The 288,358-nt window shown below is 42.6% G+C and overlaps 11 protein-coding genes, 4 long non-coding RNA genes, 1 other non-coding gene and 2 pseudogenes across 21 annotated transcripts; 9 read left to right on the plus strand and 9 right to left on the minus strand.

Annotated features, from left to right (window-relative positions):
• Positions 1 to 1,511: 1,511 nt before the first annotated feature.
• LOC115113492 (cyclic AMP-responsive element-binding protein 3-like protein 1) lies at positions 1,512 to 23,026 on the minus strand. The gene is made up of 12 exons (XM_029641240.2): positions 22,660 to 23,026; positions 13,102 to 13,306; positions 10,441 to 10,607; positions 9,543 to 9,627; positions 7,430 to 7,587; positions 6,921 to 7,070; positions 6,640 to 6,698; positions 6,019 to 6,087; positions 3,841 to 3,940; positions 3,332 to 3,461; positions 2,284 to 2,533; positions 1,512 to 2,045 (listed from the first exon to the last, which is right to left on the minus strand). The coding sequence occupies exons 1-12, from the start codon at positions 22,759 to 22,761 to the stop codon at positions 2,009 to 2,011; spliced, it is 1,512 nt and encodes a 503-aa protein (XP_029497100.1). The 5' UTR covers positions 22,762 to 23,026; the 3' UTR covers positions 1,512 to 2,008.
• Positions 23,027 to 53,552: 30,526 nt separating this feature from the next.
• On the plus strand, positions 53,553 to 103,593 carry LOC115113493 (PHD finger protein 21A). 3 transcript variants are annotated; one of them, XM_029641241.2, is made up of 18 exons: positions 53,553 to 53,811; positions 62,040 to 62,095; positions 66,594 to 66,692; positions 67,901 to 67,933; positions 68,721 to 68,786; positions 91,124 to 91,297; positions 91,417 to 91,671; positions 92,023 to 92,106; positions 92,766 to 93,086; positions 93,598 to 93,720; positions 94,114 to 94,165; positions 94,335 to 94,414; positions 94,688 to 94,748; positions 95,931 to 96,097; positions 96,651 to 96,806; positions 98,626 to 98,701; positions 98,800 to 98,903; positions 99,022 to 103,593. In XM_029641241.2, exons 2-18 carry the CDS (start codon positions 62,054 to 62,056, stop codon positions 99,418 to 99,420), a joined length of 2,292 nt encoding a protein of 763 aa, XP_029497101.1. In that variant the 5' UTR covers positions 53,553 to 53,811; positions 62,040 to 62,053; the 3' UTR covers positions 99,421 to 103,593. The 3 variants fall into 3 exon arrangements, with proteins under 3 accessions (XP_029497101.1, XP_029497105.1, XP_029497103.1); XM_029641245.2 differs by lacking the exon at positions 96,651 to 96,806; XM_029641243.2 differs by lacking the exon at positions 92,023 to 92,106.
• LOC115113494 (ras-related and estrogen-regulated growth inhibitor-like) lies at positions 103,355 to 106,640 on the minus strand (annotated as a pseudogene).
• Positions 106,641 to 108,198: 1,558 nt separating this feature from the next.
• On the minus strand, positions 108,199 to 109,992 carry LOC115113499 (uncharacterized). Its single transcript, XR_003861115.2, has 3 exons — positions 109,923 to 109,992; positions 108,928 to 109,564; positions 108,199 to 108,797 (listed from the first exon to the last, which is right to left on the minus strand). It is a non-coding gene; the product is annotated as an uncharacterized LOC115113499 (long non-coding RNA).
• A 172-nt stretch (positions 109,993 to 110,164) lies between these two features.
• On the plus strand, positions 110,165 to 120,467 carry LOC115113497 (autophagy-related protein 13-like). 4 transcript variants are annotated; one of them, XM_029641250.2, is made up of 17 exons: positions 110,165 to 110,371; positions 110,710 to 110,789; positions 110,909 to 110,989; positions 111,101 to 111,220; positions 111,353 to 111,399; positions 111,521 to 111,661; positions 111,777 to 111,817; positions 113,507 to 113,603; positions 113,769 to 113,867; positions 114,013 to 114,103; positions 116,475 to 116,570; positions 117,260 to 117,393; positions 117,527 to 117,647; positions 117,789 to 117,866; positions 117,982 to 118,095; positions 119,250 to 119,378; positions 119,628 to 120,467. In XM_029641250.2, exons 2-17 carry the CDS (start codon positions 110,718 to 110,720, stop codon positions 119,703 to 119,705), a joined length of 1,539 nt encoding a protein of 512 aa, XP_029497110.1. In that variant the 5' UTR covers positions 110,165 to 110,371; positions 110,710 to 110,717; the 3' UTR covers positions 119,706 to 120,467. The 4 variants fall into 4 exon arrangements, with proteins under 4 accessions (XP_029497110.1, XP_029497109.1, XP_064869071.1 ...); XM_029641249.2 differs by having other exon boundaries at positions 110,166 to 110,293; XM_065012999.1 differs by having other exon boundaries at positions 110,166 to 110,293; positions 116,502 to 116,570.
• Positions 120,468 to 120,781: 314 nt separating this feature from the next.
• Positions 120,782 to 128,114, minus strand: LOC115113498 (rho GTPase-activating protein 1). The gene is made up of 13 exons (XM_029641253.2): positions 127,925 to 128,114; positions 126,351 to 126,540; positions 125,229 to 125,324; positions 125,041 to 125,128; positions 124,744 to 124,875; positions 124,396 to 124,482; positions 124,209 to 124,307; positions 123,952 to 124,059; positions 123,755 to 123,831; positions 123,452 to 123,529; positions 123,166 to 123,294; positions 122,896 to 122,999; positions 120,782 to 122,685 (listed from the first exon to the last, which is right to left on the minus strand). Exons 2-13 carry the CDS (start codon positions 126,487 to 126,489, stop codon positions 122,515 to 122,517), a joined length of 1,308 nt encoding a protein of 435 aa, XP_029497113.1. The 5' UTR covers positions 126,490 to 126,540; positions 127,925 to 128,114; the 3' UTR covers positions 120,782 to 122,514.
• Positions 128,115 to 128,362: 248 nt separating this feature from the next.
• On the minus strand, positions 128,363 to 134,385 carry LOC115113496 (prothrombin-like). Its single transcript, XM_029641248.2, has 14 exons — positions 134,174 to 134,385; positions 133,838 to 133,998; positions 133,628 to 133,652; positions 133,237 to 133,308; positions 131,842 to 131,947; positions 131,614 to 131,747; positions 131,126 to 131,434; positions 130,880 to 130,990; positions 130,649 to 130,775; positions 129,577 to 129,744; positions 129,232 to 129,405; positions 128,942 to 129,120; positions 128,700 to 128,770; positions 128,363 to 128,598 (listed from the first exon to the last, which is right to left on the minus strand). Exons 1-14 carry the CDS (start codon positions 134,247 to 134,249, stop codon positions 128,443 to 128,445), a joined length of 1,869 nt encoding a protein of 622 aa, XP_029497108.1. The 5' UTR covers positions 134,250 to 134,385; the 3' UTR covers positions 128,363 to 128,442.
• A 487-nt stretch (positions 134,386 to 134,872) lies between these two features.
• Positions 134,873 to 139,249, minus strand: znf408 (zinc finger protein 408). Its single transcript, XM_029641247.2, has 6 exons — positions 139,140 to 139,249; positions 138,564 to 138,659; positions 138,063 to 138,283; positions 137,898 to 137,965; positions 137,493 to 137,761; positions 134,873 to 137,350 (listed from the first exon to the last, which is right to left on the minus strand). The coding sequence occupies exons 2-6, from the start codon at positions 138,637 to 138,639 to the stop codon at positions 135,411 to 135,413; spliced, it is 2,574 nt and encodes an 857-aa protein (XP_029497107.1). The 5' UTR covers positions 138,640 to 138,659; positions 139,140 to 139,249; the 3' UTR covers positions 134,873 to 135,410.
• Positions 139,250 to 139,576: 327 nt separating this feature from the next.
• On the plus strand, positions 139,577 to 142,563 carry LOC115112738 (PR domain-containing protein 11-like). Its single transcript, XM_029639755.2, is given in 6 exon segments — positions 139,577 to 139,697; positions 141,078 to 141,172; positions 141,174 to 141,266; positions 141,268 to 141,339; positions 141,498 to 141,753; positions 142,008 to 142,563. Coding segments are annotated over 6 exon segments (762 nt in total). The 3' UTR covers positions 142,133 to 142,563.
• A 6,780-nt stretch (positions 142,564 to 149,343) lies between these two features.
• Positions 149,344 to 203,150, minus strand: LOC115113500 (synaptotagmin-13-like). The gene is given in 8 exon segments (XM_029641255.2): positions 149,344 to 149,581; positions 149,584 to 149,706; positions 149,891 to 150,011; positions 156,209 to 156,510; positions 159,164 to 159,301; positions 162,400 to 162,622; positions 164,897 to 165,316; positions 202,960 to 203,150. Coding segments are annotated over 7 exon segments (1,266 nt in total). The 5' UTR covers positions 165,071 to 165,316; positions 202,960 to 203,150; the 3' UTR covers positions 149,344 to 149,396.
• LOC115113501 (F-box only protein 3-like) lies at positions 167,205 to 198,998 on the plus strand (annotated as a pseudogene).
• LOC135565592 (uncharacterized) lies at positions 201,353 to 203,974 on the plus strand. The gene is made up of 2 exons (XR_010461722.1): positions 201,353 to 202,807; positions 203,348 to 203,974. It is a non-coding gene; the product is annotated as an uncharacterized LOC135565592 (long non-coding RNA).
• A 5,951-nt stretch (positions 203,975 to 209,925) lies between these two features.
• On the plus strand, positions 209,926 to 212,474 carry LOC115112794 (uncharacterized). Its single transcript, XR_003861021.1, has 3 exons — positions 209,926 to 212,056; positions 212,216 to 212,266; positions 212,345 to 212,474. It is a non-coding gene; the product is annotated as an uncharacterized LOC115112794 (long non-coding RNA).
• A 219-nt stretch (positions 212,475 to 212,693) lies between these two features.
• Positions 212,694 to 213,531, plus strand: LOC115113805 (uncharacterized). Its single transcript, XR_003861143.2, has 3 exons — positions 212,694 to 212,770; positions 212,912 to 212,980; positions 213,094 to 213,531. It is a non-coding gene; the product is annotated as an uncharacterized LOC115113805 (long non-coding RNA).
• A 31,047-nt stretch (positions 213,532 to 244,578) lies between these two features.
• LOC115113502 (26S proteasome regulatory subunit 6A-B-like) lies at positions 244,579 to 255,335 on the plus strand. Its single transcript, XM_029641256.2, is given in 13 exon segments — positions 244,579 to 245,234; positions 245,751 to 245,831; positions 246,029 to 246,154; positions 246,331 to 246,435; positions 247,987 to 248,049; positions 248,180 to 248,317; positions 248,413 to 248,497; positions 248,500 to 248,555; positions 250,304 to 250,452; positions 250,583 to 250,679; positions 253,488 to 253,633; positions 253,773 to 253,854; positions 254,054 to 255,335. Coding segments are annotated over 13 exon segments (1,281 nt in total). The 5' UTR covers positions 244,579 to 245,192; the 3' UTR covers positions 254,165 to 255,335.
• On the minus strand, positions 254,669 to 265,439 carry LOC115113503 (mitochondrial carrier homolog 2-like). The gene is made up of 13 exons (XM_029641257.2): positions 265,291 to 265,439; positions 264,210 to 264,294; positions 259,263 to 259,369; positions 258,914 to 258,940; positions 258,735 to 258,791; positions 258,359 to 258,416; positions 258,185 to 258,236; positions 258,033 to 258,092; positions 257,688 to 257,781; positions 257,222 to 257,269; positions 256,836 to 256,903; positions 255,511 to 255,586; positions 254,669 to 255,377 (listed from the first exon to the last, which is right to left on the minus strand). Exons 1-13 carry the CDS (start codon positions 265,375 to 265,377, stop codon positions 255,291 to 255,293), a joined length of 906 nt encoding a protein of 301 aa, XP_029497117.1. The 5' UTR covers positions 265,378 to 265,439; the 3' UTR covers positions 254,669 to 255,290.
• On the minus strand, positions 257,037 to 257,112 carry trnaa-ugc (transfer RNA alanine (anticodon UGC)). The gene has a single exon. It is a non-coding gene; the product is annotated as a tRNA-Ala (tRNA).
• A 10,161-nt stretch (positions 265,440 to 275,600) lies between the features above and the next one.
• LOC115113505 (high choriolytic enzyme 1-like) lies at positions 275,601 to 278,304 on the plus strand. Its single transcript, XM_029641258.1, has 9 exons — positions 275,601 to 275,711; positions 275,815 to 275,848; positions 276,056 to 276,133; positions 276,219 to 276,371; positions 276,657 to 276,774; positions 276,942 to 277,120; positions 277,483 to 277,564; positions 277,724 to 277,848; positions 278,037 to 278,304. Exons 1-9 carry the CDS (start codon positions 275,643 to 275,645, stop codon positions 278,060 to 278,062), a joined length of 864 nt encoding a protein of 287 aa, XP_029497118.1. The 5' UTR covers positions 275,601 to 275,642; the 3' UTR covers positions 278,063 to 278,304.
• The last annotated feature ends 10,054 nt before the right edge of the window (positions 278,305 to 288,358 follow it).

Genomic DNA, 288,358 nt, shown 5'->3' on the forward strand with positions numbered 1-288,358 from the left:
GTCAGTTAACCAACTCTACATTGGTCAGGTAATGTGCACTAAGATATGTGACAGGTGACAGCTGGGAATCAAAACCAATTTATAAATTCTGAACCAGATTAATCTGAACCAGATTAATAGGGTAGTGATTTAACAAACCATTTGACAGAAAATGAATAATGCAAATCTAATGACATGCTAGAGTAAAATACATATTACTCATATGGCAGGATTGTGAGTCTGGCCTCCCCTGATTATTCACAGGCAAGCTACAGTTGTGAATAAGCAAGTGGAATCTATGAAAAGCAACAGACTGGACTTTAAGCTAAGACTCCAAGGCCACTGGCTGACCCAGATCCTCCATGCCTCCTCCACAGAGCCTGGGCTGTCTACTCGCACCCTCCTACCTAGCATTACGCAATCTCACTGAGCGTCAGTGGGGCCGCCCCACGCAGTCCTTACACAATCTCTCCCTCCCTCTCTCTCACCCTCAAACAACACAGCAGGAAGAGGAGGGAACACCAGAATATCTTCTATTCAATGTAACAAGGTTTCTCACAACAATAACTCTGCATGAAAAGCTTTTTGTATTATTTTGCTGCTGAAGTGACTAATGTTTTTTTTTAGAAGCATTATCAACAGAATAGTGTTATTTAGAGTGAACTGTTTTTTGGGCACTACTGTAAATAGTGATGCATTTCCCCCCTAGAGGATTCTGAAGTTTGATATTCAATTTAAAATATACTCTATTTTCACATTCACAAAGACATTAGGCCTGAATGGACTTTTTAACATAATTATGATATTTTTTTTTTTTTTTAATTGTGGAGGAAATGTATTCTCTTGACTAAGATTTTTGTAAATATGAGCAGTTTTTCAGTCTCTTGGACTAGAGAAGGCTTTGCTCCAGTGCGGGAGTATTCTACACCCTTGGTATGTATTTACACTGATTGTCCCTGTTCACGTTTTTTCAATATATACAAAACTTTCTTGATACAGAAATAAATACAAAAACAGACAAACTGTGTAACAGTTAAGACAACAAGATCATGTAAACATGACATCATAATTGATATTCGTAAAAAGAAAAGTTCACTATATTTTTTTGCATAAAATAAATATGCTCTTTTTTTGATGCCAATAATACGTATATATTACATATGATTTAGATTGCATAAAGAGTAAAATAATCAAATGAACAACCCCATGTGGATGGTGTGAGAATACAAACACTGAAAGAGTTTGAAGGCACTTATGCCCATTAGCTTGCAAGGTCAACCTGAAGACAAAAAAGTGCAATGCATATACAAGCTTAAACATTATGGGACAAAATGTGGTCAAATGTTAAATAAATGCCATTGAAAGATGTATAATTCTAGGCACTAGAGCGCATTTTAAGCGAAAGGTAATGGAGGACAATCTTTGAAATGTATGTATTAAAATAATTGCATTACCAATTGTGAATTAGGAGAGGGAATTTCTATAACTGGAATTAAAAATACAGCCCCCCCCCCCCCCACCCTCCCATCCAATTTGCTATAGATCCGATATACCCTTCACCTGAAGTACCTCCTGTGTTCTAAATATTTTTAGCAGTCCTTGAAAAAGCAACAGTGTGGTGGAATCTGAGGAGCACTTCCTCTGCACAGAAGCACTGCAACCACACTCACCCACTTGAAAGTGCAGGCAGACACACATTGCACACAGAGGTTTCAAAAAGCCCCTCTCACTCCCTGCTTCTGCCTCCAGTCAAGCACAGCAGTCAAAGATGAAAAGTTTCTGTGGAGCTTTGATTGCAGTTGCCCATCATTTCTATCTTCTTCACATACCCTCTTCATCCTCTCTACCGGTTGGAACTTCAGGGAATGAGATGGAACAGGAAGGCCAGGGAGCTACTGCAGGAGGTCAGGGAGTGCAGGGAGAGGTGGGTTGGGGATGTCACACTAGGGGGCGCCGTAGTGTCACTACACATCCACATGGGTAAGGAGTCTGGAGAGCTGTGTGTTTTTGGCAGCTCTGCTCCTAAAGGTTAAAAGTACTCCGCTCCTCCTTCGGGGTTTGGCTCTCTGTGGAGGGGAGAAAGAGTCTGTCAGTATCACAACATACGCCACTGGGCAAACTCTGGTAACCTAACAATCTCATTCAAATAAATTGTTCTTGTTGATGTTTAAGTAATTACAAGGAGCACTGATAAAATAATGAGTCCCTGGTTCTGAAGAGCAATTTGTGAGAATCCTCTCATTAACACAGATGGAGACAGATGGAGATGGAGTCTACAGCCCTACTTGTCTGTCCTCAGCTTACATTTTGTGGTACTGCGGCTCTTCTTGGAGGAACTGGGCGCCGGTCCTGTTGTAGTCCACCGGGTCGGAGTGAGCCTTGTTGAGGTACTTGGTGTTCTCGTGTTCGCCCCTGTGGCTGTCACGTGCCGACCGGTCCTCGTTGTAGTCGAGGGGCGCCCCCTCTGAGCCGTCCCCCTCCATCTTCAGGAAGCCCCCGTGACCGTCCTCCAACGAGGAGTTCTCGTCGTAGAAGAGTAGGCTGCGGGAGCGGACTAAACAGACACAAACAGAGACAAATAGAGGATGTTAATCACTGCCTGGATCCTCCAAACACTGCAAAGGAACATAGAACCATTCCGTTATTGTAAGAAAATGTAAACTAACAGTAAAAAAAAAGTAGGTTTCTTTTGAAGAATGGAATGGTGTGAGCAGGGCGACCATCTTTATTCAGCAGGTGTGCGACGGTCATGTGACTTCTCCAGGGAGAATAACTCATAACCGCTTCCTGTGCCATGCTGACTTCAGGTTTCTAAGGCAACCCAGCCCTCCCCAACCAATTCTGAGTAGCCAGTAGGTCCATGTATGATTTCCATTTTGTGGTCATCAAGCTGAATATTATAACAGAAGGATATTGTGATTTCAGCTAACATACTCGCCTGAGTCTGTTGCTTTTGAAACACTACAAGATCAGATGTAATGCCACATTGATGTGTTATTCAACTACACAATGTTCCTTTTCACATTTTGTCCGGAAATGCTGATGGGCAAGCAACATATGCCCCGAAAATATGGGATATGTATGGGACAACCAACTAAAGACTTTGTGTTCCTCATGCTGTAGATGGTAGACAAGTCTAGGTCAGGGTTTGGTCCTGGGGCAGCCATGGGTGCAGGTTTGTTTTTCTTCCCCCTAGCACTAAACAGCTGTTTCAAATAACCAACTCATCATCAAGCCTTGATTATTCTAATCAGCTGTGTAGTGCTAGGGCTAAAAAACGAAACATGCACCCACGGGTGGCTCCGTCCTGAAACCTTGTTCTAGGTGACAGGTGAAGGGTAGGGGGACATACCCTGGCTGGCTGTGTAGACGTCAGCCGAGGGGAGGGGCGAGGAGGACTTCACAGTATGGGACAGGGAGGAGAGCTCAGGCAGACAAGGCACAATGGAGCCCAGCACCAGGAAAAAGCACAGCGCCACCACCTGGCGGGAGGGAACCAGAAACCATCAACAAACAGCACACGGTCAACATGAGCGACATGAGCACAGTGTGCTAGTGAGGTTCTGTTCTCCAGCCGAGAAGGCTTTTGCCAGTTTGAGTTCATGGGGTTGCCTCAGTGTGTTATAGAAGAGTAGGCCAGGCCACAAGCCAGTGTCCCTGTCCATTGCAGTGAGTCTTTTCACAAACAAAACAGTCATTTTACATTTTTGACTGGCATGACTATTAGGTCCACAGAACATTAAACGCACAATATCTTAGGTCAGTGAAGAGCACAGAAAATGTGTATGGGATTTTAGCATTGTTTAAGAGAGCGATAATGGTGGGGCATGTGTGTATGAGAATAAGTCGTATGCAAAGTACCATAAGACATGTTCCTGTTTGCGTGGAGGCCATCTTGCAGGATTGGGGCACTTTTCCTGTGACCAGGGCCTGGAGTTTCTGGAGCTGCTGGAGTAGAGTTCTGGAGAAAGGAGGTAGAGAATACATGTTTCAGATTGACGGATAATACAGCTGTATTCTCTTGCGGAATCTACAATACCGATCCTCCTGTGAACTTAAAACGTTCTCCAGAAGACTCTTTAATGACTGTCAGTCATGACAATCATCCAGTTGAGCTCCAGCTGTTGGGTAACACAAGGCAAGCCTCGCATATAGTACACACGCAAACACGCACAGATGACTGACAGTGACACTTCCCAGAAATGATTTGTTAAGTCCCCTTCAAAAAATAATCCCTCTCCATCTGGCTATATTTGTGACTGTAGAGCGAAGACGCAGTCAACTAACACGGAATCATAATTGTCTGGCTCTTCTGAGCATCCAGGACATTGAAGTTCACCTCTGAGGGAGGAAAAAAAAAGATCATGTGAGGATAACACATTGAGGAAACAGAGCTGGAAATTATATAAGACGTCTGTAATTCTAGTGTGTGAACCATGCTCCCACAGTCCCTCCCTCTCCCCACAAAATGCAAGCCTTGCCCAAATAGAAAGCTATTGAAAACCACAAGCAATGCAGACGCCCACTTGGACTCTCTCTCTCTCTCTCTCTCTCTCTCTCTCTCTCTCTCTCTCTCTCTCTCTCTCTCTCTCTCTCTCTCTCTCTCTCTCTCTCGACACTAATTACTGCATTGTAGACAGGCATGAGTGTTGGGTCAGGCTGCAATAAGAAATGAAACCAGGCGAGCTTTCATATTTTCACCACGAGAGGGAGCATGTTTTCCACTATTGGTAGAAAAGACATTTCCAATGCTAGCTTTCACATAAACCAAACACCATGAAACGATTTGCCATAACCACAATATGTGACTATAACACTGCAATAAAGTTTAAAAACATACAAACAGCTATACTGACTTGATATTGGTCCTTTGGGATACCCCAGATAACACAATAACAAATAGCATGCTGTTAATACTAGAGATTGAAAATACAGTATATTCTCATAAAAGAAGAGCTTCATGCAATGGTCCATTTGGATATGAAGGTGATTACAATTTTTGGGGGGTCAAATCCTAACAGGATAATTCTCATGGAAACTCTGGAAACGGAACATTAACGTCCCATGTGAGGAATGTCCATTGCGTCATCACGTTTGAATTGAATCATGGTTGGTCAGTGCTTGTACAGTTGTTATCTATAAACCTTATTGCTCCCAAGGGACTAAAATAGACTGTGTAAATTAAATTTAAAAAAAAACACTAGTAGACCTTGACTGGGAAACATCTGCATGAGTGACTCTATGACTCCTTCAACTTTTCAAGAGCTACCTTGGACCCTCCTCATGAACCAAACCTTTCCAGACGTTAGAATTTAAAGTACAGCAAGCACTTAGTATCCAGCTAACTGTGTGCGAGATGCGAGACAACAACAAAAAATGAACTTGAGTACATTAGGACAACAGATTGCTTGTTGGTCTACCATCTTTCATTGACAGATTAGCCCATTTTGTCCCCTCTTTACAAGCCAAGGGCAAGGCATATGCTGTTGGGATATCCGCCCCACACGTTGTTGCTAGCTGGCTCCTGTGTGTTCCCTTTGGATTGCCTGCTAGGAGCTGAGTCAGAGGGATCTGTCTTTGTAGGAGGCCTGTGGTTTCCTTCTCGGGCCTGAAATTATTATGAGGCAGATTTGAGTGTGCACTTTTTGAGATGTTTCCCTTTGTGCTGTAATTAGGGAGAGGTATATTGTCACGCTGTTACTTTGATCCAAGCAACTTTAAATGCCTATTGTAAATTAGAGGCTGGCACAGGCTGTGATGCCTTTAGAGTCTGTGTCGTCTGTGATGTATTTTTATTGAGTCCAATAACTTGCATTTACACCATGGTCAACACTGTGAAAGTGTCTCCCCGCCTAATGAAGGATGTCGTAGTCACTGCTGAGTAGCAGTCAAATCACACACAGGTATCATGAATAGAAAAGGTTATTCAAGCCTTGATTGAAACTGCTGGTTCGGGGATGTGTCTAGCATCACTCAGAGCGTGCTCATACATGCACACACTCACACACATAAAGTCTGTCACTCAAAGTCACGGCTCACCTGTTAGCACTCTCCAGTGTCTCCACCTTCTTCCACAGGTCACTGTTCTCAGACGTGTAGTTCTCCACCCTGTGAGACACAAAAGTCACATCCATTACATTCAATCTGCACATAGAACAAAATAGAAGAGTGAGACAAATGCTTGCTGTGCTGGAGAATTAGGCTGTTTGACCGGCTGTCTGACCATTTGAAATACACATTCTTGATAATCACAGACAACATGGGCTATTGAAAGAAAGTGCTTGGATTTTGGATGCTAACACAACACAGTCTGTGGTCCTATGAGGCATAGTGGTGATCCTATAGTAACCTCTGCACCTCTGTAATGTACTTAGGTCTTACATATTAACTAAAAAACAACAACAATGACCATGGATGGAAAGTCAGTGATTTTCCTGGTAAGGAACAGTGGCCTTTGTTGGAGGGGATTAAGTGATTGCGTGTGACTCAGATGGCCCTGTGTGACCGCATGCTTTAATGGACAAACGCCATTGGCATTAGCTAAGGAACAATCAAACAATGAAGGAGTGGCAAAATGAAAGAAGTGGAGAACAGGAATGACGATGAGAGAGGAGGAAAAAAAGTTGGCAGACAGGAAAGGGGAAAGTGTCCTGCTTTTACTTTTTCTCCAGGCACTCCACGTACTCCTTCTTCTTCCTGCGACTCTCCTGGGCAGATATCTAGACAGAAGGGTGAGAGAGGGATCCCAAAATCAATAACAGCTCATATGATAAAATGGAGGATATTAAAATATGAATATTGCCTGTGGAAACACTACTTTTGAGATTACAGGTAAGTAAGTTTTGCGGTTAAAAATTGGTTTACACATTTTCTGGAAGCAAATCATACAGTTCTTTTTGACTGAATCAACATTTCACTTTCCAGGATGTAAGGGTGAGTACCTTATTTTTGATTTTCCTGCGCACCCTCTTCAGTGCCTTCTCCTCGGTCTTGGTGAGGGGCAGCTTGTTGGGTACGGGGTAACCTTCAGCAATCAGGGTGCGTTTCTCCTCCTCTGTCAGCATAAGTGGCCCTGAAGTGCCCTGTAGCTTCTGTGGAGAAATAAGGACACATTTTATGAATTGGTTATGAGTTGGGGAATCTGTGGTACTGTGTGTATTATATCTGTACACCAGGGCAGCTCCTAATGAAGAGACTAGGGTGGTGGTCAGGGGTGGTCAGGGTCAGTGTGAGGATGTGGATATGAACTCCTAATATGTCCAGCAGGTGGGTTTGTCTGCAGCCCAGGTCATCGTGGGTGGCTCTGACTCTACTGACAGGAAGGGCTTGGAGCTATGCTGGGGAACCTTCACTGATAGGGAACCATCCAAAGCACAGCCCAAAGTCATCAGGAAAGGCATACCACAGATCAGCCTTGGCTAGTGGCGAGTGGGACGGCCTCAGCACTTACGTGTGGGGCGGTAAGGAGGGGTGAGGAGGATATGGCAGCGGAGGAGCGGGCCTGTAGGCGGGCTGGGCTGGAAGGGGGTATGGAGCGGGGGCTCTGGGATCCATCACTGTCACTGCCATGGCTGCTGGGAGGGGTGGGGGGGAGCTGCAGCTGATCATCTGTTGGGGGGGGGGCAGAAAAAATAGGGTACCAATGGTTATGAAATGCATCACTTGCAATATGACCCATATGCTCAAAGCCTTTGTCCATCAACACCTCATGATGACATACAGTCACTGTATGGTTAGGGGACAAAAGTCTGACTTCATCTGTCGTGTGGGATCGAGCTGAAAACAGTTCATTCAACTTAAACAGTGGAAAGGAGCGGTGCAAATCCAGACCTCGTAAAACGGTCCGTTTTGCCAAGAGATCCGTAATTAAAATGGCAAATGACTTCCTGGACAGAGCCAGTTCAAACAGAGACAGCTTCATTCCAGTAAGGAAGGCAGCCAGTGCTGCTCTTATTCACATTGCTTGATCCCATCCTCCCATCCACTTGTCAGCAGTAGCCTCTGTGTAAGTATCTGATCTGAGTTCAGACAGGGAGGATGGGTGAGGACTGTAATTTCTTAAGATATCTGTGCCAGGCAGAATTTACCCCAACACAGTTCCCAAACACCAGGCCAGACCCATGCCGGTATGACCCATGGATTTAGTTTGGTGTGAGTCCAGAGTACACAGGGCCCAGGTTTTATTCTGTTGTTACTGGAAACGGAGGTGAAGAATAGGAGAAAATGGGCATTTGTCAAAGGCAGAGGCAGACAGAACGCAGACGTTATTGTTCAGGCTGCGCTCTGCGGAGGGAGGCAGGGCTAGACTGGACATGTGCTGCTGCTGGCTTGTGGTTATTGAATATAAGATTTATGGTCCACCAGATGGGGTTCAGTCTTATATGGAGGTATTCCTCTGCACCATAAAGGCCATCTCTGCAACCCCTGAACCAGTAAAAGTGTCTCTTTAACCGAGCCACTTTAATCTGCAGGCTGGTGGCTGATCAGGTCCAGCTGCGTCTCTACAGGTGTATCTGTTCAGTTCTAGTTTCTACTCCAGTTGAATCCCGCTGTAGCTGAGGGCAGTCCTTCCCCTTGTCTCTCTGATACACTCTTTAAAAGGATTGGGCAATCTGGTGCTCCAGACAGAAATATTGAAAATGAGAATGCCAGATAGTATATGGGTATATATAGTATATATATATTTTTTAAAGGCATTAGTGTAGAGAACAAAAAATATTGCCACTCTTAAGGAAGGGATAGAAAAGGAGATGGGAACAGAATCTTACTTAGCTGGTTAGATCTACACCAAAAAAAAGTGCACTCAATCACCAGCACCACTGCTCTAATAATATACTTGCGGACTTGCGTCTCAGTGGGCTTTTTCTGTCTACCTTCATTAGCAATTAGATCCGAAAAATACTACATGAATGAACAGAGGCAGTCTCGTCTCGTATGTGTAGGCGAAAAATGGAAAAAGGAAAAGCAAGCAGGCTATAATTGGAAACACTTCATGTCTGAAATGAGCCATCACTAATAGTGTTTCATAGTGAAATACCTATTCGGAAAATAACACGTTATACACAAAAAAAGGAACACTTTACAATATGTGTCACACTTACTCGCAGTAATTGCTATGCCTACCCACCATAGCCTAGCCATTTTCACAATCGCTTTAACGATTGGGAGCATGCAGGAGAAAGAACACGCAGACCACTGTCTGGAATAGTGGTCACAGGTGGTGTGTCATCGGGAATACACTGTAGTCGGTCACCGTGACACACGCCTCATGGCAGGTTCTTCTACCCCCCCCCCCCTCACCCCGAAATAAATAACACACTCGTAGAAGGGCACTATGGCGGGAATCGACTGGAGGTAAACGCCTGTGACACCTGCACATAACCTTTAGGATGCGAGGTGGGTCTTTGAGCGTGTAAAAGGTCTCAAAAGAAACTGAGCATTCTAAATCATTTTTTAACGAACGGTCACTTCAAAATCAAACCTTTCTTAGAACAGCTGGATCCATAAGCCCTTAAGGATGTTTGAAAGTCAATGTAATCTTGCTTACTGTAATTTATTCTCACCTGAAGGGATGTTGAGGAACTGGTTGACCTCTCTGGGTTCATCTTTGATTGCAGGTGTGGGGTTGAGGTTCAACTCTTTGGAGCACTGGAGTAAGAGCAATGGTATTAAAAAAACAGCCGGGTATTTGTATAGGACAAGAGACATTCCAAGTGACAGTAAACACAGCTGAAGACTGTTACAAACTATTTATGTAACCCGAAGAGAGGGAATCCATCTCCACCAATGGTTCTTGGAAGAGATCCAACTAGGGACCATGTAGCCAGGACACTCACCATTTGGAGGCCATTCTTACAGCTGGAACTAATCGGATTACCATGCCCTAATCCTAAAAAATATTCACAGAACTTTAAATATCCTATGAATTTGAAGATGTTCAAACTAAATTTACCACTAATTTACCAACATAAACGGTACTGTAGTAATGTGTGCTGGGCTACAGGCCTGGTAACCAGTGATAACTGGTAATAGCTGTGCTGGGGTTCACATCTGACTGCTAAGCCCCACCTCAGCCACACAAGCCATGAATTACTCCCATGGACAAGGATGCATGAGTCACAGTGCTGGTCCTGTAGGGGTGCACTGTGTGAATGGTTTATTTCCTCCACTTACAACATCGGTTTCTTTTCCTTTTAACGATCACATTTTGAACTACATTCCGTGTCAAAAATGAGATTTTAGGCTGCTGTTCCAGCAAGACACTAGACTCCAAATTCCACATTTGTAGCTGTCCTTCAAACAGCTCACGTTTTAGTCGAAGAGGAGAAAGCCAGGAGAGATCCCTATGGCTTATAAAGAGGCTTAGTCTTCCATAGCTTTTGACAAGCAGGAAAAACGCTTTCCCTAGTAACAGATTAGGATAGGTTATAGGTGATAGTTTCTATGGCTGCAGTTTCTTACTATATCCCCCGATGAGCTCCTGTGAGGTGGTGGGGCGAGGTTGAGAGGCTGGAAGCATGAGTTCCCCATGGAGGGGACTGTAGAGGAAGGCTCTGCCCGTTGATCAGGCTCCTGCTTTACCAGGATGGCCGTCAGGTCCTGGCTGAAAGACCACATTCCTTCAAACTCTGGGGAGAAGAGAAAGAAGACTTGGTCAACGAATTTGTTGTATGTCTCAACGGATATCATTACATAACTAGCCATTCTGTAACATACAGTACTCTACATGAAGACCGCCAGGGGCCAAGAAGCAAACCAAGAGGCCCCCCGGTGTATTTCAAAGGGACACCTTGGGATACTACTAGAGGTGAGCAAGATTGGTTGACAGATCAGTGTACATTAAAGCAGCAGGTGTGACGCACATCTACAGACTGGATCCTCTTCGTGATCCAGGGCTAACGCGAAGCAGCTGATTGTGAACGTCAATAGCGTTAAACTTAGAGGACTCTCTGCCTCCGAAATGAGTTTCCTCCTCCGTTAATAACCTCTGTGAAGATGGTAAACAGTGAGAGGCCAGTGAGTACAAAGCCCTCTCCTGAAGAGGGACCGTCCTGTAGTTTCAAAGTCAGGAGTAAAAGCACTCACAACCAGGGGTCCTCGTTAGCAGCCCGGTTTTTCCCTCATTTGTTTGCTGGCACCCCGATTGGATCGATAAAACATTACAGAGGCTTATAAAAAAGTTTGTAGGCAGGCTTTCAAGTTGTGCTCCTTAACAGAAGACAGGTTGGGGTGTGGGCGAGAATCCCATGGCGAGGAGGGGAAAGGGAGCAGTGGGAGACTGATTACGGGGAGGGTGTAAATCCCTCCCCCACTGGGGTTTTATGTCCACAGACTTTACCCCACGGGGGAAACCCAAAGTGGCGTCAAAATCTTCAATCCACTCAGCAAAGTCTACTGTATTGGCAACCTTGGGCAACATCCTAAATTGTCCACAAGGAATAGATTACATTTTGACTTTGCCAAACACAATATATAATGGAGTGTAAGATGAGTGAAATATTTCTTATTCAATGACAACAAAAATACTTATTTTACAGTAGTAACAACTTTCCCTGGGATTCTACATCAACATGTCATGGCTTGCAATGTTATGAAGAGGCCTTCCCTTTTCTATGGGAAGATTCCATCAGTGAAGCAACAGGATGCACTAAATGAATGTGACCAAGGACAACACTAACGATAACTGGCATGTCATCACAAATAATTAATGCAAACCAACAGAACATCCAGGTCATTTTATGTAGAGTATCTAGACATGACATTACATCCAGTAGCTCACATCTCAGAGGATGTCATGGCTACAGCCTGCCCATACCCATGAGGCCATGTGTCGTGGCCCTGAGGAAGCATCAGGATTGCCTTTGAAGTTTATAGGCAGGTCAGTACAGTTAGTCGGACTCCCCTCACTCAGCATCTGAGTGGATTGGGGCAGGGCCTGGGAGCTCATTAGCCAGGCTATGAGAGGGGATGGCAGTTTGATCTCCACACATTACACCTAGGCGGAGAGCAGTAAAGAAGCTAGACACACCCTTTTAACAGTCAACCTCTTTAACAATGGGCTTTTTACAGTGTTTTGGGCAAAGGGGATGGGGAATCAAATCTGCATTGGCAGCAGTGCTCTGTGGGTGCCTCTGCTCTGTCGACAGTTTGTGAAGTGCTGTGCATCTACATGCACACTTTCATGTTGACATTCAGTGGAACGAATGTGTGTGGCCATGATCCCATATGAATCCATTTCATTAGATTCCATCCATTGTTCCATCAATCTTACTGGGGATTCCTGTATGATTTTTTGGGGGGGCCAGTGATTTAACATTCCATGTGTGAGACTGTGGTTTTTAACACACTGTTTAGTCCAATGTTATGCTTTCAGTCTACCCTAAGCCCTAAGTAAAACTCTGTGTGACGCAACTCCCTCGGAGAGCCACGGTAGTTGCCCCCCACCAGTAGATTCCCTTTTTTTATTTTTTATTTATGGCTCTTCTTTCCCTGGCCCCAAGCACAAGGGAAATAAAGGAGAAACATTTGCAGCTTGGAGTCATTGCAAGGGCTGCAGAAGCCACATGGTGTGTGTGTGTGTGTGTGTGTGTGTGTGTGTGTGTGTGTGTGTGTGTGTGTGTGTGTGTGTGTGTGTGTGTGTGTGTGTGTGTGTGTGTGTGTGTGTGTGTGTGTGTGGCTGACTGCCTGGAATCCCCTGACTTGCTTCCTTGATTCCTCCAGGGTGGGCAGGGCTTGGCTGGGAGTGTACTATGTGAGCTCGGCTCCTTGGATGGGTTCTCTGTGCGGCACGGGAGCGTCGGGAGATAGGGCAGGAGCGGAGAGCGCGGATACAGATCTGATACAGCTATTCTAGTGACGTAGGACTTACACTACTATCAAACTAAAGACCTTGTACCCCTAGCAGCCCTGTTGGTGGAGCTCTTCTTTTTGTCCTGGATTCATATTTAGTCAAAGCATTGTGCTGTAGATGTATCGTTTCTTGTTAACTTTGGTCAAAGCATCAATAAATTGCCAATTAGCTTCAGCATAATAAGGTGTGTGTGAGTGGGGGGGTTCAGGGAAGAAGATAACCTATGATGAACAAGATCAAAGAAGAAGAACCAAAAAGAACGCTTTTCATACCTGCTTCCTCGTCTATTTTGATGGACATGGAGGGGCTCTGGGGGGCCGAGTCTCCGCTCAGGGAGTAGCTGTGTTCTTGCTGGATGTCAGGGTTGGGTGGGTCCATCTCCATGTCCAACAGTGGGTTCCTGTCGGCCAGGAGGTGGTCGTCAAAGAAGCTGCTGAACAGCTCGTTGGAGAAGTCCTCCATCTGCTCCGAGAAGTGCTGCAAAACAAAATCACCAACAAAACATTCCTCACATCAGACCGCCTTTAATCAGAAAATCATGTAATCGAATCCCATACCAAAATATACAATATGTAGACCTGCTCTTGGAAGTATGAGTCATACCATTTCACACATGGAGTCCTTGGGTTCTATCTATTAGGCCACCAGTGCATGGTTCAGTTTTTTCCACTACTTTAGTTTAGCTAGTAGACAGTGAGTCATTGCTGGTGTGCAAGAATCAGAACAGCTCTATTAAAATCCCCAGGGACACAGTCTGGTCCTCCGGCTGTAGTGTTCGAGATCACCCCTGTATTCCACATTACAGACCAGTTCACATTTACTTCCTCTACACTCCACCTCCTCTCAAACCAGCTATGCCTAATGAATCCCAACAACACATACCACTAATTGCATGTCATTCACAATGACCAACATGACTAGCTATAATTAAAAACAGCCCAACATGCTCCGTTCGTTTTCCCAGATGTGTAACAGCTATGCTCTCAAGATTTTATTTCACCCATGATGAAATGCAGAGGGGAAATACAATCAATTGAGTTTATAATAGCTAGAGCTGTAACAAAATGAATTTGTCAAAAAGTAAACGTAATGTGAAGAACGTAGATAATTTCAGGCCCATTATCTGATTTAAAAAAAAATGTTTTTACTTAAAACTCAGAAATAATAAAAAATAATAAAAAACAAAGATTGTAGCAGCACTGTGGGGTCAATAGAACAACTGTATTAGTCAACCCAGAGCCTGAAGAGCTTTGTGATTTGCAATGAAGGACATCCTGATCACAGACATGTCGAGACATGTTGAATCACCCTGCAAACAAGAACACTTGTGGAGATTTGTGTGTCATTCGAACATATCTACATCTCTAATAACATCAATTGCACATGATCTCTTGCTTCTGGGTATGCCTTTGAAGGTAGGTTGACATGAATCACAGAGAATAGAATTCCAGAGGCACCATCACTCCATCTCTTACCAAAGTTGTTTGCGAGTTGTACATCCTTACAAGTATGAGACACGTGCAACTATTCACAGTACAGCGACCTGTGGGGCAGTTTGTTTGCTGTACAGGGGAGTGTCTGAGGTGTGAACCTGTAACCCAGGCCTGAGAGCTGAACAGCTGTCAAACAGAAGGCAATGTACGCTGCCCACAGCACCAAAGACATCCCTCGTTCACCATGTGCTAGGCCCTCTCACACGCCTCAACATTGTGAATTCGGTGGCAGGAAAACCAACACAGATCAAGCCCTGGCCAAACTGTGTGTCCCCACGGAAGGCTGTATCATCATACAGACAAAATATCTGCATTTGCTGAAATGTATTTAGACCTAAACAGATGAGATTATCTTGCTAGTGGAGGTAAATCAATTCCAATCAGTACGACACATTCACTCTACTTGTCATGTTCTCATGATAAGGATTTGGATAAAGTGCAAGGGAGTGTATGGAAGCCTCACTCACTCACAACCTTAGTTTGCTCCTACATTATCTATGTACACAAAACTTAACCGGATATCAAACACCATTAAATAGAGCTGATGTGGGTTCGAGAGCAGTGTATGCTTAAAGAAAGGCACACTGGCAATACTAGATGATCCGGCTTATTTACCAGTGCAGCACCATTGCCGTCAGCAGGCACACTAACCACTATGGCCGAGTGCGCAACAGGATAAACAGTCCCACCCAGGCCCTTTCATCTAGAGCAGGAGGTTCCTGTTGTGCCCCATGTGCGGCGGATGTGCCCAAGATAATCCAGACTGACCTTGGTGTTTCTATGTTTCACTGTCAATCCAAGAATAAAGGTGGACATTATGGTGGTTGGAAAAGACAAACACAAATCACAATGTGTATATTACACAGATAAGTGGTTGGTTTTGAAGGCAGCAAGCTGTAGCCTCAGTCGGGTTGGAACACTTCCAGAATTGACCAAATTTGAAAAATTTGGTATGGGTAGTTAGCTCCTTTGAAAACGAACAAGCCGTTTTAAAAACAAACAAATGGAAAACTATTTAATAAAGTCAACAGAATACAACTCCCTCGCATGCCCCCTTGCTAGACGTTCCTGGTACTCTGGTTCAGTCTGTGATGGTGATGATGCAACCGTTGCTGATGCAAGCCCTCAAAAGTTTCACATATGGCCTTCTGCTCTGCACCCCATAGACCGAGATGTGGAATTTCAGAGGCAGACAGAGGGGTCTTTTCTCCCTCATGGCACTTAAATTGTCTTATAAAAAGACCCAATTACTGAATTTGGGTCATATTTGGGATGGAGTAAAAGTAACATGACTTTTCTTTTTAAATGTTTTAACTATGATGATTGTTTGCACATGAACCCACTAGAAATGTAAGCAGGAAGCCTAAAAGATCACAGTTTCTTTGGGAGTTGCCCCTCATCTGAAAATGTTTCTAGATTGCTACGTATGTTGTGGCTAGAGCACCAGCCAGCAGGCTTTGAAGTACACCAAGTCATACCAGGACGGTACTTGCATGCAAAATGATTGAGGGAATATTTTGATTCTCAGCTTAGAATGAGACAGAGAAAGCTTGCTTTTTGAACAGGGAACAGGTAATGAGAATTCATTATAGTTTTGGCACTCAAGTTCTTCTCTCGTCTGTCATTTTAGTGGTCATGATGGCAGACAATAATTACAGAGGTCTCTCAGAATGGGATGGGAAGAGAAACACACTTAAGCACCTTGAGGGAAACACATCTTCCCTGTCTGGGGTGGGGAAAAGACCCTTTCTGCTGCCCCAGATGTTCCCTCAGCCCTCGCCGGCCCATCTCTCCAGCTGGGGCAGCTGGTACAGGTCTGGACAGACAGGAAGCCCCATAGAGGGGGAGGGCTGCTGGGTGGTACTCTTTCTGGAAGCCCTCTCATTAAAACTCTCTGCGGCTAAGAGAGAGAAAGATAGACCACTACGCTATGGGGAACCGAAGAGATTAAAATGGTCCAGAGCAACTCGACTCCCTACTCTACATCACTGCCTGAGCAATAAGGCTCCGGAGCATTGTCTGTGCAGATACCTAGCAGCCCGTTTAAACGCTTTGCCCTTTAAAAGCAAACTATGATAATAGATGCCAAATATGTTAGCGCCCACTGCAGTTATGGATTTGGAAACCAAATAGTATATTTTTAGAAACCACGGGCACAGGGATAAATGTACAGAATTCTTGGGAGTATTGTACCCACTGTGATTGGAAACAAGGAAAGTGTTTTGTTTGGCTTGTTCAGAAGGGGTGGAATGTTACCATATCTATCTGCAATATTCTAGACATTCTACCACACAATAAATAAGCCCTCTAAGCCTACCCTCTTGTCATTGACGTGGTGCTAGTATTTCTAGCGAGGCATAATCATATTAAGTACTGCACTCTCTCCTGGCACACAGTATCACATTTGGTGAAAAGAAAGCATGAATAAATGTCTCAGCAGTAGACATGGTAAACGCTGCACTGAAGTCAAGCAGCGCATAGTAATACCAATGTGCTTCTCGCATTCCTTCTGGTGACACAACAACTGTCAGCTCTGCGACCAATCAGAGTGAAGCATGCAAATTAGCCAGGCACTTGCAGAAGGAAAACTGGAGTGCAAGGTTCGCGTGGAGCAGCTCAGCAGCAGGAGAAAATGTGTGTTTGTAAAAGGAAAAATAAATCGGCCAATAAAAGTTTGGGCCTGGGACCCAAGCCAAGAAAGCTGCTAGACTCTCAGATCTGCAGGAATGACTGTTGTGCAGTTCAAATGTGGCTGTTCTGTGGAGATTTACCCTTGTTGCTGTGAGAAGATATAGAATAGAAGCAGCAGTTAGTACAGTTTGTTATTTTAAGAACAAATTATTACTTGGGAAATTGTGCTTAAGGGTGAAGTTAAAAACTGAAAATCAGCAGACAAGATAAGCGCAATATGACTGTCACGATCTGGACTCTGTTAAGTTTGACATACAGGAAGACTTATCTAGAGGACCCACGCTACATCAGTACAAGAGAGGAGGGAAATTCCAAGCGAAAAGCATGTGCGTTCCAATCAGCTGTGATCCATAACATTTTGACAGCTTGACCTAATCTGACCTCCCATTGAAAACCTCTTAAGTTGCGTGCAAACATTAGGACTTGAGACTGCTGCATCCAAATGTTCCCATCTGCAACTTTAAGGGCCAGGTCACACGTCGCCGCCTGTCACATTGCCACTGGCACCCAAATTAGACCAGGTGCTACAAGATGAGCCTGATATGCATCTGATGCTTTACCATTTACAATTGTTATGCGTAATGCTCAAGTGGGCACTCTACATCCCCTGATTCTCATCTTCCACCTGCTGTTTTGAGGAAGACATTTGGAAGTAGCGCTTCCGTTTACATCAGCATTACACTGATGTCCAACAAAATGACATATGCGTAATCCACACAATCGACCTACTGCTTGACATACTGCACTATGCATGTGATCACTGGTATTCCCAAAGCTCTCAAATCAACCAGACTTGACACTTGCTGACTGATGCTCCTCAATGAGTCCAACATTTAATTTATTCATCTACTGTTGAGGTTGAGGCAGCAGTCAGCAGAGTCCCATGGCCTGAATTTCCCTCTGCATGAGCAGCGGGTGAGCACCCTAAAGTATAGAGTAGACCCATGTGCTCCCATCCCCCACTTTTCCTGAGTGGAAAGGCCTGGTTTCTTCATTCCAGTGCAGATGCTTTCTTTAGCAAGCAGAGGGGTTTGAAAACCACAACCACTGGAGACAGGCTTCTGTGTGTCACTCTGACTGGTTTCCTGACCTTTAAGGGACTGTTTGGATCCATTTAGAGTCTGTGATAGATTAGAGGAAGCCCAGAAAATATTATTGTTGAGTGGGGGGGGGGCTACAAAGTGGACTACAAAACTAAAGTCACTTTAATCACTTCTCAATTCAATTTCTCACTGCCTGTTGCACTTCCTGTGCCTAATAAATGACCTTAGCGCATTTAATTGACTAAAGCGTGAACTTCAAGTACTATCTTCTTAAATAATCAAAATGACCATTGGACGCTTTGAAAGAATCTACAGCCTTGTTCCAGCAAACGTTAGCACCAGTCCACAATGTTGACTCGGTCTCAGAGAACCAGCGAGGCAAGGTATGAATGAACTGTGGTCGAAATGGGTCAGGGAACAGGAATCCAACTGTTATATTTGAATCCAATTCATATCAGCACGACAGCCATTCAAATGTGATAACAACCCTGTTTAGTCTTATCCTTCCAATCATAAGTCATAAACAGATAATTAGCCAGATAGCTAATTGACTTCGTTTGGTTACTAATATGGAATGTGGATTTTCAGACAGGTATTTGTCTGACATGTACAGCCAGTCCTACTGCTCCAATAGAGATGTGTAGGTGATTATGACAGAAAGACTTGCCCTAGAACTGTCCCTGCTATGTCTCCTGCAAGCCTCTCCCTGAAATCTATCCCTGAGAGCTCCATCCTAACAATGTGTTCCAGATTAAGTCTGGTTTCTTCTGTTCTGCCGTTTCATTTACAGAGCTGGTTGCCAGAGACTACAACAGAGGACTGATTTACAGACTGAGAAAACTGCCCACCAGCCTTTTATACAAAATAAAATAAGATTAAATAGACATTCCTACTTGTCTCTGGATACTCGATACGCGAACTCACCGTTTCATTTAGTACCATATAGGCTAGTCGAAAACCACAAGGCTAACTTTCAAAAGGTGACCTAAAATTTCAACCACTGTGAAAATAACCTGCAAAAGACTCTTTGTAAGCTTGGAGGATGGGTGGGTACTTCAACTACAATGGGCATTATCATCTTATTACAAGATGATAAACAAAGTGATACCTTCAAGGATGTAATGAGAAGGAAATGGGTGAAGGAAGTACTCGTGTAGAAATCAAATAAAGTACATGAGAACTGCCCTGAAAATAGACAATAGGCTCACCAGAACTTGGTCCAGTTCAAAATTTGTGGAAGCTCTATTAATATAGCTGGAGGCTCCATTGTGGCTCCATCATGCAATCTATTTCAAATGTATATTGATAGAGAACACATCATTTCTAGTTCTTAAGATCTTCTAAAATCCTAATTTTCTTCTTCTAAGAGAAATTAGACAAAAATTTCAAATAAAAAAAATAAAAAAGTATGACTTGCATTTTTAACAATTCAGTGAGGACAATATAAGAGACACAGATAAAACACTGACTGGTTTGACACTGTATGCTTTCTAAATTGATCATAGCCTGCAACTACCACAGGTTAGAGCTTCTTCCTATGTTGTGCGCACCGCACCCGACTGAAAGGTATCACCACGCCTTTGATATTCACCTCACAGACGAAGTTGAAGGACTGATAATACACCTCGAATGCGTAATCTTTCTCATGACATCTTAGCGTCGTAGTTTGTCACGTTTCTCTTTATTGAGCCTTCCATGACAGATCCGTATATGCAGTACAGAAAGTATTCACACCCCTTTACTTTTTCAAAGTGGGATTTAAATGGATTTAATTGTCATTTTTTTTGCCAACGATCTACGCAATGTCTCTGCAATGTCACTGCCATGTCAAAGTGGAAGAAAAATTCACAAAACAAATAATGGAAAATAAAATATGAATATATTTTGATTAGATAATTATTCAACCCCTTGAGTCAATACATGTTATAATCATCTTTGGCAGCGATTACAACTGTCCGTCTTTCTGGGTAAGTCGCTATGAGCTTTGCAAACCTGGATTGTACAATATTTGCCCGTTATTCTTATATATTTTGTTCAAGCTCCGTCAAGTTGGTTGTGATCATTGCTAGACAGCCATTTTCAAGTCTACCTCACCTCACACCGAATCAAGCTATAGAGTAGAATCACTTTATTGACCACTTGAAAGTGGAAGTTTGTAGCCGGGGTTTATGCTCCTCAGCAGAGAACACATGTAGCAGAAAGTAGAAGTGACTGTGAAGAACTAAGAGCCAATGGCATGCCCTTTTGGTAGACTGGTTTTCTGTCTGGCTTCTTTTGCAGGCATGCATGAATTTTCAAAATATTACATCACTTTGTCATAGCCATCCATTTTGGAGTGGCTCCAAACACAGCAGTAGGAAGCTCCGAGCAATGAGTCCCTGTAGGAACCTATTGGGAAGGAATGCAGCTAGCCGATCCCATTACCCCCTCCCTCTGCCAAAAACTCCTTTCCACCCCCACTCTACATTAGTGTGTCTCGACTGCAAGGCCCCGACTTGCTGGAGTTCTTTGGCATGCCCAGTCACGCTCCATCGTCTGTGAGCAGAACTAGCCGCTGGCTTGTGTGGGACGCAGGTGTGTTGGCCAGTCACCTGCCGGCTGGGATCACCCCTCTTCCACAGACACACACTTGCAATACGACACTTGCGGGTGCAGTTCTATTCTACGCATCCACCCAAGTGAATATTTCACTTCTGTCGTCAACTACAGTATGCTACTGACCTTTAATCCGATAGGAATTGCTCTTATCATTCAAGTAAAGTGGGATTGACTAGACCAGCCAAATATGAAGACAACCTGCAAACTCATTACAGTCTGTAATCCATGCAAAAGGAATGAACATCCTCTGACACATTTCTGAAAGTCCTATCATAAGAATATGCTAATCTCCACACCATAGGTATCCTAGGTAATGTGGCCACACTTTCTGATCTTATAAGCTACACAATAGCCTGCAGCTTATCTGATTTACCCACCCATGCAATTACCTAAAATGTAGGGTGTTTAAGTGCTTGGCAAGAGGGTCATCAAAGGCAGCATCCGAAAACCCCAAGGCAGCCATGAAATTCTAACTCCAAGCTATATAAAAAAAAATAGCACACAGAAACCTAAACAGTAAAAATCCTTAAATGACCCACCTATATTTAAACCCCCATAAACACTGCCTATTACCTGCCTCTCCCCACCCTTCCCCCCATTGCTGTCAGTGTGTAATTTTGTTGTAATTTTTTTAAAGACGTCAAAGGGTTCTTTCACTGAAGAGGGCCAGCCTCAACGCTTCTGCCTACAGAGGGGCTTCAACAGAGGGCTGTGCAGGGGAAGCAGCGGCAGACAGGTGAGGGGTGCACCCTGCACACACACACAGGCCCTCATTCACTCTCACACAGCACTGAGAGGGCAGTCAGTTGCTAGAATCTGATCTTATTCACACTAAAGACAGACTGGTCCTCTCCTCCCTGTCTCTGTCCCCTAGAAAACTCCCAGCCACAATCAAGCCATTGAGGGCCAGGGGCCAGGCTTGATATATACCCTCACAGCTGGGAGAATGTGGAGGGACATCTGAGTCTATTATAAGTCTATCAAATCCCCATTGAGAACACAATCATCCTCAAGTGTCCCAAGTGCATGACTAGTTGAGCTGATGTGCAGATTCAGTGTGAATGCCATTATGTCACATGATTTCCCATTCATATGTGTGAAGCATCCCCAGTTAAACCTCTGTATGTCCTATGGGTGTTCGAATTAGATGAAACATTGACCCATCGGGGAGTAGTTAAAGATACAAACCACCACCACTCTCTCCTCAGAAGAATGAGTCATCATTGAACATACAAAGCCTAATGGGATCCTTTCCAGATTGCTCACCATTTCTCCAATAGCCCATTGGCTGGTCCAATTTTCCACCACCTACTAACAATTATGTACTCCATCTCTTTGTGGTGGGGTTGTTTAGTCTTGGTACAGTTTGTCATTTTCCAGTGACATTTACTCTTTATCCCTGTGTGTGATGTGCTGAATATTTAACTTAAGGAATATCCTCTTCAATTGGATCAGAGTCATTTATCGAGGGCCATCATAAAAGTGTGATTGTTTTCACATCTGTCACAACAGTCTTTACAAATGCACTGAAGCCGGATGCATGAGCAGGATCAACTCCACCTAACACGCCCACTTTAGATCCGGCACGACTGTGAAAGAGAATTTTCTGAAATGCACAGCTGGGTAAATTAAGCAGCAGTAGCTTACATGCCGGCTGTTTATCTTTCGTAATCGTTTCAGACACGCATGTGACGAACCCAACACCTTTCTCTGACGTGCATTGGATATTTGCAGTGTAGACTATCAGCTTAATTCCTGCATAAATCAGGTTATTACAGAGTAATTAACACGTCTATCACAATCGAGACAGAGGAACACTGCTGACACTGTGGACACTGAAAGCATCAATCGCATAGGCTATAGGCATACAGCCGAATAATATATCAAACATCCGGAGAATCAAAGCGAATCACGATTTATGCTGCATTACAGTTTGTCAATCACTGTGTGCGTAAAGATAAGTGTTGATAATATGTAGAATAGAAAAATGAACATCTGCACATACCACATTGTTGAGAAAATCCCCTTCATTCAAATCCTCAAGGTCCAACAGGTTGGCACTGGGGAAAAGTTTATCCGGGGCGAAATTGTCCAGAATGGTGTCCATAAGTGCAATTGCTGTAATTAAAATCTATGATAAAATATATTTTCAAAAAAGCAATAAAAGGTAAATAGTTTCAAATGTTAAGAACCGATGACAGCAGCTCTTTTAGGCTGCTCTCTTCTGAACTGTCTCTTATACAACTATAATGTTGTTATGCATCCCGCGACTCAATAGCGTGTAGTGCTTATTAAGATACTATTTTAGATTTTATATGCGTTGTTATGATGCGCGGTGTCCTCTAGTTCATTCAAATCAGCGACATCCAGCTGCGCTCTGTCTATAAGGAACAAATCACTTGATTAATATTCATGATGGTACCGCCTCACTTTCTCTGCACACATCCCCCGCCTCTTTTTATTTCATTTTTTAAAGAAGCAGTAGCTTCGGTATTCTCTGACTCTTCTTATAGCTTTGGGGTATTTTGAGTGGCATGTAGAAAGTGCAGATCTCCAATGAAAAAACATCAGGTATATATCTCTGTGAAGGTCCTCTCAAAGTATTAGTATGCAGTTCTAACACATGTATGACAACTATTTATTTAATGAGGTAAATTGACTGAAAACAGTTACAGGGATGAATGAACCCATTGGAAGCCAGGGATGATTAGGTGTCCATGATGGTATGAGGGCTAGATTGGGAATTTAGCCAGGACACCAGGGTTAACACCTCTACGCTCACAATAAGTGCCATGGAATCTTTAGTGACTACAGAGAGTCAGGACAGCTGTTTAACATCCCACCCGAAAGACTGCACCCTACACAGAACAACGTTCCCAATCACTGCCCTTGGGATATTCTTTTTTAGACCAGAAGAAAGAGTGCCTCCTACTGGCCCTCCAACACCACTTCCAGCAGCATCTGGTCTCCCATCCAGGGATCAACCATGACTACTCCTGCTTAGCTTTGGATGAAAGCCAACATTGGGATGCAGGGTGATATGTTGCTGGATAAAAGATGCTAAGAGACCGATCAAAATGTACAGAATGCTTAACTGGAGGAAAATAATTTTGGATTAGGCTTAGTCCCAAAAATATTTTGCACTGACTAGCCTATAGTCTATGTTCTGTTCAGTTTGTGGAGAACGCAAAGGGGAGGAGGACCAGAAGTCAACTTTGATAGCTTGCTACTACTATAATTTAATTGATTAAAAACTAAATGTTTCTTGCCCGTGATGTGTTTATCTGAGTTATTAACCTCACAATAAGCCAGAATCGAGTAACTTACATTCTTGTGCTGAAACTTGAAGCAGCAGCCTCGGCACAATCAATCCGAAATGGACAGCTCATGGTGCTGAAAGTAGATACATTTGAGTATGCATAATTAATTTCAACCATCCTCATTTAATTAGACTTTACTAACAACAAGAGGTCTTTGTGTTGGAGCCTATTTCTTTTTATTTAAGAAATTAGGTAAGCCTACCTGTTTGACAGACGAAATTAGGCTATGGACTGCTATAGTAAGTTTTAAGTTCCTCGGCGTACACATCACGGACAAACTGAATTGGTCCACCCACACAGACAGCATTGTGAAGAAGGCGCAGCAGCGCCTCTTCAACCTCAGGAGGCTGAAGAAATTCGGCTTGTCACCAAAAGCACCCACAAACTTCTACAGATGCACAATCGAGAGCATCCTGTCGGGCTGTATCACCGCCTGGTACGGCAACTCGGGGGCAAACTACCTGCCCTCCAGGACACCTACACCACCCGATGTGGAAGGCCATAAAGATCCTCAAGGACAACAACCACCCGAGCCACTGCATGTTCACCCCTCTATCATCCAGAAGGCGAGGTCAGTACAGGTGCATCAAAGCAGGGACCGAGAGACTGAAAAACAGCTTCTATTTCAAGGCCATCAGACTGTTAAACAGCCACCACTAACATTGAGTGGCTGTTGCCAACATACTGACTCAACTCCAGCCACTTTAATAATGGAAATTGATGTAAAAATATATCACTAGCCACTTTAAACAATGCTACTTAATATAATGTTTACATACCCTACATTACTCATCTCATATGTATATGTATATACTGTACTCTATATCATCTACTGCATCTTGCCATCTTTATGTAATACATGTATAACTAGCCACTTTAAACTATGCCACTTTATGTTTATATACCCTACATTACTCATCTCATATGTATATACTGTACTCTATACCATCTACTGCATCTTGCCTATGCCGTTGTCACGCCCTGGTCGAGGTATTTTGTGTTTATCTTCATTTATTTGGTCAGGCCAGGGTGTGGCATGGGGTTTTTGTATGTGGTGTGTTGGTATCGGGATTGTAGCTTAGTGGGGTGTTCTAGTTAAGTCTATGGCTGTCTGAAGTGGTTCTCAATCAGAGGCAGGTGTTTATCGTTGTCTCTGATTGGGAACCATATTTAGGCAGCCATATTCTTTGTGTGTTTCGTGGGTGATTGTCCTTAGTGTCCTTGTTCCTGTCTCTGTGTTAGTTTACACAAGTATAGGCTGTTTCGGTTTTCGTTACGTTCATTACGTTCTTTGTTTTTGTAGTGTTTGTAATTGATTCGTGTTTTACGTTTGTTTATTAAACATGGATCGCAATCTACACGCTGCATTTTGGTCCGACTCTCCTTCACCACAAGAGAACCGTTACAGCCGTTCTGTACCATCACTCATTCATATATCTTTATGTACATATTCTTTATCCCTTTACACTTGTGTGTATAAGGTAGTAGTTTTGGAATTGTTAGGTTAGATTACTCGTTGGTTATTACCGCATTGTCAGAACTAGAAGCACAAGCATTGAGCTACAATCGCATTAACATCTGCTAACCATGTGTATGTGACAAATAAAATTGGATTTGATTTGATATCCATAGATGTGTTGGTCAACGGGGTGGCAGGTAGCCTAGTGGTTAGAGTGTTGGACTTGTAACTGAAAGGTTGCAAGATCAAATCCCCAAGGTGAATATCTGTTGTTCTGTCCCTGAACAAGGCAGTTAACCCACTGTTTCTAAGCTGTCATTGAAAAAAATAATTTGTTCTTAACTAACTTGCCTAGTTAAATAAATGTAAAAAAATCATGATTCCTCCACCCACCATGTACTCTTTAAATAGCCTACCTCCATGTCAGTGAAGGGCTGTTAAGTTAAAACCAAGACTTGAATTGAGGGTGTATGGCATTTTTTTGTACCCAATTTTGTGATTACGATCTTGACTCATCGCTGCAACTCCCCAACGGGCTTGGGAGAGGTGAAGGTCAAGCCATGCATCCTTCGATACATTACCCGCCAAACCGCGCTTCTTAACACCCGTTTGCTTAAGCAGCTGCACCAATGTGTCGGAGGAAACACTGTTCAGCTGACGACCGAAGTCAGCCTGCAGGCGCCCGGCCCGCCACAAGGAGTCGCTAGAGCTCGATGAACCAAGTAAAGCCCCATGGCCAAACCTTCCTGACGCTGGGCCAATTGTGCTCTGCCCTATGGGACTCCCGGTCACAGCCGGTTGTGACACAGCCTGGGATCGAACCCCAGGCTGTAGTTAAGCCGCAACACTGTGATGCAGTACCTTTTTATGGGTTTTTGTGACACCTCCAATGTGGGGCTCTTACAGTCACTTGTTTTTTTCAAGCGTTCAGGGAGGGTTTAGGTCAAATATATTTTGTTGAAGGGAGGGCCATCCATTTTCCTAACAGAGAAGTCTTATTTTCTCCATGTAACCCTTATTATAAATAATGTTTACTCCCTAACATTCCATTGTATCATGAAATACTAAAATACTACACACTGTTAAGCTCAATAGGAACTCCAATATGCAGTGAGGTGATTCATACATTTCATAAAGAGGATACTTATTATGTTGTCTCTTTTGTGCACTATGTATAGAGTAAATCCATCCGAATGATAGAGACATCTAAACTGACCGAGAGTGTGGATTTGAGGTTTTGAACACCCTGCTGTCCTTGTCTGGCCTGATGCATCAGTGTGTTCTTGACTGCAGTGATATACTGACTGCGTGTGTGTGTGTGTGATGAGAGGAGGGGAGTGGCTGGCTGGCTGACTGAGTGTGTCAGCCACAGGATGCTACTATGATATAGTGCTGTGGCGAACCAAGCTTTTCTCAGCTCACAGCCAGGCCTCATTTACACAGCAAGGCGTCAGGATCAGATCTGATCACCATGTGACCAGAAAGTGTGAGAGTCAGTTTGATTGAGTTGGATAACATCCTTGAGTGATCACGGGCTAAAATGAGTTGCCTAGTGGCGTGATAATCACCTATTTTGCAGAACTTTTAAAGACATGAATTGAAGAGCCCATTTATCTTGAGAGGCGATTGACAGCGACACTTCTTGTGCCGAGCTGATTGTAGTCTCTGATCACTGGGCCGGATTCAGTTCACACCTGGTTACCCGATTTTACCACCTCCGCTGAGGGGATGGATCAATAAGCCTGTTTTAACCCAGTCAAGCAAATCACAGTGTCGCTGCGAACGGATGATTTGGATCTTTACGCAGCTCTGGTGCCTTTCAAGGGGAGCAATAATGAAGATTTTTATCCCATGGTCTTTAACAGCACTTCAGGGGGACAGAGGCCACCTGATCCTGGAAAATATTCCCATTCTTGTGGTTCTTTCTCTCCACCATTTCCTCCAGATCCTCAGCTGATGTTTCAATTCCACTCTCTGTCCCCTCCTTCAGGGACTGTTTAGGTGCCCTAATTTGTAAAAACCTGCCCCATGATGCATTACACTCAGTCGTTTGTGTGAAGGTGTCGTTGACTGTGTGTGGTGTAATATGTCATTTCAAACCAGTATATGAACAGAATGTAACCTGCAGAGGTATTTCTGAACCCTTGTTTTGTCAAGTAGGCTATCCCGCAAGTTTTCAGTGTGTATTTGTTAGTATGCTTACATTGTAATGAGTACTGTTTAACACCCACTGATATAATTCATTCCTGTGTTAAATCCTGGATGTGTTTAATTTCTCAAAATCCTGTGATATGTGGCCTAAGGCAGGCAGGTCGTATTGAATTTCTGCTTCATGTTTACCTATTTCTCCTTACCCATCTAACATGCTTAAGGAGGGAAATAACTAATAATCACTTATGCAACACTCACTTTCTGTCATTTCACCATTTGTTTATTTTTTGCTCCAGACCGGCAGCTGTAACAGTGGCTGTTTTAAAAAGCAGTGACCTTGTTCAAGACTCGGCCTGGTATTGACGCAAGTGCCCCTCTAAAGGAAGTCAATGAGATGTGGAGGGACAGTTGAAGCCGGCAGTCCTGTATTTCTTAAAATGAGCTTATTATCCCTAATTAGGAGCCCATTCTAACTGGAAATGACTCCTCGCCCGGGCTTCTGATGAAGCCGTCGCTTGCCGAGTGTAAGAGTGGCTTCAAGTAGCTCGGTGATTACCTATAATTACCTGGTCAATTAGAATACAGACAGCAGGACCACAGATGAGATCAGATGAGGACACTGTTAGATTTCTTCACTTTGTCTTTGTCCAGGAATATAGCTGTTTTGTCATTATACAGCACACCCCAACTCTCACTGGCATATATGTTCTCACCAATTACTCTTTGAAGCAACAAGACGAGATGAAAGTATGACTAAAACAGGACAAGGCGAAAGTGGCAACAAGACGAGATGATAGAACGTGGCTAAAACAGGACAAGGTGAAAGTGGCAACAAGACGAGATGATAGAACGTGGCTAAAACAGGACAAGGTGAAAGTGGCAACAAGACGAGATGATAGAACGTGGCTAAAACAGGACAAGGTGAAAGTGGCAACAAGACGAGATGATAGAACGTGGCTAAAACAGGACAAGGTGAAAGTGGCAACAAGACGAGATGATAGAACGTGGCTAAAACAGGACAAGGTGAAAGTGGCAACAAGACGAGATGATAGAACGTGGCTAAAACAGGACAAGGCGAAAGTGGCAACAAGACGAGATGATAGAACGTGGCTAAAACAGGACAAGGCGAAAGTGGCAACAAGACGAGATGATAGAACGTGGCTAAAACAGGACAAGGCGAAAGTGGCAACAAGACGAGATGATAGAACGTGGCTAAAACAGGACAAGGCGAAAGTGGCAACAAGACGAGATGATAGAACGTGGCTAAAACAGGACAAGGCGAAAGTGGCAACAAGACGAGATGATAGAACGTGGCTAAAACAGGACAAGGCGAAAGTGGCAACAAGACGAGATGATAGAACGTGGCTAAAACAGGACAAGGCGAAAGTGGCAACAAGACGAGATGATAGAACGTGGCTAAAACAGGACAAGGCGAAAGTGGCAACAAGACGAGATGATAGAACGTGGCTAAAACAGGACAAGGCGAAAGTGGCAACAAGACGAGATGATAGAACGTGGCTAAAACAGGACAAGGCGAAAGTGGCAACAAGACGAGATGATAGAACGTGGCTAAAACAGGACAAGGCGAAAGTGGCAACAAGACGAGATGATAGAACGTGGCTAAAACAGGACAAGGCGAAAGTGGCAACAAGACGAGATGATAGAACGTGGCTAAAACAGGACAAGGCGAAAGTGGCAACAAGACGAGATGATAGAACGTGGCTAAAACAGGACAAGGCGAAAGTGGCAACAAGACGAGATGATAGAACGTGGCTAAAACAGGACAAGGCGAAAGTGGCAACAAGACGAGATGATAGAACGTGGCTAAAACAGGACAAGGCGAAAGTGGCAACACGACGAAATGATAGAACGTGGCTAAAACAGGTTTGACGCTGAACACGAGTTTCACCATTCGCGCACTGGGCTTCAAATGTCGTACATCATACTCCCAGTCCTTTCATGTGTCAAGCCATACATTAAACACTTCAGGTACACCATGGCTTCCTCTCACTCTCGTAGCTAATGATGGTGAAAACAAAGTGCCATAGCAACGCAAACACCTGGCGGGAGGGGGCTGTTGGCGCTGCTTCAAAAGGCTGCCTCGGGCCTTTTACCTCCTCTCTGAAGCCTCTCCACAGCTCTTACGTCCGCCCTGTACGGTTGTAAACCCCACCCCGCTGCAGATGATGGCTGGTAGGAAAACGTACTATAAATCCCCCGAAGTTTTCCTTGACAAGATTTTGCCCCATTTAACGTGAAACGCAACGGTGACACATGACATCAAATGCAAAGGTGTCAACACTGGTTTTGCTGCAAGATGAAAGAGTTTGGTGCTGTATGACTGAATGTACAACGTCATGTAATCGTGGTGGTTTATAGACTGAGCAGCAGGAGGGTAGCACCATGGTCATTCTGCGTGATGCCAACGACGTCCAATGCTGATGATGCCATTGCAGGATACAGCAGGGAAAGAATCCCCAGGTCTGGACTGTGATAAATTCAATTGCAATCAACTACAGTAGCTGGTGCGCAATGGTACTAAACAGTGCTGTTTTTTGTGAACCCCAGACAAAACAAAATCTTAGTTATCATTTCGTTAGAATTACACCAAGCGCTACCTTAGTAAAAAAGCAAAGACGAGGTGAATAGTGGAAGGTAGCATAAAACAGGACAACATGCCTTGTCACAACGTGACTATTTGTGACACACCTCACCTGCTTTGTTCACAGTGTGGCTGGAATACCAAGGCCAAGAAGACTAAAGGTCTCACCTCTTCATACCCACAGTGCATCTCCCCTCAGCTTTTTCCCTTTTGTCTCCCACCTCCAAACCGGCCTCTTACATAATTGCGGGTGGAAACTTGACTCTGTGAAACAGACTCCTGTGGTTGTCACATATAATATATTATTATAAAGGAGGATTGAAAGAAAGACAGGGACAGAGAGGGGGAAGACTCTGGAAAGGTGAGCAATATATACTACTTATTCTCCTATTGACAAAAGGATAAATAATAAACTGCATTGCTGCCATGGAGGACATTTTATATGCCGCTGATTCCTGCCAGTACTTTGACTCCTACCAAGGATAAATGACCGACCTCAGTGAACCTCTGTGCTCTTCTTATTTCACAGAATGAATGGGTGAATCAGCCAAAACTAGAGCCATGCGGAATTTTGCTTAGGGATTGCCATCCAATATTATTCCATTTACGTCCCTTTTGCGGCTGTGTCATCTGTCAACTCCATTAGCTTGGCCACTAAGTATATCCCTACCTAATCTCGGTTACCCAGGAGTAAAATATGCGCAAAAGTTTGTTATGTCCACGAGAGATAAATCCCTACCTTATCGAGAAAGGACAAAAGAGCAACGCATGAATACGAGAAGGTGCGTGACACCCACGTACGTGACAAACCAGATGGCAACAGTGTGTGACATCCTCTCCATTAACAACACTCATTACCTGTCCCCATCGTGGCGGTCTTTAATATGTATGTCCAATTAGAGGTTCTATCTCTAGAGGGTACCGATGACGGGTGAACAGGAGTGTTGTCCAACTGAGACATTGGCAAGGATTTCAACTCGAGGAGCACTTGCATAGTAGAGAGTGGGGACTCAAAGACAGTGATTTAGTGACGTAGAGTGCGGAGAGCAGTTACTCATGTGGAGACAGCGTATGATCACCGCCTTTCAAAAGAGAGTTGCACTTGATGTCGCTCTCTGGCCAAAAATGACAGGGCTGCACAGAGAGTGGGATGTGATTATACCGTCCTATGTGGTGTAACCGGGTAGGACTTGGCTTCCCTGTCGGGGTTCGAGCCAGCTAAAGATGACTTTCAGTTGCACCCACCCTGTCAGCGCCCACACATGCGCATCGGAAAGTTGTCAATCTAAATGCTCATACTGTACAGAAGCCCTTTAATTGTACCCACTGTTTCAGAGGTCTCTGAAATGACCAGTAAATGAAAACACGCAACCCAAAAGGACGGACGGATGAAAGACGATAAAATATGAATTACGGCCGTTATAATATACTGACACCCAACAACCAGCCGTCTAAAGCAAAAGTACAACACATTCTGTTGCCTCTTCTCAATGGCACGTCTATGGAGTTTACTCTGGGGAGGAAACCCTTGTACAACACGTATGCCATTGTGTGTCCTGTACAGTGACTTGTTCTTGTACTTCCAATGAGCAGACGATTAAGCCCCTTTCTTGCACACTGAAGCACACGTATAGAACAATAACCTGTGTATATATACACGAGTGAGGGAGTACTTACCAGGAAGAACTCTATGGAACCCGATGACAGGGCCTGGCGGAAAGAAACTAGCGGAGTCACAAAATATAATTATGTGCAGGAGAAAAGTAACAATATCCCTATACTGTCCATGGACTCTGGTAGACAAAGCACACCTGTGTAACACGCCCTCTACAGCTGAAAACTCAGGAGGAGTCCTGATATTGATCAATAGTAGTCCAATATTTCAATAGGCTGTCTGTCCCGCACTCTCCTCTGATCCCAGGACGAGAGGAGAAGAGCCTGTCAACTGCACCCATCCCATGATCATTATCCTAGCGAAAGATGGTCACTCGAGATGTGTATCCCACCCCTCCAAAATAACGTGCCCCTCAGCTCTGAACGCGTTTACCTTTATGCCTCTGAAGCTACCCAGAGGCTGAACAACAACAGAGAGCTGATTTCAGTTCAGGTAGACCTCCGCACTACAGAAAACAGAGAAAGTAGGACGGGTGCTCTACAACAATGGACAAAAATCCAACAAAAGGGCCTACCAAGAAACACTTCCAAAAGGAATCCGTTGAGGCGGAGCTGATTTCATCATGAAGTTACCAGATATTTACCTAGTAGGGGAAATGTGATGAAGCTGGGTTGACACCTTAGATTGTCCTGCGTTATATTACATCACCTTTACTAATACTGCGCCTCTACATCTGTTGTAATGATTACCATCTTGAAACACAAGATACGGAGAAATTGCTTCCAATGTATACTGTCGGGTATGTACAGAAACAGTCAAGTCTGACTTGACAGGTTTATCTGAGAGGTAGATCCTATGACAATGCCCAACTGATCCTGGTAGCTTATTCACAATGGTAGCTTTACTAGGCCAATTTGTACATTTTTGAAGGTAAGAATCCATTTGCATGGATCCATAAGTCCTGTAAGGTATATAACCCCACGCTCCTGTTTGACCATAATTTGCGCCAATTTTTTTTAGCTTGAGTACATAAGAAGGACGTCAGATCTTCCAGGGGTCCAGCTAGAACTATGAAGTTTGCGGGCAACTTTTGACTACATAAGAATTGGCACTATTATCAATGTCATTGCTTTACCTTTTTGGTTTTCAAGGGGATGGAGTCCAGGACAAAAGGTCCTTGACGTCAGGAAACCGGATAAAACTATGACCCTGACTGACTCACCACTTACACTGGTAGCATCCAGTTCTGACTGAGGCACCCAGGGCTCCTCTGTCATTATGGGAACACTACACTCCGCTTTCCAGACACCAGCCTTGGGATGCCATGGTAACAGATTTAGCATGGTGGATGAATGAACACACAGTGAATGTAATGAATGACGGATATTTGCCGTATGCTTTTGTTGTCAGGTGTGAAATAACTGTAAGTATATCTTTATATGGCAAAATATGTTGTCTGTTCTTACAGGAAAAAAACGACACCCATTGAAGCGTGTACTTTCAGTGAACAATCATATCGAAATGGCTAAGAACCGTTACCGTGTCCATTTTCGGTCTATGTTTTCCTGAGGTAATTGGAGTAATCATTTCGGATACTTCATGTTTTAAGAATTGAGGTCAAATCGGGGTCATGTTGTTTTACAAGACAACATGCACTGAGTAGGCTTTCAATGACCCAAAAGCCCATAGAACCACTTCAAATTACACGCAAACATGGAATAAGATTCAATGTTTGTTTCTTTCCATGCGTAAAATCCTGTTTTCGAGAACATAACATACTCCCTGATTCCCCAGACTATTGTGTACTGTATGTCTCCGAGAAGTGAGTCAACATTTTATTATTATTTTCCAGACCAATATTTTTACCACTTGGAAGATAATGTGCATATAATCTCATTTGTTACAGTAGCTTGAAGTTTATTCCCCTCACGATTTCTTCTTCCCACACAGCAAAAGTCGGCAGTTTTGGTGTTTTCCCCCATATTCCATTTTACTATGAAGTACTCCTATTTTTTTTTTTTTAGCACAGTGATTTACTCCCTTTCTTTTTCCCGTGTTGAATGTCACATATCCAATGACATTTTTCCTAAATGTCAGATTTTGAAAACCATACTGAGATACACATACGGTCACAGCTTATTTTTTGTCTGTTTGAACACACAAAGCTTCAGGTCAGTCCTGTATCAGATTGGCATTGGATTGCACCACTACCCAGACTACTCTCTACCTGTCTGTGTGTCATAAAGGACGTTTCAGCCATCTCTTGAATATTGCACCAAACAAATACTCTCAAACTGCAATTCAATTTCCTCGTGTTCTGTCCTGAATTGATGAAATTGACATTTTTTTAAAAAGGTTGAGAAAATGTACTCCAGATTTATGGAAACATGGCGAGGACTCTGGAACTCCTCGGCCTCTTTGTGTCAACAAACAAAACAGTTTGTTGTGTTTGCAACATCTGTGTCCAAGTAACACAATATTTTCATTTATGGTGTGTGAGCACAGACAGTAAAAGAAGACGTTCAGGATCCAGATATCGATGGCCTTTACTCTAAAAGGAAACTGAGCACCAGAAGTGAAACTGCCCGGTGTGGCAAGGCAGTGTTTGAGTGACTGGGTGTATCCTATGGAAATCAAAGCCCGGTCTTGGATGGGTGCTCACTGCACAGGCCAGCTGGAACAGGCCTCAAAAGAGCTCCTTCAAAACCGTTGCCAACAAATCGTCTGCAGTCTGCACCAAGGTCAGGTTACGTAAGGAGCATATATGACAAAACCACTCCTGCCACCCTGCCCACTTCATTTTGTAGTTACCACAGGAGCACAGTGGTGAGGATGTTGTCCGTGGTCGGGAGAACAGCACTAGAGTTCACAGCACCTGGACACCACCTTGTTCATGAGGCCGTGTCACACAGCCTGACCCCAGGCTAAGTGTTTGGCTCTCTCCGTCTGGGCGCCCTGCCCGGGCTAACATGCTGTGTCTAATCAATCACAGAGTCCTGTAGTCTGTCCACCTCCATCGCTCATAGACGTAATACACTCAAGCTGAAGGGTCTGTATCAAAACAGATTTTTTTTAAAAAGCTCTGTTCAGGGACCTGCTCTGAGTCTGGTCTCAGCTTTTTGTTCTTGTCACCTGCGAAAGCTTAGCAGTAATAGCTTGGTCTTATTTTTTAGTTGGATCTGACTGGTCCTCAGCACAGCAGCATAACGCTCAGGGGGTAGTCCAGACAAGACGATAACCTAACCACCACCAAAAACCACCTCAGAAAGCTTTCATCAGTACTGTAACCATGGACATCACTCTTCCTCTCACTAAAACAATGAACACATACACTACTAATCTTCATAGCCTAAACCCAGATCTTCTTAGTTCACCCAGGGCTGAACAGATCCTCAGGACCGTTTTGACACAGTTATTTCTGCAAGGTGTATCCCTTTGAATACAAGGGAAATGCACAAGGTATTCATCAGCATTTGTGTCATGTTTCTGAAACTAGTTTTGGAGGTGACGTGAGGTTGCGAGCCTTAGCCCATGATGCGGTCACATCCTGCACCGCTCTCTCGTTCAAAAACGGACCATAACAAACCTCTGTTTCTATATTCATAGGGATACTAGCGGAGGATGAGTCACCCATCTGATCACACATGTTGGGAAGCAGTGACCTTTCCGGTTTCCTGTGTGATAGGACAGAGACGCATTATGGTGATCAGATCGGAGAATGTTGCCTCTGCCTCCCCGCTCTGAACCCTTTAGTTGAGTCAATACAGCTAACTCACTGGGACTTGATGTTTATGGATAACGAACGTTGAATCAATATACTTATCATGTACGTCAGAGGCTGGACAATATGATGTGTACTACTGCCCCAAATTATACTGAGGATACACATACCTAGCACAGTTATACCAAAGGAAATATAATACATATTTAATGCAGCAAATGTTTATGGACAGAACAACTGTTTGTCTGTGGTTACCAGTAAATGCTACATTATAAATATACTTCACACCAACACGCTTGTTAGCAGTTAGCTAAGCAGTTGCCAATAAAATAATATACAGGGTAGAGGGAGAAGAACTAAATATACGTTTTAAACTAGCTATAAAGATACACTATAAATACAAAAGTATGTGGTCACCCCTTCAAATTAGTGGATCCGGCTATTTCAGCCACACCCGTTGCTGACAGGTGTATTACAAGTCAGTTTGCCAGTTTCCAACAAGTCAGTTTGTAAAATGTTTGGCCTGCCATAGCTGCCCTGGTCAACTGTAAGTGCTGTTATTGTGAAGTAGAAATGTCTAGGAGCAACAACGGCTCGGCCGCGAAGTGGTAGACCACACAAGCTCACAGAACGGGACCGGCGAGTGCTAAAGCGAGTAGCACATAAAACATGTCTGTCCTAGGTTGCAACACTCACTACCGAGTTCGAAACTGCCTCGGGAAGCAATATCAGTACAATAACTGTTCTTCGGGAGCTTAATGAAATGGGTTTCCATGCTTAAGATCACCATGCACAATGCACAATGCCAAGCGTCGGCTGGAGTTGTGCATAGCTCGCCGCCATTGGACTCTGGAGCATTCTCTGGATTGATGAATCACGTTTCACCATATGGCAGTCCGACGGACGAATCTGGGTTCGGCGGATACCAGGAGAATGCTACCTGCCCAAATGTATAGCGCCAACTGTAAAGTTTGATGGAGGAGGAATAATGGTCTGAGGTTGTTTTTCAGGGTTGGGGCCAGGCCCCTTAGTTCCAGTGAAGCGAAATCTTAACGCTACAGCATACAATGACATTCTAGACGATTCTGTACTTTGTGGCAACAGTCTGGGGAAGGTCCTTTCCTGTTTCAGCATGACAATGCCCCGTGCACAAAGCAAGGTCCATACAGAAATGTTTTGTTGAGATTGATGTGGAAGAACTTGACTGGCCTGCACAGAGCCCATCGAACACCTTTGGGATGAATTGGAACGCCGTCTGCGAGCGAGGTCTAATCACCCAACATCAGTGCCTGACCTCACTAATGCTCTTGTAGCTGAGAGGGGGCAAGTCCTCGCAGCAATGTTCCAGCATCTAGTATAATGCCTTCCCAGAAGAGTGGAGGCTGTTATAGCAGCAAAGGGGGGACCAACTCCATATTAATGCCCATGATTTTCTAATGAGATGTTAGATGAGCAGTTGTCCACATACTTTTGGTCATGTAGTGTATTTTGTGTTGTTGTTGCCTGTTATCTTTGAGCATGTCAATAGCTTTCTGCCTCACATATCAACTCTATAAAACAGGGGTGCGAGGTTTTGTGAGTTCATTCAAACCCATTTGATTCCTATTAGCAGAGTGTGCCCACATTGAGGCTGATTATAGTCCACTGAATCACCTGCCGCCTGTTCATTTTAATAGCATATCTTGTTAGTAAGAGACCTGCTCTGACACGCTTGACAAGAGATGACTCACCAGACTGACGTCACATTGACTTGGACATGCTGTGGTTAGAGAGACGCTTATTAACCAAGCCTTTTTCAATAACAAAGCGTTTGTCCTCCGTGCCCCATTAAAGCTGGGATTTTTTTAATTTTTTTAATTTTTTACAAATATCGATTTCTTTGTGTAGTCCACATGCCAATATCATATTGTTCAGTGAGAGGCACAACTGTGACCTCTGTCATTGTTGAAAGCCTGGCACTGGCAGACTATTTCTATTAGTTATACGGACCAAAGAAAGATAGAATCCCAGGAGAATGTCATTTCTGGTGGCGGTTTGAGAGTATTGCATTCAGAACTCTTCCATTCCCTTTAGTTGACTTCAACAACGACAGTACTGGGAACAGAGAGAAAAAATGACAAGGTTTGTATAGCTTGGAAGCCTAACACAGAGAAGACTGACAAACCACAAATCCAACCACTGTCTGGAAGGCATCCAGGTAGCTCCTTTATCCCATTGTTTGAGGGGAACGTTCGGTTTGGTAATCCATCCCCCACGGAAGTTATTCCCAGACTTAGTTTCAGAGGTTCTCTCCTCAACTCCGAGTGTTTCTTTTTATTTCAGTCTCGGAAAAGCCTAAATGAGAGCCTTCTGGCCATAGCCCCATCGCCACCCAGTAATAAGTGGGGTATTTATAGCAAGCCTCAGGGTCACTCTGTCTGCCTGTCTGGGGAGGCTGAGGCAAAAAAGGGCGAGGCTGTAGATTCCATCCAACCATCCTCTCCTCCCCCGGTGTATCAATAATTAGATCCATCACAGAGACCGGCCGGGGCGTGGTACTTCGTGGTTGGTCCCAACCTCTCTCCCCGATGAGGCAGTGGTTCAACTTCACATTAGGTAGGGGTTTAATTATTCTAACATTTTCGATGGTGCTGACTCGTGACTGACAGCCACAACAAAGGAGAGAACAGTAAGGCATGTGGGATTTTTGTTTCTATGCTGTGACTGACAGTGTTTTATAAGGGCCTATGCCTAAAGAAAATGTATACCTCTAAAGTACTATACACTGAATGTACAAAACATTATGAAGACCTACTCTTTCCATGACATAGACCGACCAGGTGAATCCAAGTGAAAGCTCCGGTTTGTGTCAAGAACTGCAACGCTGCTGGGTTTCTCACGCTCAACTGTTTTCCGTGTGTATCAAGAATGGTCCACCAACCAAAGGACATCCTGCCAACTTGACACAACTGTGGAAAGCATAGGAGTCAACAGGGGCAGCATCGATGTGGAACGCTTTCGACACCGTGTAGAATTCATGCCGCAACGAACTGAGGGTGTCCTGAGGGCAAAAGGGGATCCAACTCAGTATTAATGTTCTCTACACTCAGTGTATATCCAACCTATTCACAATGCACTAAAACAGAGACCATATATAAATTATATACAATATATGCTTTCATTGGAGATGAGATGGGAAACAACATCGGGGATAGAGAGTGATTGATGAGGAGGTTCCAGATGCTGTCATCCGTTTGGATGCAGTCTGTCCCTCCCCCGCAGTACCAGTTCCACTAGACAGCCAGCTCTCTCTCTCTCTCTGTGTGTGTGTGTGAACTCCAGACCAGCATGTCTGGGCCACATCTGGAGAGAGCAATACAGCCTGATGGAGAGAACGCTAGTGAGGAAATGGATAGACCATTTGGATGGACAAAGGCAAAATAAAAAAAATCGAATAAAAAATGGAATCAAATATTATTAGTCACAAGCGTCGACTACAACAGGTGTAGACTTTAATGTGAAATGCTTAATTACAAGCCCTTTCCCAACAATACAGAGTTTTAAGTAGTAAGAACATTTAGGATAAAAAAAAAAGAAGGAAATAACACAATAAATTAACAATAACTGTAACGGCCATCGTCGGTGGAATAAGGTGAGGACCAAGGTGCAGCGTGGTAAGTGTTCATGATTTTTTATATAATCAAAACTGAACACTAAACAAAATAACAACTAGGAAGAACGAACAAACAAAACAGTCCTGTCTAGTGATGAACCACAAAACAGAAAATAAACACCCACCAAACACAGGTGGAAAAAGGCTACCTAAGTATGATTCTCAATCAGAGACAACTAACGACACATGCCTCTGATTGAGAACCATACCAGGCCAAACTCAAAAACCAACATAAAAACACAAACATAGACTGCCCACCCCAACTCACGCCCTGACCATACTAAAACAAAGACAAAACAAAGGAACTAAGGTCAGAACGTGACAATAACGAGACTACATACAAGAGTACCGGTACCGAGTCAATGTGCAGGGGTACAAAATCATTGAGGTAATACAGTATGTACATGTAGGTAGGGGTAAAAGTGACTAGGCAATCAGGATAGATAAAAAAAACAGAGTAGCAGCAGTGTATGTGCACGGTGTGTGTGTGTGTGTGTTTTTTTATTTGTGTGTGAGCATTATGTAGTGTGTCACGTTGTGACCATAGTTCTTTCGTGTTTTCTTTGTTTTAGTGTTGGTCAGGACGTGAGCTGTGTTGGCATTCTATGTTGTATGTCTAGTTTGTCTATTTCTATGTTTGGCCTGATATGGTTCTCAGAGGCAGGTGTTAGTCATTGTCTCTGATTGGGAACCATGTTTAGGTAGCCTGTTTTGTGTTGGGTTTTGTGGGTGGTTGTCTTCTGTCTTTGTGTCTATGCACCAGATAGGACTGTTTTCAGTTTTCACATTTGTTGTTTTGTATTTTGTAAGTGTTCTCGTTTATTGTCCTTACTAAACATGTTGAACACTAACCACGCTGCATTTTGGTCCTCCTCTCCTTCAACGGAAGAAAACCGTTACATAGTGTGTGTGTATTTGTGTGTTGGAGTGTCAGTGTAGTATGAGTGTGTGTGACTAGAGTCCAGTGAATGAGGAGGAGACTGAAACTGTATTGGTGTTTGAACCATCATAGGTCCTTAACAATGTGGACACCGAGGAACTTGACACTCTCGACCCGCTCCATACAGCCCCGTCGATGTGATTTGGTTGGTGCTCGGCCCTCTGTTTCCTATAGTGCACAATCAGTTTATTTGTCTTGCTGACATTGAGGGAGCGGTTGTTGTCCTAGCACCACATTAGCAGCAGGTCTCTGACCTCCTCCCTATAGGCTGTCTCATCGTCGTTGGTGATCAGGCCTACCACCGTTGTGTCGCCAGCAAACTTAACGGTGGTGTTGGAGTCGTGCACGGCTACACAGTCGTGGGTGAACAGGGACTACAGGAGAGGACTAAGCACACACCCCTGAGTGTCCCCCGTGTTGAGGGTCAGCGTGGCGGATGTGTTGTTGCCTACCCTCACCACCTGGGGGCGGCCTGTCCGGAAGTCCAGGATCCATTTGCAGAGGGAGGTGTTCAGTCACAGGGTCCTTAGCTTAGTGAAGAGCTTTGCGGGTACTATGGTTTTGAACGTTGAGCTGTAGTCAATGAACAGTATTCTCACGTAGGTTCATTTGGTCCTGGTGGGAAAGGGCAGTGTGGAGTGCAAGACAGATTGCATCATCTGTGGATGTGTTGTGGCGGTATGCGAATTTGGAGTCTGTCCAGGGTGTCAGGGATGATGGTGTTGATGTGAACCATGACCAGCCTTTTGAAGCATTTCATGGCTACAGATGTGAGTGCTACGGGGCGATAGTTATTGGGCATAGGGACTGGGTCAGGGAGAGGTTGAAAATGTCATTGAAGACACTTGCCTGCTGGTCTGTGCATGCTCCGAGTACACGTCCTGGTAATCCGTCTGGCCCTGCGGCCTTGTAATCCGTCTGGCCCTGCGGCCTGTTTAAGGGTCTTACTCACATCAACTACAGAGAGTGTGATCACACAGTTGTCTGGAACAACTAGTGCTCTGAGTGTTGCTAGCTTCGAAGCTAGCATAGAAGCCTTTAGCTCGCCTGGTAGGCTCGCATCACTGGGAAGCTTGAGGCTGGATTTCTTTGACTTAACATGGTCGTCAAGCCAAAGAAAGTATCAGAGAATGGAAGGGGAGTGGAATATGAGTTATGCAAGGGGAAGGGGGAAGGGGGTTGGCTTGGCAAACATATATCATTACACACTGTTGCATCATACACACAGTCTACAGGAGTTGACATTTATGATATTAAGAGTTTCACAGGATTTTTGCAGTGTACCTGACACCCACGATAATAAGTTTGTGTGTATGACATGCTGAGCTTCTGACTCTAAAGGGTTACTGAGAACCGCCCACAAACCCACTACACACCAAGGGCTTCTCATGTGAAGTTTTAAAAAATACAACTTGTAAAATAGTATTTTTTATTGAGGTCTCTTTTTAACAAGCCTACTTTTTTTGTTCTAAATATAAAAGATGAAGTACAAGCTTTGAATTGCATACTGAAATTTGCTGAATGTTGAGACTACTAAATCGTCACTTAAAAGCATGCCTCACGATGAGTCAAGTAAGAAATTTGACCAGATTGTGCAAATTGTATGAGTGCTTTGAATTGTCTAATATTTTATACAGAAAACATTTATTAATTTGACCTGAAAATCTCCAGCAGTTTAATATGCCATACTCTGATGAATAGTCTAATCCAATGTAGAAGATTTTCTCCTTTTGTCTCTCCATCTCAACCTGTCTCAGAGAGCTCATTGGCTCATTCTGCTCATAAGACCATACCATGGAGAATACTGCAGCATGAGTGATAGGCCTCTCCATCTTGTGTGACCGCAAAGATGAGTTACACCATCAGTTTACACTACAGGCAAGTAAAATAGATTCATATGTTTGTTTAGATGATAGTGTTTTGAAGGTGAAAGTGTGTGAAGGGCAGTGGCGTTTGCAAAGGGACAAAGGCAAGCTGTATCCCAGGGTGAGCTACGGATTAAATGCAAGCAGGGGGCCTTGGGTCTGGGAATTGAAGCTCTCTGTCCTCATTGTGTGGTCATACCCATCCAGCCAGATGTAATTCAGTTTATTGAAGACTTCAAGGATACTCCCTTCCATCCACAGGTACACTCTTTCAGTTTAAATCCCCTTCAAAAGACCAAGAAGAGATTATAAGCATTGTAACGACTAGCTTTTTCTGAAGGCCTTACATACAAGAGGATTGATGTTATAAAACCTGCCAGATATGCAACTTGGTGACTGTGTGTTTCTTGAAAAGTTCTTATGAAAACATAGTTCTTAGTTTGAACATGTGCTTTTCTTGGAATATCTCAGTATGAAGTAAATATCCTGATTAAAGTTGAATCTTGACATGTTGACGAATGGCTGGAGAAAAGCTTTGTGAGCCCATTGGCTTGTTTCAATTCATTTTTTAAATCTTATTGAAACTGGATGAAGATGCAGAGACATCAAATCAAACATCAAGTTGAACATTGGCTTCACAATTTGGATGTTTGTTTAACCGCTTAGCCAAATAAGTTATTATGCCAAAGTAATTACTTTTCATGACTTTTTATTCACCTCTGCTAAGTCTGATAAAAAATAAGATGTGAAAACAAGTTAATTCAGCCAAGACCATGTAGATAGGAGTATGGCTCCACCCACAGTGAATGTACAGTACTACATTTTCACAACCAGCAAGTTCACAGGACTATGAATTCAACTTGAGAGGTGGATATTTGTGTGTTGCTACTTGAAAGACGACATCAATGACTTCCTACGAACGAAAACAAGCACTTGGCCTGAAAATCAATAGGCATATCATCAAAGTTATAACAGATGAAGAATGGAAACCAGCAGCAGAGATGATTGATTAAAAGGACTTATTGAACTCATTCATGGGCATGTTAAATCTATTCTGTGGGTCAGTTATACTGGGATATACAATACGTCGACATAGGCTACAACATCCATAAATAATAATACAAAATATTAAAATATAAATGAAACCAAGACTACAAAAGAACTGAAACAGGAATAACCAAGAATATAGAGACCATACATTAAATATGATTGAGCTTCATTTTTATGGAATGGTCAGCCTATCAATATGAGAGACGCAGACTCGGTCTTGACCTTTAAGTCTTTACTGAAGACTCATCTCTTTAGTAGGTCCTACGATTGAGTGTAGTCTGGCCCAGGGGTGCGAAGTTTAACGGCAAGGCACTGGAGCAACGAACTGACCTTACTGTCTCTGCCTGGCCGGCTCCCCTCTCTCCACTGGGATTCTCTGCCACTGACCCTATTACGGGGGTTGAGTCACTGGCTTATTAGTGCTCTTCTATTCAGTCCCTAGGAGGGATGAGTGGGTTGAGTCACAAACATGAACTTCCTGTCCGGTTTTGCATCCCCTCGGGCTCTTGTGGTGGAGGAGATCTTTGTGGGCTATACTCAAGTCTTGTCTCAGGGTACTAAGTTGGTGGTCTGTTGATATCCCTCTAGTGGTGAGGGGGCTGTGCTTTGGCAAAGTGGGTGTGGTTATATCCTGCCTGGTTGGCCCTGTCCGGGGGTATCGTCGGACTGGGCCACAGTGTACCCTGAACCTAGGGTCAGTCTGTTATATCTGGTGTAATTCTCCAGTCTTATCTGGTGTCCTGTGGGAATTTAAGTATGCTCCCTTTAATTCTCTCTCTCTCCCTCCCCTCCCGGAGGATCTGAGCCCTAGGACCATGCCTCATGACTACCTGGCCTGATGACTCCTGGCTGTCCCCAGTCCACCTGGTCGTGCTGCGGCTCCAGTTTCAACTGTTCTGCCGGCAGACATCCTGAAGAACAATCTGGCCTTAATGGCCATGTACCATCTCCACCCGGCACAGCCAGAAGAGGACTGGCCAGCCCTCAGAGGCTGATTCCTCTCTACATTTCTTCCTAAGTTCCTGCCTTTCTAGGGAGTTTTTCCTAGCCACCGTGTTTCTAAATTTGCATTGCTTGCTGTTTGGGTTTTTAAGATGGGTTTCTGTAGAGCACTTTGTAACATCTGCTGATGTAAAAATGGCTTTATAAATAAATGGTATTGATTGACTGATTGAAAAAAGTAACTGGAAGTCATTGCAAAGCCATACTTTGAAAACGTATAAAAAAGTAATTGCTCTCAACTAGGATCTCGACTTATACTCTTCTAAGGAAAAGCCATTGCATTTACTACCCTCTAGTGGCCCTTTCAATGCTCAGCAATGATGAGCCACGCTCAGAAGGGAATATTCTGTAGCACGAAACAATCAATCAACAGCAATGTTTCAAAGTCTCACTGACTTACAGTATATCGGATTGACTGACGGTCTATACACGAGAAGGGAAACATTTCAAGGATTGTCATACATTTTCTTTGCAGCTCAACAATGCATATCCTCACGTTTACCACACCTTCACTCTCAATCAGACAACCACAAAGATACAGCATCTTCGGACTGACACTAGATGCTCCCACGTACCCAGACATGGTCTCAAAACATGTCCCAGAACACTAGTAAACATTATTGATCGTTTTCAAAGTGACTTTGGCTAATAAATCCCATTCTTGTTGGCATGAGTATTGTAGTAATTAGCCAATACTCTTGATCTGGCTTCGTTCGCACATAAACAGCAAGCTCTCATTAAGTCATTAAATCTTCACAATTAAACTTCAGAATTCAATTTTATCAGTAGGCTTTGAAAAGCAGTCACTGAATTATTAGAAATACAAGTAGACACATTTCTCAGTGTGAAAACTTGGCAGAGGCGAAAATGTAACTCCATTGCTTCATCTACAGAACAAACATTGAACACCACCCTCAACTGTAAGAGCAGAGATAACGATTTAATAACTTGGTGAGAACATGGTTAAAGGACAGAGAAAAGAAGACAGCAGCTGAGCTCCTTTTAGATTACTGATATAGCTGTGAGAGACCTGTCATTTCTCTCAGGTGTGCATTTTTCAGTGACTGAGAATTGAACTACTCTCTCCTGTGTAGATAGGAATCTGTGCAGAAGAGAATAGGGCATGAGCAATTTGATAGGACCCAGATCTGTGGATTGACCTCTCCCTTCCTTTCTCCATTATCAAAGAACATAATAGAGGCACTTCTGTATCTGAACAGCTTCATTAGAACACTCAAGTGCCTTTGCATTAGTGAACGTTTGAAGATATTGTTCTCTGATATGTTTGACTGTGAAATACAAATGAAATACATTAATAAAGTGTCTAATGCTGTATAGTGCCTACACACAATACCCAATAATGTCAAAATGGAATTATATATTTTTTAAATGTTTACAAATGAATTAAACATTAAAAGCTTATGTGTCTAGAGTCAGTAAGTATTCACCCCATTTGTTATGGCAAGCCTAAAATCAGGAGTAAAAATGTGCTTAACTAGTCACATAATAAGTTGCATGGACTCAGTCTGTGTGCAATAATAGTTCTTAACATGATTTTTAAATGACGACCTCATCTCTTTACCCTACACATACAATTATTTTGTAAGGTCCCTCAGTCGAGTGGTGAATTTCAAGTGCAGATTCAACCACAAAGATCAGGGAGGTTTTCCAACGCCACGCAAAAAACGGCACCTATTGGTAGATGGGTAAAAAGAAGCAGACATTGAATATCCCTTTGAGCATAGTGCAGTTATTAATTACGCTTTGGATGGTGTATCAATACACTCAGTCACTTCAAAGATACAGGCGTCCTTCCTAACTCAGTTGCCGGAGAAGAACGAAACTGCTCAGGGATTTCACCATGAGGCCAATGGTAACTTTAAAATAGTTACAGAGTTTAATGGCTGCGATAGGAGAAAACTGAGGATGGATCCATAACATTGTAGTTACTCCTCAATGCTAAACTAAATGACAGAATGGAAAGAAGGAAGGCTGTACAGATACAAATATTCCAAACAGGCATCCTGAAGTAAAATTGCAAAAAATGTGATAAAGAAATCACTGAATACCACTCTTCATATTTTCAAGCATGGTGGTGTCTGCATCATGTTATGGGTATAGTTGTCATTGGCAAAGACAGGGAGTTTTTGAAGGATCAAAATAAATGGAATAGATCTAAGCACAGAAAAATCCAAGAGGAAAACCTGAGTCAGTCTGCTTTCCAACAGACACTGGGAGACAAATTCACCTTTCAGCAGGACAATAACATAAAAGACAAGGCCAATTACACACTGGAGTTGCATACCAAGACGATATTGAATGTCCCTGAGTTTTGTTTTAAAACGTCTTGAAAATCTATGGCAAGACTTGAAAATGGCTGACTAGCAACAACCATCTTGACAGAGCTTGAATATATTTTTTAAGAATAATGTGCAAATATCCTACAATCCAGGTGTGCAAAGCTCTTAAAAATGTACCCAGAAAAACTCACAGCTGTAATCACTGTTGTTGATTCTAACATCTATTGATGTTGATTCTAACATCTATTGACTCATAGGTGTGAATACCATGTAGATGGGTGAGAAATATGTGCCTTCAGAAACTATGCATACCCCTTGACTTATTCTACATTTTATTGTGTTAAAGCCTTAATTCAAAATGGATTACATAGATTTTTTTCTTACCCATCTACACACAATACCCCATAATGACAAAGTACCACTCTTCATATGGTGGTGTCTGCATCATGTTATGGGTATGCTTGTCATCGGCAAGGACTAGGAGGTTTTGTTTAAAAATTCTTCAAGCTCTGTCAAGCTGATTGTTGATCAGTGTTAGACAGTCATTTTCAAGTCTTGCCATAGATTTTCAAGCTAATTTAAGTCAGAACCAACTAGGCCACTCAGGAACATTCAATGTCATCTTGGTAAGCAACTCCAGCATAGATTTGGCCTTGTGTTTTAGGTTATTCAGCTGAAAGGTGAATTTGCGTCCCTGCTTTTCCTCTAGGACTTTGCCTATGCTCATAGCTGCATTACGTTTCTTTTTATCCTACAAAACTCCCTAGTTTGTGCCGATGACAACCATACCCATATCATGATGCAGCCACTACCGTGCTTTAAAATATGAAGAGTGGTACTCAGTGATGTTGGATTAGCCTCAAACATAATGCTTTGTATTCAGGACAAAAAGTACATTTTTTTACCAAATTTCTTTGCAGTATTACTTAAGTGTCTTGTTGCAAACAGGATGCACGTTTTGGAATATTTTTATTCTGTACAGTCTTCCTTCTTTTCACTCTGTCATTTAGGTTAGTATTGTGGAGTAACTACAATGTTGTTGATCCATCCTCAGTTTTCTCCTATCTCAACCATTAAACTCTGTAACTGTTATAAAATCACCATTGGCGTCATGGTGAAATCCCTGAGCAGTTTCCTCCCTCTCCGGCAACTGAGTTAGAAAGGATCTTTGTAGTGATTGGGTGTAATGACACACCATCCAAAGCCTAATTAATAACTTGCTCAAAGGAATATTCAGTGTCTGCTTTTTTTATGCATCTACCAATTGGAGCCCTTCTTTGCGAGGCATTGAAAAACCTCCCTGGTCTTTGTGGTTGAATCTGTGTTTGAAAGTCATTACTCAATTGGAGGAACCTCACAGATAATTGTATGTCTGGGGTACAGAGATGGGGTAGTTATTCAAAAATCGTGTTAACCATTGTTATTAAACACTGAATGAGTCCATGCAACATATTATGCGATTTGTTAAGCACACTTTTACTGCTGAACGTATTTAGGCTTGCCATAAGAAATGGGTTGAATACTTATTGAATTATTGATACTTATTGACATTTCAGCTTAATAAAAAAAAAAAACGAATTTCTAAAATGTTCTACAAACAAAATTCCAAGTTGATACTATGGGGTATTGTGTATAGATCAGTGAAGGAAAATCTCAATTGAATCAACTGTAAATGCTGGCTGTATCACAACAAAATGTGGAATAAGTCAAGTGGTTTGAATACTTTCTGAAGGCACTATTTGAAACAGTCTATGTCATTAGAGTGACTCTGAGCTGAGGGCTGTACTATACTCTATGACTCACTCACCTGATTGCTGCTGTGACCTTGCTGAGATCCCAAAACTGTTGCTTTTTGTGAAAGACTTTCCTCTGTGAATGTTTACCACACAATAACTTTTACAATAGCTCTACTTATATTATGTGATGATAACTAAACTTGATATTTCACATAGCACTGCATCCATAAATTATTAAAGGCCCAATGCAGCTATTTTTATTTCAATATCAAAACATCCCCCCCCCCCCCGAACATCGGCTCTGACATAAATCGGCCCTCGGCTGAATGTAGTTGCCTAACCCTGTCATATTGTGTGCCGCTATGTTGCATCATACTGTATTTTAAGCCATTCGTACGTGACATATAATACGTTAGTGTCCTAAATTGCAGCTGTGCAGTACATTGAGTACATTTGACCTTTCTTCATAAGAAAGGCCGCAGGCCAGGGTCAAGATTTGATGTGATTTTACCCCAACTGAGAACCCTGCTCTTGCATCAGTAGGCTACACAAGACTGTCTCCAGTGATCCCCTATAGCAGGGGTGTCAAACTGGTGTCTGCAGGTTTTTGTTTTCCCCTTTGAATTAAGCCCTAGACAACCAGGTGTGTGGTTCCTTACTAATTAGTTACCTTAATTCATCAATAAAGGAGGAGTGAAAACCTGTAGACACTTGGCTCTCCGTGGAATGAGTTTGACACCTGTGCCCTATAGGTTCTACTTGTGCAGATTCTGTCCTTAGGCATGCTGTGTCTGCACTAATCATCACCACTCTCTGGCTGTTACAGTGGTGGAGACAGTGGCTCACAAAGGAGATGTCAGGGCCACAGTAGCACTTTTGATGAGCACTACTGAAGTGGCTGCAAGATCAATCTCAAACCCAAAGAGCAAACAGACTTTAGTCTACAGCCATGAGATGTTGTGCATTTAGAATGCTCTGTGCCAAATAGGAGGTCAAGGAGAAAGAAGACTACTGCGGGTGTACACAATGACCATGCTGCAGACACTCACTGTGGACAATCCAATCTCCAACATAACGCATATGCTTGATCATTTCAACAGGTCAATATCTTATAGGACTACATAAGTCTTGTGTTGCAATCCTTCCAATCCCATCTCGTTAACTGAAGTCCGAGGCTAACCTTTCTTAAACAAGACAACAGGGTAAAAAAATAATTTGCATTCGTGGAGAACAGAATAGGGCCGAAATAGAAAGTTCTGATCAGGTAATTGTTAGCCTACTGTCCTTATGAACGAGTATTAATATATCTCTAAAAGTATGGTACATCTTTCAAATACAAACTCGTCTCATTCGTAATGTTCAAACATCCTATATTACTTCAATCACAATAGTAATTTCCATACTGTGTGAACGGGACATTTTTCATAAAAGTAGAATACCCAACTCGCATGTTAGCCTACGGGCAAATGTGCACACCCTTTCAGCATACAAACATTGACATTTTGAGAAGAATGGTTTGATCCTTTTTGTGGTGTTCCAACAAAATACAAAGGATCTGGAATTCTAAGTGTTTCACTCTAGAATTTGCAGATGTTGAATATGATAATATCCACATGTTTTGTGGATATGATTAATATGCCTTAATCATTTGCTTTCAAATAAATTGCCATATTTTCTTTTGTAGTCATGTTCTGTCTAATTGTGTGATACAGGGCTACTGTGGGGTTTAATCTAGGCTGTAGGACAGGGGCCTGTTAGATATGGGACTGTTCTGGCATTCAATTCCCAATCTTGACGGGGGTGCCCACAAGCTTTGGGGCCCCCAACCCCCCAAAATGAATTTGCTTTAAAACAACTAAATTTGCTCTCAGCCTCATGTCAAAATTAGCAGAATAAGCAGAAAGTTTGTTTACAGATTCTTGAAAATCGGGACAACCCTTCTCCAGCAGGGAAACGTTATTGTTATAGTAGAAAATTGTAATGAATACTCGGGGAGAAAAAGGTGTAGATTCACACGTCGAGCGCGGCAGGTGTTTATTACGCCTTCACAGAAGGCAGGAATCATGGTCACAGGCAGGTAATGATTATACACAGGCAGGTGAATCTATAATTGGTTCTCACAAACGAACTACGAAAAGGCTTAGTGGAGTCAAAACAAACAATAGAACGCCGCAGCCCGTCTGGTGTTCAACCTTCCCAAGTTCTCTCACGTCACCCCGCTCCTCCGCTCTCTCCACTGGCTTCCAGTTGAAGCTCGCATCCGCTACAAGACCATGGTGCTTGCCTACGGAGCTGTGAGGGGAACGGCACCTCAGTACCTCCAGGCTCTGATCAGGCCCTACACCCAAACAAGGGCACTGCGTTCATCCACCTCTGGCCTGCTCGCCTCCCTACCACTGAGGAAGTACAGTTCCCGCGCAGCCCAGTCAAAACTGTTCGCTGCTCTGGCCCCCCAATGGTGGAACAAACTCCCTCACGACGCCAGGACAGCGGAGTCAATCACCACCTTCCGGAGACACCTGAAACCCCACCTCTTTCAGGAATACCTAGGATAGGATAAAGTAATCCTTCTCACCCCCCTTAAAAGATTTAGATGCACTATTGTAAAGTGGCTGTTCCACTGGATGTCTTAAGGTGAACGCACCAATTTGTAAGTCGCTCTGGATAAGAGTGTCTGCTAAATGACTTAAATGTAAATGTAAATGTAACAATACCTCACAAAGGCACAAACAGAATGAACTGAACTAAATAAGGAGCTGATGAGACCAGGTGAGTAACTAACAATGAACAAAAATGAAAGTCAGGGCTACGTTCAAGAACACAAAGAAACAGGGCTACGAACACAACGAAACAGAACACAAGGTTGACTAAGAAAATAAATACAGAACCTTACACAAATGATTGATTTTGTTGTGTTATTTGAGCTTAAAATGTACATTTAGGAGAATTTGATAAGGGAAATATTTATTTTGGTGTTTTCTAAATACTTTCAATATTATTCATGTTGGCTCTATGCCTGGAAATGCATTTGTTTGGCTCAAAGGATCCCAATTTCAAACTGTTCAAAATTCTAAAAACTGGCAATAATGATTATTAACTGGAAAATGATCTTATGTATATAGTTTCTTGCAATAGCCCGCTGTGACTTTAATATTTCTCTCAAAAATGTGATTTGGTCAGCGCCGTCAGATTTGTCTAAAATGAATCAGGAATGAGCAGGGTCAGCTATACTGTATCATAAGGACCCTTTATTCATTTCTTAATTACATGTAGTGCAACAAGACCACACATGGTCTGTAAAGTTCTTTACTTTTGATTGATTTAAACAAACAATGTTGGAATCACCATGGTCACAAAACTCCATCTCCCTTGAGGCGTCACTACAGACCCGGGTTTGATCCCAGGCTGTGTCATAACCGCCCGTGACTGGGAGTCGCATAGGGCGGCACGCAATTAGCCCAGGGGAGGGTTTGGACTGGGGGGGCTTTACTTGGCTCTAGCGACTCCTTGTGACAGGCTGGGTGCCTGCAGGCTGACTTCGGTTGTCAATTGAACGGTGTATCCCCCGACACATTGGTGCAGCTGGGTTACAGGTTAAGCGGGCGGGTGTTAAAGATCGCGGTTTGGAGGGTCATATTTTAGGAGGACGCATGACTCGACCTTCGCCCCTCCCGAGCCCGTTGGGGAGTTGCAGCAATGAGACAAGATCGTAATTGAATATTACTTTTTAATTTTTATTTACAAAAATAATTATGCGCTAGTAAAACTGCTACAGTCATGCAGTACAGTGTACAGTCAACAAAGCAGTTTAGCAGTTACATCAGCGGACCCTGGTGGCAATAAATTAATAAAACCAAAAGCTTACCTTGACTTGGTAGCATTACAGTGTTGGATAGCCATAGCCAGCTAGCTAACATAATGTAGCATCCCTCTCTGTTTGAGCCTGGTGTTTGAGTAGGCTAAACTAGCTAGCTGCATTCGCTAGTTAAGTGAAAGTGAGAGAACAAATACATCAAAATCTCTCTCTCTCTCGCTTCTCCTTAATTTTTAAATAAATACAGTTGTTCCAAACTGTTCAACTATCGTCTTTCTCTCTCTTTAAGTCAACTACTCGCCACATTTTATACACTGCAGTGCTAGCTAGATGAAGCTTATGTTTTCAGTACTAGATTAATTCTCTGATCCTTTGATTAGGTGGACAATGTGTCAGTTCATGATGCAATAGCTCTGATAGGTTGGAGATCTTCCTCATAATTACTGTGTAAGTATATGGAAGGTTGTGAGAACCATGAACCTCCTAGGTTTTGTATTGAAGTCAATGTATCCAGAGGAGGACGGAAACTAGCTGTCCTTCGGCTACACAATGGTGTTACCCTATAGAGTGCTGTTGAGGCTACTGTACACCATGGTGCTACCCTACAGTGCTGTTGAGGCTACTATAGACCTTCATTGCAAAACAGTGTGTTTTAATCAATTATTTTGTGATGTGAATATATTTAGTATAGTTGTCATCTACCAATAGGTGACCTATTATGTGAGGCAGTGTAAAACCTCCCTGGTCATTGTAGTTGAATCTGTGTTTGAAGTTCATTACTCGACTGAGGGACCTTACAGATAATTGTATGTGTATGGGGTACAGAGATGGGGTAATCATTCAAAAATCATGTTAGCCACTATTATTGCACACAGTGAGTCCAGCAACTTATTATGTGACTTGTGAAGCACATTTTTACTTGGCATTACAAAGGGGTTGACTCAAGTCATTTCAGATTACATTTTATTGTGTAAAAAAAAAAAATATTCCACTGTGACAATATCGGGTATTGTGTGTAGATCAGTGGCACAAAATATCAAATTAATTTATTTTAAATTCAGTCTGTAAGCCAACAAAATGTAGAAAAAGTCTGTGCCTGTCAAATAGTCTTACATCATTATCAACCTCAGTTCTTCTAACAAAACATTTTTTTTCTTCTATATATTTAACCTTTATTTAACTAGGCAAGTCAGTTAAGAACATTATTATTTACAATTACATTTATTCACGTTAGTAAGTAACAATATCTGATTTGTACGTGTTTGTCTGTCTGACTATGATCAAAGCTTCTAAATGTGGTATATCATTGCAAAGAGTTGGGGTATTTGTGTCCGACAATTCGTGAAAGTGGTCTGTTACTTTACATACGAAGCGTTTCATCAAGTCTACATCCGGGTTTTTTTCCTAGGCAATGGAGGCATATCACCTCCGTTCCTTAGGCAAAGGGAAATAAATTCGCCGCACCGTCACATAAAGTAGATCCTCTACTAAATGCGATTTCATCTGTATTTATACATAGCATCACAATATACTGAATCGATTTAATACTTTAATGATATTATTGAATCCATCAGAGCCATTGGTGACTTGTTTTGTGCTAAGTGCCCCTTAGTTTTCCCTGCCCCGTTCTCGCTCACTCTTCCTACGCGCATTGATGTGCAATGTGCTCAGGATAGGGGGGTGAATGAGATTGACGAAGAGTTCTTGTTCTGTATCTCAGTTTTTCTCTTTATACTCAAATTAAATAGTGGGAAAAATTATCGGGAAAATCACATCATATGCAATGGAGTGTATTTGGATATTAAGTGGATAAATACACGCTCTGGGCGTTTTTCGGTGAAGAAGTACTACGGTGTTTGTAAATATTTATTTAAATAATTTGTGTGAGAAGAGCAGGGTTGGCTGCTGCTCAAGTGAGTAAAAGAGGAGGGTAAGAACATCTCGGGATCTTTCTATTATTATAAGAACTTTCATTTCCATCTCCGCTACTCTCTTTTATCTGATTAATATTGTTGTTTTAGATCAAGTGTATTCGCATTTTAGTCGAAGGAAAGCAGTCGCCGAGCAATCGTTTTGTTCATATATCCATATTCTAGGAGTTGGGTGATATTTTATAAGTGCCTTGCTATTGGAGGGTATTGAACGTAGTGCGTAAAGGGGCTGATTCTAACTTGCGCTAAGCTTTACGCCTCTGTTATACAATAAAAACAACGTTTGCAAAGAATTTCAAAGCACAATTCTAATGTATTTTATTGCGTGGTGAACTGCCGGGCAGTCATCCATTTCAGGTGGATAATAAGATGTTAATAAGTCAATGTGTTTGCTTTTTAGTTGAGCGAATGCTTTGTTGCTTGCCCTCTGTTTCTTTTTTCGCGACGAGTAACACGTAATAGCGCCACAAAAGCGTTAGTGAATGCGATTGAGTAGGTTACCATTTCACGTAAAAGAAAAAAAACGTATCACATAAGTTCTTATATTTTATTCCAAAAGAGGATTGACATGTGCATCCCCTGCTCTTGCGTAGTTCAATTTTTTGTTTCAAGTTTATACCATGTGATATTTAAGTTAATAGTGTAAAAGAACTAAGCGGATTCTCATTGGACAACCAACTTGCTATTTGGAGGAGTAACTCCAGCTCGTGAATGATCTTTAGCTAATTTAGTTATGCCTGCATCAAGTGGAACTCGATCGTTTTTCTCCTGGTGCCCCACATACTAGCTTACTCTGAGAAATAAGAATATTTACCTACTGAACAAGATACAACTAATTCGCAGGATTCGCTATACAGTTATTTCCCCCCCAAATAAATGTGGCCTAGCTGGTGAAATAGTGGGGGTAGTTGTAGGCCCTATTCCAGTCGAACGGCTGAGATTGGAACGCTTGATATTGTATCAGTTTTTCTTAAACGATGCCTTTATTATTAGTTTATTTGAGTGACAGACAGGTGCAGTGGCGTGTCCAGTAGGCCACTTTAGGAGTAGGACGTATACGTTGACCCATCTGTAGCTTACATTTCTAGTTTTGCATGGCGTTCATGTTTGGCCCCACTTTACATCATGTATTTAGACAGGTGCAGCGGAATTATAATGTAGGAACGCTACTCCTTGTTGTACTCACTTACCGCACTGTTGGAGCTAGGAGCACAAGCATTTCGCTACACTCGCAATAACATTTGTATGCAACCAATACAAATATTTGTATGCAACCAAAACAATTTGATTTGATTAAACCGTATGTAGGCCCAGCCTGGTCTCATAGACTAGACGTAACATAGTAAACGTAAACCTAGAAAACCAAATTAGTATGATATGGTACGTTTGGTATTGTTACTAAAGACAGAAGGTTACTTAACCTGTCACGGACTGGCGGAACCCCCGCAACAGCCAGTGAAAGTGCAGGGCGCCAAATTCAAAACAACAAAAATCTCATAATTAAAATTCCTCAAGTATTTTACACCATTTTAAAGATACAATTCTTGTTAATCCAGCCACAGTATCTGATTTCAAAAAGGATTTACAGTGAAAGCACCACAAACGATTATGTTAGGTCACCACCAAGCCACAGAAAAGCACAGCCATTTTTCCAGCCAAAGAGAGGAGTCACAAAAAGCAGAAATAGAGATAAAATTAATCACTAACCTTTGATGATCTTCGTCAGATGACACTCATAGGACTTCATGTTACACAATACATGTATGTTTTGTTTGATTCATATTTATATAAAAAAAATAATCTGAGTTTACATTGGCGCGTTACGTTAAGTAGCTCTAAAACATGTGGTGATTGTGCAGAGAGCCACATCAAATTACAGAAATACTCATAATTAACATTGATAAAGATATGACTATTATACATGGAACTTTAGATAAACTTCTCCCTAATGCAACCGCTGTGTCAGATTTCAAAAAAAACTTTACGGAGAAAGCAAACCATACAATAATCTGAGTACAGCCTTTAGACAACAAAGCAGCCAAAAATATACTGGGTAGTCAATATTACTCAGAAATAGCATTTTAAATATTCACTTACCTTTGATGATCTTCATCAGAATACACACCCAGGAATCCCAGTTCCACCATAAATGTTTGATTTGTTCGATAATGTGCATCAGTTATGTCCAAATATTGTCTTTTGTTAGGGCGTTTGTACAAATCCAAAAGCACGTTCAGGTCGCGCCGAACGTCGTACGAAAAGTTAAAAAAAGTTCCGTTACAGCCCGCAGAAACATGCCAAACTAAGTATGGAATCAATCTATAAGATGTAAAACTTCATTAATGTTCCAACTGGACAATTCCTATGTCTGTAGAAATGAAGTGGAACGTAGCTACTTTTCACGTGAGTGCGCCAGACCGAGGCTGTGGCACTCTGCTCTTATGAGCCCTCCTTTATAGTAGAATCCTCAAAATAGTTTGTAAATACTGTTGACATCTAGTGGAAGCCTTGGGAAGTGAAACATAACTAATATCCCACTAATATCCCAATTTTACCCCCTTTTTTCTCCCAAATTTCGTGGTATCCAATTGTTAGTAGCTACTATCTTGTCTCATCGCTACAACTCCCGTACGGGCTCGGGAGAGACAAAGGTCGAAAGTCATGCGTCCTCCGATACACAACCCAACCAAGCCGCACTGCTTCTTAACATAGCACGCATCCAACCCAACCATGCTGCACTGCTTCTTAACACGCGTATCCAACCCGGAAGCCAGCCGCACTGCACCCAGCCCGCCACAGGAGTCGCTGGTGCGCGATGAGACAAGGATATCCCTACCGGCCAAACCCTCCCTAACGCTAGGCCAATTGTGCGTCGCCCCACGGACCTCCCGGTCACGGCCGGTCACGACAGAGCCTGGGCTCGAACCCAGAGTCTCTGGTGGCTAACCGCTGCGCCACCCGGGAGGCCCCCCACTGTATCTTCAATGGTGGCTGAGTTGAAAAACTACAAACCTCAGATTTCGCAGTTCCTGGTTGGATTTTTTATCAGGTTTTTGCCTGCCATATGAGTTATGTTATACTCACAGACATCATTCAAACAGTTTTAGAAACTTCAGAGTGTTTTCTATCTGAATGTACTAATTCTATGCATATCCTAGCTTTTACAGCTGAGTAGCGGGCAGCTTAATTTGGGCATATTTTTCATCCAAGCTACCCAATACTGCCCCCTACCCCAAAGAAGTTAAGGCAAAAACAAAAGAAGGGTGTGTGTATAACGCGAACGTCTAGCAACCCAGCGGTTGCATGTTCGAATCTCATCACGGACAACAATAGCATTTTAGCTAATTAGCACCCATCCAGTACCGGGTCTGACCCCCTTTCCCTCCAGAACAGCCTACATTCTTCGGGGCATGGATTCTATGCTCAGAGATGCTGTGGTGTTCAAATGTTATTTGACGAACAGAACCGGAAATGAAAGCGATCTATACGGTTCCGGGAACAGAACTGTTATTTTAAAAGCATTGTACCCGGTTAATTACATTATTTTACGTTCCTGACATTTTTTTTCCAGTCCCTCAATAATCCAACAAAGTGCCAATGCAAAGCCTTCACTCTTGTCACTCAGAAACATATTCCTGTGTCTGCCTGCCAGTTTGTGTGTAGGTGTAGGCTACCTGCCCCTTCCCCTCTGAAGTATAGGTTACTAGCCTACTGACGACGTTACAAGCGTTATTTCGATATTATGGAGAGATGTTTAATTAGAGAAGAATGGATTAACATTTTCAATGCTAGTTAAGGATATTATAGTTATCAGGTTTCACATTGGATTTAACTAACTTCAAAAAGGTAAGACGTGTTTTTCATTCTAGTGCTGTTCTGCACACACAAGCTTGTCAGCTAGCTACACTGGTCTGTCCGTAGTGACAGTTTGTGTTTGTCTTTCATTATGATTAATCCATGCTGTTAAGCAAAATACAATTAGCTCATAACGACTTTCCTATACAGATTAAATAATGATTCTGTTCAGAACGAAACTATTCGATTTTTAAGTTCCAACCCTCCCTCTCCACACCACTGCCACTGTCTGTTGTCATCCATGCATAGTCACAACTCTACCTACATGTACATACTACCTCAACTAACCGGTGCCCCCACACATTGACTCTGTATCGGCACCCCCCTGTACATATTGTTATTTTTTTTACTGCTGCTCTTTAATTACTTGTTACTTTTATCTCATATTCTTGTCCATATTTTTTTTGAAACTGCGCTGTTGGTTAGGGGTTCGTAAGTAAGCATTTCACTGTAAGGTCTACACCTGTTGTATTCGGCGCATGTGACTAATACAATTTTATTTGATTGTACGAGTTGCAATTTGTAACTTGAAATTCGTAACATCATATGAAATGGATGATGGACATCCACAAATTAATACATACCATATGAAACGAAACATATCATACTAATTGGAGTGTTCTGGATTTACATTTACTATGTTACGTATACCCCTGAGTCCAGGTTGGTAGGTCTACAACTGTTATACCTATAGTATTAACATTTAGTATGCTCATCATTAATAATTTCAAGGATTTCTGCAGAAAGTACAGGTTTTTAGAAAATAAAGCCACGGTAACTGTTGATGATTTCTCATTGCAATGTCCTAACCCTTGCACTATAAATTGTGCATACCATCAAAGAGTGGACCACGAACAAAACAAAAACAAAGGTGCAAATGCATTTAATGCATGACATTGTTATGTGCAAATATCACTTGTTTTTTATTATATGTCTGTAGGCTATGGTGTTCAAGCAATGACATTCCATGACAGCATGGTCTAATCATAATGAAAGACTAACACAAACACTGTGTTTAAACATAATTTGAAGCTATACAGTATTGTTTACAAAGTTTTCTGTGATACCAAAAACAATGGACTAAGTGGTTTTTAGTTTTTTGGTTTTGATCATGTATTAACATGTTATATTCTTCTAAATCAAGGGATACAGACTATTTCCCTAATTGAAATGACTGGAACTCTTACAGACTTTTAGTAACCTACAGTATGAAAAAAGCAGTGTACTTCTCCTAGATCATTTGAATCGTAGATCAGCTTCCTGTACACTAAGGCTGTGAATTGCCAGGGACCTCCAGATATTATCTTAATGCTTAGGTCCTGATACGATATGTATTGCGATGCGACACTGCGATTCTATTGGTGTTTTGATATTCCAAACATATTGCTCACTATTTGTCTGCTGCTGAGAGACGAGAGAGAACATGAGAAAACACGTTTTGTTCAGTCATGGAAGTAAAAGTGCTGAAAATATGTTGATCACTATTTAAAAAGAAGATGGAGAACAGTCTATAGGATGAAAAATACCGTAGTTTTTCCACAGGTACACCCGGCTAGCGCTGGCTAACGCTACCTACAGTGCATTCGTAAAGTATTCAGACCGCATCACTTTTTCCACATTTTGTTACATTACATTACAGCCTTGTTCTTTTTCCTCAGTAATCTACACACAATACCCCATAATTACAGTGAAAACAGGTTCTTAGATATTTGTACAAATGTGTGTGTGTGTGTAAATATTTTATTATATATATATATATATATATATATATATATATAACTGAAATACCTTATTTACATAAGTATTCAGGCCGTTTGCTGAGACTCGAAATTGAGCTCGGGTGCGTCCTGTTTCCATTGATCATCCTTCAGATCTTTTTACAACATGATTGGAGTCCACCTGTGGTCAATTCCATTGATTGGACATTATTTGGAAATGCGTCCCCCTGTCTATATAAGGTCCCAACAGTTGACAGTGCATGTCAGAGCAAAAACCAAGCCATGAGGTGGATGGAATTATCCGTAGAGCTTCAATACAGGATTTGGTCGAGGCAGAGATCAGAGGGAAAGGTACCAAAACAACTCAGAAACATTGAAGGTCCCCAAGAACACAGTGGCCTCCATCATTCTTAAATGGAAAAAGTTTGGAACCACCAAGACTCTTCCTACAGTTGGCCCGCCAGGCCAAACAGAGCAATTGGGGGAGAAGGGCCTTGGTCAGGGAGGTGACCAAGAACCCAATGGTCACTCTGACAGAGCTCCAGAGTTCCTCTGTGGCGATGGGAGAACAATCCAGAAGGACAACCATTTCTGAAGCATTCCACCAATCAGACGGAATCCACTCCTCAGTAAAAGGCACATGACAGCCCGCTTGGAGTTTGCCAAAAGGCACATAAAGACTCTTAGACCATGAGAAACTAGATTCTTTGCTTTGATGAAACCAAGATTGAACTCTTTGGCCTGAATGCCAAGCATCACGTCTGGAGGAAACCTGGCACCATCCCTTCAATGAAGCATGGGGGTGGCAGCATCATGCTGTGGGGATGTTTTTCAGCGGCAGCGACAGGGAAACTAGTCGGGATCGTGGGAAAGATAAACGGAGCAAAGTACCGAGAGATCCTTGATGAAAACGTGCTCCAGAGCACTCAGGACCTCAGACTGGGGAGAAGGTTCACCTTCCAACGACCCTAAGCACACAGCCAAGACAACATAGAAGTGGCGTTGGGACAAGTCTCTGAGTGTTCTTGAGTGGCCCAGCCAGAGCCCAGACCCGATCAAACATCTCTGGAGAGACCTGAAAATAGCTGTGCAGCGACACTCCCCATCTAACCTGGCAGAGCTTGAGAGGATCTGCAGAGTAGAATGGGATAAACTCCCCAACTACAGGTGGGCCAAGCTTGTATCATCATACCCACTGAGTAAAGGGTCTGAATACTTATTTTATTTGTGATAAATTAGCATAATTTAAAAAAAAACGGTTTTTGCTTTATCATTATGGGGTATTTTGTGTAGATTGATGGGGGGGGGGGACTATTTATTCCATTTCAGAATAAGGTCTGTAATGTAACAAAATGTCAAGGTGAAAAAGTCAAGTTCAAGGTCAAAGTCAAGGAAAAGGTCAAGGTGTCTGAATACTTTCCGAAGTCACTGTATAGGTGCCCAAAATACCTACTGAACAAAATAAAACTAATTTGCAGGCTTAAGTATACAGTTATTTCCCCCAAATAAATGTGGCCTAGGGATAGGTAACTATCGATTTGTTCCCCCATCACTAATGTACACCTGGACTGTGTTTTACCGATATACTCTTTCCCCTGAAGTTGGCATGTTCTCAAGGATAGTGAGGGAAGGATATGAGGAGAGCAGGAGACAGAGAGAGAGTGAAAAAATGGGAGAAGGAGGAAGCCAGTCCACTCAGCCAGGTGGTGAGTCCATGTAATGGCTCCAATGTTATTATTGTTCTCTTGGCACAAGGCCCTGGCCGGAAATCAATCCGCCGGCTGGGAGGCTGTAACACTGCTGCGATTTGACTCGCTCTCTTTCCCAGTTTTCACTCTCTATGAGTTGCTTACACACAGAGTACAAAACTAGCAGGATGTTAGTTTGCACATTCATCTCTTTATTTTCTTAGTGTAACACTTTTGCTACCATCCCATTCCTCGCCCCTACCTGGGCTCAAACCAGGGACCCTCTGTACACATCAACAACTGCCTCCCACAAAGCATCGTTACCTATTGCTCAACAAAAGCCGCGGCCCATGCAGAGCAAGGGAAAAAACTACTTCAAGGTCTCAGAGCAAGCGATGTCACCGATTGAAACGCTATTAGCGCGCACCCCGCTAACGAGCTAGCCATTTCACACCGGTGACATTAGCATTATAGTTCCCTATCAGAAATCAGCAGGTTACTTTTAAATAAGTTGTACAGAATAGCAGAATCTGTATTTAAATGCCAATGATTATCAAACTGTCTTAAAAAAAAATACTGCATTTGTTTTAGACCACACAATTGTCTAATGTACTATTAATACTTTAAAGGCCCAACCAGGCCTAGAGAAGAGAGGGTAGTCCATACTATCCAAAACATAGTAGAGTGAGATGATGTAAAACAAAAACCAGAAAAAAAACAATTCCAAAACATTATGCGGAATTTTCTCTGGCATATCACAATCTAACGACTTAGTGGAGTAGCCTTGGGCCCTGACGTCTTTGAATGGGCTCTACAGTGAGAGAGAATAGAGAGTGGACAGCAAGTGTTTTGTGCCCCTGCTGTGTGTGAGGAAAGCCCATACTATGACATGCTGCTGGACGTTGTACTGCGACATTATTTAAGTGGAGTGGCTTATCTGATTCACTCTTGTTTTGTGTGTCACAGCTGCCACCCCCTCAATGCAAAATTGGATGGTGTTCAAAACTGAAGACTGTGTGAAGGTAAAGCAATGAACATTTATGATGTGTGTGTGTTAAGGGGTGTGAACGTTTAAATACAATTGGAATCCTTAACACATTACTGAACATTTTAATCACAGTGTAGTTATCACAAAACATATGATTTTACATGTTAGTCTAACTAGACGATAGGCTATAAAGGCCTCAGGAAAGTTGTGTAATTTAAATAAAACCAGAGAGGATGATGTAAACTTTAGGCTATTTTGGTGAATTTGCGAGGCATATTAGATAAGACATTGAAAGATACAGATTCAGGGCCCTTTTTTCACATTTTGTTACGTTACAGCCTTATTCTAAAATGGATTAAATATTATATATTTTTTTCAGCAATCTACACACAATACCCTATAACGACAAAGCGAATAACAGGTTTTTAGATTTTTTGCAAATGTATTAAAAATAAAAAACATACCTTATTTGAGCTGAGTTACATCCTGTTTCCATTGATCATCCTTGAGGTGTTTCTACAACTTGATTGGAGTCCACCTGTGGTAAATTCAATTGATTGGACATGATTTGGAAAGGCATACACCTGTCTATATAAGGTCCCACAGTTGACAGTGCATGTCAGAGCATAAACCAAGCCATATGGTCGAAATAATTGTCCATAGAGCTCCGAGACAGGATTGTGTCGAGGCACAGATCTGGGGAAGGGTAAGAAAACATTTCGGCAGCATTGAAGGTTCCGAAAAATACAGTGGCCTCCATCATTCTTAAATGGAAGAAATTTGGAACGACCAAGACTCTTCCTAGAGCTGGCCGCCTGACCAAACTGACCAATCGGGGAGAAGGGCCTTGATCAGGGAGGTGACCAAGAACCCGATGGTCACTCTGACAGAGCTCCAGAGTTCGCCTGTGGAGATAGTTGTCCTTCTGGAAGTTTCTCCCATCTCTGCAGCACTCCACCAATCAGACCATTATGGTAGAGTGACCAGAGGGAAGCCATTCCTCAGTAAAAGGCACATGACGGATCGCCTGGAGTTTGCCAAAAGGCACCTGAAGACTTAGACCATGAGAAACTAGATTCTCTGGTCTGATGAAACAAAGATTGAACTGTTTGGCCTGAATACCAAGCATCACGTCTGGAGGAAACCTGGCACCATTCCTACAATGAATCATGGTGGTGGCAGCATCATGCTGTGGGTATGTTTTTCAGCGACTGGCAGACTAGTTGGGATCAAGGGAAAGATGAACAGAGAAAAGTACAGAGATCCTTGATGAAAAGCTGCTCCAGAGTGCTCAGGACCTCAGATTGGGGCTAAGATTCACCTTCCATCAGGACAACGACCCTAAGCACACAGCCAAGACAACGCAGGAATGGCTTTGGGCAAGTCTTTGAATGTCCTTGAGTGGCCCAGCCAGAGCCCGGACTTGAACCCAATCGAACATCTCTGGAGAGACCTGAAAATAGCTGTGCAGCGATGCTCCCCATCTAACCTGACAGAGCTTAAGAGGATCTGCAGAGAGGAATGGGAGAAACTCCCCAAATACAGGTGAGCCAAGCTTGTAACATCATACCCAAGAAGACTCGAGGCTGTAATCACTACCTAAGGTGCTTCAACTAAGTACTTAGTAAATGGTCTGAATGCTTATGTAAATGTGATATTTCAGTTATGTTTTAAAAATAAATTGGCACACATTTCTAAACCTGTTTCTGTTTTGTCATAACGGGGAATTGTGTGTAAAATTGATGAGTTAAAAAAAACTATTTAATCAATCTTAGAATAAGGCTAATGTAACAATGTAGAAAGGTCAAGGGGTCTGAATATTTTCAGAAGGCACTGTATGCACACCTCTCTCTCCCACACGCTGGCTCGCCTGCTCTTTATCTTTGCTAATGATGCAAGATACAGCATACCATTTGCGAGATGCAACTTTTGATTGCCTAGTGCAATAGTTCTGACTTCGTCTACTTGGTGTCCGACCTGCCTATACTGTGCCCCTCCCCTCTCTCATCGTCCCTCGCTAGTTCGCTTTGAAAGATGCGAGCGTATGTGTTCACTCATCCCTTGGAAAACAGTGTGCACAGTCATTTTAGCTTGGACTTCATGCTAGTTAAAGCTGCTTTCTCTGATATTTACACCACACCTACACACACACAGACACACACACACACACACATACAGCACCCCGAGCTTGGCACACTCCCCACATAACACGCACACCCCAACTTAGCTGTCACAATCTTGACACTCAGCGATAGGAGTCAACACCGGGATGTCGACATGCAAGGAGTCGAGGAATCAATTATTTTGGAGTCAACTCTCCACCTCTACGTCCTCGCCGTTAACAGTTGGAAAAATGAGAAAGGCAAATGACAACAGCGAAGTCCTGTATGGCCGTACATAGAGAAGTTAAACGAGAAGGTGGTGAAATGCAAACTTTGGTGGAATTGAGGTACGGTAATGGTAGTACAGGTGCAACGCTTAATCATCAGAAAGGGACGCACCGGAAGACCCAAACCTTTTCTGGCAGCAACACAGCTGCATTGTGAATTCACGTGGAATTTCAATTACATTTTCTTGTCATTTTAATTGGAACCCGCGAAAAGATTGGTTGTTTTAAACTTAAAAATATATATATATGTGTCACGTGTGTGTGTGTGTGTGTGTATACAGTTGAAGTCAGAAGTTTACATACACCTTAGCCAAATACATTTAAACTCAGTTCTTCACAATTCCTGAAATGTAATCCTAGTAAACATTCCCTGTCTTAGGTCAGTTAGGATCACCACTTTATTGTAAGAATGTGAAACGTCACAATAATACTAGAGAGAATCTTTTATTTCTCTCATCACATTCCCAGTGGGTCAGAAGTTTTCATGCACTCAATTAGTATTTGGTAGCATTGCCTTTTAAATAGATTAACTTGGGTCAAATGTTTCGGGTAGCCTTCCACAAGCTTCCCACAATAAGTTGGGTGAATTTTGGCCCATTACTCCTGACAGAGCTGGTGTAACTGAGTCAGGTTTGTAGGCCTTCTTGATCGCACACGCTTTTTAAGTTCTACCCACAAATTTTCTATGGGATTGAGGTCAGGGCTTTGTGATGGCCACTCCAATACTTTGTTGTCCTTAGGCCATTTTGCCACAACTTTGTATGCTTGGGGTCATTGTCCATTTGGAAGACCCATTTGCGACCAAGCTTTAACTTCCTGACTGATGTCTTGAGATGTTGCTTCAGTATATCCACATAATTTTCCTCCCTCATGATGCCATCTATTTTGTGAAATGCACAAGTCCTTCCTGCAGCAAAGCCCCCCACAACATGATGCTGCCACCTCCGTGCTTCACGGTTGGGATGGTGTTCTTCAGCTTGCAAGCCTCCCCCTTTTTCCTCCAAACATAACAATGGTCATTACGGCCAAACAGTTTTATTTTTGTTTCATCAGACCAGAGGACATTTCTGAAAAAAGTACCATCTTTGTACTTTGCAGTTGCAAACCGTAGTCTGGCTTTTTATGGTGGTTTTGGAACAGTGGCTTCTTCCTTGCTGAGCGGCCTTTCAGATTATGTCGATGTAGGACTCGGTTTACTGTGGATATATATACTTTTGTACCGGTTTCCCCCAACACCTTCAAGGTCCTTTGCTGTTTTTTTTTGGGATTGATTTCCACTTTCGCACCAAAGTACATTCATCTCTAGGAGACAGAACGCGTCTCCTTCCTAAGTGGTATGACGGCTGCGTGGTCCCATGGTGTTTATACTTGCATACTATTGTTTGTACACATGAACGTGGTACCTTCAGGCGTTTGGAAATTGCTCCCAAGGATGAACCAGACTTGTGGAAGTCTACAATTTCTTTCCCTGAGGTCTTGGCTGATTTCTTCTGATTTTCCCATGATGTCAAGCAAAGAGGCACTGAGGTTGAAGGTAGGCCTTGAAATACATCAAAAGGTACACCTCCAATTCACTCAAATTATGTCAATTAGCCTATCAGAAGCTTCTAAAGCCTTGACATAATTTTCTGGAATTTTCCAAACTGTTTAAATGCACAGTCAAACTTCTGACCCACTGGAATTGTGATACAGTGAAATAATCTGTCTGTAAACAATTGTTGGAAAAATGACTTGTGTCATGCACAAAGTAGATGTCCTAACCGACTTGCCATAACAAGAAACTTGTGGAGTGATTGAAAAACAAATTTTAATGACTCCAACCTAAGTGTATGTAAACTTCCGACTTCAACTGTATGTGTGTGTATATATATGTGTGTATATATATATATATATATATATATACAGGTTTATAAACTAATAATTAAATGTTCAATGTGAAGTGTTTTGGAAATGTCTACTTTAACGTCCACCTTTACTCAAGGTGATAGATAACATCTCCATTTTTACAGTGTTCTATGGCCTGATGCCATGTCATTGCTTTGTTGTCAGCACAACTTGATTTCACTGTCACAAGTCTTTATGTTGACATATTAGTATTGTTGTTGAATGAAGGGATAAAATATCCTTCTTCCTGGCTGAACAGGCTGAAAGCTGTCCAGGACTGAGCTTCCGACAGAAAGGATCAATGATGGAATTACAGACCCTCCAAGAGGCCCTGAAAGCGGAAATACAGGTTCATCAGGTAATGGGACTATGCGTTTCTCTGCTTTTCTGCCATTTAGCCACCAGTTGTTTACTTCCTTAACCTGGAAATTATCATCAGAGGTGTTTTCGGGAGGAAAGTTGGTAACACACCAAACTGCAACAGAATATGGTTGGGTTTTTTGTTAATTCACTCCATCAGATTCTTGCCCTCAGACTGCTGCATGAATACTTCCTCCTTACACTCATCCTATATGTCTGCTTATCCACCGTCCTTCTCTACTCTGCTTCCCCCAGCCTCTTCCTTCAGCTATTGTCCTTTTAAGTATGGTTTAGTGTCAGGTTTGGGTCAGAAAAATATACTTTGTCCTGTTAATGTATACTCTACACTCTTAGAAAAAAAGGTGCTATCTGGAACCTAAAAGAGTTCTTCGGCTGTCCCCGTAGGAGAGCCCTTTGAATAACCCTTTTTGGTTCTAAGTAGAACCATTTTAGATTCAATGCAGTACCATTTCCAAAGAGGGTTCTACATGGAACCAAAAAAGGGTTCTCCTATGGGGACAGCTGAAGAACCCTTTTGGAACACTTTTTTTGTAAGAGTGTATGTATACTCTGTAGTCTTATGAGTTGTATTTTCCTGCCATCCATAATGTTTCTGTTTTGAGGTTTGGTGCATGATACCCTCCATCTGGTTCAACCCAAATGCAGAAACCAGAAACATGAAGAAAACTTATCCCCACACATCTATCACTAGCCAGATGTGCTCCTTTATAGAAACATGTTTTCATTGCTATGAGACTGATCACATTAGAGAGACCCACATGTTCAGTGTAGTCTGTATAGTGCTCCTATTCACAACCACTGAATGTACCTCCCGGTGTGGCCCATCCAGTTGAGCATGAACCTCCTTGTTTGTCTGGGATGGATTGTACAGTGGGGAGCCATGAATGTGTTCCAAGGTTGCAGTATTGGAAGGTGCCTCTGGGGGCCACTGTGTCTACAGTTTGTATGGCTGTGACAACAAGAAAGCATTCGGTACTGCAACGTTTAAAGGGGGGTGGGGGGTGAGCGAAAGGAACGTTCTCTTAGGAAACGTAAAAACCTATTGCAAAACCTTTTCTCAAACCATTACGAAGCATGTGACATGTTAGGAACAAGTGGCACAGCCTCTCTCATTGTAATATATTATGTGTATCAATGAATTTGTTATGTGGTTGTTGATAACTTTCTATGATTTCTCTCTCACAGAAACTAGTGTCCCAGATGAAGCAGGATCCACAGGTAAGCCCTTCCTGTCTCCTAGGCAGTTGTACCAGATTGCTAGGCCCAAATACAGTATACGTTTTGGGGTTGACATTAGTTTAATTACTACAGAACAGTTCCGTCTGTTCAGAGGTTTTCAATCTTTTGAAAGAATGTAGTATCCCTACTACTCAGTCTACACAGTTGAGAAATAGGATTTAAAACAGCCTAAGAGGAAAACCGGATAAAAGGCAAGATATGATGTCCTTGTCACTGGGGCTCAGAGGTTTTAGATGTGCTCCAAATTCCACCTCTTTTACTTCACGCTGTCAATTTTGAGAACAGCCTTAAACTCCCCAGAGCTCTTCTATCTCTGTAGTATCCGCCCACCATACTTTATCATCCTGCAGCCCTTTTACGGGGACTCTGCTGTAGCAGCAGCCCATCCCACATTTCAGTGGTGTCCCTACATCCCAGCTCTGAGTTCCCCCTCATGTGGCTGACAGCTGTGGCTGTGGTAGCCCAGTGACGTGAGGGGTGTGGATTACTCTTTCCACCTCACTTTGCTCGTCCCGCGTGGAAAACGGTGTGCACAGTCATTTTTAGCTTGGACTTCATGCTAGTTAAAGATGCTGTCTCGGCTCTTTACACCTACACCTACACACACGCACACAAACACAGCACCCCGAGCTTGGCACACTCCCCACATAGCACGCACATCCAACTCAGCTGTCACAAATGAGCAGTTCTTCACAGCTATGTATAAGGGAGCTATAACAAGCTTGTTCCTCTCTTTTTTTTTTTCTCTCTTTTTTTTTTGATGCAGAATGCTGATTTGAAGAAGCAGCTCCATGAACGTCAAGCAACGATCACAGCACTGAGTGAGAAGCAGGTAGGCAACTGAAACGGGAGAGGAGACCTGTGGGTGGCTCTGGGATTTCGTGTACCATCTCACTGGCACACACCAAGGTCTTCCCCACTCTTACATTACTGCACTGTGTATTAAAATGCTAGAGGTTCTTCGCATGACAGAGCCTACTTTCACTTCCTGCCAGAGCTATCCTTTCTTTTTTTCTCTGTCTTTTTCTTGAGTGGGCCTAGACAAGTCAATGTGGCAGATCTAAGAGTCCTGCATGCCACTGCACATGATGGATGATTTCTGTAGAGTTGAGGGTGTGAGCCTGGGATCACTTTGAGTTGGGTTTTGTCTCCTGCTTGAGGCTAAGGGCTTAGAGTAGGTTTCTGACTAATCCAGTTTCATGGTACGAAAAAGCAGCACTCTCTGACGCTGTTAACATTCACATCCATTGACAACCATGGGATAGGCAGAGATAAGAGTCATTTGAGACTTTAACAGTTTATCAGACCGATGTACAGCAGTGGTGTAAACTACTTAAGTAAATATACTTAAGTACTACTTAAGTCGTTTTTTGGGAATATCTGTTAGTGATGAACCGATATGACATTTTTGGCCGATTCTGATATTTTAGCAGCCTTTTTAAGCATTCTAGTACAGGTAAATAGTTAAAACACACAAATGGACGCATCAGTCTAAGGAACAGCATCTCAGTGCAAGAGGTGTTACTACAGTCCCTGGTTCAAATCCTGGCTGTATCACATCCAGCCGTGATTGGGAGTCCCATAGGGTGGCGCACAATTGGCCCACCGGGTTTGGCCGGGGTAGGCCGTCATTGTAAATAAGAATTAATTGACTTGCCTAGTTAAATAAAGGTTACACACACACACCACACTGACCAAAAAGTTATATCGTTGGCATTTACGTTTGTCCCCATTACCAGTAAAACATAATCAAACCTATTTCTTTCACTTACTTGCTGTGCTGTTTCGTTGTTCAGTCGTCACATTCTCAATCAGGATTTCTATGGAATGGTATTTGGGTCTTTGCGTGTCAAAAAATATACTATTTAACACGATTTGACATGTCCAATAACACAATTTGACGTGTCCAATAACATGATTTGACGTGTCCAATAACACAATTTGACCAATCAGGACCTGAATATGACTGCACGCCACATAATGCTTTAACGCGTTCATTAACTTTTTATGTAGTTATTACACATTGATTACACTATCACTCGTATTTCATATTTCACAACGATTCATCGATACATATGCTATGATGCTGGTAAAGTTGTCTTGCGCACCTACAGTGCTAGTCATAACAAAATCTAGCTAGGTTATGGATGCAAACAATGTTCATCCCCAAAAACATAGGAGAACGACATAATCTGTTTCAGTAGCTTTATAGTTAGCTAGCTAACTATATAGCTAGGTGCCATCTACAATAACCCTAATTTATAAGACAGTTCTTAATTGTTTAATGGTGGTCGGACCCATCTATGTGAAGCTAGCCACAATAAGGATTAGCCACAACAGTGAACTTTGCGGTTAGCCTTCAAAATAAAAGTATGGCATAATTCTACAATTTGTATTAATTTGCATCACTGTCAGTGACATACTTTTATTTTGAAGGCAAACCGCAAATTCCACTATTGTGCGTAATGCTCATTGTGGCTAGCGTCACAACACATAACCCGGTCCAGTAGAACCTTGAGTTTTAAGTTACAATAGTCATTTACAACATTAACAATGTCTACACTGTATTTCGGATCAATTTGATGTTATTTTAATGGACAAAAAATTTGCTTTTCTTTCAAAAACAAGGACATTTCTAAGTGACCCCAAACGTTTGAACGGTAGTGTATATATTATTTTTTTTGTTGCCAACTTTTAATTCATTACATTCATAAAGAAAATGATGTACTTTTTACTCCATACATTTTCCCTGACATCCAAAGGTACTCGTTACATTTTGACAGAAGAACCGTCCAATTCACACACTTATCAAGAGAACATTCCTGGTCATCCTACTGCCTCTGATCTAGCGGACTCACTAAACACAAATGCTTCATTTGTAAATGTTGGAGTGTGCCCCTGGCTATCCGTCAATCTAGTAGTATTTTACTGGGTGACTTTTAGTCATTTTCTATTAACTTTTTATGGCTGCAGGGGCAGTATTGAGTAGCTAGGATGAAAGGTGCCCATATCAAACGGCCTGCTCCTCAGTCATAGTTGCTAATATTTGCATATTATTATTAGTATTGGATAGAAAACACTCTGAAGTTTCTAAAACTGTTTGAATGATGTCTGTGAGTATAACAGAACTCATTGACAGGCAAAATCCTGAGTTGAAATCAAAACAGGAAGTTAGAAATCTGAGCTTGTATGTATTCACCAGAGTCCGAAATGAAATCCCCTTGAGATATGAATGATGTTGCACTGCCTAGGGGTTCCACTAGATGTCAACCATCAATAGAAATTATAATGAGGCTTCTATGTTGTTGTGGGAATTAATGAGAGCAGAATATATAAGATGTCCATCAGGCAGCCATTTTGTGATCGCGCTTTTTCCTCATGGTAGTCACTTGCGTTCCAATGCTCACGATGACAAGAAGGAATACTCTGGTTGGAACTTTATTGAAGCACTATGTTAAAAACATCCTAATGATTGATTCTGTACTTAGTTTGAAATGTTTCTTCGACCGGTGATATCACTTTTTGAAGTTTTTGGCCGATATAACGTTGACCAGAATTTGCGTTTGGATATGTATACCAAACGCGCTAACAAAAGAAGGTATTTGACATAAATAACAGACATTTTTGAACAAAACAAACATTTATTGTGGACCTGGGATTCCTGGAGTGGTTTCTGATGTAGATCATCAAAGGTAAGGGAATATTTATCATGTAATTTCTTGTTTATGTTGACGCCATCTTTGCGGCTGTGGTGTTTTTACTTTTGAGCGCTGTTTCAGATTATTGCATGCTTTTCTTTTCTTTTTTCTTTTTCAAGTTTTTTTGAAATCTGACACAGCGGTTGCATTAAGGAGAGGTATATCTTTAATTCCATGTGTATAACTTGTATTATCATCTACATTTATGATGAGTATTTCTGTTGAATGATGTGGCTATGCAAAATCACTTGATGTTTTTGGAACTAGTGAATCTAACGTGCCAATGTAAACTCCGATTTTTTTTATATAAATATGAACTTTATCAAACAAAACATGCATGTATTGTGTAACATGAAGTCCTATGAGTGTCATCTGATGAAGATAATTCAAGGTTAGTGATTAATTTTATCTTTATTTCTGGTTTTTGTGAATGCTATATTTTGCTGGAAAATGGCTGTGTTTATTGTGGTTTGGTGGAGACCTAACATAATCGTTTGTAGTGCTTTCGCTGAAAAGCCTATTTGAAATCGGACACTTTGGTGGGATTAACAATGAGAATAGCTTTAAAATGATATAAGACACATGTACGTTTTAGGAATTGTAATTATGAGATTTCTGTGGTTTGAATTTGGCGCCCTCTATTTTCACTGGTAGTTGTCATATCGATCCCGGTATCGGGATTGCAGCCATAACAGGTTTTAAGGTACCTTTTACTTTTACTCAAGTATGACAATTGTGTACTTTTTCCACCACTAATATACAAGTATATTTGTTATTGACTTACAAGTACAACTGGCATGCATGCAGGCTAGTGTTCAGTGAATTTGCCCCTCAACCAACCATTAACATATTCTTGTAAGAGGCTTTGTTTTGGTGATTTGAACTGAACCTGGCTTTCGGAGATGGTTTTCCTCTTAATCACTTTGCTGCATATATACTTACCCAGTTATTGTGGATAGGTTAAGTCTTGGGAATGACAAAGGTTTCTATTGAACCCTGTTTCAATGTCCCTGTTGTCTCGTTTTCTTTACAGACTAAAGGAAGGGGTGTGATTTCTGTAGACGTGTCCCATTTCTTTCCGCCTGTCACTTATCGATCGTCCTCTCTCCAGGCCCTTTGTCGGCTCAACCAACGAGGTTTTTAAAACGTAAAATTTAAATGCTGTTTGGGAAAGGGCCTGTATTCACTTTCAAAAAGAGAAATAATTGGCATGGTATTTGTGCAGAGGCCTGCACTTTTTTGTACCTTAATTGAGGCTGTTTGTGTTGCTGTATTCGTTTTGAGAACCCTTAAGCTTTGTTTGTTTAATGGTTTGTGCTATGCGAGTAGTTGGTCATATACTCACTATGGATGCATGGGTATCTGATCTGAAGAGTAGTTGAACACCTATTGAGAGTTGTTATTTGAGAATCAAGGAGAACATTCTACTGGAATTAGCATCAAACCTGCATCCCCATAGTCCCATCCAGACACTGCTTGTGGCGGTGCACTTTCTCAATCTATTCTTATTTCCCCCTCAAGATATGCTTATTAATACAAGGTTGCTGTTGCAGTCTCTCCTGTATTCACTTTACATGGAGTCAATGTCTTCATTATTTAACTTACATGAAATGAATCCACACCTTGCGGCTCCGCAAGGGAAACATGTTTGAAATATATTTGTCACTCGTGTGTGTGCACATTAGTGCTAAGCGATTAGTGCTTTTAGATTTTTGAGGTTGGTTCGGTTTCAGTTCGATTATAAAAATAAAAAAAAGATATGTATATAATTATCAGTTTTCGGGTTTCAATATATATTTTTTTTTAAACATTCAATACATTATTTTGGTTGAATGCGGTAACAACACAGAATAAGCCATTAATAAAAGGCCCATGATGGTAGTGACTGCCCATTACGGCTGATCACGTATTAACCATTGTTTATTCACCTTACTTTAATTTCATAAAACATTTGTGTTTTTTACATTTGTTTTATTTGATTGCTTTATTATTTCATTCCTAGTCATCTCTGTAGAACTGCCTGTACTGTGACAAAGTCACTATTTTAGTAGTTCTTTAAAGTAAATGAGTCATACTGTTGTTGTTGTTGGCCAATCATAAGCCATCAAAAAAGGCAATAGGCTAGTCATAGAGCCTCTGTGTGGGGCATAAGTTAGGAGCTATTTATTCAATGGAAGATGGAATTAAAATGATGTAATTGGAAGTTTAACGAGAAGGATTGCCTACAACGACCAAGAGCCAAAAGGTAGGCTGCTACTACTATATTCTGAATGGAGTTGTTGTTGTTTAACTGTAGAACAAAAAAAGCACATGCAACCTTAATTAGCCTACCTAGCTAGCTTAAATATCTTCTCCCGGTTTGAAGACAAGTACTATGTAATCATATTAGATGATGAATAACTTAGTTGTGGCAGCTATTAGTCTACTATAGCGTGAGCTGGCTTGGTTGGTCGCAGTCTCATCTCTCCCTTCCTCCTCCCTGTGTATGAGCCTACACACACAGCACGGCCCCTGCTAGAGCGTCACTTCTCTCTACCTCCTCTCCCTCGCACTTTATCAGCTCCGGGTAATAAAGTGGCATAACATTTTACTTTTCTGCTGCTTCCCTCACTCAGATCGGACTGGGTCTGGATCCAACCAGGACAATATGGAATGAATCTAGTTGTCCTCAGGTCCGTCTGGAATGGGTCTCTATATTGTAAAAAATGTACTTATTCATATTGGGAAAGCCCCAGGTCCATTTCAGAACTGGTCCAACTTTTTTTGGACCAGTGAAGGCCTCTAGTTTAAACTTACTGTTGCAAGTTAGAATAGTAGCATACACAAGGTGCAATTTTGAAATGTGGCTGTCCATTAGCAGTTTTTCCTCTTATGTCAGTCACTGATAGTCACTCAATTAGCCCATGTCAGCGAAAAAAATGTGGCCAGCTATCTAAACTTAGTAATCATGGTCGAATTACCAGCCTGGGGACCCCCATTTGATTTTGTTATTCAGCCTCACTCAAATGTCATATAAATAACTGCAAACATTTCTCTCCACCCTATGGCAAAATGTGTAGTATTTCAACAAACTTGCTTTAAAACTACTACATTTTCTCTACGTCCCGTGGCAAAATGCGTAGACTTGTACAAAATTAACTCTAAAACGTAAACATTTTCTCCTCTGTCAAGCAGGAGACTACTAAAATATTTAGCTTGCAATGCGGTAGGGGGGGGTATTCACATGTGGGTATGTAGTGGACGTCACGCTGCCTGCTTAGTGAGTACCACTTCCTCCCGATTCGGCGCAAACTCGGGACCTCTGCCTTGCTAGCACATGTAATCGTCCTCCCTCAAGCGTCTTAGCCGATCGCACAACCTCAAAAGCTAGCGAAAGAGGCAACACAAGTGGGACACAAGGCGGAAGAGTAAGTTTCACACGTGTTCATGTGCTACAGGTACGCAGACCTGTGAGCAACTGCGACCCCTCATGAGGAGTTCCGTTTTTAGTTGCCCATCCCTGACTTAGCTCATGTATTTTCAGGTAGAGATACCTCGTTAAGCTCTCTGGGATATGTGGGACGGTAGCGTCTCACTTGGTGACCCTCGTTCAAGATGGCCGTACTTCTTCATTACACAAAGGAATAACCTCAACCAATTTCTAAAGACTGGTGACATCCAGTGGAAGCGGTAGGAACTGCAACCAAGTCCCTTAGAAATCTGGATTCCCAATGAAAACTCATTGAAAAGAGTGACCTAAAAAAACAATCTGAATGGTTTGTCCTACAGGGTTTCGCCTGCTACATAAGTTATGTAATACTCACAGACATGATTCAAACAGTTTTAGAAACTTCAGAGTGTTTTCTATCCAAATCTACTAATGATATGCGTATCTTATCTTCTGGGGATGAGTAGCAGGCAGTTGAATTTGGGCATGCTTTTCATCCAAAATTCCAAATGCTGCCCCCTATCCTAGAGAAGTTAAACAACTGCTCTCTAGCCGTCTCGAATGCACATTCTTCTGTTTCTTTTCTCTCTCCGTGTCTTCCCCACACTAACGTAGCAAGCGTAAAAGAAGTAGGCGCTCAATGTATTATGGTCACTGTAGTTAATTACCACGTTTTCTGCGCTAAACGATGTAGAATATTGGCCTTTTGGAAAATACAACTCCCTACTACATCGCACAGTTCAGGCATAGCACTCTCTGTACTGTCTCTTGCCCGGTGCTGAAAGACAGGACACCTGCTGACGGAGTGTGAATAATACCAGGTTCATTTAACAAGTGTGGCAGGCTGCTCAGGCCAAGTATTTCAGCAGCTCAGCTATGAATTTTTAAAAGTGTTTTCTGTAAATTCACACGAGCAGCCGATTTATATTCTATGACGTGTGGGGCCTCCACTAAGTCGATGTCGGATGAGTGTAGCGTATCACAGGAACGATTAGATTATCATTCCATAGAGCATTTACATTTTTTTATCATACTGAACTACTCGTTGTCTGTATGAATAGAGGTCCTTTGAGAGGATTACTTCATTTCAGCACTATGTGTGATAGACAAATAGTCAATCTGAGGATTTTCCGCTGAAATTAGTCACACCATTGTGCTTTTGGCCACACGACCTCCACCACTGCATTGTAACCAGAAAGAATGAAATATTTAAGCACTGACTGAAGGTCAAGTTGGTTGTGTGTGTGTGTGTGGAGAAACCTGCAGGCCATTTCATGGACCTGAGCTGTTTTCATCTAGTTTTTCACACTGTTCGAGAGGATTCTAGCTGACTTATTTGCTGGACTGGCTTGATTGGGAGTTAGATACTGCAATGCTCTTGAGGAATATAGTTTTGACATAAGTTGTGTAACACAGCATTTGACGTTCTGCTTATAAACGTATAAATCGTTATTTAAATTGTTTTGTTAACAAGCTTTTTAAAAAGGTCATTATAAGGAATTCATTCTTGTTAGGACCTTCGCTTAGCCCCCATAATGCACGGATGACTTATTTTATGAGTGGAGAAACTTTTCCAGAAACCGTTTAGTTAAAATGTCCTGGACGATTAGCGTTCCACACATCAGCAGTTTTCATTATGTGGACTGAAAAGATGTAAACTCTCTCTCACAATTAATGAAAAGGCTCAACTCTGGGGATGGTACCCCCATCGGGGCTATGGAAGCAGCCATGCTGTGCTTCTATAAGTCATGCTGCAATGATCCAGCCGTCGATTTCAGACTGGGTTCGTCTTTAGCACAGTTGAAAACCCTTAAAAATGTTTATTTTTATTGATTCCTGTATTTATTTATTTTCCCCTAACTCTCCCCTGTCCCCCATTTACAGTATTTTTTTCCACACTAGTCTCTCAGCACTGTATCTATGTGTCAGTGTGAAGTGTTATAATCAGAGTTGACAGCACAGTTCTTTCAACATTTTGATAAGAAGTAACAAAGTAGTAAAAAACAGACATAAAGCTCACTTCTTGGATTTAAAATAAACTGCCATGCATTTTGCAGGGGTCGATACTAGGACCTGTTTTTCTACGATTTTATATAAACGCTATTGGGCAATCTGTTAAAATGTTTACATTTCATGGATATGCTGGTGATACGATTATGTATGCAATTTCCCCGACTGCTGCCCTGGCTGTGACAACGCTACAGTCTGATTTTGCAGCTGTGCAGGAAGCTCTCCAAATAATCTCCAGAAGATGTTTTGATTGGATGCTTTGAAGTCCCTAGGACAATTCAGACAGCTGATTTATTTTATAATGAAGAATGTGTTCGTTTTAAATTAATGTGTTTTTGTATCTTAATGTGTATATTGTCTATATTTATGTTTATCTATACTTGCCTGTTTTATGTGCTTGTTTTTGTATGGTGCAGGGCTCATTTGCGAAAGAGACTCTAGTCTCAATATGACTTCCCCGTTGAAATAAATGGTAAATAATCTGAATATTTCTCTGAAAATCCTTTTGGATATACTCTGGATAAAGAAAGTCGCTTTTCGTTGTTATTTGTAGAGACTCAGTAGCTTGTCTTTCTGAGCGTTATGGTAGCTCTGTTGTCGAGTTTACATTTTATTGGCTTTTGAGAGGTATACCGCTGAGGGTGGCCGTGAGAATAAAAGGGGTTCAACCACTGGTCAGATCTGGCCTGATAAACTTGGGACACACGGGGGCAGAAAGTGCTGAACCTACCTTCTCTGATAATGTACTCCAGGGAGACTGTGTCAGTGAGCTGGTGTCTTATGTCTCTTTGTGGGTTGGCCCAGGATTCATCCATATTTTCAAGCAGGTTTCAAGCCGTAGAGGAAGATTCCAGCATTCTGTATTTATGATATTATGTGGCGGTCCCTTCCTCTTAAGAGGTGTGCTATTCAATTTGGTCTGCAGAATTCCAAAGAAAAGGCTGCTGGCCCTCCTTTAAATGAGGGATCTCTATTGTCTCGGAATACCTGTCTGTCTGTGTGGCTCCCACCCCGGGATAATAAAACACCTTGAGCTCCTCCACTGTAGAAATAATGACCCATGGCACTGACACTAGGCACAATTGAATCAATTTATCTGCAGTGTGTCCTTTCTTTGACTGCCTCAATGGTCTGAATAGTACGAGACATTTTATGAGGAGAGGAACCCTGTGGGTCCAGAGAAATGGCACTGCGCTGGATGGTTGGGCTCGTCTCAACTGGCCTGCCCAGTACTGAATAGAGGGGAATCCGACAGACTGGCTGTGACGTGACATTATGGCTCACTGTAAAAGTCTCGCAGCTAAACTCAGAAAAACAAGAAACCTCCCTTTTTAAGGACCCTGTCTTTCCAAGATAATTTGTAAAAATCCAAAAAACTTCACAGCTCTTCATTGTAAAGGGTTTAAACACTGTTTCCTATTGTTTGTTCAATGAACCATTAACAATTAATGAGCATGCACCTGTGCAACGGTTGTTAAGACCCTAATAGCTTACACACGGTAGGCAATTAAGGTCACATTTATGAAAAGTTAGGACACTAAAGAGGCCTTTCTACTGACTCTGAAAAACACCAAAAGAAAGTTGCCCAGGGACCCTGCTCATCTTGCTGAACATGCCTTGGGCATGCTGTAGGCAGGCATGAGGACTGCCGATGTGGCCAGGGCAATAAATTGCAATGCCCGTACTGTGAGATGTGTAAGACCAGCGCTACAGGGAAACAGGACGGACAGCTGATCGTCCTCGCAGTGACAGACCACGTGTAACAACACCGTACACAGGAACGGTACATCCGAACATCACATCTGCGGGACAGGTACATAATGGCAACAACAACTGTCCAAGTCATACTAGGAACGCACAATCCCTCCATCAGTGCTCGGACTGTCCACAATAGGCTGAGAGAGGCTGGACTGAGGGCTTGTAGACCTGTTGTAAGGCAGGTTTTCACCAGACATCACCGGCAACAACGTCGCCTATGGGCACAAACCAACCGTCACTGGACCAGACAGGACTGGCAAAAGTGGTCTTCGCTGACAGGTAGCGGTTTTGTCTCACCGGGGGTGATGGTCTGATTGGCGTTTATCGTCGAAGGAATGAGCGTTACACCGAGGCCTGTACTCTGGAGCGGGATCGATTATGAGGTGGGGGTCCGTCATGGTCTGGGGCGGTGTGTCACAGCATCATCGGACTGAGCTTGTTGTCATTGCAGGCAATCTCAACGCTGTGCGTTACAGGGAAGACATCCTCCTCCCTCATGTGGTACCCTTCCTGCAGGCTCATCCTGACATGACCCTCCAGCATGATAATGCCCTACTGCTCGTTCTGTGCGTGATTTCCTGCAAGACAGGAGTGTCAGTGTTTTACCATGGCCAGTGAAGAGCCCGGATCTCAATCCCATTGAGCACGCCTGGGACCTGTTGGATCAGAGGGTGAGGGCTAGGGTCATTCCCTCCAGAAATGTCTGGGAACTTGCAGGTGCCTTGGTGGAAGAGTGGGGTAAACATCTCACAGCAAGAACTGGCAAATCTGGTGCAGTCCATGAGGAGGAGATGCACTGCAGTACTTAATGCAGCTGGTGGCCACACCAGATACTGACTGTTACTTTTGACTTTGATTTTGACCTCTCCTTTGTTCAGGGACACATTGTTCCATTTCTGTCAGTCACATGTCTGTGGAACTTGTTCAGTTTGCCTCAGTTGTTGAATCTTGTTATGTTTATACAATTATTTACACATGTTAAGTTTGCTGAAATAAAACGCAGTTGACAGTGAGAGGACATTTTTCTTTTTGTTACTGAGTTTAGTTGCACTTTGCCATTTGTGAAACGTGAGGAATAGAAAGACTGTATGATAATATGCTAGATAATGGAAGGACTAAACCATTGACGCCAAGGAAAAAAAACTTTTCCCCATCTTTTGTCAATGCTTTTATTCTTAAATCTCACACGTTATGAAGATGCAAATGGATTAACACAGACTTTCATGCAGTGGAGTAAAGTTTTAGCATTCTGTATTCTTGATACTATTATCACCCTTATATTGCTCTAGGGACACAGGTTTGCTAGTGGGGCATTTTTGGGCAGGGCTGTTTTTATGGCTACTTCAGGAATGGTTCAGGGCTGGTTTCAAGACTGGTGCAAGTTTGGTTTGGGCTTGGTTAATCTGGCACTCCGTCTGAGCTGTATTTGCAGGCTCTAACGAGAGTCCCTGCTGCGGGGCCCAGTTATTATCACCCACCGCTGCTCTTCCATGCGTGGAACAATTGAGTGAGTCTGGATGTGTGTCTCTGCTGTGTGCCCAGGAAAGAGACGAGGGAGGTAGGGAGGAGAGAGATGGGTGGGCATAAAAAGAGCTGAAAACTAAAAAGTGCTTTAGTGTTGTTGAGGGATGATTCACAGTATTGCCCTGAAATGAACCAAACATTTCCTGCATACAATATATGGTTGTCCTCGGCTGCACTCTTCTATATGCAGACAAGTATTGTTTCACACAATTTCCAATTGAATATACATCAAATTAAGTTAATGTACTTTTTAATTATTACCACACTCTTGAGGCTGTACCACACATTAAGTTGTGCTTTCCCCTCCTCACACTTTGAAAACACACACAGTAGAGGCATACATATTCAGCCCACCAGGTAGACTCCTATTTCTTCTTTGGAGTCAGTCTGCACAGGGTTCAGTGATCACTGTTCCTTAGCAACAGGTGAGCCGAGCCATATGGTCGTTTCTGGCACAGTCAGTCTTTTCGTGAGCAGCTGGCTAGAACTTTGAGTTTTTTTTGTTCTGCTGGCGCTTGTGGGGTGATTAGGGTTGCACTTGTGTCTGGTACAGGTGTACTGTATGTCAGTGATCTCCCGGTCACCTCCCAGAGTGCGCCAGCACATCTTCCGTAGACATCTAGCTCCGTCTCAAGAGAGGAGAGTAAAAGAGCCAGCCCCCTCACTGACTTTTCCCACTTACAGTTCAAAGGTTAGTGGAGTAGATGCACCTCCATTCTACCCTACAGCCCCTTTTAAGAACACCCTCAACACTTTAAAAGATAACGGGGGTAGAATGCATCTATCTCTATCAAATCTCTATCATTGTCTTTTCTCTTTAAACTGAAAATAATCAGAAAATCCTTATTCCTGAGAAGTGCTGTGGCGTTGCTAAGTCACTGTTTTGAAAGGAGAGCGAGGGAAGGAGGGAGTGTGTGTGTGTGTGCCAGAAAGATGTGCTTTAATCCAGCAGCACGGTGCCTCTCTGTGTTACAATGTCAGCTCCACTCTTCCACACAGATGCCCCCTGGCTCCCTGCACTGTGGTCTGGAGAGGAGACTGTGGCAGGCCAGAGGAGAGCAGGAGAAAGGGAGCAGCCTGGCTGGCTGTCACTGGGAGAGTGGGGCCCAACTACCATGCTGTCTGGGAGCCGTGTGGGGAGGAGTTTCACTAAGACATGCCCCGCGCTGTTCCACTGCAGGTCTGTCCTGTCCGACCCCCGGAAACCTTAAACTACAATCCGGGATAATCTCCTTGATGCCTGACTAATACAGTGAAAATCAGAAATTAGCCTCATAGACTCCCTCCTGGGGTGTGCTTTCCTCGGCGTGTTCTTAAAACTAATGACCCCCACCTGCTAGTTCACTGATACTTAAATCTCCATCACCCGGTAGATTAACATTTGCTCAGGCTGAATAAGCCACCAGGCCAAGGTCTTTGACTCAATTGAAAGTTCCTCCAAAAACACATCCGAGTGCTTGTTAACTATCTGGGTAGATGGGGATTCTGTTTTCTCTCGTTTTCTATTCTGTACTGAGAAGGATTTAGAATATGCGTCATGAGAAATGCTGTAGGTAAAATAAAATTAAAAATCATTTATTTGGTAAATATTAGAAGAAAATTAACAAATCACCCAATTTTGTTAATACTATTTAGTTGCTTTATCTATATCAAAGCAGGTAAAGCTCTGCTCCTGGTGGACTCAGTAAATTGATTTTATAAATTAAGTTTGAAGATTAAACACACATTCATGGAAATGCTAATCCTTTCCCTGCTCGGGGTGCAGTTTACATTGTTCAGCACTTTGTACTTTGAAAGTAGATTTGTATTCAGTGCCCTGCACTTCCTCCCACCTCGCTAGAGCGTATCTGCAGGGAGCAGGGCTGTCTGGATAGAGAAGAGGTTTTATACCTGCTTAACCCACTTTCACAGCGCTCTGTGGCTGACTGTGAGACTGACTGAGTAAAAGAGAGCAGCGCATACCCCATGATGCATGTAGTTGCTGAGTAAATACTTCATTCTGACTGTGTGTGTGTGTGTTAGGAGACTGTACAGCTTTTACTGTTTCCTCCCTGGGTTTTAGCTCTAGGTGTGGTGGGCTTGATGGGAGGGGGGTAGAGCTAAGTCTGCTGGGTTATGCTTAGCTTTAAGGCCGACAACACGTGAAAGTGCCTCCCGAGGTCAACCTCTACTGTGGCCAGCCATGGTTGCATTAATAGTAGTGACACGTATCTACCATGCACGTTCATCGGATGTAATTGATCAATTTCATTTACTTATATGCTTGTGTATGCTTTTAGAGGCCTTATGATAATTACCTAAGCACCCTCTTGTTCAACCTCTCTTTTGTCTCCACTCCTATCTCTAAAATACAAAAAAAGAAGCTTATGATATTAACGACTACCATTAAAGTACAACAGCATAGTTATCCCAAAAATGCACCCTCCCGAGGTGACTTTAAACTCAGGCTCCTGTGAGAGGGAGATGAAACTGACGGGATGACCAGCTCTTTATTCCTTGTATTTTACCCTTTGTAAGAAATGTCTACCATTTACTATTGTCAAGCAATAATGTAACTAATAATGTCAAGTAACAGAGTAGATAGAGATGGACGCGGTATGAAATTGCCACAATCTAGTGCAACTGAGGCGGCCTGGCTGCGTTTACATTTTTTTATTTTTAAATCACACTCGTACTTACTGTAATATGCATTGGTCACTCTGCCTCCGTGAAGAGCGTTGTCTTGGCAGCAGAGTGTTTGACAGTTAAGGGAATTGACTATCACTTTCACTGTAACGGGTGATAATGAAAGGCACAGGGAAAGGGCAAACGGTGGAAAGGGGTTGTGTGGAGGAGCGACATGATGTCAGGCTAGGACAGGATCCCTGTTACTCTTTCATGTTCTCAGTATTTTGCCCCACAATCGCTGTCAGTTTGTTGAAAATGTGCTCTCGTTTTAGTGAAGGAGATATGACCTTGCCTTCATTAGACCGCTGTGGCGTGAAAATAATCCCATGACAATACAGCTCTACCTGACACTTGGTACTTTTGAATTGGCTGCGTGTGCGTAACTGCATATATATATATATATGTGTTTGTGTGTGTATTTATGTGTGGCGATAGGATCTTTTGAGCGGTGAATAATTGTAGCTGACGCATTGCATCCTCCAGTGTTTATTACTCCCTCACGAATCTTTGCTGCGAAACAAAAGGACATGGACGACTCACTCCCTCTAACTCATGGTTTCCCAACCCTCTCCTCGGCGGGCCCCCCCCTCCCCCCGCCAGATGTTTTACATTTTTGTTTTAACCCTGAACTGGCACACCTGATTCAATTAGTCAAAGGCTTGATGATTAGTTGACTAATTGAATCAGGTGTGCCAGTAGGGTTAAAAAAAAAAAAAGTGAAACTTCTGGGGGGGGACCTTGTGTCCAACTGAGGACGGCAACAGGAGTCTACTGCAGCGGTAGGCAGTGCTGCGGGCACCTGGAGTTCCTCAGGCACTTCATGGTTTCGATTGAACCGACCTGGAAGACCAGGCGTGTTGAATTTAGGCCGTCACTAAACTGATCAATTAGCGGATCAATGGTGCCTAGTTGGAACAACCATCCTGCAGTACCTGCAACACTCCAGGAACAGGGTTGCCTACCCCTTGCTACTGTGTGTACAGCCCAATGTAATCTGTAGTGTGTGTGTGTGCATGCAAGCATGCCAGTATGTGCTACAATTGCACACACTGGCTGCAGTAGGGAGGCTTTGTATGTGTCATGGATCTGCCCAGATGGAGCGAGAGGAGAGTGTTAATGTGTGCCTGTGGTGGGTTTAGTTCTAGCGTCGAGAGATGGCGAGAAAGAAGGGAGGGAGAGCGAGAGAGGGAGGACTGTGAGGCAAGAGGTAGTGTGAGAGGAATTTCAATCAAGGGCTCAACATGCTGTTTAAATACCATCAGCACAAAAGGGGAGGGGAGACTGTCGGGGGGATAAATCCTCACACCTGAGAGGCTGAGAGGAGGCAGGCAGCCCCAACCCCACCAGACCTCCCTCCACATGGCTGGGAAGCGCCAGATGTGCCGCTCACATTTCATCCTGTTTCAGAGGAAGATAAAAAATGAAAATATAAAAATGAGAGGGCGAGGAAAGCCAGAGTCAGCAGGTCTTAAGCCAATGATGATAGCTGAGTACCAATACACAGGATCTGGCTTTTATGAGAAGAGATACATCTTGTTGATGGTTAGTACTAGATGCCATCATTTATAAGTCTGTTTATCTTGAAGTTTCTAGTTTTTATTGTCACATGCACAAGTACAGTGAAATGCCTTTCTTGCTTTCTCTTTCCCATGCAGTAATCTATATCAGTAGTACTATAAAAAAAAAAGTAGAAAAAAACACACAAAGAAAATAGAAATAAGGAGAACATAAGTAAGCTATATCCCGGGTCAGTTCCAGGGTCAGTACCAATGTAATATTTATAACTCCCAAGTTAAATCAAATGTTTGGACTATTCGTTTTTTTTCTCTTTTCCCGGGCAAATTAAATCAAGTGCATGTTAGTCATTTAAAAGTACACTGAACAAAACTATAAACGCAACATGTAAAGTGTTGGTCCCATGTTTCCTGAGCTGACATAAAATATCACAGAAATTTGCTATACACACAAAGCTTATTTCTTGCAATTGTTTTGCACATTTGTTTATGTCCCTAGTGAGCATTTCTCCTTTGCCAGTATACTCCATTCACCTGAAAGGTGTGGCATATCAAGAAGCTGATTAAACAGCATGCTCATTACACAGGTGCACCTTGTGCTGGGGACAATAAAAGGCCACTCTAAAATGTGCAGTTTTGTCACACAACACAATGCCGCAGATGTCTCAAGTTTTGAGGGAGCTTGCAATTGGTATACTGACTGCAGGAATGTCCAGCAGAGCTGTTACCTGAGAATTTAATGTTAATTTCCAACGTTGTTTTAGAGAATATGGCAGTATGTCCAACCGGTCTCCTAACCGCAGACCACCTGTAACCACTCCAGCCCAAGACCTCCACATTCGGCTTCTTCACTTGCGGAATCGTCTGAGACCAGCCACCTGGACAGCTGATGAAACTGAGGAGTATTTTTGTCTGTAATAAAGCCCTTTTTGTGGGGAAAAACTCATTCTTAATGGGCTGGGCCTGGCTCGTTTATATTTTTGTTCAGTATATATGCCATATGTACAGTATTTGACCCAGGTCTGCTGTACACGGTTTCCATGGCACAGCATGACATGAGGAGGAGGAGTGGGCCTGAACAGAGTGTACCCCTTAATTCCATCTGTTATATCCCTCCCTTGAGATGAGATGGGGAAATAAAGGAGCTTGTGCTTTTATAAAGTCAACCTCATCTGTGAGTCACTGCTTCCCCTCCCATTTGTATGCCATTTGAAATGACAGCATTCTGTCCTCGTTGACAGGGTGATGGCCATCGGAGGCTGAGTGATGAAGTGCAATTTACCCTCGCCCGTCACTCACACGGTAGAGATCCCAGTGAGTGATCGACGTGTAGTCGGGGACTCCTGACAAAGAGGTCTGACAATGTCACCTAGTAACGGCAATGCCGATGACGAAAGGGCTTTTTTTTTTAAACATGCGCTATGGGTTTTGACACCCCTGAGGAAAGCTCACAGAGGAAACAGCTGATGCTTTGAAGCCAGAGACTAAAGACCATTTAGCAGAGCATTGGTTCAGATTTTTCCCCGGCAGGCAGCCTTTGGACTTTCCACCATGTATAATTTGTGAACGACAGACCCTCCCAGAGAAAGTGGGAGGGGGGCCAGTTATAGGGCGCCCTGCTGTGCGTGCTGAGTGAGCACTGGGCCTTTGATTAGCCAACCACTGCTTTGCGCCGTATGTTCAGCAGCCAAGTCAGCACTTCAGCAGACACGCGGGGCTTTCTGCAAGGCCTCCGAAACACGCCAACAAGCATCTGGAGATGACTCACTTGTGGTTCAAATCTATAACTGGAAAGGAATTGTTGCTATGGTCTCTCAACAAATGATTTTAAGAAAGTACATTAGGCTGTGTGTAAAATGTAGTTATTGTCCATTCCTGTTTTGGTTTTTGAGAGATTTGTGTCTTTTGACCTCGTATTTATTCATCATTTATCATGTAAGCCTTGACCACATTGTCTGTACATACAACTGATAAACAGTGTCCCCCATCAAAGAAGTATACGCTTTGATTTCAGTCATTCGAAGCTCTGTGACCATATTGGGCCCTCTGGGGGTCATCTCTGCCTGTGCAGGTTTCTTACCGTATCTTATTGAGCTGTGTTCCCTCAACAAAAAGCATTCCATCACCAAGGATACCCCAAAAGGAAATGTAACTACCATATGCCCCAAGGACTTCTGCAGAATGAAACTTCTCCTGCTGTAAAAATGGTCTCTGAAAAGCTGCTAGCTTGGTCTAGCTATTACTGAGCATCAGATAATACTGAACGGTTATGCTAAAAGATGAGGTACATTTTAAAAGGACCTAAGGACAGTAGTTCACATACTGTAGCGTAAGTGGAGCATAGTGGAGTAAGAGAGGTGGAACATTTGAGGATGATTCAAGATGTCTTGCATTCGCCCAAAGATGTCCCAAGACCTTAGCGGCTGATAGCTGTTGTCTGAGAAGGACAACTGTCAGAATCATGAGGGTGGTCTTTGTTGAAACCTGTCTCACCGTGGCAGCTGTCCTGTTTTGCGTGCTTCGTGTGTGTGTTGTGCGCGTGTGTGGCACAGAGTTATTTGTCCATTGATTCAATGTAACTGATGGCAATAACAGCAGAGAAAGCTTGAACGTGCCCAATTCTTCTTTGCGGAGCACTAAAGGGCAGCTCGTGCATATGCATCAATGACCTTGCCAAATAAAATCTGAAGCGTTACACTGATTTTAAAAAAAAGAAGAAGAAGCAATTAATGTGGATTCCTTTTACACGATCATCTAATTAGAATTTCCGTAATAAGCGGACGGTAAAAAAAAAAGGCTGGTTTAAAACGAAATCATTAGTTAAACAAAAAGCATAATACAAATCACTGCATCGGTCCTCAAGGCTTAACAGGAGTGCGTGCACTGAGCAGATTATGAAATTCCAATGTTGAGCCTTTAGTCCTTATTAGTAGTGTTGCACGGTATACCTAAACGTCTGTACTTTTTCGATACTATAACATTTTTAAAAAACGGTCCGGTACTAGAATTTGTTATTTTCAGTCCTTCTGTCAAATGTGTCTCACGAATCAAGCCTGTCTATCAGCGTAGCCGAACCCACTTACTCACTGCTAACCTGCACTTGGGAGTCTGGGCTGCGTCATGTTCGCTCCCAACTCATGCTGCACAGAAGTTAACCCACTTGAATAATGCGACACGGCATGTAGAAATGTTGCAACTGTTAAATATTGTTTGCAAAACGGGCTAGTACATTACAGACTAGAACACTTTACAATGGAAGAAGACGCTGGTAGCTTCCAGCTTTGTTAGCAAAATGTCCTTTCTAGCTGAGAGCTAAAGCTAACATACGTCAATTCACTATCCTAGTACCTTGTTTGTGATAATATGCAACCATAAGGCAAAATATGCAGCTTTTCCAAGCTGATTGTCACCAAAAACGTTATTCGTTGAATTGATAACAGACATATACAACAAAATGTACAATGTGGACCAGAGGATATCACTTAAGTATTCAGACGCTTATTTCCAAAGTGGTCCTCGAGTGGTCCGTTCACTTATTTGGTCTCACTCACGTCTCTCTCAAAGATGATCTATAGAGAGCAAACGTAATGGCGTCTTTTTGTAGGGACTAACTCCGCCATGGTTCATTGGACAAAGCCTATGGGGAAAAATGAATGCTGTTTTTTTGGAGGGATTTTGAATAAACGCAGAAAAATAGGTCTGTGGTAAAAGCAGGCTTAGGAGATCTTGTACGTTTTGTTATGAGATCATCTTCATCAGCTAACGTCACCAGTTGTGAATTCTTCAAAATTCATGTAATAAACCATATAAAGGCTTTACAATTCATAAAAGTCATGCTAACTGACTGCTATTATCTCAAATGGAAGAGAAACTGATTTTGTCATCTGTAGCCCCATGAAGTCAGTCAAAACAAGCTCTAGAACTCAATGCATGCACATACTGCTATTGAATATGCATTCACCTGTATTGTGGATAGGCCTGGGCTACATCTCGATTTACGCAGTTTATCAACAGAGATTTACCATCCAAATACATGATTACCATTATGTAGTTAGATTGGTAAAAAATCTAATTGACTTTTTAATTGAGGAATTAATGCGTACATGGAAGTCTCTGAAAAAAAATGTATGTACATTTTTTTTTTTTTTAATTGGGGGGTGGAAAAAGCTGCACTGAGGGGTGGAAAGCTGCACTGAGGGGTGGAAAAAGCTGCACTGAGGGGTGGAAAGCTGCACTGAGGGGTGGAAAAAGCAGCGTGCAGCGCCTGTAGCAGTTAAATAGGCCTGGTTTAAGAGGAGATAAGGGAATGTGAGCAGCATCACCATGTAGAGCTGACAGGACCCTCACCTCAAAACCAATAAAAGATTACATTAGAGGTGTGCAGTGGTGGAATTGTGGACCAGAGGGTGGATGTGGCACATGAATGGAAGTCACTGTCTAATACTGACACATCCCCTCTTGTTAAACTAACACACAAACACATGCCATTCACAACAGCACTTCTGAAAGCCTCATGCTTTTTGCTCTTCTCTGGAGCGGTGTATTTGACATGCACAGGTTGGCCTTTTTGTTCAGACACGCCTGTGTTTGGTTATTAATTGATGTTGCAGTTGCCATGTGGTCTCAGAGAGTTTGTTCATGCGTGTCGGATCTATTTCCAAATAGGCTGTTCCGTATTGTACTACTGCTTGATTTGATCAACAAAAATATTGTATTTTGATGAATAGGAAGAAACTTAAAGGTTGTTTTCCTATTGGGGATCAAATGAAGTGGAAATGGTATTTCAGTGAAATACCTACTTGCAAGCTCTTCCCTCAACAGTGTAGTATGAATCTAACAATTGTCAATGCCAGTAATATATATATATACCAACAAAAAAAGAGCATGATCATTACTGTACTAAGTAAGATAAAAGGTAAGAAAGAACATACATGATTGGGATTTATATTTATTAATTAATGCTTATATTTTCCTTTTAAAGCTACAGTTGGGTGTTTTTACTTGCTCTGGCAGAATGTACGTAGACAGTCAGTTACCCTCCAGAAAGTTTGTCTCAGCCCGCCCACAGCTATTGAGAGGACGTTGGCTCACTTTTCCACTGCAGTGAGTGTGAGTGAATGGACAGAGGTGAACTAGAGCGGTCGGACTCTGTTCTGTCTTATCAGACGCAGGCAGAAGGGGGGCTTTCAATGCATACGTCAATAGAGTGAATGTGAGGGAAGAATGAACTGCGTCTCATTGTGCTGACTTCATCATACGTGTCCTCCCCTATCTCCTGGCTGGCCCGCGAGGGGCAGTGCCAGTGCCACAGTCAATGCGAACTAGTCTGAAGCCAAGCCAGTTGGAAAGTGTGTGTGTGTGTGTGTGCAAGGTTCAGCAATTAGCTCTCTGGGCATAAAAGAAAGCAGGAAATATTATAAACCGCGAAGCATTCTATGAGCCTACCAGGTACAGGCTGGATGCTCACTGAGTGGGTAAGGTTACAGATCGTTGAGAATGTTTGTGATTTGCTGTGTCAGAACCAGTATAAACCTGTTGGGGGATGGCACAGATGATTTGCCTAGAAGCAGGCTGCTCATAACTGGGGTAGGTGCCCTATGTGCCGTAGCCAGGGGGAATCTGGGACACCTGCCACTTCGCTTGCTGTCAGCCTTGTGTGTCTTTGTCACAGTGTGTGTAAAACGGTTCCAGGCGGTATTTTATTGGACCAAATTCCAAACGTGAGTTTCAAGAACTGATTCTGCAGGAGGCTAGAAGGATTGTTCATCCTCATTTACTTTGTATTAATGTTTAGCTGTAGTAGTTGGTTGTGGTTAATATATACACATGTAATACTGAATCTGTGCCTTTTTGCCATAACAAAGGGATAACTAGAAGTCTCCAGGACACTTCCTGGTATTGCCCAGTGAGGGTTACATGTATATGGAACAGGATTTAGGCCTACATGCGTTTGAAAATAATCCTCATGTCATTTTATTAAGGTCTAGTCCGAATAAAAATGTGGATACATAGAACACTTGTTTTTTGTTCAACTATCAACTGGGTAATGTACACAGTTTGGATTCTTTAGTTCAGTGCGCGATGTGGCCATTTTTTGGTTTGTTAGCTGATGTCGTCTATTTTGGGTTATACATTTAACCTGAGGCAGATGCTGTTCTCTTCAATGTGAATTTAACCTGAAGCAGATGCTGTTCCTCTCTCTTCTCGCTCTTTCTGTTCCCATTTACCTCACCACCTCCCTCTGCCTTAAGCAGAAAGCATTTCTATTACGTTTAAGCAAAAAATGCCTTTATTGCTTATGAAGATACTTTTTATATATATATTTTTTTTTTAATGACTGAGTCAGCCATGAAGGGAATTGAGTTTGTATGAGGTAAAGAATAACATTTGACAAGGACAGTTGCTTGTCTCTTTTTACTTTTGTTTCGTGCTTTTGATATCCTGGTACTGGACAGTTTTTTTTGTTTGAGTCATCATTATGTATGTACCTCTCTAGGACAGAACGATCCATATGAAAACTCCAGAATTCCTTCTGTCGACTTAAATCTGTCTGTCCTCCGCTGTCTTGCAGAAGAAGGTGGTGGAGCAGCTGAGGAAAGAGCTGCTGGTGAAACAGGACCATCCGGAGGTCCAGGTCCATCAGCAGCCCCAGCACCCAGTGCAGCCTGATGGGAAGGCCTCTGCCCTGCCTAACCTCCACACCCCACCCTCCCTGCCCTCGCCTGACAAACTGAGCACACCACAGGTACTTGCTCACACACACACACACACACATGCATACACGCACACTGCTGTAATAGTAATCTGTTCGTATGTATTGTTGAAGGGTAGCCCCATATTCAACTTAGCTTCTCTCCTGGACAGAACACGATGACGGTCACCCCGGTCATCGCCACTAAGACTCTACCTCTGGTACTGAAAGCTGCCACCGCTACAACGCCTGCTTCCGCCGTGACGCCGCGACCCTCCGTCGCCAAGGTCACCGCCATCAGCAACACGCCCAAGGCCAGCATAGGTCACCCTGACTCACTGAGTGCACCTATCAACCTTCAGACATCCAGCAAGTTGACCCATCAGGGGATGGAGCCGGTTCGGATAGTCCCCAAGAACACTATTGTTGTAAGTATACTGTATTTCCGGCATGTCACTCACTCCACTTCATTGTCTGCGCATACAATTCATTTACACTGAAGTGTCCCTGAAGTCCCGATTGTGTTAATAGTATATTTCTGATTTTGTAAACAAACATTTGAAATCACGGGGCACAGGTGGGGTTGCCGTGTTCTTTAGATAAGGAGGACGTATCGCCCTTTTCTGTGTCGCCGCAAGAGTGTCTGCAAATGCAGATTTCACAAGGAATGAGTCGGATCTGGGACCAACTTTTCTTCACTGTGTGAAGGTCTATCTCCTTGAGACTGTGTGTGGTTTTCCGCATTCTCTAATGTGTGTAAACGGATGGTTTCATCGCAGGTGCAGGCCACTGCCCAGCCTATCAAAGTTCCTCAGTTTGTCCCTCCGCCTAGACTGACGCCTCGACCTACCTTTCTAACGCAGGTTCGTCCACGTGGATCTCCCCTCCCCTCACCCCGCAGCCTCTCTCCAGTAACACTAGCAGGGGGCGTTTAGACTGGATATCAGTCCTAGAATGGCCAGTTTTTAATTCGTTAGCTATCATCTGACGTCCTATAACGTCAAATGTACTCCATTTGAGGCAGTTTGATTGGATAGCCTACCAGACTACAATGGGTTTTCTATTCAGAGGTCTGAATAGGGATTCTACTGGAGGGGACTGTTGGAGCAAGTTCTTTCTAATTTGTTGTGTTTGTCTCGTGTCCTTTTGTGACGTGTGTGTGTGTGTGTGTTCCTGCATTCATATGCTTTTTGTTCAGGACCGAAGGCTTGGCCCAAGACCTGTTTCAGTGGCATTTTCGTAACCCCTTGCTAACTACCTGGCTTCACTATCTATGTCAGCGGTGTTGTTCCTTACCACGTGCTTTGGCTGTTCCTTCAATCTACCTGCCCAGTGCCAACCCACCTCCTACTAACCTTTGTTGTGAATGTGGCATGCCCTCTGTTGTTGCTGCTCTGTGTGTTGATCACAGAGGGCTAATGACAATGCTGTGTATTTGGTATGCACTTTTTCTTACTGTTTAAAAGACATGGGCCCTTACATACTGTATACTCACTATCCTCCTGTCTATATTGTGGACCAGGTCCGACCTAAACCAGCCACGCCTACGCCCACTTCTATGGTACCCATCGCCCCTGCGCCCCCTCCTCCCATGCTGGCTGCTCCTCAGCTCCTCCAGCGGCCTGTCTTGTTGACCACCAAGCTGACCTCCACCTCACTGGCCTCCACCACCGGGCCCATCCACCAGGTACGCGTTGTAAACGGCCAGCCCTGCGCCAGCATCACCAAGACCCTGCCCTCTGCCCAGCTGACTGGCATCGTCATCACCTCGCCGGCCACCATTACAGCCACCCTGGCAACTCATCAGACCCTTCAGATCAGAAGCCTCAGCCCTGACACCAAGGTGAGAGGAGGGGGAACAAAGAGGGAGGGCAAACTTGATTTGTTTAAATTACAGTCTTCTCCGTGGACCCAATCAAATGAAATCTATTAGCTTCCAGATAATATTTTCAGTAGGGCCGTCGGTAGTGGAATTACCATTTTCATTGCTGTTAAACCAAGAAGCACCCAGCTGTTAGCCTTGCTATTTTGTGTTCATCACAGGCTTCTTACTTAACTCAATTTGGTCGGCGTAGACACCCTGCTTTGTTGATGTGCATGGCTAGGTACTTGAGCAGCTGCCACAAACTCTATTCCAGAGAGTGAATTCGTAGATACACTGAATATTAGAAGACCTCCCAATAACATTCACGAATGTAGAATCCTCCACCTACATAAGCCAGGTCATCACCACCCTCTGTCCTGGTTTGCTGTGTGTGAAAATGTGTGTCTCTCGTGGGGGGGGCGTCACATTCACCGTGGAGGGACTGTGGCTCTTGTTGTGTGTGGCTAACTCTGTTACTTCCACCCTCCAGGCTGTTAAAGCTCGGGGTGTTACAGACCCGAAGACTTCGGCCAGTGCGCCCTCCTCCCCTTCACACACCGCTAGAAGCACCGCTCCACCCCTGCTGAGGAACAAGAGAGAGGACAACCCCCAGGTGGGCCTATACTCTATACACAGATGCAATGACAACAAGAAAATAAAAGTACAGTACCAGTCAAAAGTTTGGACACACCTACTCGTTCAAGGGTTTTTCTTTATTTTTTTGACTATTTTCTACATTAATAATAGTGTAGATGTCAAAACTATGAAATAACACACATGGAATCATGTAGTAACCCCCCCAAAAAAGTGTTAGACAAAGTAGCCACCCGTTGCCTTGATGACAGCTTTGTGCACACTCTTGGCATTCTCTCAACTAGCGTATTCTACAATGTAAAAAGAAAGAAAGAAAAACCCCGGACTTTTGACTGGTACTGTATATGGTCAGCTTTGTGGGGCAATCTTTGACACGTTTAATGAAAATGTGATTTCTTGTTCTCTCCCACAGAAACTTGCCTTCATGGTATCCTTGGGACTTGTGACATATGACCATCTGGAAGGTTGGAAGACCCAAATGGAGCTTTAATTTTTATTTATTTTTATATAGCATGCCCCCCCACCCTATTCTGTATATGTTTTGTCAATAATGTCTGCGCCTACATGAAGACAATTTAACATCAGATATGTCCAGTGTGTTATACTGACCTGGTCTATTCTATACCTGTGTAGAGATCCAGAGTCGGAGGCAGGAGCGCAAGAGGAGAACAACAGCAAACCCAGTATACAGTGGAGCAGTGTTTGAGCCTGAGGTGCAGTACATAGACCACTAACGTTGTTATTATTATGGCATTATGATGATACTGTCAGGGTTGGTCTCAATTCCACTTATGCATTCCAGTCAGTTCAGGAAGTACGTTGAAATTCCAATTCTCTTTAAAAAATGTGGAATTGGAATTTGGTTTACTTTCTGAAATGGACTGGAATTGAAATGGAACCGACCCCAACTCTGGATACTGTACCTGTTCTAGGTCTGCTGTGTGCGAGAACCAGACCTAAGTAGTAAACACAACCTATATTTACAGCGTAAGAAGAACGGCGTCACCTACCTGAACACTCCTCTACACCAAGGCACCAGGAAGAGAGGTCAGTATGAATCTCCTGTCAGGTTATGGAAACATCGAGCTACTCAGGGTTGTGTGGAGTGTCCCACCTTGTAACCTTGCTAACACAATGTCAATTGGACCGCACAACCCTGCTCTCCCAGACACCTCGAGGAAGTCTATGCTGTCATATCTCATACAACGGTGGAGACCAGTATACATAATTTTGTTGTACTGTGATACTGCCCCATCACAGACTTACTGTCGGAGCTCTTTTGGTTGTGCTATCATGCTAGTGCAATAGAGCTGGCTCTTTCCTTGCACTTCCTGCTTTTAATACCACTTGACTCTGTGCTTTTGCCCTGTCTGTAATTCATGCTACTTAACCAGCTCTCTTTGCCCTCTCAGTAAGATGCCTTCCCACCCTGCTCTGAATGTATTGTTGAGGATGGCTTCACAGCTCTGTACTGTATTTGCTCACCCCAGGACTCCACCAAGTAAAACACCCCCATGTGGATTTGAGCCATGTCTCTGTCTGAATGCTATGTGTATGGCATTAGCCTGGGTACCAGTCTGAGTTAGCATTCCACTCCTTGCCACTCTTTCCCATGTTTAGCATTTACACGGAGTATATGTAGTGGAATGTTAACCAAACAGGTTCGTGGATCTCAGGCTAGTATGGCATGCCAAGCCAAGTCAGATCTCACTGCTCATTTGTTTGTAACAGACTTAAGAGGCCTGTTATGTAACATATTTAGTGGTACACTGCGGTTCTGTGAGCAGAACATTTGGGAGAATGAATCCTCATATGAACCAAGCATTTGCTTCCCACGTTCGCACTGACAATGTTGAATGCAGCTGTATTTGACCTATTGTTTCATAGAGTACATTGGAATAATGTAGATATTAGATTTGACATTTGTTTCAACAAAGTCTTGCCCTGCGGGTCGATTCAATGTGTCTTATGTCTTGCTTTGACCTGCTTTGAACTACTGTCCCAATTAACTGTCAGCTTTGCCCAGCTCACCCTTCCCCTTGACCCGACTTCATGCTGTTCCCCCTCGCTGTGTACTAACGCTTCTGTCTGTGCTCCTCCTCTTCCTTATGCGCTAGCCAATGAGGACCCATTGTCACAGGTATGTCATGAGAATGTTTTTTTTATTTTGTTCTCCCATTTTCCTTTCTTTTGTTTTTGTTTTGTTTTGTCGTGTCTCATCTCACCCAGGTCGCCCACCCAAATACAGCAGTGTTCCTGAGCTGGGTCTTCACACCCCAACATCCCCCACCAGCAGTCATTCCGCCTCCCCGGCCAACCACCGGCCAGAGAGGGGGGGCTCTCACTTCCCCGTCCACCCCCACACCCTCCCTCTGCCTAGACCCAGCTCCGGGGATGTAAGTAGATGATGGAGAGCCCACTGCACCTACCAGGACTAGAGGAAGCCTCCCCCAAATCCCCCCCTCAGTGGTATCTCCCTGAGGCCCTATGGTTTCAGGACAGACCACCCCTCCTTACAACATGAAACCTTCCACATCCATTCACTTTTACACCCTACATGCCATTACATCCATTATTCATTTATGTGTGACAATCTATGTGTGTCCTGGTGTCCATAACCGTGCAAAGTGAAAAGTCCCTCACTCCTTTGGCTGAGGATGTTTGGATCAACGCATCGCACGTCATTGCTGTTGACAGTGGTGTTTGGGGTTTGGTAGGGTACCGTGACCAGCAACATTACTCGCGGTCATCCAGTGAAAACTGGCTCGTGTGAACAACACCCAGTGCCCACAAACACAATTACAATGTGAACAGTTTGAAAGCACAGTCAGATTGGGCAGGTGTCATTCAGTGAAGTTCGACTCCCCTCTCCTCTAGTCCCACATATCCAGGTATGATCGGTTGGGCGTAGTGGGCCACAATACTGATTGATGCAATTCTTCCTGACAGGGAGACATCCATGAGGACTTCTGCACTGTGTGCAGGCGCAGTGGTCAGTTGCTCATGTGTGACACATGTGCACGTGTTTACCATCTGGACTGCCTCGCTCCACCCTTGAAAACCATTCCCAGGGGCATGTGGATCTGCCCCAAATGTCACGACCAGGTAACAGCATCACCTGTCCCTGCAGTCTCAGCCTCTTAGACGCTCCCCCAGCAGTTCCCAGGCCGGTCGTACACTAAATGCAGCTAATACAAGCTCCAGCTGAGCCACAGCCACCCCTGTTTATCCAAGCCAGTTTTTTCAGAGTGAGATATTAGAAGGGTGAAACCTCAGTGAGAACCACTCGTGCCACCTTGTCCTGGTGCTCTCAGGAATCTCAGAGCTTGTCTTAGTGTAGGGGGTCTGAGCAATTAGACTGTTTCCTAGCTTTGTATGTTCTCCAAACAACGTTTTTGAACAGGCACGAGAAAGCGCCATGCATTTCACTTCATTATTTGTACAAAATGCTTCTTGCACTGTCATCTTGTTCTTTTTTTGTTCGTCTGGTCTATGAAAGATTTGTGCACTTTATGTGGAAGTGCTCCAAAGGGGCCCTGTATGTGTCCCTGGACTTTTGGTAGCTTGGTTGAAAGGGAAGAGGTGTTATGTTGATATCCCTCGCAATGTTTCCATAATATACAGTATGATAACCTACAGTAAACAATAATCATTTGATTCACGGCCTTGTCTCGCTGTCCTAAACTCCTTGACAACAGCGTTCAGAGCCATGATTGTGTGAACATCTAAAAGTGGGGCGAAGAATTCAGGCAATTTCAACTAAAGTATATAAGTATATACAGTGCGGCCCGAAGTTGTTGACACCCTTGATAAAGATGAGCAATAATAACTGTATAAATTAAATAATTCAAATACCGAGCTATATTTTATTTTAAACTAATACAATTGTTTAGGAAAAGATTTTTATTAACAAGTAATAATGTTTTTTCTCAAAAGTAGCCATCAAAATGATTGACACTCATAAATACTCGTAGAATTAAAGTAGTCAAAAGGTTAGCATTCGGTCCCGTATTCATAGCACGCAAGGACTACATCAAGCTTGTTTATTTCGTTTTTTATTTACCTAGGCAAGTGACTACGAACTTGTTGGATGCATTTGCAGTTCATTTGGTTGTTTCAGATTATTTTGTGCCAAATACAAAATTAATGCTGATTCATGTATTGCGTCCATTTTAGTCACTTTTATTGCAAATAAACAATCTAATATGCTTCTAAACGCTTGTACATTTAATGTGGATGGTACTGTGAATAAGGATGAGTGATAAAGTCAGAGGGCCAGAGATCCTACCCTGAAGACATGCTAACCTCTCACCATTACCAATAACAGGGGAGGTTAAGCATGCGGCTGGGGGTATGATCTTTGACCCTCTGATACTTTTTCACTCATCATTATTCACAATTAATGCAGGATTATCCGTAATCATGTTAGCATCCACATTCATGTAGAAGTGTTTTTAGAAACCATATTTTATTTTTATTTACAATAGAAGTGACTAGGATACATTTATTTACCATTAGTTTCTATTGGGAACGAAATCATCTGAAACAACCAAAACTAACGTGAGCTGCAAATGCGTCCAACAGGTTTGGAGAATGACAAGTGCTAGTAACATGGGACCAAATACTAAACCTTTTGACGACTTCATTTATCAGAATCTTTAGGAGTGTCAATCATTTTTGAGCACTACCTTTTTCTTTCTCTAAACAATTATATTCGTATTATATCCCAATTTTGGGGGGGAGCATACACTATATAGCTCAGTATTTGAATTATATTGTATTTCTCCGCTCACTTGTCTCCTCCCCCAAAAAAACGAATGAAACATAATGGATGGTTGAATGGTTATTCAAACATTTAAAAAAGGAAGCAGAACTTAAGCCTATTGTTGACATGGATTCAATTGTTTTCCCTTTTCTACTTTAGATTTTGATGAAAGATGAGGCAATCCCATGGCCTGGAACCCTCGCTATTGTTCATTCCTACATTGCATATAAAGCAGGTACAGGAGAAGCCAGATCTTATAAAGAGCTACCTCCAAATGAATTTGTGTTCATCTAATGTAACACTTAATGTTGACTGTAATGGTTTATCTGACAGCTAAAGAGGAGGAGAAGCAGAAACTGGTGAAGTGGAGCTTGGAACTCAAGCAGGACAGAGAACAGCTAGAACAAAGGGTCAAACAGCTGAGCCAATCCATAACGGTAAGCAGTACACTGCATGACACTGAGGCTAACCCTGAAGGCGTGTGAAGTCATCTCAGAACAATAGATGAACTGGATGGTTAATTACTAATGAGCCTGTCCCTATTTCCCTCTAAAGAAATGCATGGAGAACAAGAACACTATCCTGGCCCGTCAGAGGGACATGCACAACTCCCTGGAGAAGGTCAAGGGCCTGGTGCGTCTCATTCAGGGCATCAACTTCTGCCCATCCCCTGAGGCCTCACCGCCAGCGCTCCAGACCAGCCTGACAAATGGAGGAGCAGACTGTGCCAGTGCTGACCACACGGACGACACAAGTCCCGAGGAGCACAAGAACATGACTAACAATAGCGGCGACGACCTGAACAACAACGCGGACGGGGCGACCGAGGAGGAAGGGAAGAAAGAGGACGTTAAAGAGATGGACAACCTCAACAGCAGCAGCCTTGGCAAAACCTTTGAGCCTCCCCAGACTATAGCACCGGCCCTTGTGGATGTAGCAGAGGGGGCCAAATAACACCCACCCACCCAGTCCAGGGACAGGAACCCCCAAAGAGAGGGAAAGAAAAAGATAAAGCACCCCGTGAAGTTGCCCAAAGTTGCCAATCGATTAACACACACACCGACATATATATTTTTGGGGTTGTTGTTATTGTTAGTTTGTGTATTATTGGATTGTCCGAGAGGACATTATGATTATCAGACGGAGAAAGGGAAAGGGACGAAGGAGGGTGACTTTATGTACCAGTGGTATGCCAATTGAGGTCAAAGATTATTATTCAAGTCTGACGATGGTGACACTCTTACTCATAATAACGATATTGTTAATAGTAATAAACATCACACCAATGTGTGCCTCCAATAGTCGCCATAGCGCCTCTTTGTGGGGATGGTTTCTTAGGGTGTCTTAGTCTGCAGCTTCAGGGGAGATGGATCCGAGATGTCCAAAGATGAGACCTGCCCGCTCGCCTGAAGATCCACCACCTACACCGCACCAGAAACAATTGGATCAACCAAAACACTATAACAGCCATTTGGAATTTATAAACTACCAGGGGACGCGGTTTTTGTTTGCTGCAGTATTTGTCAACAGTTTTGAAAATCACTGAAGTATTGCCTGAGGGATCTGATTAGTCCCAAATCACACTTTTTGTCTTACAGGAGCTCCAGCTCACCACCATCCATCTATCCCACCTGCCCCCATTACGACCACCAACAACTCTGACAGTACAGCTTAAAGCTACATCACAGGACCGATGATGGATCAACATAGGTCAGCCTGACGTTCAAGTTGTATCCACTGTCACCTCAGTGCTGCCCAACAGACAGACAGACAGACTGGCTACAGTGGGAGGAGCCCAGCATTCAGCTTACGGTCTGTTGTCTTCAGCAGCATCACATGGACTCGTTGCAGGCTTCATTGACAATGAAGATGTTTTTCTTTACGAGGTCACCTTTATCATGACTTGTTTTGCGTTATCCATTGTTGCTGAACCTAGCGTTTCTTTTGTATTATTTTGAGAATATGATTGACCACTTTGTTGATTGATACGTTCGGAGGCATAGACGGAAAGCGGCTGCATCAATATTCCATGTGACTGCAGCTCTAGGCATGCACGGGGGACTTAGCGTCTATCAGTTCAGATATTGTCTGAGAGGGTTTTTTGTGTCCGTTTGTCATGATCTGTTGCTAAAGGAAACTTAACCATTTATTCTGGGGGAATATATTTCTATTCACGTCTTCCTAGTTTTCGAACATCAAGATATGCTTCTTCAAAAGTGCTTTTCTCTTTCGCATTACTTTGGTTTCTTATAAAAATATATTTGAACCGGAAAAAACTATGTAAATAGCTTCTTTTTTTTATTTTCTTTTTTTTTAGATGTTCCTTGCAATTGAATTTTTATTCAATATGCTCAATTCATAACTGCCAAATGCTATTGTATCCAAATACAGCAGGGAAACAGTCCTATTTTCTTATATAATGTTTTTAAGGTTTCAATTAGGAGTCCCCGTAGATAGGCACAAATTTAGCATGGCAGTTACAGATATACAAAAGAGAGCGTGGCAATGACATTGTACCATATGTTGTTTGGGAAAATGGTCAGGAACGCCATAGGAAAAGCACAAACTTGTTGGCAAAAAAAACAAACTGGAACCGAACCACATACCCTCATCCTGCCATAAACATGTCTAAAGTAAATATGAACATTTGAACGATTATATTTTACACCACCACACTGACAAGTCACTTTTCATTTGACACTTTTGTACAGTATGTGTAGCTTTTGTTCATAATCTGTCGTTTTACATGTTTAAGTCCTTAAGAGTTGCAATGCAATGTCGATATATTAGTTGTGAAACACTTGAGAAATTAGGGACGTTGAAGGAATAGGTTGCGCCGGTAAACATATCATTTCATCACGGGGCCTACTTGCTGTACTACATCAGACGGTATGGGTCCCCCTGGCGGTGCCTTTGTCTAGACAGTTTGAAGGCTTTTACAGGGCTCTATATATTTCCTCTTGACATGAAATACACCCAAACCATGGCAATGTTTTATGTTTGAAAATACATAAACAAATCATCATAATAATGCAATTAACTGGAAAGCACAAAGAGAAGATGCAAGATGGGGTTTTTAATCTATCGCCAGATCAAAAGGAGAGCGTTAGTTAAAGGATAAGTGATGGCCCAGTCCAGTGTCTTGTGTTGAGGCCACTCTTCCCTTTGGCCTGCGGGTACTTGTCGTTGTGTAGCAATTGCCTTAAGAAAATGTTGCGCCTCGTGAACAAACTGTTCGGTGTATTGTTGGTCTTGTTTGAGTGTCACAAAAAAAATTCAATGAATTGTGGAAATCTTGTCTATTTGTGATGAACCACTTCAGGAAATCTACTTCTCTTTGCACAGAACTGAGATGATAGGCTAAAATGGGAACCTAATTGTATTTACAAGGGGGTCAGTTGCTCTGAGTCATGTAAGAGAGTTCCGATTCGTTTGACTTGCCAGTGTATGAAAAATAAGGATTGTGATTTGAACAACTATTTGAGTTGTCCCTCCACCAAGTCCCTCAAATACAAGCAATTAGCAAATATTATAATGCACCTTGTGGTTGAACACTCAACAGTGTTAAATTCTTTAGTTCTCTCCTGACCTTGCCATCTTCACGGGGCAAGATGCAAATGATAAAAGTGGCAGCAATGACACATACTTACCATGAAAATGTATAATTAGGGCCAGTTTGTTTTCTGAATATTGTTAAATATTTGACATATTCTTCTTCTCTTTTTATAATCCTTTAATGTGTTTTTATTGGACCTTTTTTGGTGCAGAAGCTTAGAAAAATGTGCCTCTAATGCAATAGAAATAATAAGGATCTCAGCAAATACACTCCCCCATCTGTGCTCAGCATGATGAGCCCAACAACAACAAGTACAGCTGTCGAAACCTCAACAAACATATGCCTACATATGCAAATAGATTGTATGGACATGATTATACTTATAAAAACCATTCCTACTTTTCATATATAGAACTGAATTTCACCTTTCCAACCTTGGTAACACTTTACTTTAAGGTGCCTTTCATAAAATATTCACAAGTCGTTCATAGACTGTTATTTAGTAGTTTACAGATTTTAGTTTATAACCCATTATAACGAATAAGTAACAAAAAAGTAACCAGGGTATAGGCTACCTTAATGTAAAGTGTTACATCAGTATATTGAAAGCTACAGCTGTACCATTAAATGTTTAATGTACTGTATACGTACCCCAATGACTCACGTAGGAAATGAAATGTCCCTCTCAATTAGTGACTTTTATTGGATCATAACTTTGAAGGCAAAGTGCTGAATATTATGGGCGAAATTGTTTTTATTTTCTGACTTAGGGAGGAAGATGGGGGGGAGGATGTGGTATGGCCAACTCAAATATTGTCTAGTGCTTTGTGCAGTGAAAGAAAGTAAATGTCAGGTTGTGGTAAGAAAAAAAATAGAAACAAAGTTAATATCCAAAGAATGATTTTAAAGATTTTTTTATTTCCATTTATGATCTACACCAGCTAAATAATATTCACAACGAGAGCAACCAATATTGATTAGATTCTCTCATCTCTGCATATCTTGATTAGTTCTGAAAACAGTTATTCTCATGCGAAATCACGTCACATCTGTGGCCTTCAAGTATTTTAGTTGCATTTCATTGCCATCAATATGGAGACTCCCCCCTTTCTTGTAAACCTCTGTCCCACCTCTTACTTCATGCACTCGTATCATTTCATTCATTTAGAAGGCTTTTTTTCTCAACGTAAAGTATTCTTCCTCTTTGTTAAGATGCATTGTAGCAGATCAAGCAAGTCAAAGGCACTAATGTGCTGGATATAGTGTAAATGGTTTATTGCACAGACTGCATACTCTCTTGTAATATTTGTCGGTTGTATTTTTTCACAATAATTTTTTAAAAGAAGTATTTGTTTATTTTTGACTACGGTTTTGTTACCAATCCTTTTTGTTGCCTGTGATCCACTGATTCATTTGACCTCTTACCTGTACTTATTATTTTATGCAGCTATTTGTATGCAGTGTTTGGCAAATTCCATTACAGTGTCAGAGTAAGTCAAGATTTTTTGGAGCATTCGATCAATTTGTATTTATTTATTTGACCATTTTTAAATAAAATTACAAAGTTGTAATTGTGGCGTCTCTTCTCTCTCTGTATAAACATATCCGGATTATGAACAGCCATCAAGATGAGGTGTGTGACAGTTCTTCTTACAAACACTGTAGACAGCAATCAATTCACTGTCAAACAAGTGGTAGTGAGCGATAATACCTCCAGGTCAAAGTGCAACTTCCGATCCATTTTCAGCTGCTTTCTGTCAAACTCCCATTGATGTTGTCAAGTGCCATATCAAAGCTGTGTGAACCTCTATGCAATTGTGCATTAACCAAATATGCCATAGACACACTGTGTGTGTGTATACTTTCTGTGAAATGCCTTCGTCACCATTGCATGGTCTTGCTGGGGGAGCTTGAGTGACTGTCCATGGCCAGTAGGTGGCGCTGGTATTCCAGACGCACCTCTCGTACCAACTTCTCAACCGCTACCTCCACAGCCACAGAACATTCCGCCGCAGACAACTCAAAGAAGTTGTTGCTGATGGCACCAGACAAGTGAATCAATTGAAACATGTCACCTCAGATCACTGGCAAGGGCCTTTCCTTCTCCTGTCCGCACCACCATTCTCCATGTCACATTTATTTACAACTATTACAGTAGGTATGCCTGATGAAAAAGCATGAAACAGAGTTTAGAAACCTATTAAAGGGACACAAAACACACACATACTTACAATACACAAAATACACAGATGATCTTGTTTAAGATGGTCTATCTTGCTATGCAGAAAAGACAACCACCACATAACGTTTGCAGTTACAATAAGCAGACTTACTGTTTTATCACTGTACTGGTGTGTAACAGTGGCTTGCGTATTTTATTACAACAAAAGCTGTAACCAGTCAAACTCAGCTTAACACAGCCTTGATAAAACCAGTTCCCCTAGTCATGAGTGATTTAATGGAATCATTATGATAAATTAGACAAACATTATACAAAAGCGTAATATCCGCCAATGAAAAGACAGCTGGACTAGCCTATGTAAAGTAGGTTCTGAAAAGAGTCATGGGTGGGTTGGGTTCTAGGCTGTCCTATTGCCTCTTAGAAGATGTAACCTCTGCAATAATGAGATGCCCTCCACTCCAGACTCCATTTGATTGCCCTTTCCTGGTGTTTCCACACGTTTAAAGTTGTCATCTCACCCAGGGTCTGCTTGACGTGATCAATACTCATCCTCTTTAAGTGTGAGACCGACTCAAAGCTGCTCCGGTCTGTGATGGAATACATCATTTGGAAACCATCGGCCCATTTAATGGAACTCTCCAGAGAAGGTGCTGCAGAACCCACAGACTCCTGCAGAGAGAGAGAGAGAGAGAGAGAGCAATAACAAGAGACAGGGGGGGGGGGACCACAAAGGTTGAGTTGTCATTTAATAAAGAACAAGATACATCTGTACCACTGGTTTTATGATCTCAAAAGTTGTCTGTTCATGGCAACATTTCGACTCTAGCAGGGGCATAGCACTTTTGGGAGCATACGCCAGTTTGTTTTGTTCTCTACAATTGTTGGAATGGTATGGGGGTCTGGTCGTTTGAGCCTGAGAGTAATCTTCCTCTTTGGGTTTATAGAGGCCTGACACAAGGGCAGAGAGAAACAAATCCCCAAAACAGTAAACATATAGACTTAATTCTGAGGTCGATTAAAGCCGAGAGCATGATGACCTCAGTCTCTGGATAGTACCTTGTTGGCTGTGTCCAATATTTCAAAATCGATGGTCTCCTTGTCCACAGTTTTCCAACACCTGTATATTACTCCTGTATGAGAACCCCACATACAGAATGCTGTCAGCCTAATATAGTCAAATGACAACTTGCATAAGGGACAGTAAAATTAGATGCTGTCTTTACCCTTTTGATGGTCATACTCTCCAATGAACCGCTTGGTGATGTATCTAACACACAGGGGTGAAGTTCAAACAAAGCAGACCATGAGCACTCAGGTATTTTAAATATTTCCCCTTGCATAGACCTCCCCGCACTAGCTAAGCCCAGGCTACTGATAGTAAATAGCATAGTAAACATCATACTAAATGAACATAGTATCAACAATTCAGAGTATTATTATTTTACATTAATTTTTGTATTGCAGATTTGTCTCACCTTCAGACTTTAAAAAAAACATCTGTCCTGGATGACCAATATAATATCCCACTCAATTTAAGCCATCAGTCTCCATTTAAAAATATTTTTCAATATCTGTCTTTCCACAGGTGTCTCGATATCACCTAAATCAATTGCATGTCCCATCGACAGTTTCAACCAATGAGATATGTTGATGAATTCTTTAGAAACACTAAAACATTAATAAACTTACTTTACAAATAATCACAGCTCGTCTAAATTAGTTGAACACTTTTTTATTTAGTCTACAACAGTTAGTTCAAAACCAGGATTCAGCAGAGTTCTGAGAACTCCTACTACATCTGTTCATGCATATTTTCGTTTTAAAAAGTATTAAAAAATCAGTGCAACACACACGATGTAATATATGAAAGTATATGAAATATGCGAGTATATGAAATACTGTCTATCCTTACTTGCTCTCTTCGATCACTTCGCTATGTCTGGTCCTCCAATTACTCAATAAGATGCTGGGAGACAGAAATATGTTTGTTCTCCATCATTTGCTCAGGTTTTCAGCTCACAGTCCAGTCCATCCATTGCCTTCGTTTCCCTTTTCAAAATGAAACAATCTGGAAGGGCGCGCCCCTTCCAAGTCTCATTAAATTGATTTGATTTATTGCTGTTGATAGCCAAGCATGCTGTGCGATGGAGACAGCTTGGCCTTTTCACCGTTAACTCAAACAAACCTTTGATATGGCGAATTAACTTTCTATCAAATAGTTTTTGGAATGAACTTTAAACTGTATCGTTTAAAAAAAAATAGTTGTGCATAGTTATGCGTATAATGAGTAAAATAAATGAACCAGTCATTTACACATGTATTTATTGGAGCATATACATCTTGTACACTACACCCTGCCCTCTTGTAGACAATTCCAGTGTCTGCAAATACATAGTGCCTTCAGAAATTATTCACACCCCTTGACTTTTTCCACATTTTGCTGTGTTAAAGCTTGAATTTTAAATTGATTAAATTGAGATTGTGTGTCACTGGCCTACACACAATACCCCATAAAGTCAAAGTGGAATTATGTTTTTAGATTTTTTTTTACAAATGAATTAAAAATGAAAAGCTGAAATGTCTTGAGTCAATAAGTATTCAACCGGTTGGTATGGCAAGCCTAAATAAGTTCAGGAGTAAACATTTGCTTAACAAGCCACATAATAAGCTGCTGGATTCACTCTGTGTACAATAATAGTGGTTAATATGATTTTTGAATGACCACTTAATCTCTTTACCCCACACATACAATTATCTGTAAGGTCCCTCAGTTGAGCAGTGAATTTCAAACAGATTCAACCACAAAGACCAGGTACGTTTTCCAATGCCTCGCAGAGGCGCACTTTTTGGTAGATGGATAAAAAAAATTAAAAAGCAGACATTGAATATCCCTTTGAGCATGGTGAAGATTTTAATTACACTTTGGATGGTGTATCAATACACTCAGTCACTCCTGAGTGGTGCAGCGGTCTAAGGCACTGCATCTCAGTGCTAGAGGCATCACTACAGACCCTGGTTTGATCCCAGACTGTATCACAACCGGCCGTTATTGGGAGTCACATTGGGGCGGCGCGCAATTGGGGCTCAGTGCGTGCTGAGCTCAGTGTTCTTAACTGACTTGCCTAGTTAAATAAAAGTTCAATTTAAAAAAAGATACAGGTGTCCTTCCTAACTCAGTTTACTGGATCGGAAGGAACCCGCTCAGGGTTTTCACCGTGAGACTAATGGTGACTTTAAGAGAGTTTAATGGCTGTGATAGGAGAAAACTGAGGATGGATCGAACAAATTGTAGTTACTAAGCTAAATGACAGAATGAAAAGAAGGAAGCCTGTACAGAATACAAATAATCCAAAACAAGCACTTTAAAAAAAATCTGATTGAATCAAGCCCTAAGAACGGACACATCTCTCAACATGCTCACAACCCGCCAAATACAGTATTTGAGTAGAATTTGACTTGCACCATTTTTTTTCCTGTATCCAAATGTTTATAATTTGGATCTAATTGCATGTTGTGAGCATGTTGAGAAATGTGTCCGCTATTAGGGCTTAAAAAAAACAAACATGTATTAACCCCTCCACCACCACCCCTCTTTGGAGGAGAAATATTATTTTTTTTACAGCTTTTCTGCTACATATACATACATTTTACATATACATACAAATCCAACACAACACATCACTGAGTACCACCATATTTTCAAGCATGGTGTTGGCTGCATCATGTTATGGGTATGCTTGTCATCAGAAAGGACTAGAGTTTTTTAGGATACACATTTAATTATCAATACATTTGCAAACATGTCTAAAAACATGTTTTCACTTTGCCATTAGGGGGTATTGTGTGTAGATGGGTGAGAAAAATAATAAATTTAATCCAACAACAAAATGTGGAATTAGTCAAGGTGTATGAATACTTTCTGAAACTGTACATCTACACCTACTAAAACCTATATTAGTCACAAAATCATCTTTCTTTCTGCTTATATCCCTCTCACCCCCCGCCTTAAAAGATTTAGATGCACTACTGTTCCACTGGATGTCATAAGGTGAATGCACCAATTTGTAAGTCGCTCTGGATAAGAGCGTCTGCTAAATGACTTAAATGTAAATGTAAATGTAAATGTTATACAGAATCTGGTGTCAACCACTTCTCTATTGCAGGCAGAGGCTCTGTGAAACATAGTGTTTTCCCTGTTGATTCTGAGCATGCAGACCTAGCTGAAGTGACTAAGAATGAGCTCCTGGCGGATTCGGACTGCCTCAGAGTCCACAGCCTCTGGCTTTCGACTGCCGTCATCTGACTGGCCTGGTATATCAGTCCTCTTAAACGTCCAGGCATCCAAGCCTGGTTGCAATGACACGTCGTGCAAGACGCAGCAGGCCAGAATGATGTGAGAGCACTTCTCAGGTGAGTACTGAAGGTAGCCTTTGGACCCATCCAGGCAACGGAAACGGGTTTGAATGGCCCTGAACGTGCGGTCCACCATCTTATGAGTGGCAGTGTGAGCCAGGTTGTATCGAAAGTCTGCTGAAGTTTCTGTGTACTAGACAGGTGTCATCAGCCATTTCTTTAAAGGATAGTGGCAGTCTCCTACAAGAAAAGGCATGGCTAGGTTAGACATTATGAAAGAGGGAAGCTTGAAGAGCAAGACAAAAAAAAATGTTTTAAGAAGTATTTTCAACAATGGAAGTTTAAAATGGAGGATTATCAGCTATATTACCTAATAACCAGCTTTCGTGATTTTCCTGCTCTTCCAATTCCTTGTACACTGAAGACTCTTGAAATATGCAGTTATCCTGTAAACTGCCAGGCCAGTTAGTCTCTGCACTGAGCAAAAGTCCCCTGGCATCACACACAAGTTGACAGTTTATTGAATGGAAGCCTTTCTTATTGACAGATGAAGAATCATCTGCATTGGGTGCCTTAATGGCTATATGGGCACAGTCTACAACCCCCATGACGTTAGGTATTCCTGCTACCCTGAAAAACTCCTCTTTGGACTGCTGTTTTGTGGCTTCCTCTCTCATGAATCCTATGCACTTTGGAGCTTTCTCAACCAGTGCCTTGGTTGAATTTGTCACACAGCGACTCATGGAAGCCTGGCTAATGACAATGGCATCTCCCATCCTCGTCTGGAAGGATCCTGAGGTATAGAATCCTAAAGTGTCACGCAGTAGCTCCACCAGGTAGTAGATGAAATCTCGAGGGAATCCAAATGTTGTTAATAGGAACTCATCTGAAACAGTCTCTATATCAAACCTGTCGAGAGTTTTATGTCTATGACCATGGAGCAGCAGGTCACAATCCAGAATGGCTATTTGTTATGCAATTTCGTTAGCCATTTCGTTATGGAAATTCTGTAGGGGGGAGAGAGAAAGGCATTGTTGAATGCATCAAAACAGAGCCTTGTGTTTTCAGCATGGTCTGTTTCTTTCAATTTATGTTCTGGTCTGATATGCTTAATCTCTAACCAAATGTCCAGTTAGATAAATCAGAGATAGTCTCTACTATATATAAAGATGATCGGTGTTCTATGTTGTATAGCTAGCTAGCATTAAGGCTTGCGGCTAGCTTAGCAATTTCCTTATCAGACATTTAGTTGGGAACAGTGAACCAGAGTCACCCAAGATGGTGCTAACTTAGAATAATACGAACTATAAATATCATTCATTAGTAAAAAAAAATATTTTAAAAACACGTCGAATTTGAACCTACCGGCGTTTGTTGTTATTGTCGTTGTGACTCTTCTGCGCATGTCACTTTTCTGATATCTAGCAAAAATATGTGAGACGCAGTTTCGAGTTTAAAACAAACAAATTAACGTAATTATTGTTTTCAAAATAACTTGTACTGTGTTTTTATTGATATTAAAACACTGAAATGACGATGGATGGGATTTTGCACATTTTATGGACCACGGCGTTGGAGATGAAAGTGCTTCTCAAAATACAACTCTTTCGAGACACGTCATACCCCCAAAGAAAATAAACAAGAAATGGGCCAGGTGGTCAAGGCTGGTGTCCAAATAACATAATGCGACGGTGTAACTTAGCCAATATAAGAATATATATCATTTAGACATATAGGTAACCAGAACTACGTTATTCAGTACGCTATCAGCGCAACATTGAAATTACATGTGCATTTCTGATGTGATGAGCTAAGTACGTGCATGCTAGCTAGCTATGTTGCTAAACGCGGTAATTAGCCATGCTATCAAATTAATTATCTAGATAGCTACCACCAATCTTGAATATTTTCTTGTCATTGACAGCCAATATGTTTTAGTCAAGTATTACCTAGCTAGAGTCGAAGTTAGCTCGCTGTTTTTTGTCAACACACACAAGCTTAATGTGGACACTGGAGTTCTTAGCTAAGATGACTAGAATGGGGCTAGACAAAATCTAGCATTGTTTTGACTGACACGCAATTGATATAGCCTGCCAACAGTTAGATTTATGTGGCTGTCCTTGCTCACCAGACTGTGTTTTTACATTACAAGGGCATTCCATGATGGACAGTGATCTAAGTCCTCAGGATAAAAAAGACTTGGACAAGTTCATAAAGTTTTTCGCTTTGAAGGTACTGTTATTATGCACAATTATGCACAATATTGCCACAATTAGATTATCAAGCACTTTCTATAGTATTCCTGAGTTGATTAATTCACTGAGGTTGATAATTTCCTAATTTGTCATCAGACAGTACAGGTGATAGTCCAAGCTCGACTTGGGGAAAAAGTATGCACACGCTCCTTGTCTTCACCTACTGGCTCTGATTGGGTATGTCACAATTCATTCTTGTTCTCTCAACTCATTAATTTACCGGTGCCATTTTTTTTCCCTGAAAGAGTTGTAGATTCAAGTCTCATTAAACTAAATTATTTTCACCAGTTCAACCTGGCAATCAAAGATATCCCAGAAGTTACACATGAGTCAAAGAAAGCTCTGGCCGGGCAGCTTCCTGGCATCGAACGGTCCATGTGTGTTGAGATCTCCCTCAAAACCTCAGAGGTAAGATAGCACAGACTGGTTTCACAGACAGTTCTTGAGACCAGTGGTCTGGATCATTGGGCATTTGTTTGTCAATAAGTCCAAGTGACTGTAAAGGTTAGAAAAACATCATGTCTTTGTCATATTTTCCAGGGAGACTCGATGGAATTGGAGACATGGTGTCTCGAAATGAACGAGAAGTAAGTAATGAGGATAAGTTTAGCATTTTTTTTAATTTTTGTGCCCCAGGTTTTGTAGTTACTTTTTACATGTCATGGAGCGTAACACTCATTGTAAAATGTATGATTCTTTTTTTTGCAGGTGTGACAAAGATATTAAAGTGTCCTACACTGTCTATAACCGCATGTCATTGCTGCTCAAGTCACTACTGGCTATCACAAGGGTAACCCCAGCCTACAAACTCTCACGAAAGCAAGGGCACGACTATGTCATACTGTACAGGTTTGTTTGTTTTATGGTATACAGATATGTGTTATCATTATTTTGACCAGTATTGCTAATGATGATGTATATCGTGTTAGTAAACAGTCTGACTAATAGATACATTATTTTGCAGGATATATTTTGGAGAGGTTCAACTTACAGGATTGGGAGAAGGTAACCATGCCTGTTATATTATCTACAGTGCGTTCGGAAAGTATTCAGACCCCTGGACTTTTCCCACATTTTGTTATGTTACAGTCTTATTATAAAATTGATTACATTGCCCCCCTCATCAATCTACACACAATACCCCATAATGACAAAGCAAAAATAGGTTTCTAGGATTTGTACTAAAAATTTAAAAACGGAAATATCACATTTACATAAGTATTCAGACCATTTACTCAGTACTTTGTTGAAGCACCTTTGGCAACGATTACAGCCTTGAGTCTTCTTGGGTATGACGCTACAAGCTTGGCACACCTATATTTGGGGAGGTTCCCCCATTCTTCTCTGCAGATCCTCTTGAGCTCTGTCAGGTTGGATTGGGAGCGTCGCTGCACAGCTATTTTCAGGTCTCTCCAGAGATATTCGATCAGGTTCAAGTCTGGGCTCTGGCTCGGCCACTCAAGGAAATTCAGAGACTTGTTCCGAAGCCACTCCTACCTTGTCTTACCTGTGTGCTTAGTGTCATTGTCCTGTTGGAAAGTGAACCTTCATCCCAGTCTGAGGTCCTGTGTGCTCTGGAGGATGTTTTCATCAAGGATCTCTCTGTACTTTGCTCTGTTTATCATTCCCTCGATCCTGACTAGTCTCCCAGTCCCTGCCGCTGAAAAACATCCCACAGCATGATGCTGCCACCACCATGCTTCACCGTAGGCATTCAGGCCAAATAGTTCTATCTTGGTTCCATCAGACCATAGAATATTGTTTAGCATGGTCTGAGAGTCCTTTAGGTGCCTTTTGGTAACTCCAAGAGGGCTGTCATGTGCCATTTACTGAAGAGTGACTTCTGCCTGGCCACTCTACCATAAAGGCCTGATTTGTGGAGTGCTGCAGAGATGGTTGTCCTTCTGGGAGGTTCTCCCATCTTCACAGAGGAAATCTGGAGCTCTGTCAGAGTGACCATCGGGTTCTTGGTCACCTCGCCGACGAAAGCCTTTTTCCCCGATTGCTCTGTTTGGCCGGGAAGCCAGCTCTAGGAAGAGTCTTGCTGGTTCCAAACTTCTTTCATTTAAGAATGATGGAGGTCACTGTTCTTGGCGACCTTCAATGTAGCAGAAATTCTTTGGTACCCTTCCCCAGATTTTTTGGTACACTTCCCTCGACACAATCCTGTCTCAGTGCTCTATGGACAATTCCTTCGACCTCATCGCTTAATTTTTGCTCTGACATGCACTGTCAACTTTGGGACCTTATATAGACAGGTGTGTGCCTTTCCAAATCATGTCCAATCAATTGAATTTACCACCGGTGGGCTCCAAACAAGTTGCCAAAACATCTCAAGGATGATCAATGGAAACAGGATGCACCTGAGTTCAACTTCAAGTCTTATAGCATAGGGTCTGAATACTTACCTAAATAAGGTATTTCTGTTATTTATTATTTCATAAATTTGCAAAGATTTCTAAAAACCTGTTTTTGCTTTGTCATTATGGGGTATTGTGTGTAGATTGATGAGGGGAAAACAATTATTTAATCCATTTTGGAATAAGGCTGTAACATGATAACGTGGAAATAGTCAAGGGCTCTGAATACTTTCCGAACGCACTGTACACATTTTGTCGGTTGTTTGGGTCTTTGGAAGTGTTGTGTAGGGCTGTGAAGATTCTGATATTTTTGTTTCTGAATGCTGTTTTTCAGGGTTCCAGACAGTGCGTGTAGGAGTTGTGGGAACTCCTATTGGAACCATCACCTTATCTTGTGCTTACAGGACAAACCTGGCCTTCATGTCCACCAGGTACAGAAACAGAAGTTGTTCACAGCACTGCATGTGCTCACTCAGCGGTCTCAAATGCACTGCCTGTAAAATCTGCCACTATATGTTTTCCCATTTTCTTCCATATCCTCCTTATTCTCCACTGGTTTTATCTATACATTTATTCCTAATTCTATATTCTCACAGGCAGTTTGAGAGGACGGCTCCTATTATGGGCATAATCATTGACCACTTCGTTGAGCGCCCCTTTGGCAACGTGGGACACATGCATCCATGTAACTACAGGTTGGTTAGCCATCGCCCAAACACCTATACCGACCCAATACAGATTTGTGCATGCCTATTATTTATGATCATCTTTAATGAAGTTCTAAAATAAAGGATTGTGTAATGATCCGGGTCATGTTTGTTTGCCTTCCCTATACTCCAGAGCACCCGGAGAAGATGAAGGAGCATACAATGGGGTGGAGGATTCTCAGGAAGTGTGCACCACGTCCTTCTCCACTTCTCCACCCTCACAAGTACGTATGTCACTGCTTAGCAAAGTCAAACTTTGCAACTGTGCAAATTTTACAAACGTGTAACTTCATATGTGGTGTCCCCGGTGAGATTTGTGACTGTGACTTCACTACCAAAAGGGTCAGGTGTTTTCTTAAGCTATTTTGTCTTGCACCGCGTTCAAATAGATATGCATATTCAAACATTTGACCTATATTGATGACCATACATCCAACTGTTGTGTATCTGGTGGTTTGCTATTCTCATACCCAAAGCTCATGTCACAATTCTGGCGGTGGGAAAGCACTGTGTTGGAGACATTACCAAGCCCCCGTACCAAATGGGTCCTCTCCGTTTTTACGTATAAGTGCTTTCATTTCTTAGCCCCTTTCTCTCCCTCTTTCTGTGCTGTCTGTGTAGTGCGTGTTCACTGTACGTAAGGCACATTTAAAGACCCCTAAACCTGCAGTGATGGAAACTCTGAAATGACCCATGATGGGCCTGGCCTTCTCACACCAAGTGAGTCTTGTGTGTGTGGGCATGTATCTCACTCACTCACAATGCCTGAGGTGTTCCAGGACTATTTGGCTTGTCTTCTGATACCTCTTTAAAAGTAATAGAAGTATAGAACGCTTAAAAGCAAATCAATGAAGCGTTCAAATGGGACATCTCTTTATCCCTTACATTAGGGTGTCCAATCAAAAAACACATTTTTTGACCCAATGGGTAAAATAATATGTTTGTTGTGTAGATACTCCTCTAATAAAACCAATGGTCCTGACCTCATCTCTCTATAATAATCAGTTCAAAAGTTATCGGTGTTGTTAACCCTTGGAGAATGGACTAAAACAATGGAGGCCAGAACACAAAAAAAGTGGTAAAAAAAATCAGGACAATTGTATCGAGTCAGCTATGCTGGGTTTTGTGCAAGAAATAAGGCTACTGTGGCTACCTGGCAGGCTCACTTTCCCATTGAACTCATCTTTCTTCAAATCCGCAGGACATAAAACAATATAGATGTAAGATGGACACCGATTTTGACATGTAGAATTTTCATATTTTAGTATACCCTTTTCATATTCATTTGAAATTCCTGTTTTTTTTTTTTGATTTCTCACAAAAACAAGCGTATCTCTGAAATGTCAATGGGGCACTGAGCGTTTTTCCAAGCTTTTCTTTTCCCAAAGCATTTTATATTTAATTCAGCTCGTGTCGGGCTAATTGTGCTTTTTGCCACCCACGGAAACAACTTTGAAAGACAAGGACCACAAAATGTAAAATGCTCAAAAGTTGTTACGAGAAACCTTCCGTCGCTAGGTCAACAGAGCTCTGTGCGTATTATCGTATGTATAATGTTAAGAAATCCAACATTTTGTATGTAATGTTAACGATATGTTAGAGAGACTCCGCTGAACGATTCAGAACATGAATAATCATATTTGTCTTGGTAAAAAGGTATTTTATAACCTGCGGAAGTGCTTATGTAATTGACTACATTATCTACAGACTGCCCTAGGATTCCTAACCTTAATCCTTTCCACATGGTTACATTCGTTTGCTGACGAGGATTCCTTAACAAGTAGTTCGTCATCACATAAATATGTTTAATAGATTATCACGTTCATTGTCAGGGTAAGTCAAATCTGCTTAGAAGAGCCGTGCTTAAAACGTTTACCCTGTCCTCTGTAATGCTATAGTTTCTACCTCCTGCTGCCCGCCTCTAGGCTCGGATGATCAGGCCCAACCTTAAACAAGGGCACTCTCCCATCAGCCCATTTCTCCTCTGTGGATTCATTCATGTTTTAGCTCAAATCTGCTTAGAAAGCCACTTTCTACCCTGTCCTCTGTAATGCTATAGTTTCTACCTCCTGCTGCCCGCCTCCCATCAGCCCATTTCTCCTCTGTGGATTCATTCATGTTTTAGCTCGCTCTCTTTTCTTTCTTTCTTTTGCTCTTTCTCGCTGTCTCTTTCTCTCTCTCTCACTCTCTGTTTCTCTCGCTCTCTCTCGCTGTCTTTCTCACTCTCTGTCTCTGTCACTCTCTTTCTCGCTCTCTCTCTCTCGCCCTTTCTCTCTGTCGCTCTCTCTCTTTCTCGCCCTTTCTCTGTCTGTCTGTCTCTCTTTCTCTATTTCTCGCTCTCTCTCGCCCTTTCTCTCTGTCTCTGTCGCTCTCTTTCTCGCTCTCTCTTTCTCGCTCTCTCTTTCTCGCCCTTTCTCTGTCTCTCTCTGTCTGTCTCTCTCTTTCTCGCTCTCTCTCTTTCTCGCCCTTTCTCTGTCTCTGTCTGTCTCTCTTTCTCGCTCTCTCTTTCTCGCCCTTTCTCTGTCTCTCTCTGTCTCTCTCTTTCTCTCTCTTTCTCGCTCTCTCTCTTTCTCACCCTGTCTCTCTCTCTCTCAGCTCTACTGCTCTCGTCTTTCTTATCAGTCTCCTGTGCTTGTTGGAGCTGCTGACTTCTGCCACCCCTCTACCTTAAACGCTGCCAACCCACACCAGGTAACCACCCAGGTGTTGAGCTAGTCAAATCACATTTTATTTGTCACATGCTTTGTAAACAATAGTTGTATATTAACAGTGAAATACTTACTTACCGGCCCTTCCCAACAATGCAGAGAGGGGGGGGGGGGGAATAGCGAAATTATAGAAAAGTAATAATAAATACACATTGAGTAATGATGACTTGGTTATATACACGAGGTACCAGTGCAGGGGTACGAGGTAAATATGTACATACTGTATAACTAGGAATAAAGTGACTTGGCAACAGGATCAATAGCAAACAGTAGCAGCGGCGTATGTGATGAGTCAAAGTTAGTGCAAAGAGGGTCAGTGCCGATAGTCCAGGTACCTATTTAACTAACTATTTAGCAGTCTCATGGCTTGGGATAGAAACGGTTCACGGTCCTGTTGGTTCCAGACTTGTTGCATCGGTACAGTCTATGACTTGGGTGGCTCGAGTCTTTGACCATTTGTAGGGCCTTCCTCTGACACCGCCTGGCATAGAGGTCATGGATGACGCCTTGCGGTCGGATACCAAGCACTTTGCCATACCAGGCGGTGACGCATCCAGTCAAGATGCTCTAAATGAATAGATTTGAGGGCCAACAAGGGAAACAAAGCTTTGTATAGGTGTTTCAACATGACTCAGCCAGTGCCAACTATGGCCTTTCACATGTCCTATGTAGATGGGAGTTCCAGGGAAGGAGGGCGGCGTACCCCAGCAGGTGCCTGTGCAGCCTTGTCATGGAGCCCAAGCAGAGCATCGACGAGTGTCCTCATGCCCCCCTGCTGATCATGTTCCCGCCACGCCCTCCAGCAGGTAAAACCCAGTCTGCCATGACCCCCCCCCCGTGTGACAAAGCGAAGCACCCTGTGAAACTGAGGATCACCTTAGGTGACATTTGCTTGGGAGAAACCTGTTTGTTACAGCTTTGCCGTGTGATCTTTCAAAGTGGTGAGGACGCAGAGACCTCGTCGAGGAGCGTTGGGGTGAAGAGTGGCTCTCCCTGTGGTGTACTGGAGACCACCTTCACCAGGAAAGTGGGTGCCTTTGTCAACAAGCCAGGCACACAGGTAGCGACAGCCATTTTATGTCCTTGTTTAAGTACAAAGCTTAGATATTTATTCCTGGAAATACCCATTCTTACGAGTAAAGGACATATTACCAGTGAGTGTTATACCCTTGTAATTAGTATTAATCTATGTCCATTGCAGGTAACCACAGCAAGCCTGGACTTACCATTTGCAGCGTTTGCTCCCAGAGCCTATGACCTCGAGGAAAATGACCCTATGGTAAATAAATTATTCACATAAATAATTGTCAGCCTTAAGTAACTATTTTCTGGGATCTGGTTAGGAGTCATTTTAGTGCAGACGTGGTAATGAGATTACCTCTCCTTTATCCAAGGTTCAGCCGCCGGAGTCCTCAGCCACGTCCTCTCCCCTGCAGGGCAGTTTGCACTCCCAAGGCTCTGGTGAGAGTGGAGGCCCGGCACAGGACGACTTTGTTATGGTGGACTTTGTAAGTACCCTGCCTTCGGTAACATGGATTGCTCTATTTTGTTTTCCAGAGGAGAACAGAGACTACTACATTTTAGTCAAGGACAGATGGTAACTCAATCAATCTGACCCCATTTCTATGTCAGATCAAATGCTGCTACGAACAAATGTCTGTTTATGTCTGTCAATTGTGGATGTTATCTGCAGAGGAAGAAAACGTTCATTTTCTTCATATAGAAATGAGCATTACTTACGTCACTTAGCAGTGGTCATTAATGTGTCTGCATACTAGGTTCGATTTGCTCCTAGCAGAACTCAGGTAAACGAAGTGAATGTCTGTGCCTCACATCCTCCCTTTAAAGACCTTGGCTTGAAAAATTATTTTAAAAAGCAGCAATGGTACTGTTTGTCCCTCTTTAGATGCCGTAGCAGTATTCAAGATTACAGTATACAAGTTTTCGGTCGTAGTCTTGCAATTTTAAAACTAACTGAGATTGTGTGGTGCAGTATTTCTCAACTGAAAGAATTTGCATGAAAACGAGTCCTCTCTCTCGTTGAATGACATCAAACACTCCATTGAAGAATCCCTACTCTTGACCAGTCACCCACGAAGGAGCGGAGACTTCGGCTACCAAACATCGGCTTGCCTCAGGAAAAAAAAATGTTGTGTGCATATGTACAGCCAAAATAACCCTTGCCCAAAAGACCAACATTAACAAACTGCTTCAGACAGTTTTTATTTCTGACTTGTATCTGGGCTGTAGAGTGACCATGAGAAATTCAAATCCAAAACATCAAAGGCGAATGCGACAAAGCACATAGCAAAGACCTAATGAAAACCAAAATCGATCAAAGGGAGCTGGCTTTTTAAAGCAACAGAGGGAGAGATGTCAGCTTTGAACATTTTAGATAAACGCTTCTGATGTCGAGAAAATGAAGCTTATGGGAATGAGCGTTCTTAATTCAAATCTCTGACCTCGGACCCCTTATCTTGTGGTTAACAGTTGAGAATTAATTAGGACTATGTTGCTGGGAAGAAAAAACGAAAAAAACGAAAAGAAGAATAATATGTGCTGCTGACCAAAAAATCGTAGGGAGAAGTCTGTTATTAAGGAAGGGGCTGTGACAGTTGTTGCCCTGCACATCTGATTGTGTTCTGTGTGCTCTGTTCTTCAGAAGCCTGCGTTCTCCAAGGATGACCTCCTTCCCATGGACCTTGGCACATTCTACAGAGAGTTCCAGAATCCCCCACAGCTCACCAGCCTCACTATTGATGTCAGTTCTCAGTCCATGGCAGAAGACCTGGTGAGACGAGACACACTTCTCTGACTCCCAAAGAGAGATGGTTTCTGTTTTGTTGGGGGGTGTTGTCTATGAAGTGGTCCTGTTGGAATTTAAACGGCTGACAGATAGTAGTGAAAGGGGAACATAGTAGTTACCATTATATTATTTACTCTATGTTTGAATGTCTCTTTTCTGTGGTGCTTTTTAGTCTAATAAATCAATATCTTAGTCATTCTATGTTTGTAATGATGTTGTTCATTTTCCCTACAGGACTCTCTTCCTGAAAAACTGGCAGTATACGAGAAGAACATTGATGAATTTGATGCATTTGTGGACACATTGCAGTAGGGATAGAAATGGATCCACTGTCTGCAATGACAAATGATCCCATTTAGTCCATCTGCAAGGTCCTGTTGTCTTTCAAGCTGGTTTGCATTCAGCCTGTGTATGCCTGTTCTTTCTTCTCGTAGTTTAAATTCCATATTGATTTGTAATCCGAATGTTTCTCTTCAAACCTCACTGGTTGATGTATTGTAGAGTAAGAGAGCCTGTACCCAACAACCGAAGACATCTTTAAAAAAGAAAAAAAGTTGCACTGTTTCTTTTCTGACGTGAATAACTGCAACATTTGCTCTAGTGTTGAGCAGACTGTGTCATAATGTAAATACCAGATCCCCTCTCACCTTGCTGTTATAGAGCTTAACACGTAATAATTAAGAAGACGTTAAGTTCATCAAAGCTGTTGTCTAAAGGTCAGGAGGCGTTGTATTATTGCTGTCTCGTGTGACACTGAGAACGCTCATAGCAACTATGGAGCCAGGCGTGGCCATGTTTTAGTAGATGGGAAGAGGCCAAGCTATGTATGGAAATGGATCAATAGTAGTGAATCTATATCCAAGAAACAGCAAACATGCTGTGTAGCTGAATCTGTATGTTGAAAGAGAAGTTCCTGTGGTTGTTTTTTTTTGTAAATGGGGAGAAGAGTTGTCTTCTGCTTTCCTTCTCTAGATTACCAACTTTAGGCCACACATCACTGTGTGTCACTACAAATGATGTACAGTCACTGCTCACCTCTGAATCACCATATAAAGCAAGCTTCCATTTTCCCTATCTGTAAAGAGGGTAAACATTATTTGCACTTTCAATGTATCAATCTTAAGTCATCTTGATTTCCCCTAACGCTTTAATATACAGTAGCATGGTCATGTGTAATACATTTGATCTCAAATGGCCTATTTTGTATTATGGGAAAGGAATAAGCCAGAGGCCCTATATATTTCTGATTGTGGTCGTTTGTGATTTATACCAGCACAACACGAGGGATCGTATTCATCGTCCTTCTTGAAGCTTTTAAAATACAATAGAGCATCAATACTCGTCACATGAGTACGCCCCTCCACACATCTGAATAAATCAAATGAAGGCACTTTTAACCATCACCTTTTATTTATACTTTATATTCACAACATATAAAAAATGATTGCAGTAAAATACTCAACGAAAAATTTCATTTTCACTAGCAACCAGGAAATACTATTTGACAATACAGATAAACAGTACAATAAAAGGTGGACAAACGGGCACAATTTTTTTAACGAGATATGACTGGAGTTGGTTCCTCGCCTGTTTGTTTCCTTAAGGCACACAGATGCAAAATGGGGTTGTAAAGGCTCTACTAAGCCACTGATCCGCATGTCAATGCAATTGTTTAATTGACATGACCAGGAAGTTTTCATACACCGTAAACAAATACATTTTAATAATAGACAAAACATCGAAGCACAACAGAACTCTTACTTATTCAGTCTTTACATTAGCACAGTTCTCGTTCAGGATATGTTCATTACAAAGTCATTCAGGATTACAAAGCACAGGAGCTGTACCCCCAAAAGTTTGGCCATTGCAAATGGAAAAAATGTTAAGGTAAACAATTATCTAAATGCAACCATAATTCTTTGGTTGAGTTGAATTTAGTATTGAACAAAATGCAACGGACGTCAATAAAATGAGCAAAATAAGGCAGAGAAACAGCTCGCCTAACAGTTAACATACAGTAAACAAATGAAATACAGCAGAGCCCGAGAGCCCCCGGGTCTGTAAGTACACAGCATTTCAGTCTATCCATGATTAGAAGCCCTTCTAATACCCCTTACTGACTAAGGCTACAGAAAGATATTTTGCCAGCAATGACACTAGCCATCAGTCTTTAAAGAGGGATGTTGATGTTCAAGGAATTGCTGCTGTAAGTAGAGTAATAATACACAAATGAAAGTAGAATATGTGTCATGAAAAGACTGTCCTGCATTGAGTAAGCTAATCAGGCTTAACATGAAATGTAGAAGTTACATGATTAAGAATAGTTTATTTTATAGTTGACCTGTACAAAATGATCAAAAGTAATGCAGCAGAAAGGAACAAAGGCTTGCTGGAAATGTTTAAAGGGGATACCAGTATGTTTTGTAAGATGAGTAAACATTTAAAAAGTAAGGCGATATGTGACCCCCCCCCAAAAAAAAACGTAAATACACATGGTTTTATTTAGCTATATACTCTGTAGCTTTACACATAACCATGATTCTTAAACAAGTTGTGGCAAAATATAAACTCCCGATAGAATTTAGAGTACACTGGCTCACTGACTGCAGCGACCGATCATTTATGAAATTCGAAAATGATTTGTTCCAATGCAAATAGGACTTGACATACCAAGTAAATTAATATGAAATATATCTTGCTCCCCAGATACAAAACATTGCATAAATGTTCTCTGAAATCTGTACCATCAAAATAAATATTTGATATGATTCAAACCAGAACAGATGTGAACTGGTTTCGGTTATTCCAATTGTTTTAAAGTACCAAATCATGTACACTGTGTTGAACTTCTCCTGAGTGATAAGATATCTGGCGGAGACATTAAAGCCTCCTTCATACCGGACTTCTAACCCGACTTTTGGCATCTTCAATGGTTCGTCTCCCCTGTCTTTTTCCTCTCTCTGTGTCCTCAGTCACAGTACACACATGCATTTGGCAACACTATTAGGGGACACTGGGAGAGACACAGTTACACTGTACTAGACCAATACAGAGACGGGGTCAGAGATGGGGATTTAAACATGAATGAGGCGTGGTTAGAGATAGCTGTACAGGAGATGTCTTAGGGGGAAAAGACCTCGTAGTGTTGGTCCAACAGAGTTCTGGTGAAGTTATTGATGGGGCCGATGGCACTGAGTGTCATGGCAGCGTCTTGTCCCCATAGTAGGTTGGGTCCGAACACCACTGCCAGGTTGGTGTTGTTCATCTTGTTGATCTCACTCTGTGCGGACACCTACATGGGCAAGCATGCATGTTTGTAGAATATCAATAAGAAAACGACTCACTGGTTAATTTACAGTGTCACCGGGCAGTACTAAATGCCCAGAATGATGCTTATTTAGACAGAACCAGAGAACAACAGGCGTCCAAAGACAAAACAGGAATGTTTGCCCGAGCTTCTGATAAGTATTCAGCTGGGGATATGATACGACAGCAAACATACCTGCACCAGGAACTCAATGAGGAACTTCAGGGAGGTATAGTTCTCCTCGGGGAGCATTGCCAGCATGTTCTGGATCGCAGTCACTTTGGCACTGCTGTCAACATCTGAGGAATGAGCATAAAATAGACCCTTAACGTTACGTGGCTATGACTTAGAACTATCCTCTCAGGATTATGACCTACAAAAACAAATTGACAGCTTTAGCAACAAACATAAAAAATATATCCCCATATACTGTGTGGAGGATAAGAGAGAGTTCCTCAGACTTACTGTGGAAGTTGACAATGTCATTGTAGAGCTGGTATGTGAGGAGGGGCTCTGGTAGTTCTCTGAGGAATGTCTTGAGGATGACAGCTGCCAGGTGAACGTCCTCCATCTGGGAAAAACTCACCTCCTCACCTGCAGCCACAGACACACACAATCACAGAGCCATACAAATCCCACAGCTACAGCCAAAGAGATAAATGAGGTCTACCCAGGGACTTCATGAACTGATTACATGAACGGATATTATTTTTAGACATTCGTTTAAGAGTAATGAGTGCAAATGCCTCACCCGAGTTATATCTGTGCTGAACATCCTTGACGAGCGTCACGTTGGCTGACCGCCGGAATATCCCCTCAATTTCAAGACCTAAGACAGGACAGATAAAGGGAGAAACCATGAAAACAAAAACCTTTTGTAAAACAGAATCAAATAGCAGAATTAGCCTTGTTTTGCAAGTCAAATACTGAATCCATGTCCAGTATCCATGAAATTGTCTAAAAAACTGAACATCAGAACAAAGACTCAACAAAAAGTTTAACCCATCATCAAGAAAAATGACCACTGGTAAAAATATGCAAGAATGGTGCTTACCTTGTTCCATTAAGAAGGCCACGGTGTCTCGCATCACCAATGGAACTGCTTCGTTGTCAGAACTTCTCGCTCTTAGCCTTGACAAATCAACAACAAAAGAAAATGAAAATCTTAGAAACATCTTACGTATGTAACGTCAAGGTCGGATATTGAGGAAGTAGAGTCAAATAAAAAACAGCCCTCATCCAACTACCTACATTGGCAAGGAGACTCCAAACTGTTGATTGGGTAGTGGTGGACTGCGAGGGGGGGACATCTGGGCCTGAACTGATGGTTTCAGTGAGGCTCTGATTTTTTCATCATAGCTAACGGTTTGGGTGTGAGAAAGCAAAGTAAATGCACTTAATAAACTAGTCAGATATCACAAATAGACATCCTTTACGCAAGCGTGACCAATTCATTGGCAGTGTTGAGATACAGTAGTTACATGAAACGTGTGTAAAAATGTTCTTACTCTCGCACCCGGGTGGGTATCACTAGCTGCTCACACTTAACAACGTCCTCCAGTTCACTCAGGTAGTTGATGTAGTTGATCTTTCGTCCAAACTTGAAGCTAGACAAGAAAGGAGACTCCATCACACATGGCAAACACTTTACAGTTGAAAGGAATAAAGAGCATCTCCCGGTGCTAGAATGCTAACCTGATGAGAGGCTTGAAGAGGATGAGAAGAGTCTTGATGAAGATGGTGGGATGGACAATGTACAGTGCCTTGATGTTCTTCTTGTACCTGAAGAAAGCAGAGCAGTCAGCAAAAGTCAACATGAATCGGTTCACTTGTTTGAGAAGTCAAGCCATAAGTACAAATAAAGCACATGGTACTTTTCATAGACATAAATATGGGTGAGGGCAAAGTCCACTTCCTCTTTGGCATTAGTTTTCAGATCTCGAGTGAAATGGAGTGCATCATCATTCATAGGTGAAAAAACGATAAAAATGTGCTTTGCGACTATGGTCTCCAGTGTCTGGCTGGAGGTAGGGTGGGACTCACTTCCGGTCAAATTCTCTGTAGGCGTCTCTCAGCCAGCTGAGAGATGGCTTGTTCTCACTGGTGAGGCCATTATGGAAGTAGATGAGGGTGTAGTCGCTCTCAACATACTGGTCTAGGGTAGCCTTCAGGTACCTGGATGATAGTATGATAGTTGAGAAGTCAATCCATATCACTTATGAAAACACAACGACTACCGACTTGACTAGCAGCGGGGGAATCAAAGCACAACAAGAAGCTATTTATTAGACATATGGCAGGATGAAAATGTCTCAGTAATCTCAAAACAACAACACCCACATCAGTAGCTTGTGGTGGTCCAGTTCGTGGTGGGGGGGCATCCGACAGGCGTTGAAGACAATCACCTTCCTGCCAAAGTTATCATCACCTTGACAGCAGAGTGAGAGAGGAAACAGTGTCAACTGGATTCAAGACTGAACAGGAAATCGAGGTCAGATAAGCTACACATGTAGAGACAAAGTTCTTACCTGCTACTTCGACAATCTGATGCCTGGCAATATCATAGTATGGGTGGTCCCAGGATAGGTGTGACCCCTCCCCCAACCGCTTGGATATGTCCGTCTCTGTTGACAGGAAAGGGGACACATTCAACCACGTCACGCGTATATCACTAGCTCATATCTTCGAGGGCAGAGTGCTCAGAATTTCACAACTCAATGTTTCGGTTCTGCCCCGTCACAGACAGTACTTGCTCACTGCTCAGGCACTCTTAGAATGAGTTTGCGAACACACTTTGAGCCTCTTCTCGATGCATACCAAAATAATTAGTTGGTCGAAACATTGCATTTTACAGGCTACCCTACACACACACACACGACTGCATTGTGTACTTAGTAAACCAAAGTCCTTCTCACAGAGTAAGTCACTAACATGCAGTTGCTCGAGGCGTCGTCAGACAGTGTGCGCTTCGTTTGGTATCTCATAAGATGAACCCTTGCACCCTTCTCTTTAATCGTCCGTTCATTAATAACGATTCTGAGAATAATTCAAACTCTAAATCATGGTGCTGTAGATGCATCTATTAGTCACAAATAATGGCACAGTCCTCATCCTCCAATCAGACAAGGGGCTGGAGATCTGCTGTGAAAACAGAAATTAACCAGAAATTTGACTGTGCCTACAAATAGAATGCATAACTAATGTACGCACACTGCATCAGAGGGCAATATGCAATCAAGTTGACACGAGTAACAAAAGGCTCACTGCATTGGGCTGTGAATAAGGCTCTCTTTTACTCTTCCCTTGGACAAATGACAGATTTACATAAAACTACACGATTTTTAGGGAAATAACAGTGATAGCCCTAAAACAATGTTCCATTTCTAAAAACTCAGCTGATCTTACAACAGGCTGATTATTATCATATTACAAGGGCCAACATTTTGCCAGGAATGTGGCGTTTTAAAACAGTGATCTCAAGATTTTGTTTTACTCAAAGGATTAGGTGGCTTATAGAACAATAGAAATTCTTTAAGCAATTCTCAAATTTCAGCAAGTTATTTTTTATTTTTTTGCATTGTTACCCAACTGTCCACATCTGACAGCACAGAGAGGTCCAGCTGTCCTTCTAATAGCCTTTAGGTTCTTACCTGACTTGCTCATACTGGAGTCATCTGGGGGCCACAGCTTGTCCCCCATTGGAGACAGTTTGAGCTGGTCCAGGGCATTGCTGGGGGGATCATCTACACCAAGGTCATCATTGAGGTCAACCAGAAGGTCTGAAGACATGGTGGTGAACTATGAGACTCCACAAATCTGGTCAGGTGCTCAGCCAGCCTCCTGTCACAGAAACAAGTGTGTTCATCAACATCCATCCATAACGCATCTAATGCAATGAGATAAGGTGCTATCTCAGCAGTGGGATCAGGATCTTTCAGGATCTTTTTTTGCATCTTCCTCAGAGTCCCTTCCCTATAGCTTAACTTAGACAAATAAAACAGCTAACAAGTGCTTAACAGGCACAGATGCACATTTTTTTTAAAGATGCCTTTTCTATTGTGCTTTGTGATAAATTATCACTGCTATAATGGACCCTAGGCACACAAAAAAAACATACTTTAAAGCTGTACTGATACATCATAACTGCAGAAGAGCCACTCAAATGGGGCCAGAAAGGACAATGCATGAAACAAATAAGTCTATAAACTTTTGTCCTTCACTCTTTTCAAAGTCCAACTTAAATGAAAAATAGACAAGGCCTAATTCACATCTGCAATCAGGTTAGCATTTGGTAATAATTTGAGGACATGTCTGTGCAATGAAGCAACAGTTGATTGGCTGGTTTGTTTGTGGAAGTTCTACACATTTCACACACACACATTTTGGTATGAAATGACCCAATTTATCTTACAACACCACAGGGGCTGTGTTTGAAGAAGCAGCCTTGTTGTGTGACCCGTTCTTCGTTTTGTGGGAAGGCTCAAATACAGTCCTCCCCAGCTATGAGATGCAATATGCTCTGACATTTTGGTTCTTTAAAATATCACGACTGGAGTCAGAAACACATTAATGTATGCGCAGTCCACGTGAGGAGAACTGCATTCAGGCAAAGTGCAATAATTGTATACATCTATAGTAGATAAACTAACCAAAATATGATATATTGCGAAACACTGCAACTGCCATATAGTTTAGCTACCGAAATAAGGTGATTCGTGTCTTAGAGAAACAGCTAACGTTAGCTATCTAACGTTACCCAAAACAAGGCTGCAATTTGTCCCGACTCCTCTAGTTAACTAGTTAGCTATTTAACGTATGCCCCATTACGCTGCGATGTCTATATATATATAAATAAATAAACGTTAGCTAACGCCGGACGGTAACGTTACAGTAGTAGGTAACCTAGCTACTCAATGTTTTACAAATATCGATAGATTAAAACAAACGTTAGCTAGCTAACGCGTCAACTACCAGCAGCAGCTAACCTGTTTAACGGTGGTTAGCTAGCTACTTAACAATAGTTTAGCTAACTGCCTTGTCAGCTAGCACGGTACAGTACGTTACCATTCGCCTCGGCTGGTTAGGCTAACGTTAACGAGGCTAATCCTCGGTTATATGAGGCTAATCCAAATGAGCTCGTCTGACGTGTATGTCCTAGCTAGCTATAGAACACGCAAAATACATTGATTCATTCAAACCTAAATCATTAAATTGGTGGATTTACCGTAAAAGCTGTGAAATTGATCCCCGCTGAAAGGCTTGCTATAAGTTGTTATCTCGCTAGGCTACCAACGTTAGCTAGGTCAGTGACAGCTGCTTGCTTCACAAGTCACAAACATCCGGTTTTCGTTCCGTGGGTGGAGAGCTCTCCTTGTCTAGGCCCCCACTATTTCTGACTCCGAAACGAGACAGGGGCAAAGTGCTGAGTGAACTAGGCTTAGCTTTGATTAATGATAGCAGGTTCCAAACTTCCTGTCTGATAGCTCTCCAGCGGTGCTTGCTTTTACTTTTTACTTTTACATTAGATCTGTATCAAAACAACGTATGGAAAACCTTGTGTAACAACATGCAGAATTCTAGTGGCAGTCTCAGATCTGAATTTAGTTTTGATTAATTTCTGTAAAAAGTATTATTGCTGAGTCTACGAGTAATAACAAGCAGATCATGATCAGGAACGCGTGTTTATTTCCAATATTACATCAGTTTCCTTTGCATGTAGAGAAAAATGAGAAGAAATAACAATCAATCATCGTCATCGCCGCCTGTTTTGTCAATAACTTTCTTCATCCACCGTCTCATACGGAAAAGATGGGTGTAGAATCCATATTTCCCATCCCTGTCACATCCTTCTCCCCAGGACACAATGCCGATCTGGTACCAACGGTTGTCATCTGGGCTCTGTGAATGAGGATATAAGTCATTCTCATGAGTATATCAAATAAAGTGGGGGATATGCAAGATATTTAATGAGTGAAGTTTGTGTTTCTCTAGTTGTATACCTTCATGACAAAGGGACCACCGCTGTCCCCTTCACAAGCGTCACCAGTTTTCTGTTCCTCTTGTTTGAAGCCTGAAAAGTACATTGGCATTGCTAGGAAGCATCATACTAATGGTAACACCTGTGATTCACCAAATTGTTTATCAAGTCACCAATTCACTTTTGATTAACATATTGGATGGACTTGAGCTGCAGTATACAGCAATTACCACACTGAGATAAGAGCTGAGAACTGCTACTCACCAGCACAGAACATATTGTCAGTGATGCGGATAGAGGTAGAGTCTCTGCAGATATCCTGTTCAACGATGGGTAGATGGATCTGCTGGAGAACTGTGGGTAGAGACTTGGGGGAGGAACTCCATGTCTCATATAGGTTCCCCCAGCCTGTCACACGGCCTTTATAGCCAGCAAACATCAGTCTTGAAGGAGAAATTTAAAAAAGATGCTACCATTGCTAGTAAGGGAAAAAGCTCAGAAATGTTAATAATTCATATTTGATAATTACTGCTAGCTACGTTAAACTCTCTTACGTCTTAGCAACCTGCTTGGTTGGTAGACAGACAGGATGAATCTCATCTGTGAAAGTAATGGGCCTCCTCATGTGCAGCAGAGCAATGTCCCGGTTCAGGTTCTCCTTCCAGTTGTACTTGGGGTGGACAATTATCTCATCAATAGCCACAATCTTCTCTGTGCCCTTCTCAAACCTGGGATTAGGTTGAAATACGGTATGAGCCAAGAATATTTTGCTATGGCTATATTATTGTTTTGTCTTAAGTCTTATGGCATGTCATAGTTCACTGTTGAACTGTGCAAAAGTCAATGTGTGTCGCTTGTTTAATAAAGATAAAATGGGAAAATAGGAGATGGCCACTCACTTAGCTCTGTTATGTTTGCCAAGGCGGACCAGGATGTCATTGATGGTGAAGTTTTTGTTCCATGGTGGATAGAGGATGCAGTGGGCTGCAGTGAGGATCCACTCATCACTGATTAGACTGGCCCCACACAGCAGCTCCTGTGGGCTTTTCTTGTACAACATCACCTGCCTACCATCAAAGCATCCATGAATAACAGGTATCATCATTTTCTTCTGCCAAATGACATCTGTGCCTTTCTTTTTAGGCCGAGGCTGCGGATCTGACTTTTCCGGCCTTGTGCATTTCTCACGGTCAATCGTGAATTGATAATTATTCATGTTTTACTGGTGAAACGTCCATGCAGCATCTGCATACCAACCATTTGATCTCAATCAGATTCATGGGGATAAGCATTTAGATCTTCTTGAGTTTTTGGCTAACGTTTCAAAGAAGCCTACAGTGTTATTTTGAATGAATGTACAGTGAGTGTATTTTAGAGCAGATGGTGTTAAAGAACTGTAGTATAGCCAACCTGTGTCGTGTTTCAATCAAAGCACATATTTTGCCTAGTGGTGCGCTTTTGAGTTTTGGCCACATGAGGAAAGAAAAGACAATTTGATCGCAATCATCCTAAAATATCAAAAGAAATTAGGTGGTGTTTTTTGGTCTTAGAGTAACGTTACTGTGCTATTATATTTGGTTATGCTATGTAGAATAGGCTACTATCATTATGTGATCTTGAAGACATCGATTCAGCTTTGATCTAACTTTATTAAAACGGGCACCATTCGCCAGAGTAGCCCTGTTGTCTATGAGTAGAACAGAGACTGTGTGCAAAGTAGAAGACCTCGCATGCGCAAAAGCTTCGGGGGCCCTTGGCTGTCTGGAAGAAAGGTGCAGAAAAGTCAGATCTGTAGCCACTCCATTCTTTTAAATTGGGCAATGCATCGACAACCCCAAAACACATCCTCTAAATGACGGACACACAGATAACTTCCTTTCCCGCACCCATGACGACCATGATCCTAAGTAGTAGTCCTACATAAATGCAATAGAATACATGTGGTTTTTGAATATCTATTAATTTCATTACCATGGTGCACTGGCCACTTCTGCGTCAATCCCTTTAACAATACGGCCTCCTTGGTAGGAGTCAATCAGTTCTTGCTCTCTACCATCCTTCTTACTTATCTTCTCAAACATGGGTCGCTCTCCGCACACTGAAAACAAAGTCATGAAATAGACTGTTTACTCCTCTGTTTGCCGTACCTTACACTTTATGTTAAAAAATAAAATAAATCCTAACCAAAATTATACTACTTACCCAGCTCTCCACTGCCAAAGCTCCGAGGGCTGAAGAAGGATTGTCTGGGCCCAGAGAGTGTTGTCCTTTCCCTTCCGCCAGCCGCCTCCTCATAGTTATCTATTGGGTCATCTGAAAGAGAACAACAGTCCAGCACTCACAGTAAAGAGCATTTATGATACTTGTCAGATATCCTTTTTTTCCCCCCAGTGTCCTAATATTTTAAGTGAATCATTTAAAACGGGAAAAAGTGTTGAAACAGCTCACCACACATCTCAAGGTCACAGTAGTCCACAGTGGTATTTCCATGCTGGTCCACATAGCACCAGGGTCCCTCCATATCTCCGTCAGGGTTTCTACAGTGGTTCGTCACAAGTTTGACCTCTGGGATGAAATTCTTTCCTTTGCTGAGTGACAATGCCTTTGGAGAGGCCCAAGGCAGACACGTTTTGCCATTCATGGTAACTGAGAGATCACCTGTATAATCCAAACCATTGTTGGCCAGGCAGTCCTTCTTAGTGTACTTGGCTTTCCTATCCACTGTATCAGATACTTTTGGGGGTACCCAAGGCTCACCTGTAAGGAAACAATCACAATAGAGGACCACTAAGACATATTGCAACAAGCAACATGCTCTGCACTTTGTTGTTGAACAAGGAGGCATATAAACCACCGATTGTCAGTGTAAAAGTACACCTAGCTCAGCAACAACATGCAACCAAATGTTGGTTATTATGCAAGTAGTGAAATCATACCACATTTTGGGACGGTGCATTGTTCTCTCCTGACTGTGGGATCCCTGGTGAAGCACCAAGGTCCTTCAGGAGTTTTGTCTGGGTTCCTGCAATAGTTCTCATACAGGGTCTCATCCAGCGAAGTATTGAACTCCCTAAGAAGAGATGTTTACCCCTCAGCAACAACACATCACGAATGGAACAACTTTGAAATTACGTTCCTCATGTTATGGGGTCAATAATACATACGTAATTCTGTGTGGGAAGTTACTGCGCCAGTACTGGCATGTTTTTCCTGAGGAAGTAGTGGAGATGGTACCGTTGTAGTTCACACCATTGCCCACTGAGCACTCCCCTGTAAGATGCAGGCCCACATAATATTTGAGAAACAGGATGTCCTGCTCAAAAAAATGTATCTTTACATTATAACATTTTCCTGGTAGATTCCTCACACTTTTTAGCTGATTTCAACACAAACATTAACATGCAAAAGTATTCATCCCCCTTGGCCTTTTACCTATTTTGTTGAATTACAACCTGTAACATAAATAGATTTGTATTTTTATTTCATGTAATGGACATACACTAAATAGTCCAAATTGGTGAAGTGAAATGACAAAAAAAACAATAAAAATAGGAAGGGGGGCATTTATCAGAGTGACAACAAAGAGACCAAAGATAACCGTGAAGGAGCTGCAATGCTCCACAGCGGAGATTGGAGTGTCTGTCCATAGGACCACTTTAAGCCGTACACTCCACAGAGCTGGGCTTTACGGAAAAGTGGCCAGAAAAAATGCCTTTTCTTAAAAAATAAAATAAGCAAACACGTTTGGTGTTCACCAAAAGGCATGTGGGAGACTCCCTAAACATATGGAAGTAGGTACTCTGGTCAGATATGACTAAAATTGAGCTTTTTGGCCATCAAGGAAAACGCTATGTCTGGCCAGGCAGTCCCAACACCTCTCATCACCCCAAGAACACCATGTGGGGATGTTTTTCATCGACAGGGACTGGGAAACTGGTCAGAGTTTTAGGATGGTGCTAAATACATGGTAATTCTTGAGGGAAACCTGTTTCAGTCTTCCAGAGATTTGAGACTGGGATGGAGGTTCACCTTCCAGCAGGACAATGACCCTAAGCATTTTGCTAAAGCAACACTCGGGTAGTTTAAGGGGAAACATTTAAATGTCTTGGAATGGCCTAGTCAAAGCCCAGACCTCAATCCAATTGAGAATCTGTGGTATGACTTAAAGATTGCTGTGCACCAGCAGAACCCATCCAACTTGAAGGAGCTGCAGCAGTTTTGCCTTGAAGAATGGGCAAAAATTCCAATGGCTAGATGTGCCCAAGCTTATAGACACGCCAAGAGACTTGCAGCTGTAATTGCTGCAAAAGGTGGGTCTTCAAAGTATTGACTTTGGGGGGGTGAATAGTTATGCACGCTCAAGTTGTTTTTTTTGTCTTATTTCTTGTATCTTCAAAGTGGTAGGCAATGTTGTGTAAATCAAATGATACAAATCCCCCACAAATCTATTTTAATTCCAGATTGTAAGGCAACAAAATAGGAAAAATACCAAAGGGGGTGAATACTTTCGCAAGCCACTGTATTTGAAATGTGCAGTGTAATCAGGCCATAATTATTACCACTGGCATCAATACACCCTCTCAATTTTTGTATACTGTCCTTGACTCTCAGCAGTGAAGTGCCTTTGCAAGCTGTGAAGAAGACAGAGCAAGAATTAGAAAACATGAGGAAATACTTGACTCTACTTGCTTATAATTGCCAAAGCTGATATTAATGTTTGTTTTTTAAGCATAAAGAGCATAGCATGTGTGGGAAGAGCAAAACGTGTGGGGTCACCGACACTGGGGCTAAAGCCTGTTCCTCAAACAAGTCGACTCACATCTCAGTTGCACTTTGTTCTGGTTCAATACCATCTATTTACATTGGGTGTTCTGACTGATGATTGCATATTCCATGGATAAGGTTTTGATAGAAAACACATGTAATAACGAATAAAAAACAAATACTTACCCAAATAGGTGGCCCAAAATGCCTTCTAAATTAAGAAAGATGAATTTAGACAGTTATTTGGGGAAAAATACTCTAATCATACTTTATTACACAAATAAACATAGTGTTACCCAGGTAAACAGAAAGCTCATGATTTAGTTACCAGTATACCAAGATGAATATTAATGTGCTTTGCATGATACTTCAATCGAACAAGCCAGACATTCTCACCGTCTTGTCAGGCTTTTCAAAGACTTCACGGGCTTCTTCATGGTCACAGATCTCCTCGATGCACTCCCGTTCCAAGTTCCCAGGTTTCAACTCCTCAAGGAAGGAATTTGCCCGTTTAGCACGGATAAAAACCTGTGAGGCCTCCTTGCTGTTAAGAAATACTATAAACAAATATTTGATAACTCAACCTATTGTTTAGTGAAATTATAACTGACAAATAGCCTAATTCACATCAAGGAGTAACAATTTAAGGAGTATACATTTTCAGAATATATATATATATATTTTGAAGCTTGCTTTTAAGCTTTCAGGGCTGGCAAATAACTGGTATCTTACCATTTTCACAAAGGGTGATCTGAAGAGTAGAAGAAAATATTAGAGTGAAAATGAGAGTTGCGGGTATTCGACCCATTGTTGCGGATGGTTAAGACAGAACTCCTTGCAAAACCTAGGACATCACCAAACCTTCTCACCCCCTCAAAATCCAGTAGTCATTGAAACCCCCCACTTTCTGTTACATTGAACCACCTGGTTAATATTGAACCACTGTACTAAGACTGACTAGGGGCTGCGCCTCCCACCTGGGTCATGTCAACAACAGGAAATTGCACTCAGTATTTCCATTAAAGTTTCAACTATTACCTATAGCCATGGATACGATTTCCACACTATGTCAAGAATAGCTTTCTCCATGGTTTATTTTCTGTCAGGGCCTACTCATGGATTACTTTATAAAAAAAATGTTTGCTAATAAGTCATTACAAGAGGATTATCAAATGATAAAGACAAAGGCCATGTCAAAAAAACACACAATAAATCAACCTGTTAAATACTGCCATTTGCTCATTTAGAGTATGATAGTGTGTGCTGCATAGACAAGCATAGCAAACACACAGTAAAGTTGCTCCAAACCAGAATATTTGCTGATTCAGTCTCGGACTGTCCCAACCATCTAAATATTTGCACCCAAATATTGAATGACGCATTGGATAAAGAGTGAATGGTCAAAATCGTGTTCAAAAACACATACAACTGTTGTAAAGCCACCACAGAGGTACTTCTCTATTTTAATTGGAGTCTTCAACAATAATGATCGTCTTGTTGATGGACCACATTTACAACAAGTGTATTAAAATACAGTAAAGCTATTTAATAAGCCTTCATAAACATTCTCTAGACATCAAATATATTTTAGTCAGATAAAAAAGAAAACTATTCATGAGGATTTCTCTTTGTAACCATTAAGATATTTCCTAAAATACAGGGGCAGGTAGTTTTAGATAGTGGCTAGACAAGATCCACCACAGATGTGAGTCAATATTTGCTGATATCTTTAACTCGTTGACAATTATGGCTCCCTTCTCCAGTAATCTAAATGGGGTATCCTGATGGTGATAACATGTTTTATATTCATGACAAATGTATTTTCCTAATAAGTACTGCTTATTGTCTTCTTTTAGGTAAAGTACATCTAGCAGGCAAAACAACATTTTTTCTTCACATTCTTGGTTTTATTTGAAGATTTAAAAAAATAAAAACAACATCAGAAAGCAAAACGGTGTGACTTGCAGTTTTAAACTCCTGTTTCTATCTCTATTGTCTCTGCCACAGAGCTCAGTCCATCCTCTCCCTGTAGAATCACCAGGTTGCTGTGTGTTTTGTGCTCCCTTACCACAATGCACTTATCATTAGAATCTGAGACAACTATCTCAATGACATTCTCATTTAGCTGGATCTGGCCCAAATCCTGTTCCAACCCTTCCTCTATTACCACAGAAGATATGGCATTATCATGATACGAGTCATAGGTGCTGACAACAACCTCCCCTGAGTTAGGCATGGCTAAGTCTTCGATGGCCTGAACATACACAACTGTCTGACTCTCCATGTTCTCTTCAGTGACATCAACCCATGGCTTGACCTCTGTCTTGCGAGGGGTCTTTCTAGGTCTGCCTCTAGCAGGGGCAGAGTGGCTAGACTCCAGAGCTGCCAGAGCGTCAGCTAGCTCCCCAGATGTCCGATCTTCTCTCTTTTTATGGGAGAGCTGGTGGCGAACCAAGCTCTGCATTAGCGTGTAGCCAGCACCACATGCCTGACATTTGTAGGGCTTCTCCTCTAGGTGGGACTTCATGTGCCGTCGTAGCTTGGTGGCCATGGTGTAGGCCTTCCCACACACCTCACACTTGTGAGGTCTCTCCCCTGTGTGTAAACGTTCGTGGGCCCGCAAGGTGTGGGGGTCCCGCAAGGCTTTGCCACATATAGGGCAGAGGTAGACTTCCCCTGTGTGTGATATGAGGTGTCTGCGGAGTTCAGGCACCTGTGAGAAGTACTGATTACAATGGTTACACTTGTAAGGCTTTTCCCCTGTGTGGATGCGTAGATGCCCCAAAAGGTTCCCCCGCTGTCGGAATGTCTTACTGCAGTGGGGACAGGCATAAGGCCGTTCTCCTGTGTGCAAGCGCATGTGATTCCTAAGGGAGCCCGAATTGGCCAGTTCTTTATCGCAGACAGGGCACTTGAGCTTAGGAGCATGGTAATTTTCTTCCTTGGCGCGGTGGGCCTCCCTATGAATACGTAATGAAGGCCGGCGGGCAAAAGCCTTCCCACAGATATCGCAGACAAAAGGCCTCTCTCCTGTATGAAGAACTTCATGCTCCTTCAGATCCCGTTTCAGGCCATAGCTCTTGTCACACTGCTGGCACTTGAATGGCCTCTCTCCCTTATGCATCAGAAGGTGGGCCCTGAAGTTCTCTTGAGAGCTGTAATTCTTACCACACTCTGTGCATAAGTAAGGCTTTAGGTCCGAGTGAGTGAATTTGTGCTTCTTCAGGTGACAGAGCTGAAAGAAACTCTTGTCACACTCGTCACATGTATACCTCCTTTCCCTGATGTTAAAGAGGTCTGGAGCTGTCGTAAGCTCCTCCGGGTCTTTCTTCCCCCCTTTGTCACTATCCTTTGGGATTTCATCTGCGCTTATATTTTCTCTATCTTTTATGTCTGTTTCTTGGCAAGCTTGTCCATTTTCATCACCAACTCTGGACGTAACCTCCAATGTCACTTGACGATCCAGATACCTATTTTTGCACCCTTGAAGACGCTTGTGGATGCAGCTGACTAATGAATGCACCTTCCTGGGTTTAGCAGCCAGTCTGCAACTGGCCCTGACCACCTGTGGCCCCTGTTCCTCCTGGGGATTTCTTACCACATTACCTGGTTCTTCACTGCTCTTTGGAGGCTCGTCTGCAGGACTCACAAGTTTGTCCTCATTAGAGCATTGCACATTGGTTATTTCTGGAATGAAACGTTCTGTTTTTATTATTTTGCCTGAGTCAACTTCTCCATTCTGTTCCATTGTTTTATCACCCCTGGAATGAGAGTCTCTCACACCTCTCTTTTTCATTTTGTAGATAAGAGGTTTGGTCCTTTTGATTCCAGCCTGGCTTTTCTCCTCCGCCACCATCGACCCCAGTGGAGAAGTTGACATGTCTGAATCTTCAGTGTGCTCCTCAGGCTCTGTAAGACATACAAACATCTTCCACGTAACATTTCGGAAACAACTATCCAAATATAAAATGTAATCATTTCATAACATCACCCTTATTAGTAAAAATATTTATTAGTTAGTGTGTATTAAGAATGTGGGTGTCAGGCTTACCTGTAAGCTTGAGCTCTTGCTCCATGAAGTTTACACCTGGGGATCTATCCTCCCTGGACTTGCGAGGTGTAACTTGTTTGCGAGGTTTGCCTGGTGTTATTAGTGACCCTCCTTGGCTTCCATCGTGTTCCGGAGGATCAGCTAGGAAACTCCAAAGCAGAAGTTCTGTCCCTGGGTTGATGTCTTTGCAGGCCCTTAGACAGAGACTTCCATCCACCTCATGAACAGTAACATTCTGTTCATCCTTTCTCCTTGCATTACAGGCAAATCTGCATAAAACAAAGAGGGTTTCTCTCTCCCAATGACCAAATTAAACGTGACAGTAATGTTAATGTGTTTGATACAGCTGAGCACTACAACAACAACAAAACATTGTGTTATTCTTCTTTACCCAGAGACACCTACCTAATCCAATAGCACCTGTCCCAAAGATGCCCCTTGATTATCGTATGATATGCTTCTTCCATCAAGCTCTGACAACAACAAATGTGTTACATTCAATACACTTGCAATATTATAGAAACTTGAGCAAGTGTGTGCCTCCACCATCACAACCACTCTGATACACACCTCTGTAAAGTCTTCACTTTGGTCAAAGGTGTTGCTTTGGTTTTCCACACCCAGAAGCATCCCTTTCTGCAGTGCATGTCCTACACACCAGAGCCCCAACTGGCCATCATTTGCTAGAGAGGGGCCCACTGTCAGTCCACGAGGAACAGCATTCAGCACACTGTGTAGGAAGTCCTGGTTTAGGGATGGGCCCCTCATACCCAGAGAGTCCATCCTACTCCCTGTAGCCACAAAATGTAGAGACTCTTAAAAATGCAAATGTTTTGAACGTCGTTTACAATGACTAGCTTACAATGGCACACAAAAAAATGCACGTTTTGGATGACTAGCTACATTGGAAGTATCTCCTTGATTTGTGTTTCAAGCTGTCATTGATACAGTACTTGTATAATGTGACACAGTACTGTATACGAAACAGCAGCCACATTTACATACAATAGGAATATAGCTAGCTGAGCTTTATAGCCATCATTGATCAATAATTGTGTGTGACATGCATACGTGATTGCGTGGACCTGGCGGGTGGCAAGCTTTGTCGTGACAACCTATGTGTACATGCGCCGACAAGGCAACACATCTCAGTGCTAATGTAAGCCCCTGTCAAAACCATAAGCAAACGTTAACATAATTTTCTCACTAACAAAAGTTGGCCTGCTTAACTGGAAACAGTACACGTCGACAAGGGACCGTGAGTAAGTTTGTCAATGAATTGTGACACAGGCAGTCTATTATGAAGAAGCACAAGCCAACTATTAACTGTCGAGCTAGCAAGCTATGCTTTCAGTAGCTAACGTTAGCTCGAACAGGCTTGAGTATATATCAGAACTCTAGAAACAGTGGTTATTTAGTTTGATAGCTAATTAACGAACGTTATCGCTTTTTAAATTTGTTCTCGGTGGCAATGATGATGCTAACTAACAAACTCAAGCACCTGTTTTTGCTACCATGCATGCTACATTGTTGTTGTCTGGCTAACCAGTCGACGACAGTGTGAACATGATACTACGATTAGGATATCAAACATATTTCAACTAGACGTTCGATTCGCGGCAATAACACGAAAATATTTCAACTAACTCAGGATTTCCACAGGGTCTTGGCCAATTTGTATCACTCGTTTTTTCCATTTGAAAACTCCGGGAAAATCATCGTTCTCCAGCCGAGGACAGAATCCGGAAGTCCTCAAGTTCCTTTCTATCTAAACATTCCGACAGGAAATATGTCATTTGACCCACATCGTAAATGCTATATTTATTCTAATTAGAATGGTTAAAAAGCCAGATATAGTCATGGATCTTTAGCTATCGTACCTTGCTGCTTTTGTTTTTTTCCAACTTCAACATATATTTGTCAGCGGCAATAGGAACTCATGTACGTTATCTCGTAGAGCAAGTGCCGTGGTCCCATTTATGGTTTTGCCATTGCCAGACTGAAATTGAATGTCGAGTTTATTTTAAATACTAGGACTAATTCTATTACCTGATCCACTTGTATTCATGAACTGCCATTATATTATGCTTTTTCTACCAACAGACTTGACATGGTATGCTGAGGTGGGGAGTCTGGGGACCTATGCACTATGGCAGAGTCACTTGCCATCCAAGACCATTCAACAGAAGCAGAACTATGCACCAAGTAGTAATATGAATAAATTTGGCCTAGTAGCCAGCGATTTGCTTACAGCTGCAGACAGGCTAGGGTCGGACAGTCTTCCTGTGTAAATTAAGACACAGCGCCGGCTCCGAAAATGTACCTCAAATCCAGCGATGAGAAATGTGTTGTACTCCGAATTGTCCCATTATCCCAACTGTTACACCGAGATGATTGACTGCTAAAATAACAGCGGAGCCGGCGCGAGATATGGCTCGCAAAACGTAACCCAAACCAGGGATGATAAATACATTGAACTTCCGAATTGTCCCATTATCCCAACTGTTACACAGAGAATATCAAATAGCAGTTGTTCAATCGTCTCAGTGTAACAGTTGGGATAATGGAACAATTCAGAGTACAACACATTCCTCATCCCTGGATTGAGGTACATTTTGCGAGATATATCTCGCACTGGCTCTGATGTGTCTTAATCTACACAGAAAGCCTGTCTGACCCTAGTGCAGCTGTAAGCAAGCGGGTTGGATCTGCTGGATAGCCTAGTATCTATGTGTTCTATCCTCTACTAATCAATGATCTGCTGTTTTGATCAGTGGAGGCTGCTGAGGGAAGGACGGCTCGTAACATGTGCCTGAAATAGAGTATAATGGCTGAAATGGAGTGAAAGGAATCAAACACATGAAAACCATTCCATTCCAGCCATTATTATGAGTCGTCCTCCCCTCAGCAGCCTCCACTGGTTTTCATGTAGCCTAGTCTGTTTTGATATCTGTTGCCTTGATAGCCCATCTATGCAGGTTAGTTCAATAAATGGATGCTAATCAGGTGCAGTAAGAAAAATAAAATAAAACAATAAGAATTTGTTCTTAACTGACTTGCCTAGTTAAATAAAGGTAAAATAAAAATTAAAGCTGCATGTTGGATAAGGGCTTGTATAACTAAGCATTTCACTGTCTACACCTGTTGTATTCGGCGCATGTGACAAATAAAATTAGATTTGATTGTATTTTGATATGCTATAATCTTCTAGTGAAATAAAAGACATTGAGTCCTTTGAAAGTCGACCACTTGCTTTTCACCATTGAAAGACACCAAAAATGTTACTTCTGGTGTGATTATTAGATATTTCCGTACAGTGCCTTTAAACACAGACTCGCACTAAGAGCCTTAGACTATGACTAAGAGCAGCTGAACTGTGTTTGACTGTTTCATTTGTTCTGATACTTTGATACATTTCCCAGTGCCACTAGGCCTATCATTTCTTTATGTGAATATTGCTAATGAAATGTACTCCACAACCTTTATTGTTGGTGTTGAATTATTTTGTCATCCATGCATCATTGCTGTAATATTTTAAATAACTTGATAAATGATATTAAAATGTACCTTTGTCATGCCTTACAGTTTGCGACGAGTGCAAAGACAATTTTATTGATGAATGCCCCACACATGGCCCTCCAGTATTTGTGCCTGACACCCCTGTGCCAGTGGGTTGTCCTAAACCGTGCCGCCCTTACTATCCCTAGTGGCATTGAGGTCATTCAGGAAGGCAGTGAGGTGGGCGTGTACTGCGTAGACAAAGACATTCCCAGGTGGGGCACTCTTCGGTCCTTACCAGGGTGAAGTGATGTCACAGGACAAGTCCTCTGGTTTCTTCCCCTGGATGGTAAGTTGAATCCACAAACCTCCTTACTATGTTTTGCAATTCACTTTTCGCGAGTATATGGTATGACTCATGAAATTGTCTTCCTAACGTCATGCATCAGGTGTAACTTTAAGGCACTCGCATCTATGTATTTATGTCAATTATTTTTTTATCCCTAGTTGGTGGACAAAAACAACTCATACAAATCCATTGATGGTAGCGACGAAACCAAAGCCAACTGGATGAGGTATGTCCGAAACTCTTCAGAGGACATTGAGCGAAACCTGACAGCCTTCCAGCATGGTGAGCACATCTACTTCCAGGTGTGCCGTGACCTGTCAGTGGGAGAGAGACTTTGGGTATGGTACAGTGATGACTACATGGACCGATTACACCCCATGGCCCAGGACACCATTGACAGCAACTTGGCCACAGGTAACACTCCTAACTAATCCCTCTAGTTAACTACCAAACTTATTGTTGTTGCTTTCCAGAGTGCTACAATGTGTGTACTTTTCTACCCATATCACTGATCTAAGATCTCCTAAATAGTTATTCTAAGAAATGATCTCGTAATCTCGCTATACACCAAGTCACTTGGCTCTGTCATAACCTCACATGGTCTCTCCTATCATTGCTATGCAGACGACACACAATTAATCTTCTCCTTTCCCCCTTCTGATGACCAGGTGGCGAATCGCATCTCTGCATGTCTGGCAGACATATCGGTGTGGATGACGGATCACCACCTCAAGCTGAACCTCGGCAAGACGGAGCTGCTCTTCCTCCCGGGGAAGGACTGCCCGTTCCATGATCTCGCCATCACGGTTGACAACTCCATTGTGTCCTCCTCCCAGAGCGCTAAGAACCTTGGCGTGATCCTGGACAACACCCTGTCGTTCTCAACTAACATCAAGGCGGTGGCCCGTTCCTGTAGGTTCATGCTCTACAACATCCGCAGAGTACGACCCTGCCTCACACAGGAAGCGGCGCAGGTCCTAATCCAGGCACTTGTCATCTCCCGTCTGGATTACTGCAACTCGCTGTTGGCTGGGCTCCCTGCCTGTGCCATTAAACCCCTACAACTCATCCAGAACGCCGCAGCCCGTCTGGTGTTCAACCTTCCCAAGTTCTCTCACGTCACCCCGCTCCTCCACTCTCTCCACTGGCTTCCAGTTGAAGCTCGCATCCGCTACAAGACCATGGTGCTTGCCTACGGAGCTGTGAGGGGAACGGCACCTCAGTACCTCCAGGCTCTGATCAGGCCCTACACCCAAACAAGGGCACTGCGTTCATCCACCTCTGGCCTGCTCGCCTCCCTACCACTGAGGAAGTACAGTTCCCGCTCAGCCCAGTCAAAACTGTTCGCTGCTCTGGCCCCCCAATGGTGGAACAAACTCCCTCACGACGCCAGGACAGCGGAGTCAATCACCACCTTCCGGAGACACCTGAAACCCCACCTCTTTAAGGAATACCTAGGATAGGATAAAGTAATCCCTCTCACCCCCTTAAAATATTTAGATGCACTACTGTTCCACTGGATGTCATAAGGTGAATGCACCAATTTGTAAGTCGCTCTGGATAAGAGCGTCTGCTCAATGACTTAAATGTAAATGTAAATGCAATAGTATGACATTTTGCAAAATACATGCAGAAGCTCAAACAATGAATGGCAATATCAAACCAGTAGTCACCTTTTTGAAATTAATACTTCACATATCAGCATGTCGTTTTACGCACAAATATAGTTAATAAAGAGGATTTTGTCATTTTATTATGTAAGAATGATTACATGTTTGTTTATATGGGCCGGCAGGGTAGCCTAGTGGTTAGAGTGTTCGACTAGTAACCGGAAGGTTGCCAGTTCAAATCCCCGAGCTGACAAGGTACAAATCTGTCGTTCTGCCACTGTTCCTAGGCCGTCATTGAAAATAAGAATTTGTTCTTAATTAACTTGCCTGGTTAAATAAAGGTAATACAAAATATTATTATAAGCCGTTTTAAGGTGCTTACCCATCAGAGGCTGATCAAGTTAAACTTGGGGTTTTGAATGATCATTCGAAACCCCAAGCTTAACTTGTCAAGCCCCTGGAATGTTACAGCCCGGGACCGGGAGGCCAACCAGGCCCTCATCGAGCACTACGGGTCCCCAGAGATCCAGGGCCTAACTGAACAACCAGAACCAATGATTTGAGATCATTGCCAGTCGGATGGAGGCACAGGGCTTCCTGATCAGTGAGAACTCCTGGCAGGCTGGCAAGCGATGCTTCCAAAAGTGGCGCAACATGGAGCGCACGTACAAAGATTATGTGCTGGCGTCCAAGAGGACTGACTCTGGATGCAGGAAACAGCCCGAGTTCTTTGACCAGTTCCATGCACTCATGGGCCAGAGGCTGAGCTCCAAGCTGGCTCCTGCTGACACCCCAGCCAGGGCGTTGACCAAGCTGAAGCCTAAAGCTATAGCACCAACTCCAAGCCCTCTATGCTATTGTAGTCCCATCGGGCCATCCAGTCAACCTCCGTATCCCCTCCACCCCAGAGTCAGAGATTGGAGTCTATGAAGGCACCACTGAGCCTGAACCGCTAGCCAGGAAGTCCAGGAGCAAATGGTTCCCACATCCCAAGATACTCCAGTCAAATGCGGAGGAGAAGAGGACAGAGAATGAACTCCAAAAGCGGAGGAGTTCATGGCTTGGGGATGACACATGTTATGACGTTGAATCTTAGCAGTTGGCCTATAACTGAAAAGGACGCAGCCATTTTCAAAATCATTGACAGTCTTTTCATTTTTCTGTCTTCCTATCCACGTCTCTAGCTGCTGAGAACGGTGGGTCCCTGCCTGTGTGGTCAGATTCGGAAAGTGATCAGTCAGGACATTGAGGCTTTAGTAGAGCTGTACAGCTCTCCAAAGATCCAGGGACTGATCAGGGAGAACAAGACCCGAACCAAGAGGATCTTTGAGATCCTAGCTAGCAGGCTGAAGGAGCAAGGCTTCCCTATCAGTGATGTGCCTGAGCAGGCCGGGGGGTGATGCTTCCAGAAGTAGCAGAACCTGTCGAGGGTGTACAAGGAGTACATCCTCCACCCAGAGAATGCTGACATGGCCAAGAGGAAGATTCCAGCCTACTTCAACAGGCTCTAGGACCTCATAGGCCACCGGCTCAGCCTTCAACTAGTTGAAGACTCCCCCAAGCCTGATGGCAGCATGGGAGATGCTGAGGCAGATGCAGGGGTTGAGGACATAAGCCAGTCTGTTACACATTGTGGAGGTGCCGGCGAGCCCCATTGACATTGTCAGTCCCCCCTCCACTTCTGCCACCTTCTCCTTTTCACATAGAGAAAACCACCTCCGTGTTAGAACCAGTGGGTGGAAGATAAGGAGGATGGCAGATATATTGGATGTCTTTCAGGGTTATAGGGAGGAGGACAAACGATTGCAAGAGGAGAGGGAAAGGAGGGCAGAGGAGCGCTTTAATCAGCTGCGAAGCCTTCTGCAGCAACAGCACACCGAGACTATGGCGGTGATGAGAGAACTGATCAATTCCATGAAGACGAAAAAACTATGATATATATATATATATATATATATATATATATAAGTTTGGACACACCTACACCTACACACCTACTCATTCAAGGTATTTTTTTACATTTTTTTTTACTATTTTCTACATTGTAGTATAATAGTGAAGACATAAGAACTATGAAATAACACATATGGAATCATGTAGTAACCAAAAAAGTGTTAAACAAATCAAAATATATTTTATAGTTGAGATGCTTCAAACAGCCACCCTTTGCCTTGATGACAGCTTTGCACACTCTTGACATTCTTTCAACCAGCTTCACCTGGAATGCTTTTCCAACGTTCTTGAAGGAGTTCCCACATATGCTCAGCACTTGTTGGTTGCTTTTCCTTCACTCTGTGGTCCGACTCACCCCAAACCATCTCAAATGGGTTGAGGTTGGGGGATTGTGGAGGCCAGGTCATCTGATGCAGCACTTATCACTTTCCTTCTTGGTGAAATAGCCCTTACACCGCCTGGAGGTGTGTTGGGTCATTGTCCAGTTGAAAAACAAATGATAGTCCCACTAAGCCCAAACCAGATGGGATGCCGTGTGGCTGCAGAATGCTGTGGTAGCGATGCTGGTTAAGTGTGCCTTGAATTCTAAATAAATCACAGACAGTGTCACCAGCAAACCACCCCCACACCACAACATCTCCTCCTCCATGCTTTATGGTGGGAAATACACATGCAGAGATCATCCATTCACCCACACCGCCTCTCACAAAGACATGGCGGTTGGAACCAAAACTCTTGAATTTGGACTCCAAACCTAAGGACAAATGTCCACTGGTGTAATGTCAATTGCTCGTGTTTCTTGACCCAAGCAAGTCTCTTCTTCCTATTTATGTCCTTTAGTAGTGGTTTCTTTGCAGCAATTCGACCATGAAGGTCTGACTCACAGTCTCCCCTGATCAGTTGATGTTGAGATGTGTCTGTTACTTGAACTCTGTGAAGAATTTATTTGGCCTGCAATTTCTGAGGCTGGTAACTCTAATGAACTTATCCTCTGCAGTAGAGGTAACTCTGGGACTTCCATTCCTGTGACGGTCCTCATGAGAGCCAGTTTCATCATAGTGCTTGATGGTTTTTGCGACTGCACTTGAAACTTTCAAAGTTCTTGAAATGTTCTGTTTTGACTGACCTTCATGTCTTAAAGTAATGATAGACTGTCATTTCTCTTTGCTTATTTGAGCTGTTCATAATATGGACTTTTACCAAGTAGGTCTATCTTCTGTATACCCACACTACCTTATCACAACACAACTGATTGGCTCAAACGCATTACGAAGGAAAGAAATGACACAAATTAACTTTTAACAAGGCACACCTTTTAATTGAAATGTATTCCAGGTGACTACCTCATGAAGCTGGTTGAGAGAGTGTGCAAAGCTGTCATCAAGGCAAAGGGTGACTATTTGAAGAATCTCAAATATAAAATATTTTCTGATTTGTTTAACACTTTTTTGGCTACTACATGATTCCATATGTATTATTTCCTGTAAATAAATGCTCTAAATGTCAATATTTTTATTTGGAATTCGGGAGAAATGTTGTCAGTAGTTTATAGAATAAAACAAAAATTTTCACTTTACCCAAAACACATACCTATAAATAGTAAAAACAGAGAAACTGATCATTTTGCAGTGGTGTCTTATTTTTTCCAGAGCTGTATATACATACACATGTGTGTATGTACAGTTGAAGTCAGAAGTTTACATACACTTAGGTTGGAGTCATTAAAACTTGGTTTTCAACCACTCCACAAATGTCTTGTTAACAAACTATAGTTTTGGCAAGTCGGTTAGGACATCTACTTTGTGCATGACACAAGTAATTTTTCCAACAATTGTTTACAGACAGATTATTTCACGTATAATTCACTGTATCACAATTCCTGTTGGTCAGAAGTTTACATACACTAAGTTGACTGTGCCTTTAAACAGCTTGGAAAATTCCAGAAAATTATGTCATGGCTTTAGAAGATTCTGATAGGCTAATTGACATCATTTGAGTCAATTGGAGGTGTACCTGTGGATGTATTTCAAGGTCTACCTTTCAACTCAGTGCCTGTCACAGCTGTTTCGCCTCATCACATTGTCCTATGTCAGATTAGACTCTGGCCAAAACAATGGCTCCATTGCTGACACAACTAGGCAGCAACAAGCATTTGCATTTTAAATTGAAAAGAGAAGTATCAGACCCATGGGACAGGCTGATCTAGTCAGTACGTTTTACTTATTAATGAATCAGTGGGTTTATTTTGTAGTTCTCATTCATGCAATTATTCTTCCAGGTTCATGTTGTCCTTGCCAGGCAATGGGTAAAACATGTCCACAGAAAGGGTGGCAGGTAGCCTAATGGTTAGAGAGTTGGGCCAGTAACCGAAAGGTTGCTAGATAAAAATCCCCGAACTTACAATGTAAAAATCTGTCGTTCTGCCCCTGGACAAGGCAGTTAACCCACTGTTCATAGGCCGGTCATTGTAAATAAGAATTTGTTCTTAACTAGTTAAATTTAAAAATATATATTTATTAAAAAGGACAACTGCCTGGAAACGCTGGATGATTTATTGTTGCCTTATATCCAACCACTGCCTCTGCATCAGTTAATTTACATAACAATGTAGCTACATCATTAGTTGGAAGTGCTGTTGTTTAGGGCTATAAAGTGTATGCACATTGCACACCATTGCATGCATAATGATCACACTACTTACACACAAGCTCATATCTTAACAAATAGGCAGGAATATAATGACCATGGCATGCTAAAACAATCTGGCAAAAGATCATTCAGAATCTCATGAAGATGAACATTTTTTTTTTCTACAGATGATGACTTAAGGCCTAAGTACAATAACACACAAAATAAGACATTTGTTGAAATTATTTCCTAGAAAAAACATATACATATAAACATATACATTTTTTTATTTAACTAGGCAAGTCAGTTAAAGAACAAATTCTTATTTTCAATGATGGCCTAGGAACAGTGGGTTAACTGCCTGTTCAGGATCAGAACGACAGAACGACAGATTTGTACCTTGTCAGCCCGGGGGTTTATTACCAGTTTTCTTGTAAATTCAACACCGTGCATGTGAAACAGCCATACTTTAGTTAGTCAATAAGTTATCATTTAATAGGTTGATGATATTCCGGTCTGTTACAGTAAATCTTTGTTTTTTTGTGAAATGGCTTGGACCAGTGATATTAATATGTAACTTCATCTCAACGTGATAACGGTAGCTCATTCAGCTATGAAAAGCTAGCTACTGTATAGTAGGTCAGGTCCAAGGTTATATCAGTTACGCAAAATGAGCTCTGAGGATAGGAAGTATCAATAAATAGATATATTACATCAATGTCTGCCCGGATGTGGTGTTAGGTGCTGATACTGCACATAGTGCTCTCTGGACGCCCGGGTATTTGCACATCCTCAGTACAACTCGACGAGAATCAGATTTTGGCATGATATATTTTGAAGATGTTTTTATTTTCACACATTTTGTGTGTCAGTGTGTACATTTTCAAATTACACAGTGTGTTCCTCACTGGCGCAGTCTATAAGCAGTTCACTTGACAAAAGCTATGTAAAAAATAAAACCACAATGGAGAACAATACCTTCTGTACATAACTGAAGCAAAGTGGGTTGAATGGAAACAGGTGTGAAATTGAGTTGATAGTTGTATTGTAACTACTTTAAATATAACATGTATATCAACTCTCGTATTCTCCTAAGATAGAATACAGCTGCACATATTCATAAAAATGACAAATACAGTATATTACTAGATTAAAACACTGCATGATTTTTTTTAATACATCATGTGGAAAACTTTAGCTGCCGTTTTTAGACCCTGTGTAATAAGATACACTTTAAACATGTAGTCCACTGTAATTTCATCACTGTTACAGTATATCTATGAATACTAATACTTGTCCTTTCAGTAGTACACCGGGCTTTTGAATCTCCTATCCGTTCAATATTAGCTGGCCTTTAAGTTTCTGCCAGGTGCATTTTCTCGATTGCTTTCCAAGCGTGTGAATACATCCCTTTACAAATAAAATGACAGCTCTACTCTAGAATAATTCACTGATATTTATCATACCCTTACATACCATATACACAATCCCCTATAACACAAAAATACAGGCATTATCATATTTATTCTGTTCAGCTATAAAAACAGATCATAGAGGTGGTTAAGTATAGGTACTGTAGGCAAAGTATTACATTACATTGATGAGTCTCATTGAATATATAAAATGTGTTCATAATTGGTATTCTTTGGAAATTCTGTGATATTCAGTGACATTTCAGTTTGGTGTATGCTACCAACATCATGGGATGCTGTGGGATAATGAATAGCAGGTAATGGGATACTTTCAATATAAGTGGATAAATAGATTTAGGCTCTTAAATCCTGATCCAGGAAGGCAGTTGACATGCCCCCCCCCCCCCCCCCCCCATTTGGGTATTTGGAAGGGCAAAGCGGACAGGTGGTTATCTTAGTCATACAGTGGGTGCCACATGGCAATCTGCTTACGGGGGTTGTCTAGCATTTGCTGCCAGTGTTGGAGGCCAGTGTTAGAGGCCTGTAAACCCAGCTGACAGCGGCCCAGGGACTCCTGCTCACCAGGACCTGCCTGGTTCAACACCTCCAAGTCCAGACTGGATTTAGACAGCAGCTCGCGGGAACCTCCAGCATCATCATCTCATTCCACACTGGGTTCATCTTGTGCTTGACCCGTCGCGTCTGCTTCTTCTTCCTCCTCAGCTTGGTAGTCTGGTGCTTCAGGGCCAGTTTCACAGACAGGTCTAGGAACAAGGAACGAGGCTTTCACTACAATGACATCCACCAACCAAAATATTTTTCTATCTTAGCATACTCTAGCGTCAACCTGTGGATGGACTACCCATTCACGGTTGTATGGTTTAATGAGCAGTTGTAGGCGTCATACAGTATGAGCGGCAATGGGTTAAATAAATAAACAGGGTGTACCTATGGAGTTCTTCAGCTTGTCTGACTGTAGTCCTCGAGCCTTCATCACCACTACTCCCAGCCGGTTGGCTGCAGGCAGGTAACTTATAGACAGCAGGAGCTCTCCAGCTGCCTGGACATCCTGCCGATTGTAGTCAATAGTCAATTACACCAATTCACTGTGATTAGAACAGGTCACATGAAAACGTTTCCTCTGCACATAATGTCAAAAACACACAGCGGGAAACTTCAACACATAGCAGACTTTAATATACATAGGTTAGAACAAATATCAACAAGCAATGTCCATTTATGAATGACAATAAGGTACGCCTGTTACCTTGACACCATCATTAGCGGACACAAAGGTCTGATTCACTAGTAATCAAATGGACTGGATGAATGGCTGAGTGAGTCACCTCTGTGCCTCAGGAAGACTAGGATTCATTAGGCACAGATCCTTATAATCCCTGCCATTATGCTTCTGATGCTACTGCTGAATCTCATATTGATCTGAAATTGTGCCACTTTGGTAAATGGTCTTCCTGCGTGGGTTAGGGGCATTGCAACTCCTACACATACTGCAATATGTCCCAATATGTCACTTTACTAAGTGGAATATCAGAGACTCTTACAACCAGGAAAGAGTCTGTCGTAAAAGTAATATCATATAAACGTAATGCGTAATATGTGTGTAGGAGAGGCTTTACAGTCAACACGCCACCTTTTGTCAAACTGTTATCATGCACAACCAAACTGTGTGGAGGGTTGATTTGTGAAAGTAATTGATATCTAGGGTCTTTGGTCATCCAGTATTGCACATATGAGGAAGAGGTTCGTATTATGTTCAAACAGGCCACACACAAAAATAGGGAGCCCACTAATGGACAAAAAGTCAAGGATTGTGCATTAGCCAATATGCAGCATAGACGAGGCATGATTGTCTTTTTAGGGGATGCTTGAAAATGACATGTTAACCACATCATTCTAACAGCACCAAAGAGCACAGTACAATTTTACAGCTTTGAGCATCCCTTTATAGTCTGCGATACATAGCAAGTAAACCCTTTAAAGTAGCAGCCTGACTCACTCTTTGATTTGCTGTGAGCAATAGATCAAAGGGGTCGTAAGTAATCGATGCAAAGGGAATGGGGTAGTCTGTTTTTTTTAATTAGTGTTCTTCTCTGAGTCATAACTCTGCACATCCACATCCAAATCAACAGTTTTGTGAAAATGTTTCTCTCTCTTTCAGTGGACATCTGATAAATCAAACATCTTCTCTCTTTCTTCAGTGGAGTATCATAGTGTGTAATCTCCTGAGGAGCTACAGCACAGTCTACTGCTGTGTGTGTCATCACTGGCTTCTGTCAGCCCCATCTGCCCCCTGTGTTCTCTTTATGCAGCTATGACCATTAAATAAAGAGCTGAAAAACTTCTCACTGTGTTCAATTCGAAATCATTTATAGCTATTCTCCCGTGGAGGTGTATCACTTGCGTCACAGCCTACATCGTACAAACTGCCGCCTTCCCCTCCCTGCATTTCTCAGCCTCCTCCTGTCCTCTCTATCTGCTCTTTGTCTTTGGCAAAGACTGATTTCTCTCGTGTCATCCTCGTATCTCTCTCCGTCATCTCCCTCTCGTGCATCATCCCTGTTTGTGATTCCTGGCAGGACTTCATGCTCTCTTGCGCATCCCAGAAGAAAGATAGTCCCAAGGGTTTGTGATGACGTAGATTCTGATCTCCTGCCTAGCTTGGAGGCTTACGATGGAGCTGCCAGGAAGGACTGGAGAGCTGGCTGTTTTTTAATTAAATCCCTATTTGCATTCAGGTGTCCTTGTAGCTGAAGTTTTGAAGAACAGCTTGTGGGTGGACAGAATGAGCTGTTCCGAAAGAAAAGAGAAAGAAGATCATATTGGGGTTTCTTATAATTCCCTTTTTTTTTTAAGGTTTCCCAGCCTTGCAAATGGATCAGAGACTGACTAAACTTGCAGTATACATTTTGTCTCTGTATGTACTCAATCCTTTCAGAGATTTCTATCAAAACGTCCAACAACAATCTCTCTTTCAACACTATATACAAATACTCCCTGTGCCACTGAGAATGAGGCGTGAAATGGATTTCCTTTTTCTGTAGCGGTTTGAGTAGCTGTCCTTTTAACCTAAATCCTCTTTAGGTTAACATAAAGCCGGATGGTTGTCGCTTTATCTTGAGGAGGCTTGACAGTGCTTGTTACAGGGTAGCCATACAGACAGGCAGACCAAACCTAGCTATTGAGATAAATGAGTTTGGCCTTGAGTAAAAACGATTTTGATCACGGTGCCTAGTATTTAGTTTCACCAGATCCACAGAACAGTTGTCCAGTTTGAGAGCTGGGATGGCTCAAGTCACTATCAGATCACCGAGGGGTAAGGGCTCTCGAAGGACGCCATGGCAACGCCTACTTTTTTATAACGAACACCTGACAGCCCCGAGAAGCACAGGTTAGAGATAGTTAGTGGAAACACACAAAATATCAGTGACTCAGCCAATACATCTCACCCCAATTCAGAATCCCTCATCATACCACCCAGTCTTCAAAAGAAGATAAACAGTTACAGTACTCAAACTATATCTATGATGGTCTCAAAGAGGAACACAGTCCTATACAATTCAATTTACAAAAATATAATAATATATTTTATGGCTCGCTGCGGCCTTCTGGGAGAGAGGAAAGGAGGAGCTGGGATCCTTTGAGAGGTTCATGGCTCTGTTCAAGGCAGTCTTCGCCCATCCTCCCAGAGGGCAGAAAGGGAGGGGAGATACTTTTCCAGTGGGGTGCCCAGACCGCTGGGGAGTATGCCCTCACCTTTCAGACTGTCAGCCTCCAGCAGATGGAATGAGCCGGAGCACCGCACTCTTTTCCGGTGAGGATTGCGCAAAGAGGTTCAGACGGAGTTGGCGTGTCGAGATGACAACCTATCCTTGGACGCACTCATCGCGATGGCCATCCTTCTGGATAACCTTCTTCTGGAGCACCGGCACCTACCTCTCTCCTTGCCCTCCTGCTTTGGCTGTCCTGAGGCAGAGCCTGAACCCATGCAGGTAGGGGCCACACACCTTTCCATGGAAGAGCGGCGTTGCCGGAGACAGCTGGGGCTCTGTTCCTATTGCGGCCAGGAGGGGCACCAGCTTCAGTGGTGTCTGGTGCGTTCCAACCCGGGGTCCACTATGGCAGAGGGGCGGCCATGTATGCGCACAAACCAATCTCCCCGGCACGCTCCAGCAGGGAAACTACTTCCCCTTCCTGTGCCTCAGCGGCCTTGGTCCCATCTGTCCATAGACTTTGTTACTGATCTCCCCCCCATCTGATGGTTTCACCACTGTTATGGTTATTGTGGACAGATTTTCCAAATCCTGCCGTTTTATCCCTCTCTCTGGTCTCCTTACAGCTCTCCAGGTGGCAGAGGCACTGTTCCAGCAGGTCTTCCGGCACTATGGCCTTCCGTAGGACGTCGTCTCTGACCATGGCCCCCAATTCACATCGCGGGTATGGAGAGCCTTCATGGAGAAGCTGGAGGCCATGGCCAGCCTCGCATTCGGGTACCGGCCTTGGTCCAACGGGCAGGTGGAGAGTACTGACCAGGAGCTGGGGAGGTTCTTAAGGAGTCACTGCCAGGACCGACAGGGGGAGGGGCCCGGTACTGTCATGCATACTCCCACTCACCCTCTCCAGTGATTGACATTACCAGTCAACTAACCACAGGCCCTGGCAACCATTATTATGCACACCTGCTCCCCATCATTATGCACACCTGGACTTCATCACCTTGATTACCGTCCCTTTATTTAGCCCTCGGTAGCCTCAGTCATCAGGCAGTATTGGTTTGATTTGATTCACGTTCTGTACACTTGATTTATTTATCTGCATTTATCATTATTAAACTCACGTTCTGCACCTGCTTCCTGACTCCCGGCGTATTCGTGACACTCCTCAAGAAATGCCTGCGGCTATGACAGAAAACAAACTTGAGTTGGCTTGGGGGTGTGGTTTGATGTGGGTGTTTCTTACGTGGGCCCTTTCCACCACCAGGACACAACCATCTGTCAGAACCTTGCCAGCAGCCGTTTCCTCCCACTCAATCTCAACAAACCTCCTGGAGGTTGAGTTGAATAACTACAGATGCGTGAGGAGATGACGGAGAAACCTTTGAATAGGTCAGTAGCCTACAGAGTAATAACGAGAAGAATGCAATTGCTGAATGCATGTATACATTTTAAACTACGTGTTTTGATAACGTTTAAAATGTAGCAACAGTTCCATGTAGAATAAACAACCCTTTACATAATACCGTAGAAGCAGTGTTCTGCTAACATAACAATGAGCACCTTTCATTGTCATTCCCAGTCGATACAGATACTGTGCCTATCAGCCTGTCAAGTGGTAGTGGGGCTACCTTGGCAAACATGTCAGAGTGGTCATACCTTCCTGTGTGAAATCCCGTATGCAACAGGAGTTCCTTGATCAGATGCAGAATACACAGGGTTTCTCCCTCCCCATATTGACTGACACCATTCAATTCAATCATTTAAAAAAAGACAATACAAGTAAAAGTTGTTTCTAGTAAAATGTTTATGCAGAGTGCAAGATCTCTCTCCATTCAGAGACATCTGTATCAAGCTCATCTGTCAGTCTGGACTTCATCCCATCATCTTGCAAGTCTTCATGTGCTGGCTCCATTCATGTTTCTGTTAACACATGCACATAGTCACTGTTCTATTACCAATGGCAGTTAGGATAGGTAATATCTGACACACAAACGGGTGTTATGTTGAAGTTTGAACAAGTCAGACTAGACTTACCTAATTCTGTTCTCTCTATCAACGACCGTTGGTGAGCAGGCAAGAGGTGAGGCTGGAGGTGAGGTCTTTGCCAGAGCCCCTTTGATGGGCATAGCAGCGTAGATCAGCTCCTGGCCCCTCATCAAAGTTACTGGTCGGTCACACACATACAGAGCACTGATTACGATTAGCCTGGTGGATCCAACCTGAACGCTGGGTTCATCTTTCTATTTCACTTCAGATCAAGCTTGTTCCACCAAGCACGCTTATGCCCCGGACATTATATGCATCTAAAAAGGTAGAAAATAAGCAACAAGTAATGTCAGTTTACATCAATTATGTTTCACAATTGGGTTATCAGAATGTATCAAAGTAACGAAGCGGGTTACCTTGTGTATTTGTACAAATGATGAGCCTGTGAAAGCTGTTGCCGCCGACAGGTGAAGGTTGCTGGCCGGATACTTGCCATAGGAATGCTCACAGCGAGGGCAAGTCTGCACGATGCTGATGAGGGCCCTCTTGCTGGTCTCTATGCTGCATGTTTGGCTGCAAACTAGACATCTCTGGAACAACAATAATTATTAGTGCCCTACCTGGACACTAACTTAGAGTGGCATGGAAATATGATTACATCGCTAAAGTAACCAAATAATTAGTATGATACAACTTTGCCATAGTATGGTGTCGTCAAATCAACTTTAGAGAGATGGCAATGTTGCCATTACTGTTACGAGCAAAGTTTGTAAAGAAAAATGAGCTAGCACTGCTAATGTTAGCTAACTAAAATACGGTGGTCCCCTCAATCTTAAAACATCAGTCATGACAAAAGGCTTTCCTACTAATTATTTGCCTTCTTTTGAAATGTTAACGTTTCTCCATGCCAAATCTGAGTTGGATATAGGTAGGCTAACGCTAGCCAGCTAGCTAGCTAACATCAGCTATGTTAACGATGATAGTGATAATGATTATCAGTAAACATAACCAGATACATAACCAGCAGTCGATGGTCTAGTTACCGGTATACTCACCACCACTGGGGACCAACAAACTTCAACCACCTATTCCGCATGATTAGGGTCCTTCGGCAGGGCATGCAAACCATAGCTATTGGCTATGCTTCTTGCTGGACGCATGCATTGCATGGTCAATCCATATAGATATTTTGAGTCTCAAAACGGCCGTGATCCTTTGAACATGTTGGCTGGGGGCGATTAAACAACGGAGACCCATTTAAAGAAGGGAAGCGACGTGGGAGGAGTGGTGATTTGCATGTGGAGCTTGGCAAAACGGGGCATGATTTGTTGACATAATTATAATCCAAACCCACCCTTCAATTCCAAACTGACTTTATGACCAAAATGACCCTATTTAGACTTTGTAGTCAATTTTGACAATATAATAAATGTTCTGCCAATAGGCCATTTTCAAAAGGATTAGTTCATTTTTAGGAGCAGTTGCTCTTTAACTTTGCGGCCAATGCTGTCTACTATATATCAATGATAAGAACAGGGTAGCCTACCTGTTTTGGTGGTTGTAGGTCGACCCAGCAGTCTGCGTTGGACATCATGCCCACATCAACCAGCTTGAACCTCATGACGCCCAGGTTGGTGTTCTGGGAGAAGTGGTCACAACTGTGAAGGGAGAGAGCCACTTCGCCCTCCACCTCATACCCTCCTGGTAGGGAGAACACCAGGCCTTCCTCCCAGTGGGTGTGGCCGGTCAGGCGTCGCAACGAAGTCTGGGCCTCCCTCTGTCCTGCTGCTAAGGTCAGGACTCCGGCCACATAGCCCTCACAGCCCAACCCCACACTCAAATGCTCCGCTACAGAGGAAGACAGAGAGGGAAGGAAGGCAACAGAGAGGGGGGGAGCGAACCCTGAGAATAGCAGTCTATTGATGTAGTTTTAATTACATTTGATAAATGTAGATGCTAAATTACTCAAATCCAGAGCGATTTACAGTTAGTGCATTCATCTTAAGATAGCTAGATGGGATAACCACATATTAGTGAGTAGTGTCTGTTCACAAAAGGCCTTCTTTAAGGGGGTGAGGGGGTCTGGGTGAAAAGGGGGTGTGGAGAGGGGGGGGGGTACTGTGGGATTATTTAAGATACTCTTAGAAGAGGATCGATCGGGTTTAAAATGTTTTCAGAAGATGGGCAAGGACTCTACTGTCCTAGCTTCAGGGGGAAGTTGGTTCCACAATTGGGGTGCCAGGACAGAGAAGAGCTGGGCTGACCGGAAGCTGCCCTCCCGTAGGGGTGGGAGGGCCAATAGAACAGAGGTGGCAGAACGAAATGCCCGCATTGGGTGTGTAGGGCTTGAGCATAGCCTGAAGGTAGAGGGGGGCAGTTCTTCTTGCTGCTCCGTAGGCAAGTACCATGGTCTTGTAGCAGACGCGAGCTTCGACTCGAAGCCAGTGGAGTGTGCGGAGGAGAGAATCTCATTAGCTGTTCCCAATTCTGCAAAATACCAGGTCTGCAAAATATCTTATTATGTTAAATTCACTGAAGTTAGAACTTTATAGGCTATGTATTTATAAGGAGAGAATGCGTATGTCTAGTAGATGTGTTTATGATAAACAATGCAGAAGCACTTTGCATAGCTCTCTCCCAACAGTTTCTCTAACAGCAAAGCAGACGGTACGCTTTGAATAAAAATAGTAATTAATGAAGCTAAAGGCTTGGATATAATGAGATATAATTGAGCACTCGGCAGGTGATAAACAAACCAAAGAGGCAGGACTCGCAGATAGCTGGCCTGCAGAGAACCTGTGTCCTCCGTTAGCATATCTCAATAGGCGTATGATGCTGGTATGAACAGTGTGACAGCTTGCACCCGGACCCCACCACCAACTACCACCCACCTAACCGCCCGCAAGGCAAAGTAGATGCATTGTTGACCTTTTCATTGGGTGACGCATCAGCATCTAGTCGCTAAGCATCGACATACGGGGACCAGCCAACAGAGGGAAAATGCAAAGGCGTCCATGCTACTCAACCCCTTATCAAATCCCCCACAGTCTTATGAAGGGGGAGGCCGGTGGATTGCTTTGTCTCACCACAAATGAAATCAATTATTTTGTAGATGGAGGACATAAAAGAAGCAAGGTAGAATATTGAAATAGATTAAGCCAGTGTGACAGTGTTGGTGCGTCATCACTTTGCCACTCTATTGGCTTCGGAATATTGCTCCACAAGACACGATGCACTGAGGGGATTGGGTTGTGAGGGCTCCATTTACAGTTTCAATCTATTTGTCACTATTGATTAACTGTTGCCTCACATTTATTTATTCTATTTGCAGACAACTGCCTCTTAGTTTTTTCCTTTATCCTTGTTTTCAATTGCAGAAGACATCTGCTTGTTGACCTCTTTGATAATGTTAATAAATGAGGTTTGACAGAAAGAAATTCACTGTCATGGAAGTACTTAAATACAGTTGAAGTCGGAAGTTTACATACACCTTAGCCAAATACATTTCAAATCAGTTTTTCACAATTCCTGACATTTAATCCTGGTAAAAATTCCCTGTCTTAGGTCAGTTAGGATCTCCACTTTATTTTAAGAATGTGAAATGTCAGAATAATAGTAGAGAGAATGATTTATTTCAGATTTGATTTCTTTCTTCACATTCCCAGTTTGTCAGAAGTTTACATACACTCAATTAGTATTCCTGCCTCATGATGACATCTATTTTGTGAAGTGCACCAGTCCCTCCTGCAGCAAAGCACCCCCACAATATGATGCTGCCACCCCCTGCTTCATGGTTGGGATGGTATTCTTCGGCTTGCAAGCCTCCCCTTTTTCCTCTAAACATAACGATGGTCATTATGGCCAAACAGTTCTATCTTTGTTTCATCAGACCAGAGGACATTTCTCCAACAAGTACGATATTTGTCCCCATGTGCAGTTGCAAACCGTAGTCTGCCTTTTTTATGGCGTTTTTGGAGCAGTGGCTTCTTCCTTGCTGAGGTTATGTCAATATAGGACTGTTTTTTACTGTGGATGTAGATACTTTAGTTTCCTCCAGCATCTTCACAATTTCCTTTGCTGTTGTTCTGGGATTGATTTGCACTTTTCGCACCAAAGTAGAAGATTCGAGGGAAAAAACGCTTTAATGTCCAAAAACCAGGAACACGTACAAATGGGTGAAGCCAAAACACAGGCGCAAACACAACCCAAGGACCACTGGTAATACCCGGACAGCAAAAACCCAACAATAAACAATACACCTCTTACATACACAGCAACAAGCCCGCACAAACATAAGCGGGCTAATCGAACTTAAATAACACCAACCCAAAAACACCAACAAGGAACAGGTGAAAACAATTAGACAAAACCAAACGAAAAGGGAAAAAGTATGTTTAATAGGTAAACTAGGGTCAATATCATGTTTAGTGATACCTCACCCTTAATAACTTCCATGAAGTGGACATACTGGCAGATCATACTGTTGAGATTGTTGCCTTACCTTCTATCACGGTGATGTGTAGCTCGTTCTGGTCTGTATAATAGGTGAGAGAGAAATGCAGCTTAGGGTGGAGGATGGAGCTGCTTGTTGTCATCCCATTGGTTAGAGCCCTTGCACAGGGGGTTTTGTCCTTTGAGTCTGGGAAAGGAGACTGCGTTAGGGCTGGTCAATTCCTTGGTAACGGAATTGCGCTGGAGATTTTTCACTTAAAATGTATGCCAAACAAAAACCATTGATTTCAAAGTTCAACAAACGCTACAACTCCATGCACAAGGACTACTTTTAACAATTTACACTGAACATTTGACAAAAACACATTTACTGGAAGAAATATGCAGATGCAAAGTTTGGTAACAGAATTTTGGTAAAATCTCCCTCAATTGTTTTATGTGTCCACGTTTTCCAAAAACTCTGTTAAATATATGCTCCGAATTAAGTCTTAACAATGTCTGCAGAAAGAATGGGGTGTCAGCTATGACATGATACATTGACTTTGAAAAAAAACATTTATTTTGGTTATTGAACTACAGTAAGTAAAGTGGATTTACACGCGGTGACGGAATTGTGTTAATGGAATTTATTCATGGGTCTGTGATCTGTACTACACAGAAATGCATAATTATGGATATGAATGTCATTCTTTTCATGGTGATGTATCCTAAATCGGTACACAAAGGTATAAATATGCAATATCCTCCTTTGCATATTTGGGTATTATTCTTCACAATGGCTATTATTTTAATGAGCTCTGCCCCCAAACAAGACCAAATTTGTTTGGTCCAGACCAGACCAAATCTGAACCAATCATAGACGTCTATGTTCTACAAGTTTGAACATTGAAGTGCAGCACAGTAGGGTAGAGTTCAGTACAGTATAGTTCAGTACAGGTCCTAATCCAGGCACTTGTCATCTCCCGTCTGGATTACTGCAACTCGCTGTTGGCTGGGCTCCCTGCCTGTGCCATTAAACCCCTACAACTCATCCAGAACGCCGCAGCCCGTCTGGTGTTCAACCTTCCCAAGTTCTCTCACGTCACCCCGCTCCTCCGCTCCCTCCACTGGCTTCCAGTTGAAGCTCGCATCCGCTACAAGACCATGGTGCTTGCCTACGGAGCTGTGAGGGGAACGGCACCTCAGTACCTCCAGGCTCTGATCAGGCCCTACACCCAAACAAGGGCACTGCGTTCATCCACCTCTGGCCTGCTCGCCTCCCTACCACTGAGGAAGTACAGTTCCCGCTCAGCCCAGTCAAAACTGTTCGCTGCTCTGGCCCCCCAATGGTGGAACAAACTCCCTCACGACGCCAGGACAGCGGAGTCAATCACCACCTTCCGGAGACACCTGAAACCCCACCTCTTTAAGGAATACCTAGGATAGGATAAAGTAATCCCTCTCACCCCCCCTCCCCCTGAAAAGATTTAGATGCACTACTGTTCCACTGGAGGTCATAAGGTGAATGCACCAATTTGTAAGTCGCTCTGGATAAGAGCGTCTGCTAAATGACTTAAATGTAAATGTAAATGTACAGTACAGCATACAGAGTGCAGTAGACTTCAGTACAGTACAATACAGTACATTATTGTGTGCTCTACTGTGTACTGTACTGAACTCTACCCTAGTACTGTACTGAACTATACTCTAATTTTCCTTGCTGTACTGTACTCTACTGTAATGTACTGTACTTTCCAAACTTGTGAACCCAACTGTGGTTTGTGACTATGATTTCCCATTGTAGCCAATTCAATTGCAGAAATTCTGTTACCGATGTTTCGGAAATTAAATTATCGATTTGGTAACACAATTTCAAGTTTTAATCACTTAATAATTCATGAACAAAATTGGTATCAGTAAAAATACTACAACTAATTGATAGGTCTACCTTTACTTGTTTACTTGTACTTTTTTTTGTAATTTCTCATGAGAGGAAGAGAAATTAAAAAATATATTAAAGATGTATGGGTTTTTGGTAACGTAATATCAAGGCACAAGGCAATTTTTCTTAAACTTACAGATAGCAGAAACATTTCGCAAAACTAAATATAAGTTTTGATATTAGTTGGCAGGGATCTTTACTTCCAACATTATTGCGTTTTGATTGATTTCTACTTCCTTTTCAGACTTTTTCTGTAAGATGTTTCCTAAGACCCCTTTTCCATCTGTTTGACCAGAAATCGAAGGCTTTGCTCATTCCAAATTGTGTATATACATTTTCATTTCTCTAAAATATAGACCCTTAGCTTTCATTTGACACCCAATTTGATATGCTCCTATGAACTTCACAGGTTGGTGCTCATGGGTCCTTTTATATGGAAATTACCATCTGTTTGTCTTCCTGGGGACATTGAATGGTAAATGTGTGCATCAACTAAACCATGAAAATCAGTGCATCGTACATTTATTTTTTTAGAAACAATTATTTGAGAAACTATGTATAGCCAAACTGACTGTTACCGTAAGGCAACTGCATTCAGGTGTAAGAAAGCACCAAGAATAGCAGTAGGAAGATCTTAGCCTTCTGGGACCAGTCCTATCCATCATGCATTAGGTTCCATTGACTGGACACATCAATAACACTAAGTGGATGAGTGTAGGGACGAGGGAGGGAAGAAGGGAGAGTGGGGCAAAGCCTTTGATCACAATGCTCTGGCAGGAGGAGAGGTGAGTTTATTTGTATTTATCCTTTATTTAACTAGGCAAGTCAGTTAAGAACAAATTCTTATTTACAAAGACGGCCTACCCCGACCAAACCCTAACCCGGACGACGCTGGGCCAACTGTGTGCTGCCCTATGGGGCTCCCAATCACGGCGGGTTGTGATACAGTCTGGAATCTAACTAGCGTCTGTAGTGACGTCTCTAGCACTGAGATGCAGTGCCTTAGACTGCTGAACCACTTGGGAGCCCAATAGAGTTAAGTAACTCAAACACAATTATCTAGACTGAGTGAGTGGTAACTCTAATACAATAGAAGGAAGTGATTGACTACAGTAATTAGCAACAACATTTGTTTCTGCCAAGAAACTGCCACAATTTTTTTCCGGATTTACAGAGAAAAAGTGGTTTCAATCTAGGTCCAAAAATTCACATGTAAAATTTCACCTGAAAAATGTTGAATCTAAATAACTGAAGAGTATACCACATTGTATATGATGAAGGCATAGTAGCTGTGAAAATAATAGGAAACGATAAAGGAATTTATCTTGTTTAATTCAGGGTGTATGTTATTGGTTGGGGTTTACCTTGTCTGAGGATCGTGAATGTGTCAGAGCTGTCAGTTGCTTGGTTACCAGCATCAGGCTCAGTCGAGGGTCTCTCGGGAGAGGGCTCGCCCCCCTTCTCTGAGGCATGATCAGGGTAGCTGATGACCTCAGATGAGGTCACAGATGGTTTGGGCTTGTATATTTTAGGAAATTTCAACAATGTCCTTGGTTGGATGGGCTCTGTGGATTTTTCCACACTGAACTAGAGGAGGAAGAGATGGTTAAACACAGGCTAATAATACTGTACTATGATACAAGGTGTGGTGAGAAATCACAGCTAGTTTGTAGACTGCTTTCATGAAGATTTAGTGTTGGTCGTGCAGTTCAAAGACAGCAAGCCTGCTGTATGCAATCAATCCCAGAGGGGTTCATTATGGCCATAGCAGTCCATTATCACTGCAGTCTGGCAATTCACAGGAAAACATGGAACACCAATTTACAGTGAATGCAACTCTCTGACAGTCAGCTAAATGTGGGCCACTCAGATGGGTGAGTTATGGTTGCTAAGAATTTCCATCCATTCTCCTGGGCATGCATCATTACTCTCCCAAATCAAACTCTCAATGATAACATTGACTGGTAACTGGAAGCTATTATTTTAAAGTATTGAACTTTATTTATGCTTGTGGAATAAATTTCACACTGTTAAGTTACATTCCATAATGGGATATAAACAATTCAGAGGAGGACTAAATCTCCCCACCCAGCAAGTGTTCTTTCACCTCCTTAGCAGCACAGTTGAAGTGCTGCAAAAAGCAAGCTGACTGGAACGTGGTGTCCCCCTGGTGCACGCATCATGTGCGAGGGCTTGTGTATGCTGAGGAAAGGAAGGCTGTGTGCATAGACTAGACGTAACATAGTAAATGTACATCGGGACAATCAAATCAGAATGATATGTCACGTTTGGTATGGTTACATAAGACAAAGGTTAGGAGTTAGGTTAAAGGATTAACACAAACGTCTCGTAACCCAAAGGTTGCGTGTCTGAATCTCATCACGGACAACTTCTGCATTTTAGCTAATTAGCAACTACTTAGCATGTTAGCTTAACTTTAACCTAACTCCGAACCTTAACCCTAACAATCCTTTGACCTAACTCCTAGCCCTAACCTCAACCCTAACCCCTAGCCTAGCTATCGTTAGCCACCTAGCTAACGTTAGCCACAACCAATTGTAATTCTTAACATATCATACGAAATGGATGATCGACATCCAGAAATGAATACACACCAAACTAAACTTAACATATAATACTAATTGGAGTGTCCCAGATTTACATTTACTATATTAAGTCTACGCCTGAGTCCAGGTTGTAGCGTGAGCTGCAGGGGTATCCTGCTCCCCAAATTACACTGACACAGATGTGCAGGGAACCTATGCATTCTTTATTAGGCTAGTCCTAGCAGGTTTTTTTCCGCTCTGAAAGATTCTGAATCACTCATCACCTCGTCACAAACTCATCGGATTGCTGGGTGCGAACATACGCGTGTCTTTAAAAAATATATATTATCTGCTTCTAACACCATTATTTAGCCATCATCAAATGAGACCCATATTCAGGAACACTACACAGACCATTAGGCCATAGGAATTAAACAACTGTAGTTTGTTTAAACACACTGTAGCTCTTCAAAGTGGTTGCTGAGGTGTTAAGTCTGCTTCAAAGCTGTGGGATCTCACTCTATGACTAATCACTCAAGGTCAAATGTGGACATACGTGCAACACCTTTCGCTTGGCTCAGAGAGAGGATGGGTGGGTTCACTGTAAAGGGGACTGCAACAGACAATCAACCTTTCCCACAGAAAGGACACTGTTTGTGAGCAGAACTGTGATACAATGCCACAAGCCAAGTCACAGGTTAAGCCTCCTGCAGGCCATAGGAACAAGAATAGAGTGCTATACTAACTGTACTCCAGTGCCTATCCAGGCTCTATCTTAATGCACTCCTTTATTGTAATGTAACCCCTATCTGATGTTTTTTTTACTTCTGCATTTCCTGTGTTACAATCTTAATATCAGTTAAGGGAGATATCAAAGGCAGGCATAAGCAGATATTTATCATCATCTTAGCCTGTTCAAAAATCAAGAGTAGTTGTTGTGTCAGTGTATTAAACAACTGTACTTAGCTATATTATTTACCAAGAGAAACTGTAGTTACACAAAGTAAGTTAGTTACCACTCAGAGTAGTTACTACTCAGTGAAACTGTAGTTGCTCAAATCAAACATACAGGACAAAGCTTTTTGCACTACAATTATAGATCACATATGAGATATTTAAAAAAACAGCTCTACATGTGATATGACATTTAGTCAGTTATCACTCAATAACCATGGCATTCACTCCAGTCCCACGCCACATAAACCTAGTGACACAGATTCACCAAGTCCCCTGCGGTGATGGTAGTTACCCTCCCAGGAAAGTAAGCTCTCTAAGATCTGAGTCTATGTCCAAGTGCTGTAGTAGGGCAGCTCACCTTCTCTGAGGAGTGCAGAACACTGGGTTTAGCCTTCTCTGGGTCTGCATCTTCACCACTTTCCAACTTGCCTTTCTTACAGGACCTGCAGATCAGTGAGAGCCCACAGAGAGTGAGGATGCCTGACGCAGTGCCCAGCGTAGCACCAAGGACAGCAGCTGTGGTGAAAATCATGCTGGTCAAGAAGGGCAACACAGGAAAAAATAAAAAGGAAGAAAGGAAGCTAAAAATGTCCAAGTTACTCTTCAGGCAGCATTACAAATAAAGATGCTGATTGGTTAGTCTGCAGCAAATGTCCCACAAAAATAGGATGGTTTTTCAGGAGACAGGCTACAATTCATTCGGGTACCAGCAGTTGGTTGGAGGAGGACTTTCAATCTGCAGTTCCCTCATCCAGAGACAGAGGGAGAATGTTCCTGTCTGCAGAAGAGAATAGCGTGAGAGAGAGGCAGTCTGCATTGTCTACTTGCATATATTCAGTGAGAGGAGGGATGGGTTAATGACAAAGGGAGAGAAAGGAGTGGGAGGGTACAGGCTGGCTGTCTGGTTAGCTGATTAGGACAGAATATGTCTGTTTCATGTATTATGTCTGTTTCATTTATGCTTACCTTCCCTGTCTCTCTTTTGCTTTTTATCTCTAAGTTTCTCTCTCTCTCTTCCTTCCTTCTCTTCCCCAATACCACTTTCCTGTTGCCCTCAGACACATCCATGTCTGACATCTGAAAAACATCCTGCTCCCCAGAATAACTTTTTTTTTTTACACACCAACAGAAAGTTTAAAAAAATAGGCTGATCTGCACTATCCCCATTATGCTGTTCAGCCAGGGGAATGTGCACCACCACAATATTTATGTTTATTCCTCATGGCTAGGAAAAGGATATCTCTCTGAATTGAACATCTCTCTGAATCTGAAATAGCTAGAGTATGAAGACATGTCATTTAGCCACATGAACAGTAAAAAAAATATATTCTCGCTCATCAAATTCTATATTTGGTCCCCCAACCTTGCCATAATATGCAGTTTCCATGGAAACAACATAACCCACAGTACAAACAGACCCCCAAAACCTGTAAAAACATCTTGATGCCAAGCACTGTTCTTAGCACTGCTGTAACCAAAAGTACAGCACTTGAACATGACAAATAAAAAGGCTCAAAGGCTAATTTACTAACAACAGTAGCTGACTGCAAGTAGTTCCACTTTGCAAGCTCTTCTGGAAACATGCTGTATAATGAAAGCCATCACCATGGCTGTCTGGATAACTTAATAACACTTTAGTCTTCTTTTACATTCCATCCCCATGTCTAGATGAATCACATCTTGAAATGTCCCCCAGGGCAGTGGCCATCTCTCCAAACTGTGTGATGAGGTATGACGTATGCTGCCTCAGTTTGGTTTTCCTGACCACTTTCATTCAGAAGGCAATACTGGTTCATAATTCTCATTTTTAACACAGGCCTTTTGCCTTTTGGTAGTCCGTCATTGTAAATAAGAATGTGTTTTTAACTGACTTGTCTAGTTAAATAAAGGTTAAATAAATAAGTACAGTATTATTATTTCAGACAGTGAGGGAAGTCCCTTTTAAGACAATACTCTTTCATGGATGTGAATTGAACATGCAAGAGCACAATATGTGAATTGAAGGATAACCCAATGTAGAATATAGGCCTAATCTTTGATGCCATCTTGAGGATGGCCTAAATTGTAAGCAGTTTTAAGGGGCAACATGCAGTTGCTACACTCATTTTTGGATGTGTAACTTAATGATATGTACCCATTGATTTTTGAAGAATACAATTTATAAATGCCTCGTGAGCTTAGTTCAACTGTAGTATCCCATCAGAACCCAAAATATAAGATTGTTTTACTCCAAAGTTTGTAAATAAACAAAGTAAATGTAAACAAACACTATATAGCCTCAAAACATGGTAAAAATTGTCAAAGACTCCAGCCACCCAAGTCATAGACTGTTCTTTCTGCTAACACATGGCAAGTCTTGGTCCAAGAGGCTTCTAAACAGCTTCTACCCCCAAGCCACGTAGACTCTGTACCGGTACCCCCTGTATATAGCCTCACTATTGTTATTTTACTGCTGCTCTTTAACTATTTGTTACTTTTATTTTTAGGTATTTTCTTAAAACTGCATTGATGGTTAAGGGCTTGTAAGTAAGCATTTCACTGTAATACCTGTTGTATTCGGCGCATGTGACAAATCAAATTTGATTTGAAAATGATAATTGATATCATGGATTGTCAGTCCCTGCATCCATAGTTCTGTCTATGGATGCAACTGCTGATTCCTGCTTTAACAGGTGGCTTGAACAAGCAAGCATACATAGCATGAACACTGCACTACCAGCTATAATAATCAAAACTCCAGGTTCCAAAATGGCACTGTCCATGGAGCTAAACTTGAACAATTTGTCCTCCGATCCTTTGCTGTTAATGTTATTCTTTCTTGACTTTAGAGATTTGATCAGGTATGTATAACTCGCTTCAGATGGATAAATGCCTGTGCACAAAATACCATTATGCTGTGTAATAGAAATATGCTTAGCCACAGTAGCTACATATAGCTAACGTTCTCAATATGTTGTTCAAATCTAATTTTATTTGTTGGCTAGCAAGGCAAATAATTAACTTTTATTTACTAGCTAGCATGCTATCGCATGACATGTAATCTTTCCTGGTTGTTTGGTCATGGGTCTTATTTAATTTGACAGTTTCAGGAATATTTATTGCATAAAATGTAACTATCAATTAGCCGTTGGCTAATTTAGCATCGCCAGGCTAATGCTGCGTTCATAACCAAGTGGGAAGGTGGTATTTAGTAGTTACATAAAGAAACGTGTATATTATTCATGTTCTCCGACATCTCCCACATGCTGATCTCTGACGTCACCTACTAAGAAATAACCTCGATAACAGCATTTTTGGCAGTAAAATGTACAGTGTTTTTCAGCGAGTTCAAAGAGCTTGAATGCCGCCAACGGGTAAATACCACCTTCCCACTTGGATATGAATGCAGCATAATAGTTTGTTTTGGTTTTAGAATCCTTGTTGTTGTAGCTAACTAACGTTACTAATCCGCTGTCCCATTAAGATTAGACGGGAAATGTTATTAAACATTATACAGTGTCTATTCACAAAGCTGCCTGAGGAGATTTTGCAGACACTCCGACGTTGTCTAAACAAAAAGAGCCCAGCAGGAGATACCATTTTTTAAACGTTTGGAACTTAAAGGTGCAGTATGCAGTTATCGCGCCGCCATTTCCTGGTTGCAATTTTTTTGTTTGTGTGACAAACCAAGCAATGCATAGTGTTGAGAATCATTGTACAATCTAAACAGCTGTGAAATATATTTTCAATAACCAACAATATTGTGTTTTCAGCTGTTTGAACCTGGTATACAAAAGAAAAAGACTCAAAAACTACATTTAGGAAGGGGAAGCATAGAAATAGCATGAATAGAACATATCTACCGCTTCTTGTACTTGCTTTAAAGATGGCATGACAGATCTACAACTCACTTTTCTATGGAATTTGGTCATAGCCCAAAAAGTGACATATTGCAGCTTTAACTTTAATATAAACAATAAAAAATATTGTTTATATTTATGCAAACGATACACTTAATGTATGCAGTTTAGGAAAGTTGCACCTGGCTGAGAAACAGGAAAGGTGGAATGCAATGGTCCAATGGAAATGTGCGTGCAAGGTGAGGACAGTCATTGTCTGTTCTTTTGAGTTTTGATGTTGAGTCTTTGCCCGACAAAGTGATGTTAAGATATATAAGTTATCCTGTACGAGCTTTTGTACCAAATACATTACGTTGCTACAGATGTCAAGCTAATGGGCATGTGGCAGCAGCGTGTAGGAGGGAGGTTCCTAGGTGTCAGAAATGCGCAGAAGTGCATGAGACAAGGGAATGTGTAGCATTGGGGAAAGTAGTGGTATGTGTTAATTGTAGGGGTGCCCATGGGGCTGGGGATCAGAAATGTACCGTGCGAGAGAGGCAGGTTGAGTTTTCCAGGGTTAGTACAGAAGTTACTCCCGCCGTTTACCCGCGCTTCATTGCATTTTTTCACTTTGACAATCAGAGCACTGGGCAGAAATCACATTGCGTCAACACCCACCGCGGGCTTCGCAATGCTTTATTTTAAAGTTGTCATATGCCGAGGCAGTGAAGAAAGTAGAGGAAGATGGATAAGGGGGAGGGATCATGAGATGAGTGGTATGAGTAGTAGATATGTACCAGTACAGAGGGATAGGCCAACAAGTAATATATGTTTCAGTAAGATTGGATTTTTAGCATTTATTGCAATGGTTATCAACTGTACTGCAGGGATGGCATGTAAAGTCGCAGAAAATTGAGGTTGTGGTGGCAGCTGCAGAGAAGTATCTGGGTGTGCGAGACTTGACATCAGAAGAGTTACAGGGTGTGTTTTTATTTTTTATTATTTGACCTTTATTTAACTAGGCAATTCAGTTAAGAACATTTTTTTTTTGTATATGTTATTTCACCTTTACTTAATCAGGTAGTTCAGTTGAGAACAAGTTATCATTTAGATAAAGATAAAGCAAAGCAGTGCGACCAAAAACAACAACACAGAGTTACCCATAAACAAACATACAGTTAATAACACAATAGAAAATAAAAATAGAAAAATCTATGTACAGTGTGTGCAAATGTAGAAGAGTAGGGAGGTAGGCAATAAATAGGCCATAGAGGTGAAATAATGACCATTTAGCATTAATACTGCAGTGATAGATGTGCAGATGATGATGTGCAAGTGGAGATACTGGGGTGCAAGAGGGTAAGTAATAATATGGGGATGAGGTAGTTGGGTGTGCTATTTACAGATTGGCTGTGTACAGGTACGGTGATCGATAAGCTGCTCTGACAGCTGATGCTTAAAGTTAGAGAGGGAGATATAAGACTCCAGCTTCAGAGATTTTTGCAATTCGTTCCAGTCATTGGCAGCAGAGAACTGGAAGGAAAGGCGGCCAAAGTAAGTGTTGGCTTTGGGGATGACAAGTGCAGTATACCTGCTGGAGCACGTGCTATGGGTGGGTGTTGCTATGGTGAACAGTGACCTGAGATAAGGCAGGGCTTTACCTAGCAAAGACTTCTACAATGACGGCCTACCCGGACAATGCTAGGTCAATTGTGCGCCGCCCTATGGGACTCCCAATCACGGCCGGTTGTGATACAGCCTGGATTCGATTCAGGGCGTCTGTAGTGACGCTTCAAGCTATGAGATGCAGTGACTTAGACCGCTGCGCCACTTTGGAGCCCGTGTGTTAAGTGGTGATGTCCCATCCTTTCTTTCAGGTTGTTGGTATGAGGTAGGACTAAATAGATTTAAATAGAGGAGTAGGGTGGTGTTATTTTTTTACAGTTAGATGGTAGGGTATTTTTATTTATTTTTCAAGCAAAGTATAAGGGAGTTGTACTCCAGTCTAGTAGGTGGCGGTAATGCAACATATTGGATGCCAACCGCCGTTAAGCCTAATCGAAGAAGAGTGTGAGTTGTAGGGAGGGAACACCTGAAAAACAGCCACACTTGTGCAGAAGCTGGTCCTTCTTGTGTATGATAGTACTTGAATCCAAATAATTGTTTGTCTAAATGTTTTTGTCCTGCTGAGCTGAATAAGATGAATTTACATGAAAAAACTGTGCATATTAAGTGTATATTTTGTATTTGAAAGATTCTTTCTCGCTAGTAAGAAAGTTAAGATCCAAAACTTTCCAAAACCTTATCGCTAGTGAGGCTTATTTGGGTAAACTGGATATACCCAAAGAGGAAGAGCGAGACCCAACTCGGCTGAAAATATTTTCCCCTCCAGCAGGTGTTTAAAAAAAAATCTTTCGTTTAGCCCACCAAGCAAGGAGATTTTGTCAGTGAGCGTGTCGAATTTGTTCAACAATAAAACGAATGGCTTATTTGCTACGTGAGATTTATTTGATCGAATAGAAGTTTGGTAAAGCTTATGTTGTTACGTAGTGTACTGATAAGACATTTAAGTTACATCCCTGCAACACAGCCCGCCGTGCCGCTTTGTGGACATTGTTAGGGCGGAGAGACATGTATATTGACAGTATATCGATCACCTTTGGTCTACCCCTTGGGTTCTTGAGAGCTACTTATTTGCCAGGCTATTAGCGTCCGAGCTAGCTAATGCTCATCCGTGTCCGTTATTTTATAACCCTCAAATGATTATCCCCTGTATGATATGTGATCTCATCAGCCTATGAACAGTTCAAAGCCTGTGTATTAGAATCTTGTCTGTAGCAAAGAGTCGAGTTGTAGTTCACTTCCTCTGGTTTGTGGTGAAGAGTAACAGCAAAACATTCACATAAAAACCTTTCAAATTATAAAAGATTCAAAATGGCTTGTACCAACATTCTTTTGATCTCTTATTTGATGTATCAATCAGGAATGTTTGTACTGATTACTCAATGTGTTTATTTGGCAAACTGAATAGTAATTGATACGTTTTTTTATTTAGCAAATATTTTGTTGTTGAGCAGGTCTGACAAAATCCAAAAATGTTCAAACCTGGAAGGAACTCTTCCTCGAGTTCTATACTGACTTGGGTCACTACATTGATCACTATGGCACCCTGAATAAAGCCTGGGATGACCTGAAGAGATACCTTGACCCCAGGATGATCGCCTCTCTCAAAGGTCTCCGGTAGCCTCTGGAACTGCCGATCTGCGGCCAACAAGGCAGAGTTCATCTCAGCCTATGCCTCCCTCCAGTCCCTCGACTTCTTGGCACTGACGGAAACATGGATCACCACAGACAACACCGCTACTCCTACTGCTCTCTCTTCGTCCGCCCACGTGCTCTCGCACACCCCGAGAGCTTCTGGTCAGCGGGGTGGTGGCACCGGGATCCTCATCTCTCCCAAGTGGTCATTCTCTCTTTCTCCCCTTACCCATCTGTCTATCGCCTCCTTTGAATTCCATGCTGTCACAGTTACCAGCCCTTTCAAGCTTAACATCCTTATCATTTATCGCCCTCCAGGTTCCCTCGGAGAGTTCATCAATGAGCTTGATGCCTTGATAAGCTCCTTTCCTGAGGACGGCTCACCTCTCACAGTTCTGGGCGACTTTAACCTCCCCACGTCTACCTTTGACTCATTCCTCTCTGCCTCCTTCTTTCCACTCCTCTCCTCTTTTGACCTCACCCTCTCACCTTTCCCCCCATACTCACAAGGCAGGCAATACGCTCGACCTCATCTTTACTAGATGCTGTTCTTCCACTAACCTCATTGCAACTCCCCTCCAAGTCTCCGACCACTACCTTGTATCCTTTTCCCTCTCGCTCTCATCCAACACTTCCCACACTGCCCCTACTCGGATGGTATCGCGCCGTCCCAACCTTCGCTCTCTCTCCCCGCTACTCTCTCCTCTTCCATCCTATCATCTCTTCCCTCTGCTCAAACCTTCTCCAACCTATCTCCTGATTCTGCCTCCTCAACCCTCCTCTCCTCCCTTTCTGCATCCTTTGACTCTCTATGTCCCCTATCCTCCAGGCCGGCTCGGTCCTCCCCTCCCGCTCCGTGGCTCGACGACTCATTGCGAGCTCACAGAACAGGGCTCCGGGCAGCCGAGCGGAAATGGAGGAAAACTCGCCTCCCTGCGGACCTGGCATCCTTTCACTCCCTCCTCTCTACATTTTCCTCCTCTGTCTCTGCTGCTAAAGCCACTTTCTACCACTCTAAATTCCAAGCATCTGCCTCTAACCCTAGGAAGCTCTTTGCCACCTTCTCCTCCCTCTTGAATCCTCCTCCCCCTCCCCCTCCTCCCTCTCTGCAGATGACTTCGTCAACCATTTTGAAAAGAAGGTCGACGACATCCGATCCTCGTTTGCTAAGTCAAACGACACCGCTGGTTCTGCTCACACTGCCCTACCCTGTGCTCTGACCTCTTTCTCCCCTCTCTCTCCAGATGACATCTCGCGTCTTGTGACGGCCGGCCGCCCAACAACCTGCCCGCTTGACCCTATCCCCTCCTCTCTTCTCCAGACCATCTCCGGTGACCTTCTCCCTTACCTCACCTCGCTCATCAACTCATCCCTGACCGCTGGCTACGTCCCTCCCGTCTTCAAGAGAGCGAGAGTTGCACCCCTTCTGAAAAAACCTACACTCGATCCCTCCGATGTCAACAACTACAGACCAGTATCCCTTCTTTCTTTTCTCTCCAAAACTCTTGAACGTGCCGTCCTTGGCCAGCTCTCCCGCTATCTCTCTCAGAATGACCTTCTTGATCCAAATCAGTCAGGTTTCAAGACTAGTCATTCAACTGAGACTGCTCTTCTCTGTATCACGGAGGCACTCCGCACTGCTAAAGCTAACTCTCTCTCCTCTGCTCTCATCCTTCTAGACCTATCGGCTGCCTTCGATACTGTGAACCATCAGATCCTCCTCTCCACCCTCTCCGAGTTGGGCATCTCCGGCGCGGCCCACGCTTGGATTGCGTCCTACCTGACAGGTCGCTCCTACCAGGTGGCGTGGCGAGAATCTGTCTCCTCACCACGCGCTCTCACCACTGGTGTCCCCAGGGCTCTGTTCTAGGCCCTCTCCTATTCTCGCTATACACCAAGTCACTTGGCTCTGTCATAACCTCACATGGTCTCTCCTATCATTGCTATGCAGACGACACACAATTAATCTTCTCCTTTCCCCCTCTGATGACCAGGTGGCGAATCGCATCTCTGCATGTCTGGCAGACATATCAGTGTGGATGACGGATCACCACCTCAAGCTGAACCTCGGCAAGACGGAGCTGCTCTTCCTCCCGGGAAGGACTGCCCGTTCCATGATCTCGCCATCACGGTTGACAACTCCATCGTGTCCTCCTCCCAGAGCGCTAAGAACCTTGGCGTGATCCTGGACAACACCCTGTCGTTCTCAACTAACATCAAGGCGGTGGCCCGTTCCTGTAGGTTCATGCTCTACAACATCCGCAGAGTACGACCCTGCCTCACACAGGAAGCGGCGCAGGTCCTAATCCAGGCACTTGTCATCTCCCGTCTGGATTACTGCAACTCGCTGTTGGCTGGGCTCCCTGCCTGTGCCATTAAACCCCTACAACTCATCCAGAACGCCGCAGCCCGTCTGGTGTTCAACCTTCCCAAGTTCTCTCACGTCACCCCGCTCCTCCGCTCTCTCCACTGGCTTCCAGTTGAAGCTCGCATCCGCTACAAGACCATGGTGCTTGCCTACGGAGCTGTGAGGGGAACGGCACCTCAGTACCTCCAGGCTCTGATCAGGCCCTACACCCAAACAAGGGCACTGCGTTCATCCACCTTTGGCCTGCTCGCCTCCCTACCACTGAGGAAGTACAGTTCCCGCTCAGCCCAGTCAAAACTGTTCGCTGCTCTGGCCCCCCAATGGTGGAACAAACTCCCTCACGACGCCAGGACAGCGGAGTCAATCACCACCTTCCGGAGACACCTGAAACCCCACCTATTTAAGGAATACCTAGGATAGGATAAAGTAATCCTTCTCACCCCCCCCTTAAAAGACCTAGATGCACTATTGTAAAGTGGCTGTTCCACTGGATGTCATAAGGTGAAAGCACCAATTTGTAAGTCGCTCTGGATAAGAGCGTCTGCTAAATGACTTAAATGTAATGTAAATGTAAGCCTCCACAAGGCATACACATCACCACTTTAGGGGATTTGATAGCAGTGAGATGGTTCGATGGAACGATTAGGCCTTATTATAATAAAACCCTCAACCAATATGTTGATGGATTTCCAAATGTAATGGATAGAAAATCCATACTTAATAAAAAAAAAAAAAGTGATTTGTTTGCCAAAGTCAATTTTATGATTTCCCCTGAGCAGAGGGAGCAAAGGAAGAAGAGCTGGATGGCATTGAGGCGCAGGTGGGTTGCAAGATTTCAAATGACTACCGGTGCTCATACCGGATACACAATGGGCAGAAGCTGGTTGTTCCTGGCTATGATAATGTTTTTGTGCTGCTGAGCTGAATAAGATGAATTTACACTAACAAATTGACGTAATAATTTTACCACAAGTATACTTTATCTACCCCTATTTTCTTTCAGTTTAATGGGAAGCATGGCCCTGTCTAACCACTACCGCTCAGAGGACCTGCTGGATAATGAAACGGCAGCAGGTGGCTTTAAGCAGCACAAGGGCATGAGGCCGTGTTTGCCCCTCACCTTCTGCTTCCACACAGGCCTCAGCCAATACATGGCCCTGGATGGCACCGCAGCGAGATCTTCTACCACTGCCCGGTCAGTTTCCATATGAGACCCCAGCCCCCGCCCCCATTACAACAGGGAGACGGCCTTTTATCCTCACACACAGGTTATGGATGAAAATAATAAGAAAGTCTGTAGCATCGCTTAGTAATGATAAACAACTCCTTAATTTGAGCTTTATATAACTTATTTTAAAATTTTTATTTCACCTTTATTTAACCAGGTAGGCAAGTTGAGAACAAGTTCTCATTTACAATTGCGACCTGGCCAAGATAAAGCAAAGCAGTTTGACGCATACAACAACACAGAGTTACACATGGAGTAAAACAAACATAATAATACAGTAGAAAAATTAGTCTATATACAATGTGAGCAAATGAGGTGAGATAAGGGGGGTAAAGGCAAAAAAGTCCATGGTGGCGAAGTAAATACAATATAGCAAGTAAAACACTGGAATGGTAGATATGCAGTGGAAGAATGTGCAAAGTAGAGAGAAATAATGGGGTGCAAAATAAATAAATACAGTAGGGGAAGAGGTAGTTGTTTGGGCTAAATTATAGATGGGCTATGTACAGGTGCAGTAATCTGTGAGCTGCTCTGACAGCTGGTGCTTAAAGATAGTGAGGGAGATAAGTGTTTCCAGTTTCAGAGATTTTTGTAGTTCGTTCCAGTCATTGGCAGCAGAGAACTGGAAGGAGAGGCGGCCAAAGGAATAATTGGTTTTGAGGTGACCAGAGAGATATACCTGCAGGAGCATGTGCTACAGGTGAGTGCTGCTATGGTGACCAGCGAGCTGAGATAAGGGGGGACTTTACCTAGCAGAGTCTTGTAGATGACCTGGAGCCAGTGGGTTTGGCGAAAGCTAAATACTGAAAGTTATTTTTGACAGATACAACTCACTGCATCTGGGGGGAGCCATTTTCTAGCTTTCTCACCACGTCAATTGCAAACAGCTTCCAGTGTTTACGTTTCATAAATTGGAGCAAGGACAACTCTTTGCCACTGGGGGCATCCCTTTTCTAGCTATGGTATCTCACCACAGGCAGGAGAAAATGTTGAATAATGGAAATTAACTAATGGCGGTAGTGGAAAAAGTACCCAATTGTAATACTTGAGTTAAAGTAAAGATACCTTAATATACAATGACTCGCGTAAAAGTCACCCAGTAAAAGTATACAAGTCTTTGATTTAAAATATACTTAAGTATCAAAAATAAAAGTTAAAATAATTTCACATTCCTTATATTAAGAAAACCAGACTGTACGATTTTCTATTTTTTAAATTTTATTTATGGATAGTCAGGGTCACACTCCAACACGCAGACATAATTTACAAACAAACATTTGTGTTTAGTGAGTCCGCCAGATCAGGCAGTAGGCCTGACCAGGGATGTTCTCTTGATAAGTGTGAATTTGACAATTTTCCTGTCCTGCTAAGCATTCGAAATGTAACAAGTACTTTTGGGTATCAGGGAAAATGTATGGAGTAAAAGTACATTTTCTTTAGGAATGTACTTGAGTAAAAGTTATAACAAATATAAATGGTACAAGTGCCCCAAAAAACAACTTTAAATTATTTTACTTAAGTACCTTACACTAATGGATGACTAATAGGATTGTTGTAAATGTTTCTATTATAGGATCAAATGGCACAAGATCCATCTGCAATTGACATGTTCATCACAGGTATGATGAGATATTAGTTTGTTACTGTGGGATTCTGTATTCTGTATATTATAGCCATTAGCATATATATGATTAAATATTATCTGATGTTGGTTGTGAAAGGTATCTGCATTTGTGCACTGGAGCATCATTATGAGATTAAACAACTGCTTGCTACTTGCCTGTTTGTGTGTGTGACAAGAACTGAGTAACATGGTGTGACCTGCATGTTGCAAAACTGTAGATAACAGCCAGCAGATGCTTTGTCCTTGTGTTTGTATGTAACAATATTGAGCACATGGTGTGACTTGCTGTATCTTACAAAGTTGCGGTTAAGCAGGGATAGGGGGGGGGTGGTCATCACAAGGTTTAACTGAGATGGAAAAATACTGAACAACACAATAGCAGGAACTGAGCAACTGTTATAACTAGGGCGTGATACCAGAACAGTAGGAATCTTTTCATCGACGGAGGGAGGACTCCAAGAAACGCCAAGAGGCGGGGACCTGCCTGAGCGCCTGCGATAGGCTGAGTAAGTTTAAACCACGCCCAGCCTCTACTGTGATAGGCCAACAGACGGGTTAGAACAATGTCTATCACAGTATAAGAACACTGTTTACATACATCCTGTCAGTTCCCTGTTCTGCCCTGCGTGGTATTACAGTGAGCCCGTATATACAAAAGTTGCATTTGCCATTACTTAGCTAATAAAAAATACATAGTATACAATCGGTGACTCATTGTGATATTTATCCTGATACCAGATTCGAATTTACACAACTCTAACATTACATAAAACATTATAAAAAATATTCAGTTAGGTTGTGTGAAAATGTTTCATGGCGACATCTCACTGCAAGTTAAGCAAACTTAAAAGCAACTTTTATTTGGATGCTTAACAACTAGGTTATTATGTAAGTCCAGGAATTCTTCAAGGTACATAGGATTCTGGCATTGCTCCCATTCTTGAGGTTGTGGACTAACTGCATGATGGGAGATGTGAAATATAAACTGCTGTATTGCAACATAGCACTTCATTAATGGAATAAAAAAAAATGAAAGTGGATTATTTGCCAAAATAATATTTGTTGATATTCAATGTTAGTTCCTCAACATGAATGGATTTGAACTTATGCAGTGTCTCACTTACTCATTATTTTTCTTCCTCTCACTCTAATTTCTCACCTTAGGGTCCAGCTTTACTGAGTGGTTTACCTCGTACGTCCATAATGTGGTAACAGGAGAATACCCCATCATCTGGGATCAGACCTCCAGGTAACCTCCATTAACTTTCCCTTTCTGAAATACCTAAATGGCACATGCAGGGAGGTCGTAGTTTCTGTGTCATGATGGCAATACTCTACAATATGTAGTAGGGCTGACTGAGATTTCTTTAGTCGAGCACAGGCAAAAAAAAAATATATATATATATATACAGTACCAGTCAAAATGTAGGACACCTATTCTTTCAAGTTAAAAACTAATTATTTTTTTCTCTACATTGTAGAATAATAGTGAAGGCATCACAACTATGAAATAACAGATATGGAATCATGTAGTAACCAAAAAAGTGTTAAATCAAAATATATATTTTATATTTGAGAATCTTAAAGTAGCCATCATTTGTCTTGATGACAGCGTTGCACACTCTTGGCTTTCTCGCAACAAGCTTCACTTGGAATGCTTTTCCAACAGTCTTGAAGGCGTTCAGGTGCGGGCAGTGATCGGTTGAAGAGCATGCATTTAGTTTTACTTGCATTTAAGAGCAGTTGGAGGCCACGGAAGGAAAGTTGTATGGCATTGAAGCTCGTCTGGAGGTTAGCTAACAGTGTCTAACGAAGGGCCAGAAGTATACAGAATGGTGTCGTCTGCATAGAGGTGGATCAGAGAATCAGCAAGAGCGACATCATTGACGTATACAGAGAAGAGAGAGTCGGCCCGAGAATTTAACCCTGTGGCACCCCCATAGAGACTGCCAGAGGTCCGGACACACCGATTTGACACACTGAACTCTATCAGAGAAGTAGTTGGTAAACCAGGCGAGGCAATCATTTGAGAAACCAAGGCAGTTGTCTGCCAATAAGAATGGGGTCATTGGCCGCCGAAAGCCTTGGCCAGGTCGATGAATACGGCTGCACAGTAATGTCTCTTATCGATGGCGGTTATGATATCATTTAGGACCTTGAGCGTGGTTGAGGTGCACCCATGACCAGCTCTGCAACCAGATTGCATAGCGGCGAACGTACGGTGAGATAGATAGATATAGGTCTGTAGCAGTTTGGGTCTAGAGTGTCTCCCCCTTTGAAGAGGGGGATGACCATGGCAGCTTTCCAATCTTTGGGAATCTCAGACGACATGAGGTTGAAACAGGCTAGTAATAGGGGTTGCAACAATTTCAGCAGATAATTTTCGAAAGAGAGGGTCCAGATTGTCTCGCCCGGCTGATTTGTAGGGGTACAGATTTTGCAGCTCTTTCAGAACATCAGCTATCTGGATTTGGGTGAAGGAGAAATCGGGGAGGCTTGGGCGAGTTGCTGTGGGGAGTGCAGGGCTTTTGACCGGGGTAGGGGTAGCCAGGTGGAAAGCATGGCCAGCCATAGAAAAAGTATTATTGAAATTCTCAATTATAGTGGATTTATTGGTGGTGACAGTGTTTCCTAGCCTCAGTGCAGTGGGCAGCTGGGAGGATGTGCTCTTACTCTCCATGGACTTTACAGTGTCCCAGGACTTTTTTGAGTTGCAAATTTCTGCTTGAAAAAGCTAGCCTTAGCTTTCCTAACTGCCTGTGTGTATTGGTTCCTAACGTCCCTGAAAAGTTGCATATCACAGGGGCTATTCGATGCTAATGCAGAATGCCACAGGATGTTTTTGTGCTGGTCAAGAGCAGTTGGGTCTGGAGAGAACCAAGGGCTAAATCTGTTCCTGGTTCTACAATTTTTGAATAGGACATGCTTATTTAAGATGGTGAGGAAGGCATTTTTAAAGAATGACCAGGCATCCACTACTGACAGGATGAGGTCAATATCCTTCCAGGATACCCGGACCAGGTCGATTAGAAAGGCCTGCTCGCTGAAGTGTTTTAGGGAGCGTTTGACAGTGATGGGGTGGTCGTTTGACCACGGACCCATTACGGATGCAGTCAATGAGGCAGTGATTGCTGAGATCTTGAAAACAGCAGAGGTATATTTGTAGGGCAAGTTGGGGAGGATGATATCTATGCGGGTGCCTGTGTTTACAGATTTGGGGTTGTACCTGGTGGGTTCATTGATAATTTGTGTGAGATTGAGGGCATCAAGTTTAGATTGTAGGATGGCCCGGGGTCTTAAGCATGTCCCAGTTTAGGTCACCTAGCAGCATGAGCTCTGAAGATAGATAGGGGGGCAATCAGTTCACATATGGTGTCCAAGGCACAGCAGGGGGCAGAGGGTGGCCTATAGCAAGCGGCAATGGTGAGAGACTTGTTTCTGGAAAGGTGGATTTTTAAAAGTAGAATCTCGAATTGTTTGGGTACAAACCTGGATCCAGGCTGATTGGTGCTAGCTTCGGGACAGGGATGTGACGTTAAAACCTCTTAGGGATCCCTTAAGCTCGAATCCTGCTCGAATCCCGTTAGCGGGATAGATTTGACAACATCCAGTGAAATTGCAGAGCACCAAATTCAAACTACAGAAATATAAATATTCAACATTCATGAAAATGTGTGTAATACATCAAAATAAATCTTAACTTGTTAATCCAGCCGCTGTGTCAGATTTCAAAAAGGCTTTACGGCGAAAGCACACCATGCAATTATCTGAGGACAGCGCCCCGCATACAAAATCATGAAAAACATATTTCAACCAGGCAGGTGCAACACGAAAGTCAGAAATAGACATATAATAAATGCCTTACCTTTGAAGATCTTCATCTTTTTGCAATCTCAAATGTCTGTGACACAATGAATGGTCGTTTTGTTCGATAAATTCCTTCTTTATATCCCCAAAATGTCAATTTATTTGGCGTGTTTGATTAAAAAATACACCAGTTCCAACATGACTACAAAGTAGTTATAATAACAAGTTACCTGTGAACTTTGTCCAAACATTTCAAACAACGTTCCTAATCCAACCTCAGGTATCCTAAAATGTAAATAATCTATCAAATTTAAGACGTGATCAACAGTTTCCAATACAGAAGAAAAACAACACGGAGCGCGCTCCTGTTCATGCGCAACAAAATACTAGAGACCTTCTGAGTGACACGTAGAAAGAATAGCACTACTTCATTTTTCAAAAGAAAAACATTGAACAATTTCTAAAGACTTTTGACATCTAGTGGAAGCCATAGGAAATTGCAAGATTATGTTCTAATGTTTGTATTGCATTATAATGGTTGTTTTATTCGACAGAATAGAGTATTCTGTTAACCATTGTGTGTGTCTTCTACTGAGGATGGGCCTCTATGAGAACACGGACAGAGGAGATTTACGTTGTCTTTGGGTGATAAAACCTAAAGCGCATTCCAGAGAACATGAGTTAATGTTTCTGCTCTATACCGTACCAGGGAGAGATGGTTCTAGTTTGGAGTCTTAACCTTGTGACCATTCTATGTATCTGTTGTTTGTCATGTAGGTTGAAAGGGGTGTATCTTGGCTATAAAAGACCTTTGTACTTTTATTTTATCACTCTCAACGGATCATTAGAAATGGTGAATCATTGAGAATCATTGCTATTATTGCTCTTATTATTAAAGATTAGTTTAAGTATAACTCTGGCTTGTGTGATAAGTTTGTCTCTCCTCATTTGATAGTAAGGAAATTAACCACCACAAACTGCAATCTGGGCCCTAATAAATCAGGTTTCCCATAGAAAAGCATTGGAAAACACCATGACCTCAAACTTTTTTCCCTGGATGGATTGTGTTCGGGGTTTCGCCTGCCAAATCAGTTCTGTTATACTCACAGACATTATTCTAACAGTGTTTTCTATCCAAATATACTAATTATATGCATATCCTAGCTTCTGGCCCTGAGTAACAGGCAGTTTACTTTGGGCACGCTTTTCATCCGGATGTGAAAATACTGCCCCCTATCCCTAAGAATTTTTAAACTAGGAATAGTCACTCGGATTGCAGCTAGCTAGCTGTGGTGATCCAGGTGAAGAGGTTCAGAGCTTGCGGTAGGAAACTGGGGATATGGAGAGAAAATAGGTCCGGTATGCTCTTTTGAATCGCATTGTACAAACTGGCGAGAGCTTTCTGAGCTAAAGGTTAGCTGATGACCGCTAGCAGTGGTTAGCTGACTGTTAGCTAGTTAGCTGGCTAGCTTCTGTTGGGGAATACCGGTTCGGAGGTGGATACTGTTAGAGTTGCGTAAATTCGAATCTGGTATTAGGATAAATATAACAATGAGTCACCGATTGTACACTATGTATTTTTTATTGGCTAAGTAATAAATGGCAAATGCAACTTTCGTATATACGGGCTCACTGTAATACCACGCAGGGCAGAACAGGGAACTGACAGGATGTACGTAAACAGTGTTCTTATACTGTGATAGACATAGGCCAACAGACAGGTTGGAACAATCACAGTAGAGGCTGAGCGTGGTTCAGCCTATCGCAGGCGCTCAGGCGGGTCCCCGCCTCTTGGCGCTTCTTGGAGTCCTCCCTCCGTCGATGTATAGATTCTTACTGTTCTGGTATCGCAGCCTAGTTATAACAGTTGCTCAGTTCCTGCGATTGTGTTGTTCAGTATTTTTCCATCTCAGTTAAACCTTGTGATGACCACCCCCCCTATACCTAATTAACCACAACTTTGTAAGATACAGCAAGTCACACCATGTGCTCAATATTGTTACATACAAACACAGGGACAAAGCATCTGCTGGGCTGTTATCTACAGTTTTGCAACATGCAGGTCACACCATATTACTCAGTTCTTGTCACACACACAAACAGGAAAGTAGATGTAGCAAGCAGTTGTTTAATCTCATGATGATGCTCAAGTGCACAATGCAGATACCTCACACAGCCAACATCAGATAATATTTAATCATATATATATGGTAATGGCTATAATGTAAAATACAGAATCCCACAATACGAATAATTTAGAAGAGACAGATCCACACCACATTGGGTGAGGCGGGTTGCAGGAGAGTATTTTGAAGTTGAGGTTTAGAAAAATATAAAAGATTTGCTAAGAAAAATATATAAAAAGATATAAACATGGGACATATACAAGACGAAGAACAAAGACGTCTGACTGCTACGCCATCTTGGATCAGTAATGTCATTATCATTTATAAGCTTAGTGTAGCAGCCTTGTATAACCGTCATTGAGCTGAAGGTCTAAGAGCGAATCCTGTTTAGTCTTAATACTGTAACTTACTTAGGCTGAACCCCCCCAGATGTGACGCTTGGCATATTTCTAATGGTCTGAGAGTCTTTAGGTGCCTTTTTGCAAACTCTAAGTGGGCTGTCATGTGCCTTTTACTGAGGAGTGGCTTCTGTCTGGCCACTCTACCATAAAGGCCTGATTGGTGGAGTGCTGCAGAGATGGTTGTCCTTCTGGAAGGTTCTCCCATCTCCACAGAGGAACACTGGAACTCTGTCAGAGTGACCATTGAGTTCTTGGTCACCTCCCTTCTCCCCCAATTGCTCATTTTGGCCAAGCGGCCAGCTTGTTCAAAACTTATTCCATTTAAGAATGATGGAAGCCACTGTGTTCTTGGGGACCTTCAATGCGGCAGAACGTTTTTGGTACACTTCCCCAGATCTGTGCCTCGACACAATCCTGTCTCGGAGATCTACAGACAATTCCTTTGACCTCGTGGCTTGGTTTTTGATCTGACATGCACTGTCAACTGTGGGACCCTGTATAGACAGGTGTGTGCCTTTCCAAATCATGTCCAATCAATTGAATTTACCACAGGTTGACTCCAATCAAGTTATAGAAACATCTCAAGAATGATCAATGGAAACAGGATGCTCCTGAGCTCAATTTTGAGTCTCATATCAAAAGGTCTGAATAGTTATGTAAATAAGGTATTTGTTATTTTTAATACATTTACTAAAATGTCTAAACCGTTTTTTTTGTTTCTTTGTCGTGGGGTATTGTGTGTAGATTGAGGAAAAATTCTTATTTTTATCATTTTTAGAAGTCTAGAAGTAACAAAATGTAGAAAAAGTCAAGGGGTCTGAATACTTTCTGAATGCACTGTAGTTGATTTGATTAAAACACATAGGATGTGGCTATATATAGAAAAATAATGTTTTCAAAGAACAGACAACTCTTGGTCGACCAAGTTTTTATTTTATTTTTTATTTTTGGTGGGGACACCACTAATATGTAGTTAACATGCATTCAAATCAAGGCTTCCAAAGGATTTTGAAGGTTTAAGCTTTGTCCCTATTCACAGGTACGTCCATGATAAGCAGTGTGTTTCCGCCACGGGATATTACTGTTTCAGTGTCTACCTCATTCTTACCGGAGCTCAGCTCAGTGGATCCTCCACATTTTTTCTTCACCTACCGGATCAGGTACCACTATTTCCTCTACTGATTTCAGCTCCTGATAATGATTAAAATGATATGGGTAAATGGATTAAAATACAGCTGTCATAACTTCCCTAACCTTATACATTAAATTTTACCCTCAGGATTGAAATGGCAAATGATGCCCTCCCTGAGAATGCTTGTCGTTATTGGAAGATCACCAATGCTAATGTGAATGTGGAGGAGGTCCGTGGGCCAGGTGTTGTCGGTAGGTGACTAGACTAGAGATGATTCTGTGGACTTAGCGTAATGTTTCATTCTCAGTTGTCTCCTTTTGGTAACAGTGGACAAAAACCTGTTACGATCTAAGAATGATTTACAGCTAACGGATTACTAATGTAATTTTCATCATAGAGTTGAAGTCAGAAGTTTACATACACTTAGGTTGGAGTCATTAAAACTCATTTTTCAACCACTCCACAAATTTCTTGTTAACAAACTATAGTTTTGGCAAGTCGGTTAGGACATCTACTTTGTATATGACCCAAGTAATTTTTCCAACAATTGTTTTGACAGATTATTTCACTTATAATTCACTGTATCACAATTCCAGTGGGTCAGAAGTTTACATACACTAAGTTGACTGTCTTTGGGACCCACCCGCTTGACATCATGGGAAAATAAAATCAGCCAAGAACTCAGAAAAAAAATTGTAGACCTCCACAAGTCCGGTTCATCCTTGGGAGCAATTTCCAAACGCCTGAAGGTACCACGTTCATCTGTACAAACAATAGTACGCAAGTATAAACACCATGGGACCACGCAGCCATCATACCACTCAGGAAGGAGACGCGTTCTGTCTCCTAGAGATGAACATACTGTGGTGTGAAAAGTGCAAATCAATCTCAGAACAGCAGCAAAGGACCTTGTGAAGATGCTGGAGGAAACGGGTACAAAAGTGGCCATCACGAAGCCCTGACCTCAATCCTATAGACAATTTGTGGGCAGAACTGAAAAAGCATGTGCGAGTAAGGAGGCCTACAAACCTGACTCAGTTAAACCAGCTCTGTCAGGAGTAATGGGCCAAAATTCACCCAACTTATTGTGGCAATGCTACCAAATACTAATTGAGTGTATGTAAACCTCTGACCCACTGGGAATGTGATGAAAGAAATAAAAGCTGAAATAAATCCCTCTACTATTATTCTGACATTTCACATTCTTAAAATAAAGTGATGATCCTAACTGACTTAAGACAGGGAATTTCTACTAGGATTAAATGTCAGGAATTGTGAAACTGAGTTTACATGTATTTGGCTAAGGTGTATGTAAACTTCTGACTTCAACTGATATAAAAAAATATTTTAAAAGATATACTAATCTCTTGACATTGTCTGCAGGAAAATTCCCGGTGATGACTCCGGTTAAAGTACATGAATGAGTACGCCAGCTGCACAACCTTCTCTGCTACCTCTGAGTACATGGAAGGCCACTACACCGCCTCAAGAATGAGGAGATCTTCGACGTCTGCATCCCCTGCTTTCACATGGTTTGCCCTCCATTCCGTGAGTCAATTGTACGGTCGGTAAGTGTTTATGAGATAGTGATAAGTGACAATTGGATTCAGTTTTAAGAGACTTGATAAGTCAGTGATTAGGGCCAACTTTTAGGCTAGGGTTATTAAATGAAAGTGTTTTGTTGGTATTTTTATTTGTCCCCATTTTTGTTAATACAACAAATGGTAAAGTTTTAAAACAACAACTTGGTTTAATATTTGCTCCCCCCCATCAGCAGGTATCAGCAAGGGATGTTTCTAGTGCCTCTTTTAACAAAGACAACTCGTCAGACACTGATGACTATAATGAGGGTGAGCTTTGAGGCATAAACATGGCAGCCCCAGGGGGACGATGTCCACGCCACATTTTACACACTTTTCTCACCACGGGACTAAATTGGGAAAGTGGCTGGGAAGGACTTTCACAGTTCCAAAAGAGTAAAGTTTGTTTTTGTTATTGGTAAAGCTGTAGCTGATAGCTAGATGAGATACTACCACAGCCTCTGCAATATGCCCTCCCATGCAAATCCAAGATCTCGCCATTGTTTATTTTTTTTCAACAATGGCGCAATCTGGAACTGGACATTGACTATTGAGAGCAGGGTTGTACACCTCTTTTTCAATAGTAACATTGTTCATTCTCTAGCTGACTGCCTAGTGCCTTGAACTAAAGTGCAGATTGGTGCTCTATCTAAATCCTATGAAAAGCCACGCCAACTCTTCAGGTCCACTGTAGGTAGGTCGTTAACGCATCATCAAAAAGGACATTTATTTTACATTGCAGCTGTTTCTGCAGTGGTGTTAAACATTTATAACTATGATGCTCTTAATCAGAGATGGTCACTGCCAGTGGTTTTCAAACCCAACAAAAACCAAGGAATTATATGGAAACACATAAAAGCTGGGCTGTTTGGATACGCTAACAACAATGACAAAGAGAAGCCCACATGAAAGCTGTTGAGCTACTGTACATTGGATGCCGTCTAGATATACAGGAACATTTTAACGTGGGCTTGTCTCTGTCATGCATTAATGCATTTAATGGATCAGTATCTTTATTCATTGTAATGTGATTATGATTATTTGAAAGTCTGCAGAAACAATCATCTGTTTAGTAAAGCAGCCAATCAGTGTGCAGTTTCTCATAGAAATCTGAATGTTTGAACAATGAGCTAGAGCATCACACCCCTCCGTATTTATTTGGACAGCGACGCTAAAATGAGTACCTTTGGCTCTGTCCTCCAGCATTTTGAATTTGAGATCAAATGTTTGAGGCAACAGTACAGAATGTCACCTTTTTTGAGGGTATTTCCATACATATCTGTTTTGCCGTTTACAAATTAATGCACTTAATGTAGTGCTTTCAGAAAGTATTCACACCCATTTACTTTTTCCACATTTTGTGTTACATCCTGAATTTAAAATGGATTCATTTGAGTTTTTGTGTCCCTGGCCTACACATACCACATAATGTCAAAGTTGAATTATGTTTTTAGAAATGTTTGCAAGTTAATGAAAAGCTGACTTGTCTTGAGTCAATAAGTATTCAACCCCTTTATGGTAAACCTAAATGGGGTCAGGGGTAAATTTGTAAGTAATTTGCTTAACAAGTCACAAGTTGCATGGACTCACTGTGTGCAATAGTGTTTAACATGATTTTTGAATTGCTACCTGATCTCTGTACCCCACACATACAATTATTTGTAAGGTCCCTCGGTCGAGCAGTGAATATCAAACACAGATTCAACCACAAAGACCACAAAGACCAGGGAGGTTTTCCCAATGCCTCGCAAAGAAGGGAGATGGGGGAGGAAGAAAAAAAGAAGCAGACATTGAATATCCCTTTGAGCGTGGTTAATTTATTAATTGAACTGTGGATGGTGTATCAATACACCCAGTCACAAAGATACAGGCGTCCTTCCTTACTCAGTTGCCGGAGAGGAAGGAAACCGCTCAGGGATTTCACCATGAGGCCAATGGTCACTTGAAAACACTTAGTTTAATGGCTGTCATATGAAAAAACTGAGGATGGATCAACAAGATATACTGAACAAAAATATAAATGCAACAATTTAAGAGATTTACTGAGTTACACTTCTTATAAGGATATCTCATTAGGCTCTAATCTATTACATTTACATTTAAGTCATTTAGCAGACGCTCTTATCCAGAGCGACTTACAAATTGGTGCATTCACCTTATGACCTCAGTGGAACAGCCACTTTACAATAGTGCATCTAAATCTTTTAAGGGGGGTGAGAAGGATTACTTTATCCTATCCTAGGTATTCCTTAAAGAGGTGGGGTTTCAGGTGTCTCCGGAAGGTGGTGATTGACTCCGCTGTCCTCTAATCTACTTTGAAACACACACACACACGTTAAATGTCCCCTTCTATTATTTGGCATTAACTCAATAAACAAATGCTATGTACAAGTCTTCTCCAAATGGTCATTGCTTATCGTATTCTGCAACATGTTTCCTAATCTACTACAAGCCTAAGGGTTTCTCCCCTCCCTGGGTGGGGAGACCTCCTTCCTGTTATTAGTTTCACAGTTGTCATACTACATTGAGTGGTTGTTTTAACTTTTAGCCCTTAACTTATATAACTTCTAAATCACTTTGAAAGTCCTCAGAGTGTTCTGTAACAAATCTAATGAGTGGAAAAATGCTAGTCAGCGTTATCACTATTAATCATCGGCATTACTAGCACCACCTGCTGTGCAAGAGTAGTCTATACAATGCAAAATATTTAAACTAAAATGTTTATCAGTTATTCTCACAGTCTAATGATACATCTAAAAACTATTTGTAATAGAGGAAAATATTTTTTGGTAGAAATGTGAGTTTGCAAATCAAACTACAAATTGATGTTATGGTATTGTAACGGAACAGGTGGGTGCGTGTTCATCACTATCTGGCCAAGTTGCAAAGTCAGAAGCCCCGCCACCTCGGCTTCCTGAGAACCCTGCTTACCTCCTCCAAAATGCTTCGTTGGAGGGTCAGGAACCTGTCGGGCGTTTCTCTCCCAGTGCTCCCTCATCTTCGAGATGCAGCCCTCGTCCTTCCCCTCGGACCGCTCGAAGATAGCATATCTCATAGTGCTAACGTCCAGGAGGGTTCTCGCCTGGGCTATGGCAGTGTGGGAACAACAATCTGCCGTGTGTTTCAGCCTGGAGGAGTTTGTGACTGAGGTAAAAAAGGTTTCGGTGGCTGACGGGAGTGCCTGGAACTCGGAATCCCTGTTTGACACATTCCTTCATGGATTATCGGAGGTGGTTAAGGACGGGAGCTGCCTACCGATCTCGACTACGGGAACATAAGAGGGAGAGGAGGTCTATTCTGGTCCCAATCGGGGTATTGGGGTTTTCTTGGCTCCAGCGCCACAATCCCCTTATCAACTGGACTGCTGGTACTATCATGGGCTGGAGCCCGTTCTGCCATGGCCATTGCCTGAAGTCAGCGCAGCCTGCCCCGGGACGTCTTCCTGTGGGGCTCGGAAGAAGCCTTCAAGCTCTCTGCCATTACCACGGAATACCAGGACCTCGGGAGGTTTGCAGCGCAGGCACAGGCCACTTCACTCCCTCCCCATCGACCGTATGACCGTGGGATCGACCTTCTCCCGGGCACTACACCACCCCGGGAGGGCTGTATTCACTGTTGGGTCTGGAGACCAAGGCTATGTAGACATCGAGGACTCCTTGGCTGCAGTGGGTATACGTCCTTCTGCCTCCCCGCCAGCGCAGTGTTCTTCTTTGTGGAGAAGGACAAAACCCTGCACACGTGCATCGACTACCGGGGCCTTAATGACATTGAGGCACCCGTGCACCTACTACCACTCATCGCCTCGGCTCTTCGAGACGCTCCAGGGGGCCACTATCTTCTCGAAGTTGGACCTGCGAAACGCCTATCACCTGGTATGTATACGGGAAAGTGACGAGTGGAAGACAGCCTTCAACACTACTAGCGGACACTATGAATACCTGGTGATGCCATTTGGTCTGACCAATGCTCCTGCTGTGTCCAGGCCCTGGTTAATGACGTTCTCCGGAACATGTTAAACCGGCTCGTGCTTGTCTACCTTGACGACATCCTCGTCTTTCCCCGCTCGGCTCAAGAACATGTGCTCCACGTCCGACAGGTCCACCAGCGTCTCCTGGAGAACCAGCTTTTTGTCAAAGCCGAAAAATGTGAATTCCATCGCTCCACCATCTCCTTCCTTGGATACATCATTGCTGTTGGGTATATGGAGATGGATCCCGGAAAGGTGAGAGCAGTGGTGGATTGGCCCCAGCCCATGTCCAGAGTGCAGCTGCAACGCTACCTAGGATTTGCCAATTTCTATCACCGTTTTATCCGAGGTTACAGCACCCTGGATTCCCCCTGTCAGCACTCACCTCTCCCAAGGTCCCGTTCGCGTGGCCCCCAGCTGCTGACCGGACTTTCCTGGACCTTAAGCACTGCTCCACCACAGCTTCCATATTGATCCATCTGGACCTGTTCCGTCAGTTTGTGGTGGAGGTAGATGCGTCGGATGTCGGAGTGGGGGCTGTCCTGTCCCAGCATTCTGCCCTGGACCTTATTAAGCTGCATCCCTGTGCCTTCTTCTTGGATTGTCTTAACGCCACTGAGAGAAATTATGAATTTCACATGACTGAGCAGGGGTGCAGTAATGAATGGACCCAGACAGTAAAAATCCTCAGTTTCATCAGCTGTCTGGGTGGCTGGTCTCAGATGATCCCGCAGGTGAAGAAGCCGGATGTGGATGTCCTGGGCTGGTGTGGTTACATGAGATCTACGATTGTGAGGCCGGTTGGACTTATTGAAAAATACTCTAAAATGACGTTGGAGGCGGTAAAGAAATTAATATAAAATGATCTGGCAACAGCTCTGGTGGACATTCCTGCAGTCAGCATGCTAATTGCATGCTCCTTCAACTTGAGACATCTGTGTTGTGTGACAACTGCACATTTTAGAGTGGCCTTTTATTTTCCCCAGCACAAGGTGCCCATGTGTGATGATAATGCTGTTTAATCAGCTTCTTGATATGCTACACCTGTCAGGTGGACGGAATATCTTGACAAATGAGAAATGCTCACTAACAGGGAGGTAACATATTTGTGCACACATTTCAAGATAAATAATTTATAGAAATGTAATTTATAATACACATTTCTGGGATCTTTTATTTCAGCTCATGAAACATGGGACCAACACTTTACATGCGTTTATATTTTTGTTCAGCATCGTTACTACACAATACTAACCTAATTGACAAGAGTTAAAAGAAGGAAGCTTGTAAAGAATAACAAGTATTCCAAAACATGCATACTGTTTGCAATAAGACACTAAACTAAAACTGCAAAAATTTGACAAAGAAATTCACTTTATGTCCTGAATACAAAGCATTATGTTTTGGACATACACAACACATCACTGAGTACCACTCTCATATTTTCAAGCATGGTGGTGGCTGCATCATGTTTTGGGTGTGCTTCTCATCGGCAAGGACTAGGAAGTTTTTTTAGGATAAAAAGAAATGGCATAGATAGAGCTAAGCACAGGCAAAATCATTGAGGAAAACCTGGTTGTCTGCTTTCCAACAGACCATTTGACCTTTCAACAGGACAATAACCTAAAACACAAGGCCAAATATACACTGGAGTTGCTTATCAAGATGACATTGAATATTCCTGAGTGGCCTAGTTACAGCTTTGACTTAAATAGGCTTGAAAATCTATGGCAAGACTTGAAAATGGCTGTCTAGCAATGATCAATGACCAATTTGACAGTGCACAAAGAGTTTAAAAAAGAATCTGCAAATATTGTACAATCCAGGTGTGCAAAGTTCTTAGAGACTTACCCAGAAAGACTCACAGCTGTAATCACTGCCAAAGGTGATTTTAACATGTATTAACTCAGAACTGTGAATACTTATGTAAAAGTATTTCCTTTTCAATACATTTGCAAACATTTCTAAACACGTGTTTTCACTATGGGTTATTGTGTGTAAATGGGTGAGAAATATATTTAATCCATTTTGAATTCAGGCTGTAACAAAACATTTTTTTTAATAAGTCAAGGTGTATGAATACTTTTTGAAGGCATTGTATCTAGTTCACTTATTTGTTTTTTTCCCTCATAAGTCTGGACAAATTCAAAGAATTTACAGAGGAAGAACAAGAGAGAGAGAAAGTTAGAGGAACAAAGATAATACCCCCCAAAATGCTCCCCTCTCACAATTACCATTAACAGAGGAGGTTAGCATTTTTGCAGGAGTATGAACTTTGTTCTTCTGTAACTTTCGTGGTCTTTATTATTCACGATTCATACATAATTATCCACAATCATAGAAGCATCCACATTAATGTAGTGTTCTGAAACATCTGTTATTTACAATAAACGTGACTCTAAAATGACAAAAATTCACTATTCAGTTCCTATTGGGTGAAAGGTAATCTGAAACACAACCAAAACGAACTGCAAATCCATCCAACAAGTACAGTCGTATGAAAATGTTTGGGCACCCCTCTGAGGCTGCATAATAATTTACTCTGTCGTCACAGAAAATAATCACAGTGGCATGCCATTCATTTTCTAATAAAAGCTGAGTACTGGGGTATTGTCCAGACAAAGATTTTTAGTGTAGCAATAGTAAGTTATCTGATTTAATTTCATACGTGAAAAATAGGCAATGCAAAAATGTGGGCACCCTTGTCATTCTGTTGATTTGAATACCTGTAACTACTTAGCACTGATTAATTGGAACACACAATTGGTTTGGTGAGCTCATTAAGCCTTGAACTTCATAGACAAGTGCATCCAATCATGAGAAAAGGTATTTAAGGTGGCCAATTGCAAGTCGTTCTTTTTGACTCTCTGAAGAGTGGCAACATGGGGGCCTCAAAACAACTCTCAAGATTGTTCAACATTATGGTTTAGAGGAAGGCTACAAAAAGCTATTGCAGAGATTTAAGCTGTGAGTGTCCACTGTGGAACATAGTGAGGAAATGGAAGACCACAGGCACAGTTCTTGTTAAAGCCAGAAGTGGCAGGCCAAGTAAAATATCGGAGAGGCGAAGGATGGTGAGAACGGTCAAAAACAGCCCACAGACCACCTCCAAAGACCTACAACATCATCTTGCTGCAGATGGTGTCACTGTGCACCGTTCAACAATTCTGCGTACTTTGCACAAGGAGAAGCTGTATGGGAGAGTGATGCGGATGAAGCCTTTTCTGTACACACGCCACAGAGTTGCTTGAGATATGCAAATGCACATTTGGACAAGCCAGCTTCATTTTGGAATGAGAGGCTGTGGACTGATGAAACAAAGATTGAGTTATTTGGTCATAACAAGGGACGTTATGCATGGCAGCAAAAGAACACAGCGTTCCAAGAAAAACACTTGCTACCCACAGTAAAATTTGGTGGGGGTTCCATCATGCTGTGGGGCTGTGTGGCCAGTGCCGGTACTGGGAATCTTGTTAAAGTTGAGGGTCGCATGGATTCCACTCAATATCAGCAGATTCTTGGGAAAATGTTGAAGAATCAGTCACAAAGTTGAAGTTACGCCGGGGCTGGAGGAATGGTCCAAAATTTATTTTACCTTATTTAACTAACAAATTCTTATTTTCAATGACAGCCTAGGAACAGTGGGTTAACTGCCTGTTCAGGGGCAGTTAACGACAGATTTGTACCTTGTCAGCTCGGGGGTTTGAACTTGCAACCTTCATCCAGACACTCATTAGAGGCTATGGGAAGTGTCTAGAGGCTGTTATTTTCGCAAAAGGAGGCTCTACTAAATATTTATGTGATTTTTATATTGGGGTGCCCAAATTTATGCACCTGTCTAGTTTTGTTTTGATGCATATTGCATATTTTCTGTTAATTCAATAAACCTCATTTCACTACTGAAATATTACTGTGTCCATCAGTTATTTGATACATCAAAATGAAAGTGTTGATCCAAACACCCAATTATTTATAAATGGAAATCATGGAAATTGTCAGGGGTGCCCAAACTTTTTCATATGACTATGTCATCACAAGCTTGATGTATTCATTGCATGCTAGGAATATGGGACAAATACTAAACTATTGACTACTTTGATACAATAAAAGTGAATTAAAAAAAAGATGCATAAAGTTATTTCATTTCTAAAAAGTCAAAGAGATGTATTAAAATAAAAGGTGACATTCTGTGCTGTCGCCTCATATTAAACGTACAATCTTAAATAAGAGCCACATTTAAGAAATGTTGCTTGACTGTCTAAGTAAATATGGCGGGAAGTGTATATTATGTTTTATAATGCTTTCTGATGCAATTTCAGGTCATTAGATGGACATTATCTCAGCTTTGAGCACAAGTGTATCACTCATCTCAGCATGTACAGTTGAAGTCGGAAGTTTACATACACTTAGGTTGGAGTCATTAAAACTTGTTTTTCAACCACTCCACAATTTTCTTGTCAACAAACTATAGTTTTAGCAAGTCTGTTAGGACATCTACTTTGTGCATGTAACAAGTAATTTTTCCAACAATTGTTTACAGACAGATTATTTCACTTATAATTCCCTGTATCACAATTCCAGCTGGTCAGAAGTTTACATACACTAAGTTGACTGTGCCTTTAAACAGCTTGAAAAATTCCAGAAAATGTCATGGCTTTAGAAGCTTCTGATTGGCTAATTGACATCATTTGAGGTGTACCTGTGGATGTATTTCAAGGCCTACTTTCAAACTCAATGCCTCTTTGCTTGACGTCATGAGAAAATCCAAAGAAACCAGCCAAGACCTTAGAAAACAAAAAATTGTAGACCTCCACAAGTCTGGTTCATCCTTGGGAGCAATTTCCAAACGCCTGAAGGTACCACGTTCATCTGTACAAACAATAGTACGCAAGAATAAACACCATGGGACCACGCAGCCATCAAACCACTCAGGAAGGAGACGCGTTCTGTCTCCTAGAGATGAACGTACTTTGGTGCGAAAAGTGCAAATCAATCCCAGAACAACAGCAAAGGACCCTGTGAAGATGCTGGAGGAAACGGGTTCAAAAGTATCTTTATCCACAGTAAAATGAGGCCAATATCGAAACGCAACCTGAAAGGCCGCTCAGCAAGGAAGAAGCCACTGCTCCAAAACCACCATAAAAAAGCCAGTCCAACGGTTTGCAACTGCACATGGGGACAAAGATCGTACTTTTTGAAGAAATGTCCGATGAAACAAAAATAGAACTGTTTGGCCATAATGACCATTGTTATGTTTGGAGGAAAAAGGGATAGGCTTTTGAAGAACATCCCAACCGTGAAGCGTGGGGGTGCTTTGCTGCAGGAGGGACTGGTGCACTTCACAAAATAGATAGCATATTGAGGAAGGACAATTATGTGGATGTATTGAAGCAACGTCTCAAGACATCGGTCGGGAAGTTAATGCTTGGTCGCAAATGGGTCTTCCAAATGGACAATGACCCCAAATGTACCTCCAAAGTTGTTGCAAAATGGCTTAAGGAAAACAAAGTTGAGGTATTTGAGTGGCCATCAATCCTATTGAAAATCTGTGGGCAGAACTGAAAAGCGTGTGCGAGCAAGGAGAACTACAAACCTGACTCAGTTACACCAGCTCTGTCAGGAGGAATGGGCCAAAATTCACCCAATTTATTGTGGAAGGCTACCTGAAACATTTGACCCAAGTTAAACAATTTAAAGGCAATGCTACCAAATACTAATTGAGTGTCTGTAAACTTCTGACCCACTGGGAATGTGATGAAAGTAATAAAAGCTGAAATCAACCATTCTCTCTTTACTATTTACTATATCTGACATTTCACATTCTTAAAATAAAGCGGTGATCCTAACTGACCTATGACAGGGGATTTTTACTAGGATTAAATGTCAGGAATTGTGAGAAACTGAATTTAAATGTATTTGGCTAAGGTGTATGTAAACTTCAACTGTACGTAACTGGACATGAAAATACCCTGGCTTAGCAGAGCAAATTCAGTTTTTTCAGAGAGATGTTTTATCTTTGACAATGTTGCCAGGAAGATGTGTGCTGTTATGTATTATAACTGACTTGCATATAAAGATTTTAAAAAATAATAAAAAAGTGGCCTCTGTTGTAGCCTGACCAATGTTCCTTTGTTCATCTGTTGAGTTGTGTTGGCCTACTGGTGTAAACCAATAGCCTCATTTCACCCATTCATGTCATGATAACTAATGTAAGTTGGTCTTACTTATGACTAGCATTCAGTCTATGACAACTGTATTACAGTTCTCAATTCAGTTCATTTAGTTATCTATTCCAATGAATATAGCACATTCCAAGGATGCATTGTTAAACCCAGCTGTTAAATTTTGCCCTGACATTCATTTTCTGAAACAAACCGGTGTAGGCAGTTGTGGGGTAATCAGTTAGTCTACCTGAAGATAAGAGTTTCAGTTCAAGTAGTTGGCCAATTTGAAATGCACTTCAACCTCCAACTTGGTATCTCTCATGTCATGTGTCAATTAATTATTGTATTTAAAAAAAATCTAACCTTTATTTAACTAGGCAAGTCAGTTAAAGAACAAATTCTTATTTACAATGATGGCCTACACCAGCCAAACCCGGACGACGCTGGGCCAAATTGTGCGCCGCCTTATGGGACTCCCCATCACGGCCGGTTGTGATTTGGAATTAAGGAATTAATCAGTCATTAAATTATTAATGCTTCGTCATACAGTATTATGAAATGTAAATTGTTGTACCCTGAATATAACACCACACCTTAAATAATACTGCATTTACTTAATAGGTTGGTGTCATCACAAACTACGTTCCCCAGCAGTTGGCAGTTTATTTTTCTGAAAGGGAGGGGCCATGGTTGATATTTCCGAGTTCCTAAGCACTTGCTTGCCATTTTGCTTTCGTTGTTCGAGGAATCAGGGTAAGTCAAGACCTATTTCCTTAAAAATGTTCACTGTATGAACTAACGTAACTATTTGAGTTAATGTGGTGTGTGGTTGGCTATCTAGCATAGCTTTAGCTACACAGCTAATGTAGCTAACGTAACCTTAGTCCTGCCAGTTGACCAAGTCTGGACTCGTTGGGACCTCACTAATTACCGTGTTGGTCAGGTTACTGTAAACCAAAGCCATGGCAGATGCATATAGAGAGATACTGCTGGAAAATGGCAAAATAACGTTGGCTAAAGCTGGAACACTAACCCATAGCAAACGAATGGAACGTTCGCAGACCCTGTTTTGACTGGAGTGATGCATAGAATTTCATTTAACCTAAATGACACCAAAATATGTATCCTTTTTATTTTCCAACTACAATCTGTTCTTAGGACGAAACTAAATAATACAATTTTTTTCTAAATATACACATTGCGAGAGACAGACATACCTAGATTTCCCTATATGAAATTCCATTAGTAATTTGTTTTACATTTTAACTACAAACAACGTGGGTAGGTCTCATTGCCAACAATAGCAAAGCAAGCATTGTGAAGTAGAACAGTAAACTGGGAATAGAACGTTCTGAAGGCTTTAACTAATAGGAGATGGCAGCGTGAAAAAGGCCTTTAAAATAAGGTGTTTTTTTCGTGATTACTTAAACTATGGCAGGCAGCTTGGACATATGGTAACATTATGAAACTGGGCTCCACGGCGGATGCAATGAACTCATTTTTATCAGGAAAAAAAGCATTGTTTAAAAATGTGTCATGTCTTTCATTGAGGAATGCGTTTGGACGTAATCCGGAAAGTGATGTCATTGGATTTTACCTAGTCATGTGATTTGCCAGTGATCTCACGATTTGGTGTGTTCGTAAATTAAATATGAAGTGCCAGAACTGTGCGTTCGTAAATTCAGAGCGTTGTCACATTGTCCATTCGTAGATTTACGATTTTCAGGAGACACCTGAAACCCCACCTCTTTCAGGAATACCTAGGATAGGATAAAGTAATCCTTCTCACCCCCCTCCCTTAAAAGATTTCGATGCACTATTGTAAAGTGACTGTTCCACTGGATGTCTTAAGGTGAACGCACCAATTTGTAAGTCGCTCTGGATAAGAGCGTCTGCTAAATGACTTAAATGTAAATGTATTTAGAGTTTTGCCCTAGGAGCATTCAGAACGCACACTGGACGCTCTGGCCGAGGAGTAGGGTTGATCCGACCGTTCTGACCTCAAATGCAGTCAAGCACCCGAGCTAATTGGCTAACGTTGGCTAGCTACTTCCAGACACAAATGAGAGAAGACCTCACTCTGACCATTTTACTCGCCCTTGCAGAGCTGGTTGTGCTGTTTTCATGTTATCCAGAGCGTTGGTGACTGCAACTTTGCTGCCGACAACAATTTAATTATGCTTTTTTTGGCCAACGTTTACCTACACCGGTCTTATTCAACGGGTGTTGAGTTTTTGTAAATTCATCAGTTATTCTGCGCTCTGGCATATTCAGACGAGAGTGCTCTGAAATCGGAGTAGATGGCCAGAGTGACTTTACGAACGCACCCATTGTCACACTACTTAGCCGGTGCCAATATATGTATTGTGATTCGATGTTTCAAACATATCTCCCCATATGTCTGCTGCCTAGGGACAAGAGCCATGAGAACTAGTTTGGATCAGTCAGGGAAATACAAGTGCTGAAAACAAAGGCTCCCTATTTTAAAAAGATGGAGAACAAACTATGAAAGATTAACAGGAGTGTTGGTGTAGGTACAGCCAACTAGCGCAAACTGTATATCGCGATATGATATAGCGTCAAACATATCCCGATATGTAACTGTATAGGTTTTTACCCCCATCACTAGTTAAAGCCAGTCCTTCATTGAAAAAATAAGTCACCCTGTTTTGGTAAAACGCTGAGGGATGGGCCTGGAGAAATGTAACTCTCTAATTCATAAACTGCTATCAAAACATGGTTAAAACAAGTTTATATTTTCGGCTTTGATGGGATACAACAGTTGAAATTATCTTGAGGCATTGAAGTTATTCTTCAAAAATTAATGGGTATATATCATTAATTTACAAGCCCAAAAATGGATTTAGCAACTAGGGATTATAGTTTTAAATGATTATTGTCTCTTTTTATCCAGACAGCAGAAATCCAAATCATGAATAATTATCCTGGGATGTGCTTAGTGTTCTGTTTTGCAATATTTGGATTGGGTAAGTAATCATTTTTCTGCCATTAAAGTTGCTTCTTTGCTACTGTTGCGTCTCGCCTTGCGCTTGAAAATTGAAGGTCATATAGCCACATGGTTCACATTTACAATGCTCTGTCTAACCGTTAATCATTGCATACAATACATTTTTGGAAACCGCACTCTACGTTCATAGCACCCAAAAATGATTTTACAAATACAAAAATATATATTTACTGTGTGCCGTTTTAACAGATTCTCACAGAAGTATTTTGCATTGCACTTCCTGAGCTAATGAAAACTCAGGCGGAAACAAAAGCTTCCGTAACAAAAACATGAGTGGACATTTATATATGTAAAGTTATTTTTGGATGATATTCAAGTTTTCTAAAACTGTATTGCAATCAAGGATGGAGCATTTCACATTTGACCAAGTCACAGTAGCTAATCAAAATGGAAGTGGAATGATTTGAGTCATGTGAAGGGCTAAGTGTCTCACCTGGTTTTCTCAGGCTCTGCCATCCGCTGTGTCAAATGCAAGGATGACACCGGGAGCTGCACAACTACACAGGACTGCCGTGTTGATGAGGATGCCTGCCTGACACTAGCTGAGAGAGGTGCCGTAAAATGTGTAATCTGAATCAAATTATGAAAATCCTCCCATTTCTCTGCATTACCCTGTAACTCGTATGTTATTTGGCACAGGGGGACAGACAACTCGGCAGTGCATCAAGGTCTCTGACTGCGACTTCAATCGATTGGCCCAGATGTTTCCATCTGTACCAAAATTTACCTTCAAATGTTGCACCAGTAACCTATGCAACGGAGCCACATCCATTGGCACTGGCAAGCCCTTGCTGGGCCTTCTTGCCTCATTGGCAGTGATGTGGTGGTGTATGCAGTAACCTCTCCTCACACTTACATCTTAGAAGCTCTAATGCTGCCTTTCGACTCAACAGAAGCCACTGATGGAACGGCAAGCAGGAAGATATGATCTAAAAGCTCATGCTGAAATTCTGCCATATTTGCCTGACTTACTGCTGCACATTTGCAATATTGAATTTGACACTTTGTACTTAATTGGATTTTAAAGCATTCTATGATAACCTATTTGTTGATTACCAATGCTTTGTGCTTCAGCCCAAGGGCTGAAAATAGGAAACGTGCTCACAGGTCATGAGTTTGGAAAAGGTATATCATTCAACCAATCCTATTTTGAGGCTTGTAAAATAGACTAATAATTTCCATCTAAGGGGGTTTGCTCAGAATTATGACCAAGTATTGCTCCAATAGGTTGTCTATAGTTTGTTGACCCAAAGTTACTATGATGTGCTTAAATGTAAGGGATAATTTGAGAAATGTTTGTGGGTCTGTGATTGAGTGGACAAAGTATTGATTGTATAATTAAAAATGGAAATACTGTAGAATTCATGATGTGGAATTTGGAACTAAATATTGATCATTTTGGGAGAGACATTTGTTCACATACAATTTCTTCACCGCTCTTATACTGTGTAGTGGCTTACCCTGGTACATAACATTGCTTTGCCTGTTTTATAGGTATGTTAAACCAATCTGTCTTTTTTAAAGGGCACAGTATAGACCTATTAGGATTCAAATGAAGCGGAAGAAATGAAATATTTAATCTCTGGACAATAAAATATTACCAAAAAGCCATATTTGTCAGAAGGCTGTTTGTGTTTATTCTGTTTACATACATGTTTTGATTCAGGAATATATAGCATTGTTTGAACGTGGACTACACTAATATTAGTATTGACGAATGGAGTTTGTTTTGTAAAAGTCCTCAGCATCTTTGGTTAGAAAGGAGCTGTGCAGACTGGCATAATTACCATGATTAATTTATCTCCAGTCTAGGATTCTGTCCCTCTAGTGGTGAACTAATTGTATTTTATGAGTGAAAATTGCATTTTTTTTGCTACATATACAGTGGGGAGAACAAGTATTTGATAACCTGCACAATCGGCAGTGTTTCCTACTTACAAAGCATGTAGAGGTCTATCATTTTTATCATAGGTACACTTCAACTGTGAGATAAGAAATCTAATTGTATGATTAAGTAAATAATTAGCATTTTATTGCATGACATATGTATTTGATACATCAGAAAAGCAGAACTTAATATTTGGTACAGAAACCTGTTTGCAAAGATCATACGTTTCCTGTAGTTCTTGACCAGGTTTGCATACACTGCAGCAGGGATTTTGGCCCACTCCTCCATACAGATCTTCTCCAGATCCTTCAGGTTTTGGGGCTGTCGCTGGGCAATACGGACTTTCAGCTCCCTCCAAAGATTTTCTATTGGATTCAGGTCTGGAGACTGGCTAGGCCACTCCAGGACCTTGAGATGCTTCTTACGGAGCCACTCCTTAGTTGCCCTGGCTGTGTGTTTCGGGTCGTTGTCATGCTGGAAGACCCAGCTACGGCCCATCTTCAATGCTCTTACTGAGGGAAGGAGGTTGTTGGCAAAGATCACGCGATACATGGCCCCATCCTCCCCTCAATACGGTGCAGTCGTCCTGTACCCTTTGCAGAAAAGCATCCCCAAAGAATGATGTTTCCACCTCCATGCTTCACGGTTGGGATTGTGTTCTTTGTGGGGTTGTACTCATCCTTCTTCAAACACGGCGAGAGGAGTTTAGACCAAAAAGCTCTATTTTTGTCTCATCAGACCACATGACCTTCTCCCATTCCTCCTCTGGATCATCCAGATGGTCATTGGCAAACTTCAGACGGGCCTGGACATGTGCTGGCTTGAGCAGGGGGACCTTGTGTGCGCTGCAGGATTTTAATCCATGACGGAGTAGTGTGTTCCTAATGGTTTTCTTTGAGATTGTGGTCCCAGCTCTCTTCAGGTCATTGACCAGGTCCTGCCGTGTAGTTCTGGGCTGATCCCTCACCTTCCTCATGATCATTGATGCCCCATGAGGTGAGATCTTGCATGGAGCCCCAGACTGAGGGTGATTGACCATCATCTTGAACGTCTTCCATTTCATAATAATTGTACCTACAGTTGTTGCCTTCTCACCAAGCTGCTTGCCTATTGTCCTGTAGCTTATCCCTGCCTTGTGCAAGTCTACAATTTTATCCCTGATGTCCTTACACAGCTCTCTGGTCTTGGCCATTGTGGAGAAGTTGGAGTCTGTTTTAGTGTGTGGACAGTTGTCTTTTAAACAAGTAACAAGTTCAAACAGATGCAGTTAATACAGGTAATGAGTGGAGAACAAGAGGGCTTCTTAAAGAAAAACGAACAGGTCTGTGAGAGCTGGAATTCTAACTGGTTGGTAGGTGATCGAATACATATGTCATGCAATAAAATGCAAATTAATTACTTAAAAATCATACAATGTGATTCAGATCTAGGATGTGTTATTTTAGTGTTCCCTTTATTTTTTGAGCAGTATATATATATGAAAATCCAAAGAAGAAGATTGAGGATTTTCCACCTAAAACCAAACCTGGGCACCAATATACAGATTAACACATATCTCAGTCTGAGCTAAAAGCGGCAGTTACTTTAGCAAGAAAAATAATAACGATACGAATATTACTGAACAGGAGCACGTGAGAACTCACACCACTGCTTCATGATCAGATTCAAATAAAAAAGTTATCCAATGCTGCGGAGGAGCAGTTTACAGTTATTTACCCGAGAGAGTCTAACACAGCAGCATCTTCAGGTGTGTAGAGTTTTATTAGGCGAACCGTTGACCGTAATCTTCAATTTGGCTGGCTACAGCAGTGCGTAGTCCATCTTCATTCTCTTGAGTCGAACCTTCACCTCATCAAACGCTTTGCGTCTTCGTACAACGGGTGGGTATAACTTGTGGAACGTTCCAACAGGAATCCGTTCCAAATACTACGTAAATATCAAGGTTGCCAACAAACAACGCATACAAAGTCGTATAACGGTAGAATGAGATACTGGTTTGGGAGTGAGCTATGTAATTACGTTTTTCACTCACCACGTTTTTTCGGAAAAATGTCTCTTCATTCTGGTAGCCTCCACCATTTTGTCGTTCGTTTAGTTATTATTTCCGGCATTCGCCGCTGAACTCTGTTGCGCCTCGATTAGGGAATCGCTATGGTTGAAATGTAACTAACGACCGCTAGCCCCACTATTTTATTAGCTAGGTGGCTTGTACACAATTGTTACCAATGATACTGCATACACCAGCCTACTCGTACTACAGAAACATACATTGTATTTTGACAAGTTCTCAGTGTTAGTCCTGTTTCCCAAATATAGCAGGTAACTTGTGTCTGTGTCGATGTTGTTGACTTCAACTTGCCTAGTTAAATAAAGATGAAATAAATTAGAACATTTCAAATATATGCTTTGACCTATTTCAGGTAACCTCAAGATGCTTAATTCACTACAGCTGCTATTGAATAACTTTTGTTGGATCCTGTATTTTACATTATAGCCATTACCATATATATGATTGAATATTATCTGCTGTTGGCTTGTGTGGATGTATGTATGTGTTATGCAACATAGCTGACTTGAAACATTGTTAAAAGTATCAGGGCCATGGGACTTTCTCATGATGGAAAAATACAGAGAAGCATGAAGACAGGAACTGTTCAAATTAGTTGGGAGGGGGGCACATTCAGAGCGGGGTGTTGCGAGAACAAGCGGTCTTTTGTTAGATAACAGGAGCCAGGTGCGAGATAACGGTATGGAGCATGAGAGCCTGGATGTTCTTCACAAGCAAGTTACATCTATTAACAGATGCGCCAAGAGGCGGGGACCCGCCTGAGCGCCTGCAATAGGCTGAGCAAGTTTAAACCACGCCCAGTCTCTACTGTGATAGGCCAACAGACGGGTTGGAACTGTCTATCACAGTATAAAGAATACTGTTTACATACATCCTGTCAGTTCTCTGTTCTGCCCTGCCCTGCGTGGTATTACTGTGAGCCCGTATATACGAAAGTTGCCATTTATTACTTAGCTAATAAAAAATACATAGTATAAAATCGGTGACTCATTGTTATATTTATCCTGATACCAGATTTGAATTTACGCAACTCTAACACTTTCCAGTCGTTTGTGCTTCACATTCCGACTTTTGAACGTCTGTTTATTGGACATATAAATTAGCGTCTAATAAAAAAGAGCAACGTATGTATATAAAGCATCCCATTTGTTTTAAGGTTATAGTGTGTATGTGGTGTAGTTCCATTTGATGTCCACTAGGTGTCAGCACAGTTTCAATAATGTCACACCAGGTTCACAACATGTTTTCATGTGTAACAAATCAAATTGTATTTGTCACATGCCCCGAATACTACATGTGTAGGTAGACCTTACAGTGAAATGCTGACTTAGAAGCCCTTAACCAACAATTTAGGTTTAAGGAAAATATGTGTTAAGTAAAAAATAAGAAATAAAAGTAACAAATAACTAAAGAGCAGCAGTAAAATAAAAAATAGGGAGGCCATATACATGGGGTATTGGTACAGAGTCAATGTGTGGGGGCACCGGTTAGTCGAGGTAATTGAGGTGTTCCTTTCAAGTCCACTGGTGTAAATTACTTAACAAAAATGTATTTAAAGTACTCCACTACATTCCTTTTTATATATCAGTTTTTTATATATCTGTACTTTTACGCTTTCTGTTTCTTTACAACTTTTAATTTGACTTGACTACATTTCTAAAGAAAATAATGTATTTTTTACTCCATACAGTTTCCCTGGCACCCAAAAGTACTTGTTGCATTTCGAATGCTTAGCCGGACAGGAAAATGGTCCAATTCACACACTTATCAAGAGAACATCCCTGGTCATCCCTACTGCCTCTGATCTAGCGGACTCCCTAAACACATGCTTCATTTATAAATGATGTCTGAGTATTGGAGTGTTCCCATGGATATTTCTTAAATAAAAAAACAAGAGAATCGTGCTGTCTGGTTTGCTTAATATATGGAAGGTCAAATCATGTATACTTTTACCACTGATACATAAGTATATTTTAGCAATGATGTTTACTTAGTATTTTACTGGGTGACTTTTACTTTAGTCATTTTCTATTAACGTATCTTTACTTTTACTCAAGTATGACAATTGGGTACTTTTTCAACTACGAAGCAAGACATTTGGCACCCAAGACCCAACATTCACTTGGTGGCTTGAAGTAGGTGTGCTGAACTAGGACCTGTTCAGCATTTCTGAGTAGAATGAATAACATTACTTTGACGGGGGGTGGGGGGGTACTGATTCCAGTTCAGCATTCTTAGCCTGAGACATTTCATAAATGCGTACAGATGAGTACTGTTCTACGATCAGCTTTGCCTAGATCATACTGAATCAGTCTTTGGAATAAGATTATATGGACAGGGGTGGGTTTGATCATAGATCAGCACTCCTACTCAACACCAGTTGCTGTAACCTAACATTTTATAATCCAATTTCCTTTGCTGTCTAATGTCCTTCTGGAACACTACCTTAACATTGTTCTGTCAAGGCAACAAAAGCAAGTTGGCATGCTCTTGCAAGAATTTTAATTCACAACCTCTCCTTTGGTAATTCACCACCATAACTACTACTACAACTATTTCTAAACTAACATGTGGGTTTCTTCAGGGGGACTAAGGTTAGGAACACCTTTGAATGGTCTACAAAGCATGCCCCCAGGTAAAAGTAGTCTTTTTCAGAGAATGGTTGTATTGTTACTCCTCAGCATAATATGTTAGCACAACTCTATGTAATGTACATTCGAAACAAGCCGTCACGTCATTCTTGCTATTTGATGGGAACTAGCCTCTGTCCCCCTACATACCTCGTTTGCTCTTTCAGGCCCACAAAGACAAGGAAAAAAAGTTACCCCATTAACTGCTCCTCTGGGATTTGAACTTTCAAAACCTCCTTTAACCACCATAACCACTACTCTACCAGACAGAATCAAAATGTTAAGGGCTACTTGAAAATGCCCACACCAAAGACAACATTTCAGAGGTTGGAGAATGGTGTGGGGGTTTGTACCTCTTGGATCCACCAACCGTTCCTCAATCTTCTTCTGATGACTTACAAGCATAGATTATGAATCTTCAAAACCTACACTATAGGATGGATGTGTTTAGGAATGGGGGACGAAACTCGAAAGGTACGCGTTTCCAATTACCAGCAACTAGACGCTAGAAATGTTATTCCATATTATTATTGTACCTTTTTCCCTTCATTTACCTACTACTGTTTCTAAGCTATCATAACATGTGGGTTTTTCATGGGGACCAGGTATCGGAACCCCTTTGAATGGTCTACAAAGCATGCCCCCAGGTAAAAGTTGGCTTTTGCAGCCAAGGGTTGTATTCCTGCTAGATTGAGGCGGCAGGGTAGCCTAGTGGTTAGAGCGTTGGACTAGTAACCGGAAGGTTGCGAGTTCAAACCCCCGAGCTGACAAGGTACAAATCTGTCGTTCTGCCCCTGAACAGGCAGTTAACCCACTGTTCCCAGGCCGTCATTGAAAATAAGAATGTGTTCTTAACTGACTTGCCTGGTTAAATAAAGGTAAAATGTAAAAAAATTAAATTGGTTTCAATACCATTTTAATTCCGCTCAATTCAGAAAGTAAACCAAATTCCAATTCCTATTTTTTTTTATCCTTATTGACAGCATTGAAGATGTTTTCAATTGGAATGTCATTGTACTTCCTGAATTGATGAGTGAAATGGAATTCACCCCAACCCTGCCTCTTAACCCTTGTGTTGTCTTAAGGGTAAAACAAATGATCCACTATGTTTAACAGCAGAGAAAACTCGCTAAATCATGTTTTTTTCAACTTTATATTTGATTACTTTTCCTAGAGTGACCCCAACATTAGAAAAAGTGAAACATTGCCTTTGTTAATATTTCCATGAAAACTGTACACCAGCAGAGTACAAAGATTGTCTTATGGTCATTTTTCACACAGCATTTATACAATCATTTACACAACACAAAAACCACAAAGACTCTCTCTCACACACACAGACACACAATGAGAAATTTAGATTGTGTGCTACTGATTTAACTCAGACACAACTAGAACTTTCTTGTGCATGTGCAGCATCTCCCCTCCACGACCCCAGACGAGTCACAGACTAAATGTTTAAAAAATCAGACAAAATAAACTAAGTCTATTGGTCTGAAATAAAACCATTCATTGTTTACTAGTGAGGAATGCAGTCAGAGGCTATAAAGGTGCCGCAGATTACAGTCCCCCCAGTTCTCTCTTTGCTCTCTTTCACGTTTCAGTCCCCAACAGGTTGTAGATATGCTTTTTTCAACTGTCCTGGAGGATCAAGAGAACAATGATTTGGAAGAGGAATCTGAAGAAGGAGAATAATACAACCCAGAGTACAATGCATCATCTTCAGATGAAGAAGAAATCGCCCAATGTGAAAGAGATACATTTTTTTCAAAGAACAGCTAAATAACATGGTCCTTGTCACCATATGACAACCAGGGCAGGATGGCAGCATGTAAGTAATTGGTGAACCAAGCGAGGCAATCATTTGAGAAACCAAGGCTGTTGAGTCTGCCAATAAGAATGTTATGATTGACAGAGTCGAAAGCCTTATGTAATGGGTCCTATGTATAGCTGGTGTAGAGAGTCAGGCGCAGGACAGCAGATATGAGTAATCAACATACTTTTACTCAAAATGTCAAATATACAAAGTACCAAATACACGCACACCATGACAGACCGAAAATACAATAAACAATCCCTCACAAAAATACATGGGGGAACAGAGGGTTAAATAATGAAACAGTAATTGTGGGATTGAAATCAGGTGTGTAAAACAAAGACAAAACAAATGGAAAATGAAAAGTGGATCGGCGGTGGGTAGAAGGCCGGTGACGTCGACCCCCGAACGCCGCCCGAACAAGGAGAGGGACCGTCTTCAGCTGAAGTCGTGACACCTTAGCCAGGTCGATGAATACGGCTGCACAGTAATGTCTCTTATCGATGGCGGTTATGATATCGTTTAGGACCTTGAGCATGGCTGAGGTGCACCCATGACCAACTCTGAAACCAGATTGCATAGCGGAGAACGTACGGTGAGATTCGAAGTGGTTGGTAATCTGTTTGTTAACTTGGCTTTCAAAGACCTTAGAAAGGCAGGGTAGAATAGATATAGGTCTGTAGCAGTTTGAGTCTAGAGTGTCTCCCCCTTTGAAGAGGGGGATGACCGCGGCAGCTTTCCAATCTATGGGAATCTCAGACGATACGAAAGAGAGGTCTTAACATGGTAGTAATAGGGGTTGCAGCAATTTCGGCAGATTTTAGAAAGAGGTTCCAGATTGTCTAGCCTGGCTGATTTGTAGGGGTCCAGATTTTGCAGCTCTTTCAGAGTTGCTGTTGATCGGAGTAGGGGTAGCCAGGTGGAAAGCATGGCCACCCGTAGAAAAATGCTTATTGAAATTCTCAATTATTGTGGATTTATCGGTAGTGACAGTGTTTCCTAGCCTCAGTGCAGTGGGCAGCTGGGAGGAGGTGCTCTTATTATCCATGGACTTTCATATCACTATGTTGCCCAAAAAGTTCAAGACTGTTATTGTTTCCCTTTAATAAAAATAGTTTCTGCACATTTCTGCTACATTTTTACACTATACAAGTGCTATCTCACGAAGAAAAAAAACATGTTTATACCTATGCAGTACCTTTTAGCAATGATAAGAAACCTCTACTTTAGTGAAGAAAACAATTATGACAGGTGTGTTGTAATAAAACTGTGTGGTGTCCACTGATTAAATGCAGTCTTTCTGGAAAACCCAGATATTCATAAAGTTTGATGAATGACTGGTTGTTTCTTCATTCATAATAGATTTGGCCTTTACAATTCAAAATTAAGCTGCTTTATTTTCAGGGTTTAGTGAAGGTGAGTCATTTTTGAGTAAACAGGGGAGTAAACAGAATGTTAAGACTACACAAGGGTTAAGTCAAGTATTTACAAGGTGTCTAGTCATTCCTGGTCGTTAAATGTCTAATTGACCACACATTGTTGCAAGTTGAAATGTCGTCAATGCTACACAGGTGTCTGTCGTCTAGGTGCTCGTTATAAGTGCTTAAAAATCATAGATTGACGCCTTTGCCGTGTTCAAGAGCGTCAAGACTGTGATCGCTCAAGGGTGAATTGTGACTGAATTACTGAGCTGCAAATAATATTAAGCGGTTATTTATAAATCGAGGTTAATCTAAATCAGTCTCGACTCGCCTTAAAAGTCGTCTGCAATGTGGAACGTGCCTCCAACAATTCATTGACACCGCTGTGACTGGTAAGGGTTATTTGTTCTAGCATCACATTTTACACAAGACATGCCAAAATTCATATAATAAAGATAATTTTAACATACACATGCCAATGTCATGTCCCATTGTGCCTCAACCAGACTCCTTCAAAGCCAGCGCATTCACATTCACCATCTAATTGACGTGAAAGGACGTGACCCTCAAGTCTTACATTTGAGATTGATCTTCACATTTCAAAATAATCCTAATAATATTGGTAGGTGGCCCCCTAGCTACTGCTTATGTCGCTTATACCTGCAGCCCACTGGTTATGAATGATAGCATACTTCCATCCTCCCTGGAAGTAATCATTGCTTAGACATGATTTGGCAAGTCATGTATTTAGAAATTATCATTGATTATGGTGGTATTTTTTTCAAAGAATAGAGTTCACTTTAAATCCATTTCCTTTAACTTCAATGTCAAATTCTGCATGCAGATTTGAATTCAAAATGATGTAATATATGTAGAATGTAACAGCTCAATTTCATTCTGAATGTACCCGAGTCTGGTTTGGTAAACTATTTGACGCACTTCGGGATATTTTTCCACAACATTCCATATAGTTAGTTAACTGTCTTAAACTTGTCCTAAGTGTAATCTCAATACTTATACCAATGTCAATTTCCTTGTCAGAATGCCAAAGAGAAAGAGGGCTTTAACTTTTGATGACATTGCCTCAGTTGTTGAAAGGCTAGGCCTCTCACCAGAGGAAATTACAGCAGCGAGCGACCATCAAGAAAATTGATTATTTTCTGTGATGGTCATTGAACTGGAAAGGTCTAACACCCTCAGCTATCGCCGTCAACTATACGACGTGTGGAGTAAGGGAAGGATGGCCAATGCACAACCCCACTCCATCTCCCAGATTTCCCATTCACTATCCCCAGCTCCCCTCAATCACTACCCCAGCAAGTATACACCACGCGGCAGCTGCCTTTAACACCAGCACAAGCAGCTGAAACGGTTGATCCCGCTAAGGTATCCCACCTTCCACCACTCCAACCCAAGCCTGGATACATTTCTGTTTGCAGGTAGTTCCTCATCATGTGAGGACTGGAAGGCGGACCAAAAAAGATGGATTCAGAAGGGATCTCACAGCCTTCCTCGCCGTTCACCAAAACTAAGGGTGCGGTACTATGCAGGAAAGGAAGCACCAGGGCGCCAAAAAAGGGAGGATGAGTTGCTTCACCAGCCTGAAACTCCTGTGCTAATTCACTACTTTGGTGAAGAGGCACACTCCAATGTCCCCAACCCACGGCAACAGCCAACAGCAGCAAGCAAGGGATTTAATCCGATCAGCTACCTTAATTATAGATGAAATGTCCCGACGAAAGACTGAAACACCTGGCAAAGTGTACTCTGATATGACCAATAACCCACCACCACCCCCAAATGCATCATTCATGCCAGTTTACTGACCTCGCAACTTGGCACAAGTGAAGAACACAATTCGTCGAGCAAGGGACATCACTGTTTTGGACCGGGACGAGTTGGTGGCAACACATATGATGGGTGACATTCTCCCTGGATTTGTCACCCATATGGAGACTCAACCCGCAACCCTTCTGGTAGTGGCATCACCAAAAATGGTTGAAGAGGCCACGGCAGTTATTAAAAGCAAACACCAAGGAGCACACATTTTTCACTATGACACCGCGTTTGACCTCTGCAATTTTTGTTTCACCCCTTGTTTTCAGTGATATAGCATTTCAAGAGGTACCCGTCCTTCCCCTGGCATTCCTCATTCACACCACCCGGCACATGGAAAACCACAAGTTCTTTCGCACCATCCTTTCATTCATTCCCCAACTATCAACTTCAATCTTCTTTACAGACCATGAGGTGGCTATTGAGGGAACAATCCAGTCTGTGCTGCCGCAAGCCAGGATAGTCAATTGCTGGAACCACATCTCGAACAATGTGAAGCAGAAGATGGGGTCAGAGGGTGCTGACGGTGTGGCCCGATTACCAGCAGGCCATCAAAGAGCTCTTGGCCACGAAATCAAGGAGTGACTACGAATGCACACTGGAGTGTGTGCCTCCACTGGAGCCCTGATTTCGAGGCTTATTTCCATCAGTTGCTCTCTGACGCCATGGACAAGGGTGCACAATATGTGCTCAACAGCTTGGGCATCCAGTCAGATGAAATTACCAACAAATGCTCAGAGCTTCAATGCTGTCCTCAAGGAATTGGTTTGATGGAAGGTCAGAGTAGACAGTGGTTTATCTACTCTACCAACTCCAAACCAAAGCCTTGAGGGAGGTGCTGCGGGGCTACTGTAACCTAGGGAATTTCTACCTGACCCCAGAGTGCCATGAGCAATTTTCCAGGTGAATGCTCACCACCAGTTTCCCCTACCACATGTTAGAAGAAGACATGGTGTATTTTGCTGAAGGCATCCAGTCCTGTGTGGCACAAGGAAGAGGTTGTGGATAAGTGGAAGAAATCGGAGTGGCAGCCTTAGCCCGAATGATTTTGGCAAAAGGACGTATCCTCCTGGTGACAAGCACCAAATCGTTCCTCTACCAGGGCTTCTCAGACAAGCAGCATGTTGTTACTCTGTTGCCAATGGAGACGTGCTCCTGCTCTGCATTTGACAGTTCCCAGAGATGTGTCCGCTGACTGGCAGCTGTACTGGCCATTGGCGGAAGTGTACCGCCCTATGCCAATAAAGCTGAGGACAAGGCATCTGGCCGCAAAACGCTCTGGCCATAAGTGTGCCACCAAGGAGCATGTCCAGATGGGAGCCAAACACCAGGAAGAACAATCGACTGTTCATCAACAGGTTGGTCTTATGTGTTGCTATTTAGTTACATGTCTTATTTGGGCATGTTAAAATGGTGACCGTTTTAGTAAGCCATGTGGTCCTCATGGGTTTTATGTATATCTGGAATCACAAAATGCAGATCTGTCCCAAACTGAACTGTCCCCGTTTATTCAATAGGGTCACCTGTCTGACAAACACCCCAGCAGGGATGATGAATTGGAGAATAGAGTAAGTGGAATGTGACTGACATCTGTACTGTCAGGCAGTTTGGACCCGATTTTTGATGCCCAAAATCTGTTTGTATAGGTGAAGCAAGTGTGGGCAATGTCGTCGGATGGAGTGGACAGGCCAACTGCAATAATTTTGTTGGGAGGGATCCTTTGCCATCCTGCACCTCCATGACTTCCTTACGTTGAAGCCCAATGAGTGGCTTTAGTGGGGAGGTATGTTAAGGTCCCCCACATGTTATGGTTGAATTGTATGAAATTTCCATGCGTGCAGTTTGTATAAAGTACAATTAGTTGTTGACTGAGCTGACTGTATTGCCTGGGCATCATGTCAACTTTGACCAACCATATGTCATTCTGCTGTAGGTAATTGACTTCTAATTCCAACTGAATAGGATTGACCTTCAAGTGGAGGGGGGATGATTTATTGTGGATCACTTTGTGGCAGGGATTATCCTGCATGGGGATAAGGTGGCTGGCGATGCGCAAGAACACCTTTTCAAAGGTAAAGGCATGTCCGCATAGTTGCTTTTGTCATGGTTCTAAATAAGAGGCTAGAGGGGTCAATGTAGGGAGAGCTGCCACCTTCCTGACAAAATATTGCCAGCCACACCGTATAAATGTATCTTCACTCCTATTCCTGTAGAGCAGTCTGGAGCAGCACAGTTGCTGGATTGGAATTTGCAACGTGGGAAACTACCACTGGATACTCTTGGTAAACTGCACAAGATTGGCCATTTTAGTGAGAGATTGGACAGTACTATTCTTGAATATGTTATGTTTGAGGCCATTTTGATACACTGACTTGAAATTACCGCTTGCGTTTAGGATGTCAATTGCAGGACCCACTCTGCCATTGTCCTGGACCCTACTGGTTCCCCTAACGCGGAGAGCCATATGTGTGAGAACCTGGTGAAGCACATCCGGTATGGTCAATGTAGTTTTTTGGGGTATCTGTACTTTACTGTTTATTTTGTTTTTACCAGTTTTACTTTACTACATTCCTAAAGATATACGTTATTTTTACTCCATACATTTTCCCTGACACCGAAAGTACTTGTTACATTTTGAATGCCTAGAGGACAGAAAAATGAGTCTCCTCTTCACTGTTGATGTTGAGACTGGTGTTTTGTGGGTACTATTTAATGAAGCTGCCAGTTGAGGACTTGTGAGGCGTCTTTCTCAAACTAGACACACTAATGTACTTGTCCTCTTGCTCAGTTGTGTACCGGGGCCCCCCACTCTTTCTATTCTGGTTAGAGGCAGTTTGTGCTGTTCTGTGACGGGAGTAGTAGTGTTGTAAGAGATCTTCAGTTTTTAGGCAATTTCTCACATGGAATAGCCTTCATTTCTCAGAACAAGATTAGACTGGGTTTCAGAAGAAAGTTCTTTGTTTCTGGCCATTTTGAGCCTGTTATCTAACCCACAAATGTCGACGCTCCAGGTACTCAACTAGTCTAAAGAAGGCCCGTTTCTTTAATCAGAACAACAGTTTTCAGCTGTGCTAACATAATTCCAAATGGGTTTTCTGATAATGGCACTATGTACACCTATGTAGATATTCCATAATAAATCTGCTGTTTCCAGCAACAAAAGTAATTTACAACATTAACAATGTCTACACTGTGTTTCTGATCAATTTGATGTTATTTTAATGGACAAAAGCTCTTTCTTTCAAAAACAAGCACTTTTCTAAGTCACCCCAAACTTTTGAACGGTAGTGTAACTCTTTATTCAAATAACTTATCGACAAGGGATACCCACACAAGGTGGATATAGTGAGAACCCACTGAGTGAAGTTAGTATATAACCCAGAAGCGATCTCAGCATAGGTGCAACCTCCGATGTACAATGGTTCCAAACACTAACCCCACACATCCTGTGCCAGACCTTAAGCCCCAAATACCAATAACTTGTTTTGTTGAGTACTAAGAACTTAGGACATATGTTAATTTGTTTTCTCTCCCCTGGTTCAAGGTGAAAACTATCTCCCCATAGGAGGTGACTGATGCACACACTGTGGAGACAAGTGATTGGTTCCCCATTACTCACGCCACACATGGTTTGCAATAAAGACACAGTTCACATATGGAAACAATGTTTCCTTCTTACCTCCTTTGCCATATTCCTTGCTGATATTCTGCATAGCAAAGGGGACATATGAAAGACAAGCCTGACTTCTCCCCTCTCTGGGCCCCAGGTGACTGAGGCCCATATGAGGGAGGCAGTGCAGCTGCCAACACCAGAGTCGGAAAGGAGAGTTCAACAGTTCAATCATATAAGCATATTCTGCAGATAAGACATCTTAATTATCTATGTTACTTCTGATTTCTCCACCCCAGTACTTTTCCACCACTGAGTACATCTATTGTATGGTCAGGCAAAAATATTGTTTGACCATTTCTACAATATCTGGCATACAAGTTATGTTGACCTGTCAATGTTGAGACTACTTTTACATTTATGGTCCGGTTGCATATTGACTCAATTAGCCTAGGTGTTCATGTTATGAATGTTGTATGCTATGAAGAGAATTATGAAGCATCATTGATTTCTGTTCAGGCACGCCGTTTTCAATCATCAGCAGCCATTCATGTGTTATGCAGGTATATGAATGTTGGAAGTATAACAGGGAGGAGAGAATGTCATGGCCTATGTAGAAACAATGTTTCCCTCCCCAAACAGATACTGGTGTCAGGAACGAACCTGCAGAACTGGGACAGAATCTGTGTTCAGCAATGTTCCCTGGCAGGCGACAACGATACCGCAAAGCGACGTCTACAATTGTGGCGTTTATGTGCTGCTGGTGAGTTCATATGCTAATTAGTTCCCAGGATAATTCAGTAGGCAAATCTGTTATGTTAGAAATCTGTGGGTAGCCTTTAATGGTAGGACACCCACAACTGGGTCAATAGCAAATGCACCCAATGTTCACATGAAGAGATCTTTGAGGGTTTAGCCAAAGTCATTCCATTGAAAGGATTAGATTATCATAACAAATTAGTATACATTTCACAACTGTCATGTGCACGCCTAAGAAAATGGTCTGAAACTGGAAGGGACCCATGTGTATGTGTTCAAGAATATTTTTTTTTCTTTCTGTTGCTAACCGATGTCCTATGGTGTCCACTAATGAATATGACTCAGGTCAATAGGAAACTTGGTTGCTATGTGACAAACTCTAAATGAAATGTTGGTGTAATATCAAATCAGTGGAGCTTCAACATCACCAGTGTGCTGCCTTGTTTTCATGATTACAGCCAAGAAACAAAGGTTTTACAAAGTGTAAGATTATCACAATGAATCAAATGATTACTATTGTTAACATGACAAGGCAGTTGGAGGCCTGCTTTCACATCTTATATTTCCCAATGGCCCTATAGATGGTAGACATATTTTTCCCATTGTCTGTCCTTTATTCTAGAACTTCCGGTGCCGACCGAGGTGGCTGCCTCACTTCGCGTTCCTAGGAAACTATGTAGTATTTTTTTGTTTGTTATTTCTTACATTGTTACCCCAGGAAATCTTAGGTTTTATTACATACAGACGAGAGGAACTATTGGATATAAGAGCAACGTCAACTCACCAGGAATGCGACTTTCCTGACGCGGATCCTCTGTTTGGTCCATCACCCAGGACAATGGATCGGATCCCAGCCGGCGACCCAAAACAAAGGCGCCGCAGACGGATCGTCTTCTGGTCAGGCTCCGTAGACTGGGACACCGCTCCTGAGCATACTACTCGCCAATGTCCAGTCTTTTGACAAGTTAGATGAAATCCGAGCAAGGTTTGCCTTCCAGAGAAATCAGACACTAACTTTCTTTGTTTCATGGAAACGTGTCTCACTCGAGATACGCTATCTGAGTCGGTTAAGACACCTGGTTTCTTCACGCATCGCGCCGGCAGAAACGAGCATCCTTCTGGTAAGAAGGGTGGGGGTGTATGCCTTATGATTAACGAGACGTGGTGCGATCATAACAACATACAGGAACTCAAGCCCTTTTGCTCACCTGACTTAGAATTCCTTTCAATCAAATGCTTGCCGCATTATCTACCAAGAGAGTTCTCTTCGATTTATAATCACAGCCATATATATCCCCCCCCCCCCCCCCAAGCAGACACATTGACTGCCCTGAAATAGCTTTATTTGACTATGTAAACTGGAAACCACATATCCTGAGGCTGCATTTATTGTAGCTGGGGATTTTAACAAGGCTAATCTGAAAACAAGGCTCCCTAAATTTTACCAGCATACTGATTGCGTGACCCCAGGCTGGCAAAACCCTGGATCATTGTTATTCTAACTTCCGCGACACACATAAAGCCCTCCCCCGCCCTCCTTTCGGAAAAGCTGACCACGACTCCCTTTTGTTGCTCCCAGCCTATAGACAGAAACTAAAGCGGGAAGCACCCGTGCTCAGGTCTGTTCAACTCTGGTCCGACCAATCGGATTCCACGCTTCAAGATTGCTTTGATCACGTGAACTGGGATATGTTTCCGCATGGTGTCGAACAACAATATTGATGAATATGCTGATTCGGTGAGCAGGTTTATTAGCAAGTGCATCGGTGATGTTGTACCCACAGCGTCTATTAAAACATTCCCCAACCAGAAACGTGGATTGATGGCAGCATTTGTGCAAAACTGAAAGCGCGAACCACTGCTTGTAATCAGGGCAAGGTGACCGGAAACATGACCGAATACAGTGTAGCTAGTCCCTCCAAGGCAATCAAACAAGCTAAGCGTTAGTGTAGAGTCGCAATTCAACGGCTCAGACACGAGGAATGTGGCAGGTTCTAAAGTCAATTACGGACTACAAAAGAAAAACCAGCCCTGTCGCGGACCACGATGTCTTGCTCCCAGACAAACTAAACTTCTTTGCTCGCTTTGAGGACAATAGTGCCACTGACACGGCCCGCTACTAAAACCTGCGGGCTCTCCTTCACTGCAGCCAACATGAGTAAAACATTTAAACGTGTTAACCCTTGCAAGGCTGCAGGCCCAGATGGCATCCACGGCCGCGTCCTCGGAGCATGTGCAGACCAGCTGGCTGGTGTGTTTACGGACATATTCAATAAATCCTTATCCCAGTCTGCTGTTCCTACATGCTTCAAGAGGGCCACCATTGTTCCTGTTCCCAAGAAAGCTAAGGTAACTGAGCTAAACGACTACCGCCCCGTAGCACTCACTTCCGTCATCATGAAGTGCTTTGAGAGACTAGTCAAGGACCATGTCACCTCCACCCTAGATACACCCGTCAGGCAAATAACCTCCCAATCAATGTCAACAAAACAAAGGAGATGATCGTGGACTTCAGGAAACGGCAGAGGGAGCACCCCCCTATCCACATTGGTGGGACAGTAGTGGAGAAGGTGGAAAGTTAAGTTCCTCGGTGTACACATCACGGACAAAATGAAATGGTCCACCCACACAAAGCGTGGTGAAGGCGCAGCAGCGGGTAGTGAGGTCTGCACAACGTATCACTGGGGGCCAACTACTTGCCCTCCAGGACACCTACACCACCTGCCGTCACAGGAAGGCCCTAAAGATCATCAAGGACAACAACCACCCAAGCCACTGCCTGTTCACCCCGCTATCATCCAGAAGGTGAGGTCAGTAAAAGCAAAATCAAAGCGGGGACCCAGAGACTGAAAAAGAGCTTCTATCTCAAGGCCATCACTGTTAAACAGCCATCACTAACATACTGGCTCAACTCTAGCCACTTTAATAATGGAAACATTTATTACATCAATTCATCACTAGCCACCTTAAACAATGGCACTTTATGTTTACATTCCCTACATTGCTCATCTCTTATGTATATACTGTACTCTATACCATCTACTGCATCTTGCCTATGCCGTTCGGCCATCGCTCATTCATATATTTTTATGTACATATTCTTATTCAGTCCTTTACACGTGTGTGTGTATAAAAGGTCAAATTTGATGTACTACATGGATTGCCAGAGTTAATGCAGAGGGAGAAGGCACTAAGTGACCCAACTGTCCCAATGCATGCTAACATCGGTGGTGCCAGAATGGAGGTGGCCAAAGATCCTCGACAATCTCACATTTGTCCAGGATCTCTCACTTTTTTACATTCTGACAATGTAAAGCTGAAGACTTGTAGCCTCGTCTACATCATGCACTGCTCCTGGTGTCATTGCCATGTGATGGGGAAATAAGGTGCTACAGCCCAGCAGCCAAGTCCAAGTCCCTGCTGCCTTATCTCATTTACTGTTGCTAAATTGTCCTGGCCCCACTTTAATAGACTATTAGTAGTGTTCGATAGCACTATTGTTTTACCTGACATGTTTGAGCTTGGCAACATTTTGTTGTAGTTTTAGCCTACATGGATATCAAAGTAGCTGACCGACTACATTATAATTCCTAAGTAGCCTATAACTTAACCTCCCCATGTTTGATTGTAGGGAGGTTGTAATTTTTCTTTTAATTATTAAGTTGATTTTTGGTAAACCTAAAGACCCCACTGTTGAAAGATGCAAAGCTCGACTAAACTTCTCAAATTCACCTAAACATTTTATTAATCTTTTAGAAGAAATAAAGAATTATTTAAGAAAATTGTAAGGGTGACTATATATATTTGGCAATAACTGTATATAGTATATCATCCTAAGGCATTATTTGATCTAGCTGACATGCTTCCTTTTTTCTTTCAGAACTTGACAGGAAACTCAACTGCAGTTCCTGTGCAACAGATGGGGGGCGCAACTGGGTGAGAATCATTTTACACATTCACGTAAGCTACGCAAAAGCAAGCCTGAGGGCCGGTCAGTTAGCATTCCAACTCCTTGTCACACAGTTGACATGACAATTCACTAAGCATTTTGACCTTTTCAATGTTTGAAGGGGCCCAAACATTTCCGTTGCTCTATGAACAATGGTCGGAGTGTAGGCAATGCCGTGGTCTTTCTATTACTGTGGTCTAAGGGGGTGATGAGTTTTGTAGTGAATGTTTATAACCTTAAAGGGATGGATAAGTAATTTCACTCATTTAAATAGTTTTCTTGCATTTAAAGCAGGTAGTGACTTCAATCTTCAGGTTCTTTTAACAAGCCACTGCCAAATGCTAATTGTAATTTCTTCACCAAACTGTCAATTTCCCCTCTTCGCCACATTCATGGCTAAATCTCTTGAATGGATTGTTGGTCAATGATTTAATATAGAATCGAATGGCAGTGGCTAGTTAAGCAAACCAAATCGTGGATTGCTGAGCTATCCTTTCAGCTGTGACATCATATAATGGAATCCATGTCCTAATTGACATGTACTTTCACAGAGTGCTCCAGTTGATCCGACACCTGTGCTGGGGTATCCATCACCATTTAAAATCAACACATGGATATGCTCACCCTGCCACAATTGAATACCTGCACACCAAGGCTACTATTGGGTTGATACTGTGTCTAATTGATATCATTTCCAGAGGTGTAAACGATTTACAACTACAGTAGAAGGTATATTTTAGGGCTGTCCCAGACGGGAACAAATCTTGGTCGACTTAGTCTTCCTGTCCTTTCCACCAATCGATTGGTCTAAATGTTTAACTATATAGACACACGCCCTATGTTTTTGAAGAAACCCACTACATATGCAATGAGCTTGTCTGATGCTTAAGCACACTGTTTGATTCATTCATTTTGCTGTTGCATGAGGCTTGATGCTCATGGAATCAGTAAGCTATTAAACAGCCAATCGAAGCAGGAACGGTCTTATTTCTGTAGATGTATAAAGCCAGGGCGATTTAAAAGTTAGTTAGGTCGCAGTTGCCATACCAGGCAGTACCATGCAACCTGTCAGGATGCTCACGATTTAAAGCTCTTAATGCTGCCATTCGACTCAACAGAAGCCACTGATGGAACGGCAAGCAGGAAGATATGGGCTAACGGCTCATGCTGAAAATCTGCCGTATTTGCCTGACTTACTGCTGCACATTTGCAATGTTGAATTTGCACTTAATTGGATTGTAAATCCGATTACCCATGCTAAATCTGTTCAGTCCCCTGTGGGGGAATAGGTTTTGTCGCGTCCTCTTCACAACTGTCTTGGTGTGCTTGCACCATGTTAGTTGTTGGCGACGTGGACACCAAGGAACTTGAAGCTCTCAACCTGCTCCACTACAGCCCCATCGATGAATGGGGGCGTGCTCTGTCATCCTTTTCCTGTAGAAAACAATCATCTCCTTTGTCTTGATCATGTTTCGAGAGAGGTTGTCTTCCCTCCACATGGTCAGGTCTCTGACCTACTCCCTATAGGTTGTCTCATTGTCGGTGATCAGGCCTACCACTGTTTGTCATCAGCAAACTTAATAATGGTGTTGGAGTCGGACCTGGCTGTGCAGTCATGAGAGTACATGAAGGGACTGAGCACGCACCCCTGAGGGGCCTCTGTGTTGAGGATAAGCGTGGCGGATGTGCTACTTATCCTTACCAGCTGGGGCGGCCCATCAAGAAGTCAAGGATCCAGTTCCAGAGGGAGATGTTTAGTCCCAGTGTCCTTAGCTTAGTGATGAGCTTTGATGGAACAATGGTGTTGAACGCTGAGCTGTAGTCAATGAATAGCATTCTCACACGGGTGATCCTTTTGTCCAGGTGTGAAAGGGCAGTGTGGAGTGATATAGAGATTGCATCATCTGTTGGGGCGGTATGTAAATTGGAGTGGTTGTAGGGTTTCTGGGATAATGGTGTTGATGTGAGCCATGACCAGCCTTTCAAAGCATTCCTTGGCTACAGACTTGAGTGCTATGGGTCGGTAGTCATTTAGGCAGGTTACCTTAGTGTTCTTGGTCACAGGGACTATGGTGGTCTGCTTGAAAGATGTTGATATAGACTCAGACAGGAAGAGGTTGTAAATGTCAGTGAAGACACTTGCCAGTTGGTAAGTGCATGCTCTGAGTAAACGTCCTAGTAATCCGCCTGGCCCTGCGGCCTTGTGAATGTTGACCTTTTTAAACTGTTGCGACGAGCCATCCCTGATCCGGGATCGTGAATACAGCCTCAAGCTCATTACCATAACGCAACGTTAACTATTCATGAAAATCGCAAATGAAATGAAATCAATATGCTAGCTCTCAAGCTTAGATTTTTGTTAACAACACTGTCATCTCAGATTTTCAAAATATGCTTCTCAACCATTGCAAAACAAGCATTTGTGTAACACTATTGATAGCTAGCGTAGCATTTAGCGTTAGCATTCAGCAGGCAACATTTTCACAAACCAGAAACATTCAAATAAAATAATTTACCTTTGAAGAACTTCAGATGTTTTCAATGAGGAGACTCTCAGTTAGATAGCAAATGTTCAGTTTTTACAAAAAGATTATTTGTGCAGGACAAATCGCTCCGTTTTCTGCGTCACGTTTAGCTACGAAAGAAAGCTGTATCCAGGATTGTGTAAATCTATCCGCAAGCTCATTAGCATAATGCAATGTTAACATTCATGAACATAGCAAATGAAATGAAATAAATCTATTTGCTCTCAAGCTTAGCCTTTTGTTAACAACACTGTCATCTCAGATTTTCAAAAATATGCTTCTCAACCATTGCAAAACAAGCATTTGTGTAACACTATTGATAGCCTAGCATAGTATTATGCCTGACATTCAGCAAGCAACATTTTCACAAAAACCAGAAAAACATTCAAATAAAATCATTTACCTTTGAAGAACTTCAGATGTTTTCAATGAGGAGACTCTCAGTTAGATAGCAAATGTTCAGTTTTTACAAAAAGATTATTTGTGTTGACAAATCGCTCTGTTTTCTCCATCACGTCTGGCTAAGAAAAAAAACAAATGAAGTCATTAACTTTTTCCCAAATTAACTCTATAATATCGACAGAAACATGGCAAACCAATCAATCCTCAAGGTGTTTTTCACATATCTATCGACGATAAATCCATCGTGGCAGTTGACTTTCTCTTCTGAAGAAATGGAACGCACATGGACCTAGAGATTACGCAATAATTTCGACACAGGACACCGGGCGGACCCCTGGTAAATGTAGTCTCTTATGGTAAATCTTCCAATGATATGCCTACAAATACGTCACAATGCTGCAGACATCTTGGACGAACGGCAGAGAGCTCAAGTTCATTCATGGCACATTCACAGCCATATAAGGAGACGATGGGAAACGGAGCCTCAATTCTGCTCATTTCCTGTTTGAGGTTTCATCTTGGTTTCGCCTGTAGCATGAGTTCTGTGGCACTCACAGATAATATCTTTGCAGTTTTGAAAACGTCAGTGTTTTCTTTCCAAAGCTGCCAATTATATGCATAGTCGAGCATCTTTTCGTGACAAAATATTGCACTTAAAACGGGCACTTTTTTTATCCAATAATGACATGGCGCCCCCATAGGTTGAAGAGGTTAAAGCTCTTACTCACATCGGCTGCAGAGAGCGTGATCACACAGTCGTCCGGAACAGCTGAGGCACTCATGCGTGTTTCAGTGTTACTTGCCTCGAAGCGAGCATAGAAGTAATTTAGCTTGTCTGGTAGGCTTGTCACTGGGCCGCTCTCAGCTGTGCTTCCCTTTTGTAGTCTAATAGTTTGCAAGCCCTGCCACATCCGACGAGCGTCGGAACTGGTGTAGTACGATTTGATCTTAGTCCTGTATTGAGACTTTGCCTGTTTGATGGTTCGTCGGAGGGCATAGCGGGATTGCTTATAAGCTTCTGAGTTTGTCACGCTCCTTGAGAGCTGCAGCTCTACCTTTTTAGCAGAGTGCGAATGTTTCCTGTAATACATGGCTTCTGGTTGGGGTATGTTTGCACAGTCACTGTGGGGACTATGTCCTCGATGCACTTATTGATCAATCCAGTGACTGTGGTGTACTCCTCAATGCCATCGAAAGAGTCGTGGAACATATTCCAGTCTATGCTAGTAAAACAGTCCTGTAGTTTAGCATTTGCTTAATCTGACCACTTTTTTTTTTAGCCTGCCCACCTTTAGACAGTCACTGGTGCATCCTGCTTTAATTTTAGCTTGTAAACAGAAATCAGGATGATAGTATTATCATCACACCCTGATCTGTTTCACATGTCTTTATTTGTCTCCACACCCCTCCAGGTGTCACCCATCTTCCCCATTAGCCCCTGTGTATTTATACCTGTATTCTCTGTCGTCAGGTCAACCCGCGTTTTTGTCTCAGCTCCTGCTTTTAAGTCTCTCTCTTCCTCGCCCTCCTGGTTTTGACCCTTGCCAGCCCCTGACCCTGCCCACCTGAACATTCTGCCTACCTGACCACTGCTTGCCTGTTGACCTGGATCTTTGCCTCCCGTTGGATTTCTGACTTCTGCCTGTCATCTGGTACCGTTGCCCCACCTCTAGTTACTGACCCGCCGTGACTGGGCGTTGGACATGCTGCTAGATCAATTCCGCGGATTGTCTGGAGGGCAGCCTGCCACGGGGGTAACCCCACTGCTCCTCAGTCACTCGCCGGTTAGTATCGCCATCCCACCAGCCACTCTACCTTCCCGGGAACCCCAGGTTACCTCCTCCAGAAAGTTTTAATGGAGAGCCGAGCACCTATCAGGCATTTTTAGGCTAGCGTGCCCTCATTTTCGAGCTTCAGCCCGCCTCTTCCTCTCGGATTGCTCCAAAGTAGCCTACCTCATCACGTTTATGTCTGGAAGGGCTCTCACCTGGGCTACCGCCATATGGCAACAGCAGCAAGCCATATGTGTCAACCTGGAGGGGTTCGTGGGAGAGGTGAGAGGTTTTGATGCCCCGTTATTTGGGAGAGAAGCTGCCTGTAAGCTAATTCCGCTCCAGCAGGATGCCCGCAGGGTGGCCGACCAAGCAGTGGATTTCTGCACACTGGCAGCGGAGAGTGCATGGAACCCGGAAGCACTGTTTGACATGTTCCTGCACAGTGTCTCAGAGGAGGTGAAGGACAAACTTCCTGCTTGGGAGTTACCCACGGATCTTGACTCGCTCATCTCTTTGACCATGCACATCGATGGGGGATTGCGGGGAAGTTTGATTTCACTCACGTTCAGGGATTCAACCTCATCTCAGTCATCCTGGAAGTTCTCGACGATCCCGTGGCCGAGAGCACCAGAGTTCCCGACCTTCCTTCCTTCCTTCCTTCCTTCCTTGAGTCACCGAAGCGGGCAGAAGTACTGTTTCCCGAGTCCATGCAACTAGCTGGGCTGTCGCCAGTGGGACGGTAACACAGGATCCGCACAAGGAGTTGTCTCTTGAGGGACTTTTGGTAATTTTGTGTCCTCCTTTCCAGTAAAAGACCAGGCTCAGACCAGACCAGGAGCGAGTACTCTGGTTGGCCATATGGAGAATTGTTCTGCTCCCCTTCCTCGCATCATGTCACTCTGCTGTGGGGAAACCAGTCCAAATCTCTCCGGGTCTGTTAAAACCTTTTAGGGATAGTGAGACGCTAGCGTTTAAGTGGCCAATAGCCTCGAAATGCATAGCGCCAAATTCAAATAAAACGCGATAAAACTCAAACTTTCATTAAATCACACATGCAGGGTACTCAATTAAAGCTACACTCGTTGTGAATCCAGCCAACATGTCAGATTTTTAAAATGCTTTTCGGCGAAAGCATGAGAAGCTATCTGATGGCATGCACCCCTCTGAACCAGCTGAACCAGTTGTAAACAAAAGAACTAGCGTTAGCAGGTGCTACACAACATTGAAATAAAATATAAAACATGCATTACTTTTGACGAGCTTCTTTGTTGGCACTCCTAGATGTCCCATAAACATCACAATTTGTCCTTTTTTTTATTAATTCCGTCCATGTATTCCCAAAATGTCCATTTATAAAGCAGGTTTGATCCGGAAAAAACACGTCACTACAAAACATTTCAAAAGTTGCCTATAAACTTTGCCAAAATATTTCAAACTACTTCTGTAATACAACTTTAGGTATTTTAACCGTTAATAATCTATCAAATTGTTGACTGGAATCTGTATTCGATAGAGCAAGTAAACAAAACATGCCCTTTTTTCCCTCTTGCGTAACTCTCAACAGTGTAAAGTTGTTCCAGGATGTCCTTCGTTGCACCAATGATTAACTTCAACCCAATTCCAAAGACTGGTGACATCCCGTGGAAGTCGTAGGAACTGTAAAATGGGCGCTATCAAATTTCCCTTGGCAAAGACAACTGAGGGAACGGTCAGAGGAAAAAAATAAAAATAATTCCGAACAGTTTTTTTTCCCTCTGCAACGCCTTTCTTCCGGTCTCCGACCGGATATTTTGGTTGATTTACCCGGACATTATTTCCAGACGTACAGCTATAGAATATACATCGCCTCGTGATCAATTTGATCGCTTATTAACGTTTACTAATACCTAAAGTTGCATTACAAAAGTATTTCGAAGTGTTTTGTGAAAGTTTATCGTCACCTTTTTTAATTAAAAAAATTTAACGATTTAAACGAAAAAAAGACCCAATAGTGATGTTTATGGGACATCTAGGAGTGCCAACAAAGATGGTCAAAGGTAATGAATGTTTTATTTTATTTGTGCGTTTTGTGTAGCGCCGACTATGCAAATTATTTTGTTTACGTCCCCTGCGGGTCTTTTGGGGTGTTACATGCTATCAGTTAATAGCTTCTCATGCTTTCGCCGAAAAGCATTTTAAAAATCTGACTTGTTGCCTGGATTCACAACGTGTAGCTTCAATTCACTACCCTGCATGTGTATTTTAATAAACGTTTGAGTTTTAACTAGTACTATTAGCATTTAGCGTAGCGCATTTGCATTTCCAGATGTCTAGATGGGACGCCTGCGTGTCAGGTAGGAGCAAGAGGTTAAGCGGAGCGACACGGGAACCCAAGAGCAGACTCGGATGAATAAACAAATATTTGTTACGCAGATCTGGAGAAGCTGAATGAGTTGCAGAAAAAAAGATGTGGAGACTGAGGTTGGAGTTGGCTGAGTAGAACAGGCTAACAGGTCCTGAGGGGAATCCAAGGTAGTAGTGGTGAGTAAAATCCAGCGCAAGGTAGTTGGGTGGTGAGATTTGGAACAGGAGCCAGAGACAGAGCGGTAACTGCAATGAGAGGATAAACGGTGTCAGGCAGGGAAACTGGCACAGCAGAGTAACATGATCTTGAGTGATCATAACTGGCTAGAATCAAACTGACTGAGCAGAGATTACGATCTGGCAGAGTGGAAGTGGCAGGACTGAGTATTTGTAGAGGTCTTAATTATGGAACGAGTTGCAGCTGGTAGGGATCTGCTGACTCCAGCACACCTGTCTCCAATCACACAGAGGGAGAGAGTGTACAGGGGGGAGTAACTGCAGGTCAAGAAGACACCGGATGAACACCAGAGGGCGTAGCAGGAGCAGATGTGACAGGGTCCTCATTGACTGGGGTCGACGAGAGCTTTTTGGCCGCCACATTAGCTTCCGAGCTGAACATCCCTACTCAGCCACTCTTTATTCCCATTGATGTTCGAGCATTGAACGGGAGCTCATAGGTCGGATCACCTTAACACCACTCCCATCAACCTACGGGTGTCAGGGAATCACAGCCTGACCATTCAGTTCCTGCTCATTAAATCCCCCCAGATTCCTGTGGTTTTGGGATTCTCCTGGCCAGTGGGAGAGGAAGGGGGATGGATAAATCCTGTAACTAGACAGTCCAATGTAGTTCTCCATAGCCTGCTGAATCAAGTTTGTCTTCGTCTACCTTGATAACATCCTTGTCTTCTCCAGCTCCCCCCAAGAACACATTCTCCATGTCCGGCAGGTTCTCCACTCATCAACTGGTCTACTAGTGCAATCATGGGCTGGAGTCCGTTCTGCCACGGCCATTGTCTGAATTCGGCACAACCTGCCCAGGTAATGATTCCTGTGTCCTCGGTGGTTCCGGACCTCTCTGCCATTTCGGCGGAGTACCAGGACCTCTGGGAGGTTTTCAGCAAGTCCCGGCACACTTCAATTCCACCGCACCGCCCCTATGACTGCGGGATTGACCTTCCTAGTACCACTCTGCCCCGGGGACGTCTTTACTCATTGTCGGGACCTGAGATGAAGGCTATGGAGAACTACATTGGACTGTCTAGCTACAGGATTTATCCATCCCCCTTCCTCTCCCACTGACGCAGGCTTCTTCTTCGTGGAGAAGGACAAGACACTGCGCCCGTGCATTGACTACAGGGGACTCGATGACAATGTTAAGAACCGATATCCGCTACCACTCATTTCCTCGGCCTTCGATCCGCTCCTGGTGGCAACTGTATTCTCCAAGCTGGATCTACAAAACACCTACCACCTGGTGGGGATACGAGAGGGGAACGAGTGGAAGACCGCCTTCAACACAGCCAGCGCCCACTACAAATATCTGGTCAGGCCCTTTGGCATCACAAACTCCCCTGCCGTGTTCCAGGCTCTGGTGAATGATGTTATCCGTGACATGCTGACTCGAGTTTGTCTTCGTCTACCTTTTGATAACATCCTTGTCTTCTCCAGCTCCCCCCAAGAACTCATTCTCCATGTCCGGCAGGTTCTCCAGCGATTTCCATCGCTCCACCATTCCCTTTCTGCGCTACATCATCTCTGCTGAGAGTGTCCAGATGTATCCCGAGAAGGTGAAAGCGGTGGTGGATTGGCCTCCGCCTACGTCCAGGGTGCAGCTGCAACAGCTCTTGGGGTTAGCCAACTTTTATCGGCGCTTTATCTGGGATTACAGCATCCTCCCCTCTGTCTGCCCTCACCTCTACGAAAGGTTCTGTTCATGTGGTCCACCGCCCCTGACCAGGTGTTCTGGGACCTAAAATCACGATTCACCACAGCTTCGATCTGGTTCATCCGGACCCTTCCCGTCAGTTTGTGGTGGAGGCTTCTGATGTTTGAGTGGGGGCTGTTCTGTCGCAACGTTCTGCCCTGGACTGGAAGTTGCATCCCTGGCCGCCTTCTCCCACCACAACGCCACAGAGGAATTATGGTGTGTGGAATCGGGAGCTTCTAGTGGTGAAGATGGCAATGGAGGCACAGGCTTGAAGGGGCAGAGCATCCGTTCATTGTGTGGACAGACCACAAAAATCTGGAGTATCTCCGCACCGCCAATTGCCTCAACTCCAGGCAAGCGAGATGGGCGCTGTTTACCCAGTTCAACTTTTCCCTCTCCTACTGGCTGGGGTCCAAGAACGTCAAGTCGGATGCTTTGTCTCACCGCTATAACCCCACGGCTACCACCCCGGAACCTGAGACAATCCTTCCTACCTCGTGCCTGGCGATGGCACTGAGGTATGTGAGGCCCAGGGGTCCTAGCCGAAACTTGGGGGAGGGGGGTTCAGATAACCGGATGTTCGTGCCTGACGCTGTCCGCTCAGTGGTCCTGGAGTGGGCCCATTCCTCCAGGCTAGCCTGTCACCCCCACTTTCCTTGCTCCCACATATCCTTGGATTTTGTCACTGTCTCCCCCCCTGTCTGAGGGAAACACTGCCATCCTGGCTGTGGTCAACCGGTTTTCCAAAGCCGCCCACTTCATTCCTCTCCCCAAACTACCCTCGGCCAGGGAGACGTGCTACACCATGGGCTGGGCCATTTTTAATTTTATTTCACCTTTATTTAACCAGGTAGGCTAGTTGAGAACAAGTTCTCATTTGCAACTGCGACCTGGCCAAGATAAAGCGTAGCAATTCGACACACTGCAACAGTTACACATGGAATAAACAAAACATAGTCAATAATACAGTAGAACAAAAGAAAAGTCATATATATATATATATATATACATTGAGTGCAAATGAGGTAAGTTAAGAAATAAATAGACCATGGTGGCGAAGTAATTACAATATAGCAATTAAACACTGGAATGGTAGATCGGCAGAAGATGAATGTGCAGGTAGAGATACTGGGGTGCAAAGGAGCTAAATAAATAAATACCAGTATGGGGATGAGGTAGGTAGATAGATGGGCTATTTACAGGTGCAGTGATCTGTAAGCTGCTCTGACAGCTGGTGCTTAAAGCTAGTGAGGGAGATGCGAGTCTCCAGCTTCAGAGATTTTTGCACTTCGTTCCAGTCATGGGCAGCAGAGAACTGGAAGGAAAGACGACCGAAGGAGGAATTGGCTTTGGGGGTGACCAGTGAGATATACCTGCTGGAGCGTGTGCTACGAGTGGGTGCTGCTATGGTGACCAGTGAGCTGTGATAAGGCGGGGCTTTACCTAGCAGAGACTTGTAGATAACCTGTAGCAAGTGGATTTGGCGAGGAGTATGAAGCGACCAACGAGAGCGTACAGATGAGATGAGAGCACCTGTGTGGTGGGAGTGGAGCAAGGCACTGCAGGACCTGGATTAACCTCCACATCACCAGAGGAGAAGTAGGATAAGGGTATGGCTAAAGACTATACGAACTGGCCGTCTAGCACATTCAGAACAGAGAGTAAAAGGAGCAGGTTTCTGGGCACGATAGCATAGATTCAAGGCATAGTGTACAGACAAATGTAAGGTAGGATGTGAGTACACTGGAGGTAAACCTAGGCATTGAGTAATGAAGAGAGCGATATAGTCTCTCCGGATCCATGGACTGCCCGTGGACATGTTATTCGACCGGGGGCCTCAGTTCTCATCCCGGGTCTGGAAGGCATTCTGCGCCCTCATTTGGTCGTTGGCCAGCCTGTCCTCTGGGTTCCACCCCCAGTCCAATGGCCAGTTGGAGCGAGCCAACCAGGATCTAGAGACTACTCTGCGCTGCCTGGTCTCCGCCAACCCTACCACCTGGAGCCAGCAGCTGGTGTGGGTTCGAGTTTTCCCACAACACCCTACCCTGCTCTGCCATGGGCCTATCTCCGTTGACTGTGGTATCAGCCTCCGCTCTTCCCCGAGCAGGGGGAAGAGGTTGGCATACCTACTGCTGAGATGTTTGTCCGCCGCTGTCGTCTTACCTAGAGTAGCGTTAAACCCATATCTCACAGCTCTTTGTCTCCTGTTTCTGACCTCTGCCTACCCAGAACCCGAGCCTGCCTGCCGTCTGGTACCGTAGCCCCACCTCTGGTTACTGACCCCTGCTTGCCTTGTACTGTCTAGTCACGTGCCGAATACAGTGAAATGCTTCCTTATGAGCTCCAAAACAACTGTGCGGTTACAAAAAATACAGACAAGATAAAAGTAACAAGTAATTAAAGAGCAGCAGTAAAAAAAAAAATATAGATACATACATACATACATACAGGGGGTATATACCGGTTAAGTATCGTAAGATTTGCGAAGTGTAGGGCGAGGGAGAGTTTTGTACGCATCTGTGTGTAGAGTAAAGGTGGTCTACAATGTTTCCCTCTAGTTGCGCATTTAACATGCTGATAGAAATGAGGTAACTGATTTAAGTGTCCTTTTTGTAATGTTAATAGGATATTTGACATTCTATCTAAAATTGACGATCAAGGGCATGTTGGCTTTTTAAAATTAACCATTTTTACTCAGTACTTTTGTAAATGAGATACTTTTACTTTTAGGAAATTATGGTTGAAATGACTATGTATACATTCCAATCAGAACTGACTAGTCCAAATGCTATAATGTACTGTACATATGAATTTTCTCTCTTGCTCCCATTCCCAATTGTATATAATGTAGTCAGGAGTTTAGCAACAATGAAGGTCTGTTCCTTAGTTCATTCAGTTGTACAATCTCCAGGTGGCAGGAACGGCCGATCTCCAGACTGTCTAGAATGCTGATTTATACTGACTGACCTTGACTTCGTGCTGATAACGCGAAGGCTCGAGAGCTAGAGAGCCCCTCTACTGGTGAAATGGAACGTTTAGAAAACGCTGACGTCATTTTCAGTTTATAACCTGTGGAAATATGTGTGTGGCAGTACTCTCTTGAATTAAACACTGTTACCTGGCTTTTAAGACTGGTCTCGATCTACTTCATGCATAATTAATGAACTTACAAATCATTAATGAATTAGAAAGAGTGCTAATTTGGTTTCCATACCCAACTATAACATCTTCCGTCAAGATAGAACTGCCAAAGGGGGAGGAGTCGCAGTCTACTGCAGAGATGGCCTGCAAAGTAATGTCATACTTTCCAGGTCCATACCCAAACAGTTCGAACTACTAATTCTGAAAATTACTCTCTCCAGAAATAAGTCTCTCACTGTTGCCGCCTGCTACCGACCCCCCTCAGCTCCCAGCTGTGCCCTGGACACCATTTGTGAATTGATTGCCCCCCATCTAGCTTCTGAGTTTGTTCTGTTAGGTGACCTAAACTGGGATATGCTTAACACCCCGGCAGTCCTACAATCTAAGCTAGATGCCCTCAATCTCACACAAATCATCAAGGAACCCACCAGGTACAACCCTAACTCTGTAAGCAAGGGCACCCTCATAGATGTCATCCTGACCAACTGGCCCTCCAAATACACCTCCGCTGTCTTCAACCAGGATCTCAGCGACCACTGCCTCATTGCCTGTATCCACTACGGTGCCGCAGTCAAACGACCACCCCTCATCACTGTCAAACGCTCCCTAAAACACTTCTGTGAGCAGGCCTTTCTAATCGACCTGGCCCGGGTATCCTGGAAGGACATTGACCTCATCCCGTCAGTTGAGGATGCCTGGTCATTCTTTAAAAGTAACTTCCTCACCATATTAGATAAGCATGCTCCGTTCAAAAATGCAGAACTAAGAACAGATACAGCCCTTGGTTCACTCCAGACCTGACTGCCCTCGACCAGCACAAAAACATCCTGTGGCGGACTGCAATAGCATCGAACAGTCCCCGCGATATGCAACTGTTCAGGGAAGTTAGGAACCAATACACGCAGTCAGTCAGGAAAGCTAAGGCCAGCTTCTTCAGGCAGAAGTTTGCATCCTGTAGCTCCAACTCCAAAAAGTTCTGGGACACTGTGAAGTCCATGGAGAACAAGAGCACCTCCTCCCAGCTGCCCACTGCACTGAGGCTAGGGAACACTGTCACCACCGACAAATCCATGATTATCGAAAACTTCAACAAGCATTTCTCAACGGCTGGCCATGCCTTCCGCCTGGCTACTCCTACCTCGGCCAACAGCTCCGGCCCCCGCAGCTCCTCGCCCAAGCCTCTCCAGGTTCTCCTTTACCCAAATCCAGATAGCAGATGTACTGAAAGAGCTGCAAAACCTGGACCCGTATAAATCAGCTGGGCTTGACAATCTGGACCCTCTATTTCTGAAACTATCCGCCGCCATTGTCGCAACCCCTATTACCAGCCTGTTCAACCTCTCTTTCATATCGTCTGAGATCCCCAAGGATTGGAAAGCTGCCGCAGTCATCCCCCTCTTCAAAGGGGGAGACACCCTGGACCCAAACTGTTACAGACCTATATCCATTCTGCCCTGCCTATCTAAGGTCTTCGAAAGCCAAGTCAACAAACAGGTCACTGACCATCTCGAATCCCACCGTACCTTCTCCGCTATGCAATCTGGTTTCCGAGCCGGTCACGGGTGCACCTCAGCCACACTCAAGGTACTAAACGACATCATAACCGCCATCGATAAAAGACAGTACTGTGCAGCCGTCTTCATCGACCTTGCCAAGGCTTTCGACTCTGTCAATCACCATATTCTTATCGGCAGACTCAGTAGCCTCGGTTTTTCGGATGACTGCCTTGCCTGGTTCACCAATTACTTTGCAGACAGAGTTCAGTGTGTCAAATCGGAGGGCATGTTGTCAGGTCCTCTGGCAGTCTCTATGGGGGTGCCACAGGGTTCAATTCTCGGGCCGACTCTTTTCTCTGTGTATATCAATGATGTTGCTCTTGCTGCGGGCAATTCCCTGATCCACCTCTACGCAGACGACACCATTCTATACACTTTCGGCCCGTCATTGGACACTGTGCTATCTAACCTCCAATCGAGCTTCAATGCCATACAACACTCCTTCCGTGGCCTCCAACTGCTCTTAAACGCTAGTAAAACCAAATGCATGCTTTTCAACCGATCGCTGCCTGCACCCGCTTGCCCGACTAGCATCACCACACTGGATGGTTCCGACCTTGAATATGTGGACACCTATAAGTACCTAGGTGTCAGGCTAGACTGCAAACTCTCCTTCCAGACCCATATCAAACATCTCCAATCGAAAATCAAATCAAGAGTCTGCTTTCTATTCCGCAACAAAGCCTCCTTCACTCACGCTGCCAAGCTTACCCTAGTAAAACTGACTATCCTACCGATCCTCGACTTCGGCGATGTCATCTACAAAATGGCTTCCAACACTCTTCTCAGCAAACTGGATGCAGTTTATCACAGTGCCATCCGTTTTGTCACTAAAGCACCTTATACTACCCACCACTGCGACTTGTATGCTCTAGTCGGCTGACCCTCGCTACATATTCGTCGCCAGACCCACTGGCTCCAGGTCATCTACAAGGCCATGCTAGGCAAAGCTCCGCCTTATCTCAGCTCACTGGTCACGATGGCAACACCCATCCGTAGCACGCGCTCCAGCAGGTGTATCTCATTGAGCATCCCCAAAGCCAACACCTCATTCGGCCGCCTTTCGTTCCAGTACTCTGCTGCCTGTGACTGGAACGAACTGCAAAAATCGCTGAAGTTGGAGACTTATCTCCCTCACCAACTTCAAACATCAGCTAACCGATCGCTGCAGCTGTACATAATCTATTGGAAAAAAGCCCACCCATTTTCACCTACCTCATCCCCAGAGTTTTTATTTATGTACTTTTCTGCTCTTTTGCACACATATCTCTACCTGTACATGATCATCTGATCATTTACCACTCCAGTGTTAATCTGCAATATTGTAATTATTCGCCTACCTCATGCCTTTTGCACACATTGTATATAGACTCCCCTTTTTTTCTCTACTGTGTTATTGACTTGTTAATTGTTTACTCCATGTGTAACTCTGTGTTGTCTGTTCACTCTGCTATGCTTTATCTTGGCCAGGTCGCAGTTGCAAATGAGAACCTGTTCTCAACTAGCCTACCTGGTTAAATAAAGGTGAAATAATTGTTTTTATTTTTTAAATACAAAACATACAGGAATTTAAAATTCCACTAACAGTTAAAAAAAATATATAATGTAATTAAAGTAACAGTACCCTGAATGTCATATTGCAATACTGAACTGTGTAGATGGGTTATGGTTGAGTTTGCATAAGCGAATGATAGTGGATTTCAGCGAACTTATGTTTTGTTTTCAGTTGTCTGACTGAAGAACCTCTAGGTTCTTAGAGAAATGCACATGCTAGTTTTAATTTGGAATTTAAACTACCTAAAAAAAATTGAGTAACAATTGGCAGGAAGCCAACATAGCTACAGTAGGTATTTTCCTTTCTGCAACTTCTACAGAGAACATTAACCATTTTTATATTGATGAAAAAGGAATTTGCACACAGTTGGTGTTTACCATCAGTGACATTAAAAAGCCTTAATTACCATAATGGTATAAAGTCATTGACTCTTCATTAATCTAATGTATTGAAAGACTGTGCTAAATGTCTTGGGTATGATGGGATAAGTTATACTATCCTGACTGTATTAGTCTCAAATGACCATTTCTGAATTTACCTATATGGTTTAAAAAATATTTGGTACAAGGTGACTTGTCAATATTTATAGTGATTCAGAAAGTATTTGGACCCCTTGACATGTTCAACATTTTGTTACGTTACAGCCTTCTACAATTGATTACATTGGTTTTCTCTCATCAGTCTACACACAATAGCGAACAATGTCAAAGCAAAAACAGATTTAGTGTAGGGGCACAAGGCGAGACCCAGATGCAGACACGGGAGGCAGATGGTTTGAGTTTTATTTATTTATTAAACAAGCCAAAAGGGCTAGGCAAGAGAATGGTTGTGGACAGGCAAAAGGTCAATAAGTTCAGAGTCCAGGAGGTACAGAGTAGCAGGCAGCCTCGAGGGCAGGCAGAATGGTCAGGCAGGCGGGGTAAGGAGTCCAGAAAACAGGCAAGGGTAAAAAAAAAAAAGACATGGGAGGACTAGCAAAAGAGAATCGAAGCAGGAGTAAGGTGGAAATGCCTTTTTATGCTCTCTTCGAGCAAAGCAACACTCAAGTGAGCATGAAGCTGTTCCGGACAAATGTGTGATCATGCTCTCCATAGCCGATGTGCGCAACCCCATAGAAAATCTTTGGAGGGACTTGAAAGTCCGTGTTGCCCAGCAACAGCCCCAAAACATCACTGCTCTACATTTACATTTACATTTAAGTCATTTAGCAGACGCTCTTATCCAGAGCGACTTACAAATTGGTGCTTTCACCTTATGACATCCAGTGGAACAGCCACTTTACAATAGTGCATCTAAATCTTTTAAGGGGGGTGAGAAGGATTACTTTATCCTATCCTAGGTATTCCTTAAAGAGGTGGGGTTTCAGGTGTCTCCGGAAGGTGGTGATTGACTCCGCTGTCCTGGCGTCGTGAGGGAGTTTGTTCCACCATTGGGGGGCCAGAGCAGCGAACAGTTTTGACTGGGCTGAGCGGGAACTGTACTTCCTCAGTGGTAGGGAGGCGAGCAGGCCAGAGGTGGATGAACGCAGTGCCCTTGTTTGGGTGTAGGGCCTGATCAGAGCCTGGAGGTACTGAGGTGCCGTTCCCCTCACAGCTCCGTAGGCAAGCACCATGGTCTTGTAGCGGATGCAAGCTTCAACTGGAAGCCAGTGGAGGAGCGGGGTGACGTGAGAGAACTTGGGAAGGTTGAACACCAGACGGGCTGCGGCGTTCTGGATGAGTTGTAGGGGTTTAATGGCACAGGCAGGGAGCCCAGCCAACAGCGAGTTGCAGTAATCCAGACGGGAGATGACAAGTGCCTGGATTAGGACCTGCGCCGCTTCCTGTGTGAGGCAGGGTCGTACTCTGCGGATGTTGTAGAGCATGAACCTACAGGAACGGGCCACCGCCTTGATGTTAGTTGAGAACGACAGGGTGTTGTCCAGGATCACGCCAAGGTTCTTAGCGCTCTGGGAGGAGGACACGATGGAGTTGTCAACCGTGATGGCGAGATCATGGAACGGGCAGTCCTTCCCCGGGAGTCCTTCTAGAGGAACGGGCAGTCCTTCTAGAGGAGATCGGCATGGAGGAATGGGCCAAAATACCAGCAACCGTGTGTGAAGACTTACAGAAAACGTTTGACCTCTGTCATTGCCAACAAAGGGTATATAACAAAGTATTGAGAAACTTTTGTTATTGACCAAATACTTATTTTCCACCATAATTTGCAAATAAATTCATTAAAAATCCTACAATGTGATTTTCTGGATTTTTTCCCCCTCATTTAGTCTGTCATAGTTGAAGTGTACCTATGATAAATTACAGGACTCATCTTTTTAAGTAGGAGAACTTGCACAATTGGTGGCTGACTAAATACTTTTTTTGCCCCACTGTACTAGGTGGTGTCAGAGAAAGGGCGAAGACTCCAGTCACCTTGTAACCTATCACAACACTTGAAATGACACATCAGATTATGTGATGGTGTAACAAACTTTAATTTGGATTTGATACAAACCTCTGCAAATGGCTACTTTTACCTAGGGGCATGCTTTGTAGACCATTCAAAGGAGTTCCAATACCTGGTCCCCATGGAGAAAAAAAACACATGTTATGATAGCTTAGAAACAGTAGTAGGCAAATGAAGGGAAAAGGTACAATAATAAGATGATGGTATAACATTTCTGGCGTTCTATTTGCTGGTAATTGGAAACGCGTACCTTTCGAATTTCGTCCCCCATTCCTAAACATCCATCCTATAGTGTAGGTTTTGAAGATTCATCTATGCTTGTAGTCATCAGAAGAAGTTTGAGGAATGGTTGAACCAAGAAGTGCAAGCCCCCACACCATTCCCCAACCTCTGTCTTTGTGGGCATTTTCAAGTAGCCCTTAACATTTAGACTTTGTCTGGTAGAGTAGTGGTTATGGTGGTTAAAGGAGGTTTTGAAAGTTCAAATCCCAGAGGAGCAGTTAATGGGGTAACTTTTTTTTCTTGTCTTTGTGGGCCTGAAAGAGCAAACGAGGTATGTAGGGGGACAGAGGCTAGTTCCCATCAAATAGCAAGAATGACGTGACGGCTTGTTTCAAATGTACATTATATTATATTGTGCTAACATGCTGAGGAGTAACAATACAACCATTCTCTGAAAAAGCCTACTTTTACCTGGGGGCATGCTTTGTAGACCATTCAAAGGTGTTCCTAACCTTAGTCCCCCTGAAGAAACCCACATGTTACTTTAAGATAGTTTAGAAATAGCTGTAGTAGTTATGGTGGTGAATCAAATCAAATCAAATGTATTTATATAGCCCTTCGTACATCAGCTGATATCTCAAAGTGCTGTACAGAAACCCAGCGTAAAACTCCAAACAGCAAGCAATGCAGGTGTATAAGCATGGTGGCTAGGAAAAACTCCCTAGAAAGGCTAATACCTAGGAAGAAACCTAGAGAGGAACCAGGCTATGTGGGGTGTCCAGTCCTCTTCTGGCTGTGCCGGGTGGAGATTATAACAGAACATGGCCAAGATGTTCAAATTCATAAATTACCAGCATGGTCAAATAATAATAATCACAGGCAGAACAGTTGAAACTGGAGCAGCACGGCCAGGTGGACTGGGGACAGCAAGGAGTCATCGTGCCAGGTAGTTCTGAGGCATGGTCCTAGGGCTCAGGTCCTCCGAGAGAGAGAAAGAAAGAGAGAATTAGAGAGAGCATACTTAAATTCACACAGGACACCGGATACAACAGGATAAGTACTCCAGATATAACAAACTGACCCTAGCCCCCCGACACACAAACTACTGTAGCATAAATACTGGAGGCTGAGACTGGGGGGGTCAGGAGACACTGTGGCCCTATCTGATGATACCCCCAGACAGGGCCAAAAAGGAAGGATATAACCCCACCCACTTTGCCAAAGCACAGCCCCCACACCACTAGAGGGATATCTTCAACCACCAATTTACCATCCTGAGACAAGGCCGAGTATAGCCCACAAAGATCTCCACCACAGCACAACCCAAGGGGGGTGCCAACCCAGACAGGAAGATCACATCAGTGACTCAACCCACTCAAGTGACGCACCCCTCCTAGGGACGGCATGAAAGAGCATCAGTAAGCCAGTGACTCAGCCCCTGTAATAGGGTTAGAGGCAGAGAATCCCAGTGGAAAGAGGGGAACCGGCCAGGCAGAGACAGCAAGGGCGGTTCGTTGCTCCAACCTCCAAGCCTGGACACAAAGGTCCTGAGACAGGAGAGTGGTTTCAGTGGAATATGGGAACAGGCTATCATCACTGAAGTCAGTTTTCAATAAGTTCAGAAGAAGACCCTGATCTTCCGGTGTTGAGGTAAGCCTTGTAAAAATGTACATTTAGTTATTTTATGTACATAGTCATCTTGTCAAAGACTAGATTCGTATTTGCTTGATCGATGGTGATTCCGTACACCCCCTGAATTATAGGTTCCTGTTATATGGCATACAGGAGTGTATACAGTGGCAAGAAAAAGTATGTGAACCCTTTGGAATTACCTGGAGTTCTACATAAAATCAAACTTGATGACCAATTTATCAGGTATGAAGGTAAGACCCAGATCCAGACACGTAATTACAAATGGTTTAATAATCCAACAGGGGCAGGCAATAGACAGGTCAAGGCAGGCGGGGGTCAGTAAACCAGAGGTGGGGCAACTGTACCGGACGGAGGCAGGCTCAGGGTAGGCAGAGGTCAATAATCCAGAGGTGGGGCAAAGGTACAGGTCGGCAGGCAGGGTCAGGACAGGCAGGGGTCAAAACCAGGATGGTGAGAAAAAGAGAGCCTGGGAAAAGCAGGAGCTGAGAACAAAACGCTGTTTGACTTGACAAACTGGCAACAGACAAACAGAACACCGGTATAAACGCACAGGTTGATAATGAGGGAGATGGGCGACAATCACAAAGACCGGTGAAACAGACCAGGGTGTGACAGATCTGATCTTCATATAAGTCACACCAATAGACAAACATTAGTGTGCTTAAACTAATAAAACACCAATGATTGTATATTTCTTGTCTACATTGAATACATCATTTAAACATTCACAGTGTAGGTTGGAAAAAGTATGTGAACCCCTAGGCTAGGGGTCTCCATCCCCCTCCAGGTGTCGCCCATTTCCCTCATTATCAACCCGTGTATTTATACCTGTGTTCTCTGTTTGTCTGTTGCCAGTTTGTCAAGTCAACGAATCTCGTCTTATTGATTGGACTCCAGGTTAGCTGACTCCTGACTCCAATTAGCTTTTGGAGAAGTCATTAGCCTAGGGGTTGAAAGAAATGTTATAATATCTGTCCATTATAGGAACACCTGTAATTACAAAAGTATAATGATTCATGTTTTGCTTAATCTTGAGGTTAAGAATCAGTGGTAGACACTTTGTAAGTGCATGAAGAGGTCAACTGTACAAAAGTAATATGCCTGTGAACTATACTTTCAGTTCCTGTTTATTTGACCTTTTATTTCACTAGGCAAGTCAGTTAAGAACAAATTCTTATTTACAATGACGGCCTAAGAACAGCGGGTTAACTGCCTTGTTCAGGGGCAGAACAACAGATTTTTACCTTGTCAGCTCGGGATTCGATCTTGCATTCTTTCGGTTACTGGCTCTAACCACTAGGCTACCTGCTGTCCCCTGTTAATACTATGTTCCAGTCTTACATCTGCTAGCACATGATAGCAATAGGAGGAAGAAGGATTGGGAAACTAACTGCAACATCTAACATCTTTGTATTAGAAACTATTAATTATGAGCTTATATGGTATTAAAGTTAAGGGACATCACCCTGGGAGGGGTGAACCTCAGTAGGGGATAAAAAGGGGAAAGACCATGTTTTGAACTGAGTGTGTTACTTGCAAATTACTGTAAGTGTATACTCCGGGTTGCAATCCGGCTTGAAATCCTTATTAAACAAACTAACCTCTGATCAAAGTTTCCTGTCGTCTCTTGTATGAACTTAGGGCAGAAATCCCTTAGAGTTCACATACTTTTCCCAACCTACATTGTGAATGTTTAAATTATGTATTCAATATAGACAAGAAAAATACAATAATTTGGTGGGGCGGAGCTAGCATGTTGGAGTGAACGGCTGTGTGTGAGAGGCTCCTGCAACTTTTTTGCGAAATAATCTAATTTAACCTACTTTATGGCACTTTTTACAACAAACGTTTCTTTCTAATACAAGATTGTAACTTTTTATATGAAAATGCCGAGTAATAAGCGACCAAAAGACAATAAATCCACAGCGGAGGCCTACTCCCCACTAAACAACGAGACAGACATGGCGGGAGGCCCCTGCAACAACGTGACACTTACAGAACTTACCCGGGCTTTGGGGGAGCTACATGTTGCTATAGCTGAGGATCTTAAGGCCACTATTGCTGAACTGGGCACCAAAATCGAGAGCATCATTCGAACGGTTGCTTCGCATGGCCAGAGTATTGTGGACCTTGAGAAAGCTTCTGAATTCAACGCTGGTAGGATCGACGAGTTAGAGAAGCTATGCACGTTATTGCAGGATAGTGTGCAGAGGCTTTTTGTGAAAGTGGTGGACCTGGAGGGCCGATCCAGACGTAATAACCTTCGCGTTGTTGGTCTGGCAGAGGGGGTGGAGGCGGGCTCTCGCCCCACCGACTTCTTCGCCAAGCTATTGAAGGATGCAATGGGATCGGATGTTTTGGCTTCGGATCCCCAGCTGGACCGTGCACATCGCTCCCTTGTCCCAGTGCCTGGACCGGGCCAACGTCCTCGCCCAGTAATCATCTGTTGTCACAGTTTCAAGACCAAGGATCTTATCCTGCGTGAAGCTCGAATGAGGGGCAACCTGTCACATAAAGGGCACCCATTCCGTGTCTTTGAGGATTATGCGCCCGATGTGGCAAAGCATCGCGCCGACTACAGAGATGTCATGACCAAACTCTACAAACTCCATCTTTGCCCAGCCTTGCTCTTCCCTGCAAGACTAAGAATTACCCCGCCTTCCGGTGAGAAGATTTGGCTCTCCTCAGTTTTGGACGCAGAGAAGTTTATCCGGGGATATACGCCAATCGCCCATACAGGTTAGAGTGCCTTGTCATTGTGTGTTAGGGTCTGCTGATGGACTCGAATCCATACTATACCATAATGGGTGAAACCGTATTAAACGGGCTCAACAAGGGCTGGCGGTCAGAGCTCTCATTTAACGTTAAATTCACTTTCATCCCGGCTGTGCTCAGAGCGATGCATATTTTTACTTCTAGGTTTGATCACTGACACCTTCGGATGGATATACTTATATTCCCCCATTTTTGTTTTGTTTCGTTATTTATTTGACAATCATTACATTATTCGTATTACCATACCATTTATTTATTGCTTACAGGGGACTGGGGGTGATGGTTGGGCAGACGCAGACACCTGGTTAGCAAGTTGATGTTTTGTGCCGTTCTGCCTTTGTCTAGCCGTGGGCCGCTCTCCCGACTAGATTCCCACCAGCCCTCTGTAGTGCTTGTGTCTGTGTAGGTGTGCGTACATATAATTACTATTTGTAGTTTATTACTATTTTATCTTAGCATTTTAGTATTATGTAGGTGTATATTTTAAATCAGTGTAGATTGTTATTCTGGGGTATGAATGTTTGTATGTGTGTGTGTGTATATGTGCATATGGATGTATATACATATTTTTTAAATATACATTTTATATATGCATTTTTTTGTGTGGGTGTGTATGTATGTGTGTGTGTATGTATGTATGTGTATGAGTATGTATGTATATACAGTGGGGCAAAAAAGTATTTAGTCAGCCACCAATTGTGCAAGTTCTCCCACTTAAAAAGATGAGAGAGGCCTGTAATTTTCATCATAGGTACACTTCAACTATGACAGACAAAATTAGGGGAAAAAAATCCAGAAAATCACATTGTAGGATTTTTAATGAATTTATTTACAAATTATGGTGGAAAATAAGTATTTGGTCAATAACAAAAGTTTATCTCAATACTTTGTTATATACCCTTTGTTGGCAATGACAGAGGTCAAACGTTTTCTGTAAGTCTTGACAAGGTTTTCACACACTGTTGCTGGTATTTTGGCCCATTCCTCCATGCAGATCTCCTCTAGAGCAGTGATGTTTTGGGGCTGTTGCTGGGCAACACGGACTTCCAACTCCCTCCAAAGATTTTCTATGGGGTTGAGATCTGGAGACTGGCTAGGCCACTCCAGGACCTTGAAAGGCTTCTTACGAAGCCACTCCTTCGTTGCCCGGGAGGTGTGTTTGGGATCATTGTCATGCTGAAAGACCCAGCCACGTTTCATCTTCAATGCCCTTGCTGATGGAAGGAGGTTTTCACTCAAAATCTCACGATACATGGCCCCATTCATTCTTTCCTTTACACGGATCAGTCGTCCTGGTCCCTTTGCAGAACAACAGCCCCAAAGCATGTTTCCACCCCCATGCTTCACAGTAGGTATGGTGTTCTTTGGATGCAACTCAGCTTTCTTTGTCCTCCAAACACGACGAGTTGAGTTTTTACCAAAAAGTTCTATTTTGGTTTCATCTGACCACATGACATTCTCCCAATCTTCTTCTGGATCATCCAAATGCTCTCTAGCAAATTTCAGACGGGCCTGGACATGTACTGGCTTAAGCAGGGGGACACGTCTGGCACTGCAGGATTTGAGTCCCTGGCGACGTAGTGTGTTACTGATGGTAGGCTTTGTTACTTTGGTCCCAGCTCTCTGCAGGTCATTCACTAGGTCCCCCCTTGTGGTTCTGGGATTTTTGCTCACCGTTCTTGTGATCATTTTGACCCCACGGGGTGAGATCTTGCGTGGAGCCCCAGATCGAGGGAGATTATCAGTGGTCTTGTATGTCTTCCATTTCCTAATAATTGCTCCCACAGTTGATTTCTTCAAACCAAGCTGCTTACCTATTGCAGATTCAGTCTTCCCCTCCTGGTGCAGGTCGACAATTTTGTTTCTGGTGTTCTTTGACAGCTCTTTGGTCTTGGCCATAGTGGAGTTTGGAGTGTGACTGTTTGAGGTTGTGGACAGGTGTCTTTTATACTGATAACAAGTTCAAACAGGTGCCATTAATACAGGTAACGAGTGGAGGACAGAGGAGCCTCTTAAAGAGGAAGTTACAAGTCTGTGAGAGCCAGAAATCTTGCTTGTTTGTAGGTGACCAAATACTTATTTTCCACCATAATTTGCAAATAAATTCATTAAAAATCCTACAATGTGATTTTCTGGATTTTCTTTCTCATTTTGTCTGTCATAGTTGAAGTGTACCTATGATGAAAATTACAGGCCTCACTCATCTTTTTAAGTGGGAGAACTTGCACAATTGGTGGCTGACTAAATACTTTTTTGCCCCACTGTATAGTCAGTGCAGGAGAGTTGGTGCAAAAAGGTGTGTGTGTGAGTTGGGTTTCTAAGTATGTGCGAGTAGAGTCCAGTGTTTTCATAGAGTCAGTGCAAGAGAGTTAGTGCAAAAAAGGGACAATGCAGTGATGTACTGGGCCGAACTCACCACCCTCTTGCGCTTTGAGGTCGGGTGCCTTGTAGTTGCCGTACCAAGCGGTGATGCAACAAGTCAAGATGCTTTCAATGGTGTAGCTGTAGAACTTCTTTAAAGATCTGAGGGCCCATGTCAAATCTTTTCACCCTCCTGAGGGGGAAGAGGTGCTGTCATGCTGTCTTCACAACTGTGTGGACCATGTTAATTTCTTAGTGATGTAGACACAGAGGAACTTGAAGCTCTCGACCTGCTACACTACAGCCCCATCGATGTGGATGACGTCGTGCTTGCCCCTCCGTTTCCTGTAGTCCACGATGTCTTGCTGACGTTGTTCTGGCACCACACAGCCAGGTCTCTGACCTCCTCCCTATAGGCTGCCTCTGTAATAGTGTTGCTTCCGGCCCTCTCCTCGCCCCTACCTGGGCTTGAACCAGGGACCCTCTGCACACATTGACAACAGTCACCCTCAAAGCATCGTTACCTATCACTCCACAAAAGCCCCTGCCCTTGCAGAGCAAGAGAAACAATTACTTCAAGGTCTCAGAGCGAGTGACATCACTATTTGAAATGCCACTACCGCTCACCGCTAACTAGCTATCCATTTCACACCGTTACACCTCATCGCCGTCGGTGATCAGTCCTACCACTGTGGTGTCATCAGCAAAAATGTATGATGGTGTTGGAGTCGTGCGTAGCCACACAGTCGTGGATGAACAGGGAGTACAGGAGGGTACTAAGCACAGACCCCTGTGTTGATGGTCCGCATGGCAGATGTGTTCTTGCCTACCCTCACCTCCCGGGGCAACCCCTCAGGAAGTCCATGATCCAGTTGCAGAGGGAGGTGTTCAGTTCCAGGGTCCTGAGCTTGGTGATGAACTTGAAGGGGACTATGGTGTTGAATGTTGAGCTGTAGCCAAAGAACAGCATACTTACATACAGTAGGTATTCCTTTTGTCCAGGTGGGTGAAGGAAGTGCGTAGTGCAGTAGAGTTTGCGTCGTCTGTGGACGGTATAATTGTAGTGGATCCAGGGCTCATAGACAGGATGTTGATGTGAGCCATGACCATGCTTTCAAAGCATTTCATGGCTATAGATGTGAGTGCTAAAGGGATAATAGCTATTTAGGCAGGTTAACTTGGTGTTATTGGGCTCGGAGACTCTTGAGTAGGAGTCCTGGTAGTCCGTTTGGCACTGCGGCCTTGCAAATGTTAACCTGAATACTGTCGACGAATGTTTTGTTTTCTCAGGCCCTTAAGCCTGTGTAGGGCTGTGATTTGGACTATGACTGAAGGAGTGGGATGCTTTTTAAAATGTATTGTATATGATGTGTTACCTCCCGATTCCCGCAATGGAGGGAAGGGGCGGCAATACACCGTATCGGTGGTAGTCTGCAGATAAACCTCAAAGAAAGGTATATAAGCGACTACCAAGAAGAAGAAAAAGAGAAAAGATGGCGTCGCTGAATGACAGATCAGTTTGGGATGAGGTGGAGGTTTGTTCCTTGAATTAACATATTTGAATGCATCAATTTATTATGATTAAAACATATATTATTTGAATATGATCGTCACGATGAAGTTAACATGTGTCCAATGAACTAAAGAGTTGATCCTTATATCAGCTAGCATAGCTACAAGCTAACGTTAGCTAGCCTGTTAAATTGATGGGAGAGTGACACAGGACACTTTTCTTAACGTTAGCTTGGTTACATAAAACACACGTTTGGCTTGGTGTTTAGCCTGTTAAGGTAGTTAGCTAGTTATCGACTTTCTGGTCACTTAACTGTGTTAGCTGATAATTAACGTTACACACACAGAGATTCGTAAACCTATCTGCAAGTTGTTAGCTAACGTTAGCCTGTCTATTTTCCTTGTCTTATTAGCCGCTAAGCTAGTTTGGATAGTTAGCTTATAGCTAGGTATCGTGATTACTGTATAACGTTACCGTTAACGGTAGTAGTAAGATAGCTACGTTGTATCAAAATTACAATTTTGTTTGTCAACAATAGGAAGGGATCGGCAAAGAAGTGCTCAACATGTCCCCTGAAGAGCTCGTTCAGCGGACACGTCTTCTGGGCAATGAAATAAAGGTAACGTTAGATAGCTAACTACTCATTTTAGCTGTTATTGGTGTATCAGATGGCCCTCACTATTCTTTATTTTTTCAGCTACTTACCTGTTATGTCGCCACCATATACTTGACCGTTCCGTTTTTGAAATGACGATACGAAAAGTGTGAATAAGTTGCGCCTAGGTCTATACATTCAATTGGACTCTTATGTTGTAGATCATGAAGAGTGAGGTATTGAGGGTAACCCATGAGCTGCAGGCCATGAAGGACAAGATCAAAGAAAACACAGAGAAGATCAAAATGAACAAGACCCTGCCATACCTGGTCTCCAATATCATTGAGGTAGGAGAAATGAAGAAATATGTACACTTTTGTCTCAATGTCACATTGTTTTATTGTATTGAACAGTTTAGTGAAGCTCAATTCTTGTGGAGCTCACTTTTGTGATGGGTGTTTATGACCATACAACAGTGTCTGGATCATCACAGGTTAAGTTTCAGATGTCCTAACTCTTGCAGCTTCTGGATGTGGACCCAAATGACCAGGAGGAGGATGGAGCAAATATTGATCTAGATTCCCAGAGGAAGGGCAAATGTGCTGTCATCAAAACATCTACAAGACAGGTAAGAGGAGTATGTCCAATCCAGTGTTTTCTTCAGCAGTCATTTAGCTGTGGCGCTACGCGACGGCAAAATCGTTGCCGCCATGCCAACAAAATATGGAACATGAAAAAAATATTTATTCCAAGGCGCACTTTGAAGATGCTGGAACAGTCCACATTTACTTTTCCTCGGCAAACAAAACAAGTAATTCATAGAAATGTCTGACACCCGCATAATAGTTTATCTATTTACCTTGTTGGCTTGTTTTGTGTTCTATGCGAGATGAATAATCCTCTTGAGGCGCATTCAAGTTACCAGTCCCAAATTGAATATAGGCTATATTTATTTAGTAGGTTACTCACAACTTTTACCAGCCGCACCAGTTTACACTTTATATGTCCTGCTTCTGGTCTACTGAACTAATGCCAGAATTAATGTAATTTAATTTTTGACCTTTATTTTACTTGGCCAGTCGGTTAAGAACATATTCTTATTTTCAATGACGGCCTAGGAACAGTGGGTTAACTGCCTCGTTCTAGTCCAACGCTCTAACCTACCTGCCGCCCATAATGAACTGAATTATCTAAATCAAATAGGCCTACCTGCTTGCAGGCTTTGCATCCATCTTCTGTGTTGTCCTTCCAAACTGGGGATTTCACTCGTGCAGCACCGGTTTCCACTATAGTTTTGTAGCCTGTTCTCTTATCGTAACCACTATTTTTATTTCTCCACTTAGGCCTATGTTAACCAATTTTGCGTGAGCAAGGCTATCCAGGGAAAGTAAACTTGGCAAAGTTTCGTATTATCACTTGGGGAGAGAGAACAAGCTCTGCACGTCGACAAATTTTAACATTTTAGCACCACACCACCACAAGGGACGGTTCCCGGCTCCACACACTCAATGCGTGCATGGCTGGTAGCCTTATGTCTGTCTCGCCGCTGGAATGGAATTTGCAACACAAACTCCTGGGTTTTTAAAATGTGTATTATCTCGATTTAAAATGTTTCCGACCATCATGTAATTGTTCTTACCCGTAAGCCGACCCACGGGTTGAAAGACTGTGGGGATCCGACCCGATGCAGGACTCTGCTAATGATTAGCCCAATAGGGTAAATGCAGATAGGAAACCCCATGCATCAGCCTATTTATTTATAGCCACTATTCTTCATCAGTTGGGCTACAGGCAATAATGCTTATTGTAAATGGCGTACCTGATAATATGCTATTAGCAATATGTAAAAAATAAAAACAATTTTTTTTTTTTTTTTTACCAATATGTTATTTTCCTCATTTCTGGAGGTTGAAATTATATTTTAGATGTCAGCATAATTTTATTTGCATTCATTTTGGACAAAAATGTATTTTTTTTAAATTCACTAGAACAAAATGAAATAAATCAGCCCCTCCGCTACATTTTCCCAGAGGAAATACTGGTCCGATCTACTTACAAGTTCAACTGCATTTTGATCAGTACCTTTCCTGTGTCATTCTTAGTAAATTTAAACAGTTATTAATAGGAGTTATTCAGCAGTTGTAGTTGACAGCGGTTGCCCCTTTTTGTGCTCTTGCAGGCATACTTCCTCCCGGTCATTGGCTTGGTGGATGCAGAGAAACTGAAGCCGGGAGACCTCGTGGTAAGCCCCTTTAACTTCACTTGAGGGTCCTTGAATAGCAGCTCCCTCTGCTCAACAAGCTAAGGATTTATTTTTTGGCCATGCTTGAGTGTCGCATTTTATTTTTCTCTTTCCCTGTGGTGATGATCAGGGGGTAAACAAGGACTCATACCTGATCCTGGAAACCCTGCCCGCGGAGTACGACTCCAGAGTCAAAGCCATGGAGGTGGACGAGTGCCCCGCTGAACAGTACAGTGACATTGGGGGATTAGACAAACAGATCAAGGAGGTCCGATATTATCATTTGTATCTTATCTCTTTAGAAACTCCTATATGAATGTTACTAAAACTGCAATTACGTGGTGCTATTCTTCTGACTTTCAGCTGGTGGAAGCAATTGTTCTACCCATGAACCACAAGGAGAAGTTTGAGAACCTGGGTATTCAGCCACCTAAGGGGGTTTTGATGTATGGCCCCCAGGCACAGGGAAAACCCTACTGGCTAGGGCCTGTGCTGCCCAGACCAAGGTAAAACAAAACACTGACCTTCTGGCTTGCAGTTTAGCAAGGGGTTATTTGTTAGTGCGGGAGTGTCAACTCCTTTTCTGCTTTAGGTACAATTGTGTCGACAGGCAAAGGTTGATTTATTTACAGTTGAAGTCGGAAGTTTATATACACCTTAGCCAAATGCATTTAAACTCAGTTTTTCACAATTCCTGACATTTAATCCTAGTAAAAATTCCCTGTCTTAGGTCAGTTAGGATCACCAATTTATTTTAATAATGTTAAATGTCAGAATAATAGTAGAGGGATTTATTTAAGCTTTTATTTATTTCATCACATTCCCAGTGGGTCAGAAGTTTACATACCCTGAATTAGTATTTTGCAGCATTGCCTTTAAATAGTTTAACTTGGGCGAAATGTTTCGGGTAGCCTTCCACAAGCTTCCCACAATAAGTTGGTGAATGACAGAGCTGGTGTAACTGAGTAGGGTTTGTAGGCCACCTTGCTCGCACACGCCTTTTCAGTTCTGCCCACAAATGTTCTATAGGAATGAGGTCAGGGCTTTGTGATGGCCACTCCAATACCTTGACTTTGTTGTCCTTAAGCTATTTTGCCACAACTTTGGAAGTAGGCTTGGGGTCATTGTCCATTTGGAAAACCCATTTGTGACCAAGCTTTAACTTCCTGACTGATGTCTTGAGATGTTGCTTCATTATATCCACATCATTTTACGTCCTCATGATGCCATCTATTTTGTGAAGTGCACCAGTCCCTCCTGCAGCAAAGCACCCCTACAACATGATGCTGCCACCATCGTGCTTCACGGTTGGGGTGGTGTTCTTCGGCTTGCAAGCCTACCCCCTTTTTCCTACAAACATTAGGATGGTCATTATGGCCAAACAGTTCTATTTTTGTTTAATCAGACCAGAGGACATTTCTCCAAAAAGTACGACCTTTGTCCCCATAAGCAGTTGCAAACCGTAGTCTGTATTTTTTATGGCAGTTTTGTCGCAGTGGCTTCTTCTTGCTGAGTGGCCTTTTAGGTTATGTCGATATAGGACTCGTTTAACTGTGGATATAGATACTTTTGTACCTGTTTCCACCAGCATCTTCACAAGGTCCTTTGCTGTTCTGGGATTGATTTGCACTTTTCGCGCAAAAGTACGTTCATCTCTAGGAGACAGAACGCGTCTCCTTCCTGAGCGGTATAACGGCTGCGTGGTCCCAAGGTGTTTATACTTGCGTACTATGGTTTGTACAGATGAATGTGGTAACTTCAGGCGTATGGAAATTGCTCCCAAGGATGAACTAGACTTGTGGAAGTCTACAAAAAAAAAATCTGGGGTCTTGGCTGATTTTCTTTTGATATTCCTATGATGTTAAGCAAAGAGGCACTGAGTTTGAAGGTAGGCCTTGAAATACATCTACAGGTACACCTCCAATTGACTCGAATGATGTCAATTATAGCCTATCAGAAGCTTCTAAAACCATGACATCTTTTTCTGGGAATTTTCCAAGCTGGTTAAAGGCACAGTCAACTTAGTGTATGTAAACTTCTGACCCACTGGAATTGTGATTGAAATAATCTGTCTGTAAACAATTGTTGGAAAAATGTCTTGTGTCATGCACAAAGAATATGTCCTAACGGACTTTCCAAAACTGTAGTTTGTTAACAAGGAATTTGTGGAGTGGTTGAAAAACGAGTTTTAATGACTCCAACGTAAGTGCATGTGAACTTCCCGACTTCAACTGTACTTTTCATCCTTCTACAGGCCACATTCCTCAAGTTGGCTGGCCCACAGCTGGTCCAGATGTTCATTGGTGATGGTGCCAAGCTGGTCCGAGACGCCTTTAACCTAGCCAAGGAGAAGGCCCCCTCCATCATCTTCATAGACGAGCTGGACGCCATTGGAACCAAACGGTGAGTGGTGCAGTTAAACTGTATGAGTCCTACACTGTAAACCAGCTACTCACGAGAAGTTTCACAGTTGCTTTCCATAGCTGTTTAATAGCATCGACCCACGCCTCTGATCCTTTTTTGATTTCTCCAGGTTTGACAGTGAGAAATCAGGTGACAGGGAGGTACAGAGAACTATGCTTGAGCTCCTCAACCAGCTGGACGGGTTCCAGTCCAAGATTCAAGTTAAGGTATTGCTCGGTTCTTTACATTTTTTTCTTAATCAGCTGTACTTGAGGTACCAAAGATACCTGGTACCTAAGGAGAAATGCCTGTTTCACTATGCTATGAGGAAGGCCCTATATTGTTAGCCTGGCTGATGCGACTCGCGTGTCTCAGCGCAGGGAGAGTGGTGATGCACTGGTCTGGATAGGCCGTTGTAAATGCATTAGTGATTGGTTCTCATCGCTGATTTTTATTTTTTGCGTGCAGTGTGAACTCCAAAGGAACTCAGACCCCTCAAAAAAGCCCCCAAAGTGAACTGAACTGAGACCATCTCGAGAGGCAGTCTGACTTAAGTTTGAATTTTTAGATTGTGTACACAATGCACCATTTCCCCTGCCATAACCCCTCACATTGGTGCCACAAAAGAGAGATGACGTGTTCTGTTTTTAGATATTGATTAGCGATTGTCATGGATGCACAGACATTACAAAATGCCTGGAGTTTTATACTGACACGATGTTCAGATATTTTTTTTTGCAATATGTGATCTTTAGACTAAAGGTCTTCACAGGTCTAATGGATCTTTTGTCTCTGGGTCTTGGGTAAAATTGATTTACCGACTGGACCTGTCCTTCTTGTTAATTTATTGTTTGTGTGATAACTGCATGAGCTTGTTATGTCAGCCAATTGCAACTCAATAAAACGTATAGCTAATGTCCAGCTGAAACTGGTTCCAGCTGCTCACCTCTGAGGAGAGTAAAAGGAGCCTTGGACTAGGCTACTGTTCATTGCGAAGATGGAGTTATTTTTCATTGAAGGAAAATGAGAGGAGAAAGAGTAGTGAAAAGAAGCTGACAAGGGGATTGTCCTCAGGGACAAATTTTAATGTTGTGGACAAAGATGAGAAGAACGTTGCCAAGGCCAAATGGACTGTGTGCAACTCACTATTCAAGTTTGAAACAATTGTATACCTTTTCATTTATTGATTTTTAAATGTATTATTAATTGTTTAGTCACTAATAATTATTATACTTTGTTGTAAAATTAATAGAATTAGCCTATTGCTGTCGTTTGGTAGGCCAACGGTAAGTAATCGCCTTTGTTGGTAATAGCTGCAATATAGGCCGAGCCTGTTAAACCTTTTTGAAGATTTCATTCTGTTGAGTAATTTTCATTAGAAAAATGTCATTCCAGCTGTAATGTATGCCGCAATAAAATAGAATTACCGGTACTCCTACTATGCTTTTCGCACTCAAACCATGAAAAGGATAAATCCGAGGGAAAGATGCAAAATGTAATTTAATGGCGCAATATAGTAACCTGTTTGTCTTTTCCCTATAAACAATGACTTGACCCCCTTTTTATTACCATAATAAAGCAAAGCAACTTTTATGTGGTATGGTTATTATTAACCTTAGCTACCGCAGGCCTATGAAGGCAGTGCTCACTGGCACTCCAACTGACTCTGACAGTTGAACTTGAGGTGAGAGAGAGAATGTTTTATGCCTACCAGAGTTAAGCATTATATTGTTTGATTTTAAAACGAGTATCTTCATTTAGAATATTCGGATGGAAAATGAACGAATTAGCCCGGCGTCCTGTACGCCTGTACAGCAGTAGTAGCGTATCGGACAAGTGTAAAGAAGTCGATGTTGGGAACATGGCACCGGCATAGAACTATCTTTCTCTCAGTCTTTATTGCTAGGCCTAAGCTCGTCTCTTTTTTTTTATATATATATACATATTTATTTTTTTACATGAACATTCATATAGTGGATGTTTATGACTATATGCATGCAATTCCCTGATAATAAGGACACGGAAACTGGATAATTTGGCCAATATCACTTGTTTATTGATGGCGCTGGCAGCGACCAGTTGGACGTTTCTTTCTCTTTCTACTCAAGGATCTGAACGGCGTCTCAGATCCGAACCAGCGCTGGTCTGTTTGCCGTGGTCCTTTTCGCAACGGGTCAGGCTGTCCTCGGGTCCATTCGGAACAGGCTCCGTTTAAAAATAAATATTTTATGTGGGAAAGCCACATCCATTTCGGAACGGGTCCAACTTATTGTACCCGTGAAGACATACTTTAGGCTGAGTTTCATAAGCTGTTTATTTGATTGTGGGGTTTGAATAGTGAGAAGACAACAGGGTACAAAGTCAATGCTAGTTAATAAAGGGGCAGTAGCCTACATTGGGTGTACAATTTTTAATTACAGGGTTATTCAGTCTTTAGTTATTGTTATTCAATTTATTATGTTACCAATAATATTGCTATGTTAATATCTAACTAAATCCAATCTAGCTTCCAAACTGTGAGGTAGGTATATCTAACTGTACGATAACACATTCTGTTGGAATGGCTGGTCCTGCACTTTGTGAAAACCCAGAGTGCATTGAGTGGAAGTTGGGTCCTTGGTTCCTTTCTAAACATAGCAATGTGAATGCAAAGAGGATTCGGGACCACAAAATAGGTGAAGTGAACTGGCAAAAGAGTCGGAGTCCTCATTCAAAAGCAAGGGCAGTGTGAATAAAAAATGTTATTTTTGCTTTTACCACAGAGTTCACTTTAAAGAGGACTGAGAAGTTATTTTAAACACGCTCAAATGTTTTATTTTTTCCTGGGAGGTTGAGACCTCTCATTGTTTCGATTTGGTGATCGGGGACTGTGTGTGGGTGTTTGAGTGAGAAAGACAGAGGAGAAATGATCAGTAAAAAGCACAGCCCCCTTCATTATCAACCACATCAAAAGTCTTTCCAAACTGAGGTCAGGAGGACTTCGAGACTACTATACTTTACGCTGACACCTTGAATTTCTGATCCTCTTCTGCCAGGTTATCGCTGCCACTAACAGGATAGATATCCTAGATCCCGCACTGCTGCGTTCTGGACGTCTGGACCGTAAGATTGAGTTCCCAATGCCCAATGAGGAAGCACGAGCCCGCATCATGCAGATTCACTCACGCAAGATGAATGTCAGGTTCGGACCAATCCACTATGCTTCATCCTACATTAGCCAAATTGATATACATGTTATGATTAAATGTACTGTCTAGCTCAAAGTTATACACAGGTTCCTCATGTAGTATTCAGAATCTGATTGATTTTTTTTCCCACAGCCCTGATGTCAACTACGAGGAGCTGGCCAGGTGCACTGATGACTTCAACGGCGCCCAGTGCAAAGCAGCGTGTGTGGAGGCGGTGAGTCATACCTCTCACACTAAACCAGCCCTATTAACTAAAGTACAGTTATTGTTTCCTTTCCCCTGGTGAAATACTGTTCAGTCACCTGTGTGCCAAGGTTTTGATTTTAAGACTTAATTTGCCCTTTTTTCTTAAACTATACCAATATATTTAGGAACGTCAAGCACAAAGATTTTACTTTCTTTCCTTCTCCCAGGGTATGATCGCCCTTCGCAGGGGGGCAACTGAGCTCAATCATGAGGACTACATGGAAGGCATCTTGGAAGTACAAGCTAAAAAGAAGGCCAACCTGCAGTACTACGCCTAAGGCTCTTCAGGGGAAATGTGATACTCTCCAGTTGTATCCAAAACATGAACCAATCTGTACAGCACTAATTGTCACTTCTCACTCTTTGGTGCGAGGCTGGGACTGGAGACATGTTTTGGTTTATTATTGTACCAATGGTCCATGAAATAATTTAAAAAAGCTTTTTTCATTAATACATTTGTCCTTTGCCACAGTGTGTTAATTGTTTCCATCTCACCAAAGACATCACCACGTTATTTCAGATGTTACCATTTACAAATATTATGAAAAGGGACATTTTGCCATAATATTCAGGCTGTTACCTGCGAGTACTTCCAATGGAGTGTCAATGTACTTCTGTGAAACTTATTGCCTATTGCCATTCTATTCAGTTTGTGTTGCAAATGTTCAGGGTGCAACTTGACTGAAATGACTCATTTCGAATCAATGTTTCAGGGGACTAGCTACACACTGGAGAATGAAATCAAAAGCGTAAAACCCAATGCTGTAAGAGAAAGCAGAAAGTCCAAAAAAGCATCTTTATTTGGATCAGTCAATGAGTTAATTACAAGGCCATAGACATGCCAACTCACTCTCCATAGCTCAGTGTGGCCCCAAGTTACCTTAACGCATCCATTTCTTATCGCATGATAACATACATCAAGACAAGGGGTGTTCCCAATAACTTTTGAATTAAACATTACATGCAGATTAGCTAACTTCCATCTTATATTCAGGGAGGGCCTCCACTCAATGCCAGCCAGATATACAGGGTATTCCGATGGTTTGTATATTGGCAATAGGTGACATCAATTTAGTCTCCCATCACAGAAAGAGGAACTGGGAACTATTGCAATCTGGTTTATTCCTGGATTTATGTGAAACTGCTCCATTTAATTATCCCGCAGTACAGTTTTACAAATTTCTATATAATAAAATAAAGCTCTTCACATTTCCAATCAAAGCAGCACATTGCTGTAAAACAATGCAATTTTATCTTTACTTGATGACAGACTCGGACAGGTTGTTTAAAAAAAAAAAATCGTAAACAAGTGCATACAAAGGATTAGATGCCAGTGATCCACCCCCTTTCAGGCAATGTCAATTTATATTATTACAATTAGATTCTATGCAGGTAGTTCAAGACTTAAAAAAATCTCTTCTGGTCAGTTGCATAAGTCTTCCCCACAGGCAGCTTCCGGAAAAATAAACTGTTGCCTCTGCTCATGTTTCCCTATAAATAGAATACAAACAAAACAGGAACAGCACAAATTCATCCATAATAATTCAATTTTTAACACGTTAACCAACGTGAATAACTAAGGATCTTATGGTTACATCTGTATTTTTGTGTAGCAGCAACCTACCTCTAGGCTCAGGTGCCTCCAGCAGTCCACCCAGGTTGGATATATTGAAGCATAGGGAGGGAGGCCGCCAGCCAGACTGTAAAAGACAGGAGTGCTTACGTGGACAGCCAGCCAGCCTCAGACATAAACCACTCACTACAGGGAAACTTTAAAAAAGGTCCAATGGAGCCATTTAAATCGCTGTCAAATCATTTCTGGGTAATTGTTTTTAATTAAAATGGTCTCAAGCAAGAGTTTTCCTAGGACTGTTGGAGTGGTATAAGTGAGGGACCTATAACCTGGAAACTAGCCATCAGTGGCAGAGGTTTGAAATGATGGATGGGCGATATGGCCTAACAATCATACCTCTCTTTAGTTATGGCTGTTTCACAATTTATCAACCCCCAAAAATAAAAGTTTATCCAAATAAGCTTTGTTGTACAATTTAAATTTAAAAAAAGGTCAAATGCACTACATTTCAAACAGTCAGCAATAATTAACGAATTCAGAGCTTATGAAATTATACATAGGCTAAATAAGCATTTCACTAATAATTTTATTAGTTCAACATGCTTTTTTGGAATACTGTTTGAACAGCATCCTAGTCAGATGTTGGAAATCAAGTGACCTACCTTAAGCTTATTGCACATTTAGAAAACCGACTTGACAGTCTTTGGCTAAAGTACTGCAATACCGTGCAACAAACTGATCATTAATTTTAGAGAATCGATATTCCCATTGTAGTTGTCTGCTCTGAGCCAATTTGAGGAGTGGAGACAAAGGGTATTGTTAGACAGGCTAATTTCTCTATTACAGTAAAATAATGACCGATTCTGTTCAACCAAACCTCAAATGCAAATAGAGAGTTGAATTCACTTGTCAGAGAGGAAGAAGTGATCTCATCTATGTTGTTGTGAGTGGCAGGGGAGGAGTTTGGTGTGTGTAAACAGAGGAAGATGCAAAGCGTGAGGTTTCACTCTCGCCAAAATCTGTCCAAAATAAGCCCAATGCGTTTCCATGGGTTTTATTTTGGACAATGACTCCCTCCCATTGTTGGGGCAGAGACATGAGCATCTCGTCATTATAGACGCATCTCTGGTGTAAATGGTAAGGTATACACAGCACAGAAGGATTGAAGGAGACGAGACCGAAGCGAGATCAAGGGGACAAATGCTCCTAAAAACAAACTTGGATTCTTGTGATACAGGTATTTAGAATATTACCCAAAAACAAATTAATTTGATATAATCGCCCAGACCTATTTGAAAGGCTTTGTGTTATTGGTCTATGAACTTACACCCGACTGGTGATGTTGGTGTAAAAACCATCCAAATGCAGCTACTTACCCGCAGTTGTTGACAGCCATGAGGTTTGACACCAAAACAAAGGGGTATGTGAGCATACTGGCGAAGAACTGGAACACGAGAGGGAGATACAAATTGACAACATCAGCAACCAAGGAAATACATTAACATTTGAGTAATTAGGCAGCTCTTATAAAGAGCTACTTACAGTAGTGAGTGCATACATTTATTTACATTTTGTACTGGTCCCCCGTGGGAATTGAACCCACAACCCTGGTGTTGCAAGCACCATGCTCTACCAACTGAGCCACACTGGACCCCAATAGAAATCCCATCAACTGTTTATTACCTGTATGGTATTACTAGTTGCCTGTGTTATGGCCTTACATTGATAAATTATAGATTTAAAACAAATGCTTTACACTTACCCCAGTCACAGCCTGAGAGCAATTCTTTATTTCTCCTGTGTGACTCATCTGTGAGGAAAGGATATAAAATAAACAAAAAATGAATAATCACTTACCCATGCATTCTACACTGACAATGTACTTCAGTACAGGATCACTTTTTTATGTGAGGTCCACATCTACTTTAAAGGCCCAGTGCAGTCAAAAATGTGGTTTTCCTATGTTTAAAATAAAATAAAAAATAGAATACCACACTGAGGTTGGAATAATACTGTGAAAATTATAATGCCCTTTTAGTGTAAGAACAGTCTGAAAAGGCCGCCTGAATGTTCAGCCTGTTTTGGTGGGATGGAGTTTTGGCCTGCCTGTGAAAACAATCACAGTAAGGTACTTCATTGTTACCCAGAAATGATTTGACACGGAGATAAAGATGGCGGCATTGGACCTTTAAACAAGTGTCAAAAATCTCAAAATCCATCTGACTTACTGAGTCGTCAATGGCGTATGTGTTGACGAGGTGGGCAAGCATGTTGCAGATCCACAGAGACAGCACGTCACCCAGCAGACGAGGAATAAGGCCTCTGCATGAGAGCACAGCTATTAGTCAGAGGTTAAGACGACAGGGAAAAAGAGGTCATGGTACAGACATCCAGAGAAAACGGCCTCTAGACAACAATTCATTTTCAAGCATAAACCTACTTTTAAAAATAACTTCAAAAAGGATTGACTGAATTTACTGAGGTCAAATGTATTCTAGTAATTTAGCAGGTCAGGACTAAAGGTTGCCCTTGATGAAACATTGGTCATGTAGCCAAAGGAAGATCATACTTACGCAAAGAATCCCAGAACTCCTTCATTCTTGTAGACAGTGACGATGGAATCAAACACTCCACTGCAAGAAAACAAGAAACATTTGTAATATTCAGTATTACATGGCTATAAATCGTATAAACACATATTGAACTTAGGTTAAGAAAAACTCACCTGTACTTGGTTTCTCTACCGATAAACTGGACCATGCATCTCAAGGTGATCACTTTGGAACAAACATAACATAAACCATTAAGCCAGTATCCATGCAGTAGTCATTCTCCTATGAGAACATTTGAGGCAAAGGGTGACATGACAAAAGTTGCTCGACACAAACAGTACAATTACCATGGAAGGGGTGCGTGACGATCGTGGCACAGGAGCGGGCTATCATCTCTTTGGTTGTCTAGTAAAAGAAAAACAGAAAGAATGGAGATGCAGAATTTGGGAGAAACCATGAATCCAGTTTGGACAGCTTAAGCTGGGGATAATTCCCCTTACACCAAGAACCAGCTCCGATCCAGATATGAACTTACTTGCGTATGGTGAAAAAAGACAGCTAAGCGACAATTTACAGAATAAGGTCTGTTCAAGCCACGTCCTACAGAACTGTGAAACAAATCTGAATATTTTGATTGATCTTGGTTGTGTCAAAAGCAATAACATGCTAAAAAAAAAAGACATCTGTCAAACCATCTGCTTTACTGAACAAATGAATTCATACCTCATTCACAACATGCTGCAAGGATCCCTCTTCAGCTTTCTGACTGGTTCCGGAGACCTAAAAAAGATTGAAAACTGACCACCCATATCCACAGCCTGCATTTAAAAGATAAAAGATTTAATAAAATAAATAAAAGAGACAATTATACAATTAATCCATAACCAGGCCAAAATATTTACCTCATATTTGCCTGCATCCTGGCATCTCTGTTAAAGACAGCAATGATTAGTTCAACAGAGATCCATTTCCATAGTGGTGTGTCGACACATTGCCATTTATGAATTTAGAAACAAATAGCATTTGTCACACTCACCATCCTAAGACAGTGAAAGGCCAATGCAGTTCAAGTCAGAGTCAATTCCCAAGCCAGCATATAGCTTATTCTCTGACGAGCATGACTTTCAATACAGAATGCGATCACATTTCCCATTTATTTATGTTTGAGGCTAGACTACTGCTGAGGTCTGGAAACATCAGATAACATTTATTTAAGAAGCTACATTAAGCCAGCTTGTTAGCTAGACCCACCTGCAAGACTCTGCTGTGTACAAGGGTGCCGATGGTCCCTGCACAGAGCCTGGGGGCTAGGCCATTAAAGAGACCTGCCTTGCCATCAATCTTTATGATGTGCTTTGCTAAAAGACAGAAATTAGAGGATCAAAGGGACACAGAAAATATGTTCATTAGTCAGACTGTATGGTACAGATAGGCCAGTCTTATTTCCGGTAGCCTACTAGTTGGAGTTTAACACCAAGATAAGTCTAGTTTTAAATCAATCACTAGTAGTGCTGCGCAGGTTGACTCATAACCCGCAGTCCCCGCGGTTATATCCGCTGGGCAGGCTGGTTTAGTATCATTAAATATTGCGTGAATGAAGGCCAGGTTGAATAAAGAGAAAACAATACCTTAAAAAAACAAAAACAATGTATCTATAGGCAAAATAGATTTTTTTCTTTCATTATTTTATGCTCTCTGGCATTAGTGCCTATGCATATAAGCTTTAGGGCCTAACTGTACAACAGCCAAATATCCAACACGCCAACCGTCAAAACACTTTTGCGAACGGGCAGAAAGAGTTAACATCGATCCACGGAGGCAAAAAGGACAATGTCGGAGTTTAATTCAATCAGAGAAAAGCCACGAAATGGAGAGTTGAAAAAGATTTGGTGAAGTGGTAAAAGAGGATGATGGCAGTGCCGGCTATGTTGTGTGTGATGATTGTGAGGTGCTATAAAAATTTGACAGTCAAGACAGGGACTTCAAATAGACCTATGGCACGTCAAGGGAACTGTAGCCTACTATTTCCTTACAAACTAATGTCATTTGGAAAGTTAGCCAAATCTTTCCTTGTTATTTATTGCATTTTCTTCCCAGTCCCTAGATGTCTTTGCTCCACAAAAGAAGCAGAGATGGCAGAAAACTTTTCTGATGTCAACAAGATTGCATTCATTCTAACGATTTATGACATTCTGGTGAGCAAGGGCTTATTTAGTCTTCTAGGCCAACATAATGACAGAAGATAAGCTGCATGTATCAAATTTAGACAAGTTGACTAACGAATAGCCTACCAAAATGTCGTAAATTATAAGCACCAACATATCTTAAAAATTAGGCAAAATAAATCTTGCACCCCGTCAACAAAAATGGTTTGCCATCTGACTGTTTATGGTGCTTGCCTACGGAGCTGTGAGGGGAACGGCACCTCAGTACCTCCAGGCTCTGATCAGGCCCTACACCCAAACAAGGGCACTGCGTTCATCCACCTCTGGCCTGCTCGCCTCCCTACCACTGAGGAAGTACAGTTCCCGCTCAGCCCAGTCAAAACTGTTCGCTGCTCTGGCCCCCCAATGGTGGAACAAACTCCCTCACGACGCCAGGACAGCGGAGTCAATCACCACCTTCCGGAGACACCTGAAACCCCACCTCTTTAAGGAATACCTAGGATAGGATAAAGTAATCCTTCTCCCCCCCCCTCCCTCCCTCCTTAAAAGACCTAGATGCACTATTGTAAAGTGGCTGTTCCACTGGATGTCATAAGGTGAAAGCACCAATTTGTAAGTCGCTCTGGATAAGAGCGTCTGCTAAATGACTTAAATGTAATGTAAATGACTGTAGTCTACAGCACAGTTTATTTACACTGCTCAAAAAAATAAAGGGAACACTTAAACAACACAATGTAACTCCAAGTCAATCACACTTCTTTGAAATCACACTGTCCACTTAGGAAGCAACACTGATTGACAATACATTTCTCATGCTGTTGTGCAAATGGAAGACAACAGGTGGAAATTATAGGCAATTAGCAAGACACCCCCAATAAAGGAGTGGTTCTGCAGGTGATAACCACAGACCACTTCTCAGTTCCTATGCTTCCTGGCTGATGTTTTGGTCACTTGCTGGCGGTGCTTTCATTCTAGTGGTAGCATGAGACGGAGTCTACAACCCACACAAGTGGCTCAGGTAGTGCAGCTCATCCAGGATGGCACATCAATGCGAGCTGTGGCAAGAAGGTTTGCTGTGTCTGTCAGCGTAGTGTCCAGAGCATGGAGGCGCTACCAGGAGACAGGCCAGGAGACGTGGAGGAGGCCGTAGGAGGGCAACAACCCAGCAGCAGGACCGCTACCTCCGCCTTTGTGCAAGGAGGAGCAGGAGGAGCACTGCCAGAGCCCTGCAAAATGACCTCCAGCAGGCCACAACTGTGCATGTGTCTGCTCAAACGGTCAGAAACAGACTCCATGATGGTGGTATGAGGGCCCGACGTCCACAGGTGCTCTTCACAGAAGAAAGCAGGTTCACACTGAGCACATGTGACAGCCTGGAGACGCCGTGGAGAACGTTCTGCTGCCTGCAACATCCTCCAGCATGACCGGTTTGGCGGTGGGTCAGTCATGGTGTGGGGTGGCATTTCTTTGGGGGGGCCGCACAGCCCTCCATGTGCATGCCAGAGGTAGCCTGACTGCCATTAGGTGCCGAGATGAGATCCTCAGACCCCTTGTGAGACCATATGCTGGTGCGGTTGGCCCTGGGTTCCTCCTAATGCAAGACAATGCTAGACCTCATGTGGCTGGAGTGTGTCAGCAGTTCCTGCAAGAGGAAGGCATTGATGCTATGGACTGGCCCACCCGTTCCCCAGACCTGAATCCAATTGAGCACATCTGGGACATCATGTCTCGCTCCATCCACCAACGCCACGTTGCACCACAGACTGTCCAGGAGTTGGCGGATGCTTTAGTCCAGGTCTGGGAGGAGATCCCTCAGGAGACCATCCACCACCTCATCAGGAGCATGCCCAGGCGTTGTAGGCACGTCATACAGGCACTTGGAGGACACACACACTACTGAGCCTCATTTTGACTTGTTTTTAGGACATTACATCAAAGTTGGATCAGCCTGTAGTGTGGTTTTCCACTTTAATTTTGAGTGTGACTCCAAATCCAGACCTCCATGGGTTGATCAATTTGATTTCCATTGATAATTTGTGTGATTTTGTTGTCAGCACATTCAACTATGTAAAGAGAAAAGTACTTTATAAGAATATTTCATTCATTCAGATCTAGGATGTGTTATTTTAGTGTTCCCTTTATTTTTTTGAGCAGTGTATTATGCTTGATCTGAAAATGTGTTCGGAGGCTCCGAATGGAGGGTGTGACAATTGCGGAGCCTCCAGAGGCATGCAGAGGCATGCAGAGGCCAAACTGAGTGCCGTAGTCCGTACTGAAATGTCATGCGCCTCCCAAATTTTGTAACAAAGAGATCCGTATAGCTCTGGATTGATATGATTGGTTGACAGTAGGTGGGAGGTCCTGTATAAACAGACTCACTTCCTTGACAACTTCCTTCACAACAGCTCTGCACTGCTCCAGTAAACTACATGACCAAAAGTATATGGACACCTGCTCATCGAACATCTCATTCCAAAATCATGGGCATTAATATAGAGTTGGTCTCCCATTTTCTGCTATAACAGCCTCCACTCTTCTGGGAAGGCTTTCCACTAGATGTTGGAACATTGCTGCAGGGACTTGCTTCCATTCAGCCACAAGAGAATTAGTGAGGTCGGGTACTGATGTGGGGCAATTTGGCCTGGCTCGCAGTCTGCGTTCCAATTCATCCCAAAGGTGTTCGATGAGGTTGAGGTCAGGGCTCTGTGCACTCCAGAAAAGCCCTTCCACACTGATCGACAAAGCATTTCTGTATGGACCTCATGCGGAAACAGGAAAGGGCCTTCCCCAAACTGTTGCCACAAAGTTGGAAGAATGGAATCATCGAAAATGTTATTGTATGCTGTAGCGTTAAGATTTCCCTTCACCGGAACTAAGGGGTCTACTCCGAACGATGAAAAGCAGCCCCAGACCAACATTCATCCGCTAACAATCTTTACAGTTTGCACTATGCATTGGGGCAGGCAGCTTTATCCTGGCATCCGACAAACCCAGATTCGCCCGTCGGACTGCCAGATGGTGAAGCGTGATTTAATCACTCCAGAGAACGCGTTTCCACTGTTCCAGAGTCCAATGGCGGCAAGCGTTGCACTACTCCAGCAGACACTTGGCATTGCGCATGATGATCTTAGGCTTGCGTGCGGTTGCTCAGCCAAGGCAAGGTCTCCATTTCATGAAGCCCTTACACAGCCTGGAAGTGTGTTTTGGGTCATTGTCCTGTTGAAAAACAAATGACAGCCCCACTAAGCGCAAACCAGATGGTTAAGTGTGTATCGCTGCAGAATGCTGTGGTAGCCATGCTGGTTAAGTGTGCCTTGAATTCTAAATAAATCACTTAACGTACGGCGTCAGAGCGGTCCGTTTCTTTAAACTTTTCTCCAGAACTATCGGGCAATTAACATGTAAATCAAAGCTTGAATAGAAACGTAGTTCACACCCCATATTTTTATGCCAACACAGTCGCATTAGTTTTCATTGCAGCCTCATTTGAATGCCGCGGTGGCTAAAATTTGTACGGAATGGGGTTAGTCAACAGTATTTGTTGGCACCCTCGAATCGGTCTCGCACTACTAATAAAAGCAAACGTGCCGTCTTTATTTTTAATACCATTATATTATATTTTGGCCATGTCGCCCAGCCCTATTCTGTACTGTCTTTGGTATTATTTTGCTATTGCCTCGCGCATAGGCAATTCGAAAAATCGGTTGTGAAATATGAACACGGAGCTCACATACGTTTGAAAAATGTAATTGCTAGTATTTTATGTGAATATAATTTAAGATCGCACCCATTTAACACCCTACACCTGCTCCCTACTGGGCGTATAAACTACGCCCAGTAGGGAGCAGGACTATCTTTCATATTTCACAACCGCTATTTTAGAGTTGTCTATGCGCGAGTCAATACCAAAAGAATACCAAGGTGTCCTTTAGAGTTACGACCCACTTTCAACTAACTTGTGCAACCAGCCCGATGCTAATAGAAAAACCAGCTAATCATTTTGCAAGTGGGTAGACTGGAATTCAGGTCTCACCATAGGCAAACAGTCCTGGCAGCTGGTACACTTGTCTACCAAACAGGTTTCTTCCTATGGACGGAGGAAGAGGTTCATGTCCAACCTGAAAAAGGAGTACATGTGCAATTGTCATTTATTAGGCTCTGGGTAATTATATAACACATTGCAGTGAACGAGGCCAAGTGTCAATCAGTTATAGTTAGAACTAGTACCATTTGCTAGGCTAGCTAGCTAGATTAACAATAGGATACATGTTTGACTTTCTTTGCGGACATTTGACACAGTACAATTATCATACATCTTATCTGACAACAGCACACACGGTAATGCATTATGATCCAGCGAAGTACCCGGTTGTGTTATAACCTTACTCATTTGCTAGCCCGCGTTACTCGGGTGAGTGGGCCAAAGGGCACCCATCCTGTCATGAACGTTTTGAATGAGAGCTAGTTACGTTAGCCGGCTAACGTTAGCCAGTCGTTACTCAAGGTATTGATAATGTCACACAAATTAACATGACAGCTGGCTAAATAGGGTCATGTCTAGTTGGGATACTGTGTCAATTTTAGCTAACCCTAACACTTTCGCTAAATTTAACCTAATTCTCCCAACCTGTTACAGTACATGTCATTGTTTCTCATAACCTGCTGTTTAAAGTCAAATTTGACAAAAGCTGCATCCCTCCTAGAAAAAACCGCTAGATATAAATAATTGTAAAACAATGTACTTGTTTATCTGCGACAAAACCGATAAAAACGTCGAAACCACTTCCTTAGTTAGCTAACGTAGCTTAGCTCTTAACCTTTGCGTGGCGTCAACCCCCTAGCTACTAATTCTAGATAGCTATAGAAACATAAGGTTTGAAACGGTAAGTAAACTGCTGTTTAGATATATTAATATATCATGAGATCAGCTTGAATTTATCAGCTGTGTGGAGTATGGAAAGTAACGTTAGTTATAGTTAGCTAGCTATTCGTTATGGCTGTTGTTGTAGCTAACATTAGCTACAGTAGCCTGTCAGTTACAGAACCGGCCTCGACGTAAAGCTAGCAGGATCAAACATTCTGGTTTGTTTAATCTCAATATATATAGATCTTACCTGAACTAGAACTTTGATGTACATGAGGGGGTGGGAAAGGACCGTTAATCCAGACCCCAGAAGTACTTGGCCACACGTGTCCGCCATTATGGAGCAAACTAATAGGATTCTTCTCCTCCCACCAACCGGGAAGAGAGGAAGGAAAGGAAGCTTCACTAGGTTAGTAACTCAACTCACATGACACAGAAGGGACCGCACAGGCCGCAGATTATTCAGATGACTTTGTCGAAGACTTCATAGGATCCTACTGTGCTGGAATATAGACGTTTAAAAAAAAATGTTTTCATCCTCTCTGAAAGATTAGTGGCTATATCAATTTAGCGCATACACATACATTTTTAGTAGGCCTAGACATCTGAAGGAATAGTGTTATGGTCTTACAATCTTGAGGTGAAAAGAAGACCATGAAGATAAACGTTTTTAAAAAGCGCACCCACCATCAGCTCTGCAGTATCCAAGCCGACCTTCGACCAGACCAGAGTTGACCCATCAACCAGACCAGCCGACCGTCGACCAGACCAGTTGGCTGACCGTCAACCAGATCAGTGTTGACCAGCTGACTGTAGAACAGACTAACGTTGACCAGACCAGTGTTGACCTGTCAACCAGACCAGCTCTGAGACACCCGACCAGACCAGCATTGACCAGCAGACCGTTGACCAGCTGACCTTCGACCAGACCAGCGTTGACCAGCTGACCGTTGACCAGACTAGTGCTGAGCCACCTGACAAGACCAGCGCTGAGCCACCCGACCAGACCATCATTGACCATCTTTTGACCAGACCAGAGCTGAGCCACCTCACCAGACCAGCGTTAACCACCTGTTGACCAGACCAGTGCTGACCAGCCGACTGCGACCAGGTCAACATTGACCTGCTCACGGGATGATAAAGAACCCTCCTTTGCTCGCTACTTCAATGAAGAAGTCAAATCAATCTTTGCCAGCATAGATGAGGGAATTTGGCCTCAATAAGATGTGCAAGTGACGTCGTCCTCCATCATACTTCTGGGTTCTGTCCCCTATAATCTTTTGAATGGGCTTGATGATTATATCATAATATTTGATATGCACTACCAGTCAAGGCTTTTTCTTTATTTTTACTATTTTATACATTGTAGAATAATAGTGAAGACATCAAAACTATGAAATAACACATATGGAATCATGTAGTAACCCAAAAAAGTTTTAAACAAATCAAAATATATTTTAGATTATTCAAAGTAGCCATCCTTTGCCTTGATGACAGCTTTGCACACTATTGGCATTCTCTCAACCAGCTTCACCTGGAATGATTTTCCAACAGTCTTGAAGGAGTTCCCACATATGCTGAGCACTTGCTGGCTGCTTTTCCTTCAATCTGCGGTCCAACTCATCCCAAACCATCTCAATTAGGTTGAGGCCGGATGATTGTAGAGGCCAGGTCATCTGATGTAGCACTCCATCACCCTCCTTCTTGGTAAAATAGCCCTTACACAGCCTGGAGGTGTGTTGGGTCATTGTCCTGTTGAAAAACAAATGATAGTCCCACTAAGCGCAAACCAGATGGGATGGGGTATCGCTGCAGATTGCTGTGGTAGCCATGCTGGTTAAGTGTGCCTTGAATTCTAAATAAATCACTGACCGTATCACCAGAAAAGCACCCCCACACCATCACACCTCCTCCATGCTTCACAGTGGGAACCTAACATGCAGAGATCATCCGTCCACCTACTCTGCATCTCACAAAGGCACGGCGGTTGGAACCAAAAATCTCATATTTGGACTCATCAGACCAAAGGACATATTTCCACCGGTCTAATGTCCATTGCTCGCATTTCTTGGCCCAAGCAAGTCTCTTCTTATTATTGGTGTGGTTTCTTTGCAGCAATTCAACCACGAAGGCTTGATTCACGCAGTCTCCTCTGAACAGTTGATGTTGAGAAGTGTCTGTTACTTGAACTCTGTGAAGAATATATTTGGGTTGCAATTTCTGAGGCTGGCAACTCTAATGAATTTATCCTCTGCAGCAGAGGTAACTGGGTCTTCCTTTCCTGTGGTGGTCCTCATGAGATCCAGTTTCATCATAGCGGTTGATGGTTTTTGCAACTGAACTTGAAGAAACTTTCAATGATGTACCTTCTTTTCTCTTTGCTTATTTGAGTTGTTCTTGCCATAATATGGACTTGGTCTTTTACCAAATAGGGCTATGTTCTGTATACCACCCCTACCATGTCACAACACAACTGATTGGCTCAAATGCATTAAGAAGGAAAGAAATTAACTTTTAACAAGGCACATCTGTTAATTGAAATGCATTCCAGGTGACTACGTCATGAAGATGGTTGAGAGAATGCCAAGAGTGTGCAAAGCTGTCATCAAGGCAAAGGGTGGCTGCTTTAGAGAATCTCCAATATAAAATATATTTAATTTGTTTATCATTTTTTGGTTACTACATGATTCCATATGTGTTGTTTAATAGTTTTGATGTCTTCACTATTATTCTACAATGTAGAAAATAGTCAAAATAAAGAAAAACCCTTGAATGAGTAGGTGTGTCCAAACTTTTGACTGGTACTGTATATACAATTACACTGAACAAAAATATAAATGCAACATGCAAAGTATTGGTCCCATATCGAGAAGCTGATTAAACAGCTAGATCTGTCACGCCCTGACCTGTTTCACCTGTTATTGTGATTGTCTCCACCTCCTCCAGGTGTCACTTATTTTCCCCAGTGTATTTATCCCTGTGTTTCCTGTCTCTCTGTGTAAATTTGTCTTCTATGTTTTCAAGTCTACAAGCGTGGTTTCCCGTGATCCTGGTTTCTATTATAGTTTTCACGGTTTTGACCCTTGCCTGTTTTTTTCTGGACTCCGTACCCGGCTAGCTGACCATTTTGTCTGCCCTGACATCGAGCCTGTCTGCCACTCTTTACCTCTTGGACTCAGAATCTGCTTTTGACCTTTTTCTGTCTTGCCTACTCCCTTTGGATTATAAATAAACTACAAAGACTCTACCATCTGCATCCTGTGTCTGCATCTGGGGTTCGCCATGTGCCCTTATATGATCATAACGCAGGGGCACCTTGTGCTGGGGAAAATAAAAGGCCACTCTCAAATGTGCAGTTTTTTCACACAACGCCACAGATGTTTTGAGGGACACAGATAATTGAATGTTAATTTCCTTACCGTAAGCCGCCTCCAACATCGTTTTCGAGAATTTGGCAGTACGTCTAACTGGCCTCACAACCCAGGACCTCCACATCCGACTTCTTAACTTGCGGGATTGTCTGATGAAACTGTGGGTTTGCACAACCAAAGAATTTCTGAAAAACTGTCAGAAAACGTCTCAGGGAAGCTCATCTGCTTGCTCGTCGTCTTCACCAGGGTCTTGACCTGATTGCAGTTTGGCGTCGTAACTGACTTCAGTGGGCAAATACTCATCTTCGATGGCCGCTGGAGAAGTCTGCTCTTCACGGATTAATCCCGGTTTCAACTACCTGGCAGATGGCAGACAGCGTGTATGGAGTCTTATGGGCGAGCGGTTTTCTGATGGGGGTATGGGTGGTGAGGGTGGGGAACATCACATCCACCATGATGACCCTTAACACAGGGGTGTGTGCTTAGTCCCCTCCTGTACTCCCTGTTCACCCACGACTGTGGCCACGCACGACTCCCAACACCATTTTCAAGTTCGCTGACGACACTACAGTGGTAGGCCTGATCGCCAGCGATGATGAGTCAGCCTACAGACAGGAGGTCCCTAACCTGGCAGTGTGGTGCCAGAGCAACAACCTCTCCCTCAACGTCAACAAGACCAAGGAGCTGATCGTGGAATACAGGTAATGGGGGGACAAGCAAGCCCCCATCCACATCGACGGGGCGGCAGTTGCAGCAGGTAGACAGCATCAAGGTCCAAATCACTAAAGACTTAAAATGGTCCAAACACACACGCACAGCCGTGAAGAAGGCGTGACAGTGCCTCTTCCCCCTCAGGAGGTTGAACAAGTTTGGTATGGGCCCTCAAATCCTGAAACGGGTCCTACAGACTCACACACACTGTCACTCCAACACTCCATCATTTGCTCACTCACACATATGCACATACAATTTATACTCACTCAACACACCCGCACACCCTCTCACATGCAAGCTGCTGCTACTCTGTTTATCTTATATCCTGTTGCCTAGTCCCCTTACCCCTGTACATATCTACCTCCATTACTCCAGTATCCCTGCACATGTCAATTTGATATTGGAACATACTTTTAAATACTTTCTATGTGTAGTATGCTTGTTTACTTACTTACTTTATTGTGTATTTCATATTTCTTATTCTTATTTCTCCAGTTTATTTTTTGGAATATGTTGTTATTGATTATTGCATTGTTAGGTTATGAGTTTGCAAGAAAGGAATTTCACTGTACTTGTGCATGGGACATTAAAACTTTAAATATCCAGCAACTTCACACAGCCATTGAAGAGGAGTGGGACAACATTCCACAGGCCACAATCAACAGCCTGATCAACTCTATTCGAAAGAGATGTGTCGCGTTGCAGGGGGCAAATGGTGGACACACCAGATACTGACTGGTTTTCTGATCCACACACCTACTTTCTATCTGTGAATAACAGATGCACATCTGTATTCCCAGTCATGTGAAATCCATAGATTAGGGCCTAAGGAATTTATTTAAATTGACTGATTTCCTTATATGAACTGTTCTCAGTAAAATCATTGAAATTGTTGCATCTTGCATGTATATTTTTGTTCAGTGTACATTCGTGTTTGTGGATGAATTTACTACGGCCAGATGCCTTTAAAACAAAAAATTGCGTTGAAGACCGTTGCTCTATGTTTCTACCCGTTGGATACTACTCAAAAAGCCTTCAAAAGTTAAAAAACTATAAGGCTACTTCCTGGATAACAACGTGTTACTTTTATACGGTATAGTCCCTAATATGGTTTCCAGTTATGGTGCCCTATGCGGAAGAACATTGGACTTTATGATGTTTGAGATTAGTGTGGGAAACGCTGGGCTAATGATATTTTTGGCCATCTCTGCAGTTGAGAGTAAAGTACAAAAGCAATACAATTATGTTGGGCCACCTGCTGCAGAATATTGCTTCGTTATTGGACAAATTCAGTTCCCCCCCCATTTCACACTGTTTCAAAACGTTTTCTCCATACTGAACACAACCCTGTTCTCAATTGGTCCAGTAGGTGGTAGTGTTGGAACTAACTATAATGACAAGGTTTGATCATAAGTCTAGGGGTGGGATCCCCAGTTGGGTGACAGGATTTTCTCTATGCAGATTTTTTCTTAACCGTTAATCGTTATTATTATACTGTGCTCTATTCTAGCTTTTCTGCTACTACACTGTAGGCTACATTTATTTTATAGGCTACAATGACTCTACACATCTTATGAACCATAATCCAATCCAGACAGTAGCCTCAGCAAGCACTGTAAACATTTAATTAACAGAACAAGTTGAGGAGACTAAATGACTTGGTGTTTCCTTAGATTGTAAACTGTCATGCATGGTCAAAACATAGATTCAATGGTTTTAAAGAAGGGTCAAGGTTTGTCCGTAATAAAGAGATGCTCTGCTTTTTTGACACCACTCTCCACAAAGCAAGTCCTGCAGGCTCTAGTTTTATCTTATCTCGATTATTGTCCAGTCATATGGTTAAGTGCTGCTAAGAAAGACACAGTTAAGCTGCAGCTGGCCCAGAACAGAGCAGCACATCTGATTGTATTCAGAGGGCTAATATTAATATTATGCAGGCCAGTCTCTCTTGGCTAAGAGTTGTGGAAAGGCTAACTGTGTCACTTCTTGTTTTTATAAGAAACAATGTGTGGGAAATTCCAAATTGTTTACATAGTCAACTTACACACAGCACAGACACACACACTTACCCCACCAGACATGCCACCAGGGGTCTTTTCACAGTCCCCAGGTCCAGAACAAATTCAAGGAAACGTACAGTATTATACAGACAGCAAACCTGGTTTCAAAAAAACAAATAAAGCAACACCTCACAATGCCTCTCCCCCATGTTTTTTTATATTTAACCAGGCAAGTCAGTTATGAACAAATTATTATTTACAATGACGACCTATACCGGCCAAACCCAGACAATGGTGGGCCAATTGTGCACCGCCCTATGGAACTCCCAATCACAGCTGGTTGTGATACGGCCTGGATTCACACCAGGGTGTCTGTAGTAATGCCTCTAGCACTAAGATGCAGTGCCTTAAAGTTGATGTGACCTACTTGTTGTGTGTATGTACTGACCTGTATGTGTAACTGATAGATGCACAGACACGCGCTACATGTTCATGTTTTTAAATGTATGTCAATTGTAAAGTCTTTGGTCTGTATTGTATTTTTCGTTATGTGTCGGACCCCAGTAAGACTAGCTGTTGCCATTGGCGTCGGCTAAATGTAATGCAAAAATGTAACAGAAGGACATTCAAATGGAAACGGTTATTTTAACCACAGTGACATAATTTACATAATTATCTACTTCACTTTGCATAATGAACGAAAACTCAGACATGATGCAATTGTGGCTTTGATAGGCTTATGGTTGTAAATCAAACATACACTAAATGGCTCAGTGTTGATGTGGTAGTTAGACATCAACAAGCTGGTAGGTAACAACTTTCTTATTGTTTTGCTCAGAGATTGTAAAGGAACTGCTCACAATTATATGCTTTTTTTTAAATGGTCACCTGAGTGCTTGGAGAATGTAGGTTGGAGTTGGGGAGGGATTTTGTGAAGGGGTTGAGGTGGAACACTGCCCATCCATTTGAAAAGTGTACAACTATGTACTTCCAATGGATTTTTGATTGAGAACAATTCATAAAAGCCCTACCTGTGGGTTGATTATTAAATTGATGTTTTAGTTCCTTTAGGGAATTATTGTTAGCAGCAAACAGGATAATTGCCAATCCAAATGTGTGTAGTTGTGCAGATACATTTCCAACACAAAGACAAGCTTTGTCCCCAAACATGACTAGTGGCTCATCAAGTCATCAAGCTAAGTTATGACCATTGAAAAATAGCTTCAAATATGCATATTTTGTTGACTATTACTTTATGTACAGTTCTGTTTATTTTTTACATTTATACTCAACACTTTAGGTTTCAACATTATTTAACAAGCTAAACGTAACTTTTTTCAATTTATTTTTTATTTGATCTTTAATGTATCTTCTATCTTTTATTTGTACATTTAATATATATTTTTGTGCAAGATCAAGAGAATCTCAGGACAGTAAAGCCTGAGTTTTGTCTGAATTAGTTTATTCATGTGGGTGTGCAATGAAACCACAACAATGTGCAATTAACTGAAGAGATTCACTTGCATTTGTTTTGTTGCTATCTCTCACATGGTAGAGGTTTGATGACACCATAATGTGCAATATATTTTCCCTTCTGTATTTTTAACTTGAAAATACCTATGGCCAGATTGCATGCCTTCGCAACTATGTGCTCAGACTTGCTGTTAACATTAGGCAACAGTTTCCACAAAGACATACATTAAGGGTAGTATTTCAACAGTGATTTCATAACATAAACCACTTTCTAGGAGTTTGCATAACAGGCTCAACCTGCCAAATGCCATCTGCATCTGTCATTTTGCATAACGTTCACTGATACCTATGCAACCTCCAAACTGGACTGCAATAGAGTTTGTATATGGTGTTACTGACAAAGTTCTCAAGTAACTTTATAATGAGACCCCATAATTAGTTCTTGAAAACGAATATGGCTGCCAGTAAAACATAGGATCAAAATATACTACAAAATATGTGTAATCACATACAAGGCTCTTCATGGCATGGCTCACTTCACTGTTTCAAAACTACATCTCCACAAGCATCCTCAGAAACTTTGGTTCTTCTGTCCAAGTCCAAATGTCAGACATGGGACATATGGAATGCCCACCTGAGAAAAATATTGTTACTGTATCCATGTGAGAGACGCAGACTCAGTCTCGACCTTTAAGTCTTTACTGAAGACTCTCTCTTCGGTAGGTCCTATGATTGAGTGTAGTCTGGCCCAGGGGTGTGAAGGTGAACTGAAAGGCACTGGACCGACAAACTGCCCTTGTTGTTTCTGCCTGGCCGGTTGCCCTTTCCTTTGGGATTCTCTGCCTCTGACCCTAGGGGTGCATCAATTGAGTGGGTTGAGTCACTGGCGTGAACTTCCTGTCTGGTTTGGCGCCTCCCTGGGCTCGTGCGGTGGAGGACATCTTTGTGGGCTATACACAGCCTGGTCTGTTGATATCCCTCTAGGTGTGAGGGGGCTGTGCTTTAGCAATGTGGATGGGTTTATATCCTACCTGATTGGCCTTATCGTTAGACAGGGCCACAGTGTCTCCCGACCCCCCCTGTCTCAGCCTCCAGTATCTACGCTACAATAGTCTATGTGCCGGGGGTCTAGGGTCAGTCTGTAATATCTGGTGTAATTCTCCTGTCTTTCAGTTGAAGTCGGAAGTTAACATATAGTACACCTTAGCCAAATACATTTAAATTCAGTTTTTCACAGTTCCTGACATTTAATCCTAATAAAAAATCACTGTCTTAGGTCAGTTAGGATCACCACTTCATTTTAAGAATGTGAAATGACAGAATAATAGTAGGAGAGAATGATTTATTTCAGCTTTTATTTTTTTGTGTCTATTTGTGAAGTGCACCAGTCCCTCCTGCAGCAAAGCACCCCCACAACATGATGCTGCCACCCCCTGCTTCACGGTTGGGATGGTGTTTTTCGGCTTGCAAGCCTCCCCTTTCTCCTCCAAACATAACGATGGTCATTATGGCCAAACAGTTCTATTTTTGTTTCATCAGACCAGAGGACATTTCTCCAAAAAGTACGATCTTTGTTCCAATGTGCAGTTGCAAACCGTAGTCTGGCTTTTTTATAGTGGTTTTGGAGCAGTGGCTTCTTCCTTGCTGAGCGGCTTTTCAGGTTATATCGATATAGGACTCATTTTACTGTGGATATAGATACTTTTGTACCTGTTTCCTCCAGCATCTTCAATTTCCTTTGCTGTTGTTCTGGGATTGATTTGCACTTTTCGCACCAAAGTACGTTAATCTCTAAGAGACCTGAGCGGTATGACGGCTGCATGGTGTTTATACTTGCGTACTATTGTTTGTACAGATGAATGTGGTACCTTCAGGCATTTGGAAATTTCTCCCTTGGATGAACCAGACTTGTAGAGGTCTACATTTTTTTGGGCTGATTTATTTTGATTTCCCCATGATACATCCACAGGCACACCTCGAATTGACTCAAATTATGTAAATGAGTTGTGTCATGCACAAAGTAGATGTTTTAACCGACTTGCCAAAACTATAGTTTGTTAACAAGAAATTTGTGGAGGGGTTAAAAAACAAGTTTTAATAACTCCAACCTAAGTGTATGTAAACTTCCGACTTCAACCGTATCTGGTGTCCTGTGTGAATTTAAGTATGCTCCCTCTAATTCTCTCCCTCTCTCCTTCCCCTCCTGTAGGACCTGAGCCCTAGGACCATGCCCCAGGACTACCTGGTCTGATGACCTCTTGCTGTCCCAGTCCACCTGGTCGTGCTGCTGCTCCAGTTTCAACTGTTCTGCCTGCAGCGATGGAACCCCGACCTGTTCACCGGATGTGCTACCTTGACCCAGACCTGCTTTTTTAAACTCTCTCTACCGAACCTGCTGATTTGACCTCTGAATTCCCGGCTATGAAAAGCCAAGTGACATTTACTCCTGATGTACTGACCTATTGCACCCTCTACAACCACTGTGATTATTATTTGACCCTGCTGGTCATCTATGAACATTTGAACATCTTGGAGAACAATCTGGCCTTAATGGCCATGTACTGTTATAATCTGCACCTGGTACAGCCAGAAGAGGACTGGCCACCCCTCAGAGCCACCGTGCTTCTACATCTGCATTGCTCGCTGTTTGAGGTTTAGCACTTTTTGACATCTGCTAATGTAAAAAGGGCTTTATAAATAAAAAAAAGTGCTCTTATTCCTTTATGCAAGCTCTTATTTAATTGTTTTCAATATTTTAGTTCAATGGCACCCTTCCGTTCTAGTACAGTTGTATTGTATTTATCTTATTAATTACCCATGACATGTATGCAAGACATCACAAAACCACAGTCCCCAAAATTTGAGGAACACTTCTTTTTAAACATCTTGAAGCAAGACTTTGGTTGAATTGGTCAACATCTACAGCTATTTTGCAATTTACCAGTATTCTGAGCAAAGACAGCGTCTGTCAGCCGACATTATATAAACTGCAGGTCTATCATGTTCACAACAGATTGATCCTGGGCATCCTGCAGTCCTTCACCATGGCACCTGTCTTTGTGCTGTCCATTTTCATCGCTGTTCTCTGCTCAGTTCAGGGCCGATCTACAGGGGTAAGGGTCTATCTGAGACTATTGAGAAACAGCTGTGCATGATGATGAATTATGTGCGTTTTAAACAAACTTGTACATATTTCCTTCTGCTGTTGCCACACAGAAAGCCTCATATGAATGGAGTGAAGAGGACATTGGTATGCTCATCCTGTATTTATAAACATTGAGCTATTGCATGACATTGTATTGGACATTGTATCATCTAAATATCATGTTTCATAAACTAAATCAGTTTTTTATTAATCATTCATTGTTATAATGTAAATGACATATATTATCTTATTAAAATATGAGTTATTAGGGACACAGTTGCATTTAAGCACATTTTTTATTCCATTCCACAGACGGCACTAGCACCAACAGCATTGAGGAGGATGAATACTCTGCTTCAACGCTCATTGAGAAGGCCAACAGAAATCTTGGTATGGAAGCCTGTACATTCCTACTCTATATTTAATGGCATCAAGAATGGATAGCAGATAACCTTCACTTGGTGTTGTTTTCTAGGACAAAGACTTGATGAGCCACTAGTCATGTTTGGGGACATTGCAGTAGATACTGGGTTCATGAACGCTGACCCCTGCACAGCTCGCGGATGCAAGTGGCAGAAGTCTTCTGATGGGAACGTTTACGTGCCCTTTGTGATCTCTAATCAATACTGTAAGTATTTTGTTCTCTGAAACGATTTTATGCTGAGCCTAATGGTTTGGTTTTACTATAGTATATGAGTGTGTGTGTGTGTGTGTGTGTGTGTGTGTGTGTGTGTGTGTGTGTGTGTGTGTGTGTGTGTGTGTGTGTGTGTGTGTGTGTGTGTGTGTGTGTGTGTGTGTGTGTGTGTGTGTGTGTGTGTGTGTGTGTGTGTGCGTGTGTGTGTGTGTGTGTGTGTGTGTGTGTGCGTGCCTGTGATTATAGAGTTTCTGACTTTCTTATTGCTCCATTGAGCAGCGGCCCGGGAGAGGTCCGTAATTGAAGGTGGGCTGCAAACCTTTGCTGCATCAACCTGCATCCGATTCTTTCCCCGAACCAATCAGAGGGACTTTGTGGACATCCAGTCTCAGTCAGGGTATGACCACTGCACATTACATTACTAGGCCTGTTGTACTTGTCTTTTGCCACTCTTATTTACCTAGTATTTACGTGACAATTTACTTGACTGTTTTATTGCATAAAGATAATACTTTATCACTTTTAGAAATGACCTTTGTCTTCTGTATGCACCCTTATTTGTAGCTGTTTCTCATTTATTGGACGCCGGGGGAATGGCCAGGTCGTGTCTCTGAGTAGGAACGGATGTGTCTTTCTGTCTGTGGTGCAGCATGAACTGCTGCATGCCTTGGGCTTCAACCATGAGCAAACACGCAGTGACCGGGATAGCAATGTTCAAATCCTGACGCAGAACATTATTCCTGGTTAGTGCTTTATAATGCTTTATAATACTTGTTTTTTTTAAACATAATTTCATAGGGAAATAATAAATAGATTGTGCACAATATTCTTCCTGCCCCTTTTGAGTAAGAAATCTTAGTAACACTTTTATAACTTTAATGGGAAAGCCTTATTAAACTATTTATAGTGCACTACTATTTGATTATAATAATAATACATTAGTATTTCATTATTTGTAAACATGTAGAAACATTGAGAAGAATTATAAACCTTACAATTAATATGCATTTACACTATTCATAATCATCTGTAAAACATTTCTTTACAAGAGTGAATGTTATTATACTGTGTAAGAAAATGATTTATCATACATTTTCCATCCTAGGAATGGAATTCAATTTCAGAAAGATCAACACGATTAACTTGGGGACTCCTTATGACTATAATTCTGTCATGCACTACTCAAGGTAAATTAAAGAAATTCATATAAAGGTTTTATTTACTGCGATAACAGCTGGAATGTTACATGGCTAAAATAAGAGAAATCCTTTCATAGTCTACTCATGTCATCCTCTAATTTCAATTGATAGCTTCAGAGTTTTCTGTCCTATGTTGTCTGGTTCCAGGTTTGCCTTCTCCAGCAACAGGCAGCCCACCATTCTTCCAATCCCTGACAATAATGCAGTTATTGGCAGGGCAACTCAGATGAGCCCCATTGATATTCTGCGGATCAATCGTCTCTACAACTGCAGTAAGTGCTAGTTTAGGAATACCTGTTTATTATAACTGTGAAGGATAAAAGTTGTGATTATTGTACCTGCCTGTAAGCTTCACCCCACCGTTGCTCAATCAATTACAAATATTTGGGGATATAGTATTTGAAATGAAGTATGTATTATAATTATAATTGTATTTTCTCTTTCCCTTCTCTTTTACTAGCGGGACAGCAGTTAGACTTGATTTGACAAGTGCGATGGTAGAGCGTCTGCTGAGGATTGGAACTGCAGTTATAGCTTGCTTTTCAACTTTGAACATGAACTCAATAAACAAACTATACGTTATGCTGAAAGAATGAATTGAGACGTAGATAATCATTTCTGTATATCAGATCTGGTATGGCTTATCATAGATAGAACTTTGGTATGGCAAAACAATGTACTGCAGACTACTGAAACATTATCACAATAAACATGTGTAGTAATGTGTATTTGATAGTCTATGTTTTTTGAGGGCTTATGTTTATTATTCTGATTGCAAATGGTACATTGATGGTGATTATCATATAATGTGCATAGGTGTCTAAGTGGTTTCGTGACTAAAACTAAAACCTTTTGTATTTTTTAGGCGAGTTAACAAGGCTATCTCACCAAAGCCTACAGCAATAACACTCATCCAAACTCCCACATGCACAGAAAATCCTTTATTATACAGGACAACAAAATAATTTTACATTCTGTTACTTTTACATTTCGGAAGTCTGAAACAATGACATGAGCTTAAAAAACATTGTAGAGGGAGTGTCCAGCACAGTCAAGGATAGTAGCCCATTCATTTTTTCAGTAACACTTAACTAAGAGGTTGAAATTGTAAAGGGTTTATAAAGGGTTTATAATTACATTATGAATCATTATTTAATCATTTGTAAATGCATTTATAAACCATTAATAAACAGTTGTATCGCATTGGTCAAAATAGTGCAATAACTTGTCAGTGTTTGCCAAATAGTGAGCCAATATCTACCTACAGTTATTAACACTTTATAAATGCACTTACACATGCTTATAAGATTAACCCTTATGTATCATTATGCAACCTTATTTTCAATAGTTGCACAGTTGAACAATAGTTATTTTCTCACTTTTGGGTGTGATGCATTGATGCTCTGTCCCAGGAACAGAAGAGGTTGGTTTAAATGATGACCTGGCCAAATGTACATCCAGGACATTATTCAATTATCGTTCCTAATATATTACCCCTTACCAGATTATATCAACATACTTACCACTGCTCAGTGATAGTCCACGTGTGGTGAACGCTCTGGTGTTAAATGGTAACCGTAATGCCTTTGGTTGGTGAAATGGCGGAGGAGGTATCTTCTCACAACGTTGAAAGTTTTGGTCTTCATACCCACCATTCATTGACTAAATATGTTGAACAAAGTGTTGAATCTTTTCTCATTTACAGTACCAGTAAAATGTTTGGACACACTTACACACTCAAGGTACTAAACGATATCATAACCGCCATCGATAAAAGACAGTACTGTGCAGCCGTCTTCATCGACCTCGCCAAGGCTTTCGACTCTGTCAATCACCATATTCTTATCGGCAGACTCAATAGCCTCGGTTTCTCGGATGACTGCCTTGCCTGGTTCACCAATTACTTTGCAGACAGAGTTCAGTGTGTCAAATCGGAGGGCATGCTGTCCGGTCCTCTGGCAGTCTCTATGGGGGTGCCACAGGGTTCAATTCTCGGGCCGACTCTTTTCTCTGTATATATCAATGATGTTGCTCTTGCTGCGGGCGATTCCCTGATCCACCTCTACGCAGACGACACCATTCTATATACTTTCGGCCCGTCATTGGACACTGTGCTATCTAACCTCCAAACGAGCTTCAATGCCATACAGCACTCCTTCCGTGGCCTCCAACTGCTCTTAAACGCGAGTAAAACCAAATGCATGCTTTTCAACCGATAGCTGCCTGCACCCGCATGCCCGACTAGCATCACCACCCTGGATGGTTCCGACCTTGAATATGTGGACATCTATAAGTACCTAGGTGTCTGGCTAGACTGCAAACTCTCCTTCCAGACTCACATCAAACATCTCCAATCGAAAATCAAATCAAGAGTCGGCATTCTATTCCGCAACAATGCCTCCTTCACCCACGCCGCCAAGCTTACCCTAGTAAAACTGACTATCCTACCGATCCTCGACTTTGGCGATGTCATCTACAAAATGGCTTCCAACACTCTACTCAGCAAACTGGATGCAGTCTATCACAGTGCCATCCATTTTGTCACCAAAGCACCTTATACCACCCACCACTGCGACTTGTATGCTCTAGTCGGCTGGCCCTCGCTACATATTCATCGCCAGACCCACTGGCTCCAGGTCATCTACAAGTCCATGCTAGGTAAAGCTCCGCCTTATCTCAGTTCACTGGTCACGATGGCAACACCCATCCGTAGCACGCGCTCCAGCAGGTGTATCTCACTGATCATCCCTAAAGCCAACACCTCATTTGGCCGCCTTTCGTTCCAGTACTCTGCTGCCTGTGACTGGAACGAACTGCAAAAATCGCTGAAGTTGGAGACTTTTATCTCCCTCACCAACTTCAAACATCAGCTATCTGAGCAGCTAACCGATCGCTGCAGCTGTACATAATCTATTGGTAAATAGCCCACCCATTTTCACCTACCTCATCCCCACAGTTTTTATTTATGTACTTTTCTGCTCTTTTGCACACCAATATCTCTACCTGTACATGACCATCTGATCATTTATCACTCCAGTGTTAATCTGCAAAATTGTATTATTTGCCTACCTCCTCATGCCTTTTGCACACATTGTATATAGACTGCCCTTTTTTTCTACTGTGTTATTGACTTGTTAATTGTTTACTCCATGTGTAACTCTGTGTTGTCTGTTCACACTGCTATGCTTTATCTTGGCCAGGTCGCAGTTGCAAATGAGAACTTGTTCTCAACTAGCCTACCTGGTTAAATAAAGGTGAAATAAAAAAAGGGTTTTTTCTTTATTTTTTTTATTATTTTCTACATTGCAGAATAATAGTGAAGACATCAAAACTATGAAATAACTCATATGGAATAATGTAGTAACCAAAAAGTGTTAAACAAATCAAAATATATTTTATATTTGAGATTCTTCAAAGTGGCCCATTATTATTAGTGTCCTTTAATAGTAGTTTCTTTGCAGCAATTTGACCATGAAGGTCTGATTCATGCAGTCTCCTGACAATTGATGTTGTGATGTGTCTGTTACTTGAACTCTGTGAAGAATTTATTTGGGCTGCAATTTCTAAGGCTGGTAACTCTAATGAACTTATCCTCTGCAGCAGAAGTAACTCTGGGACTTCCTTTCCTGTTTCGGGCCTCATGAGAGCCAGTTTCATCATAGTGCTTGATGGTTATTGCGACTGCACTTGAAGAAACTTTAAAAGCCCTTGAAATTTTCCAGATTGACTGACCTTCATGTCTGAAAATATTGATGGACTGTCATTTTTGTTAGCTTATTTGAGTTGTTCTTGCCATAATATGGACTTGGTCTTTTAGCAAATAGGGCTATCTTCTGTATACCAGCCCTACCTTGTCTGTCAGGCCCTGACCTTAGTATTATTTGTTTTCTTTATTGTTTTGGTTAGGTCAGGGTGTGACATGGGTGATGTATGTGTTTTTGGACTGTCTAGGGGTTTTGTAGGTTTATGGGGTCGTTTACTATCTAGGTGTTTATGTATGTCTATGGTTGCCTAGATTGGTTCTCAATTAGAGGCAGCTGTTTATCATTGTCTCAACATTGCGGTGTCTTTTTCTCCCCTTTTTAACATTACAAGTCAGACTATAAATTGACAACAGATTAACTATTTAAAAATACAACACTAACCTAGGGTCTCATGGTCCCCTTCTGTGTCTTCATCTGTTTCTTTCTTGTTAAGCATTTTCCCATCCTGGAGTCTGAGACCTTCTGGGAATCTGTGGGAGAGAAGAGGAATATATGACAATTTAGCATAGCACAGCTACACATAACTCTTATCCTCATTATCAGGATTTATACAAGTTAGTCTTAGCTAGTTATGTTATCCACTGCCATCTAATAATAATAATATTAATAATATCTAGCTAGTGTTTAACATTACTTGCTAACACTAATATCTAGATACCACAGATTAAAGGGGTTAGCTAGTCATCACAATTTTTGCTAATACACTAGCTAGTAAGTTAGTGTTAAAATTGGAACCACTAGTGTACTGTAGTGCTGAGCGATTAACCAAAACGTTGGTTATTTTTCATTTTTTAAACAACTTATTGACTGACATAGGTTCAATCTTTTTCAGTGAGCTTGATGTGCATTTTCTGTATAGATAAATCAGATGAAGCCTGAACTGTGCGATGTAGTATGAACTTGCTTGTTTATGTTACGATCGTCGTATACATAAGCGTACCAAGGCGCAGCGTGAATAGAGTTCCACATACTTTATTACAAAAGTGAAACTTAACAAAAACAACAAAGAATCAACGGACATCCAGTACAGAGCGCACATAGGCACTAACTGAAACACAAACAAACAACATCCCACAAATGCAGGTGGGAAAGAACCAAACTAAGTATGATCCCCAATTAGAGGCAACGATCATCAGCTGCCTCCAATTGGGAACCATACTCACACCAACAAAGAAGTACTAACGATTAGAAACAACCCCGAGGGCTCTCTGTGGTCAGGGCGTGACAGTATATAACCTTTTTCGGTAAGACAGATCTTCCAAAGGTGGTGGAGTGGCAATTTTTACCAAGGAACACCTTCAGTGCTCGGTTGTCTCCACCAAAACAATTTGATTTGCTGGTTTTAAGCATTAAACTATCAAATAGCTCTTTGTTGACTGTTGCTGGGTGTTATCGTCCTCCATCAATACCGGCCTGTACCCCACCTGCCCTAATCTCTCTCCTGGCCCCGTACACTAAGTCTGAATTTGTCCTGCTAAGTGACCAAAACTGGGACAAGCTTAAACCACCTGAACAAGTCCTAAAGCAATGGGACTCCCTAAATCTTTCTCAGACTATCACCAATCCTACAAGGTATGACTCCAAACACCCAGAAAAGGCTACTCTCCTTGATGTTATCCTCACAAATAATCCTGATAGGTATCAGTCTTGTGTTTCCTGTAATGACCTTAGTGATCACTGTTTTACCGCCTGTGTTCATATAACTGCTCAGTGAAACAACTTGTCCTGACTTGTAATAGACACTTGCTAAAAACTTCAATGAGCAAGCCTTCCTTCATGACCTGGCCTCTGTAAATTGGTATAGAATCAGCTTGATTCCTCTTTGTCGAATATGCTTGGACCATCTTGTTTGATATTTTCAGTGGTATTGTTAACAAACATGCCCCATAAAGAAAATGAGAATTAAAAACAGGTTCAGCCCCTGGTTCGACCGTGATCTTGAAGAGTTACTCCACCTCAGGAATTCCATTTGGCTCGGCACACGCATACTCAGGCTGACTGGCTCTCGTTCAGGAAAATGAGAAATAAGTGCACTCAGGCTATCCGGATGGCCAAAGTTAGTTACTTTAAGGAGCAGTTCTCTCTCTGTGGGTCTAACCCCAAGAAGCTCTGGAAAACGGTTAAAGACCTGGAGAATAAACCCTTCTTCTCACAGCTGGTCATGTCCCTTAATGTTTTTTATGAATTACCTTTTTTTTAATTGAATATTTAAACATAAAATATACTTGCAGTGAAGCCGCTCAACAACTACATCACTTTAGTAATCTAACAGACTCCCATCCAGAGAGACACACAGAAGCAACCAGGGTCAATGCCCTGCTCAAGGGTACGTCGACAGATCTCCCACAAGGTCAAAAACAGAGACCCGAACTAGCAATCCATCAGCCCTTAACGTTGATGATGTGGTTGCTACTGACAAGGAGCACAAGACTGAGCTCTTTAATCACCACTTCATAAAGTCAGGATTCCTATTTGACTCAGCCATGCCTCCTTGACCGTCCAAAATGTCCTAATCCCCCATCCCTTCTAATGTGCCAAGCCCCAATGCTCCTCCCTCTTTTTTCCCTGCCCCGCTACAAAGTTTCTCCCTGAGTCCGAGGTGCCAAAGGAGTTCCCTAAACCTGACCCAAAAACATCTGGTTCAGATGATTTAGACCCTTTCTTCTTGTTGGTTCCCGTTTATCTGTGCTCCGTTTTATTTACTTAACAAATAAGGAACACTCAAAATGTGCACTTATAAATCATAACTATTTTAATCAAAATACAGCTGTAGACAGAAGTCAAAGATCAAACATCACACATACAACTGATGTCTCTCCTGAGTTCTGCCCCATAGTAAAAGTCCCAAGTTATTTTATTAAGCCTGAAGTCCAGCCCTAGTGATGTCACAGCATACGTCATTACCTTCTACTAGTCAGACCAAGCCCATGCATACACAGCTATACAAACTTGCAAGAGAGATACAATAGTTCCAGTGTTTTCTAAGGGCTCAGCAGTAAATGTCCACTCCCCCAAGTTGATTTATAGAGGTATGTCTGACTAGTCTCTTATCTCTTTTACTCCTCTGCGGGGTTCTGTGTTTATCTTTGAAGTGCTTTCTCACAGACCCCATGCAATAATTCACACATCTCTCAGACAGTTTCATTATAAGAGGCAGAGACATGAAAAGACTGTGGAACAATATTAAACCTTCATAATGAATATATATATTGTTAATGTGTAGTGGGGGATGGGTCTTAGAACCCTTCAGGTGTGATTACTACCTCTGAGGGTTTAGAGCTTTAGGCAGTCACCTCATACAAGTATTGAGAGTATGGCTAGATGGTACACTGTCCTTCTCTCAGCACCTATCAAAGCTGCAGGCTAAGGTTAAATCTAGACTTGGTTTCCTCTATTGGAATCGTTCCTCTTTCACCACAGCTGCCAAATTAACCCTGATTCAGATGACCATTGTACCCATGCTAGATTATGGAGATGTAATTTATAGATCGGCAGGTAAGGGTGCTCTCGAGCGGCTAGATGTTCTTTACCGTTCGGCCATCAGATTTGCCACCAATGCTCCTTATAGGACACAACACCCGTTCTGCCAGTCACCTTCTGTTAAATGTCCCCAAAGCACACGCATCCCCGGGTTGGAATGAGCTGCAACAAACACTCGAACTGGACAGTTTTACCTCGATCTCTGCCTCTAACCCTATTACAGGGGCTGAGTCACTGGCTTACTGGGGCTCTCTCATGCCGTCCCTGGAGGGGGTGCGTCACCTGAGTGGGTTGATTCACTGTTGTGGTCATCCTGTCTGGGTTGGCGCCCCCCCTTGGGTTGTGCCGTGGCGGAGATCTTTGTGGGCTATACTCAGCCTTGTCTCAGGATGGTAAGTTGGTGGTTGAAGATATCCCTCTAGTGGTGTGGGGGCTGTGCTTTGGCAAAGTGGGTGGGGTTATATCCTTCCTGTTTGGCCCTGTCCGGGGGTGTCCTCGGATGGGGCCACAGTGTCTCCTGACCCCTCCTGTCTCAGCCTCCAGTATTTATGCTGCAGTAGTTTATGTGTCGGGGGGCTGGGGTCAGTTTGTTATATCTGGAGTACTTCTCCTGTCCTATTCGGTGTCCTGTGTGAATCTAAGTGTGCGTTCTCTAATTCTCTCCTTCTCTCTTTCTTTCTTTCTTTCTCTCTCTCGGAGGACCTGAGCCCTAGGACCATGCCCCAGGACTACCTGACATGATGACTCCTTGCTGTCCCCAGTCCACCTGGCCATGCTGCTGTTCCAGTTTCAACTGACCTGAGCCCTAGGACCATGCCCCAGGACTACCTGACATGATGACTCCTTGCTGTCCCCAGTCCACCTGGCCATGCTGCTGTTCCAGTTTCAACTGACCTGAGCCCTAGGACCATGCCCCAGGACTACCTGACATGATGACTCCTTGCTGTCCCCAGTCCACCTGGCCATGCTGCTGCTCCAGTTTCAACTGTTCTGCCTTATTATTATTTGACCATGCTGGTCATTTATGAACATTTGAACATCTTGGCCATGTTCTGTTATAATCTCCACCCGGCACAGCCAGAAGAGGACTGGCCACCCCACATAGCCTGGTTCCTCTCTAGGTTTCTTCCTAGGTTTTGGCCTTTCTAGGGAGTTTTTCCTAGCCACCGTGCTTCTACACCTGCATTGCTTGCTGTTTGGGGTTTTAGGCTGGGTTTCTGTACAGCACTTTGAGATATCAGCTGATGTACGAAGGGCTATATAAATACATTTGATTTGATTTTGATTTGATTCAAAGACTCAACCATGGACACTGTTACTGACAGTTGTGGCTGCTTCGCATCATTTATTGTTGTCTCTACCTTCTTGCCCTTTGTGCTGTTGTCTGTGCCCAATAATGTTTGTACCATGTTTGTGCTGCGACCACGTTGGGCTGCTGCCATGTTGTGTTGCTAGTATGTTGTTGTCATGTGTTGCTACCATGCTATGTTAATTTAGGTCTCTCTTTATGTAGTGTTGTGGTGTATTTTAATTTTTAATCCCAGCCCCATCCACGCAGGAGGCCTTTTGGCTTTTGGTAGGCCGTCATTGTAAATAAGAATTTGTTCTTAACTGACTTGCCTAGTTAAATAAAGGTTAAATAAAGTAAAACATTTTAAAAAGTATGGAGTTGTATTTTCCATCAGGCCAATATTCTACATAGTTTAGGACAGAAAACGTGGTAATGAACTACAATGACCATAATCCACTGTACTCCCGTTTAAACTTGTCCTGTCTTTGCGGAGCAAACACAGACTGAGAGAAGAAATAACAGGTGATTGAGAGTGATAGAAAGCAGTTGCTCCCTGAGCCTGAAAATGCTAGATCTAAGTGATTGATAGTTGGTATTCTGCAGTCATATACAGTGCCTTCAGAAAGTATTGAGACCCATTGACATTTTCCACATTTTGATAGGTTAAAGCTGTATTCTAAAATTGATTTAATTGTTTTTTTCCCCTCATCAATATACAGACAATACCCCATAATGACAAAGCAAAAACAGGTTTTTACCATTTTTGCTTTTTATAAAAACAAAAAAAACTGAAAGATCACATTTATATAAATATTCAGACCCTTTACTCAGTACTTTGTTGAAGCACCTTTGGTAGTGATTACAGCCTCGAGTCTTCTTGGGTATGACGCTACAAGCTTGGCACATGTGTATTTGGGGAGTTTCTCCCATTCTTCTCTGCAGATCCTCTCAAGCTCTGTCAGGTTGGATGGGGAGCATTGCTGCATAGCTATTTTCAGGTCTCTCCAGAGATGTTCGATGAGGTTTAAGTCCGGGCTCTGGCTGGGCCACTCAAGGACATTCAAAAACTTGTCCCCGAAGCCACTCCTGCGTTGTCTTTGCTGTGTGCTAAGGGTCGTTGTCCTGTTGAAAAGTAAACCTTCATCCCAGTCTGAGGTCCTGAGCTCCCTGGAGCAAGTTTTCATCAAGGAACTCTCTGTACTTTGTTCCGTTCATCTTTGCCTCGATCCTGACTAGTCCCCCAGTCCCTGCCACTGAAAACATCCCCACAGCATGATTCTGCCACCACCATGCTTCATCCTGCAGCATAAACTCCAAAAAGTTCTGGGACACTGTAAAGTCCATGGAGAATAAGAGCACCTCCTCCCAGCTGCCCACTGCACTGAGGCTAGGAAACACTGTCAACACCGATAAATCCACAATAATTGAGAACTCCAATAAGCATTGTTCTATGGCTAGCCATGCTGTTCACCTGGCCACCCCTACCCTGGTCAACAGCCCTGCACCCCCCACAGCAACCTGCCCAAGCCTCCCTCATTTATCCTTCACCCAAAACCAGATAGCTGATGTTCTGAAAGAGCTGCAAAATCTGGGCCCTACAAATCAGCAGGACTAGACAATCTCTTTCTAAAATGATCAGCCGAAATTGTTGCAACCCCTATTACTAGCCTGTTCAACCTCTCTTTCGTATCATCTGAGATCCCCAAAGATTGGAAAGCTGCCGAGGTCATCCCCATACCAGCATCACTACTCTGGACGGTTCTGACTTAGAATATGTGGACATCTACAAATACCTAGGTGTCTGGTTAGACTGTAAACTCTCCTTCCAGACTCACATTAAGCATCTCCAATCCAAAATTTTATCTAGAATCGGCTTCCTATTTCGTATCAAAGGATCCTTCACTCACGCTGCCAAACATACCCTCGTAAAACTGACTATCCTACCGATCATTGACTTCGGCAATTTCATTTGCAAAATAGCCTCCAACACTCTACTCAGCAAATTGAATGCAGTCTATCACAGTGCCATCCGTTTGGTTACAAATGACTCATATAGTACCCATCACTGTGACCTGTATGCTCTCATTGGCTGGCCCTCGCCTCATATTCATCGCCAAACCCATTGGCTCCAGGTCATCTATAAATCTCTGCTTGGTAAAGCCCCGCCTTATCTCAGCTCACTGGTCACCATAGCAGCACCCACACATAGCACGCACACCAGCAGGTAAATTTCACTGGTCACCCCCA

This window comes from Oncorhynchus nerka, linkage group LG28 (assembly GCF_034236695.1).
Source record: "Oncorhynchus nerka isolate Pitt River linkage group LG28, Oner_Uvic_2.0, whole genome shotgun sequence".
NCBI lineage: Eukaryota > Metazoa > Chordata > Actinopteri > Salmoniformes > Salmonidae > Oncorhynchus > Oncorhynchus nerka.

Bases quoted from the DNA above. Each gene is read 5' to 3' on its own strand.
- LOC115113498 (XM_029641253.2), bottom strand. From the start codon at position 126,489: ATGTCTTCAGACCTTCTGGTTGACCTCAATGATGACCTTGGTGTAGAT. The intron at 124,876-125,040 runs GTGGGTGTTGTT...ACTATCATCCAG, and splicing joins GACCACCACAAGCTACTGAT to GTACCTGAAGGCTACCCTAG. The intron at 122,686-122,895 runs GTATGTTTGCTG...TTGCCCATGTAG, and splicing joins TCATTGAGTTCCTGGTGCAG to GTGTCCGCACAGAGTGAGAT.
- LOC115113492 (XM_029641240.2), bottom strand. From the start codon at position 22,761: ATGGACACCATTCTGGACAATTTCGCCCCGGATAAACTTTTCCCCAGT. The intron at 9,628-10,440 runs GTAAGAAACTGC...CTCTTACTCCAG, and splicing joins GGAGCTCATCGGGGGATATA to TGCTCCAAAGAGTTGAACCT. The intron at 3,941-6,018 runs GTGAGCCGTGAC...TCCTTTCTCCAG, and splicing joins ACACTGGAGAGTGCTAACAG to AACTCTACTCCAGCAGCTCC.
- LOC115113505 (XM_029641258.1), top strand. From the start codon at position 275,643: ATGGCACCTGTCTTTGTGCTGTCCATTTTCATCGCTGTTCTCTGCTCA. The intron at 275,712-275,814 runs GTAAGGGTCTAT...GTTGCCACACAG, and splicing joins TTCAGGGCCGATCTACAGGG to AAAGCCTCATATGAATGGAG. The intron at 277,849-278,036 runs GTAAGTGCTAGT...CTCTTTTACTAG, and splicing joins CAATCGTCTCTACAACTGCA to CGGGACAGCAGTTAGACTTG.
- LOC115113497 (XM_029641250.2), top strand. From the start codon at position 110,718: ATGATGGACAGTGATCTAAGTCCTCAGGATAAAAAAGACTTGGACAAG. The intron at 113,604-113,768 runs GTACAGAAACAG...ATATTCTCACAG, and splicing joins CTGGCCTTCATGTCCACCAG to GCAGTTTGAGAGGACGGCTC. The intron at 116,571-117,259 runs GTAACCACCCAG...TGTCCTATGTAG, and splicing joins ACGCTGCCAACCCACACCAG to ATGGGAGTTCCAGGGAAGGA.
- znf408 (XM_029641247.2), bottom strand. From the start codon at position 138,639: ATGTGTTGCCTTGTCGGCGCATGTACACATAGGTTGTCACGACAAAGC. The intron at 137,762-137,897 runs GTAGGTGTCTCT...TGTTTTATGCAG, and splicing joins GACAGGTGCTATTGGATTAG to ATTTGCCTGTAATGCAAGGA. The intron at 137,351-137,492 runs GTAAGCCTGACA...TATGTCTTACAG, and splicing joins GCAAGAGCTCAAGCTTACAG to AGCCTGAGGAGCACACTGAA.
- LOC115113503 (XM_029641257.2), bottom strand. From the start codon at position 265,377: ATGGCGGACACGTGTGGCCAAGTACTTCTGGGGTCTGGATTAACGGTC. The intron at 258,941-259,262 runs GTGGGTCTAGCT...TGTCTTTAACAG, and splicing joins TACACAGCAGAGTCTTGCAG to AGATGCCAGGATGCAGGCAA. The intron at 258,093-258,184 runs GTGAGTTTTTCT...GTTTTCTTGCAG, and splicing joins GGTAGAGAAACCAAGTACAG to TGGAGTGTTTGATTCCATCG.
- LOC115113493 (XM_029641241.2), top strand. From the start codon at position 62,054: ATGCAAAATTGGATGGTGTTCAAAACTGAAGACTGTGTGAAG. The intron at 66,693-67,900 runs GTAATGGGACTA...TCTCTCTCACAG, and splicing joins CGGAAATACAGGTTCATCAG to AAACTAGTGTCCCAGATGAA. The intron at 67,934-68,720 runs GTAAGCCCTTCC...TTTTTGATGCAG, and splicing joins AGATGAAGCAGGATCCACAG to AATGCTGATTTGAAGAAGCA.
- LOC115113496 (XM_029641248.2), bottom strand. From the start codon at position 134,249: ATGGGTCGAATACCCGCAACTCTCATTTTCACTCTAATATTTTCTTCT. The intron at 130,991-131,125 runs GTGAGCTGTTTC...GTTCTCTTTCAG, and splicing joins CTGTGACCTTGAGATGTGTG to ATGACCCAATAGATAACTAT. The intron at 128,599-128,699 runs GTATACAACTAG...CCTCATTCACAG, and splicing joins GTGGTCCCTTTGTCATGAAG to AGCCCAGATGACAACCGTTG.